The sequence below is a fragment of the Apteryx mantelli genome, chromosome 14 (genome assembly GCF_036417845.1).
Source record: "Apteryx mantelli isolate bAptMan1 chromosome 14, bAptMan1.hap1, whole genome shotgun sequence".
Classification (NCBI taxonomy): domain Eukaryota; kingdom Metazoa; phylum Chordata; class Aves; order Apterygiformes; family Apterygidae; genus Apteryx; species Apteryx mantelli.
In genome coordinates this window covers 20816414-21021727 of record NC_089991.1, presented here as the reverse complement: position 1 = coordinate 21021727, position 205314 = coordinate 20816414, and the positions used below count along the sequence as shown (strand labels likewise).

At 46.4% G+C, this 205314-nt stretch overlaps 2 protein-coding genes and 1 long non-coding RNA gene across 3 annotated transcripts; 2 read left to right on the top strand and 1 right to left on the bottom strand.

The window, feature by feature from the left end:
- The first annotated feature begins 1488 nt into the window (after positions 1–1488).
- LOC136993362 (uncharacterized) lies at positions 1489–3456 on the top strand. The gene is made up of 3 exons (XR_010885655.1): positions 1489–1544; positions 3000–3192; positions 3270–3456. It is a non-coding gene; the product is annotated as an uncharacterized lncRNA (long non-coding RNA).
- Positions 3457–5310: 1854 nt separating this feature from the next.
- CTNNA1 (catenin alpha 1) lies at positions 5311–125289 on the bottom strand. Its single transcript, XM_067305168.1, has 18 exons — positions 125191–125289; positions 107481–107587; positions 104990–105185; positions 96768–96934; positions 95871–95990; positions 93968–94234; positions 91112–91315; positions 54770–54850; positions 53807–53959; positions 40137–40229; positions 28971–29127; positions 23687–23887; positions 22434–22585; positions 19070–19180; positions 17321–17502; positions 16414–16519; positions 10196–10330; positions 5311–6590 (listed from the first exon to the last, which is right to left on the bottom strand). Exons 2-18 carry the CDS (start codon positions 107583–107585, stop codon positions 6303–6305), a joined length of 2718 nt encoding a protein of 905 aa, XP_067161269.1. The 5' UTR covers positions 107586–107587; positions 125191–125289; the 3' UTR covers positions 5311–6302.
- On the top strand, positions 63805–65299 carry LRRTM2 (leucine rich repeat transmembrane neuronal 2). The gene is made up of 2 exons (XM_067304877.1): positions 63805–64977; positions 65150–65299. Exons 1-2 carry the CDS (start codon positions 63805–63807, stop codon positions 65297–65299), a joined length of 1323 nt encoding a protein of 440 aa, XP_067160978.1.
- Positions 125290–205314: the final 80025 nt, after the last annotated feature.

Here is a 205314-nt window from a genome sequence, read left to right as displayed (position 1 = left end):
GCTGTCTGCCACCGCTTTGCGGAGACAGCGCTAACGCAAGGAACGGAGACACCCGAAGCCTTCGGCAACAAGTGTCTTGCAGCAGCGAGCAGGGGCCACCGCACTGCCCCTTTTGCCAAAGCCAGAGGGTGCAATGGAGAGGGGCTGGATCCGGTACCCCTTCGTTGTCCCATTCCCAACCGCTCCCAAGTGCGTTATCTCTGCAGCCTATGCGATTCTGCAAAGCGCGATGGATGCAAAAAAAAAAAATCGCAGCCTCTGCCCGCAGCTTGGAGCAGAGACATGGGCCGGGGGCTGGTGCCGGCTCGGTGGCCGCCAGTGCTTGCTGCTGGCCGGCAACGAGACTTGCGCTGCTGGGGGTTTGCATTAGCGAGTCAAGCGCTACAGTCAGCTTGTACCTACGTGCCCCTCTCTGAAGGGGCCCTGCTTCCCAGCACGCGCAAGAACCTATTATTGGTTCTGATTTCTGCATTCGGTTTCAAAATTGCTTTTGGGCAATAACAGGTCTTTCCATGGCTCTTGCTCCCTCTCTGGGGCAGCAGCCGGTTCAATGTGACCCAGGGGCTGAGGCACTGATGTTACTGACACGATTGCAAGGGGAAAAAAAGAAAAAAAAAAAAAAAAAACACGCACCTACGTGGCTTCGTGGGAGGGGACACGTGATTTATAGCCATCCCTGGTAAAATGGACAGCCTCCTTCCCACGGTGAAAGAGCAGCGCACCGACCAGTGCTATTGATCGAGCTATTTCAAGGCTATTCGCCCTTCTGGATGCTAAAATATTTCTGGCTACCTTTTACAGCTTGTCACTTGTCACTATTAAGTAGCAGGGCTAATTATAAATATTGATTTTTTTTTTCCCCCCCTGCTCCCTTTTTGGGTTTTGTTTCAGGCTGGGATTAAAAAAGCTTTCCCCCCCCCCCCCCCCGAAATGCATTTCCCAGCCAGCCCTGCCTGGGTTTTGTTTCAAAGGCAAGGTTTTAAAAAAAAAATAAACCTGATCTAGGAAAAGATGTCAGCCGGGGGGGGGGGGGGGCAGGGGGGACAGCGGCCACCTCTCGCTTGGGAAGGGGCTTTTCTTTTTCCAAGCGCGTCCTGCAGCCGGTGCAGGGGCGGCCGCGGCCCGGGAGCGCCCGTGTCCCCAGAGCCGCTGCGGCGGCAGGAGGCCGCTCGCTGCCCTGGGGCCCCGCTGCTGCGGCTCCTGAGCTGCATCGCGTCCGGCCAGCGCGTGTTCGCTTGGCAGCAGTGGGAGGGAAAACAGCACTTGCAGCTTGGATTTGCCCTTTCTGCCCCCCCCCCCCCCCCCCCCCCCCCCCCCCGCAGGGCTTTGCAGGCTGCGGGGCGCGAGCGGCTGCGGCGGTGCGTGGCCGCCCCGGGCCCCGCCGCGCGCTGGGCGGACGCGAACAACGGGCCGGGCGCGGTTATTCGCGCCGCAGCCGGGAAAGGCCGCGCAAAGGCGGCGGGACGCGCGGCCGGGCCGGGCCGGCCCGTGGGTGACGGCGCCCAGCGGCGTTTTCCCGCAGCCTGTCGGAGCGGAGGAAGAGCGTAAGCTTAAAAGGAGGCAAAAACAAAAATAAAAACAAAAATAATTAAAAAAAAACAACCCCACCCGGGACCGGCTGGTGGGAGCAGCGCCCGGACCCCGCTGCGGCTGCTGCCAGGGCGCGTTTCCTGCAGCGCCGCCCTGGAATCGGCTTCTCAGCGCTGCGCGGCCGCGGAGCCGCTGCGGGCCCGGGAGCGACTCCCCGGGAGGGGGGAGGGGGGGAGCGGGGCCAGGAGGGGCGGGGCCGGGCGGAGGTGTCACCGCCCCCTCCCCCCCCCCCCGCCCCACGGCTGCTGCTGCCCCCCCCCCGGGCGCCCGGCGCGGGGCGGCGCCGGTTCGGGTCAGCGGCGAGCGCGGGGCTACGCGAGCCGGCGGCCCCGCACGGCCCCGTCCCGGGCTGCTCAACCCTGCTGGTGGGGGGGGGGAGGTGGAGGGGGGGCTGACAGGGGGTAGGGGTGTCCTGCCATTTGGGGGGGGGGGGAGAGGGGCCCAGCTTGGCGGGGGGGGGGGGGGGTGAGGGTCCCTGCCATAGGGGTCCTGCCATGAGGGGGCCCCCTACTTGGGGGGGGGGGGGGCGCTGCCATGGGGGAGGCCCTGTCATGGGGGGGGCAGGGGGCTCCTGGCCTTTGATGCCCGGGGGGGGGGGGGGGAGGGGTTGCTCCTGCCATGGGAGGTTCCCCCCCCCCCCCCCCCCGGGGGGTTGCTGTGCTGCCCCCAGCCCGGCGCTGCCCTGCTGTCACCGCTCGCTCGCAGGCTCCCTAATAAAACCCCCTTTGGTGGCGAAGGCGCGTGCAACCCATTAACCCAAATTAGCTGGAACCAGCGAGCGCTGAGCACAGTGACTAAACCACGGCCAATTACCCAGCCCGCGAGCTCCAGCTGCGGGAGCAGCGCTGGGATCGGCCCCACTGCTGTGCCACAGCCGGAGACTCTGTGTCGAGGCTGGTGCTGGCACCAGCACCAGCCCCCTCCCCAGGCTGCCCTCGCCCCCAGCGCACGTCCTGCAAGTGCTGCCAGGGCTGCGGGTGCTGCCACCCAGGGAAGCCGGCCCAGGCGCACAGCGAGCGCTGAGCGTAAAAGGCATTAGCAAACTGCATTAAAGCTCGCTGGGGAAACCTTCTCAAGCAATTACAGTGGCAGAAACTCAACGTGCCTTAATTCACTGCTGAATTGAATTAAGACCACTTAATGTGTTGCGCCAGAGCAGCTACTAGGGGATTTAATGTGCTTTAACTAATAATACACTTTGAAGCTAACTCAGGTTAACTTGTCCCTCATGTCCCCTCCGATGGGCCCAAAGGCGGGAACCATCCCCAAAACCGGTGCTGGCACCGGGAATCGGCGTCCCCCTTTCCCTGGGTACTGTTTTACCCGGTGCTAACGCTGCACAGCGAGAGCAATCCAGCACATCCATATTGCTAGCAGCCAGGTGGACTCAGGTCACCATTTCCCTTTAGGAAAGGCCAATGTGCCGGGCTGTCGCTGCTCGGCCTCCCCGACCCGGGGGCCCGGACCCCCAAGGAGGCCCGGCACAGGGCGGCGAGGATTTGGTCTCCTATCAGCCAGACCGCGTGGAGGCAGCCATCCGCATCGAGGCGAGCAGGCAGCGTGATGAGGGAAAGGAGGGCTCGCGGCAGCTCGCACCAGCTGGTAACACGCCTCAAAAGCTTTCACACCGTGTATTTACACTTCTTTTTACACTTTTTTTTTTTTTTTAATTGCCTCAGTTGTGCTCATTCACTTCTTCGCTTAGAGGACTAGCACGCCCACCCAGCAGCCGCGCAGCAGCAAACGGCACCAATCGGGCCCCAGCACCTAACGACAGCGAGCACTAACGACAGGTCCCTGCCGATGGGCTCCCCGAGGAAGGCACCGCTTCGCTCCCGTGTGAAACGCGCCGGCTCCCACCCCGACCCCCAGTGCTGCACCCCGTGTTACCGCCGTCACACGGGAGGTTTTGGTTAAAACCAAAGTTATCTGACGCTGCTGCTCCCCTTTCAAGTACAGGGGCTTTTCCCCATCAGGCTTTAGTCCGTTTGTAAAAGTTACCCGCATTCAAATAGGCCGAAAAAGCCCTGTTTAGTGATGTAGATCCGTCCACTGATTTATACAATTAAGAACTGTTTACAACAGGCGACTATAAAGTTAACGAAGTTCACCTGCTTGACCGATGTCAAGTCAATTTATAAGCAAGTAAGCCAGCAATTTGCCCTGGATTTACAAGCAGATCTTTGCTAAGCTGGTGTGTATGGCGCGTGTTTAGACAAGGCTCGTTCGGGTGAACGGCGGCAGTACAAGAGCTCGGGATTGATAACGAAGCAGCTATTTATATTGCAGCAGAAACTGAAAATCAGATTTAATATTACTCCTAATTCTCCCCCTGCTTTGGCAGCATAGGGTTTTGCTTTCCCATGGGCCGACGACAACGCATTACTAAACAGAGCAATTAAAGACGTTGCCTCCGTTATATCTTTAACCTTGATGTGCCCTGTGCAAGCGCTCAGGCGGCCTCTGCGCTGGGCTGCAGCTGAGCGGGTTTATTTTCTTTATAAAGACAGACTGACATTTTGGGCACCCTTAAATCTCAGTTGGGGCACTTAAGACCCAGGTCTCAACTCTTCCCCTCGTGCACAGTCGTCTTCCCGCTGCCGTCGCCCTCCTGACGAGGGAGTTTCCATTTGGGCTTCCAACTGATCTTTCAATCCAGTGAAACTGTGCTTTAATCGGTTGCTGGCTTGATGTGCTTGAAAAGTTCATAGCACAAAATACATTAACATTTATCTAAAAGATATGACAAAAATTTTTCTGTACATCTTAATTTACTTTTTTCAAGCTAACAGTTTTTGGGGGGTTGGGGGGTTTTTTTGCTTTTTTTTGTTGTTGTTTGCTTGCTTGTTTTGGAGCAATGTACCTATTTGGAAGAGAGCCACTGAACAGCCCAGGGTGTGCAACACTTAAACTTTTTAATAGAAAGAAAGAATTGTGTGGTATAAAACTGGACATCAGTTATATACAGTACAGTAAGATATAGAGCCTATCTATTTCGGTAACCCTTGGAAGCCCGTGGGGCCAGCGCATTAGCTTACCCTCTAAGCAGATGCACGTTTAGATGTTACAGGCAAATGAAAACTATTATATAACTCAGCTGTTTATCTTTCATACTCAAGAGGCTGAAATGCTTGAAAATGTCAAACTTCTGCAAAAATATCCTAGGAACTGACTTAGTTTAATTCTCATCAGCATTTTTGTAGCATGCTACCAATAATCTTGAATATATTTATAGCTCAAATTATTTTTTTAAAAAGCTATACTAAATTGTAAGCTGATCAAGATAAATCAAACTACAACTTAAACACAGCCAATGACTGGCTTTCAGATTTACTTGCAGCTAAAGACATTAAATACAGAGCAGGCCGCTTTCCATTTTTAATGTACGCTTTATAAAAACAGCAAACAAGACTTTGACCTGCCCAGGTGCTTCTTCTTGAATAGTGGACTTTTTTATTGGTAAGTGTAAAACACACCGGAATTCATAAAATTTAAATACGACAGCAAAATTATACCTTGTAGCTATAGTTATCACAAATAACGTATAGTCTAAATTGCAGCCTGAATAAACATTATTTGCCCGGGTTTCGCTGCGAGCCCAAGGCAGGATGCCTGGCAATTATTAGCAATGAGCACAAGGACGATCTGCATGTGAATGCGGGGCGGTGGGGGGCCGGGTGGGTTGGAAACACGCTACATTCACAGCACCACAATACGCCGGCTGGTAAAAGCAACTTTATTAGTGTCCTGCAGCAAAATACATTAGTAATTTGTAACCAGGCATTAAAATCCTTGTCTTGCGTCATACAAAAGGAATCGGTTTTCTTCATGATGCATTACAGGTTTTACTGGAGTTGCTCCGGGTAATCCCCCTTCGGAAACGTAGGCGAAAACCCGTAGGAAAGACCTGCTGCAAAGTCACCTGAAGATACTCTATACAAAAAGCTTAGCTGGAAATGACTCATCGCAGCCCAAGCGGGGGCTCGGAAAAGCGGCAAGACACAGCTAATGCGCCACGAAGCACCATCCAAACGCAGCCTCCTCCTGCCTCGGCCCCCTCCTCCGGGAGCCTCGCCACCCCCGGCCGCCCCCAAACCAACTCGAGCCCATCAAACGCCCTCCGCCTAGGAGCGTCTGCTGCGGCGCATGGTTTTTGCAGATGTTTTTCAATCGTGATCATAAGGTTGTGGCAGCGCACCCAGCGCTTGCTGTATTGTCATACTCGTTTTAGCACGTAAAGCTCATTCCCTCTCCACCCCCAGCAGGGATGCGCTAATACATACAGCAGTACTTCAGTTACCGAGTGAAAAGGTCTAATTTTACCCTCTTGATCACAGTGAAAAACTGCAGTCACTGGATGTGTAGCATGATTCAACTAGCAATGTTAACCATTAGTGTTATTGTAAAATCCTCTTTGGTTATAGAATATTTTATTTAAAGCAAGATTATACAAAATAATTTTCAGCTAGAAATATACCCCAGAAATCTAAAAGCAATCTAAATTAACACACTTTTGCAGGCTGAAGCTCTATTGATAGGACTTATAAATTTGAGCATTTCCCCACGTAATCTAAACAAAGTTATCAAAATTATATTAAGTAAATACATTTTAAGGAATAGTAAACTTTTGGAAATCCTTAGAATATTAAAAGTAGAGTTCTGAAAGTAGCAGTAGTGGACTAAAGGGAAAAATAAGCAATACAGAAACCTCTTTAAATACTTTCCATAGCCTTGAATTCACTGAGAGCCTGCACGGGATTCACGTGTTTCTTCTGGGATGCTCTTTTGATTTTCGTCTGCGTTTCGTCTTGTTTCTCTCTCTTGACCAGGGGTTTCTTCTCTGGAGCCTTCATTTTCCAGGACACCGCAGGGAGGTTGAGGGAAGCCATTCCCTGCGACTTCTGGTACTTCGTAGATGCCACGTAGGAAGCCTTCACCGTCTGCACCACGGCGTTCATCAGGTTCTTGGCTGCTTGGATAAGAGACATCGCACTGTCCACCTGGAAAATGTTAACACACACGAGTGTCATGTACCGTAAGAACTAGGCAAACCCAAGACAGTATTCCAGAAAGCATGATAGTCCCGGAGTTTTTTCATAAGAATACTCAAAGATTGATTTTTCCCTTTTTTTTTTTTGTAATCTGGTATTTCAAAATTGAGGCAAGATTTTTCTTTTGACACTAAGTGGTAAAAAAATGACTTGTGCCACAAGAGAAAAGAGCGAGCAACACTTGCACATTATCTGTGCCTTTTCCATATTAATGGCAATCTAAAAGATTTGTACACCCCTGTTTGCTTTAGTGACTAAGCTTTAACAGCAGCTTATTCTCTAATGAAATTTATACAGCTGTGGTAACATTTTAATCACTGATTAATAAATATTTAAATCATACTAGAATATTAAGTTGTAATAAAAAGGAAGCAATGGACTTGTATCTTTAGACAAGGGCTGAAGCAACTTCTGAGGTGGTTCTTGATGGACAGGAGCATTAACATGAGAAAAATAAATGTGTTTGCCAAGGCTTCAGGGCACGGCCGAGAGGAAGAGCCAGAAATGGGGCAGGAAGGAGGAAGGGGGCACGTGACAGACGGGAGGATCACTCAGGTGTTCCCCGGGAAGCTGGCAGATGCCGGTGCCGTACGCTGGACGCGTACGACGGCATCTAGAGACCCCTTCAAAGCCGAAAAGCCAGAGCCCGCCACCCTGCCCTTCGGCTCTGAGGGACGCCGAGGGTTCCCCCGGTAAAATCCTGTGCAATTAATGCCCGTTTCTCACGTGAACGCTAAGCTGTAATTCGGCATTTGGGACTGCAATCTGGAGAGGTAACAGCAGAACTAACAGCATGTGGAAACGCAATGGAAAAAAGAAAGAAAAAGACTAGATGCGACTTGCAAAAGTGAGGGCAGATACTGGGTCTGGGAGTTATAGACAGCCAGGGAAACCAACACCTTACGGATTCGCTATAATACTGGTTTAACGTCCCTCGATTCCCACAGGCTGGTGGGAGCCTGCTTCGAGCCAACTGCACCTATGCAACTGAATTAGCAAAGTAAGCTGTAAAACTGAACGTTAAGTCGACTTAAACTCACTACTTGCTTCCTGCGCGTCACGGCGCTACCAACTGCTGGGTGCCGACACGCATTCGCCAGCCCGAAACCTGCTCGCGGGATTCCCCGTTTAAACCAGGGGCTGCGTAAAGGTAGAATGCATCATCCGGTCCTGGCGGGAGGGCTAGCACCCAAAAACAGCCTCCTCCTAGCTCGAAGCCTTAACCAGCTCCCCCGCTCCGTTAGCTGTTTTCCCGCTCGATGATTTTTGCCCCCGGCTGAAGAGTCCAGCCCCACCAGAAACGGCACAGGACGCCTCCGCCAGCTCTGGTGACTGCAGCTTCCTCCTGGGAGCGAGGCGTTTGGGGGTTAAACGCTCGCAGGCAAAAGGAGGGACTGAGCCCAGTCCCGCTCAGGAAATGTTTCAACCTCTAACGCCAGCGGCGGCACCGCTTCCACCGCAGGCAGCGCTCCCAATGGAAGAGGCCACCGTCGCCGTTTTACGCACGTTTGGCACCACCTCGTCTGCCACAGACAAGACCAGGCCTCTCAGGGGAGCTCCGGCTTGCGAACGCCAGATGATTTCTGGCAGGATTTCAGCTTTCTCTATGCTCGGCTTACACAAGAACTGAGCTGCCTCTCTACACTTGAATTCCAGTATCGCATATGTCTAAGGAAGATTTGGGGGAACGTCTCGACGCTGTTGCTCCTCTAGCAGCAGAGCAGACTGAGCAGGGGTTTTGGCTTTTTGGCTGCTTTCCTTCTGCGCTGGTGCCTCCCTTTCCAAGCTGTTTTGAGTACCAAAACAGCCTCGGGGGCAGATCGGGTAGGTCTTTGCGAGCTGCAGCGTGTCCTCCTGCGAACCAGGCTCATCCGCTTTCCTTGCCCCAGCCATTGCGCTGGAAAACACTTTCACTGCATTTTACTATTTCTGCGCCTCTTCACAGCAGGGAGAATCATATTAAAAGCAATGAAGGCAAGAAGGTGCATTTCTAAACAAATTGCCAGGTTACCTAGGGTGCAAGCTCTTACTGCCTTGGTTACAGTCCCTGTTTTGACTAAATTCTTGCTGTATACAGGGAGGGTGTTAACACTCAGTGCAGCGTGAGAAATCTACTTTTAGACAGATGAAGTCCCCGGACTAGCCGATACAAGCAGAGGCTTTCATCTGCTAATCTTCATCTGACCATCTGATAGAAGCTTAATACTTACCCCCGGCGGGCAGATTCACAGCGAACAGATAAACCCAGCAGATTACAGTACAGATGCTAGCCTGTTCATATAACTAATTTATGGTGGAAGGGTATGTAAATCTGGAAGACACTGAGTAACTGCAGTAAAACCCTAGAGCACGTATTGCTGCATAATGACACATCTACTTCTCTGACAGCGTGATGCCTTCAGCCGTACAGATAATAGGACATCAGGCATGCAACGGAGACGCGCTGGAACATGTGTCGCTGCGCCTCGTGCCGCTCGGCGCCGCTCGCGGGCGCTGGGAAGCTGAGCATGTGGGACAGGCAGCGGGAGGAGGTGGAGCAGAGCAGCCCATCTCCCCGGCGAAGGCGCTAAGCTTATGCAAGTGCGGCACATTACTGTCACCGCTTCTGCAGCCGCTTGCTTCAGGCGTCCCTCAGCTACTCCTCTTCCGAAGCACTCCTGCCAATACTAAATTCTGGATTGTTCATTAAGAAAAGGGAGGCTAACAGTTGAAGCATTTGAAATATCTAAATGGCAGGAGGTGGTAAGATTTTTCCATTTGCTTTTAAGGATTCAGATAGCAATACTGGGCTACCCAAAATTTTTGTCCCTTCTTCCAACCCCCTACCTCAGTCATCACACGGATGGGGAAAAGCACTAGTGATCAAACATAACTGTCTACTGCAAGGAAGAATACGTCAAAAGAAATCAGGAACTGAGCTCCATTCCCCCCTCCCCCCCAAAATATCCATCATACAGATTCCAGGAAGCATTTCATGAAGGACAGTGAAGATACAAAATTATTTGCTAAGCAATGGCAGAAGGAAGGAAGCAGGCTGGCCTACGGCAGCTTTCAGCTGTCACGAAACAGCGCAGCCATTAAAAACCCCTGTGTTCTTCAGGGTATAGCTATTCTGAAATATTAACATCCCTGGAGAACTACAGGGCCAGAGAGTCGACATGTTCAGAGTCTGTACAGAAACATGGGCTGGGTTTAGGCATGCCGATTAAAGTGATTTAACCTCATTAAAAGTAAAAAAACCAGTCTTTGAAAAAAAATGGCAGGTTACATAAAGGTAAAGTGAACCTGTCTACAAACACCGTTGAGGAAGCAAAACTGAAAGCCTGTATTTTTTTCCCTGCCCTTTCGAGCAGTAAGCATTTCCTCCAAAAACAACGAGGCCACGCGTGCAGGGCCGGCAGGACTATAAAGTTTGCATGCATTAAAACTTCGACTGAAAGCCAAGAGATACCTTATCTATAGTCTATAATATTTAGCATAAAAGCTTAGAGTGGAATAATTGTTTCCCTCGGACGACAAAACACGTGAATGGACAGCTCACAGCTCACACGTACCCCAGACACAACCAGCTCCCCTCCGAGGTTTTGAACTTCGGCCTTCACTTTGCTGCAGATATTCAGCTGATGGCAATACAGTGCGATGCGCTGCAGGTAGGCTAGAAGGTCCTGTTTGCACGCAGAGTCCGGACACTGAAAATACAAAGGTGAGGTTTTACTTCATAAGTATGGAACAGAAGGCATTTGCTGATAAAGCAGACAACCATGTTTTGTAATACTGAATGCACTCAGAGATCATTTCACTTTCTGGTAAGTTTTGCTTTTCGTAAGACAACTGAGCAATACATGATCATAACTAAATACATCTATTATCTTAAACTAGCAAATGATAAATCCAACAGTTACTCAATTATATCCTGCAAAACAGATTTGCAAAATAAATATTCCCGACTTCTGCTCACATTTTTTAGCAGTGCGGGAACTAGATCCCTCACCAGGCATGAAATATAAATTTTCAAGCGCTTGCTGAAGCACTTATCCATAAGATAAAAGTAACTTTGTTAGCTTTGCAACTGAAAGACTACATAGGTGCCAGAGACTGTGCTACAGTTCAGAAACCTGTCTTCTCAAATCTTGTACAGGCAGAAATGAAGGACCATCGCTTGCCCTGCAGCACAGAGCGGTAATGTGATTAATGAGTCAGTCTCACGCTGGATATCAAAACAAGAGAAGCCCAGCTGAGGGGCAGCTACAGTCCGGAACGGGCTCTGCAAACAGAAGACAAAAAGGCTATGGGAAGTCCTTTACTACACACGCCAGTCCTTCAGGATCTTCAAAAATGGCAACGAGCATGGTGGCCACATCGCTTCTGCAAAGTATAAAAGGCCATCGCAGATCTCCCGGCATGCTCTGAATTTATCGAGACTAGTGAATAAAGGAGAAGCAGCTGCTGTGCCCAACTCCGCAAATCCTCTGCCCACAGTCTCTCACATGGATGATAAGGAAACCAGAGGACCTGCATGCCATGCTCAGCCAGCAACTGAGCGTGGGCCACCAAACACACTGCACAACTGGGCAAGCACTTGGACAGGAGGCCCGTCCCGACCTCCAGACTTCGCTGGCTGTGCTGCAGGCAGGGCCCAAAACAACAAAGTCAAGACCAGTCTGGGTCTGTTCCCACTGTCAGAAGCTACAGAGCAATAGAGATGCTCTGTATTATATACAGAGGGGATATGAAGGTCTGACAGGTTACGTTCTGACGTCCTACAGGTATAGGACACCACGACTGACAGCATCTGCATCTGCTGACAAAAGCACAAAGTTTAGAGCCAGTTATGACGTGCACATCAGGATGCCTCGAGCTTTAGGGTCAACGTGCCCAACATTGTATTGTGTCGAACTAACCATTGCTTAAAGCCTAATCTGAACCCTGGAGCACACGTGACTAGTTGTCGTACTGCACTGCAAGTTCACATGCTGCTTTCCTCCTCTGAAATGGCCGCTTAGCCCATCTTATCATCACCCCAGTGTGCATTCGCAGGTCTTCTATGCAAAGCACAGATCGGCCTCACAACGAATATTAGCTTTCTTCTCTAAGGTTTGCAATACTGTGTCAAATATTACTTCACTTTCTGCACTCTAACAGCATATCAGGAATTAAACTGGGTGCACAGACAAAAGAAAGGCAGAGGACCAAAGCCAGGTCTTGGTCTCCACCCTTTCTAGCTCACTGCACCTCACCCAGAAACTCTTAAGAGCTCCAGCACTGGGGGTCTTTAGTTTCCCCTCGCACTTCGCACGCAGCCCCTGGATAGCTAAACGCAGGCTTTCCTGCACCCTGATACACACGTGCAATCGCACCCGGGATCCAGAGCGAGCGGGGCACTCCACCCTTGGCTCTTCTCCTCCCGGCTGTGCCGCTGGGGGCCCCGAGCCGCAGAGCAGTTTAACGGCAGGCACGTCCGACCCACCGCTCGTTCTGAGCCCGGCCCCGTCCGTCTCACGACGAGCACCAAAAACTCCACAGAACCCATAAGCGGCTACAGCAACTTGCCCAGTGTTAGATATAAAAGACAGCAAAGCCTTACTCTAGGCGGCACTCACTTCTCTGCGCCCCGGCATAAGCTTGCTGCTCCTACGGAAGCAGATTTTTCTGAAATTCAGAGATCCATACAGTCTATGGGAATTGACCCCTATAAATACTCCCCTCCCCGGCACCATCCCACCTCCAAGACTCTCTGCTCCAGGACACCAGACAGTCTAATGAAGATTCATAACAGGCACAGTATGTTTGGAGGAGTAACCTCAAATGTGGCAGCTTGATGCTTCACTCAAACCTAGGTTTATTGCAAACAACTACATAGGCTCACCTCTCCTTTTCAGAGAAAGGTAAAGATCCACTCTTAGGCACCAGCAGTACAGTCTGACCCCTAATTCCCTAATTCTCATCCCGGACCTTCTCTCACTAGCCACAGGTCTGGCCTTACAAGCTGGAAGTAGGAACCTAATTCCTTAAACACAAAAGCCACAACAAGTGAATCTACCAGAACACAACATGGTGCTGCACAAGCTCCAGGGCGCAGAAAAGGGGCTCACAAATAAGGAGCATTTGCTTCACACACCAGCCACTAACTCATCTGCCATGGTAGCCATTAGCTTTCTTCTCCAGCTCAACGGAGAGGATCTGAAGGTATGGCTAGTTTAAGAAAAACGTTCATCCTTTTTTTTTTCCAGGGCTAGAATATATATATATTTTTAAGGCCACATGGTATTGCAGCCCAGCAAAGATAAAGCAGCTGCACTGTGTTGCACAGAGACACTTCTGCGTGCAGGCTGCTGAGCTGTTCTTTAAAACAGTACTCGGAGACATGCACGATACACTAGGAGAGGGTTTTTGGCATGCTGTCAAAAGAACACCAGGCCGTGTAAAACAAGCTATAGCGATTTAGGTAGCTTTACGGGCATCTGACCTGGTTCGGAAGCTGACAGAAGTCACCTCCTTATTCCCAAGGTTAATGAAAAAAAAAACCCCAAACTATCTGCAACTCTTACGTAGGTAAGTTGTTTCCATCAGTGAAGTGAAAGCCGTGCATAACAAAGCAGCAAAGTTTGCAGGTTCATTTTTTAAGCTAATCAATATTAGTCAGCAGCACGAGATGTTTTAGAGGAAGTCCACAAATAACGCTGTCCAAAGAGCTAATGAAAAGCTGAAATTAACATTTTGGAGCACGCTTTCCATCTCCCCGAAAGCTCATCTAACAAAGTGAACGAGCAGCCCGCGAGCAGATTGAATTGCATGTTGACAAATGCACAATACCACCCATCAGAAGGAACGCTAAACAATTCGAGCTTTCACAGTTGACTGAAACCTTTTAGGGAAAGACATTTTCAAGGCAGGAGACTGCTGTGTATTTACCCATGGCTGAAGAAGGCAACAAAACATTAGTGGTGTAAGGAACGGAATAGGAAATACTGTTCCGTTGTGTGTATATACGCCGTCACTTGGAAAACCACATCCCGTACTGTTTACACAAGCAGAATAGAGATTTCAGTTCTAAGGCTGCAGTCCAGATGAAGGTTGAGCAGAGATGTAACACGAGATAAAAAATAGCATCAGCAAAAGGCCCTGCATATGCCTGCATAATCCCTGTCGTTTCCTGTGTAGAAACATTTAGGAAAAAGAAATGACAAGTTCAACGCTGATTAAAAAAGATTACGTTACTGTTTAACCTATGAGAGTCATAGCCACAAAACCTAGTATTAAGAGCTAGCTTAGGAGGATTCCCAGACCAGGAAAACAGCAGATAGCTGTTGGAGAAGGATCGGTGAGCAGGTGCTCTACGCCGCTCCACAGGAGCGCTTCTCGCGCTCCCTCGCATGTGCCTTGGCCTTGGCCGCTGCCCGGTTTCCCGGCCCGAGGAGCTGGCCGGGCTCCAGCGGCGAGGAACCGTCCCAGGACTGCTACGGCACGCTCGCCGCTCCCGTTCGTCGGCCGCCTCTAGTCGCCCGTACCTAGAAATCTTGCCGAGACGCTGATAAAACCTCCGTGCTGCTTGGCTGGCGAAAGCTACGTCGGCTGCTCCGATTCGAATCCAGGATCAATCCTTGACATCCGTCGAGACAAACATTTCACTGGGAAATGGGGCAATGCCTAAGCTTCCCCCCCAGCTCCTTTTAATTTTATGATCAGATAGTGATATAACCTCCTACCAAAGGCTAAAAGCAACAGAAGCATTTCATTTGCTTTGTAAGCATTTCAAAGTAGAAAAAATATATATATGGCGAATCAGTCTTGCGGCAAATCGTTTTCATTTTTGCGGCACTCACAACTTCTTGATAGTCCCCCTTCAAAGTAAGCAGACTGCTTCTCTGAGCAAAAGATGGAATACCTTTGGGAAAATCTGAAGGCTGATGGCTAGACACTTTTCAACAGGCTTGAAATACCTTGGATAATAGCTTTTGTGGTTTCAAAGGAAATGTGTTATAAAACTGTCTGGCAGCAGGAGCTAGGATCTCCTGACACACTAACACGAGAGGTCATGACTCACCTACTGCCACATGGTTAAGAGAACACGGAAACGCACCCATTTGTTAAAGCCCCGTACTAGGCATGGAAGAGCATTAGTGCTGCCCCGAAACAGTTGCATTACAAGTCTTCCGTTACCTGTCAGATAGTTCTGCATTAACAGATTACTACAAGTTCCTAAAGAGTATGTAAGCTTAGCTAATGAAATATGCAAGCTGAAAGTACGAGACGTGTATGGAGTCTGGGAAAAAAAAGCTCTACTCTTGCCTAAATGACTAACTCTACATCCCCGATCACATTTGTCTTCAAACCTGTGTTTATTCTTTAAGGACTTTACTTTTACGAAAAGCAAGCATTGCGCTGTCTTCCGTATTTTGGCACGGCTCCATGCTGAAAAACCTTTACACTGAGTTTGCCTAAAACACATGAATTAAAAGAACCCTGAAACCAAAAATCCCGCATTGTACTGTAAACCTTTACCCTAAGATCTACAATAAAAACTATTCCTTGCTTGATTTACCTAATCTAGCAGTGGCACCTGATTCTTCCAGAAATACGGTTTTCATAATGCTATAGCAAATAAATCTGTTTTAAAAACGCTTTTCAACTTTATCTCCTCCTAGAAGATTTCTCCCTGTATCATTAATAAATTAAGGCGAACACAACATCCTCCGGATGAAGCATTTAAGAGAGATCTGCATTACAAAGATTTACTTCCACACTGAAATGGCTTTATTTGAAAACTTGTATTACAAATTTACATTCAGAGAAAGCCTGAAAAGCAAGCTACAGCTCTATAAAATAAAGTTTAGGCAATTATGTACCTCAGACTTGACATACTTGCATTTCAGGGTCTCTCTTGAGTACAGAACACCATCACTAATGCTGATGTTCCTCGGCAATTTGGGTGCGGACTGAGACCAAAGGCGCTTCTGCTTGGCCCAGCCCAGTTTCAGAAGTGGCACAGGACAGGCAGACGCATGACATAAAAACCTGAGTTGTCAACGCTCATTTAATCCTACAGAATTTCCTTCAAATACCTTGGCACATTTGGCATAACAACATGCGCAATAGCTTGCGACGACGTAGAAAATACTTGGGTCACTATGTGCCTCGTTCAGAGTCTCCTAGCAGGGGTAACACGGGAGCATCACACCAACAGGAATGGAGGCAACGGGGACTGGGCAGCAACAAAACACCGGAGACTTTTGACAGTCTCACTGTTCAGTTTAGGAAGCCTTTAGAAATCGGTAATATTAAAAAGTTTGCTCCCAAAAGCAACAGGCTGTGCAATAGGTCATAGGCAGTAATTCCTGGGTTGCCTTCACGGCCTTGTCATTGCTTTGCAAGGTGCTCGGGCATATCCTGAGCACGACAAGAGCTACACGAATTCAGTTTCAGTCCTGTTCAGTTAAAGAAACTGGCCTAGATACTATGTGGCATGAAGCAGTGTTGTCATATCGCTACCGTAAAATGCAAGGTCCTCAGTTTAAGCCAAGGAGCTGCTAGCGTTACTACTGAACATATTTAACTGCTTATATTGTTTGGGGTGTGAGGAGAGCAGCTAGAAAGAAGAGGCTACAGTTTTTGAGCAAACAATTCCAGAAAAATCAGTTAAAAAAAAAAGAACAAAAGCACACACACTCTTCAAAACTAAAGAAATATGCTTGTACTCATCATGTCTGCAGCACTGAATGATCTCCTACTGCTCATTTGTGCTGGAGACCTAAGAAAATGAACTGTGACTTACGTGGTCAGCAATAGTTCGTCCCAGCTTGTCCATCCTTGACCCAGCCTCTGCAATTTTCTTGGCTGCACTAATCACATCTGATGTATTTTTTAGTGGACCTTTACCTCTGCAAAACAGAACAAAATCTACCTTCTAGCAGCAAACAAACAGAAGAGCGAACAATATATTTCTCTGCTTATTCTATTTCATATTGTATTGCAAGTGATTCCTTACCCCAACTGCATGGGTAAGGTGGGCTCTTGCAGGGAAATAGGCAGGTCACTGAGCATAACCATTACAGCACCTTCATTTTAAAGTAAATTCCCCTTTAGCTCCCTCCCCATATTTAGGCTAAATGTAGAAATAAAAACACCTTAAAATTTACTGCTTCGAGCAACCTAAAAATTATAAAAGGTAGTATTTTAGAAGCCAGATCTGTAATTTTCATGAAATGCAACATTAAGTTTAAAAAAAAAAAAAAAAAACCCACAAAACAACCCCTGAAACCCAGTCTCGTATGAAGTCTTGTAAATGAATTTCAGAAGGCATTAGCAAACCTCTCCTCTTCTTGCAAACAGCAGTACTAGGAACTATTTCTGTAGTAGTACCGAGAAGCCCATAGAATTTCATGCTATAAAGAACTGAACAAAACTATATATTCTTTGGACAAGAATCACCCTTAGGAAAGGAAGAATGACAGGCAATAGTCACCGTGTATCTGCAGATCAATTTAAACAGTTATTACCACCCAGCCACAATATAGTAAAGCATCTTCTGAGCTAACACACAAACTTTAATAGTGTAACATTTAAATGGAAATTATAGGAAATAAGACTCGTAAGAGCACTTGCAACATATTCCATGGAAAGATCACCATCTCAGCCAATTTTGAGAGCAGGTAATGTGTGCACAAATTAAAAAGGCTCACCTGGTGAAGTCCGTCATTTCCATCATAATCATACACATTTGTTTTGCCAGAACGATTATATCATTACCACTGTCGTCCCATTTTGACACTTCAGCATCCAATTTACTCTTTTCTTCCTGGAAGCTTGCTACTTGCTCAGCAATCTTAGCTTTTTGCTCTTGAGGGAGCTGAGCCATAATAGCCTGAAAGACACAGTTTTCTCCCATAGCCTTATTCAGTCACCTGTATATGGCTTTTTGGAACATTTTCACTAATAACCAATTTAAGTCATGTAGATGGGGATAAAACTTTAACAGCAATCTTTATATCTAGAGGGTTTCCAGAACCATTTTCTTCCCTCTCAACCCGAAGCTTCTGCTGTACGAATTATCTATTAACATTAGAACATAAAGAGTGCCCAGAAAAACAGGTTGATACCTGCAACACATGCAGTTGCTTATTAAAACTGTTAAGACTCCAAACAAGTTTGCCACGTTGACCCTCCCTCGAGCAAAAACTGCACGAAGAAGAGGGACTTGCCATTTCTGCAAAATTCAGGATTTTTAAAAGGAAGCTCTACATGGGTATTTTGCATTGTTCCAACTAACAGAACAAATATTACCAGACTCTTCCGTGCAAAAAGCTAAATCCACTTTTTTTTAAACATGCTACTGAGGAAAGAGTAAGGCAAAATAGGAAGAAAGAACGTTTGCTCTTACTCCTGAATAAAATCCTATATTTTCCCACAGCCTATATGGGAGACTCAGTGCCTTTCTTTTCATTAATACAAGGAGCACTCAAGCCTCCAGGAGCAGGCAAAAAGAAGTCTTCAGCAAGAAAAAGCATCTGGGAGCAGCCCTGCTAAGAGGTGAATTAGAAACGTTTGCATTTAAATAAAAGGGGGGAAGGGAATACAGGAATAGAGCTTGCTTGTACAAGAAAGGAGAGCATAAAAAATACTCTCAGCTCGTCTAATTCCAAAGCCAATGTGCCGCAAGTTTGATAAATAAGGACTAACTACTTCTTGCCTGGTTTCAGGCTAGAAGAGCTTTCACAAGAAATCTTTCATGGCATTCTCCCAAGAGTATAAATTGCTATTGATCTCGAATGAAACATGTCAAATAAATACAACTGGTACATTAAAGTAAAAACAGCCTTTACCTATTGTAAGTTTTCACCTATTAATGATTAAATATTGCATATCAATGCTTTCATTTTCAACAGTCATAGGAAACGAAATTAGTTTAAATTATTTTATTTTGAAGCTGGTTTCAACATCCTCTTGATTAACTGTTCAGTGGCCTAACAGGCACAAACACGTGCATGAAAAGACATTTTGTCAAAAAATGCCTGAACCGTAGCGGCATCTATTTCTTGCCCACAAAATTACTCTTTGCCTGTTGAAAATGCTGTTAGCACAACGGAATTATTTTCCCCACATCTCCCTGCAGAAACCCATCTGCCTAACAACGTGGCGGTGGCTACACCAACCGCGATAGGGAAGCATGAAGTCGTTCATCCGTATTAAAAGGATTTCGATCTTTCAGAACATCCAAAACACAGATGTTGCTGATGACCATCAGACCACCAGATGCTGCATTTTGCTTAACTTCCTTTTCAGAAGACAGAAAACACAGAATATCAGTTTTCTGACCTAACATTTTCACCAGAAAAGAAGTAAAACTTAAATTGGATTTTCAAAGCAAATTGAACCGTTTCTTGGTGGGAAGGGGAGGCTCAGGTTTAGAATACATAATTTTTTTTCCTTACCCTTGCACTTTGTCCAGCAATGAGCTGATCATCTTCAGTCTGAATACTTGTTCTGCTTCGGACATCAAAATCTTCAGTCTCAAAGTCAGAATCGTCCAACTCCTCGGGAGTCTGGGTATAAAAGTAATTCAGTAAGAGTCAAAGAACGGATTTCATGGCTCTAGGAATCAACACGACTGATGGTTTGTGAGCAGAAAGAATGAAAATAAGTGAACGAAAAAATTATTCAATACTTTCAACAAAAAGGTAAATCAGCACTGTATCCAGCTTATAAAAACATTAGATTATATAGGCCTGACTGCTCACGCGATAAAATGTGATAAAATGTGACAGGGATCCCCCAAAATTACACGCCACTAACTGAACATTTGAGATTTGTCAGAGGACGCTAATGCACTCAGGATTTGAAAGGCAGAAAAAAGGTTGTTTTTTTTTAATACAAAAAATTTGCTTCTTTTGCAAATTGGTTAAATGTAATAGCTTCACTTGACACCTCGAAGCTAAAATTAAGGCCTGGTTCACAACCACAGATGTACTCTTTAGGACAGTTATGAACCAAAGCATCTACCAAATTAACAGCAGATACAATATATCAAAATTTATTCTTAACCCCCAGGAAAAGCTTAAAATTTTAGCTAGGAAGAGGCAGCTTTTAAGCTGCAGGCTAAACACACCTGACCTAGTTCCTGCTTGCCTAGATTTTATTTTTGCTACCGCCGGTCTGTAGCTGGCAAAATTTTTGTAAAGCTTATCAAGTTTAAGCAACATCTGTTTGTTAAAGTACTGCATCCTTGCCTAGAGTGGCACTTCGTGACAGCTTTGCAGAGCTGGATCAACAAAGAACTTGACTGATAAATGCAGGAAATCATGATTAATAGATAAGATGCAAATAAACTCCCCGGTCTACAGATTTCTTTCCTACAACTTCAATTTTACAAATGTGTTCTGCCATATAGACGTCTTGCAAGACAAATGAAATTAAAGATGGTTATGCAAAATAGTTGCCAAAACCCAAAGATGGCTAAGCACGCCAGCCATCAAACCTAGGGTATTTCAGGCACTGCCTCTTCTCCGTGCCTCTGCGAGGAGTAGTATATCCACAAAATCAGCACGAGGACACCCGCTCTCGATATCCAACATCCTATTTGGCACAGCTACCGAAGCAGGGAGAGCAGGACCTGGGGCAGAGACGGCGGCTTAACCTTCGCGGTGCAAGTTCTCGTTGCACAGCTGCTTCTCGCTTGCGAAACAGAGCCTGATACGAGCACCCTGCGGCACCCAGAGCAGGCTCATTTGTAAAACAGACCCACATTATGGAAAAAAAAGTACTGAACTACCTAAATACCTAACACAGGCAAGCAGCATGCAAGTAATACGCAAAGTTTAACACTCCTGAGGAGCTTCTGAAGCAACAACATGAAGGATTTTTTCCTTCAAGTTTTATCTCATAATTTGTCATCATTTCTTTGGCATCATTTGGTAACCACTGCATAATGCTCTTAACCACTACCAACTGCTCTTTCTCACGGAAATACTGGGATGTTTAAAAAAAAAAAAGAAAGAAGAAATTCAGTTCTGCTGCACTTTTAGGATCTGTTCAGGATATTCGAGCCCCCTTCTCTTCCCACCCATCGCAACCCACAAACAGCCCGGGGTATGCAAAATGTAATTTTGCCTTTCGGCCTGTAATCAAGAGCAAAAACTCCACTGGGGTTTGATGAGAGATTGCCTGGGGATGAGGGAGAAAACAGCTTTGTTTTAATAATCTGCAGCCATATGAAGCTTTTAGTTTTGAAAATATACTACATAAACACAAAAATTAAGTGTTTGAGTGAACTTCTGCAAAGAGCAAGTGCCACCACGCACAGTTTCAATGGCAATAGCTGCTTTACAGTGGCTGTGCTTAGCAGTATTCCTTGGAGAGCGTGGTTCCTTCTGCGTTCCCATCTGAGACAGCGCCATGAAGAAGTGATGGTCTGATATCTCACTTTTATTCTAAATAGGTTCCACAAACCCTTTGGACAACAAATCAACAAATGCTAACAATTTAACTGTTTTTTTTTCCCCCTTTTTTTCTTTTTGTGTGTGTGCTGTTAGCTCTTGGCAGCTGCAGTAAAGCCGCGGCATCCTGACTTCACGCACATGGCACAAGGGAAACGTCAGGCTTCCTGGCATTGCCAGCGCTGCTAATTGCTGACAGCATGGAATTGGCAGACGTACTTCCAAGTTCTGCATAACAGGAATTTTAGCAGGGGGTAAATAAAATTAGTTTATCTGCATAGCAGGAGGCTACTGATATCTTCATCTAACACTGGTTGTCTATCAACCCCGAGTGTAAGTATCAAATTCTCCGGGGAGCACATAAGTGTTTTTCAACTTTTCTTTATCTGATTCATTGCTTTAAGCACCAAACGTGGAAGATAATATTGCAATGGTTACTGTAATCACATACCTCCCGGGGTTAGACGCTGTCAGTTTACTTATCACCAAAATGCATGTGCAATGGTTAACATACTGAAAGCCTGTTTATCTGAAAAGCATTTATGGTTGAGTCAGAGCTGCACGGGGCCGGGGAGAATAAACCTTCTACATTTGTTTTTGCTGTGCCTGGCTCCTGACCACTTTTATCCTGCTGAAGATTCACGACGTATGCCCATAGGTCAGCCTCAACCAGGACTTCCTTTTCTGTGTCCCCTCAAAGAACTGCAGGAGACCTTCTGCATCTTCACACAATAGCTGCTACCTGGTTAATGCCGCCCAGCCTACCGCAAAGTCGGACTTTCAAGTTACGCCAACTGCACCTGAGAGGCGCAAGCACGGAAGAGACAAAGTTTCTGGGAAATAGGCCCTATTTAGCCACGTTACCCAACTCGCCCAACTCATCACGTGCTGTAGCAACAAGTAGAGGACTAGAGGCTGAACTCCTCCAAACCCATTTGCCACCAACTATTAATTCTTCAAGTTTACTCCCGAAAGAAAAATCAGATTTTATTTCTAAGCTCTCAAACCATCAAAAAGCAGCTACAGTAAAAATCCATTTACTGTTGTTAAATCAAGGGTCACGAATTTTAGCACATTAATAAGCAAGGCATTAACACGATATTATAAAAGATGCATTAAGGGTATTGTGCATCACACATCTGGCTATCATTGATGCTCAGATTTATTAAATGAAGTTGAGTCAAGACATACTTCTGAAGTACTCCACTGAGTGATTAGCAGTTTTTAAGGTTCAAAACATTAATATGAACTACTGAAATTCTTACACTGTCTGCTCTGAGTAGAACTGATGCATTTTAGTTCAATAAAGGGGAGGTAAAGTGAGTGGAAAAAACAGAAAGAGGTTTAAGTAAGTTTAACTCACTCGAATCATCAATACAGCTTTCCTGATATCTCGAATTCCATCATATACCAGTCGTGAAGCGTCAATAAATTCATTTTCATCCATTGGCTGAGCAGGGTCTGAGCTTAGGGCTTCCACAGCAGCTTCTACTTGCTCAGTAAAACGTGGCATAACTGGAATGCAAAATTACAGTCAGTCCCCACTCCAATAATGTTTTTTGCTCCGTGCTCCCATAAAAGATATATGTATTCCTCATTATTAACTATTAATGGAAATTGTGCAACAGTCTCATGTAAATTTGAAACATTTGTTAAAAAAGACCACAAATACTGTCACTCAAGTCTTACCTCCATTTCAGTTTCTGCTGCTGTGCTATTTTTTTTTTGCCCCCTTTACACAGTAAAAAGTTTTAAATTTTATCATACCCTTCTAGGGGACAAGGAGAAAAAAGCCACTGAATAGGGCAGTTTGTACTTTTGTATTTCAGTGACTCACTGCAAACACAGAAAGAGCATCAGACCCATTTACAGTCTGTTCATTTCTTCAGTGTCACCCTTGATTCTTCAAAGTTGTAATTAAAACAAAACAAACCAACTTATCCTTGGACCAGCCCTCTTTGAACTCGAACCATTCCTTCCCCATATGAATGTTAACAGCTCGTCCAAAGGAAACGTCGTGATTTATTGCTTGGGGGCAGGGGGGAAGGAAGGGGAAGGCACGGCACTAACACCTACAATGCTTCTTCAAAAGTTATTAAAAATTTTATAAAGTTTACCCAAAAGTCTGATCTACATCCTTTCATTTTTACCAAATACCGGGCTGATTTTGATTCTCAACACCTGTCTCCCAAGGCAGGTCTGAGTTACTTTACTAGGAACCAAGTTCTGCTAGCAGTGGACCAACACAGTAGAAACACTAATTTCTGATCTTGTACAACTACAGAGCTTTGTACAGTAACGCAATACAATCAGCCTAACTTTTAAACCCAGACTCACTATTTAGGACTCATTGCCCAATATTTTAACTTTCTACAGCTCAGTCAATGAAACAGCAATCCTATTCAGGCAGACCTTCAGCGTTGCTCAATTTTAAGCCAGTCAACAAAGCAAAATTATGTTTCTCATTTTGCATCAATGCTGCAAATAACTCCCACTAATTTTCTTTATAGTATGTAAATCGAGTCTTTAACAGATTTCACAGGTGCACTAATATCCATCTGCCCATTCACTTGTGAGCAACACGAATTTAGGCATTTTGGAATAACTGAGTCTTACCTGTATTGGACAGTAACTTTGTTGCTTCCAACACCTTTTCTGTGTAGACTCCAGGTTCATAGTTATCCATTTCAGAAGTGACAACATGAATGACTCTTGCTGCACGTCCTCGAATCGCACCAGCTGTGCGGTCTAAACCATCAACATCTTTTTCTTGGAGAGCAATGACACATTTGTTTACATCTTCTAAAATATGGTTCTCTGGTGGTAAAAGGAGGAGGATTTAGACAGCAATATCTTCTTTTCTACTGTGTACATCAGCATAGCAATTTCTCAGTCTGTGACCTGCTCTAAAAAACCTCCAGCAACATGTTGGCAAGCATTAATTTTTAAGACAGCTCATTATAACCGGGGAACAGCTGCTCATCCAGACTGGTTGTCAAAAAACCCATCAGTCCACACACCTTGTGGCGTCCAAACTTCTTGCCCCTTTTTGTACTTGACTTTACCGACAGAAAAATTGAGTCCAGCTGAATTCTCCCCAAACTTGTTTCTCTCCATATTCCTCCCCTGGACTGCCAAAGCCCTTATTCCAAATACTGCAAATACAAGGCACTCCCTCCTTCATTATACGCGCGTGGGGCAATGAGCCACCGGCCTCAGCGACACACCTAACCCACTAAATACGCTAATAGAACAGAGCACTTCTAGCACGTTTCTAGCTTCCTGCATAGTGTTTTCCTGCAACTAGACACGCGCTATCAGAGAATATTAAACTGTTAATCTTCCCTGAAAGTTTAAGACATATAATATATGCAGTGATTTATGCAGGAAGAGATCCGGCAAAGAGAGTACTCATTGTCTCTGAAGAAAATGGAAAATGAAGCCAAAACATATGTTCGTAATTTACTTTCAGAATATACGTTTTCTTTTTATACAGAGATATTTTCTCTAATTGACCAAGTCCAAGAGGCCCAAAATGAGTAGAAATCCCTTTAGAAGTTTTCGAAGATGCCCAGATAGGTTTGCAGCTCATCTGGGAAAACTTGCACATAAGGTCTTCCAAAGGCTGTCAGATACCTCTTTCGTATATCAGTACCGATGATATGATATTGCAATCCAACATCAACATTTGTGCTGCTATGTAAGAAAACAACTTGGAAACATTGCTGCTCTGTCACTTAATATCGTTTCCAGTGTTACTTACCACCGACTTAATCATGCTACACTGTCAACCTGTGCTACTGAAGTGGGTTTTATTCCCCAAACAAGTAATAAAAGAGCCATTTTGCACAAGTTCTGCAGAGATGAGTAGTATATAAGAGTTGACTGATGGAGGATTTATATAAACTGGTTGAAAGGATTCTCGGTGGAAGAGTTATGCATAAATTACACACAATTAACAGAGCCAGATGCAATATTGCGAGACCTCTGTAAGCAACCTGGACAAAAATTGCACTTGTGAAATACCTCTGAAGCAACCCAGACTGAGCAAGTTCAGCTGAGGGCAGAATGTGGCTCTAAGAGAGAAAAGCGCAGGTTCATTAGTAATTTGACAATTTAGTGAGCAGGCAGCCAAGGTACAAGAGCTTCAGCAAAGAGCACATGCAGTTTCAGTATTTCAAGTAAGAGACAGGCATCCCCGCAAATTAGAACAGTAAAAAGAAAAACATCACTGTCAGGCCAAAACACAGCCTGTTTATTGCTTGAACTCCTTACTGAATAAATTAAGTCACAGGCCATTTAAAAGCCTCTTTGGATTATATGAACTTTAATAAAAGGCATGGACAAAATGAGGATGAATATTTCATTGCCTGCTGATCATTTAGCATCTTTTACAGAGGCAAAGCGGCCAGAAAGACATCTGTGGAAGGATTAGCCTCCCCAGGAAGCCTGCGAGGTGCCCCAGGGAAGCGTGGGACTGTCAGGTAGACCTACGCTGTTTATATCCTCCAGTTGGATGATAACAAATAAGATCTGACACTGTTCTGAGTGCTTATATACACTCACACTATTACCCGTCCCACAGGCATATGGACCACGAGTGCCCGGCACAAAGCACCGTCTGTTGAGGCCAGGGTGGCAAAGCTGGAGAACTGCTGACACAGAGGTTCAGCGCCGATACCTTCGGGGACATCATAGAGCCGCCCGTCATCAAGGCTAACAGCCCTCAGGCTGCTGCGAAGGAGAAAAATCTCACAGCAACAGAACATAAGCTAGTCAGTGGGAAAGTGATCTTGCGGGCAGGGCCATCATTTGGTGGGGCTGACGCACATACGCTCATTTGCTACGGTATCTTTAGGCAGGAGAGCCAAAAACAGGAAGCAGCTTGTTAAAGACCAATAAAGGTAGCCAACAGGATCACACGTTTGAAGATAACTTGGAGACTTTTGGAGATGGTATACTGGTTGTTCAGAGCCTACCAAAATAAATATAGGGAAAAAATGGTGTGGTGTAACAACAAAGTAAGACAGGATAAGAGGAAAGACAAACATCTTTCAAAAAAATAAATTTAAGAACAAACAAACTGGGTCAAATTGAACTGTCATAGATGTGGTTAGAGAACAAATACTTGTGTGCCTATATGCGCTTATAAATACATTATTCATTTTGCAACAAACAAGGACGATCATTGGGACCACGCAGTATTCACTCAGAGGCTCTTACAGATGAAACAGCTCAACTGTGAGGGGTAACCTCTAGCTTAAACCTCTTTCAGCACCAGAGAAAGAGAAGGCAGCAAACAGAGTAATTTTTAAAGAGTTTGAAAGCGTATACAGATAGTTTGAGAACACTAAATTTGACAGTTACATGGTGCTAGCAGCCACTGTTCTGAAGAACAGCCAGGCACACAAACAAATGCAGAGTATTAAGGAAGGAACTGATAAGGGTGATAAGAATTACAGAAAGTACGGAAGAATTTTCAAATCAGGAATGATTAAACAAGTGAAGTCCGTATATTTACAAACAGCATGAAGAATGTGAACAGATTAAAAAACCCTTTTCACCGCCTCTTAATACAACTAGGGCCAAACGAAGCAAACGGGTAACATTTCAAAAACAAGGTTCTTCACCCAGAGCATAGTTAAGTGGTGGATTTTGCACAGGATGCTGCAGATGCCAGAGGTTTATAATGACTGAAAGAGCAACTAGACAGGCTTAAGTGAGAAAAGTCTGTCAAGGACCATGCAGGAAAGATACCATCTCTGATGCTGAAACTCCCCAAGCTGTAAATTGCTTGTGGCTGGTAGCGTACAGGAAGGATCTTTAGCCTGCAGGTCTCCTCTGTTATTATTCCATATGCACCCACGATTAGCTACTGCCAAACCGTTGTCCTCAACAGGGTCTTTCTTGTGTTACGCTCTTATAAAATGTTGTAGCCTGAAAGCTTCTCTGCAGTACTCAACCCTCAGGATTTCAGTATCCTTATTCTTAAACCGAGCAAAGCAGCACACACTTTTTTGCTGGACAGTGCAAGATGCTGTAGGAATGCCACATATATATATAAGAACCCTTTTATTTCTGCTTACATCACATTTAGTAGCTGGTACAAACCCTACTACGCACAAACATCTTAATAACCCCAAACAATACTTGGTATAAATCATACCTGTCGCTATTTTATCCAAAAAGTTTCAAATTTTAGCAGAGAATTAGAGAAGTGGCATTTATACGGAAAACATCTATCAAAGTTCAAACAAATCAAAAAATCTTTATTGCTTTAGTATTTTTCAACCATCTCTTTGGTAACTTGGCAAATACACAGCCCATTTGCTGAATGCACTTGAGCCTCTGAAGCACTCTCAAACTACAGCATTTCCATGGCATCATTTTGGGTGGCAAGCGCACACTTGAGGGAAACCGCCTCTCCCGAGTCAGCCTGCCGCCGCCTCAGAAAAGAAGCATTCCCGGTTTATTGCCAAGCCCTGGGAGCTTTACAGAGCAATTTAACAGTGGACCGACACCATAACCTGCCTCCTCAAAAGCAGAGGGCCCACGTCTTTGAAGGGGCCATAGGGGGAAGGAGACATGTCAACTCCTGGGGCTCGACACAGTTTGAGCCATATCCGCAACTGCAATACGGTATAACAGTTTTAGGCAGAATGCTTTCTCATAAACTGAGTAACACCTTTTTTTCTTTAAAATAAGTTCTGCACACTTGTGGGCAAATTCCAGATGGAGCCACGAACTTCCACACACAACTCTCTCTAAAAATACTTCCCCAAAACAGGCTCCTCACAGCTCCCTAGTTTCAACTGCTGATACAACGAAGAGCATGCAGAAAGAACTAGGACATTCAATTGCCCAATAAGCTTATGCTAACTCATTTCAAAGAAATTTTTATTAAGAATCCAGGGAAACACAATACAACATGCATGATTAAACAGTTGACTCCTAGCAAAAGCACAACTTACCTTTTTTTTTTTTTTAAATTAAAAAAAGACAGTCTTTCAATTCAAAAGAATTTTTACTTCTACATTTTCCAGACCTGTTCACCTGGTATTCTTGAGTCCACACATCCTCCTGTGAAATATCTTTTTACTACTGCAGCTTTCAGATCACTTGAGATGCTCAAGTCTGTTTGCACTAAGAAAATTAGACCCTCAGTTTGTAGAGGTAATTTGTGAAAGCTAATACAGACAGAATTCAAGTGATTATATCACTTCTGTCCTCTAGCTACACACTAGCAGAATTAGAGGAGGTGAAAACAAAAATCCCCTATCATTTCTAGGTCACACCAACTACTAGTAGGTCTTTATCAACGATTCTGACAAAACAGATCATCTTGGCAAGCACTTTGCCAAACAATATTATGAATCTATTATGATAATTCTCTATTCCTTTTTATAGCTTTTAAAACTTGGCTAAAACAGACTTGACTAAAAATATTCAAACATTTTCTATATGAACAGTTTTATTTTAATAAACCCATATGAACTTAGTTTGATATTATTTTTTCTGTATATAAGAAGAGTCTGAAGTAAAATGAGTGGATCATCTTTTTTGTCTACTGACATGTAAATATATATATATATATATATATATACACACACACATTTATACATGCACATTCCGTAAGGGTAATGACAGGTTTCCACAGTACTCACTGCACTAAACTATTACTGTTTTCACAGTGTAAAAATACCTTGTCTCCTTGTGCCAGAAACTCCTGCTCTATTTTTATGCTATGCTCTGCAGAAGATTGCGCTTGCCAGGTGAAGCGTACCAACATCATCCTTTCCAAAGGACACGCAAGACTCCAGAACATTTGTAGCAATTATACATTTCTGGGAATAAGCTCAGTTATGAGCACAAGTATTTCTCAGACCAGACCCCTTATTACCTGATACAGCCAGGAAGTCATCAATGGAAGTAATGTCATCCACGGCATCAGTCAGCACCCGGACTTGCTTTTCCCATTGCTCTTTGAAGAGATCCATGTTTTCTTGGGCTAGTTTGCTTTGTGGTTTAGCAGCCAGAGCCAGTGCGGCGTTAATAACCTGCAAAACACCTCCTTACTGTTAAAACATATCTCAGACTAAACAATTATTTTCCATATGTTTATCCAATGAACCTGACAGCAAACAAAGGTGCTTTAATAATTTTGGGGGAACTTGATGCTTAAATGCAAGCATGTTTATTCTGTTATTCTCACATCCAGCTCACACCTACTTCCACATTTATTATGACTGCTTATTACACAGCAAGAACACCTTGCAAGTATTCACACGAGCTAGCTTCACCTTTCTTTAACAGCTCATATGCAAAAGGTGTAGCTTTCTGAAAGCAGCCTGTGTTAAATGTTTTAGGCAGGATGTCACCTAGTACACTGGAGGCTGCATTTCCCAAGCTACTTGCCAGAACCTGAAAAAGAAGGTCAAAAACGAATTAAGTTTCCACAGTTTGAAGAAGTGACATGGGCAATTTTGTATTTATTTTCTTTTCCTTAAAATTTTACTCCATACCTAGTCATTAATTTTCATAGTAACCTAAAATTTTTACAAATTGTGGCTCTGGAAGAGATCTGGATTAGCCAGGAAGCAGGCAAAAAAAAAAAGGGGGGGGGGGTACTCAGTGCTCCTTATTTGATGCTGCTCATGACCACTCTCCCCTCCAGCTGCCTCCGAACCCTCTGCTAGATTGCAGTTGGCTTCGCATCCTACTTTATTTTTCTAAGCAGAAGAAATATGAGAAACATTGCAGCGTCACAAAGTTTATGCCACGCCAACTAATTGGTCAGTGAAAAGACTAACGAAAGCCTCATCAGGTGTGGGAAGAAAGCAATTACAAAATCTTCTCTCATTTCAGCGCCAGCTCTAGCTCTCGCTCAGCTATGCCCTGGCAAAACGACCTGGAAGCACGCCAGGCACCAGAAACCAGCTACAATCAGGACAAAGATGACAATCTCGCCTTTTTTCAACACCTGAGAGTTAGAGCTAATTAATTCACAAGTTCAAAGTGTAATTTTTCCTCTCTACTTAGGACCGTATTAATTTCACAAAGTTGCCGAATAAAAGCATGTAAGCGGCAGATGTTCCTGGTTTTACAAAGATCTACTTTTTCCACCCGATTCATTTAAAAAATGTCACAATCCATTAAAAAAAAAAATTATAACTCACTAAACCTGGAAACGATGGTGATGTCAAACATACCGTGACGGCACTGAATGAATCAGACAGGAAAAGTAGGCTGATTCCCCCAAGGGATGTCAGAAATTAGCAGCAACTGAGAAATAGCTCCAGAAAAGTTATATTGAGGTAGGAAGACTGGCACGTCTGTGTGCTACTGGCCTACCTCTAGAGATGGAGGCTGAAATTTTTGGTCGCAGATCAGAATGAGCTTGATGGATTTTATAACACACATAAATGTGAAGAACAATCTGGCATGAGTGGCAATCTGTTCAGCAGAACCGTAGGCACGAAACATGCCTTTGAAACCCAGCAATAATCAGCATTGCCCCTGTCTTTCAAGAATAACATGCAGGTTCTCTTCTGCTTCCCCTTCCTCAAAGTGAACACTAAATTTACCCTTTCTGGGTAAAGTAGCTGCAGTAATCGGCACCTCCTTGGAGGCAGATAATTGCTCCCAGCTATGGTGCACGCTGCTGGGAACTGCTACGCGTTACGACCGTGGTTCTCAAGTCCTCAAAGCTCTGAACAAAGCCTTGCAATATGCAAGCAAACAAAGTTCGAAAATTTAAGATCAACTGGAAATAGCCATTTTAGAATGGGAAACCTGTCTTCCGATTAAGATCCCTGTTCATAAGTCTAGGCAACATCATTTGCTGTCCCAAGCCTGATTTATATAATGCATTACCCATCTATCAGTCAAAATCTGGATACTCAAGGCTTTGTGAAGACGAATCCAAATAATGAGCATCCTGGAAATGGAAAGGGTAAAACAGACAACCCTCCAGAAATCTGCTCTTAGCTTTTATCTTACTAGTAACAATAACTACTGAGATAGAGAAAATGGTGATAGCAAGGCTTAGGACACTTAATCCTCCTCTATTCTGGTATGAGACATGAAAACATACTTTAAGCACTGCAACAGGTCAGCATTAATACCAAAGAAATGTACGGCCTGCATAGGGGCATGATGCAAGTCTGGACAAGAGCAACTGTCTGGGCAATTGCCCTTTGTTAGCGGCACGTAACCAACCCCAGATGCCCACGTTAAGCAGCCCTTCTTCATACGTAATGGAAGCGGCTGGAGTTGACACTGAAAGAGGGCTTTGCAAGTTCTGAAAACGTTGAAATAGGATGTTATTGCCAAATCCAAATGCGGGAAGCACAAGCCACGCAATCAAACAGGCAGCTTACCCAAGCAGAAGCAAATGGAAGCCGTTTCGTACGCCACACCAGCAAAAAGGGGCTGGCCAGGTCAAACTTCTCTTAAAAGAAACTGTCAAGCAAAACTAGCAGGTGAGGGCTCCCTTGCAAACAGGTACGGCTCGCGTTTGGAAAGCAGCCTGCAGTGACGGAGATGAGAACAAAGTAGCGGTGGGGAAAGCGCAGGCCTCAAGTACCAGCGTGCAGCTAAAGACAGACCTGCGGTACAGGAAACCCGTACGGCTCTGCATGCCCGAGAGGGAGCTCACGACACCAGATGCAGCTCTACAGGCGGGTTTTTTTATAGCACATATTCTAGCTCCATGTGCAAAGTGGTTACAACATACAGTTCTAGCAGGGGTGATCAAACCTGTCCCTCTGCCACATATGTACAGCTTTGGATTTAAATGGGCAAGTTCATCTGGATGTGTCTCACATGTTTGGGGGAAATCGCTCAGGGATTATCAATAAAATCCTGCAAACTATCTATTCAAGTAAATATGCTCTTTCATGATGCCTGGTATCCAGTACGGAGCGACCGATTTGTTTTCTGACAGTGCTCAGAGATGACAAAAAGATGGGAACACTGGATCTTACATAGTCATGGATGTGGTGGGTGGTAGGGACTATGATTCCTTAATTATTTAAAACAAATGAGGGAGGTGTTAAGGGACTGAATAAAGTACACCATTGCCTCTCCAAAGAGCATGAAATACTGGACACCTGAATTACAAGAATTCATTTAAAATATGAATACCTCTTACAGGTAGAATATACACAGCCCAAAAAATAGGAAGAATATGGCAAGAGTACTTGAAAAGTAGCAACCTTCCATGCAAAACATTTGGCAACTTTGGAGAAATATTTTGTATTTCAGAGCTTTTCAAAATTCTGCCAGAGAACTGCGATCACAGTGACTCACTGAAGTCGCACGAAGAAAAGCATCAAACACTGACATTTGCAATTACCCTGAAGGAAACAGAGCACAACAGGAAAACACACCGTTTTTATCGGTGCTCTGTTTCACGTAGCAATTCCAGTGTTCAAATAGGACGGTGCAATGCTCAGTAACGCGGTTCCACCGAGTCGTTTGGAGCCATCCTCCCTCCGCCTCTCGGCCTCCCACAGCAGCAGCCAGGGCTCGGCAGCGCGTGCCTCCCGAGAGCTGCGACGCTCCGCGTTCAAAAGGTTTGCGACTGATGTCTCAATCTGTGCTTCAAATCCCGTTCCCGTGTCGTTCATGGGAAGAACCTGCTCTTTCTCCCACTGAAACTGATGATGCAAAACTAAAAAAAGTTCAGTCTGACTGAAGTTATATACCTATCTCGTTGCAGGACGGGACTCCGCAAGGTTCCCTGAAGAGTGCTTTCTGCCTAGAACACACGCCTGCAGCGGTTCTGCCCAGAAGCTCTCTTAAAAAGCACAGCTGTTCCACAACAGAAAACGTTTATAACCTTAAATATATTTGTGGGTAAATCAAACCCACTATACTGGGTTACCCAGCATTAATTTCTTTAGGATTAGCTTAGGATGGCTTCTAACCCCGTCTTCACGTCCACCAGTTTGAAAGGCTGACGCGAAGGTCAGAAGAAATCTCTTGCTTTGTTTTGTTGCTCTTACAAAGGACAGTTTTGAGCAATTAGTTTACATGGCCAAGGAAGAAACTTCCCTGGGAGAAGACAACTATTACTATTAACTATTTAGTTTCCTTGCAACACTTACCGCTGTACGTTAATACAGGCTCAGTGCATACAGTGCCATAGTCACATTACTCTCCATCTCAGTGGCTATAACCAGTATTTTTTTTTTTGCTTCATTTTTTTGATAGGGGTTTTCTACTCTGGACACTGTTCTTTTTGCACTTGACACTTTCTTTCTGGCTTAATTTTGCTCTGTCTCCTCAGGCATTAGCTTCAGGATGCAACTATGCCACAACAAGAAAGACTTTTCCAGTTTCAAAAGCTCTAAAGCAAACACTCACCTAGCTCCCCTCTCTTTACTACACACCTTTTCTTTACCACCAAAAAAATGGGTGTTCTTAAATAACTCTTGCTTTTTCCCCCCCTTTTTTCTTTTTTTAAATAAAGAAAAAAAAAGAAAAACAAAAAACAAACCCACACTCTAGGAAAACAAGCATTCATCCATCAACTGTCACATCAGAGGCAGAGGAAAAAGGGATATGCACAAACCAAATCCCAGCTGGGACAAGAAAATCATAGCTTTACTTTGGAGCGTTTGAAATTGGATTTTGTCAAGCAGACTGTAGGATAAAGTTTGCTACTTGCAAGCCTCCAAGAACGGTTTTATGATGAAGTATTTGAGACTGAGCAATGGCAGAAGAAGCGATCTCGCTTTTTACTTTTGGAACAACTTAAATGCTGCTGCTTTCTGTTGTACATCTACTCTCTTACTTCTTGCGCTTCCTAGCAGACAGCGCCTGACTTGGTGAGTAGCACCTTCCGTGGCTTTGCGCCAACCTGACTGCTGGAGAAAGCAGCGGAGAAGAAGTTATCAGCTGAGGAGGGGGCGACAACTTGGGGCATGAAAAAAAAAACCATCCAGTTCTGACAGATGGCCATGTTATTTCTTCAGGATAAGTAATTTAAAAGTGTAAGGCTTAATGGAAATAGTCTCTTTCTCAAATTGTCAAAACTGGCAACGGCACCACACACTTGCCCCTCATCTGCCCTATTTTATTGCTGCCTTGCAGGAAAGAGATGAGATGCAGCCCTGGCCATCCCTCCTGCCAGTCCACAACTGGTTAGAGCAGAAAATATGAGCAGAGGGAGCATGATTGCAGATCACAGGTTTGCAAATGATCAGCAAGTGATTCACAATCCTAGAACCCAAAGATCCCATATCAGCTGTGCCCAAGCGAACCCAGCTCTCCCCTTGCTCAGGTGGATTTTAACACTTGTGTTTTTTCTATTAAAGAAAATATAGCTTGCCTACTAGCACTTGGTAGGAAGCTGCTCACAATTTAGTTCTACATATTCTAGATGTCAAAGTTATCCCCAGCATCCACCCTACTCATGTCTCCTCCTCTGCTCCAAATGGGGAAAAAAGGTTCATAAGCAGAACATTTAAGTCACTTCCAGTTACATTCAACCCCAGGTTTGCATTCACATGTCTACATGTGCTAAACCCTCTACGTATTTCAATACAGCTAAAAGCACTCTGCAGACACCGATGAGCTGAAATGCCTGGAAGCAAAACATACAAAAGGTTTTTTGCACGTTTCTCCAGATATAATGGCAGTGACCAGCAAGTGTATCGAGGCCGATGCACCAAAAGGAGAAGGAAAAAAAGATTGCCTGAATTTCCAATTCTTTGTTCCAGTATCAAAAACATACTTTGACCAAATTAGAATGGTTCTTTCTTTTCCTGCAACTTGCTTGCAGAGTTACTACAGGTGTCTCTGCAGAGGATATTTACTCTTGTTAAAATGCTCTAATGATGCACAGATACACACTTTTACTGGAATAACATGATCTTTTCCAGTTTAGCTTATACTATCAAAGTGATTTACTATTTACGTATTGTGTAGGGATAATTATACTATATTTTCCCTATATACGGAAAAGCATTCTCTTTTGTACCCAAGGACTGGTATTATACTACCATTCAACACAGAAGATGAAAGAATTTTGGCACCATTTGTTTTGGTTTCCATTCGTGTCACTTTGTTTTGCATTTCACTGAACTGAAGCAATGAAGCTTCAGGGACTTGGGGGATTGTTTGTAACTTGTCCAGAAGCTGTTCTGCTGCTGCAATCCACAGATCACGTTGCGCCTGTGATGAAAACAGATAGTCCTTACGTGCTAACACACCTCTTCCTACAGAACTGAATCCCTTTCTCCTATCTTTGATTCTTCTTTCGTAGATACAGAGCACCAACATCTGCACAAGAATCTAATATTGTCTTTCTGATGACCACCCCTGTTCTCTATTGGCTCTTCTTCATAGTGAGCCGGCATGACACAGAACTGCAACCCAAGTGTTCATTTTTTTATTTAAAGATTTCTACTCAGTGCCAGAAAAACACTTCAACCACCCGCAATTAAACAGTTTGGAGATGTATCTGCTATTTAGTCATTCAGAAAAATCTTATAGTCTTTCAAAAAGAAGAAAAAAGGGGACATATTGCTTGATACAAAGTCTCTGATGCAAGGAAAATGAAGTCATCTCCACCAACAGCCACCAGCGAAGAGGCGGTAACTGGAGGCAAGAGGGTCAAGGAGGAGAGAGCCTGCAGGTCATGTCTGGGGGGGACTGGAGCTTTGTTTTAAGATGCTGAAACTTCTGGACAAAGTTTTCTTGGAACTTCGAATCTCTCCACGGGATTCCTTGTGCTTTTGTATCTTGTCTGCTGTGTCAGTAGGTGTGATCAGCATATGTAACCATCTGCCTCATCAGAAATCCATAAGCAGCAAATTGCTTTTCAAGTATTTGAAAATTGGAATGTAAGGATGTGGAACAGGAATTACTAAAACAAGATGTTCATATGAGAAGAACCCTTCTTTAAAAATGTAATTTAATCCAAGAACTATCTGAAATCCATTGAATGGGCAACATTCACTTGACTGTGCAGGTCTGGCTGACCTAAGCCAGACACATCTGTAGTAAGAAGGCAAGCACAGAGTTAACATGGAACGGACACGTGGTGACGCTTGTTGCCTCCCAAGGTTTCTACAGAGAAAGAGTAATTTCGACAGCAGAGGCTTCTAAAGGCAGAATGGAAATGTCCACTGAGAGGGAAAGGTAGTCCGCACTGACTCAAAGAGAGCCCTACCTTACAGGCGGCAGAACAGACTCCGAGCCACCCACATCAGGAAGTGTGCCAGCGTACCCTGGTCCCACAATCTGCCTCCCAGGAGATATTCTGCCTCAAGGGCAACGGGCTCCAGATTTTACTGGCAGAAGCAGACACAATTTGCTGGAAATTCTACATTTATGATCATTTTCTAAAACTCCCAGTCTGACTACAATTTGGTTAAAAGCCTATAGATGAACTTTACTGAGCCTTTAAAGAACTCAGAAGTCAACACTCAGCTGGTAAAAGCAGCTGCAAGTGACGGCGGACTGTCACATCAAAAGACTGGAGCAGTACTCTTTCCTTTCAAGAGATATACTAGGGTGTTTTTACTGTTGCTTTCTAAACACCTACAGTTTGTATGATCAGAAATATTGGTATGGTTAAATTCTCTTCTCAGACATCTGTAATTCAAAATGCTGTTACAAAACAGCTTTCACAAGCTCCTAAAGCAAATACTTCTTGGAAAGAGAATTCAGGAGCCAAAGTTACGAGAGCTGATCCAGGTTTTCAGGTTGAAATAAACCAGATTTTCCCCTAACTTCCCACTGGCAAGCTCTACGTTTAGCAATCTCAGAAGGCAAAGAAAACCTCCCCCAGAACTCTTAGTCAAATGGATGCACAAGCAACTATTTCAAATATTTCACAGAAGTACTCTTCCTCTTCCATTTCCATTATGAAAGGTATCTTAAGCGTTTTAAACAGTTAATTGCAGTGACTGAAGACTTTTGTTCCTTCACCTTGACAGGCCACAAACTTGCCCGTTTTCCCTACCATCTACCAAGACATGAAGCTGTATGAATGTTGAGAAGATGCTCCTGCTAAATTCTGGACAAAGTTCTTTCACTTCCAATATGCAGATTTTCAGCAACATGTGCCCTCAATAAGTAAGTAAATAAATAAATAAAAGGATTCAGGCAAGCTCCTAAATCAAGGTTTCATGAAGAAGGTTCACGTGTTCTTGTAGCTCTTTCAATGCACTGGTGGCCCCCTAACACTGCATTATCTGTCCCCTGTAAGCCAAGCCCAGCACATGTGACTCAGCTGGCCTACTCCAGAGCCAGGATGTGCAGTCCTTCCTAACAATTTCTCCTCAAACATCAAAGGGAAGTTCTCAATATTACATTTAGTCTTCAGCTTTGCATTAAATTTCCATTAATTGGGGATTCACAAACAATAAAGATGATGTTACTCTAATGACTTCTCTTGAGGAAGAGGTGATTTTCAGTAACGTATCCACAATAAGCAAATTTAACTGCTCTCTTCTGTACAGAGCTTTCAGATAAGCAAATTTCTGCACCTTTTTTTCTTCAAAAGAATTAAGTTGCAAACTTGAGAATGTCTGAGCCCACAGCTGACACTGGCAACGAGTGATTTTTTGTCCATACTGACAAAACTTTTCAAGTTTAGCCAAACCAAATAGTTCCAAGTGTTCCACATTTCTTACTCCCACAACCAGTTCAAAAAGGCTAGTTATGGCAAGGGACCGAATAATTGCTCTATTTCAGATACAGCCTTTATAATTAACTCTGTAGATTGATTTCTGCAGAAATCGTTCTTAACCAGGAGCTCCCTCCTCCCAAAATGGCCTCTACATAGCTAAGCTTTTTAAGAGGTTATCTGGAGACTTACTCTAGTGCATTATACATCAGTTTGATCCTTCCAATAACAGCACTGCCTTGAATTAAATTTCATACATCGTATTTCAGTGTGACATTGATACATTCACTTTAGTTTCAAAGACTGTTGTAATTACTGATTGATTTGACTTATTCTGAGCCCACTATCTTCCTGGGGGAAAAAAACCCAAACTATCTAAGCAATAAAACTTAAATGCAGATAATGTTGGAGTAAATTTGTATTTTATGCCTAATTCAAAGGTTTGTTCAGCCCAGCCACCTAAAAGGATCCAAGAATAAGCAGTGCATCTGATCAGGAATACACTGTGAAATTATCAGATAATTGCCTTAAAAAATATACTGTGCTATTCTTTACATCTACAGGCATTTAGAGATTCTCCAGAACAGTCAACATTTGGGGCTGTTCAGTAACGCTGTATATGAGGATAACAGCGTGCTGCACTGCTTAGACTGGCATAAGACAAACTTACGTATTGTTAGGAGAAAACACAGATGCCATTTGTAAAACAGTTTAAACAAGTGCCCCTAATTATCTCTCAGGATTCACAACATATATAAATACTCAGAGCATTAAAGAATCAGCCGAAGAGCATGTAATGTAATATAAAAGCACTCTTTCAAGTGCTCTGAACATCTATAGTGTCATTTACTAATCTCTTGGTGACTAGCCTAAAAATCAAGGCAAACTGCGTGTCAGGGTATCAGACCTGTAGGCTTGGCAGTTCAGGTAAGCAACTTAGGTAAGGCTAAAATCCGTCAATTATAGCCCTTGTCAACTCATAGATAACATCAAATCAGGACTTCAAACGCATGTAAAATACATTATCCATAATCCTTGAAAAAAGGTTATAACATCTTTGCTTCAGTACTTTGAGAGGGAGTTACTCATTGATTAAAGTTTATTAGTTATTTCATGTTCACCTGACTATCATGAATTTTACTCTATAAACATGTAGGCTTATTTAAATAGGAATCTGTTGCAAAAGCAAAGAAAGAAAATAATAGTTTGAAATAAATGTTCTTTCAGGAAAGGGGTGGGAAAAAGCCCTTCGGGCTTTGACGACTACCAGAAACGTTCACATTCAAAGAAAGCTTAACCATCTTAAAACGGTAATTTCAGAAGTGTGAGCATTTGTTTGGGGGAACACACATCAGACATTCATACTCTTGGGGATAAGTACAAAATTATGATGCACAGGCTCCAGGCTCTGATCCAAGAGGGGGAACTGCAGAAGTTCCCCCCAGGATGAGAAAAGCTCCCACAGTGGAGACAGCAGAATAAGAAACTGGTAAAGAGATGAAGGCAAACAGCTTTGCAACTATGACGTACATTACAGCAGGCTCCACTAGAACAGCAGTTAGTGCACTCTTGAAAGAAGAGCAATGTATGTTTTAGATCTGAACATCCTGTTGCTTTAAAAGTGTTATCCCAAGGATTAATAATGCACTGCAGTCTTCAGTGGCACATTCAAATATCTTAGTTGTGGACATTTATAAGATCAGGACTGCAACAACAAAAGAGGACAGTCTAGTGCTTATACGAACCTAATTTTCTTGACTGCATTAAAAAGTTATTAATTAAATGGTGTCTTAGTCAGATTCAAACTCCACATCAAAGCCAGTTTTATCTGATTCTAGTCCGTCAAGGAGATTTTTTTTTTTTTAACATATTTATATTATACTCAGGCAAAAAACAATTCTATAATTCATCTTATAACATATCCAAGAGCAGCAGTAGTGTCTTCACAACACATCTTCCTGCAACATGAACATGCAGTAAACCAGTGAAGCTTCACTGGTTCACTGTCTAGCAGGTTACTGAGAGAATGCCAAGTGAGATTAGAGGCATTATGTAAAAAGAGCCTGAAGAGCCATCCATATCACTAATTACTTTCTGCCACGTGTTCTTTTTTAAGTTTTGATGCCTACACCATTTTCAGCACTGAATTTCACTCTCTATGTATTTCTATTAAAGTCCGGTTTTGCGGATAATGCTGTAAAAGGATGCTAAAAGGACCAGCCAGAGATGTACCCTCTAATATCCCTACTACAACAGTTCTGGCCGCTGGGGGACTGCTAGGGAAATGGACCACAGAAAGAGGCCAGGCTCTCCAGCTCTCTTTCAAGAGCATCTCCAGCATTGCTGGAGACAGAGCACTGCGCTAAGTCGGACCACTTGCCCAACCTCCTAAGGCACGTCTTATGTTCTTACACCCTTCATTACCTGGGGACAGAGGGCTTCAAGCTGGCTGGCTGACATGCGAACCAGTTTCACACCTTCTTCATTATTTGAGATGGAGCAGGCCAAGTTGGCAACCTGTATCAGAGGTGGGAGAAAAACAAAACAGAACTGTTAGAATTGATTTCTATTTCCTGCTATAAGAAGCTTTTTACCCTCCACACACAATGACCAGTAGCCCTTCAAGAAATGCAAGCTCTCCACATTTTTTAATGATATTTGATCCGTCTCTAGCTGGCCCTCCATAAAATAAGAGTCATTCAAACAGGACAAACAGGTCTTCTTACCATTGATTCAGTTAAGTTCTCTCCAGTAGAAAGTACAAGATCATCATTAGCAACAGTTCAAGTAACAGTTAAAATGTTCATTCCAACTCAAGGGTGAGAAAGCAGCAATCACACAATTAAAAATAACAGCCTAACTCCCGAGCATCTGAGGATTAATTCTTCTAATGCTTGTAATAGTATGCACTCTCACTTTTTCTTAAAGCATTTCTTTATCATTCTTCATGCGAACGCTGAAGAACTTGGCAAATATGCTTAGTGAGCAATTCACGTGTACAAGTGGTGCAAAGGCATACCAAAGCTCAAGCTGTATTCTTGATGCGCACAGAGTGTACCTTAGCTACTGGATACAGATACTTGAATGCACTGGCTTAAACTACTTGATGTACTTCTTATTTAGTCAACGACTGCAGCATCAAACAGGTATTCCTCCAGCCCTCCATTGGTGCCATGATTCTGAATAAAAACATTTACTGTCGTCGGTGGTCTTGAAGTTTCGTCCACAATTCCCCAAAATCTGAACAGCATCTCAAGACGCTAAAACTTTACTCCGAAACCTTGACCTGCTGCACAGCAGCATCCTTAAGTAGGTCATCTTGAAACAGAAGACCTTTTATTAACAACTGCCTTTTAAGAGTACACAGGAAGGGGACAGCACAGAATTTTTCAGTAATTGAAGATAATCCTCATATTGGAGCTACTCTCAGGGGAAGGAAGTCTAAAGCAAGCTACATTTCTTAGTTGACAGGTGAATGACAAGCATGTTATTCTGAGCCACCTGAACACAGAAAGCTGTAAAAATAGTACCAAGTGCACTAAGATGAACACTGAGTACTGTCCTTTCAGAGACAGAGCAACCTCCAAAAAAAAAAAAAAAAAAAAATCCAGTAAATGTGCACCATAAACCAGCATATAACACCATACAACACCAGTGAACCAGATTTCTCCATATACTTTCCTCTAAAAGCTGGAAAAATGCTATTCTCTAATTAAAAACTATCCCATGCACTTGTACACAAATCATTTTGAAAGAGTACCTGCAGCTAGATACTATGCTTTTTTCCCCCTCCCCAAGGCATTCCCTTACAACAGAGCTTACCACACGCAGAATACACTACTGCCCCAGAAACCATCAATCACGTGCCATTATACGCAAACGAAGTGCCTCCTCAATTCCGTTATTAATTTTAGGACCAAAGCAAGCTCCCACTGCAAAGCATGCAGTATCTTCCTCCCCTCAGTTCCAAATCAAGTTATAAAGGATATAAAGCTGTGAGCTCTCGAGAAGAGAAGGATGTTTCAAACATTGACTTACTAAGTAAACAGATGCAATGGCATATATTTGGATGAAAATAAACTGAAGTCAAGAGAAAGCCTGTGCAACATCAATATACCACAGATAAAACTGTGCCAGCTTCCAGAAGTATCCGTGTCTTACTCCTCAACTTCTTCTCCCCGCTAGTCTTCACAGGAAAGTGCTACATATTAATAGCTAAGACTGAAGTTACGTTAAGTCTTCAGTTGATTGCAAAGTTGCAAAGTTTAAACCCAGCTCAGCAGAGGCTGATTTCTCTTTGTGCTCCATTACCACATTCACCACGACCGTCTCAGACATGGTTCTCTTCTGCAAGGCACTTCCATGGGGGCGCTGGCTAAACCTAGAACGGCTTACTCTTGATCACGCCTTATCAGAAAGGGATTTTATTTTAAACGTGGGGTTTTCCTCCCCACAGATTTGCCGTACCTTAAATCCCTAGTTTACAGTCAACTGTGGTGTATTATACTTTTGTTTAGAGGCTCAAAAGCGAAAAGACAGCAAGATGCCATGATTTACAAGTCAAATAAAGATTTTGTTGTCGTTTTAAGCAAAAGCTATACTTTTGAGAAATATCAGTTTGCCAGTATTTTTACGGCCCATATTTTCATGTGGTTTCTGCATCCATGGCAGCAGCTACAGTTTCTAGAAGTGAGAAGAACACAAAGCTCTATTGAGCACAAGCCGAATAAAAACTTGTTGAAGCACTACAAAATCAGTCTCTCCAGTATCTGGAAATGTTGCATAGTTTCTCAAGCCAAATCCGATGAATCAAGAGCATACAATAACAGCACAGTCTGAATAGAGAGAATGAAGAAGTTCATAATTGAGTGTCCTCTCCACGGTATTATAAAATTGGGGGGTTTTTTGCACAGTCATTTTTGTACAGTCATTTTTCTTTTGAATACCTCGCTGATGGCAATTCTTCTTTAGGAATTACCCAACTGGGACTGCCAACCTTTATGAAAGGAGTGCGAGTGCTTCCGCGCCTGAGCTTCCTTGGCAGTTTAACACAACCCAATTGCTGGCTGCGCCATCGCATCCTACCTCTGGTTCTCCAAAACTCAACACTTCATTTCGGCACGCTAGTCCAGAAGAAAGCTATTTGCTTTGGCAGATTAGTTTCTTCCTGCCAGATTAGCACACAAACTTCCCAGCAATTTGCTGAACAGCAGACCAGAGCAGAAACGTGGCAGCAGCGGGGATTACTTCAGCAAGCTATGGGACACAGCCTGAATTCACAGCAATGAAGCTTTTACTGCACCCATCTGCAGGCTGTTTCAACCTGTTGACAGTAACTCACACTCCTCTTAAAACTCAAAATTTAATAAATTGTATGTCAACTTATTAATCAAGTAGTAAATCACATTACAATTAGGTATTTTAAATTGTCACTAATTAGCGGGTGCTCCATAGCATGAATTCTAAAATTGCATTTAACAGCTGAGGTGGATGGCTGTATGATGAAGAAACTGAATTTTCAAAGTATCAGAAAATGCAGTTCATCAACAGCTCCTGCATCATGTCTGACAAATCACTTGAAGCTCCTATCTATGAGAAAAGGATAAAATACTCCTGTCCAGTTATTTGGCATGTACACATAATATGTGGCATTTTGTAGCCATGATGAAGACTAAATGTGACCAAATTTGTTTTAAAACAGGCACCTGGAAATCATATCCCTTTCTGAAACTTCCGTATAAAAAGGCGACACCTCAAGTAAACAGAAGTTGCATGCAAATCAAATGTAAATGAAATAGTTTCTCCATCTTTCCAACGAAGTAGCTGACTGACATAGCAAGAGGTCAGATTTAATTTAGAAAGAACACTTGCGTTTGAGAGCAAAGGAGCTATTCAATTCCCGCTCCATTTGCTCATTCTTGCCATTCAGTATCATCAAGCCCCCTTACGCAAGCACTACTGGCACAGACACCAAAGGAGACAAAAAACCCTGCAAACAATGCAATCAGCCATAATGACCAATTTCTTGAAAAAAAAAAAAAAAAGACAAATACACAGAGAGACGAAGACAGAGAAACGAGACTGACTCAGTTTACAAATAGCTCTCGTAGAACACACAGGCCCAATATTAAAAGCATCTTTTTGATGCAATATCAAGGCTCTTGCATTTTATAGAGTATACACCCATCTCCCAGACACTGCTTCATATATCCGAAAAGGCAGGATCGGCCCAAGGCTGCTGCCAGTGTTTGGATGAATGAGCTTAAATTTACCCCCCAGTGACAAATCCACCAAGCCTCAGTGAGAAAGGCAGAGATGCAGCCATTTCAACATGGATCCTTGCCATATACTCAACTAACAAACTGGTGCCAAGTAAAACTCAAAGCTTGAAGAACTTAGGAGGGAAGTGGGTTTTACACACACAAATCAGTTTTGGAAAATCATGTTTGATTTGTATTAACAGTGACAGAGTGTTGCAAGATGAGATGATGATGCCTTTAGAGGAGGCATCACTTCACTGCTTCTCTCTAAAGTAGGCACCATCTCAGTGAGAAGAGTCAACTGGGTATAAGGTATTAACAAGAAGGTACGATTCCAATACAAAAGAAATTGGGGAAGGTTTTTGTATCATCTGCCATTGAGAGAGACTTCATCTCAAATTCTAGTTATTTTGCTTCTTCTGAATTTACTGATTTATTAGGGAAAAGTCACGATATTTCTAAAGAAATGTTTCCCTCAATTAGCAACAATTTGTCAACCTACACTTTTATTGTTTGCTGTTCTAAACAACCAGGCTCTTTGACATTAGGCAATTTTAACCTTTTTAACCTGATCTCCCCCCCACACACACACTTGAAATTTGTTCAGATAATGAATAAAGAGCAGTGTTTTCCATCGATTCCAAAACTGCAGCAGCCTCAACTACATGAGTTGGGATCATCATTACATTCATTAGATTACACCTTTGAAAATAATCAAGAAGTACTGCTACAGGTCTGTACTTGTTAAACTTTCTCTTTGCACTGAACATCTTAGCTTTGGTAAAGGACTTATTTTATATGGAAGTATCTACTAAAAGATTGACAAATTGCTTTTTCAATAAAAGACCAACCATGTCACTCAATAAAAGACCAACCACAAGAAAAAACGAACTAGAGTCTCCAAAACACAAAATCTTCCTTTCCAAGGGTTTCAAAGGCTGACACTGTAGGCTGTATTAGAATTTTTGCATTGTATACCTGCACTGACTTCAAAGAATCACCACCAACTTTTTCCACCTTGTTTACAGGTCACTTTTAGAAGAGCTTCTTCAAGAAGTCAAATGTGTAAAGCCCTCTTTTAGATGGGTGCTGGACATGACCATCCAGCAATTGCATAATCCAAAAAAGCAGGTTCTGTAATTCTTTATTAATGCATGATTTATTTAACAACGTCTGAGCCTGTCTCCGCCACACAACATTGTTATAAATAAGGATTATATGTTACTATGCAGGAGACAAACATATATTAATTGAATTTTAAGAGTCTGACTACACCTATTTAAAACTGCAGATGTAAAATCAGCATTCCGAAAGTACACGAGTTTTTAGATGGTTTTCCTACTGAAAAACTTAACAATTCAGTTTAACGTTACCCAGAATCCTCTCAATTAATGCTCACAAATCTTTACGCAAAAATAACAGGGAAACACAGTTTCACTATATATAGACAATTTGGGAATTTCAACAGCATGGAAACAAAGATTTTCAAAGGTGTTAGTTTCTGGCATTTTAATTTCCAGTGAAATTTCAAAATGTTATCTTCTTGCTCCATTTTTGTTATTTTATACTACAATTACTCTGGGAATGAAAATTCTCACTTTTGAGCATGGAAAAATTGCCCATTTTAAATGTAAAAAAAAAAGGAATGGACAAACAACCACTCAACATTTTCCCTTTAATGACCTGCTGAAGAAATTGTATCTGATATCCTCACAAAATTCAAGTTCTCCCAGCACATCTAGTTTCTTCCTGCCCTGCATTAAGAAAGAGGTCCAGATTCACTTCCTGATGGTCAAAGCCTGTGAAGGTTCATTTGCTGGCAGGAATGAATGTCCCAGCCAAAGTAAGTGGCAACTGAGGACTCTCTGAAGAGATGCGTCAACTATGTAATTTCCATCCCTCTTGAAAGAAAGGCTTTTATTATTCAGTAAGTCCACATATTTATTAATTCACTCATTGACTATAATATTCAAGAAACATGTGAGCATTGTAAAGTCCAGTCCTAACAGGCATCACACGGGGGGGGGGCGGGGGGGGGGGGAACCTGCATCATATCTACAAGTTCTATAAAATCACCAGTTTTGGAGCAGCATGGGCCTTTCTGAACTACACAAAACAGTTTCACCACTTTAATGTGCGGAGGGATGGCAGAGAGGACTTTTGGTTCAAGTCCATAGAGCCTTTGGAGCAAGTTATTGGGTGTCATCCTGTGATTCTAATGACTTCAGGAGCTGCAAGTGGCTGCAGCTCCGCAGAAGGTACATTTCAAAAGCTCGTTGTGGGCAACAATCACAATATATTAAAATAGTAAAAATCTTAAAATCAAATGAGCCACACATATAGAAAAACTCTAGACATAAAGACTGAGGGGAACTACAGACTAAAATTGAAATAACCACTGTTTGTAGAACTCTGCAAACTTATGATTATTCTTATGCCGAAGACGAGAACAATTTTAATTTCAAGCTTCATTATAAAATCACAGAGGGGAAATTTTCAGCCAGATGGAAAAAAACTGGCATGCAAAATATTTTCAGACTTCAAAAGATGAGAGAGAATGAGAAACAGGGAGTTCAGGTGTTTTTTATTTCAACCGACTGACAACTGAAAGAACAAACAGGCATCACAGACTTAAGACACTGGGTATTTTCTGCTTCCTTACAATATTCGAGCAACAGCTTAATATTTTCAGAGGTAACATTCTTTTTGGATGATCAAATCTCAAAACTTATAGCTGGCATATTGGGTCTGTATGCATAGAAGTCTAGTTAAGGAAGAAAGCTTTGAATCTGACTCTCAATATAAGCAAGCTGTCTACAAATACCTCTCCAGCTACTGTGTGCTAGTCTAGGTATAGCTGTCCTGCAAAAGCTCTGCTCAACGCTGCTGAGTTCTTCCCATGCTTGGAGAGGACTTCTTTCTCTGACAGAGTGTAAACCTCGAGTGTTGTCAGAGCTTCTTAGAGAAAGGCAACTTTCCAAGTAGCTGGGCAAAACCAGAGTTTGCACATCATGACAAATTGAACCGGGTCCCATTTGCTGAGAAGCCAGTGCAGAAGGCAGAGTGCTTCTAGCTCTTTGCCAACAGCAAGGCATTTGTCTCAAAAAAGGGGGAGGGCGCTGTCTGAAGGGGACTAGTATATCAGTAGCATAAAATATATCCACAGCAGGAGAGTACTACCCATACAGGTATACCTTTATTTCTGGATTGGTAGATTATCCTTTTTATCGACTTGACCTGGAGGACATAGCTAGCAAAGGAGCACCAGCGCATCATGTGGGCAATGTGCCCCTCACGGATGCAGCCGTAACAGCAGATGTCTGTTTGGCATAATAATTATTCTTTCCTCACACAAAGAAGCTAAATTGATAAAATGTTGTTATAACTTTAAAACACACAAGTCTTCCTTAGCTACCATGACAGAAATCACACCTGTGGTACATAGTTTAGATATGACACTAGCCAAAAACTTCCAAAGCGAATCCTCATGTTAGATGCTTCTTAACACCACAAACATTCTTCTTTAAAATAAAAGTGTTCCTAACGGTGATATTTGGATGGTGCCTGAAAAAAAAAACTGTATCAAAAAAGCCTCTACACTTATCAGACAAAATGGAAATCAGAATTCTCTCCTATCTCATTTTGCCTTTCACTCAGATCATGTTGCAGTATGATCTTCCCAAAGGCTTCCAACTTGGTGCCTACCATTAGCTGTTTAAAACAGTTTCTGGTGGTTCAGACAACTGTTCATGGCAAGTTTAATGGGAATTATAAGTACATTAGGCTCTTGAAGAAGGCAACAAAGTAGTAAAAGGAATGAGCACTACACAGGCAACTCCTTCATGACATTACATGACTAATATTCCAATATTGCTAATGAATAAGATGATGATGCACCAATGCCATTACTTATATTATTTAAACATTTATGACGCATCTATAAATGCTGTATCCAAAAAGCTACTAAAAATGCTGTTAAAATTAAAAGATTCAAATGTCTGAAAGAGGAAGTAGTTCAGGCTTTTTACCAGCCTCTAAAAACATCACATCAACAGCACCAATATTCAACTGTACTTACATTTCTGACATCTTTTATAGATTTTTCCTTCCCTACCAAATGCTTCCATCTGTTTTCCAAAGGAAAAAGGAACAGAAGAAATAACTGGGATGAGAAAAGGACATTAATATATTTGCCAAACCATAGCCTCCAACTCCTACCAGTCTAGCACTACAGCCTCCAACTTCTACAGCCTCGGCATCTCCCTTGGCCCAAGCGCCACGTTCTCAAGTCATGCAAAACAGTAACATAACAAATGCTCCTATAGAAAAGACAGGGCAGAAATGCCTCTTCTTCATTCGACTGCAGCAGCAAACCTGGATGATTTTCAAATAATGTCCCCAAACACCCCAATCACTATCCATACGTCAAGGTTCGACTTCATCTTTGACCACTTCATTTCTCCATTAGTTTCCGTGTCAGATTACTAATCACCTTGGTCCCTCCATGCATATTATTTCTTTCCAGTTTTCATAGTAAATATCCTAAGGTTTGTGTTCCTACTCCTCCTTCTCTCTGATTTTTAATCTATACCACCATTTTATAGACCCTATCATACATAATTTAGTAGAGTATTAGAATATCGGCCTCAAAAAACTTACAAGAACAAAAGTTATCCTATTAAAAGGTCACTTGCTTTTATTTATGATGTATTAAATAAGTATATCCAGTTTTGTTGGAAAATGGATGAACAGTTATTTGCTGAGGCTTTCCTACTTTACTGATTATGAATGTGTGTAGGGAGGGCACATTCTACGAGCAGAACTTAATTTATTTATGACTTAGTTGACTAATAAAATGAACTTGCAAGGAAAGTGCATCACTTCTGGAAAAGTGTCAGATTTTAGAGGGCATATTAGAATTATACTGGTCATTTGCTGAAGACATTTGTTTTAAATTGCTGCCTGGGTTATCCATAGACAAATTACAAAAAACGTGCCTGTTCTTTGGAAGAGATACTTTGCTATGCATCTTAAAATGGGAAATTATTCTTGAGTTGGACCAACTCTGCCTCTCCTCTCCAGACCATAGCGTCCAAGGACATTTCCATTGTAATACATACTTATTGTCAAAATAAAAGCAAGTAAAAGACAAACTTTGGTTTGCAGGGGGGCTGGGGTTCTTCTAAATTAGATTACTGAACTGGAAAAACGGGTGCTGAGATACCATGGTAATGATTGATAATGACTCTAGCCTGGTAAATGCCAAGTTTAGAGAGACTGACGTACCCAAAGATTCAGAAGAGCGTTCCAAGTCAATATTTGATTCTGATGTCAAGCGCTATGCTTTCTCTGGGTGCTTTTCACCCAAGATGCATGCCTGTCTTTCTGCATTGATACATACCTTAGTTCACATTTTAAGTCCCTCCACAGTACCTTTGATATTAAAGATGAAGAAAGAATAGCTAAGGAATGAGCAAAACCAGTCCACTCACACCTTCAAAAATGCTAATTTTATGAAGTTTATACAAAACTTTGTCCATCAGTTGAATAACAGATAGGCAGGAAGATCTTGGGAGACCAAATTATTTCTGGACACTTTCAACCCATCCTTCATTTTTCATAACTATATAAGAGACAGAAAAAGTGCATACCTTTTATAAGACAGATAATTGTCTATGCCCAAGTAAGCTATATCTCAAAAAACATAGGACTGGCAAGCCTCAGTTATTCAAAATCTTTGTTTTGTTTGAAGCCATTCTCTAGGTGCCCAAAAGCTAGTTATCATTTTAAACATCAAACTATGTTTTATCCATTTCAGATGTTTTAAAAGCTTTTCACATGTTAAAAAAATACAGCAGTTTGGCTCACTGAAGAACATATAGTCTGCAAGTATGGGCAAATCATGATGAACTGTAATGAAAGTGTCTAAGTATGCAAAGCTTTTAGCTTCTGGAGAGTGATATTTTTAGATTAAAGTCTGAAGAATTATTCTAGAATACAGGGCTAGACAGTCAGGGTAACAGAAGGGGAAAAATCTCAGTGAGAGGCTACAAATAACGTATGGAGCTGTGAGTGCCCAAATGTGATTCTTTCCAAGCAAGCAAATTTGCAGTCTACATCTGTTTGAAGGTTTTCACTGAAGATGGGAAAAATCATCTCTCTATACCCAAGATACAACCTAGTGCATAAAAAAGGCAGAGAGTAGTCCTTTCAGATAAATTAAAGCAACTGTAAAAACTGATGCTCATGAAACATCGAGAGCTTTCAGCTTTCTGGTTTCTCTGAGACACTTAAAAATAAAAATTTGAGAAACAATTAACACTGAACTCATTCCTGTAAGACAAGGTTATTTACTTTAAGTTACAAATTCCCTCTTTCCAAAAAGTTCTTCAGCAAGCAAACAGCTATTGCAAGCTTTTACCTGGACTCTCATCTGCCTTTACCCATGTAATTTTTTTCCTTCAAGGTCTGAGAAACCTAATTAAAACTACATAGTACAATGCGATGACAAGTCAACAACCTAATTTCTAATTTTGCTGAAGCATTCAATAGTGTAGCTACAAGTTTCTGCTCGACATTTATGGCCTTTTTACTTTCTAGAGAACAACTACAAGCACCATTATCGTGGCTATAGCAAGGTGCATGAAGACAGCTTGTGCGTAAGACCAGGACAAATGAGAAGTCGGTAAGGTGCTGAGCAAGATCATTGCAAATAAACACAAAGTTTCAGGACAGTTTAGTTTCTGAGGAGAGACCTTACATCTAAAGATACCATGTCTTTCCTCAAAAGAAGACAAAGTTACAGGTTTGAAAACCAGGGCTACTTTATCCAGCATATAACAGCATCATAAAAAAATGCTGGGACACGAGTATGTAATTTACAGTTGTAGTTAGCAACACTTTCATAGTTCATGAGTAAATTTAACTTTCTCCTGCACTGGTTCCCAAAATGCTGTGTCTTTTGTTATCCTCATGTACTGCATTTAAATCAGCTTCTCTATTCCTGAATTAAGCTCCTTTAACAAGACCCAGGAAGAGTACTAGCTAGTTAATGGACTGTTAGCACACAGCAATTTTGAAAGCTGTTTTTGAAATGTATTATTCAACATAGAGGAATCAAGACATTTTACTATTTACTGTTTTTCAGTTTTCAAAAAGTAGGATAAGGGAGCTAAGTATTTTACTGAGAGGGAAACAAATTAAATGGAAGCCCTTTGGGACACTGATTCTCTGTGGCTTATCTAGGAGATATGGACCCACCAGGCAAATCTGATTTTTGTGGCCATTACATCTTTCGGTCAAATCCGATCGTCTAGGTTTTAGGCACTACAGAAGTAGACAGCATTCTGCAACCAAGAAGGGAACATTTAAAATAAAAATACTCAAATCATGGGCTTGCCTGTGCAGCTTATTAATGCTATGAGGGCCCATAAACACTCTGTTCAGGCCAGGAGCAACAAGTCTTCACGCTAACCCAAGCACAGAAGCGTCGAGCCCTGGCCTGGCACTTCCACCGCTCCTGTCTAGTGAACACTTGCAATAGCTCAGTGTCAAAGAATATATTGCAGTCCCCTCTAGTGGCTGGTTTACAAGGAAAGCAGCACTTACTCCTTCAGGTCAAAGGACAACGGTCTATATTAAATCCAAGGTGTAAAGCTATTTACTAATTCAGATGGGGATCCTCCGAGTTACCTACTGCAGAGTGCGTCCCCTCCATGCATTTCCTGCCTTTCCTTAGCACGCGGGAAGGGACAGGTGCTGTTCTACATTTAAAACAGAGCGGTTTGTCCATCACAGCGTGATGCACAACACAACTCTATTCTGCACCGCAGCTGGTCTGTCACATTTGATGTCTTGACTCACTCAGCGTATTTCTGAGGGTAGTTATGATAAACTACCAGGCACACTTCTGCTGCACTGAAAACAGGTGGAAGCAATCACTCCTAATCTCCCTAAGTGTAACATCATCTGCTCTGCTCTTACATAGTCTTCATTGCTTCTCCAGATACCCGCGGCTGAGTTTTCCAGCCAAGAGCGGAATCGCACGGGAACTCACAAAAATCATTCGCCATTCTGACGGAGGCATACAGAAACGTTAGAAACGCAACCCAGCCCTCACCTGTCTTCCTTTACAGTGAATTTGACATCACGTACGACTCTGCAGTGGCTCTCCACCCCTAGAGACAAGGGCTCTGCAGGCGTTGCATAAAGCTCTCTACTCCCCTTCTGTGCAGAGAGAGAAGCTAGGCATATGCATCAATCCATCTGCATTCATGGAAGAGGTTTATAAGCTATCTCGATCACGCTAGTCTATAGCTAGAGTTACATCTTAGACAGCAAAAGCAATAAGCAAACCTCCAAAAGGTTGTTGCAGCAGCATATCATTTTAGCAGAACCCTTTGATGCCAGTCGGAAATGTTGTTTAACACGTACTTTCACGGGAATATTCTTTCGTGAAAGACAGAATGTTTGGCAGCAGAAAGGTTCTGGAAAATTAATTTGCAGCTTGGTATTTTACACACAAGGTGAGGTCAGTCAAAACTCTTCTTACATGCCGATGACAGCTATCCACTGCTCTTCAGAAGGCAGGCGTACTGTGAGCAGAACCAGGAATGACGGCTCACCTACTGAGGGTGGCAGGGAAGCCAGCTGATAGAATATGCAGCAGTGCAATGAGTCCTTTGCAACTATGCTGATAAAAGCCTTGCGTGGACACCGCGTTGCACTAAAGAGCCTCAACTGTAACTACAGTCAGGAAAAAAACCTCTTACTGATGTTTGATAAGTCTTATTCTTGAAGCCATTTAAATCTGTCAAGTTGTGTGAAAGTATTCAAGATGAGCCTAACAGATGCACAGACTCAATTACAGTACAACAGCAGTAAAACTAGGAGAGCAAAAAAAATTTTAACTGGTATCTGACTCTTTACAGATGGCTACCGAGGTTAAAGTCAGCTGGTTCCTCAAAGTATATGTAAGCACACAGAAAGAATTTTTGAAGTTTATTCCTAATGTCACTTTTCTTACACAATAACTGTAGAAGTTTGCTCTCTGGCATTTAGCCTAAACACGCACAAAAACCACAATGTGAAAACTACAGCAATAGGATAAGGTTACCAAGATGAGTTCATAAAAGCACGGCATGAACTTAAGTTTCTCTTCATAAATGCAGTATCTGTTGCAAAACGATTAGCTTTAATGGCTGACTAATGGATTTTAATTAAGACAGGTCAGTCTCATTTACGTTAATCCTCCTAGAGATTAGTTTTATAGTTTGGAGTAAATTCAGTTTGATGACCTTTGTTTCTTTATTAGAAAAAATGGCAAGGATTGATTTGGGTTATTACTGGAATTTTTTTTGTTTGTACATTTGCTTGTTCGACACATACACAAGCAGCTGTTCATTCTAGAAAGTTTCACACTAAAGTCCTGTTCAAATGCACTGTTATTTTACCAAGGGAAAAAACAACAACAACAACAAAAACGCTCCAAACTTCAAGCAACAGGTCAGATTATACAGCAGCAAACTGATGCCAGTCTCCCTTCCTCCATATCTTTTTCCATCTCCAAATCTTTTTCCATCTCCAATTAACAAAGCAAAGAGAGGTAAGAGCATAATAATACTCTCATGCTACATAACCTCTAAGATTGCATGAGCTATTTAACAGTAGCTGCTTCTTTTTAATAATCCCTCAATTTTAATTATTTAAAAGGTATCTAAACACAAGTTTGTTACAAAGTTTGCTGTTTGTTTCAACACAATTGAAAAATGTGTTTTGCCTAGCTGTGCCTTAATTTAACAAGCACTAATTTAATTTTAATTTGTACCATCTTACCTCAATCAATTTATTGGCATGTTCACGGAAAACCTGGGCATATTCTTTAACTTCTTTTTCATTCCCATTCTTGGCAGCTTCAATCAATACTAAAAGTGGAACATTTGTTTCCAGAAAAGAATCTGATACGTGGTCCATTACAGCTTTGCGGAGCTAAAATAAAAATAAACGAATGAGTTATTTTTCACTAGTGTTCCAATGCTATTTTCCTTTCGCTGTATTAATATGCAAAGCTAAAATCGTTCTGTTGTTGATTCTTTTTCCTTTGTGTGACCAAGGCTTTCCCTGTACTAAGTCTTGTCTATACAGTTCTTGCTTCAATTTAAATTAAATCTCCTTAAAAAAAATGGATTAGTTATGTGAGTGCAAGTCACCAGTTTGGCCGCAAATATTGATTTAGCAGCTCATATTGGTTTTGTCTGAGTAGATTTGCTGCTTTCTCTCAGCTGATTAAATAACATGCTGATTTAACTACTTTTATTTTTCTGCTAGAATAAAATAATTTTTGAACAAACTTGATCCCACATTTACTTGCAAAGGGGAACATGTTGCTTTAAAAAAAAATTAAGAAAATTAATGTTACATATGGACTGTAGCCTGTGTATCTTGTATTTAAAAAAATAGGCTCTCTGAAATGAAGACCAGCAGAATTATAAAATGCAACTGATTACATTTAAACACTATGAAATTTGCCCCCCTCCCTTTTTTTTTAAATTAATTTTTGATTCTTAATTGTCCTGATGGCAAACATGTTTATTATATGGTTAACAGAGGGTTTACATTTCCAACCCCCAAGCTGCCATGTGAAAGAGGCACTAGAAGCTTCGAGCATTTAATTCACTAAACACAAGCAGGCAACCCTATTGGCAGCTGGAAACAAATCAACGGCTAACATATCTCTAAGGGGGAATACATGCAGAAAGGCATTCGTCTCGACAAGTACTAACTTTAAACATTAACTACCTGTCTACGCAAGTCTCTGGTCTTCTTGGTCATTTTATCAATTGCAGAATTCAGCGCATCACTTCTTTCTTTGCGTCCCGCCTGGAAAACAAGAGACAGAGAGAGGTACACAGGGTGTTCAGGGTCTCGAAGTAAAGCCAATATTATTTATTTCAAATGCATTTTCAGCTTTTTTTTCCCTCACCCTCCTTTTTAAATCGATTATGCAAGTTAGAAAGAAACTCTCCATGTCGCTAATAGAGCACTACTGTTACTGGCAGGTTTGGGCAGCATGGCACTATCTTACAGCAGAAGATTTTAGCCTCAACACTGGTTAGCTTCTTCCCAGAGAAAAATGATGGTTTCACAAATCAGCCAGAGACCATATTTAAACTCTAAATTTCAGATTTCTCTTCTCCAAGAGATCTACCAACGATCACATGGTTTGCACCCAACCTCACGTCCAAAATGGCTCACCCAGCCCCATGCAGAATAGCCCTGCTTAAATCCTGAGCCTTCTGCAACCTCCTCTACCAAGAGCACCCAAAGTCTACGGTTTGCACACGAGCACCCGATGCGCTACCTCGCACCGACAGACGCACGCGCCGCGGGCAGCGACCCGATGGTGCTCCCTTACGCTGTTGTACACTCCACGACTGTCACCAAAGATTGTTCTTGAGCGGTCACAGGTCTAAACCAAAAATTAACTACATTAAAAGGCAAAATCCTTGCAAAAAGACTTGTTGGGGACGAAACCCACCATCAGATGAGTATCCAGGCCCACCGCCAAGTGCTGGGTTTCCCCAAGGTTTGATGCAGAAAGTCTCATTAGCAACGCTGTTGAAGAGGGAAAGGGGGACCGGGAAGCAGTAACAACTTCTCTCTTCATAAGCAGACATTGGGCCCAAAATATTCTGATTTGTTTCAATTTGGGAGCACCAGATAAAGCAATGGTGTCCTTATAGCTTCACTGGGAGCTTTTTCTTTATATTCCTCATGTGAGGATTTTGAAACATGCTTTATGCAACCACAAACCAATTTCTAAAGTTCAATGGCACAATCGATATAATTAGCCTGCTGAGAAAGAAACCCAGTTAACAGCACTAAAGGGAGGGTATGCCAATTATCACTTCTCCAGGTGACATGTTGCTCTGAACTACGTGGATGGACAGCTTGGAATCCCAAATCCGGGGTCTGGGACACAGCCGAAGTAAAAATTAAACAAAACTGGAAACAACAATTAGGATGCTCTGAAGTCATCACAGTTAAATAAATCATTGAAGATATGTCACCTCCCTGGTCAAGTAATTTGATTTTCATCACAAAAGGCAACTGAAAACCACCTGAAATGAAAAAACAAAGTCAGTTCCAACCATGCCAGCAGTGTCAGCAGACCCCAAGTTGTTCTGCTTTCCACTCCACACTCGAAAATCAAAGCAGAAGCCTCTGAATAAAGTGAAAATTACTGCTACTTATTTTTTGAACAGTTTGTTGCTCCCATGCTTGGTAGACATGAAAAATAAATAAATAAAAAAATAAAAATCCATTTAAGGCTGGGGAGCATTCATGCAGATTGTACCGAACGCAATCTTCCCTTGCTCTCAAGCCGCAGTCGTGACGGTGGTGGTGCTGGTGGGTTTTTGCCTATTTGCATTCATTATGCTCCCAAAGCAAATAAAAGGCTGCTCACAAGAGGGAAGTCACCTAGACCGCTAATATTTGCCAGCTGCTGTTGGTCAGACCAAAAGCCTGCTATGAGTCATAAATCTACAATTCCAATTTCTGATGCTTTCTGACACTCGCATCATTTTTACCTATTGCAATGCAATTACTTTAATGAAACTTTAGCACTCCCCTCCACATACACGTGCACATTTTTTCCAGGAATACTTAAGGGTGGGTGTAAGACACATGTTCACCTATCAGGTAGAAAGCCAAACATTCAGCTGTTCCAAGAAGTGCCATTTTATTTCTCCACGGGTGCACCTACATTACCATTTTAATGTGAAACAGGAGTAGGTTTCTGAAGCACATCTACCAATCACTTCCACTTTGGTGTCCTGCAGTTCCCAGCACAAAACAGCCTTGGCACAGGTGAATGGGATACCTTTCAGACGAAAGGAAACCACAGCCATGGTTTCCACTAAGGGATGCTCAGTCCACAGGACTGGACCACAGCTACTCCAAAGCACAACGGCCAGAAAAGCATGTAATGTGTACATTAGGGCTGAAGCAGCAACAACTTCATAGTGTTGAGCTGCTCCTATTAAGCCACACCACGTACTAATACAGAAAGAGCTATATAGCCTAAACTCACTAAATTTTAGCAAGGCAGCTCCAGTTTACTTCCACTCTGAAGGTTGCAAGAGAACATTACCCGCTAATTTAGCTACAGTAATTTAACGCCTTACCCCTGCTGGCCCTTGGTAAGGGCTGCAGCTGGCCAAGGGAGGTAGGAGAAGAGCATCAACGCCTGCACTTCAGCAGCTGCAGAGGGGGAACCTGCTGTCATTAAACTCTTAAAGCATCACAGCCAATTCTAATAGAGCTCATTTGTCCCGGCCCTGAGACACAGGTGTCACGTTTTGCCAGTGTGAAGGCTACACTCAAGTCACTTGACTTTTTTTGCATAAAATGAAATATAATACATTAGCCGTGGGGCTAATTGCATCCTGGAAGCCCACCTGTGGTTAGCTGGTGGGACAGCGGCTGCTGCAGCACCCTCACATGAAGGAGCAGTACAGCTTCTGGCTGCTCGAGCCAGGTAGACCATATAAAAATGGTGAAGATCATCCTAGACCACGATGACCACTTTGTCCAAGTTCCTGCGCGTCCAACCCCCACGAATTTTACCCGCCAGTTCCTCACTACAGCTCAAAAATGCTTGAGCTAGTCTCTCTCTAACATAATAAATCATTTTTAAAGGCTCAAAGTGACAGCATATCACCTCTGGGTAATCTGTTCTAGGAATCAATTACCCTTATTATTTAAAAAAAATAAAAGTCCTTATTTCTAGTCCAAGCTTCCAGGAAAAGCCAAATATACTAATGACACAGCAGCATAACACATCCCAGCTATCAGCTGCTCTTATGCCTTGGATTAGAAGGACTAATAGCAAATTCTAAATATTCAAACACTACTAATAGGATTTTCAGATGTTCAGCACTAAACTCTGCTATCTTGGAGGAAATCACAAGCTTTGCAGCCAACTGTACAGCAAGCAGCTAATAGACTCACAAGATTTCATACAGTCGCACTACCCACGTCTGTCATTTTGCATTAAGATATCACAGCTCTGTCCAGTATCGTGGATAATAAAAACTCAGCCATGGTACAAATTGACTCTAAGATTAAATAAGATCTTTATAAAAGAGGTTAGAATTGGTGTTAAAAATTGATCCCTTCCCCACCCCCTAGAACCTGCGCTCTTCTACCATCATTACTATCCTGCTTGGAAAGCAATACAAATAGTCACTGTCACATCCTCGCTGTTGCGGCTCCTCTTACAGCTAACCCCACAATATATATATATTTTTAAATGGCTTAAAGCAAAGAAAGGGGATTTGAGTATAACGAGGCAAGTGCAATCGCTGTCTCAGTTAAAAAAGCATTCCTGTTGTAGGCTTGCCATCTGAATAAAAAAGAGTGAACCAAGTCTTCCTACAGCTATTGATGCTCAAGTCTAACGCCAACTAATTTATAAACGTAACAAAGCAGAGAATGGTGGTGATAAGTGAACGAATGTTATCTTACAGCAACAAGGTTCAGCACTGCATATATTACAAAATAGTTACCCAGAAAACAATGTTTTTGTAGCTGGAATTCTCTTAAACTCTTCCACCATGACATATTTTGGAGGGTTTTTTTTATCTAGAAAGTCCAGCAAACAGAACGTAAATGAAGCAAATTAACACAAATTCAAAAGCCTTCATCACCAATCTTGACGTTTCAACCATTTAAGTCAACCTCAGACCACACGGCTGTTGAAGGAGATGGGGTCTCACCCGGCATCCAGCCCTCACGTTACTCTAAGTTGTTCGGTGGGTTAAGAGCCAGCCTGTTGATCCCAGGCGCAGCCGAGACCCCCTCTCCCGCACGCTACATCCCAGGCACATCAGCTGCCCGTCGGCGCCTACGCCCCGGCTGCACGACCAGAGCCGCCGCCGCCGTCTTTGCGGCAGGAACGTGCAGCCCTGACCGCGGCCCAATGCGCGACTGCCTAAAAAAGATCTTTCGGAAAGGGCTTTTCGCTCCAGGTAGGCTGCGAAGCGCCTTCCAGGCTGTCTGTGCAGCAAACAGTGCCGTGGTTAAGGATGGGGATTTAATGAAGGAAGAACGAGCGTTTGGCACGCCTTGCTGCTGGCCGGCCAGGAGGAAAGGCAGCCGTACGTCAGCGTGTAAGTACCGCTGCAGCGCTGCACAGGCAAGCGCCGAGACGTCAGTGCTCACATGCAGCTTGCTGCACCCTTAGTCTCCTCCTTGACGCCTTGCTTAATTTTACGTCTACGAAGGGCACCCTCCCTTCCGTACTCTTTCATCACCCTGCCGCGAGGGCTGCGAATGAATCCCAGACGCAACGGTGCCGAGCCATGGCCGGGAAGGACGAGCGACCACCACCACAGGAGCTTCAGCAGTGCCTTCGCATCGGAGGTCTGCCGGCTGAGCAAGCCCCTCTTCCGCGGCGTCAGGCTGTGCTCGGTGGCTCACGTTCTGCTGAAGAGTTCCCGAGAGAGAAAGGCCGATTCCTCCGCTCGCGCCGCTGCCCGGAGGACCCCGAAGGCGCAGCCGCTGCCGGGCGGAGAGCGCTGTCGCAAGCCCAGGTGATGTTCACTGCGCTGCCGCCAGGCCCGCCTGCGCGCGCTTTGCTCCCCGCAAAAGGACTCAGACCTCCCGTGCCCTTCGCCATCGCTCCTTCAGAAGCCTCCGCAGCTCGCCTGAGGAGTTTGACACGTGTGTGTGGATGATACGGTTTTTTCCACAGGTCCGTTTCCCTCTTTCGGTCTAAAGGGGCTCGTTGCGAATCCCGTTTCGCTGTAGCGCATCCAGGTGACAGCACGTGCACAGTAACGCTGCCGCCACGCGTCTCTGCCAGCTTCCTTCGCCTCGCAGCCGTAACAGCGCAGCAAGGAGCCTGTCTTCGGGCAAAAAAGCAGCAGCTAACACTTTCACGACTGCTGAAGAGCTAATGTCCAGCAAGAATTGACGGTCCTCTTTTTGCGCAGAAGGTGAAGTTCTCTCCAGCCGCACGACGCCGTACGTACAGACGCACATCCCGCGTGCCACAGGCTCGTGGGCGACGCAGGGAGCTGGCACCCGCCAAGGCGAAAGCGCAAGGATGTCGCACGACTCACAGCCCCATCAAGTAAAATCAGCTCATTTGCGGTTCCTAATACACTAGGAAGCCTTCCACAAGATGTCAGCCTAACTAAATGACAGCGCTAGCCTTAGGGTCCAATTTTCCTTTCCTAGCACGTGCGTTTACCAGGAAAACCGGTCCCTTTGCTGTGCAGGAGTGGGGTAAGGGCGACGTCCCCAAGAGGGTTCTGTGGCTCCGGCAGTTTTACTCTTGAGGGGGATTTGCCCTTTTCCTTCTCCCGTATTGCACATGATGGTTTCGGTCTCCACCTCGACGGGCCTGTTCGGGGAGAAGTCTCCAGATGGCACTGTTACATGTTTTTCCTCAGCATGCAAGCAAGTTTTCAGTCTCAGAAGAAATGCAATATTGTGAATTTTGCAAGCAGCTGGAGTTTATTCCCTGCCTATTACATCTCAACACTCAAGACTGTTCCCAGGGAACAACTTGAATATTAGTGCAGAGTTTCAGATCTAAAAAGGAATCAGATACATACTTTTGGAAAGATCTCTCATTTCACAACTAGTGCACAAAAAAACATGTTTCGCCAAGAAAAGTGTCCAGAAAGTTCGCGTTAACAGTTTCCCAAACAGGAAACGGGCTGGCAAGGTGCTAAGTAGCTACCCTTTTCTGGTTAGGAGCCAAAGCATTCAGTGCTTTGGAAAGGAAGCAACTTGCTGTGTTTGAACATTAACTCTTAACTCTGTGCCAAATTATACAATCTTAAGGTGGGAGGAACCTACCAACAGATACCGAGGCTAAAAGACAAAACCATTCCCCCAAAATCTAAATCCAGACTCCCGGTGATAATGTAAAGAGGGAGCACAAGATGGTAGTAACAGGTGATCTTAGAGCTTTTTTTCATTTTATTAATTACACCCTTGCAATGTTGTTTATAAAAGTTACTAAAATTTGAATCAACACTTGAAAACAGCATTTTGTACCAGACTAGCTGCTATGATAAGCATAGCTACGGGCACGTTGTCAGAGTAGTTCCAGAAGGCAAGTGGCAACCGACGGCTTCAGCTGGATTTTTGCTTGTATAATTTTTTTGCAAAGTGAATACTGACTATGAAGAAACTCTTTGAATAGGTTTGTGTGATTTATCTGCACGTATTTTTCTCGACCTAGAGCAAATGTGAAAATATTTATTATGACAGAGCAGTTCAACAAATTTAGCTAGCATGTTCTAATTTGCTTTATCATTAAAGCCAGCTGCACTCTTAGTGTGTTCTTCTACTGTTCACCTTCTCCATCCCTTTACTAGCCGCTTCGTACTTCCCTTAAGTTATAGCTCTGCTCTGGAAAGGACAATCCACCGCAGAAATGACGTACTGCAATCAGTGTTACAACTTAACTGGAGGACAGAGAGAAGGGAGACACAGGCAGAAAACAAGTTTAGCTTAAACACAACTATCTCTGAAGGACCAAAGTCTCATCACAAAGGTAGATGGCCTGTTTTAAACCTCCTTTTGGCACAATTCATCTTTGGCCCCCTTCGGAGGGGGCAGTTTATTCTTCTCAGTTCATTCCAGATCTTGAGACCATAAATGCCACCTCGCTGTTGCACAACATTTTATAATAGTACATTATTGCTTCATGTCTCAGAGTGAAAATAAGAGATGAGCTTATTCAAGGAGCTGGAAGAAGGAAGCGAATATCCCCCGCCCCGGGTCTCGTTCCCATGGGAGTCGAGGCCGGAGCAGCCTCACCGAATGGCCTCCTGCACACACGCAAAAAAAAGCCCACAGACAAAAACGTAGGAACGCATTTGCTCCGGATAAAAGGACAAGCAAAGTCAGAGACGAGCAGCCAGGGCAGCGCGCTCTCCCCTACCCAACCCAGGGTGCGCGCGCGGGCGCCCGGCGCGCCGCTGCAGCAGGACAAGACGCCGCTTGGCAGGGTCACTGCGTCACCCTCGCTCCGCGCGGCTCTGCCCTCCGAGACCTGCTGGAGCAGCACCATAGCCTGGCCCCACGCTGGCGCGAGATCCCAGCGGAAGCGATGCCCACCTTTTTCCGGGCAGCACGGGAATATGGCCGCAACGAAGCCTTCCAACTGCTCTGAGCCCCAATTGTAAATGCCAAACTCGCAGCTCCAGCTCCTACACTCCAGCCCCCAGGAATAAATTAGTAAGTACAAAAGCAAGGGTTTGGGGGGAAAAAAAAAACACAGATTTTCTAGTTTCATAACTGCATGCTGTCAAGCTGGAGTCCAATGAAATTTTTCCCGTGCTCTTATGCAAGCTTTACTTTTTTTCCAGAAATTTCTCATCGCTTCAAACGGCAGCCCCGGGTGCTCCGTTTCAGGGATGCGCGAAGGGGCCGGCTCTACTTTCCGACCCTGCGGCGTCACCCGACCGAGCACTCCCTCGAGCACTCTTGCAGGGACCCCGGCACACACGGTTGGGCTGCGTGGCTTTAAACTGCCAACTCATTCGCACCTCCGCGAAAAGCTGGTGCTAATCAGCCTTCGCCTATTCAAGCCGCGTCGCCTTTGTGCCTTAAAGTTCCTTTTATGCAGCAAAACCGAACGGAAAATTGGCAGCAGCTCGCATTAAAGACGCTTCCCACCGCAGCTCTATGCTGCTTTTAATGTCATCCGAATAAAACCAGCAAAGACCTGACGGGGAGGGGGAAGCGGGGGGTGGTTACAAGTCATTCCTGTGCCTCAAAGTGTGGGGACGAAGGACTCCTACGGGGGATTTTCCCCCCCCCCTCCTCTCTCAGTGGTCTTTAACGTGATCACAGTATGCACCACAATGCTTTAAAACAGCAAAGCTTCTGGAAAACCCAAACAAAAGGAACGTCACCAGGTGACGTCAGCCTATATACAGTCCTGTGTGGTCGCAGCGCATAAGCAAACCCATTCTTGTACCGCTGCCCTGAAAAGCTTTTCAGTAAACGCACTCATGCTACTACAGGAGCTTCTCTCAGCAATAAGCCACCCATCTGCCATCAACAAGTTAGGACTAAAGGAAGCCACAGCTGCGGAAAACGAAAACGGGAGCTTCAATTAAACAGCTGAGCAGTCACAGAGGACGAAAACTTGTATTAAGCATTGATTTAAAGATTACAGACCTGTCACAGGAGATCAAGCCAGCGATTTCAAAAGGAATACTTTAAGAGAGGACCGTGGATTCAATTTTGCACTCATATCAAAGGACCCTAAAGCCAGTAAATTATTCAAAGGCTATCGTACATTAGAGCCTTTCCCAGACTCACTGCGTTGAGTCTAAAACTACGACTGAATGCAACCTCCAATGTACTCAAAAGAATGGGTAAGTTTATACATTTCTATCTATCTTGTATAATGAATGAACAGCTATGTTTTAAAGCAGCAGTTAGGTACTAAAGCAAATTTTTCTGCACTGAACCTTATGAAAAATGTTTTCAGATTGTGAGACTGTAATCCTCCGTAATACCGGTAAAGATTCATCCTAAGTATAATATCCAAGTATTCTGTATTTAGCATAAAGTTGTTTCTTGCATTTAGAATTAGCTTTTCAGAAAATGCATGGAAATGTTATCTGCAGTGAAATCTTCCATCGTGATGTTCAAAGTATACTGATAAGGCTATCCTATCTTGTTGTTTCCCCAAATTATATTCTGCAGGCTTACATTTCAAGTGGCCATTAGGGGCTCGTATGCTGGCAGCACTATATGCAATGAGTATGGTTTTAAAAATGCTGCCTGCCTTGGGCATGGCTTGTCCACCAAAATGTCGCTGTGAGAAGCTGCTCTTTTACTGTGACTCTCAGGGGTTTCACTCAGTGCCAAACACCACTGAAAAGGGCTCTCTAGGTTTGTCACTGAGGCACAATTATATTACTGAACTTGAAAGGGATCAATTTGCAAGCTTCAGTCAACTTACTTGGCTTCACTTAGATCATAATCAAATTTCAACAGTAAGAGAAGATTCTTTTCAAGGACTATATAAACTTAAGGAATTAGTCTTAAGTTCCAACAAAATCTTTCATTTGCCAAACACAACTTTTAGCCAGCTGCTTAACCTGCAAAATTTGGACCTCTCTTTTAATCAGTTGTCCTCCCTGCACCCGGAGTTGTTCTATGGCCTTCGCAAACTACAAACCTTGCATTTGCGGTCCAACTCCCTGCGGACTATCCCGGTCCGCCTTTTCTGGGACTGTCGTAGCTTGGAGTTTCTGGATTTGAGCACAAATCGCTTGCGAAGTTTGGCTCGCAATGGATTTGCAGGATTAATCAAACTGAGGGAACTTCACCTAGAGCACAACCAGCTGACAAAGATTAATTTTGCTCATTTCCTCCGGCTGAGCAGCCTGCACACACTCTTCTTGCAGTGGAACAAAATTAGCAACTTGACATGTGGGATGGAGTGGACCTGGGGCACCTTAGAAAAGCTAGATTTGACTGGAAATGAAATCAAAGCCATCGATCTAACAGTTTTTGAAACTATGCCTAATCTTAAAATACTCCTAATGGATAACAACAAGCTAACCACTCTGGACTCCAAGATCTTAAATTCACTCACATCCATAACTACAGTGGGCCTCTCCGGCAATCTGTGGGAATGCAGCCCAAAGATATGTGCACTAGCCACCTGGTTGAGTGGCTTCCAAGGTCGGTGGGAGCACTCCATCCTCTGCCACAGCCCAGACCACACCCAGGGCGAGGATATTCTAGATGCAGTTTATGGTTTTCAGCTTTGCTGGAACTTATCAGCCGTTGTCACCTCCATGGCTACGACATACAGAGTTCCAACTACCGAGTACACAAAAAGAATAAGCTCTTCTAATTTCCATATGGGAGACAAAGAAATGCCAACTACAGCAGGCATGGTCGTTACCACTGAAGAACATTTCCCCGAGCCAAACAATGCCATCTTCACTCAAAGGGTAATTACAGGAACAATGGCTTTATTATTTTCTTTCTTTTTTATCATTTTTATAGTGTTCATCTCCAGGAAATGCTGCCCTCCCACATTAAGAAGAATTAGGCAGTGCTCAATGATTCAAAACCACAGGCAACTCCGCTCCCAAACACGGCTACATATGGCAAATATGTCAGACCAAGGACCGTACAATGAGTACGAACCCACCCACGAAGGACCCTTCATCATCATTAATGGCTATGGACAATGCAAGTGTCAGCAACTGCCATATAAAGAATGTGAAGTATAATACCTACATGCCATCACAAATTAAATCAGATAAGTAACCTATTTTAAAATTGCAGGGGACCTACATCAGATTCTAATTTTTACAAATGTTGACATAAAGCCTAATTTTCCAAGCTACTTAATGGAAACATTGTTTATGGAGTGGTGCAGTATTTTTAAGTTTTTTAAAAAAATAAATCCATACTATTTTCAGTGTTTTAAAAAAAGCAATGATTACATTCAATTTGCACTCCTACTGTTTAAAAGTCTAAAGAGATGCTCACCTCAATATGTAAAATGTTTCATGTTATGTAATTATATGACTGTGTGTAAACATTTATACCGAAGTCTCCATATTCTACTTTTTCTAATGAAAATAGGCTGAAAGAAAGGATATTAGGTGTCCATGGGGAGATCTGCGAGGGAACACACACCCCATTTGTTCCACTGCAGCTATCCGATCCCAAACATTCCAGCTGGCTCAGTTTACTTTAAAGGCAGACTTGGGGGATGCTTCTCCTTCTGTGATAATTTGACTTGAGGAAAAGGGGGAGGAAAAGAGAAGCGACCAAGGTGCAGGAAGGGGATTTAAGTGCATCGGGGACCAGTGAATTTATTTTATTATAGTTTTCCTCCCTCCGTAAGGATAGTTTGGCTTGCCTAAATGTACCTTGCTAAAGCTCACAAAAAAATACAGACTGGAGCAGTTCACGCAATCACCAGTTCATCAGGACGACTCTCCAGATGCTTACAAAGTAGCCAGCACAGCGTATTTATTTAGGAAGGCTCAGTGCACTGTGATCCATTCGAGATATTAAATGTATTCAATTCTTACTGGATCTCTGGTTTGACTGGATAATGCTTTTCATGAATTCAGGCTAATTACTTATGGTTAAGAACAAACATTATTCCAACACCTTTTCATGTGTAAATACCCTGAATGCAAGGTTTTTTGTTTTTTTTTGAATTAAAAGCAAATACCAATTGCAGGGTTAAAAAAAGAGAGGAGGAAGGAAGAAGCCTCTCTTTGTCCCCCGCTGCCTGCCCTCCCTCCTCCCCCCAGCTGAGCTTCCTCTTGCCTGGAAGCTATTTTCATGCACTAACCCCACTGGTTTCTCGGGAGACAGAAATCGCCCCTGTAATATAAGCTTTCACTTGTCCGACTCTTCTGAAAGCATCCAATCTTCCAAAATTCAAGGTAGTTGCCAGGTCGAAAATACATACCTTCCAATAAGATAGCATAATATAATCAATTTATAGAATAGTTCACTGAAAAATGTTTTGTTTCTTAACATGGGACAGAATCTAAACTAGTATGCTGTTTAAAAAATATATATAAATATATATATATATTCACACACACCCCTCACTCTTAAGGAGTAATTTGATTTCTTTACCTAGAAGTACCATATTGCTATTTATACTATACTATGAAATTATATGTAAATATTTGCAGATCTATGCAGAGACGGTGGTTCTAAGATGCCACAGGGGTGGGGGGCCGCAAAGGATTACATTATTTTTAAGTCAACTGTTCAAGTATCATAAACATTCTAACCAAAGTCAAAAGGACCAGAGGGATGGATTTTTTTTTTATATATATATATATAGATGTACATGTATGTATATTTAAAAAATGTGTTGTGTCAAATGCTGCAGTGTTAAACAGTTACCAGCACACACAGATGAAGAAAAGAAATTCCTCACAGTGTTGACATACCTTGAGCAAATCAGTAATTACAGTATGCTAATTATGTGTTGTACCAAACTATTCTGCAAACTTTTCAAACAGAAAATCACTGCATAAAAATCTGTTTGCTATTTCACTCTGCTTTTATATATCTGTATTACCACTTAGTGAGGTATTTGGGGTGCAATTATACAACAGTTTGATGTTTTATTGTGAAATGAATTCGTCCAAGACAATTATAGCAAGATAAGTGTGACTTCTGTTCAGGTTTTACATAAAGGTTTTTCAATTTCTGGTTTTGAAGATATTAATTTTGCCCACCATCACTTTACTTTTACATACAGTGCCCTTATTACAAAGCAAACATTTTCTTGTTTATTCCCTGTGACTCTGTACTTTAATGGAAGAGATTCAGTCAAGACTGGTTTTCCCTAAAAAAAAACAAAACACAACCTTTAACTCCCGTAATGGTTCATGATATGAAAAGACACCTTACACCTATTCCATGAAACGACTATTACTTTTAGCTGAACGCAATAAATCCTGCTAGGCAAGTGGACAGTGAGTGACTATTCCAAATGATTAAATCCCATGTGAACAAGAAAGCCAGACCCAAGATGAAAACTACAGTGTATTGGTACATACACCTAAGTGTATTTAGCTGCCTGCAGAAAGACTTGCTTCATCCCTTACAAGGAGGGAAGCTCACAACCTTCCCCTGCAGCCAGGCTTTTGTACTGCTCCCCGGCAGATGGGCATGACCACCGCCTTGACAAAAACCTGCACCTGCCCAGGCACTCCCCTTACCTTGATTTGACTGACAGTGGTCTACACGGCGGGGTACTGGGAGGCAGATTAATTTGGGGAACAATTTTCATGTAGAACTGTGGGTAACAGCAGAGGCAAAGTTACAGCTGAACTCATTAATTATGCTGGCACTGGCAGGCAAATAATTTTGCTATACTGGCACCAACCATCAGATGTCAAAACTGAACTCTGAGGTCCTCAACCACCTTTGTGAGAAGGATTTCCCCATTTGTCCTTGCTACTCAGCAGAAGCTCTCACTGTAAAATAGTTTAAAAGGTAACATGGTCATCTTCCACGACAGAGGAGGGTAGGGAGAAGCAGCAGCTTGCCCAAAGTGGTAAGATTCCTGTTGAGGAGTCAGTCTTTCCAACAGTTCCAGCTCTGCACAGAAGCAACTTCATTAGCTTATAATTATGCCCGACAATAGCAAAGACAGATGTTCCAGCTGATTGGCAATGCTGGATTTAAACCTCTTCTCTGTCCCATCCCCTAATCCCAACTCTAATCCACGTGTACCAACCTTATCCAGACAAATAGCATTGCTCCAGTGTCTCAGAGCAAACGCCCAATATCTCCTCCCCACAGCGTCCCATTTCCAACTGGTTCTGCAATACAGGCTGGGCTTAGAGATGGCCCAGCAGTAAGGCCCCAGACCCTGCCTAGCACCGTATCGTTAAATGTTCCTTTGACGAGCTGTACCATACACTAATATGCAGCCAATCTTCGGTTTATGCCTGCCATTTCCAAGCCCCTTTGTTGCCAGCTTCTGGGCGTAAGCGAAGCATTCACTACACATTACATTTAGGGGAACAGGTACCATAAAACTTGCAGAATGTCAAACACTGGCAGTGAAGGCAACCTGAATTCCCCGAAGAGGGACACTAAACTGCAGGCTAAGTCATCACTCCATGCAAGGACACAACCAGAGGCTGTTAATTTTTTCAGAGTTGCTCTGTCTTCCGTTCCCGACTGCTAGCGACTCTTCCATACAAAGAGGGGACTCTAATAATTGCCTTGTTTGGCAGTCTCCGATTCATTTTTGGATGGAATACAAACCAAGACAATTTGGTTTAAATCGATTGCGTTTCAGCATGAACACCGATGACAAGAGGTTAAGTTGTTCTCCCAAAATATCAGCTGTCTCGCACAGCCTGTGTTTGTAGATACTAAATGGAGTTACAGGTGCTTCACCACTTCTGGGCACAGCATCACACACAAACGGTCCGGGGCTTTTAAAAATGAGAATTTCTTCTACTGCTCTTAAGATCCTCATCCCACTCAGAGACCTCATGCAGCCACACTAATTCCCACCCAGCTTCTCCACCGATTCCTCCTCCCCACACCCGCCTCAGCGAAATACAAACCCAGCAGCCAAAGTTCACTTTGAGTCATCATATTGGCACGGGTCTGAATTAATATATTCGGTTCCACTGTAGCTACTCGCTTGGCGTTAGATCTTTTGTAAAATGCATATAGCTAAGAATTACTCGATAGGGAGTAGACTGGATTAGTGTTTAGCCTCCGACTGAAGTGTTCCCCTGCACAGTGGCAACAGAACTCCCCATTTCCTATCAGGTGCCGGCAAAATTAAGGCCACTGTTTCAACCGGTTTTGTTTTGCTTTTCCCCAAAGTAGAAGTTATCCGATTTTGCTCAGATAAACCTAGCCTGTATGCAAATCCAAGTGTTTGAGCTTATGCCCAGTTATGCTGCTTAGAAGGCAGCAGCCCATTGCTAACACGTGCAAACAGAAAGCATCCAGGGGCTTTAAACCAGAAATCTGTGCTAAATGCTTGGGTTTTTTGTTTTTTTTTTTGTTTTTTTCAAATGTGCCTAAGTTAATTCCTGAACTACTTCAATGAAAATAAACTTGATGCGAGTTTGTGATCTGCATAGCTATTAAGATCCATCTGTTCAGACCTGCGAAATCTACCCAGAAAGCTAGATTTCATCTTTCTTATGAATTTTTCCATAAAAATGAGACTTCAGAGAGGAACACAGTATTTCTCCTCTCCAGGGGGAAGAAAAAAAATTTTAAAAAGGAACAAACAGCAAAAATGAAAGGCAGTTGCACAGCAGCGGCAAGCTACTCCCTCCCAACGTCCTTCTCCCTCCCAACGAAGGGGCCCCTGTACCCGAACTGGTGCCAGGACTTGCTTTTTAAGCCATCGTGCTAGCAGTACGTTTAAAGGCCATTTCATAGTCAGCTGGAAATCCAGCATTTCACATCTTGTATAAAACCCTCCTGCGAGAAGCATCTAGGGAAAGGTAACAGAAGCTCTGATGGCTATAATCAAACCTCATCTCAGACAGGGCCAAACTCACGCTATCTAAGGGCAAAACAACATACAGCTTGCGCACCTGTGATGTAGGCATTGAAAAGCAGCTCCACCTGCTATTTTTCAACTCATCTTTTGTAAAAAGAAATAAAAAAGAAAAAAAAAAACACCGTTTTTCTTTTTAGCATCATGAAAACATTAGTGAGTGAACTATTCTACCAGCTTAGCAACCAGAGACTAAAAAGAAAAGTCCTAGATTCATTGTATTTAAATTATGTTTAAAGAGCCAATTTCTGATGGGGGGGTATAAATAATGGAGTAAAATGAAGTGCAGTGTACATAAAAATTTTGGTATTAAAATTGTGTATACTGTAAAACTGAATTTGCCTCTTTCTTGCTCCTTTTTCAAACAGAGGTGTCAAAGGTTAAAAAAAAAAGGGGGGGGGGGAGAAAAGAAAGAAAGGAGGGGGACCAGTCTACACCCACTGCATTTTAAGAGTGCATCAACACTACTCAAAGCACATCACCTAGGCAGCCAAAGCACAGCTTGGGCCAGGCCATTTGCTGTCCCCACACCAAACACAGCACTTTCAATTATTCTACAAGATACGAAGCATTTTACATGAATTATTCTCAGATGGGGATGCCTCTTGACTGCCACAAGTCGTTCATATAGCAAGATGGTAGTAACGGAACGGAAACCAAACCAAACCCAAGCTCTTGGCTCTGCAGACCGAACCCTTGTAGCTACCTGCGTCAGGAAGAGCAAGGCCAGTAGCATCTTCTCCAGTCCGCTGGCCATGGGCCTGGGCAGCGGCCAAGCAGAGGCTACCTCACCTGCAGGGCTCCTGAGAGCTGCCTCCCTAGCGGTGGTTCCCCCCCGTAGGTCTCCTACTAGACCAACTGTGGGTCACAGCACCAGCTTGGAGCGTGGCGTTTCCAATAGGACTGCCTGGCCAAGGTCTCAGCAAGGACAAATGGGCCGTATCATCTAAACATGTCAGGCCACCAACACACAACCTCGGCTTTGAATTACAACCAACTAGAAAACGTCAGAGAAATACATCCCTGAATAAATGTAACGATCAAAGTCACTGTGCTTTAATGACATGAGAAAGAAGTTTGATTTAGACAGGTGGCATGTTCCCAGACACAGTCCGAAAGGCTTGATACAGGCTGATAACTGAAAAAAGAATAGGTTTCAGGATGTCCTGAGATGATTACACCCATCTGAACAGCCAGCTAAAATAGTTTCAGGAGCTAAGCTTTCGCTGCACATACTTTTTTGCAAAAGTTTTAGTTAAAACACGTTCTCCTGGGTTTTAAATGCCAGCTGGCTAACTGTTCCTCAAATCCTTCTAATACTTCAAAGAAATACATGATAAATCTCTTTTAGACAAACTTTAAAACAGGGTAATTTTAAGATAAAAAAGCATCTCTTTAAAAATCCAAACACAGTTTTGTTTTCACAAGCAAAAGGTAAGACACATAAGAGGAAAAAAATGATATTCTGAAAATACTATGCAAATCCTTTAAGTCCAGTTAGTAACAAGAAAACATCAACATCACTAGCAACATACTTTTGGAACTAGGCAATGTTAAGACAACTACAACACTAGACAGACAGACTTGAGAATTTGACCAGAAAAGACTACACAAATGAATTGAAAATTGAAGTACATTTGGGAAAGTGCTGATCGTCTCGTAAGTATACAGGCTAAGGGACAAAATTCAGTCCAAGTGTTCATTCACCATGAAATCTTACAGTTAATATTTATTTTAATCTGTTCTTCAAAAAAAAAAAGAGTTGCTATGAAATCATTATTGGTAATAAAACTCTTAATTGGACAGCAGATACTAGGAAAACAATTATACTGTAATGTCTTAAATCTCTGCCATATTTGACATCATGAACCATGTATTTGGGGATTTATTCCATGAAACAGGAGAGACTTAATGACTACAATTGAATCATTCACCAAACTTCATATTTATTTTTGCCATGAATGACTAAAGAGGTTGGGCTACTGAGGGCATTCGGCAAACGTTTCTGGGATTAAAGGTAACCAAAATGCTATGTTAGTTGTTCTGCCGTTTTTAATCGATAAGGTCTAAGAAATATAAACTTTTTCATTTGAGAACTGAACTGGCAGCACAAGAACAACAGCTAGGAGCCGAACAGCGATCAGAGGGGGTCTTTGGCCATCCTCCTTGAGTTAAGCATATGGTCTTCTTCCCCAAACGACACCCAAACATCTCCTTAGTTTGGCTTGTGCATGTGCTGGAAGTGTTCTCTACTACCAGGAAGTTTAAGGAACTCTAATAAATCCTCCTTTTAAACAAAAATGAAATATTTTATTATTTTAAATGAAGCTCAGGTGAGGTACCCCTGTTTTCTCTCAGCAGGCTCTACTACTTGTATTTGCAATCCTTAGGCAAACCTAGGCAGAGAGCAAGAGAGCTTTTTATTTCTTGCACCCATAAAAAAGGTGCAGAACATTCACTATTTGATATACGCACATTATGCTCTATACCAGTTTAAAAAGCAGCCTTATCTCGCAAAAAAACTCTGGAAGTAGAAAAAAGGTTCATCCATCAAGAAGGTTCTTAAATAATGAATGGGTCATAACTCTTTACAGTCAAAAGCAATTAATTTTCTGTATTCTAATCAGGAGAATAAATCTGAAAAATCCATTCTAATGGCTCTGAATCTAAAAGCAGTGCTACAGCTGAATTTTTAATTTTAAAATACAAGAGCAGCAAGGACTTCTGCTGTTTAAACATACAATCTTTTACCAAACAGAACAGCCTTACTACATATTTAATTGGAGAACAGGTTTTGCTAGACCACATGAGATTAAAGACAGCATTAGATACAGGAAATGCATTTCAAATAGAAAGATTTTTTCCAAGATACTTCTCAACTGTATGGCTGCAAAATTCTTGAAATATCCTTTAAGTGTACAAAAGGCCCTAGAAAAGCTTATTGCAAAAAGCAGCATTTACTTTCATGATTGCATAGAACTAAAAATATCGAGAAGAACATGAAATCCAGCTCGACCCTACAGTATTTTATTATGACGTACTTGCTCTCTTTCCTGTAACAAACTCCTAAATAATCCATCACATATCCAGAACCTCTGCTTCAAAAGCCATACACTGGATAACTGGGACTACGAATTTCTGCTCTCAAAGAGATTCCTTCAACCCTGACACAACCTTAAGTTTTTAATCTTTCAGAGAAGAAAAACTGTAAAATTAATAGAGCCCTTACTAAAGCTAATAATGACACAATCTGTTAATAGGGAGAACATGGAAAAGGACACAGAATATTAATGAGTTTCTGTCACTAAGGGCATCACATAATAGTTAGCTATGGAAAACACGTAGGCAATCTCCTCCATTAAAGACATTTCTGGCAGTTTTGTTAGCAATCTCTGCTCTGAGTGAGTCAAAGTTTAGCTAAACAAACTGCAAGTCAACTCCAGAAGGGACTCGCACCAGGCGCCTCTTCGGTATGCACCTATCAAAGGATATGTGCCAGGAACGAAGGAATCTTTCGGGAAAACCACATAGTGGGCCGTTTGGCAAGCCCCATGTCAAACCATATACCCTTCATTTAAAGAACAGAGAGGTAGTAAAGCATAGTCTATACTGTCCTTAGGATAAGAGGACATGCTTCAGCAAAGATGCAGAACAACTTCCTGATCTAACCCACCCTGAAGCAAACCATCCCCAAATGGGCAGCAACATCTGCTGTGGCAAGGTCTACAGAGACATAAGATTTACTCCGCAGTTGAAATTCTGGTTGAATAATTTAAATGTTATGGGATTCCTCCTCATCTTTCCAGATAGTTCTGAAGATGGAAACACCTAGAAACTTAGCTGCACAGGTAGGACTGCAAGTTCATTACCTAGGGGAAGCGGCAGACATTGGTAAGCCATACCAGGCAATGGATGAAGAGACCGAGCCTAGGCAGGCAAGAGTTTGCTAACTCATAACTCCTACAGACAGCTGGAAGCCGTATGGATACCAAGTGCATCTTCAGGGTTCAGATGGTTAAGAATTTAAAAGCCACAGGCTAGACAGGAAGAAAAACGCCTCTAGTTTATATACCTCTCTGTAGATGACCAGTTCAGCCCAGGGACATCCATCAGCAGTATGGCAGCTGTGAAACTTTGAAATAAGGGAGCATCAACTACATGACAGGTGCCTTCTCCCCGCAATTAGCATCCAGTCCTAAGACACCAGGAACTTCAAAGAGGTTAAGGTTAGACCTTTGATTAGGTTGGACTACTGAGAAAACACTGTAAGCTTTGGCAGATATTACACCTCTAACATGACTCCGCACTCCTGAGCGGAACAAATAATAACAGATACCTTTGACAAGTTACTCCAATACCTAGTGACAGTTTGCTTTCAAAAGAAGTCTATATATCCTCTAGGTCAGATTTTCCAACTCCAGGTATTTCTGCAGGGTCTTACTATCGACTTTTCCAGGTACAGACTCCAGTTTCCTATGACCCAAAAGGAGAGCAGAGGGTCATCTGCCCCTTGGGCTTGAGCCCAGCCTAGCGTCACAGGCGCAGCAGAAGGTGGCATGGGGACCGCCTGCAGTTCTCTGAAGCCCTCCAGTACAGCTGAAGCCAAGGCACCTTCTAGTATATGCTTGCCATATCAAGAATAACAAACGAGTATTGGGTTTGGGCACTAAAAAGCTATTGAAACGGCTGCCTGGCAGCCACTGGAATACTCTTCTAGCCGGATACATCATTGGCTCACACTGTTTGCCATGCCTATACACATCCCTGTACGGAAAACGCTGTTTCCGATAATCATTCATGGGAATATACAGGTGTCTCTACTGGAGATGCAGGAATATCATTTAATTTACAAAATATACAAAAAAGTAAAGATCAACAATTTGTTCCTTATACTACTTATAAGTAACACATTATAAATGTTGTATATGAAACAAACTTTTGTCAGTTATATTAGTCTGCTTATAAGTGGGGAGCAAGTCTCCATTTTAGACCAGCTAAAATACATCAGTCTTTTGGATGAGGGATGTTTGCTATCCTCAGCTAAAATAATTTAACATCCATATTGTCCACCGCAAAATGTAATATAACAGCGAAATCGGGACTTAATGCAATTCAGATATCCACAAATCACATGCTGCAACTTGCACATTCTTTCAGCACTGAAAATTGCCAAACAAGTTGCAATGTCTCTTCCACTCCAAGTTTGGGATTATTTTACAATTTAGGCATTTGTTGACAAATCTGGAACTTGGAGAAAAACACCACTTTGTTCCAAATTTGAGAAGTGTTTATGGAAAGAATTCAAAGCTCTTAAGCACTGCTCCCACGCTTCAGAGGAATACTCTACCTCGCAGGAGCCAGAGCACCAGAAAACACAAGAAAAGCAGAGACGTTTCTATGCACTTCCGATGCATGCACAAAAGCATTAATATTATAGGGAGGTCTGGAAAGCGAATGTGTTCAATACCTTACCTTAACACAGCTCAGGACTAGTCCAGGACTTTGGCAAGACTAACAGCTGTCTGAGAGCACCCCATAAAACACTGCAGACAAATGGAAAGCCCTGACAAAGTGGAGAACCACTCTAGTGCACCACGCAGATAAATTTCAGGGATATTACCCCTTCATATCTACATCTGTCTTTGGACGACGATTAATTTGACAAAGCATGCCAGTGAGATTGCGTCCAGACACACATGAAAACATTTTATGCTAGATTCAAATGAGCCAAAACTATCAGACTGCTTTTTTTCAGTTCAGTGGGCACTTTATCATTTGAATAAGCCAAAGCAAAGTTGCATCCTCAAGATAGGAAGTTTTTGACACCTGTTTTCCATGTCCATTTATTCAAAAACAGTAATCTTCATCAGGCAAACTAGTAAGTGATCACCAGCTTTAAAAAAAAAAGACTTTCAAGGGTTCATGGAAACCCAGCCACAATGAATTACGTTCTGTTCCCTGAAACTCCACTGACTTCAGTCTATGCTGTAATAGTCGATGAAAAAAGTTTAATCTATACTTACTGACACTAACAGCCAGGTATCGACTGGGAGCCATACAAATACCAGGAATCCACTCCAGAGAGAATGAGATAGGTAAACAACAACAAAACAACCCAAACCTCATTCCTCTGAAACACTTAATCACGCATACGTATGCAGTGAGTAAAAAAAATACAGATATCACTTCCTGGTGATTATTAAATCATTCCTTAGCGATTACTAAAACAGCTTCTACCAGGGCCATTACACATGTTGGTTTCTCATGTTTTGACAAGTATGTTTTTTTTTTCCTTTATGTAATGTAGTTATAAATGAAAAAGACCTATTTTTACCTGTATCTATTATCGAGAGCATTCTACTGCCTTTGAAACAGATATTTCAAATTAGTCACATATTTCTGGTCTTTTCACCAGCAATACTCAGTCATACTTCCTCATGCATGAGCGCTGTAATTCGCAGCTTTACTCTTGCACAGAGAGAGTCTAATTCCTAACAGAAATGGGAAATCAGACGAACACAAGTTTTTCTTCTTCCAGATTTCACACTATCTTTGGGCTTTACTGGCAGCTCTCCAAAATGTTCAGGGCTACTCCAGCCTAGAACACCTTCCTAATACCATACAAATTGCTCCAGAATTGCCACCTAATCTCTTGGTAAATGCTGGGTCTGGTTTGTAATCAGTTAACATCTTGATGACTATCAAATGAAGACAATATGAAGTGTTAAGTTTCAATCCCAAGCTGTACAGGAATCCGGTTACTAAATAACTAGGTTGAATATACATATGTAAACACACACAAAACTCCTATTCTGCTCTAACTGCACAGGCAACTAGCAGTTTGATTCAGGTATCTTCACAGACTTCAGTAAGCAAACTGAGCTAGTCTTCTTTTAGGCAACACTGGAATCAAATCATTAAAATTGCACAATTTGCATCTTCTTTTCAGTAAGCAATACAAAAAATATTGCAAAACTGAAATTGGCAATATAACATACTCTAAAACCGACACTAGTTTGCATTAAACCACACACGCTTTAAAATTTGCTAACTTATCCTGGATTATGTTAAGTCACCATGATCACGCAGGGACAAAGTTAGGATTTTAACACAGCATTAACAAAGCAAGTACCCCTGAAGTCTTCAGCAAAACACAAGGGGTTTGTAGTTCTTATTAGTTTGAACGTGTCAAACTAGAATGAAGGATGAAGTTTCAGCACCCCAAGTTCTTTGTTCAGATCGCCAGAAAAGCTCAGCCGAGCTCAGCAGCTGCAGACCTCAGGACTGGAGGCAGCTTTGGAACTACTAAAAGTTTGAACGAACGCCATTATCAAACTACAAGTTTTTAAAGTCGTATTTTTTAAGGAAATATGACACTGGAGGTCCAAAAGGCTTGCTATCACTGAAACGAGTAACCGGTCATCCAAAGAAGTTTTCTAGTTGAGTCCTCTGAGCAGCAAGTTGCAGGGCTTTGGCTTGCAATCGGTTAAATCTGCAAAGCTTCCCCCTTACCCTAGCTGACAGACACAGCTTAGGCACCCTCTGCCCTCCTCCTATCTCACATCATGAACAAGCACCAAATGCAAAGGGGTTACTCTTCAGGAGTCCCAGTGTCCTGCTTAACCTTCGGCGAGCTTGCAGGCTTGACTCCTGCCTTCACCTGCCCCTACCGCCCTTTCCTTGGGCTGTCTCTGCCGGAAGGACTCGGCATGCTGCCCCGGCAATCCGCTGCAGGCTGCTCCGCTGTGGCTGGCTGCACAAAACCCAAACAGGTTGGATCTCGCTCCCTGGGCTATTCAGGGACGGGGACACTCAACCCCAACTCTCATTTAATCCACACAAAGAGCAAAACAAAATGCACAGTGTGAAATTGGTGAGGTCGCCCCAAGTGCATTCTGCTGCCAATAGGCCCCTCGCAGTCTTAAGGTATGGGTCTATTTAAAACCCGCAGAAGGAACTGAATTGCTGATAACAGCCCAATTTTAAATATATAGTGTTCCCTTTTGCTACGTGCAGATGAAAACCAGGCCGGATTACTGCTGGTTGTATAGCAATCAGGTGAGGCCGGATCCGACATCCAAACTGCTCTCGAACAACAACCGACAAGCTCAGGAAGGGCAGCATAATATTTTGTCAATACTTCCAGCTGTTTCCTCACAAAACCAATTTTGTTGAATGACAACTAGTTAAACAAAGTTGGATACAGGTCAATTCGACTCACTTTGCGCAGCTACGGAGAGAGCAGACTGGAAGGCTGGATGGGGGAGCATCTCCGAATACCAAACGGGAGGGACAAAACACAATCCTGCAGCATCCACGAGCCAGCTGCTCGGGCTGGTGAGTAATGCACTCTTGCAGAGTCTCTTTTTATGCTTAATTTTCCCTGTTTATGTTAATTGGTATCCTAATGTAAAGGATATCTCAAGTTCTTTCTCCGTAAATTACACGAACAAATAGATCCATCAAGAAATATGGAAAGCACGTCTCAAGCTTAGACCTGAAGTAATTGTAAAAGCCCTAAAATATTTCTTACTTTACATGCATGTGAATGGCTTTAGAAATAGAACAACTAAAATTGGAACAACACAGACCCCTGCAAAACTCAAATTAAAAAGAGCGAGCCAAGAGAGCATATGCCCTTTCCAAGAGGAAGGGAACGCATTATGAATCTGGGAAGAAAGCCACCTAACTCCTGGCAAGACAGCTTGGAGAAACAGATAATAAAACAATCCTACCGATACAGTCATAAGACATTCAAAGCGAGAATTAATGTATCCTGTATTCATTATTAGGAATATAAATAGCTTCAGTTTGTGACATTTTTACATACATCCTATAGAAAGGGATTCAGCAGCCTTAACTTGCAACACAGCAAAGAAAATTGGATATGAAGTTGTCTTCGACGGGAAGCAAAAGGCATTACAAACTGGAAATAACATCAAAAGCAGCCCAGCTGTCTAGGGACTAGTTAACAAGCACCTCCAGCCTTACCAGTACCAAAAAGCACAAGACAAGCATCTCCTCTGCCTCCCACACACGATAACCTCGCTTCCCCCCAAACAACAACAGTGCTTGAAATTAGAACAGGAATTAAGCGGCGCTGACCGGCAGGTCGACGATATTGGCTTTCGGTTACAAGAGCTTTTCTATCAGCGCCTTTTACCTTCAGCGCCGCAGCGAGCAACTCGCCGAGGAACCGTGTGGGATGAAAAAGGCCCTCCAGCGTGACATGCCGAACGCCATGCTTTACGGAGCCGCTATCAAGCCATTATTTACTAAGCTAACTAATTAGCCAGCCACTGTTGCAGATAATGAGGAAGCATTAAAGTATTTAGAATTTGAGTATAAGCTTGACACATACAAAGTGGCTGCCCTTCTTCGAGAGAAAATGAATGTCAAGGGGAATAAACCATTCGGGAGCTGTCAGTACATGCGAGGTGGAGCAGCAAAGTAGTATCGTTTGCAAGATAAATGTTCCAAATAGGGAAGCAAAGGAAAGAGCAATATGGGATGCAGAGGAACCTCATGTTTTTACTGTATCATGCACTACCGGTAAAGAAATCATTAGGTAGATAATAAAGAAACAGCCATTCCAAACAAATAAAAATCACGTACAGAAACATACAGTCCTGTGCATAGAAATATGGAAATAAAATGTACTCAAGCTGGCAGCACCCTGAAAAACCCAGTTTGTTCAATTCAGTCTTGCATCAAAAAACAATTTTAACTGAATACAAGGTTCAGCAGAGTCTAGTACTAAAACAACCTTTTCCTTTACATACACTCCACACAGAAGTGGGTAATACAATCAAAGCCACAGAGCAAGGCTACAGAATGCATAAAATAATCTGTCTATTAGAAATTACAGCAGACCTTCTTCCCGTATATAGGCAACATGATAGAGTCTTGCTCTTTCACAAACATTTCCTAAACGTCATCTGGCAGAATCCGTGATTTACAGAGGGAAACCACACACACACGCTCTCCAAACACCTAACAGTAACAGGAGATGTTTCCACTATAAAATTCGTTCTGGTAAAAATTTGCGAGTAGCTTGGCTTGCTGGCGACAAGCATCGAAATCGCCAGTTTTACGTTATCCGTGAATAATGTCTTCGTGATAGTGTATGGGGTAGGATCAAGCTATGAAGATGTACTGCTCAGTTACCACCATTTTGGTCTGGGCATGTACCCCTCTTTTGATCTCCTCCTTCATTTTGGTAGTAGATTCTACAGTCAAACTCAACAGCATTTGTGTACGCAGTGTAAGACCATAAACTTTTAAGTTTATGAAGACTCTGTCCTCCTCAATTATTGGTCTAATTTAAAAGATGCAACAGAAAGCAAAGTGACCATGCTGCGGGCCATTTAGCTGCAAAAGGGTCAGCCGTTCAGGTGCAAGGCAGAATAGCTTTGAACTTGGTTTTCTTCCTTCATTTCAGTTATTTCTGCATTAAATTCTCATTTCTTGTCTTTTTTCAGTTCACTGACCTCTAGAATTGGGTTTTGGTTTTTTTTTTTTTGACTCCTGGAGAGGTGCCCAAAAAACTCATTCTGCCTCTAGGAAATTCACAGTTTGGCATTTAAGGAGAACAGTATCAAATGAAGTAGCTGCAGTCCTATTTTGTACTTGACATCAGAGCTCTCATGTCACCTTGTTCCCCCTAGATGACTCAATAAAGACCGTTCAAAAGTTTTCAAAAGTTGTCCTCAAAGTAAAGGTTCAAAGATGCAGTAGAGAAAAGAGCCAGAAAGGCCCACAGGTTACCAGGGGAATACAAAACTATATGCAGGATCTCGGGAACAGGCTCAGGAAATTTGTTGGACCTTGCAGGGGCCAGAAGAAGTTGACCGTTGAGGTGGGCAAGACATACACATGAACTCTTTAGAAAAAGAACTGGTATTCAAACCACCTGGACACAGAAGTCACCTGGTTTCAAAGGGCTGTTAATAAGGCCAACAGAAGGTAAGCAGTTGCTCAGCCTCCACACGAGCAGAATTAAAGGCTAGGGTTTAAGTGGCATGGTCCAACTCCTATCGAAGAGAGTGTTTTGAATAAAACTAACGCATACTTAAAAGCAACGTACAGTATCAGGTTGAAAAACCAGGGGCTATCACATAAAAGGAAGTATTATGACTTGGGGGGCCATCACTGCCATTCACAGCTGTAATTCAACTTCTGGGAAACTAGAAAAGGAGGAACATCTAACAAAGTCTTTCTGACTTAGATATAGGACAGACCATGCATATCACAAGTAAGTCCCGGAATTATCTTCCTATTCAGGAAACTTTTTTTTTTTTTTTTTTTTTTAAAGCATCGTATACCAGTGTTACTAATCAACTACTTCTGTAATGAATCTGAGACCTGTCAGTGAGAATGGTCACAAGTTGATATCCAGAGAGAAAATAAATTTCAAAATACAGATAAATCTCAAGTGCGTAAATGAGAGCTGTCTGGAAGAAGTTACAAGAAGATACTTCAGGATCTCCAGCATTCCCTAATATTTCTCCTAAAACCATAAGGCATACACACATAAATGATGATGTAACTATATTCATACACCAAGACAACATAGGAAAAATCTAACAATGTCCGAGTTATTTGAATTCTTGTATAGTTAAAAATATTAAACGCGTTCACTCCCCTGAATTGCCTCTATGCACAGCCTTACACTGCCTGGTCAGATCTTAAATTTGTCATTATAAAAAAATGAAACAAAGAAGTACTTGCATTGCTGGCAGGTGGGAGCCTTAGTCCAAAATTCAGTTAATTTAGCACAAAGGCAATAAACAGCACTTTTTTTTTTATTTTTAAGGAGTACATCTTTTAAATAAGAGATCAAAATATATTCCATAAAATCAAGTAGATCGAAGACAAGCTAAAAATCAAAATCTGGCTCCAGGAAGAAGCAGGAAGGACTAGAGGGCCAGAAGAGCTCCCCACCAAGCATGCTCGCCTAGGGTCCAAACACATTCGCCTACCAGAACAAATTGGTCTGCAAATACCAAAACTAACTTGTTAGCATCCACAAGAACTGTAACTCAATTCCCTCAAAATTATTCCGCTGCACACTCCCATGTCTTCTGAGAATTTCCTTTGCTCCGCAGAGATATGTGACTCTTATGACACTATACCCACCAAGTTGGAGAAACAATTCCTAAAAAAAAAAGAGCCTTTTGTTTCAAAACCTTTTCATTTTTCAAGTAACTACCAGACCTCATTTTGAAAATTCTTTCCACAAGTTTTATGAAGTAACTGATAACATCAATTCAGATTACTGTAGTCAGTAAAACACAGATGACAGGACCTCAGGCCTACAGCGTACAGAAAGGTTCAGAGCAGAGAAGCGATTTTTTTCCTGGCCACGTATGGAAGCAGCAGAGCGCCCAATATATGGCAAAATCATTTGTCTTGATAGTCAAAGGTTAACATACATGCAATATGAGTCAAACGGCTGCACATCACGCAACATTTAACTTCAACCTGAGACATACACAAGTTCAAGAAAAATACATTCAATTTATTAAAGGCAGAGCTATTTGTGAAAGCAAGCTTAGATGGATGTTACTTTGCCTTTTCACTGACAACAGCTAATAATGCAAAGGCCCTGTTTTTCCCCCTGTGACCTGATGCCCAGGGAAAACTTTTTTTTTACATTAATTTGCACAGAGCAAAAACACATCTTTTAGCACGCTTCTGCGAGGAAGTTCTACGCCTGAGCACTTAGGGTTTTGTTGTTGTTTTAAAGAAACCTCTCAGAGTATCAGTTCAGCAGCAATAACCTTGACTTTTCAAATATACAATTTCCAAAGTCACAAAGCAAGTCTTTCCAAATAGTTTTGAGCAGAAAATTTGTGAACTCTGGCATATACGCAGTTTTCACTGCTCTTTTTCTCCTCTGCCCATTTATCTATATTTCCCCTCGTTCCAAGTCTTCCTTAAAGCTCTAGTGGGACAAGTAGAGGTCCAACACTGTAAGCGTTCTCCAACAGGCAAAGACGCTGTTTAACTAAAGGAGACGGGCTGCAAAGCCCTACTGATGAGAGCCCAGGGAAAACAAGTGCTGAAGAAACACATCCCTGCACAGATCAGGAGCAGCCCAAGTTTTCCCCTGTATGTGAATGGTATTCCAAGACACAGCTTCACCCTCCTCCTTCCTGCAGACAAGAGGAGGATTAAGTCAGTCTTCTGCCTCCATTTCCATTTAAGAGGGCTGCCATTACTTGAGTAAGACACAAATGCTAATTATTGTGCATTGCTTCGGTTGCCTTCCTGCGACAAAGGAGGCCTACAGCTCCAGCGCACAGGAGGAACATTACAGAGCACGTAAGTGAAACAGGATAAAACAGGTTAAGAAGAGCAAGAGTGTGGTCTAGATGTTAAATGCACTCTCTAGAACAGGGTTCCAGTCAAGACTCCTACTGCTTGCAAGGAGATCTTAAAAGGGGGAAAAAAAGTTAAAGAGCTATTAGAAGGCAAAAAAATGGAGCTCAACAGTTTCACATATCACCAGATAACGGGGGAGGCATATTAGTATTACCAGATGATAACAAAGAGCCAAGTGTGCAGGGACGAGCACTACCCTCATTCTCTCCCTTCATTATCTTCCCCTTCCCATCTTGCAGAAAGATTGGAATTTAATCCAAAGCTTCTATCAGATCAAGGCTAAGAGGAAGAAAAAAAAAGGGGGGGGGGACTGGGACTTCAGCTGCAAGTATTTGTTGCAATGCAAAAATTGTAGTGTTCTAACTCTGTAATAACTCCACCACCCCCTTCCTCCAACAAGGGGGAGATAAAAAGCCAAGTTGCGTGTGTAATACTTTTGCAAGCTGAGAGCATGATCCTGCTGGAGGCTAAAACGCTGTTTATCTACGCATCAGTAACCACCGTGCAAACTTACGTGCCCTCTTCCATCCGTAAGCCTTGATTTTGGCTTTGAGAGAGTACTCAAGAATCACCGAACGCAGTTTCGGTAGGGGCTGACTAAATGACCTTACGTAAGCACACAAAGTCCAAGCATTTTCCTACCAAATGCTAGAAATGTAACAGATCAACTCACAAAACACAGCATTTTGAAGCAGAATCCATACACAATGTTCTAACATATTCACGTAAAGCATTTTGCAGCTCAACAAAATGCCACAAAATGCCAGAGGTCATTTCACCAACAAGTGCACACAGCTTAGTATTTCAGGGCTTCCTTGCACAAATCTTCAACGCCCTTTTACCGCTATAAAGAAAAGTCTGGATTTGCAACGTAATATTAGAAAATATTAGATAGGTGTTAACATTAGACACCATACATCTAACAAGAAATGAAAAATAGATGTTTCATCATTAAAAAAAAAAACAGACGGCGTGCGGGAGGGAAGGAGAGACCTAGTAGGATGGAAATCTTCACTGCTGCACAAGGCACGTACAGTATTCAACTCTCAAGTTTAAGGATAGCATTAGAGGGTTTGTTTCTGCTACGCACATGCTCACACTCATCACGTAAGCATTTCGAGTGAGGGCAGCAACCTTTGATCTTTGAAATGTAGCAAGAACCCGCACCAAAATCATGGAAAGTGTGGAAAGACTCAAACAGAGCACAGCTATAAGATGCTTTAGACTAAATCCCAACTACTGTCAAACTATTTAGTTTAAAAGTTATTGCTTCTTGTTCAGCACAAAAATGCTGGTAAAGGTATTAAGAAGTGATGTAGGATTTAAGGAGACTGCTAAGCCCATTCCTGAACTAGACTTCAGGTGGGAGAGCTGTGCTTTGCTGGGTTTCCATAAGAGGGAATTAAGATGGCCATACTCTTCTTTAATAAAGGCACTGCAGAGCCAAAAGGCTGCCCTGGGCCTGGCAAAGTATTTTGGGACTTTCAGATCGTGCTACATCTTTAAAGGAATTCCTACCCTCAGCCGAGGCAGGCTGCGCTAGGATTTAGCGCGGGCTGTGAGGAAGGGCAAACAGACCGACGAGATTTGCTTCGGTGCTCCTGGGTCGCTCTCCCTGCCCTCCGCGGCCGAGCGCCCTCGTCATCACAGTTGGGTTTGTCGCCTCCAAACCAGCATTTCTGGCTGCGCGTTGAGACGTGCTCAGCTGGGATGACAGGCAGGTTTGCAAAGCTTTAAACCCAATGCTTGACAAGGCACTGAAGTTTTGCACAGGTTGGCTTCCATTTATTTCCATAGGCTTTGCGTTACTGCCGAAGAAATAAAACTTCCCAGAATATCTTCTAAAAATATGCCCGCACTAAGTCCAAAGCCAGGCTGATGTTCTGCGGCTAAGCAACCTGTCAGCTCGTTTCTACAGCTCCAAAATGCCCAACTGATACAGTTTTAAATTCTAATAACATTCACTTGACTTCATTCAAAGCATGCTGAATTATTTACTGGATGTCATCCTGTAAGCATTAACCACTTAAAAAAAAACTGTATTACTTCAGCAATTCAATGTTTTTAAAAGCAGTATCTTTGACAAATTGATAACATCTACGAAAATTAGTGCCTAGCTTAACACAGGGTTGCTCTCTTTGCTGAACAGTCCACGACAGGAAAACCCACCCGGGCTTTCACACGACGTCCTTCACTTCAGTATCTGAGCAGCTCTAGCTGACAGAAACGCAGTGTTAGAACAGGAAGGGCAGATTATCTGAAGGCAGAACGCCTGTCCAGTAATTTTTAATCAGCGCAGAGATAAATACAGATCAGTCTGCCATTTTAATTCACATATATTTCCAAGAAACAGTTGCTTTCACTAAAAGGGCTGTGCAAGAGCCCTTTCAAATACATAGGTACTTGCTGTAAATAAGTTTAACAGTCCTGCGAAAATTTACGTGCGTTCCTTTCCACGCTGGGCTCCCTGACGGGAATGCAAAGCTATGGGTCACCAGTATTAATAGGGCAATTCAGAGCACATCTCCGGGCTGTGTCTCACGTGTGTGTCGGGAATAAAAACACCCTTTGCTGGTAGTTCTGAATACAGAATTACTTCTCCCCAAAGAAACGGAAGACGTAACCTAAGCACTTGCTTGCTCATTTGTTTCCAAGCACCACGGAGATGCTCAAGGAAACTTAGGAAAGGAAAGCAAACCAAACCAGAGCAAGCAAGATCTAAAAACCAGTTTACTTGCTCAGAGTAGTACAACTCCAAGCATTTAGCAAATTATGAGACTGTCCAGTCCAAAAATAGAAATTTTGAGATGTACTTCAGGTATTCAGAGAGCCAAGACCACTGTCCAGCATGCAAGAGCTCCTATCAGGCAGTGCAGTACCACTAACATTACAATAGATCCTGATGCTTAATGTATTTTGGATTCAACTGCTTCATTCACCTTGGAGGCGTGCTATGCAACTTGTAAATCAGATTAAAAACTGGTACTAGAAAAAAAAACATACACACCCCAATCACCCAACCACAGTACTCAAGCCCTTGAGGCTAAATACGGGATACAAACTGGAAAAATTAGTTGAAATAATCTGTGCCTGGACCGCCTGCTCTAAAGCTGGCCCCAAATGGTTTCTCTCCATTTGCTGCCAAGCACCTCTAATGCAATCCAGACAGCCGCAGACCCAGGCAGAATGTTAATATGAAAGCACTAAAATTCCCATTGAAATAGGACCTGTCAAGCCACTTTACGTAACATGATTTATTATTTCCAAATGTAGTAACAAGGGATTTTATTGTACAAGAGCATGTAGCACACAAACGAGCTTTGGGTTTGCATTCCACATTAGCCAATCCAGAATTTTTGACAACGTTTATGGCAGTACAAAGTCTTAGGTACCTCTGTGTGTATGAAGGGCTAGGTTACAGGCATTAGAAATTGCCAGGATACAGAACATACCTTAAAATGAGAGTTCTTTCCGCATTGTTTTGCATACTAAATAAAACTGGATGCCTCTGATCACTGCTGTTGAATGCCTCCAAAACAGCGTTTATGGAAAGAAACCCAACTGTCCCAATCCTTTAGGGCATTTGCATCAAGTAATAAAATGGATTTTCAAAAGCTTAAGGAAGCCCTTTTTTTCCAGACTTAGGTTGTCAATCAGATAAGCCAGTGCAGCAAATTGATATCTTCTGCAAGTTCAACGTAGTCAAACTGAGCGCAGACTCAAAACTCGTGGTTTAGTTTCCAGCTCACGTCCTGCAGCCTGCTTTCTAACCTGCTAAACCCCAATCTCAAAAACCATGATCTCCTATGTTTATTCTGTTTAACAAAGCAGATAACATCAAGCTGTTCATGTTCTAAAGTAATAACATCCACGGAGAGTTACACCCGAAAGCACACACTGTATCAGAACTTAAAGTTTATAGGATTTTGTTACCTCTCCATTCTGTACGTTGACTTAGAAATGCAGAAATACTTCAGCTCTATCTGCCCACTATTCTTTTTTATGCATCCGCTTCAACTAGTTTAGATTATTTAACGGCAATGAAAGCCACACGTATAAAACGGAGGCGGAGTTGAGTGGTACAGTACATGAAAGAAGTCAGCAAGAATTGTATTTGCCCTCCATATTGAGAAAGGCATTATACTATTTGCTTGTGCGAAGGCAATACTGGGATAAATCGGAAGTATTGTCCAAAAATATTCCACTTCATGGATTTTTTTCTGGGGCAAATTGTAACGAGTCAATGTCTACCTACGTAACATTACCAAGTTAGACACAAAAGGCAGTTTTTGTTATATTTTGTTATATTGCTGAACTTGGGACCCTAGTTTTCGTAAGTTCTTTATTAGATTAAACTTAATCATGAATATAATTTAAGTTGACCCTTTGAGACAGGAGAAGAGGAGAGAACAAAGTCCAATATCAATGCCCAACAAAACTCAGATATGCTTTGAAATTTTTTCATTTAATTAATAAAATACATACCAAGCATGCCTGAATGCAGCATCAGACAAGCATCTAAATCTTGCCATAAGTAAGTTATAGTACAAACGTTGCTGTGACTGATGTGGTCAGTTTATTGCATTCTAGGCAGATGATCTCAGATTCAAGACCTTGGACTACTCTGCTTTTACAATGCTAGTCAGGATCAATAATAAATTTTGTTAGGCCTTCCCATGCTTGTTCTGCCGTTCAGCACTACCAATAAAAATAAAGCTTACTCAAAGTAATAAAATCACTCCCATATAGCTACTCACACTGGGTGTTTGAATCAGGGAGGGATCTGCAACACAGGTTTAAAAAGAAAACCTATTTTCTGCTTGTGGCTTATAAACCAAGAGACTAGGTAATAAAACAGTAGATGAAGTTCACATCATTTAGTCTGACCAAGTCTGGCTACTCTTCTGTTTTGAAAGTGGTAAGACAGGCATGTCAGATGGGGAAGGGAATAAAACGCACAGGAATCTAAGAAAAGGGGACATGAAATTTTGTGATGAACTACTGAACAAGCAACTCGTGCTCTCCTTTTAGCGATACAATCACAGGCTTCATCACTATGCCAGCGGATGCACGGCTCAAGAGATGCTATAATCCAGCTTCTTCGTTACTGAAAACTGCGTTCAGATAGAAGCTTCAACCATACGTTGTAAGACAGCCCGCAATGCTGTCCCTTAGGAACAGGCCAAAAGACATCGTTAATCTATGGGTCCAAAACACTAGATTTTTGAGTTATAAACTATCTTGGAAAGAGCCTTTCTTCTGCTACAGATCTGGAGGAAAAAACAACCAACCAAGCAAACAAGCGCACGCGCACAAGCTAGAGGAAGCCACCAGAACAGAAGGCATTTAAAACTAAGAAGGAACCTGCCTCAAGACATGCCAGTGCTTCAACCTTTTCAGCGCGTTCCTCATCCAATCTTCTGTTTGAGTTTTTACACTTGGCCAATAAATACCTCTTATTCTAGCACTCGAACGAGATTTATGATGCACTGCAAGTACTGTGCAATTAACAGATTTAATGCCTGATTCATTTCCCTCTTCAAAGGGAGCCTGGAGAAAAGCACAACGGGAGATGGCTGGATTCTGTAGCTGTGGGTATATCATACATATACATGATATAATGCTTCCTCTACCACTGTTGTAAGTCAGCACATCCCTACTTTTCTTGTACACATATCAATCCTTTTTCGCCATTTAGGTCCCCGGCTATTACTCATTCTTTAGTTTAATCATTTTGAGATTCTTCCATCTTCGGTATGGATTTTTACACACCATCCCATATTTTCACCATAATTTATCAATTGCTTTTTCCACTCCATTTCACCAAATTTCTAATCTCATTTTCCCAACTACACTGTCTACAGTCATAACATAGCAGTGACTTTAAAAATTCAATACGCTTCACTAATTTCACAATGTGTTAAAAGAGATAACATAGGGAATACATTATTTTCATCTCAGGGTGATTACTTTAGCTTGCATATCAGAGACAGTGGTATACAGCTAGAGGAGTAAGATATGCATTTAGGCAAAAGGAATTCAAAGCCCTGAAACCGCACATAGGTATTGACCAACTATCAATGAGAGAAACCCAAGCAAGTCTCTTATGTGCAAGACTGAGCATTTACCTCTTCCACATTTTTAATCAGCGTTTGGTAGACGTTTTCTTCTCGATCATGCTAATAGGGATTCATCCAATCCAGCAGCACATTTGTTTGAGCAATTATTATAGATGCACCATATCCTAATAAAACACCCTGATCAGAAAGGAATTCTAAAGGACACAGCTTAGTAGTTTGCTTCTGGGCTGCCAGTCTTAAATTCTACGTAATGTCAGTGCTGAAAGCAAGCTACTTTCACAAGCAGTTAAGACTACATGAGGGACCTAGCTCAGCCTGCAGGTTACACAGGACTTGTCTTTCAGTTCTGTTCATTTACTTTGTCCCCATCTTTTACTGGTAAACAGAAATTCTTATTTTTCTTCCCATCTACAATTCACTGTATGCCTCTGGTCTCTAAATTACACCAGCTTAATTCACACAGGGCAGCCTCTGGACCATTTTTACTTCAGGTTGAAGTAGTTTTGGCCAAAAGATAACATTTTTGAAGGTGAGGGTACATAACATCACAATGTTCCTGAATAAATCCTACTGTCTAAAGACAGTATTTCTGAGCTAAGTTTTACCTTGAATATGCTCAAAAGTTTATATAAGACTTCACCTCCTCCCATTAAGATTTCTTTATCCCATTTCACTTGCCATGGTGCTGCAATCCATTTAGCTGGCTTTGCTAAGTTGTTGCCATTTCTGCGACTTTCCACCTGGTATTTATCCACTTTTACAGTATTTAAGTTGAAAGGCATATTCTAAATCTTATGATATCCCAGTTCATCTCTCAACACAGCAAAACCTATTCAGGTTACAGTCCACCGGGCTAAGAATAAAGAGACAACAGGGTAAAAACAAGATGTCCAATACAGCATCATGGTGTCCTCAAATGCAGGGGCTCATTTGCATGACACTTACTGTAACTGTAGAAACACTCTCGAGCTTTGAATATGGTATGTATATTAAATATAGGTTGCATAAACACTGGAAGAAAACTGCTCTGAGTCCAATATTTATGCCAAACTGTTTTCAGGATTTCTTATTAAATATTTAAGGTCTAGCTTTGTCCACCACCTTTGTTCAAATGGAGTAGCAGCAGCAATTAACCTGATTCTGAAAATCTATGCCTTTAGCTAAAAAAGATCATGCATTTAAACTTTCTAAGTTCCAAAAGAAGTGAAAAAGTGGTAATTTTCCATAGCCGAGTTATGTTATAAAAAAATGAGGGAAAAGAAAGACTGTATAATTCTATGTAATTTCTATACAAAATTTAAGAGACGAAACATAGTACTGAAGGGTTACTCATTTTGATGATAATAGTTTCTCTGAAGAGCAGAGATTGGTTTTAGGATAAGTATCATGGATGGTCTAAATATGTTTGATCCTGCTTCCATGTTGGCCTTCTGCCAAACCTTTGGGAACAACAGGTTAATGTTCAATTCTGTTGAGGAACAGGACAAACCAGCTTCAAGACACACAGCTTTGATTTCACGTTTTAGATAGTCACATGGAGTTAAAAAACAGAAAAACTAAACAAACAGAACAGAAGATACTCACGTTCCCCATGTATTCTGAAAGCAGATCCTGCAAGGCCTGTCGCACTGCATTACACTCGGCGACGATACGTTCCCGCCGGTCATCACGCGTGCAGGATGAATCAGCCATTAAGGCTGCTCCACTAATGATGCTCTCCAGGCGCTCTTCCAGGGAAGGCCTAAAACGTTCTTCGCTGAAGGTTGACGGATCCACAATAATTTGTTTCTAGTAAAATAACGGTTTTGGAAATTAGCAACTGGACTCACAAGTAAGCTACTGTTAGGTCATCAAAAAGACCAACATTTACAGCAAGCCCTTGACTGGGCATAAAAGGGAACAAAACACAATTTTGGCACTGAGGGCGATTTTTGTGAGCAGTTTAGTAAAATTACCAAAAGGTTTCCCAACAAATTAAGTTGCTAGTCATTTCTTATGCTTTTTTGACAGCTAAACAAAACTCGGCCACAAGAAGTCTCGTTACATGAATGGCAAAATCAAATGTGCCAGCATAAATAAGGTTCAAAGTATGGAACTCTTTCTTAACTCTATGTCAATCTGGACATGCCTTAACTATTTAAGTTGTCAAATGTAATTACTGCATCATGAAGAAAAAAAAAAAACAGGAAAAACAAACATCCAAAATTAGCCCTATATATAGAGCTCTGTTGTCTTAGTTTATCCAGTCTTTCTTTCTCTTTACCATTATGCAATTATGAAGGTAAATACAACAGTATTCTCAAAAATTTTAAATGAAACATCAACACGAATGTTTAAAATAGCAGAGAAATCAATTTCTTCAAGGCAGAAAAGCATCACAGGTTTATCTTAGCAGAGTGTATTAGTAAACACAGTTCATACCGAGAGAGTTAAGGCTGAATCAGCAAATCTGAGGAATTTCAAGGGGCCAATGACACCACCCACAAAAATTTTACAGGAAGAAGCTGCGCAGTATACATCACCTTGGGAGGATTTTCCCGTGGTTTATTTAAACAGGTTCTGCAATTTATCATGGAAAACGATTTAGCCATTTCAAGGTCTGGTGGTTTGTTTAGGTTTTGGGTCCCCCCTCATTAAGGGGAGGGGGAGGATGTTGCTAGCTCTTTATAAAAGAAGCCCCAAACTTTTTGAAATAGCAGTTTTCAGGGTCAGTCTGGATATCAGCTAACTCCACATTAACGCCACAGCCACTGCTTCCCTTCCCAGACAGCAATTAGTCTCCCTAATGAACTGCACAGCATTTGCAGCCAGTTTAAAAATACAGTGCATTATTATTCCAATATTCGCCTTATTTTTGCCATGAAGACAATACAGCAGTAATATGCTACAACTCCAAAACTGCACTGTATGAAAAAGAGAGATGCAGAGGTAATGACTATCTTCATATCTTCTAGTAGCCATTTAATATTTGACCATCGCAGTAAAAACACTGGGGTGTCGGGGAGAGTGGCGGAGGGCGCTGGGAACCTCTCCTACAAGAGCCCAACAGTGCTTGAATGGTAACAGGAGATGAGGTGCAGGAATAACATCTGCGGAAAACCTCCAGACGGCTGCTTTGTCCCTCTCTTGGGGCAAGGAGAGGCAGCCCGAGCGATGGGCCGGTGTCCACGCAGGCCGGCCTGCCAAACGGGCCTCGCTGCTCCTAGGGAGCCTCACGGGTAACGGGAAAAGCTCCAAAGCTCCATGTGAACAGCAACACTCAAAAAGACAAAACGCAAAGCAAAAAACAACAACAAAAAAACCCCCAAACACCTCTGGCCACGTATTAGAGTGTTCATATAGTAAAATATGGCCCTATATTAGAAATCAGAATAAATGGTTTGAGCTACATTAGCCACTGTGTGAGCTTGGACTGAATTGTTTCTTCAAGTTTAAACACCAAAGCCAGGCCTCAATGTTGTGTGCTGTTACAGAAACTGCCTGCCTGAACCTCTGAGCCTCGGAGTGTTAACCAGATGCCTGTTCTTAAAATTTATGTAGCTGAACACACAACCAATGGAGTTTAAGAAAACCATAGTCAAAGTAACCACGCCATACTCTTATTACCTAGGAGTTCATATAGAAACACTTCAGATGGGGCACAGGGAGAAGTCAAGAGTATTTTTCCACTAAGGAGAGGGTAAAAGAAGTCAAGAAACATGGCAGACAAAGTAACGTAGGGGACCTAGAGTCTTAAGAACAAAAAGGAGAGAGGGAACAATACTTGGCAAAAACAAAAGTAGACCCTCACTCAGAAAATGTTTATGTTAAATGAAGTTTTAGAAGTAAGTTAGTGCCAAGTTGTTTAAAACCCAGAGAGTGAATCAGTGGTAGACACAAAGCTTGCTTCAAAAGCAAAGTATTCTCATTAAAAATGTATAGCTATCCTCTCTAACCTACTGAACGTAAGATAAAGCATATGACAGATCAGTACAACACATCTGTTTGAAATGACTTCATTCCCAACCAAAGATCACATTAGCTTCCCACCTTGTGTTCCTCCCAATAGGTAGTTTGGACAATTCCAAGTGCATTATTCACTTTTAATAAGTCATTTCTGTCACCTACCAGAATACATTACGGAATAATCATTTTCAAATAAACCAAGGGCTTACACCTAATGTAAGAGCAGAGTAACTGCTATTTTGGAGCTAGTTTAACTTGACAGCTCTCAGTCTTTGAGAACAGCATTGTTCCTTTCTGTATTCTATCAGTCCCATTTTGGAAAAGATATATTTTTTAAAACCAAAAGCCTAAGTCACCTGGGACTTGGGTTTTTTTCTAGTAGAAAGAACATCATCTCTCAGGTAGTAATTTAAAAAAAAGAGGCCAGATGCTGCTAGTAAATTGAGTGAATGAAACCGGGGGTTATCACTTTTTACATACAGGTTCAAAACTTACATCAAAGTTGTTCAGGGCATAGGCCAGTTCTCCACCTCCGCCTTGCTGCTGAGCGGCATCATCGGAGGCAGTCGCCTGAGCGGCATTGGAGATGCCAGTGACCGCCTGCTGCAGCTGCTTGTAGATCAGGTCCCTGTTAGCCTTATAGGCGGCTACATCAGGGTGCTGCAGACAGGCCTGCGAAGCCGTGTAAAGAATGGGAACGTTCTTCTGCAGAATTCCTCTGGCAGCTGCCATTTGATCACGGTGACCCACATCTTTCAGTTCCTATTAGGAAAATTAAAGAGAAAAAGCATTTGAGAACCTTTCCCACATTTTGTATCCATATGCTATCTCCCCATCGCCTCAAAAGAGGAGCGAGTGCTTGGCTTAGTATGTTCAAATCTAACTTAACCTTGAACTTTCCCACATCCCTATTCTTAAGGGCTCAACTAATTTCAGAATCCAACAGTTAAAGATTAAAAAAAAAAAAAAAAAAAAAACCCTCAAGTTTACATCTATAGAGTTACAAGGAATGCCAAGTCCTCAAAACATTGTTTTACATTTTTAGATAACTTAAAAACCAAGCTGTTTTTTAACTATCAAATGAACAACTAGACTAAATGCACGAGGCTTCCTCTGGAGACAACTGGGTTTTGTAAATCAAGTCACACACATGAAAAGCAGCACAGGATCAATCTAAGTTGTCACTGTCTTTTGTAAAATATGCTTCAAGATGCCTAGATATAAGTGACAAGCGTCATTTAACTGGGGGGTGGTGGTGGGAGAAGGCAATCACTAACAACCATTGGCATATTAGTCTATTGGTTCCATTTCACAAGTGATTAATTCAACTAATTTGTGCAACCGGCACAGAGATATTTAGTAAGAAACCTATATACTTATTCTATATGGAGCAATTCAACAACAGGAGTCGCAAGCAGTTTAAGAGCATTTATTGCCTTGCCAACACAACCTTACTGCCATCAGATTTTAGATACATAACCAACAGGCAATCTTTTCAAAAATGTACCCTGTTTATTTTCAAAGTTGAATCCACAAAAAACAAGCAGCATCAGAGGTACATTCGCAGTTTCAGTTTATACAGATCAGCAGAACAAAAAAGAAGAAGAAGAAGAAGAAAAAAAAAGCAGCTCTACAAGGATTCCACTGTTTCAGATAAATCAGACTGCCCACACCTGTGCTTTTTGTTCAAAACTTACCTACAGAAGAATGAGTCACAACAGCGGTGTTGAACAAAACAAATTTTACATGCAATTTAAGATTAACCACTAGCTATACAAATACAGCACATACCCCCTAACAAAAAGGATTGTAAACCCCTTCTCAAATGGGCATTTCTGTGCAAGACTAACCAGCCATGCTGCAGTGGCACGCACTCTCTCAGAAACAGCTGAAATTCTATCATCAGCAGTGACTTTTGTTCCCTGCTTAAACGGACTGTATAGCACATCCGCATGAACTATAAAAGCGGCGTGGGCTAGCCGTGAGAGCACGAGGTACTCACCATGGCTCATTCTTTACCCACACCAACAGCGCTTCAAAATCGGAAACGCGAGTTTGGAGATGCACCGATGCAGTTCTACAGAAGCAGCAGCCCATTAAGGTACTAAAACCACGCTGCTCAGTGTTGTCATTACATGTGCTGCATAAATAATGTGTTTTTACTAACAACGTACTGTATCAGAAGCAGCATACTACAACTGAACAGATTTTCTGCTTATAGTACAAGATTAGTTCAATTTCCTAAACACTGTTGAGCACAACAGAAAGTACTCATCAAAAAAAAGTTACTAGCAGCAACTGGTACCCCAAAACAAGCAGCAAGGCAACCTCTCGTTCTTATTTTGAAAAAGAAAAAAAAAGAAACAATATACAGAACAAAGAGCTGCCATCACTATACCTGTTGTCTTTTGGCTGCCATTATATTAAGTTTGTCGACTTCTGGTTTGAGGGCTTTGTATTGTATACCCAAATCCTGTTCCGTGCCAGCATTCCTTAACTTCAAGATACCTTCTTCCACCTAAAAGAGTATACATTCATATATTTTTTCCAAGTGATCCAGTCTACAGTTCAGATAAAATAATTTAGAATACACTTTATAACAGACAGAAAGCAATCTTCCCCTCTTCCCTTTTATTGTTTGGGAAAGATACACTTCAAAGGCTAATGGTACTTAAGGCTTCGCTACTACTTTGCACTCACCAGCTACCAGAGCCAATTACACATGTCTGAAAGAGCACAAACGAGCCCAGAGGCCTCACGGAGCTGAGGCAGTGGCCATCGAGGGGGCAGGGGAGATCCCTCAAATCTCCACTGCTAAGTGGGCCCAGTAGAGTCTCATTTCACTGCAAATTCTGTATTAATCGCTCGCCCTCCTCTTCATAAAAAAAGCTTCTTCAAATATTGCCCATCCGCTTTATTGAGTCAAGTGAAGCTACTCATTTCTACTAGCAACTAGGCATACCTACCAGCTGTAAGCAAGTACCAATAAGAAAACCAAATTTCTTCTTTAAGAAAGCAGGTTACCGCATGCAGTTAGTACATCATAATACATTTAGCTTCAATACTAAAAGTTCAGAATAAAGTGCAACACTGTCAAAAGCAACCGACAGTGTAAAAATGACTGATGAACATCAGTTACGCACATTCTGCCAGCAGAAAACCCCCTGCTCCATAAGGGAGCTGCTGCCAGCATGTATACTGGGGTCAGCACACATGCATAAAACATAGACCACTTGACAGTAAGCTTAGCATGCTGGGCACTGGAAAGTGAGTTACGGATAAGAACCACACTTACTACTTTAAGTTGAACGAGCAGCTTGTAGACATCTGCCATGTCAGCCAAAATAAGCAATCGGGTAACGGCAGAGAGGAGGGCACGGGCCGCTCGGACCATGTTCCCGCGTTTCACTGAAGAGCAGGGGTCATCGGCAAACTCCCCAGAAGCACTCTTCATCAAGTCACCTGCGCAGGAGGAAAAGGTTGGCACACTTTAACGTCTCACATCAGTTCTTAGGGGGTTCTAAGGGTTTCTGGACAAGCCAATCCAGGTTTGAAAACAAAACGCATTTGCCTAAATACATCCAAGCAATTAAGATTACATGTAGTTGCCTTTAAGTATTTTTATCACATGGAATTGGGGAGACGGGGCTGAGGGGGAAAACAACAACAACGACGACTTTGAATTAACACTTTGGTCTTTGTTTCAAATTATACGGTATTTTAATATGTCAGAATCATATCTGACATATTTGCCTCTGGAGAGGCAAATACAGCATGGCATAGCTACCACGTGCAAGACTGCAGTCTCCAGTTATTTCATATAACTATTTAAATACAACTATGCAGAAATTTCACTCCCCTCTATGTAAGATTGCAATGCTTTCAAAAATTAAGTGAAAGTTTAGATTCTTGTGTGTGTAAAAGTTAAGTAAAAAACAGGAGAAAGTATTACAGACGTACAAGGAAGTGCCACAAATTCATCAGATAGCAAAACAATTCCGAGCAGTGACCCGGCTAGATTTCATGCCGATTGCCTCCCTTTATAGGTGTGAAGGGCTACAAAGAAACCAGCTATACAGCTCAGCAGTTTGCATACAAGGCAATGCATTGTCTACTAAAATACTTGAACATTTTATAGCCTGCGGATCAGCATCCGTAGGAGGAGGAGGAGGGAATTTGGATTTCACATGGTAACAATGCAATTAGTTTGCTATGAAAGGCAAAGGCCCCTTTACACAATTAGAGAAGTTCATCCAGAAGGCATTCAGAAAGCCTACGAGTCATTTCTGCATATATTCAGAGCAGTAAATTCTGAAAATTTTCCCTTTCTGAAGTAGCATTTTGCTTTCATAGCAACAAGTTTTGGAATCTAGATTATTGTTCTTTGATTTCTTTGCACTTCTGAAACATTTGGTGAACAGCTAGGATTTAGTTTAGAAAATGGTAGGTACTCAAAGCCAAGGATTTGTGGGTAAGTGGAGATGACCAGAAAGCACACAAAAGCTCTTTTATGACTAAACTGCTGTGTCAGAGGCTTCCTAAACCTGCATGAAAAAGTGTCTGTATGGCCAAATGCCAGAACACAAATAGCACACGTCTCACAGATGAGAAGAAAAGAATCTCAAGTAGTACTTCACAAGCAGAGGCAGACACTAACTCCCAGCAATCCACTAGCAAATGGAGCTGGGCTGGATTTACACCTAAATCCCAAGATGAGCAGCAGTATCATCCTGCCAATGGCTTGCCTACTCCCACGGCCAGGTAGTCCAGGATGACACATCCCTGGTCTGGGAAGCGTACTTTAACTGCTCAGAAATCATCTACCACTGATGAGCAAGAGATTAATCATTCACATGCCTACCATTAAGTAATTAATACCTCGCCCTGGAAGAGTTTCTAGCACCCAAACGTTCTCTATCTTCATAGAGGACTACAGCCCGAACACAGTTGCTTGTTTGTCCAAGAAATTACATCAAGACACTCAATTTTGTTCAAATGCTCCCTCATGTGCTACACCCCTCCATCATCTTAAAATAGTACTATGACGAATGACATATAACATTAAGGTAAACAATTTGCTGCCTCAGCACTGCGACATGTAAAAGAAAGGCTTCTGGACAAGCATAGACCAACTCTAACTATCAGACTAAAGCTCTCCCTAACACAACTTTTTGAGGAACATGACTCATTAGTTTAACAAGTGTTAGAAGCCTTAGCTTCCTAAATGGGTGAAAGAGCATCTGTTCCAATGCTGAATACCTGCAACCAGCAAGGAGATTATGAAAGCCATAAGCTTCAAGTTATAATTGACATGACTTTTCCTCGTTCCTTCTGTAAGAGACTAACAATAGCAAAATTAATTTCACCACCACAAGCTATAAAATCTATTAACAATAGCAGTATTTAAGACATGTCAGAGACAAGGTTCATGACATCTGCTCCCTCCCTCATTTAAATAAATGTGAAATTCTTACTTCCTAAACCTCTAAAGTAGAGCAACGTTGTTTTCATTACTTTCCTGTCCGAGACAACTCAGAGGTGGCCACTCACTTTGTTTGAAGCTTAAAAGTTGCTACCAAGGCTAAAAAAACAAAAAACAAAAAACAACAACAACAAAAAAACTTCATTCCATCTCTTAAGTTGCAACCTTACAAGCCAGTCTGAAATAAAAAGTTATCCTTTTTTATTTTAATGAGAGATTTTAAAAGATTCAGCAAGTTTCAGACAGCTTGTCAAAGTGTTAAAAGATAACCAGCTTTTCATAACTAACAGCAGATTAAATTTAACATTGTTGCATATATTTTTCTGCAAATCAAAGAAAACTAGTTTTCAGACTTCTTTTACAAAGAAAAAGCAACGCAGAGTGGTTACTTAAACTAGATTCAAAGGTACCAAGAGTAATAAGAAACTCTGCCCCAGCTTGGGTATGCAGCTACTGCATTATGTGCATGCATTAGGAGATCCGATTTGATCCAATATAAGCTTTTCATGTTTGAACCAGAGGTAACAAAGTTAGTTAGCCAGCAGAATTTCACGAGTTGCAATGCAAAAGGGTCAGACTGTATGACTCAGATTATGCAACTGGTATGAATTCTTATATGAATAATCTGTTTTTCCAATATAACCTTAGATTTTCACCAGATATTGCACAGGGAAAGAAGATAAAACAGAGTCAAGAAAAGAAGAGACAAAAGTAGCCATACTGTGATCTTGCCAATAAAATACTAAGAATTCAATTAAATCTAACAGAACAAAGCCCATTTCAGAAATGCTAAGATTTTAGTCCATCAAAAGCAAATTACCATCTTCTAGTCTCATTCTCACTGTGCCCACGGGGTCTGAGAGCAGTTGCAGACAGCACTATTAATCCTCCTCCACAGCGTGGTAAACGATGACCATGACAGAAAAGGTTTTCTTTATATGAACACCTTACTAGAAAATGGTAGGGGAGTTCGGCACAGGCAGTGCAGAGACAACCGACACGCATTCAGCGCGCACACAGGCACAAATGCATTTTTTTTTTTTCAAGGTACAAATTTGTGCCCATACATCCGTCATCTCCTACCCATCAGCACCTTCCAGTTTAAAGCCTGTGTCCTGGCTGCTTCACTGGCGGTATTAGAAATGCGAAGAACTCCATGAGCATGCCAGCTCTTGCACACTCTTCCTCAGCATTTTAAAGAGTCATTTTTACTGACCTGATAAATATTTGGGCGTGCACCAATTACGCCTTGCTTTGGTTACCTTGCAGAGCAGTGCTCCCATTCAGGGATTTTACAATTCATTGCTCACTGGTGCCCAGGCCATACTTCTCTCTGCTCGTAATACCGTATCAGATTTCCCTAATGGCTGGCTATTCCCCACCAAATGAAGATAAGGATGAAATCAGAGTTTAAAGACTGTATTATCTTGGATACATAAGTCCTTCTATCTTCCCACTACTGCCACCCTCAGTGTCCAACATGAGAGACCAAGCAGGCTGTTCTTGCTTTTCTGCGCTCCGGCAGACATTTGCTGTTTCTTTATTCAAGCCCCTATTTCGGATTTCCTTTTGCCCTAATCAACATGGGTGTTGATAGTTATGGAAACAAAAGCTTCCGGTAATTCCTTAATCTTGCCTTCAGTTCCACCCATCTGCTGTGTATAACACTCACCTGTGGTCTGCCTAGAGCTGTCCGAGTTCCCCTAGGTGGGGCTTTACAAAGCTCCCAAGTCCAGGGCAGGGGGATTACTTGTAATACATGGCACACTCCTAGAACGTTTTTCTTGGAGGAAGCGAGCAAGAGAGCTCTTTGCAATGTCTCAAGAAATTAAGGTAACTGATCACAGCAGAATTTTAATCTGAGCTTTCCAAGAAGAATTCAGTGTTTAACTTTATGTTATTCAAGAAACTGGCTTTCTTATGTTCCTCTGAAAACTTTAAGCAGTGTATAAAGTGCAGCTGAAAAACTTTCTTCCCCTTTTATAATTTGCTCTTTTGTTCAGTTTTAGAGAACTTCATTTACAGAAGCATAGGACTGAATGAGATCATGGTGAATCAGCAGGTCCTCTCCCCTGCAACTGGAGGTCACCATGAAACGCAATCCAAATCCACAGGATTCATAAAATCATCCATTCTCCCACCTCCAACCCTACACACAGATTAAGCTTTTTAATTTTAAGACTTAATTTTTCATCCTTTATGTGAAATGTCCCACTGGAAGAAGTGCAACAGTAAGAACATAGCTTATACCTTGGGTCTTCAGACTAGTATACAGATATATACAGGAAGTGAGCTGTGGTCATACTTGAGGAGAACAGGAATAGAGAATAGCTGTCCTTGTCAATATGACCTGGAGGAAAATTTCTTCTTAACCCCAGATTTTGCTGCCAGTCTCAGTGCCAAGCATGTGGGTAAGAAACCACTTTGGTTCCAAAATACTTCCCAACAGTACCAGGACAGCTAAACACTTCATGCACTTCATGGTACGACCAATCTCCAATGCTTCAGAAGAAGGTAAAGCCCTACATAAAGCTTATGGGAGGAGAGAGTAGTAAGATAAGACCACTCTTGCCCCTTTTTTGAACCAGCAAAAGTCAAGAGACCAAAGTCTTAAAGGGCCAGAAAGCCTACTTTAGGATATTTCATGATAGATCTAATATTAAGATATTTACATATTAATATTTAATGATAAATATTAATAATTAATATTGAAAGCAAGCTGTGATTTTATTTATTTTTTCATTCTAAAATCAGAAAGACTTAAATGATGCACTTACACTGATTTAGTATGTAGCCATACTATCCTTCATTCTAAATAGCTGATTTCACTTTGTTTTTACCCCAACAAATAGATTTTTACAAACAAGTGCACTCACAAAAATCATACACCCCATCTCAATAATCTTTTGCCAGGCTATAACCACAAACACACACAGACAGAATCACAGAATAGCTGAGGCTGGAAAGGACCTCTGGAGATCATCTAGTCCAACCCCCCTGCTCAAGCAGGGTCACCTAGAGCACGTTGCACAGGATTGTGTCCAGACGGCTTTTGAGCATCTCCAAGGAAGGAGACTCCACAACCTCTCTGGGCAACCTGTTCCACTGCTCGGTCACCCTCACAGTAAAGAAGTTTTTCCTCATGTTCAGATGGCACAAACTGAAACACAGGCAGTTCCCATTGCCTCTCGTCCTGTCACTGGCCACCACTGAGAAGAGTCTAGCCCCATCCTCTTGACACCCCTCCCTTAAGATACTTGTGCACATTAATAAGAGCTCCTCTCAGCCTTCTCTTCTCCAGGCTAAACAGGCCAAGCTCTCTTAGTCTTTCCTAATAAGAGAGATGCTCCAGTCCCCTAATCACCTTTGTAGCCCTTCGCTGGACTTGCTCCAGTAGTGCCACATCCCTCTTGTACTGGGGAGCCCAGAACTGGACGCAGTACTCCAGATGTGGCCTCACCAGGGCTGAGTAGAGGGGGAGAATCACCTCCCTCAACCTGCTGGCAACACTCTTCCTGATGCACCCCAGGATAACATCAGCCTGGGCCACAAGGGCACACTGCCCTTGCCATGATCAACTTGTTGTCCACCAGGACCCCCTTCTTCGCAGAGCTGCTTTCCAGCAGGTCAGTCCCCAACCTGTACTGGTGCATGGGGTTATTCCTCCCCAGGTGCAGGACCTTGCACTTGATTCTGTTGAACTTCATGAGGTTCCTCTCTGCCTCTCTCTCCAGCCTGTCGAGGTCCCTCTGAATGGCAGCACAGCCCTCTGGTGTATCAGCCACTCCTCCCAAACTTGCTGAGGGTGCACTCTGTCCCTTCATCCAAGTCATTGATGAATAAGTTGAACAATACTGGACCCAGTATTGACCCCTGGAAGACACCACCAGCTACAGGTCTCCAACTAGACTTTGCACCACTGATCACAACCCTCTGAGCTCTGCCATTCAGCCAGACATACTTTTAATTTTCTCTGATGAGACAAGTTATCTATTGTCCTAATCATCTTCATAATCTCTGTCTGCATTCATTCATCTCTTTTTATCACGGTAACTAAACCTCTTGCTACTCTAAATAGAGGCATTATTAATTCTGTTTTCCTGCCTTCTGCTGAACAGTGTGCTATCCATCCCTAATCCCCCTGCTGTCTTCACAGCCACATAGATGCTGGCCATTCACAATCATTCTCCTGCTGACCAAGGCATCCAGAATTTCCTCTCCACTTTTGCCTCCAGTTGCAAAATGCAGATAAACGCATAAACAACAGGAAGTTTTGCTAAGCAAATGACTAGGCTTTATATTACACTTTTTCTCATTTCCCCAGTTCATGAATCCAGCCGGTCTACCACAACACTGGAAACACTTCTAAATTCACAGAATATAACTGTGTACTTTGCAACTTTGTATCTCCTCACTGTCATTAGCGCTGCTGAGAACAGCAGTCCTCCCAAAACAGATTGCTGAGTATTGGCAATAACCCTTCCTTCTGTGGTCTGCTCTATCTCATTTTCCATGATTTGCTTCTAATTACCTCAAAGGATTTTTTTCCCCTCCCCTTAGGAAGAGCTGCTCCACTCTGCTCAATCTGACCAAATCCTGACACCATGACAGACGCACAGGCTTTTATCATGGTCATGCCGCCCCAGCAGCCCAGCCATCCTGCGACTGCGCTGCCGCAAGAGGCAGCATGTGCCAATTGTATTCAGGTGAATCATTTAAGTCTAATAACCATCCACCCTCAGCTTCAGAAAATGGATATAGCTACCGTCTCCAGGCACCAGATTTCATGCAAGCTGTAAATAGTACAGAAGAAGTGAAACAATGTTAAGGTGGAAAGTTATTTCACTCTAGAACCTTTCAGCTATGGATCCTGCTTCCTCCGTCAAAGATCTCCAGAGCAGGGGAAGCTTTGGCAACAAGCCTGCATACTCTTGAAATCCAGTGGGAACCAAGAAACAAATGAAACTGTTGTACTGAAGCTTTTCTATCAATCTTTCTTTCCTACCAGCTTCTCACTGTAATATACAACTACAAATTCAGCTAATGGCGAAATTCCTGAAGTTGTCCATCTCGAGGATTGAGTACAGCTCCTCCCTCATTAATACCACTAAGGGTCACTTGAAGATATCCACAGTTGAACTCCGATTCCCAGTACTGAGTAGCAATCAAGAATTAAAGGCCTTGAAGTCAAAGGGGTCTTTGTTGTTGATTGTTGTTGTTGTTAATTTAAGCCAGCTCAGCCCCTTATGTTGATGTTTCACTGGTCTGTCAACCAGGCTATTCCAGAACTTAGAACCATTTTCAACTAATATTTCAGCACTGTGCAATTTCAGCTACAAACAAGTAATTAATGCTAATGAGTCTTTTCTTTTGCTGCAGCACCACCATTAATACCAGTTGACTGGGTTTCACTGAAGCATAGAAAAGGCTCATGAGTGGAAGAATGATAAATGATTTATGAGCAACAACATTTACTGGTTCAAATTTTACAGTAAGTCAGCTCCATAGGCTTTTCTTACAGGTCTTGTCCAAGGAAGTAACAAGGAAAATGGTAAAAATCAACATTAGATGTGGGAGAGGAAGTATAGAAGATTTAATCAAGATCCTTGCATTCTGTTTATTGCTGCTGCTATTTAGCATATTCAAAACACCCAGCTCAGTCAAGGATACGCAGTTCTTCCTCCTACAATGCTGTCTTAAATACATCCAAGTTTTGAAGAAGCTATTGACAAATACTTGAGAAGTGTTTACATAATGTTTATAGGTAGGGGAAAAAAGTTCACTTTTTAGCCTAAACTGAGCTTTAAATGCGCTTTAAAGTATCAGCCCTTCTCTCTTCTGAATCTCTTTGTGGGACATCTGATTTCCTAGTCTGCCCAGTTAACACCTTTGCTAAGAAAACCCACTGAGACAAGATGAAAACCTATGCAAACAAAGAGCACAGTCATTAGAAACAACAGCTAAGGGACATGGAAGTACTTCCACTTGCTAGGAGAATTTCTAGTTTTAAAAGCTATCAAGCACAGATATCTTACCTTGCTTGCGAACATCTTCCACAGCTGCTACTAGCTCCTCTTTAAGAAACTGACTCTCTTTTGCAATTTTGTCTCCTTTCTCCAGGAAATTCTCTGTTGCTTGTTCAACTGAAGCAGCCAAAACATGGGCCTTTTTAGAGCGCCCTCTTTTTTTATTAGAGGGGCCCTTGTTACTAGTATTAACCAATGTTGTAACCTAAAGGTGTAGACGGAGGAAAAAAACAAAACATAAAACAAATTAGAAGTTTATCGATTTGAGAGCTGCACCACATGCATGCATTTTTTCCAGACAGCATATTTGCAATGCCTGCACTGTTGCCAGTTCCAAAGACTAGAAATACTTCAAACTGATGGCAAACAACTTAAGTATTTTTTATGTCTCTTTAAACATTACTGTGCTTCTTGATTCATTAGATATGCATTATAAATTCAGCTAAACTGCTCAGAGATTTTTCTTAGCAGCAGCAGCAGCCCTGAAAACTTGATGTTAAAAATTGAGACATATTTGTGTATTGACAAATGCAGCCTCAGTAACAGGCCAGAGCTATTTAGCACCACTATAAAAAGTTTAAATGCCAGTTTAGGATAATTAGCTTGTGATAGTTCTCCGCAGACTTTGGACATAAAAGACACAAAACAGGCTTGACATGATTATCTACAGAAATCTAACACAGCTTCTTTTCAGTCCAAAACAGCAAATATAACCGCCAATGCACTAAATGCTAAGCAGAGCACTTCCTAGAGCCCAGTATTTCCTTACAAGAACCAAAACTGAACTGTCACAGTCCTCCTGCAATCAACAAATATTTACAACTATTCATGGTTTAGTCTAAAACCCTGTTAGTAGCCGGTCACCATGGGCCAGCTGACCATCTGTTATCCCCCGTTAGCTCAGGACAGTGGAACCAATCTCTTCAATCCAACAAAACAATCCACATACATGTCTCCGTTTCTCTTTTTCCTTTCTTTTTTTTAAGTCTAGGAAAATGCATACAAAGCTACTTCAGAGGAACGTTAAATCACAACACTAAAAAAATTACTGCTCTGGAAAGCCCAAGGACTGCTGACATAAAGGTCCTCAGAGCTGAATCCATCTTCTCGGCAGACTGATTCAGAGCAGGAAAGCCCTCAGCAGGGAACAGCACTGTCTTTTAATGGGGAGCACTTGCATCTGGTAGTCTCAGTTCATCATGCACTACAAATAAAGAAGTAGTTGCAACAAGGCAATTTATCCAACCTTCCTCTAGATATTTTGCCAGACAAATCATTCACAAAATTTGGGATTGCCATTACAGGCAGTTGTGCTACTTGAGGAAGTTTGCCAACTAGGACAGTTTCTTTGAAGGAAAGGTTCCATCAATAACTCTGGCTTCAAAGTTGTATAGTAGAGCATCCAACTGCTCATCTATGTATCTGGAGGGAAAAAACGGCAAGTTATTTCAGCGATACAATCTGTGGCCTGGCAATTAAAGGGATGTTAGTACTGGAAAGAGAACTTGATCATTTACAGTTCTCACTTTGCAGGAGTGGTGTCTAGTTCCTATTGTTAATTTAAAAATTCTGTACCTCAGGGCAACTATGCCAGAAAACTAAGTTACCTCTCTCCAATGCACTTTAAGAAGCCTGTAAGAATCTTTTCCAAGAATCTTCAAAATGCTCAATACATACAGCTTTTATTTACAAGACTTATTCCAGCCTTTCCTATATTCTTAGGTACATTTCACTGGGAAACATACACCATGCAGAAATAAGTTTTTATTTACAAACCCAGCACAAAGCATAGGCAGGAATTAATATAAACACACACGTGCACATCTTCTTTTAAAAGATACATTGAAACTGTAACAAATCCCATAAAAGCACATTTCTCTTGTGGAACTCAGATTACTAACCCCTCCTAACCACTGGCTGTTCTAGACACGTTGCACTCTTCATAGGAAATATGAAAATGTTGCTTCATTGCCTTATGATTAACACAATGATATATCAGACGCCACCATTTATCTGGAGCTCTCTCCAAAGGGAGCTCTATTTATGTTTATCACTCTAGTAGGCAATCTCAAAAGAAAACTTATGAGACTTTATTTTGTCACATAAGACAAAAGCCCTAAAACCCTAAAAATTCCTGAATATCACAGTTTGTAAATGACACATAACAGCTTTTTAAAAGAGAAGACAAGTAAGAAGTACACCCCTTAAAAAACAGGTGAGAAACAACATATCAGCAATGAAACATTAGTTCTTGCATCCATTTCTGCACTTTGGCATAAGTGAAACACCGTGTCTTATCAGGAGCTGAAAAAGCACAGCCTTTCTAGAGCTGTGCCCAATAGCACTGTTAAAATAAAAGATGAACAAAAAATGACTTGAATACATACTTGCCATCACTAGTTTCGTAGTGTTTTTACTTATACTATTTAAAGCTCTGAAAGTTATTTAATTGAAACAATACATCAAAGCAGGTAATAATCCTTGTTTGGCTGGTTTTTACCTGTGTAACAAGAGGCTCAAGTAGTCTTTCAACTGCCAGTGTTCTTATCTCCAAGCTTTTGGGGTCCCATTTGAAGTTAACATTGCCTGCAGTAACAGTAGTCATTTCTAGAAGAAGAAGAAGAAAAAAAAAAAAAGAAAAAAGAAAGAGAACGAGATTAATATAAACTTTGTTTCAAATAACTCTATCCAACTTTGTGTGGGGAAAAAAAAAAAATCAAAACAAACCCAGAGGATACTAAACACAACACAGCCATTGTGCATTATTTAAGTTTATACTGTGTCTGGAAATAGCAGTTTTGGTTTAACTTGTGATAATAAATATATATTAAAAAAAATGCTTGCTATAAAATATATAGACATTATCTGCACACTTTGGTTAGGAAGTAAAAGAACCCAAAGAAACAAACTACCCGAAAGCTGCAGTATTCTATCAGATGCCAACCGAGGCATCGGGACAGTTACTCAGAACAACGAGGTACGTAGGTAACGTTTAATCTGTCCCCCACCGGCTCCCCAGCAGTGGGAAAGGACCTCACGGGCAACGCGGGCGCTTTCGCCACGAAGCGCAGAGGGCAAGGGGCTGAACTCTCCCAGGTTTCTGCTGCCGCCGGCGAGCCAGGCTGGCTCTCCCGTGCTCCCCGACCGGGCTTTGAGAGGCGGCCTGCAGCCGTGGGGGAGCAGGAGGGAGCACTCGAGCTCCAAAAAACAGGAGAAAATGCCCCGTTTTCTCAAGCATTACTCAGCTGCACCACCAGCCACTACTCTAAGTGCTTTGTCAAACACGGAGCCGGCTTCCAACTCAAGTAATTTGAACTGCCAGTTTATTCCAATTCAACTTTTGGAAGTACAAAGGTAAAATAATGCAAATGTAAGCCTTATAAAGCCAGAATACTAAGTTGGTTCATATTTAACGACTTACATATCTATTACGCTTTCCCTTAACATTTACACAGGAGCAAAAAGCAGATTTGCATGAAGAGATCTGTTAGAAGCTGTCACGGAGCCTTTCCTCCTCATTACAGTTTTCTATTAAAACCCCAGTGGAACAGCAAAAATGATTATGGGAAAGGCTTAGCAAAATTACTAAAAGAGTTCTGATTTTGAAACCAATAGTCTGAAAAAGGTTAAAGAATTAACTAAAACCGATCTTCAGATTAACACCACGATACTGAATAGTGCAACAAAGAAATAGCCAGATGATTAGAATCATAATTTCAGGAAAAAAAAACCAGGATTTAAAATATTTACAGAGTCCACAGAAGCAGTTTGCATTACTTTAGATTTAATACATTCCAGCCTTTCCTGCTAAGGGTTGTCCTCAAAATTCAAGATTAGACTGGACACAGGTTTGTAATTTTAAATTTCCAAAAAAGTCATGAAGAGAAGTTTAAGGTCTCATTCCCACCTAAGCAATTGCTGTTAGAGTTGTTTCAAAAGCTTAGTAGCTGATATTTTTAAAACCTTACTCTGGACAGGGCGTTGTCTGAATAGCCTCTTACAAGACAGATGCTCCACCAGCACCAGATGTCCCTAAACTGCTAGGCAAGCGCAGCAATCCATTATTTTTAAGAAGCAGGACGCAAGCCACTAAGGTTAGTAACCCATGATGTTCACACCACATGCTGACAACTGGCCATTTTATATTCCGACACCGGCAATTCAACTCTAACGTGCGGAAACAGCACAGACATGGTTCCCTCCTTCCCCTTAAAAAAATAAAACAAGATCTCTCAGGCACTTGAGAAGCTCCAGACTGAGAGAACCCTGACAAAGTTGGAGCTTAACATCACCTGGCTCAAGTCCCCAGCACCTTCGCCAGGTGTAATGTTGCAGCGTCACTAGAGCCTTATGCTTTCTCAAAGGACACAATACAACGCCATAGATGAAGTACTTGAGACAGTACTAAAGCGCACTTTTGCCCCGAAGAGCCTACAATGAATCATACTGCGAAGCACAACTTTGCAAGATGCCCAGCAGGAATATTCACCCACCCTCCATTCACCATTGCCCTCGCTCCCAAGCTCACAATGCCCACACCGCTGGAGACTAAAGAAAATTTTAAAAAGCTGAAAGCGTATAAAAGAAAAAGAAACAGGTAGAAGCTTATGCATGTTAGCATACATACAATATTTCCGATGGTTTTAGATCAAAAGCTAAAAATGTAGATGAAGGGTCCCAATTTCAGCAGCAGAAGGCGCGCCAGGCTGCAGCCTCCAACACCGCGGCCAGCTGACTTGCCGCAGGAGGGATGGACTCCTCTTCTTCCTCCTCCTCTTCCTCACCCTTGCACCAGGTCTAGCGCTTATCAGTTACTCCTATGAACTCACCTGCAAGATAACTACCTATCCCCCCTCCCCGTTTTTCCCCTTTTCTGCCGAGCCTGTTGCCACTCCAGTGAGTTAAACCGGCTCGTGCAAAGGCCCCGATGTGCGGAACCCGGCACAAGGCAAGCTGTGAAATGCACAGCCAGAACGGGCCAGGGGAGCACGAAGGGGCACGGGGGGAGAAGCAGGAGCTGCCCCCGCCAACAGCAGCCGACTCCTTCACGAGCTCGGCACGTCTCCTGGAACCACGGGCTCCGACTCCTCCAAAAACCGCATGTCTACACTGCTCCCCCAGGTAAGAGAGAACAAGGATTCCTCCCTCTGCGAATGTAACGTTTCTGCACATTGACACACTGTACAAACGCGAACCCTGGGCTGGGAGCATGAGCAGGGACCTATTAAGATTTTAGCACGCGGTCTGGCAGAAGCAGTTCAGACAGAAGCCTCCCTCCCCACTCATCACATTAACATCCTGCTCCAAGCAAGGAATTTCACCGTTTTAGCCCCTCTTAATTAGCTGGTTTAAGCACTAGCTACATAAGTAGCCAAGAAAAATATGTTGAAAGCCTTATGGTTTCTGAGATCTACCCATAGATATCCAGAAAGCCCACTTGGTTTATAGGAAAAAATTAATTCTATATATTTAGCGTTGTTATGCCTCTTACAGAAATGAAGTGTAGGGCTGTGGAGAAAACAGTTAAAAGATGCATTTTGTTGTATTGGTAGGATAATGAAAGCAATTCAACCGGTAACTTGTTAATATGATAGTTCACAAATCTTCTAACCTGGCCAAAAGTAATGGTCTGTAAGACCATTTAATGTGAACTTTATTGAAGTTTACCTTGAAAACGTGGTTTGATATCAAATATATTGTTTGGCAGCAATGGTGTGGATATCATTTGTACACTGCATTAAATACGATATTTATTCAATTAAATGCTTGTGAAGAATACAAAAACGAGATACAACTTACAAACACATATGTGAATTGGGTAGGTTTAGAGGATAAAAGGACAACTCCCAGGGCCAACTTAAAGCAGGGCTGCTTTCTCAAGATAAGAAATCTGATTCTCTGACACTTGTCTTGTTCTTGTGACTGTTCAAGTTTTTACCTCACTGTATTCGAGCATGATAACATCTAGTAAACAAAGTCAGAGGATTTTGTAGCAGAGTGATTAATCATTCTCTCTTTGAGAGCATGTAATGATTCCCCTGACAACTTCGTTAACTGTAACATTTAATAAAGAGTGATGATGTTCTTTGGAAAGATGGACCCAACTGAAAGCCAGCATAGCATTGGTTTCAAAGAGCTGGGATAATCCATCTAATGCAGAAACCGATTTTCCACACCACAGAATGACAACGAACAGCACATACCGTAGTACATGTACTTGCAGCAGGAATTTCAAGGACGAAGCAGCACATACCACAAAGCGGAAGAGAGCTGGCAACACTGAATCTAAAGTGTTGGAATATATAGCAAGACACCACCACTCAAGAAGTTGCATTTGCCCAGACTGTGGTTTCATAATCAGCAGCAACTCTGCTTAGAAACCCATGCTCATCCTCCTACACCCCTCTAGGAGCTCATTCCCATCTTCACATCACACCCCCTTTGCACTGGCACAGCTTTGCACATGGCTGAATGATTAACCAGATGGGGGAGAATGGATCTGACTGGAGGGAAAAAAATCCATTTTTGCATGGTGGGATCAGATCCCCATCTGGTTCGCCATGCTACCACAAATACTTCCACTAGCAGAAGAACCAACGGTGAGAGAAGATGGCTGCTAAGCCGGCATTGTCGCCAAAGGCATTCAAGTGAAAAGGCAGAGTAAAGTTTGATGTTTCACCTAAGTTGTGCCCACTGGAAGTGCAGTATCAAGTGAAGCTGCTGCAAAGGGCAGGAACACTCTCTCAGCACGTCTAACCTTTAGACGTGGGAGGCTGCAATGTTAAACCATGCTCGGTGCAGCAGGTTAACTCTAAACCCTTGAGGTTATCACAGTGGTCGTGATGGTGCTGATTACTTTAGTAGGCACTCCAAAGTAATGCAGTTATATCTTGTTGGGTTTTAGTGTGCCTGCAAGAACATGAGGGGCACGGGGAAGATTGTGAGTTTAAAGAAGTCATTTTCAAAGTTCTCTTTTGCTTCCAGAAACTTCATAGGTTCCAGCCAACTAGCAGCTCTGTAAGCAGAGAAAACCTGCTATTCTAGGACAACCTACTTTCTGCCTTCTACAACAAATCAAAGTTCCATCAACACCTAAAGTTTAAGACCAAGTTTCCATTATACTTTAAACTAATCTAAGAAAGTGCTGCTGCAGTCCTACCACTCCTTCCCCTGCCAAAAACCTGCCTCAAACTGACACCAAAATTGGCACTCACCTGATACGGTTTAGGAAACTAAAATGGTCTCCGAATAATGAAGTAACTACTGCAGTTACCTTGCCAGTGTGCTCTCCTGAAAAAGGAGATGGGATTGCATGGGGAAGAGGGTGGGATGGCAGCAGCCCCAACCGAAGTCAGCTCTGCCACGAAACTGCACCCCAAGGTGCTTCCCAGCCTTTTGGGGCAGGGATTAGGACACAGCTAGCAGCAGCTCCTTATCTGAGCAGCAGGACGTATTAAGCTGCTGCGGCTGTACTTGTATATCACTCTGAAATAGCTGGCATTCCTTGAATGCACTAAAGCGATAGGCATACAATGGTCTTTCTGAAAACAACAACTAAAGACTACAGTGTTTTCAAAAACTGGTACTTCAAGGTTTTAAGAATAACTTAAGACATGCACTCTTCCAGAATACTGGCAAGCCAATAATTTCTAGACTTTGGTAAGTGTAAGAATGCAGCTATCTGGTTTCCTTACAGAAGTGTCCTGAAGGCACTCAAGATTTTTCAACCTATGAAGGAGCCACTATTTCAACAATGAGCTCTACACATTAATCAAGTTACAGTATCACCGAGAGGTCTAGTGCGCACAGTCCTGTTCTTCCAGGTTCCACTCCCATGCACACCTGAAGGCAATGCGGCCTTTATCTTAGGCCCTGCTGAACAGGACAGTAAGTTCAACCTGTTGTGTATCAGGAGATCTCAGTCTCCCTAGCTGGACTGGATCCAACGTCTTTCAGTTAGACACAGTGGAAGATCTAACTGCTGGTCTCCTGTGCTACAACTTAAGCCCACCACCTTGTGTTAGCTGCAGCAAACAAGAATTTTTCCTCTTTATAACAGTCTTTAACATGCCATCCTTGACCAGTCTTCAAGTTTTAACTATCCTGACAGGCTGCTTTCTAGAAGCCTTCAACTACACTTGCCATTCTCTTTTGGCATGCTTGAGGAAAAGCGGTATTCAACCAATGGTCTTAGATCGCAGTGGGGGATTAACCTGGGCCAAGCACAATAGACTGCATGCTGAACTTGAGCATTATACTATTCAAAAACAACAAGAGTATTGTAGAAAAATATTTTGAACATAATACTTTGTTTATACCTGGGAGAACATCCTCTGCATCAACTCCCTTCCTGCTACCCAGCCAGCTGTTGCCCATTTTGGGCAGCTGATTTTGCTCAGGCACAATTAATATATATTTGACTGCATTATTTTGCAGCCTGTTTTTTCTTCTAATATTTCTCTAAGTAGTCACAGTTATTTTGAATTATAATTCCATCCTGTAACATGCTCACAGTCTTTTGATATTACGTGCAAATGTAGTGAGTGTACCCCTTATTCCATCATCTAAGGCATGAGCATGGTAGAATTCACAACAAGATGATTCAGCTTCATCTTCCAGACAGAAAATAAACCACATGCATTTACTCCTGAGAAGACTGTTTTGTTGTTTTCTTAACCTAAGTACCTAACCCATCTGATAATCAGCAGGGACTTTTTAACCCTGCTAAAGGAGAAGACCAAGACAGAGCAGATAAAGACCAGGTATCTAACACACGAAGTATGAACCTTCTGAACATTTTGGTCTGAAGATGGTTAAGGGACACCACATTTTAAGCCCAGTTCACATGCATGTTCAGGGGTTTGGTCATGCTCTACTGACAGTTCAAGACCATTTTCCGTACAACTAAGAGTACTCAGAAAGAACCAGTTTCATGCTTTGCTCTTTCCCTTCACAGCTCCCAAATGAATTTGTTAGCCTTGTTCCACAATTAAAGAAATACTCAATGGTTGAATGGCTGCTAGTGGAGGATGTTTGGCAAAAATGATGCTTTTCAGGAAGGATTTAAGCAGTTTTGATTTAATGCCAAGTCTACACAGCTAAAAACAGATAGTCATCCTCTTCTAACATAACTTTCAATCTTAAATTCCTTCTGCTCAACTACCAAAATCTTCTTCACCATAAATGCAATGATGTTTTTCCTTACAAAGTTTTAGTATTCAGGATTCACAATCTTAAACATGACTACAAATTACAGATAATGCATTGGCCATATTCTTTAATATTTGTTACCTGTGTGCATTCAACTCTGCTAAATACTTTTACACAGGCTGTAGTAACCAGCCAAACTAAAAGAATAAAATTCAGGTCCCGATGAGCATGTTTCTCCTCAGTTTCAAGGCTGGAACAGTTACCATTCAGATCAAACGCTCACAGTCCGTCTTCACAGGTTTCTCTCTCTGCTGCTGTTGTGCAGAAGGCCTATACGGAGTAACCTGAAACCGCTGGTCAGAAAGCGTTCCACAGACAGTAATAAACAAACGCTTCTTTATTTATCCTTTTGTTTAGCAAATCTTTAGATTTTGCTCTTAAGAAATGCAATCTAATCTGGTGTCAGAAAGCAATGAAGTTTATAACTCTAGCTTCTCTCCTTACGTGGGTGTTTTCTCCCACCTTATTACACTGAGACTTGTTACCAAAGCCAGCAGTCTCCCATAGAAAGCCTGCTACATATTTCCTTCTGGAAGTGAAGTCCTTCATATACCATGCCTTGTCCCATGAAAGCACGCATGAGGCATGTGACCAAATTAATATACTACACACTTTTCACAGGACTATGAGATAGCTCCTGACACCTACTTAGTCGATACTTTATCGTAGATTCAAGTAACTTGCTTTCAACGCCAAAGGAAAATACACTCTGTAACAGTGCAGCACAAAAGTAAAACATAAAAAAGAAAACTATTTTGTTTTAAATAGCTTTTTCAAGTCTTCATTTTGGTCTAGCCATCATTAGAAAGATGGAAGGCATACTTTGTGAAAACCACTTTAACAGTGTTCTTGGGACCACTACAATAATTTCACAGCTACAAATGAAACATTTTCAGAGAAGCCACTTCTAACAACAGCCTCTTCCGTTCAGTTACACAAGCATTAGGCTTTGATCATCTTATTTTGGCATGAATATTTTGCCTCAAAAGAGCTAGAGTGGAGGTGCATGGCAAGCCAAATCACAGCAAATACAAGCAATCAGTGGTTTATTGATGCCACATTAAGTCTTCAATTCATGGATGATACCCTCAAAAATTGCAGGAACCAAACTCATGCTTGTATTCATTTAACTGTCCAGATGGATATCATGGTATGTCAGAATAAACCTCCAATTTATTTCTGCAGTTACCAGTTTCCAAAAAAATTCAAGTAGGATTCTAACTACACACAAAGAAAATCTGGTGGGATATCAAGACACTGCTTTACGAGACGCACATACTTTTTCTAAACAAAAGAATCTCCTATATGACTAAGATTAATTTTAACATTCTAGCTGCAAGACTTCAAATTTGAGAAGGGGAGATGGCATGTCATGAGAAGTATTTCAAGTGAGCTTCTACTACGAGTAATACAACCACTCGTTTTGTCTTCACAGTAAGGTTGGTGTATTTTATGCCTAAAACCTGCAATGTTACCCCACGAAGACGCTTACACCACCAGAGCAAGTAACCACTAGGTTTTGAACTGACCCATTTTAGCTGTCTGCTCCCTGGATCAGGACGGCAGCATTCTGGCCGGGCAGTCGAAAGCAACACACCTGCATTTTAAGATGACAGCAGCAGGAGGAACACTAAACTATGTACACACTGAAGATAACTTCCAAGCTCCAAGCTCCAGCCCTCCCACAGCCACATTTCTCACATTCAAACTTAACTGATCGTAGTTTCAAACAAAACAAGTGGGCTCAGCCTGGGCAAGAGGGAGGGGGGAGCTTTAGAGCCCAGGTGAGACTACATCTGCTGGGGAACATCAACTACTGAGAACCCTGCTGACCTTACACAGTCTCTTCCCACCCTTGGGGCTCAAAACAACATAAAGCTTCCCATAAATCATTAGGAAAGACTCAAAGAGCAGCTTAGCCTACTGCCACTTACAGAACCACAGTATGCATGTCAGGCTCCAGGGATACACGCTGTAAGGGAAGATACAGTGACTAGGCTGGGGCTACGGAGCATGGCTCTTCGAACCTCAAATTATGCTCCCACAGGATTGAGTTACCAAACTCACGTTAGCAATGAATACAAAAGGTTGCCCCTTTCTGCTTATAACAAATTAATTTTACCGCAAATATTCCTCAAACAAGAGTTTGTTATAAATTAGCCTACTTTATCAGTTGGCACAAGGATCTACCAGTGTTGCAAAATTAATTCTTGCTTGGCTTGCAAAAAAACCCTGACTGCTGGCAATAAAGGGCAAAACACCCTGGGTGTTTTTGCTCTGATCTTCTTCAGTACTCAGTCCGCAATAAAAAGTGCAGTTTAAGCTATAGAGTCAAAAATAACCAGGATCTGACCCCACTCAAACCACATTTTCATTCCTACACTGAAACGTTGTTATGTAATAACCTTCAGTTTCTTTAGCTGACCACATCTCCTAAATCTAGACCTTCATTGACAATTTTAAAACAGAAGTACGCAGATACGGGAGTTCTTTGAGCTGACAGATATATTTTGAAGAATGAGAGAACACTATAGCTGGAGGTTTGATAAAAGACAATTTGCTGAAACAATGATGAAACAGTCAGTCTGTATTAACAGAGGTTAAATATCATATTCTTTCTCAGTTGCATGCCTAGTACAGTATCAATTAAAGACTACATAACAAGAAAAAAGATTCAGTCATATTAAAAGAGTGAAAGAACAGTTGATTCTTTCAAATTGCATAAGCTACTAAAAGAAGCGTATCCACTGAAGCAAGAGGAGAACATGGGCTTGAGGATTCCTCAAAGTAAAATGTTTTTTTGAAGTTATTAGAAAAAGTTATTTAGAATTCTTTTTCCAGCCCTTTACTTTCATTCAGGAACAGTCTGTCAGTCTTACCTAAAAGAAAACAAAGTAATTAAAAAAAGAAAAAAGCCAAAAGTGAGAAGGCCAAGAATTTCACTTCATGCAAACGACAGCCTTCAATGACATCTCTTAAAGACAAGCAACGAATGACTTCTATAGGAAAAAGAACTGCACCATCACTGCATGCCTTCAGACAGCACTCAACTTGCAGCTCTACCAACACATGCTGCTAGTGAAGAAGGAAAAGCACAAAAGCAAACCTCAGGAAGAGTAGTCAACAGGAATGCAATGCCGAAGTGTTAGTTGGATGAGTTAAACGTCTTTTAAATGGCTGCAGTTATCCTTCAGAGCGCGCAAGGCAAGGTGTTTTAACCTCCCCCTACCCCCAAACTGCCACAAAGCCGAGGACACAGAGCGGACAGATTAACACGAACTTTGCAGTTTCTTCAGAAAAGCAAAATAACTAACTACAAAACTGAAGGTGCAATTAACTTCTGGATGCACACCAGTTATCCACGAAGCCAGAACCACCTCCACAGAATTAGCAAGTACAGATTTGCTAAGGGTGTAGTGCTCCATCAGAATCAGAGCTAACACGACCCATCTGGCCAGGAAACTTTGAGAAACACCACCTTAAAATATGGAGGTACCATTAAAACAACTTGTGTTAAAAACAAACAAAAACACAACACCCACCCACATTTCATAAAGAGGCAATGGAAAGTAATTAGAAGGTTTCAGAGGAAGGAGTCAGTGTTTAGTTGTTCTTACTAGAAAAAGAGGGAAAGCAGGATTTTTAAGCTGATAACTCAGCCATATACTGAATGGAAACCAAGTTATACCAGATTAAACACACACAAAAATTGTGCGTGCACACATATACACACACGGGCTTCCTCTCGCTCCCTACTTCTCACCCCCAAGAACAGGAAACCAGATAGCGATAATGAAGAAAGAAGAGACAAGCCAAGAAACCCTGTTGAATTGGCTTTACACTGACGGTCTTATTCTCCGGTTCTGATGAATGCTGTCTTTCACTGCTAACAATGAACTTTGTAGTAGGCCCATAATATTCTGTTAAGCATAATCAAATTGTCTTGACCAATTCTTACAAGCTAAATAAAACAGTTTAAAACACCTGACACGTAAGTACTGAGGCATACAGACTGGGAATGAATTTAGTACTTGTTTTTTTAGGTTATAAGCCTTTAATCCTGTACAATTAATTTGTCTTGCTCTGTTTTGCCACTAATTAGTAGCTTGCTTTTTATTTATTTATTTATTTTTTTGCTACTGTTTGTTGCATCCTATTTCTTCAATTTTTTTCTCCCTAAGCCCAGCTAGGAGAAAACAAAAACAATCACTTTGCATTTTCTGCTGCATCAGGACAAAATAAGAACATTTTGATTAAAGATCTCGCCAGCAGCGGAAGGGCCACAGATTAACAAGTAAGGGTTATGCCTATTTTCCCAAAAGCCTTCTTCACATCTCTGCTTTCATGATGTATTGTTTAATGTTAGTTACAAAATGTGTTTTTAGATGTAATAGCAGCGGTCTCTAATTAAACACGTCTTCCAAAAAGTACTAAATAGCAGGAACTACAAAGCCGTACTTTGTACAGAAACTTAAACCATTCCAGAGCTTTTCATGCATCTAATCCAGATCCTTGTTTTTTAGTCTCTCAGAAAATATGTCACGTTATTCATTTCACTTGTAGTTTGTATGAAGCTTTTCAACTCTCAATCAGGTTTGTAAATTTGAATGGAATAAAGTCAATGAACAGAGCCCATTGAACACAATGAAGTGACAGACTCTCTGCACCTGCAGAAGAGACTGCTAGCGTCAAAAGCTGAATAGCACTTCGCCAAGCGCCGGTCACTGGCCACGAAAGCAACCGGACAAACTCACAGGAGTCTGCCGAAGGCTGTGAAAAGCAGAGCTAGAGCTCCTGGCTCAGAAGTTCTTAAGCTGGAGGAGTTTGGCAGAGCACTGTGGGGAAGTAATGCTACTTGTTTGCCCTTTCCTTCTATTTTGCTCTAGGCATTCACCACTACTTACTGTTCCTGTTGCTTTCCCTATTGGAGATGGTTTTAGACATTCCCACCACTCAAGGAAGAGGACAAGGAGGTGGGAAAAGTACAGAGAAAGAGAGACAAATGCCTGCAAGGAACAACAAATTGAAAAGAAAGGGAATAAGGATCAAAAATTATAAACCAGTCGGGGGGGACACCAAACACCACCCAACAGCGTTCATCTCTCCTCAGAGGCATCGAAGGAGCCAGCAAATACTGCTCCATGTGCAACAAGCGGAGGGAATGGAAGTGGGGTCCCTATCATACCTGGGGTCCCTCTCCTGTCCTACTTCCTCCTTCTGGTGTTAGCAGCCACCTTGGCCAAGGCCAGGAGAAGGTCCCATAACTTTGGGCCTCAGACAAGGACTAGACTGATCAAAAGGTGATGAGAGAAGTACAACCAAAACCTCCCGACAAGGGTCACGGAGACAGGATACTAGGCTGCACGGACCTCTCTGGTATATTAAATCAGATCATATCAAGTCCCTCCCTCCCTATTTCCAGTTCACTGTTCTGACTTCTCGTCCCTTCAACAGATAGATCATTTAATTTCAAGACACTTAAATTCACAAACGCCTGGACATCAGGTATTGGTTGAACTGGAACTTTATTTCACAACAAATGGTAAATTTTACATTAACTTAATACAGCACTTTTCATTCGCATATGTTTCTGGAACCCATCATGAAATAATGGGTTATGAATTATCCAAAGTCTTGTGCGACCCTTCAATATTGTGCAATAAGATTCTAGATTTTTAAGTTGCACTAAAGAAAATACTCTTTTCAAGTTTACATTACAGTAACATACTTGCAAGAAAGTAGCTACAGAACAAGCAGTTTGCAAGTTTTTATTAGCCAAGTTTAGGCAGGAGTAAAGCCTACTTGCATCTTCTTTCTTCTCAGTGCGCATACCACCAATTTTACCTTCTGCTGTTCTGCACCACCTTTTCTGTACTTATTATTCAAGTCAATAAAAATACTTAATTTTCTATAGTTTTAGCTGAAGACCTCAAGAGCACTTTACAGAGATTAATCCTGACTTGCTCAGTGTTATGCAGGTTAAACACTATTTTACAGGCACACAGTTCATCCTTTTTTACATGAAAAAAAATTAAACTGACCCTTTTGGCCATGTCAAGTTATTATTGCTAGTGTATCCCTTGTATAGGCCATTTATTTAAATGGATGTTTTTGGCTGAGTCTGTATCCTCCAGGAAAAGATAGGGCAAGAAGAATCCTACCTTAGAGCCTTAGATCTACATGGATACCATCCATAAAAGTATCCAAAATAAAATAATGAATGAAAACCTCTCCAAACGCTAATGGGGAGCTTCATTTTGTTAACTGAAAAGAAGCAGAACTGGCTATTTTCCTAAATGCCCTCTGGATCTTGTGCTGGACAACAGAAAGGAGAGAAGTGCCTGGTCAACACTCTCCGCACCATTCATTCATCACTTTTACATATGTGTCTGTTCCTTATTTACACATTCCTAATTTCTTTCAGTTAGCCTCCAGAAAAAGAAGAAAAAAAAAAATCGGATTCTGCAGAGTATCAGCTACTCATCAGCTATCCACAAGCCCTCTAATTTCACAGATTTGGGGTTTTTTTTAAATAGCTATTGTAGGCTATTCCAGAACAGGGAGCACCAATGGTCTTATAGCATCTTTTATCTTAACTTACGCTAACGTATCATTTGCTCCCTGACCTCAGCTCTACACTGACCAGAAATCCTTCCTAAATATACAGAAGGGTACACAGATCTGCTCCATAACAGGACATGGACAGCTTAGAAAGCTGAAAGTTTTTTGGAAAAAGGCACACTGAGAGCTTAAGTTACATCTTACATCATCAATAGTGAAGTTCTACCTGCCACACTGCTACTTGTTCCCTAGTTTATTTACTCTCAAACCCCTCAACACCTTTGCAGAATTAGAGTTGAACTCACCTGTAGATTGTAATGTACAATCAGTGCTCCTCCCTATTCTGTCATTTAACACATTAAAATAGATCTATTGGAGAATCATTTGGCACCCCACTTGGTTTCATGTTCTCAGATACTGTTCCACTCTCTACCTTGATAACTCTTATCCCTTTAGTTATATCTGACCTTATTTTTTCTTTAAACTTCAGCATTTATAAATAGAAAAAGCAAGCCTTTCAAAGAGATTCTGATGAGTTTAAATGATTAATCAAGTAGCTGTCTTAGAAAAATTACAACAGAAGCAATGGAATATCAGTAGATTTGGGGAGAACTTCCCTTTGCACAACTGTGGTAGTTTAGACCTGTGTATTTAATAATTTCTATCACTTTATAAAGCATGGAAAAAGGTTATTCCTCTGTAATTCCACCAGAGCTATTTATTAACATACGTAAAAGGACTAGCAGATGTTTTATGTAGTACATCTGGGATCAACTAACAAAAATATACAATCTATGTTTAGAGAAAAGGTAGCTGGCACTTTAAATAGGAGGAATTACGAAATCATATTTAAGTATCAGATTTGCTAATAGGAGACTCTCTACTAGCCCAACACAGACAGGAAAACAAAGTTAACACCCATTCTTCCCCAGAATGGAAGACAACAAGGCTCAGTTATTCAAGGAGAAAGATCTCACTTATAGTTGCAGAGACTGCATTCTTCCCTGGATACATTTATCTCAATATAATAAAATATATTTGCACTGAGGTCAGTTTTTCCATGTCGCTTTGTGGTGCAGCAGGTCATTCTCAATTGCTTGTCTTTTCAGTTTAGTTCCTCCAATAAGATGTATTAGTAAACGATTTTGTGGATATGTTTTATTTTAAGTTTCATATACTGGATTAAAACAGTACGAAGTAGTAATTATCAAACATCTGCACTTGCTCTAAAGCTGCAACCCTGTTAAACCAATCCACGAGCTATAAACACACTGAGTGTAGCTATTCCAGATTAGCTATAAAACTAAATTAGGGTGCATTCCCAGAGTAGTAAAGAATCCAAATTCTCAAGGTTATACACATTAAAGTTCTGCAGAGGAAGAATTTAAGTGATTTCCAGTTAAGGCACTATAGCAGAAAACAACAAGAGGTATTTATCATTATGTTGGATGACTTTGCCTTACTTTGCCTCAATAGGATGTTGTCCTTAAAAAATAAAAACAAACAAACAAAAAGAGTTGGTCCGCTTTTATTCATCATGTTTCATTTAGTGTCCAGCAAAGCCAAGAGATGCCAGTAAAACAGAAGCTGATGCAATACAGCAAGTCCTTCAACAGAATATCTTGGCCATGTATGTCCTGGCTCTAAACTAATCTTAATATCTACGATTAGTAGATCCATTTCACCGCTAAATATTTTTGTGAGCTTAACTAATTCTCGTCATAAGAAAGGATATTAAATAGCACCAGTACATATAATTTCAATGCAGGCCAAAGTTCTACTATAGCTTATTTCCAGCTCATAAACATTTCTACTAAGGTGGACTCTTTTGCAAGATCAGTTTCTGGATCTTACAGCTGCAGAAGGAAGATAGCTGAAATACACAAATTACTTTTCTATTACATCTTGCAGTTAACTTGATCTGACCAACAGAAGTCCTTCGAATAAACTGCATATTAACACTTGCACAGAAACACATGTTTAGACACCATCTCAAAGGCTGATGCTTTACAAAGCTTGAAAATTTTATCAGAGGTAAATATTTACTCCAGTATTTAAAGTCATCAATTTGGGTGCAGTATTTCTAATCTCTACCCGCTGTGCTCCCCCCGTCACCTTGGGTAAACCGTTAATCTCCAATGCAGACACCTATTATTAGAGCTGGCTGAAAAAACCCAAGGACTGAAGGCGTTTTGTTCATTATGAAAAAGCTTATGGCAAAGTGTTTCTAAAACAAAAACTGAACCTTCATCTGTTTCTCCTAAGAAGAGCCATCAAAGACATTTCCTTCATGTTTTCAAAACTGTTTTTTACTAAATAAAAACCAGAAAATGACTCAACTTAAAATAATGCCCTTCAAGCAAGAAGATTCAATTCAGCAGGGAGAATGGAGCCTTACTAAACACTTAACATTGCCTTAGCAAAACAAAGGCAGACCAAAACGCTCAGTGTGCTCCGGACAGATGCATGGCAATCTGCCTTGCACCTGAAAGACCACAGATATATTGCAAAGTAAGCTTAGGCTTGTCACCTGCATCAAAACCCAGACTAACATCCCCACGAACTAGTCCAAGAGCCTTCAGCTGGGTTTGAAAGCGCTTTAAGTCTGATCTAGCCAGCATGACTAAGGATGTGGGTTAGAATCAAAGCTACAGTTAACAGAGCCTCTCCTACCTCCCCCACTTCCCTACTCACAATGCAGTTTAAAAACAACAACAAAAAAAACCCAACACAACACCAAAAAAAGCGCTCAGGACCGACAAAAGACTGAAGGAAGATCCTAGACCATTTCAGCGCAAATAACCATAAACACGCCTTGAGTCATAACTGCAGATGCTGGGATGAGACTATAGTAATGGATGCTCATAACCCAGGCGAGGCAAGCGGATTACTGATCACTCACACTGACATGGTGAAAACATATCCGCTGCCTTCCGGGCAAGACAGGCACACCAAGGTGAGAGGAACAGGGAAGGAAGCTTTGACCACATCTAAGTCTTAGCTAAATATGAGACACAGGCTTTCCTGCATCCCACAAATTTTCAGTCTAAAATATTTCACACCCATTGAACTAATGTGAAAGGGACTAACCCAGAAAAGCAGGCTAATATGTATTAGTCAGTGACCCACAAGCTGCAGAGACGAGAGCTGAGGATAAAACAGCGACTGAAAGCGTTGACACAGTCTCTCTATTGTTTAGATGTAAGAAGTGGCATGAAACTTCTCATCAGCAAAGAAAGCGTACTTGTCTTACGGAGTTATACGTGGCGATCAAAAAATGTGACATGGCTAAGTTAAGGGAAAGGGGGTGTTCTGGGGTGAAGAGAAGTTGCGCTTCACATATTGAAACAGAAACACTGATTTGGAGGAGAACTGCAAAGTTCATTTTAGCTGCATTATGAAAAGAGATTTGCAGGTAGGATGGAGAAGGAAGAAGAGAGCACCAGCGCTGCCAGCATCACGGCCAAAAAATAAACTCATCGCAATACTGAAGCGGTTAAGCAACGCTTTCAGTAATCCATGCCAAGTGGCAAGATTCAACTCTGCAAATAACTGCCTGGGGACCACGCAGAAGATAGCAGCGCTCGATCGCCACCGTGGCAGGGGCCGGCCAGGTCTGCCAAGCTGCGCCCAGCAGCTTCGGGAAGGGTCTTTCAGCAGAGCCCCCGCTCCCACCCGAACTCGTCCAGGGCCCGGGCTGAGAGCCTCCCCGCAGGACCCGTGCTGCTGCTGCTGCTGCCCGAAGCGGAGAGCTTCTCCTCGAGCAGCAAGACAACATTAATCTACTCGCGCCGCAGAAGCCCCCCGCCGCCCGGCCGCTCCCCCCGCGGGAGCCTCCCGCCCCCGCCCCGCTGCCGGCGAGGGCCGCGGCGCCCCGCCGGGCCCGGCAGCAGCGCGCCCCCCCGGCGGCCCAGAGCCCCGACAGCGGCTCCCGCCGCGCCCCGGCCCACGCCCCGCCGCCGGCGCGGCCCGCTCCGCTCTGCTCCGCGGCGCCCGGAAGCCAGGCGGGCCGGGCAGGGCAGGGCCGCCCGCCGCGCCGGGCCGGGTCGGGCCGGGCCGCGCCCCCGCCGCGCCGCTCGGCGCCGAGCCCCGGGGCGCCCCCGTCACCCCCGGCCCCGCGGCGGGACGCGGCCGCCCCAGGGCGCCGGGCCCCGCCGCAAGCGCCGCCGGGGCGGCCCAGCCCCCACCGCGGCCCGCGGCTCCTCCCGCCCCTCCCCGCCGGGACCGGGGCCGGGGCCGGGGCCACCCGCCGCGGGGGCCAGAGCGGGGCCACGGCGCGGCCCGGCTCGCGCGCCCCGCCCCGCCCTCCCCTCCCCCCTCCCGGCGCGGCCCGGCGCGGTGCGGTGCGGTGCGGCCCGGCCCGCGGCGCCGCGAAAAGTTTCCAAGTCGGAGGAGCGGGGCGGGAGGAGGGCCGCGGGCAGCGCCGCCGCCGAAGTTACCGGGAGGGGAGGAGGGGGGCACCCGCCGCTCGATCCCGGGCCCGGAGCCGCCGCGGCCGCTTTGTCTCGCTCGACGCCGCTCCCGTCCCGAGCCGGAGAGAGGAAACCGGCTCTTCCGGGCACCTCCCGCCTCCCCGCCCCGCACGGGCCCGGCCGGCTCTTCCCGGCACCGCCCGCCGCCGCGCGCCGCCCCCGCCGCCGCCCTTCCCGGCGCCGCCCGCCGCCAGGTGAGGCGCTGGGCGCCGGCCCGGGCCCAACGGCCGCGCGCTCTGGGGCCCAACGGCCGCGCTGGGGGCCGAGGGGGCTGCGGGCGGCCTGTCCCCGCCTCAGGCCTCCAGCCCCCCGGGCAGAGCCGTCCCGTGCCCCCGGCCCCGCTCCTCAGGCGCTGCCGGGAGCCCGGACCAAGGGCGCCGGGGCACCCCGGGGCAGGGGCGCCTGGCGGCCCCCCGGCACGCTGCCCGCCGGGCGCTGTGCGGTTTGCGGCCCACCCCGGTCTGCTGCGCGCCGTCACCGGCGTCGCGGCAGTTCCTCAGCGGAGCTGCGGGCGAGGCGGTGGGGTTTAAACCGCTGTTCCGGTTTTTGGTTTATGTGGTTGCACAACCAGCCCTCCTCTCGCTCGCTGCGATTTTTGTACTCCGGAAATCTGAGCTTGCTCAAAACCACAGCCTTTCGCAGCAGAACAGGGCAAAAGGGCAGGTTTCCCGGCTGTTCCGCGTGAAATCCCCCTTTGGCCCATGTTTCTGGAGCCGGTGGTCAACGTCATTCTAAGGTGAAACAAAAATTTTAGGTCAAAACACTTCCAGGATCAAAAATCTTCCAGCTCCTGTCAATGAAACTTAGAAGAACTTCGTAGTCCCCCATGTTTACAATGGGAAATCACCGAGATGTTCAAAATCCATGCCGTGTCTGCTGACTGGGCCGTTAATGAGTTATAATTAATCTTTCAACATCTGATCTGTATAAATCAGGAAATCAAAACACAGACTATATCACATGGACCCCACTGCGGGTCCGTAACAAAAGTCTGGTGTAGCCTTGATTTTTCTGGGCTATTGCAAGACACAAGGCAGCAAATCTGTTGAAAACTGGTGGATACGTGATATCAGCTTCAGACGGAAATGGGGAAAAAATTACAGCTCAGTTCCTCTTGGGTTTTATAAATTGATGTTTTCTTATGAAAACCTAATGTTGTATCTTAACAATTTTGAGAGTTGTTGCTTTTAAAAAAAAGTCTTGTTTTCATGCAAATGTCTCTAATAACAAGAATACAGAGAAAAAGCAATAGGGGAAATCCATGACATAAAAGGGCTGTCAAGCTGTGATAATGCAAGTGTGGGAGATTTCAGAAACTGATGTATGCTATTTTAAATGTCTCCTGGAATCATAGTGCCAGAGCCTCCATCGGAAAAGGAGGAGATTTTAGAAACTTAACATTAATCAAATTGAGGTAGATTTGTAGATTTGAAAGTTGTCTTTATACAGTAATTTATTTCAAAGGTTTCTTTTTTCAAAGTGTCACTGAGTCTCTTGGGTGAGAAACTGACCGTTTTGATTCTGTGCCTTGGGGATTTTTTTGTAGTATACTTTGAGATTACTTTTAATACGAATGTCTCCACAGAGCTTCTGCTTGTACTGGATTGTAAAAACAGTTGAATAAAGTCAATATGTTTCAACACTCATTTGCCAACATTTCTAAGATGCCTGAATCTACTTGCTCCTTCCTTTGGTATTAATCAAAATCTAGAGAGACTGGGAAAGCCTAGCAGAATATACACTGGAGCTATCTAATTTAGTTAAGGTAGGCAAAGCAACCCGTGCTGGCTCTCAAGGGGCCGTGCAATCAGGCGAGCGCTGTCGTGGAGGAATGCACTGCTTTAGGACTATGATTTTCCTCCAGGTCTTGGCTCTGTAAGTTTAGCAAGACCGTGCTTCCTATTTTTGCCCTACTGCTGCAAGCGTGTCCTGCAGGAAGACAGACTGCGGCCTGCAGCAAATTCAATTGCATTTTCTCTTCCCACAGGTTTAATCCAAGAAAGGTATCCAAGACGGAGAAATAAACATAGTACTGTTGTTTTACAATCCCTAAAGAAAATAGGGATCAAGAGTCCAGCCCTGTTGTGAGTAAAGTTAATCGAAGGAAAGTGAAGTCTGTAATTATGATGCTGGCTGAGATACAAATTATTAAAATAATATAGTGTTCAGTGTCTTAGCAAACAGACTTTTTTAACAGACACTCCTCTCTGTAAGTGCAGAGAAAATATAGATTTTTTAAAGATCTTTCTATTTCCTGCTTGTACCAAACCATTAATATTTTGGTGTCAGTTGCACCAGGGATTCAAGCTACTCATTTCTGATCTGCAGCATGCTCTCAATAAAATTGAGTTTACACTTCAATAGCTTTCTTTCTTTCATTACTCCTTTTAATATCGTGTCTTGGCTTCCTGTGGTGGCTTCCACATTCAGCAGTTTTGCACATCTCACATCCTTTCAGGACAAAATGTCAGATTAAAAAAAAAATCCCTTTTAAAACTACAAACTCAAAGGTAGAAGGCCTGGTGTTCTGGAGAATCACACGTTCTGTACCATACTGTTGAAACGCAAAGCAAAAAGCAGAAAATTAGCTGGCAGCTCTGTTAGTTCGTGGATCGTCAAGTTAAAAGACTCAGCAAACAAAAAATAAAATTATGTAAAAACAGAGTCAGCTAGGCTCACGTTGGACTTTGTCTCTTAATTAACAGCTCTGTCTGGAACACGGTAGCCAGCTCTGTCAAGGAGACAGAAATGCAAGGTGGTGTTTAGACAGGCACCTCGGAACAGTAGCTAACACTTCCAACCCAGTAAATGTCATTAAGACAGCATCAGGCTGTGCTGGCAACTTGAAATCCAATCCCGTTTTTGAAATGAATTAGAAGTTTTTCGCCTGATTCTGAATCTCCCTTTTGACAGTATTTGTGGTTTTGTAATCCCATTTTCCTGTTTTTAAAAAGTTTCCCTCACCCCTTTTCGCTAAACGAAAACCAAACACAAGCCAGGGAAAAGAACAGGGGACAAGGAAGGACTGCTACAGCGATACTGCGTGTACGTTGTTAAGCACATAAAACAAACAAATGCTTTCATTCTTCGCTCTATTACGACAATTCTACGCCTGGTACGTAATGGTACAACGTGGTTTGTGATTGCACACCTCGGCCAGCGTATCTGTGTTAGTCAGAAGTATGCGGAAGGGCAAGCCCTGATCAGGGCCACTTAAAGATACTAGTTTAGGTGTAGTCACTGCAGAAAAGCTGTGCTTTTACTATTATAACCTGGGGGAGGCTTACATGCCAACCAAGGAAGTGTCTGGTTCATATTGGCATGACAATGTTTTTGTTCTTCCCAGCATACGCTGGGTCTAAATGCTATACTTTCAGCTGGAATTGGATTTTCTATTTCTGTGACAACATTGCTGAAAATAAAATAGGTTCTCCATGTGTAGATTCGTGACTGCCTTGTTTTGGAATGCATGTTTGATCTTTTTATTTTTTAATACAGGCATTTTAGTTTTGTTATTTGTGAGGCTAACTCAGTGCTGAAGCAAAAGTAAGGAATACTCAGATAGGACTGCTGCGGTGAGAGATGGTAATGGGAAAATTAAGAAGGAATCCCAGAGGGCAGGAGATAAAAGGAATGAAGAAGATAAGTGGAAAAGATGAAGAGCAGTGTCATGGGTGGGGGCAGAAATCGCTGCAGTAGAGGCTGACTAGGTGGTGGTCAACCAATAGTAAGAAAATAAATAAAAATAAGATAAAAGAATCTCACGGTCCAAATATCAGGGAGCTGAGGCTTTCTGCAAGCTGATCTGCTGCCTTTCAGCGAGCACAGCCGCCGGGCAGCCCCTCTGGGCCACAGGCTGCACGAGCTGCAGCGGGGGGTTACAAGGCGCAGCCTTATCACCTCTTCCCCTCCCCGCTTTCGTGCCCCATCCCTGTCCACTGGCAGAAGGGGTGTGAGTAGGAACCTCCTGGTTGACAGAGCACTGGAACAGGTTGCCCGTAGAGGTTGTGGAGTCTCCTTCTCTGGAGATTTTCAAAACCCGCCTGGACGCGATCCTGTGCAACATGCTCTAGGTGACCCTGCTTGAGCAGGGGGGTTGGTCTAGATGATCTCCAGAGGTCCCTTCCAACCTCAACCATTCTGTGATTCTGTGATTCTGCGTGTGCTTTGCTGTGGGAGCAAAGGGATCCTCTAAGGACTGGTTTTAGCAGCTGCTGGCTCTGATAATGCCAGTGATGTAGCACAAAGTGGCAAGATTCAGGGTCTAGGACAAACATGTCGTCTCCTGCATGCCACAGCATGATGTCCTGAGGGGCTCCCCAACATCAGGGTCAGCATTCCCACCCAGTAGGGAAGCATCACCATTTCTGCTTGGGGCTCAGATACAGAAAGCGCAAGTAACTCACCCAAGAACCAGTTAGGAATCAACCTCTGCATAGCCAGGAAGAGAATCCAAGTGTCCTAGGGGACAGCTTTAGCATGGTGGAAACGCCGGCACATTCTGCTAGGAAAATGTTTTTGGTGGGACTGCAGCTACCTCCTTTTAGGTGTATGTTGCAGCAGAATGGTTAAAACACCCACCTCAATTAAACAAACCCCAGCCAGGAAGAGAATGGATGTGCCAGTACACCTGCATCCACCCCGGGCGGCCCTGCCGACACAGCCAGGCTGGCCTGGGGCTGGACTCTCTGCGCCTCCAGGGTCCGCAGATCCGGCACAGCCGCGTCTCCGCCAGGGCCGCAGCCGCGGGATGCTTGTCCGCGCAGCGTGATTCACTGATGCTGTGCTTACAACCACGCTGCTCACCAGCACTGCCTACCCTCTCAGAGAAAACCGGGCTACGAGAAACATGCCACAATTCTTTCTCCAGAAAGCGCTGGATCCTAACCTAACCAGACGGTCTCTTCCTCAGCTGCTGAGTGCTCCCGGCGCCTCCGGAAAGAGAGCGCCTGGGGGCCCAGAAGCCATCTATAACCGCAAGCACAGGAGCCGACGGCCCCCAGCAGCAGCATCCTCTGCTTCCGATGGCACAGTCAGCCTGAAAAAACAGGCAGAAAGCATAATGAGCAGAAATTATCATGCTGTCCCAAAAGGCTCGGCGTGAACTAGGTTCACTAGTTGCCGCTTTGCCAGCTAGTGAACGGCATTGCTGGAGCAGTTAGCATTCACCTCAGGTTCACGCAGCCTTTGTATAATAAACTGTCATAGCCCCGGAGAAGGCAACATTCAAAAAAATGCCCTGAGGCAGTGCGTAGCAGAAGCCGAAGAATCCTACTGCATGAGTCACTGACCTCCGCACGCCGCATCTATTTAGCCTTTAATTAATAAGGTTTTACAGTTCTATGGCACTTTCCATCTGGAAAGATCCTAAAATGCTGTGAAGATTAAGGTCATATGGCACTACTGAAATGCGGTTCCCAGAGATGTGGGACTATGCAGGAAAGGAAAGTTTAGCCAAGGGCACTGGGAAAAGAAGTCCTTGCTTTTAAACTCAGCATCTTTTGGATCACTGAGGTATTCCATATCCATGGAGAATAGATAAGAAGATTTTAGTTTCGGAGGCATCACTTGAATAAATAAACGTTGCGGATTGTTTTCTTTACACAGGGGGGGATGCAGTGCAAAACAAACAGTGATTTATTTTAAGTTATTAGAGGGCTCCAAGTTAACCTACAAAATTTAACCATTACTGGATCGAGGCTTGCCTCCTTCCTGAGGAAGAAGTTATCCCCAAACGCCAGGCATGGGGCAGAAGTCAGCGGAGGAAACCGAAGTCACGCTGCCAGCACATAACCCTGCGTTTGGGGCAGCAGCCTCCTCTTTCACACCCCTGAAACTCAGGCGGGAGCCTTGCACACGGCTTGGGCACGTTAAAGCTGCCTCCAAGAACAAGGACAGGAGCGACTGCCAGCCGCACGCTACGTCCCTCTTGTTAAGCCCTTGGCCAAAACCGCTGGGCACGCTTGGATGCAAAGAGGTTGCAAAGGAATGTCAAAATCCTCTTTTTCTCTGTGTAATTCCGGCCTATTTTTATCTGCCACTTTCTGGAAGAGATACAGGGGCATTGCCACAGCTAGTCATAAACTTTCATTGCTTCCCGAGGAGAAATTGCAGGCAAATTACAGACTAGCGCACTCTCTTTATGCCTCTTGCTGCTTGGGGCCTGTCAGCGCCACCGAGCTCCTTTCTAGCCCCTCTCCCCCCGCCACGAACCTCACCGCTGGGTCCCCTTCGTGCTGCCTGATGAATATTAATGAGGCGCCTCTGTAATTAGTACGTCCAGTGTCACATTGCCTACGGGACGAGCCTTTCGCTGGACGCCCAGGCTAAGTAGCTCACTGGGCTGCTGGAGAGCAGCGCAGGGGAGATGCCCCCGCTGCAGCGGCACTGCAAGACGGTGCTAGCAGATACTAACTGCCCCTTGTCAGTGCTCCCGTGAAGAGAGAAATGCATACGAGCCAGTTTTACACTAGTGCACGAGCCGGGAAACTGAGGCAGGGTGGGCTAGTGCCGTTCGCAGCAGCAGGCAGCGGTCCCAGAGCCAGAGCTCGGCTACTCTTGGCTCCCGCCTCCGAGCGCAAACTCTGAGAACCGAGATGCCTTGCTGGAAACGTGCACCATGCTGCAGGGCCTGCTCCTCACCGCGGCTGCAAATTTTGCAGTCATGCAGCTATTTAGGCACCAAAGCTTCATCCAAAGGGAGAAAGTCCGTTGTCAAAGTGAAAAGTGTTGCCACCAAAGTGTGATCAAAGAGAGAGTTATCGCCCTAAGTATGCTCCTGAGTTTCGGTTTCAGACAAGAGAATTAGCAATGAGAAACAAATCTTCTAAGGTAGCTGCTATTGACAGGGAAATAAAAGGAATACAGTTCTTACCAGGCAGCCCTAAGTTACTCCAAACTGCTGTCAGCTTGAAATAACTTGCTGGTAATTTGTTTTCAAATTCTTTCTCCCTAAATTTGATTTGTGGCTGTACAGCGGGAGATCTATTCTACACGGCGTCTCGGAGAGCCTTCCGTTGTCCTCTGGCTGATTGTTTGTGAGCTATCACCTCTAGGAGCTGGCAGCATTTATTATAAAAAGGGGCATCGTCACTTGAAAAGCAGACTTTGCCTGAGGACGTAGTATCTGCTGATGTTCAAACACCACCTGAGGTTACTGGAAGGAAATCATCAGCAAAAAAATCACATTGCCTCCCCATCTTTGAGTTTGTCTGCGTGGGAAGCAGGCCACGGTGTGGGGCTTTAACCGGCACCCCGGGCTGGGGAAGGCACCGGGTAACGTTTCCCCATGAGCACGGCAGCTCTGGGAGGAGAGCACTGCTCCAGACAAACCCTTAGGGGTGTCAGGCGCCGTGAACCCTGCCAGATTGCCGGCCGCGGCAGGGCTTGGGTCCCTGACCCTGGGCACCCCAGTGTGCACATGCAGGGCACCACCTTATCGCTCGCGTCCTTGGGGCTCTGGTGGTGCTCGTGTCCCCACTGCTGCCTGCCAGCCTCTGCCTGCACGTCCAACCCTGCCACCAGGGCGGCCGGTGGGGTGGCAGTCGCAGCGGTCGGGCGGGTGTTCGAATGACGCCTGTGCAGCTCTTGAACTGCAACCCATAGGTTGTCCTAGCAGGGCTTGACTAAATCCCTCCACCAGGGTGCTTCTCAACCAGGGGAGCAGCAGCAGGAGCTCTCACCTCCTCCGGCACTGCAGCATGAGGATGAGCATCGCACCCAGCACATTCATCTGCAATCTGGATCCCTCCTCTTTCCCGTAACGGGGGAAAAAATAACAACACTGACTTCCAAACGATCCAGCTGGGAGTCTGTGCCAGCTCCTGCTTGCTACCTCTGGGGCTCTCCCACATCTCGGAGCTGCTGTTCTGGCCCTCCAGAAACTTGGTCCCTACATAGGACATGTTTCTACACATTTGCCACAAATGTAGAGACTTGAAGCTTAAATCTTATCTCTCCATTTCAGTCCATCCATTTAGTTTTAAGTTGTAAATGTGAAGAGAAATAAGAGTAACTCCTTGCTCAGGCTTTCTCATTCCCCAGCACACATCTGTCTCCTCTCCCCTCCTTTCCCTATGGATCTCAGCCCACTTTGTAACATGGTTTACGCAAATTCAGAGAAATGCTGATTCTGGGGCAAGGCTGCCTGTGCACCGAGGTAGCTTGGGTTAGTTGCAATGCTTTAAAATGTCGGCAGGAGGGACGGCCCTGTCCCAGCCCGCAGGAGCCCAGCTTGCAGCTGCCACAAGGGGCCAACAGGCCATTGGAGATGGGAGACAGGGTCTCACCTGGGTTGTGTGTACAGCTGTATGAGAGCAAACACGAAAGAAAGAAAGTCTACATCCTGGGAATCGCTTATTTCCGGGTCTTTCCAGGAAAATATTGGCAACTTTAGGGTATATTTGCCAGCTTGTTGGCGGTATCTGTGGGTGGCAGTGCTCTGGAGAGGGCGGCTACAGGCGGTGATGTCAGATGACACCAAGAGCTGGGCTGCCCTTTGGACAGTGTTGGTGCAACCCAGAGCACGGAGAGACGTGTTCGACGCCGATGAGGAATTACACTCCACCCACTCAGGCACTCTGGAAAACTAATAACTGTTGCAAATGCTCTTGAGAGCAGCAAGAAAATACGGCGCTAATTCAGATGGCTGTAACTGCGCCACACGGTTTACCCTGACATCATGTCAGGGGAAGCTCCGCTTAAGCAATTGTAACATCACGGAAATGATTGAATTCGGAAAGAAGGGAGGAACATAAACCTCCCACTATTGTTGTTTGCAGAAACCAACAACAGGAAGAGGCAGTTAAAAAGTCCTTGAGGCCCAGCGCTGTTATTCCTCCCTGGAAACAAGCCACCGTCAAAGGCACAGGAGCAACAGGGCAGTCGGATCCTCGCCGGACCGGGGGACCCGCGCCTGTTCCTGCTTCCCGCGGGTCAGCGCCGCAGAGGCGGATCCTCCACAGAGGGCCGAAGCGAGGAGCCCGTCCCGCGGCGCTGTGCCGGTGCAGCCGGCATCCTGCCTGGCCCCAGCATCCCAGGACCGGTGCCTTCAGGGCCATGGTGCCCTGCGCCCCAGGCTTTGGGTTGCAGTGCAGCGGGGCATCCCCGGGGCAGCAGGCTCGATGCTGCCTCCGATTTGGAGAGGCAAATCGCCCAGCTGCCACTGCGAGCCGGCGTACTGCCGAGTTTGGGGTGTTAGCGAGTCCCCCGAGCGCAGGCACTGCGTGCAACAGGGCTGCGCAGCAGCCACGGATTTCCCCTCTTTACAGAACTGAGCCTTTTCTAGGTGACCAAGTGTGGGCTTCAGCCTGGCAGGAACAGCCCCAGTCAGGCTCTTGCTACTTAAAAAATATATCTATATATCAGCTCCAAACCCCTTTCTCTGGAGTCCTGTGGCATAAATGGAGTTTTAAAAAGATCAACTCTTTACAGCTGAAAGCCGGGGGCAGAAACACCCTTGTTCCTCCTGCAGGAACCGAGCACCACGCGAAGCATGATGCTCATCTCGCGCGCTCTGCCCGGGTCTCCCTCACGCGCCTCAGGTCTCCGTGGACGGAGGAGCTGGCATAACGTGTGCAAGATCACAAAACCATAATGAGCTACGGAGAAGAAACGAGGGTGCCTGCGGGAAGAGCGGGGCTAGCAGGGCTGGGTGCGCCCGAGGGCTGGGCTGAGACAGCGAGCGATGGGGGCAACACCGCCTCGCCGCAGCTCCCCGGCCAGTCGCCGGGTTTGCCACCGAAGCTTGGGGCCCAGCGCACGCCTCGTCTCCTCCGCTCCCAGCTCCTGCAAGGGGCAGACGGAAGGGGAACACCACCCCGGCGAGGCTCGCTGGCGTCCAGGGGCTCCTCCTCCCCTACGGGAGGGCCTGCAAGACGGCGTATCGCGTGTTGCCCCTAAAACCCTGCCAGCGCTCAGGCCGTATCCGGCCTTGGGGACCCGCTTTGCCGGGGCTCCCGCGCCCTTCTGAGCACTGGGCTTGGCTGTGGTGGCACCAGCCGCCCGGGAAGGACAGACGCGCCTGTGGGAACAAGAGAGAATTCAGGGAGAAAGATAAGGGGGCACACGGGAAAAACAGTACGTGGCAGCCAAAGCACACCACCTTTCTGCAACACGAGTAACGAACTAGCTGGTGAAGACCAGACAGTTCGTTCCAGCCGCACGGCGGAGGAGGGAGTGATACGGAGGTATCACGGTCCGCCCCTGACCACAAAGGGTTGCATCCCAAAAAATAATTGCTGCTCACAGACTAACTGTTGACCTATAGTACCCCCAGCCTCATTATCCCTGCTTACCATATTAAAAATCACGCCCTGTGCTGCATGACGATATGTAAATAAGGGGGGCATACCCCCAACAACCGCGCAAATGGCAATCTGGCCAATGAAGTACGTCTGCCGCACTTCCACATCCCACCTTCAGCAACTATAAAACAGAGGGTAGCTCACTAAAGTTTTTGGAAGGGAAGAAAATTGAACCGCCGACCTGTTCACTGGAGATTGCTGACGAGCGAGCCTCCTTCTCCCTCCCCCAAACAGGGACGCCTCTTTGGTAAGACTTGCGCCTCCGACAAACATTGGACGTTACCCAGGAAAATATATTGTTATTGAAAGCGCTTAATTGTTAGTTTGTGTTCATAGAAAGAAAATTTGTAGCAGCAAGTGCATTTATCAATGGCAATTCCGAACCTGTTGTATCTGTCGCTTTAATAAAGTCTTATTCTTTTTACTTTGCGAAACTGTCTCAGGGAAAGCCCTCAAACAGGGGGGCTCTGGCAGGCAAACGTAAATTATAAAGATAAGGAAGGGCCTTCCGTCCCTCCCTTTCACGCGACAGCGCTGTGTCCTCTCCGATGCTGGAAACGGCAAAGCAGTTTCACGACGGCAGTGTGTCCATCTCCTCGGGGCCATGGCATGCTGGAGGTGCGCCAAGAGTGACGTCTGGCAGCGGCACTCAGTGCCCCATCGCCTTGGCCCCCGTGGTCTCCCTGGGGCTCCCTGGAGCCATCGCCGGCTTTGGGAAACGCCTGTGCACCCCAGCGTCACGGGGCAGGCGTGGGGCAGGCTGTGCAGAGGTGCCTGCGGCCCCCCAGGGCCGTGCCGGCCGAGCGGGACCCTGTGGCGGGGGGAGCAACGCTGTCCTGCCATGTTGGGGCAGGCTGCGAGCACCGCGAAGCGGCGGCGTTTCCTCCAGAAACATCATCAAGCACAAATTAACGCACTCCCGAGGCGCGCCGGCTATTGCCATCACGCCGGCGTGTTAATTATGGCTGGTTAGCCGGCGTATATGAATCCCCGAGTACAGGCTCCTTTTAACGGGCAGTAAGAGACGGCAGGTTTTGTTGCCCCACAGATGTTGCGTCCAACGAAGCTTTCAGGCATTTAACAGCTTTTAGGAGCGAGCACGTGGGAGTCCCTCCAAAGAAGGATCGTCTGCCTCAATTCGCCTTTCCCTGCGCGTGTGAAATGTTTCGGAACCGATGCAGTTTGCCAAGGAGCCAGCGCCTGCCAGCCGGCGCAGGGAGCGGGCGGCGCGGGATCGCACCGTGGTGAAGGATCGGGAGCAGCTTCAAGGTCGCACAGCTCCCCACCACCAAGTGCAGTCGGGGGCTCTTACCGACACAGCAGACGGATGCGCGGGGCCCTTCAGAGAGCAACTGAAAGGCCGCCCCCGTCCCGAGGAGACCATAATCCGAGCTGAAGCGTGACATGATGAGCAGTAAGAAGAGATGAAAGGGGCAAAGATGAGAAACCTCAGGACAGAAAGACAGCAAACGTTATATGGCTGCTGGACAGGGGCTGGAGGGTGCTCCGTTCTGCCGGGTTTTGGTAACTCTGGGTGGTTTCTGAAGACGAGTTGCTAATTTTGGCTATGCAGGTTCTCGCTCTTGCTGTGCTCCTCGGGGGCCTTGCCTGCTGCTCGCCAGCAAGCGGTGACACGGCGAGAAGGATGGGTGAGAAAACAAGTGAAGATACTTCATTTATCTAATTTAGCCGACAACAAGGGAGCTGACGGGGTGTCAGGGCGGCAACGCCGGCGCCTGAGCCCACAAGGGACTGCCCAGGTCCTGCCAAAGCAGCTGGCACCGTCGGGCTGTCAGAGACGTCACAGCGGCGGCCAGAGAGCTGGCGGCGTCGAAGATGAGCTGGGAAACCCTGCCTTCATCCCGTCTGTCCCTGCCGGGAGAGAGGAAAGGAGGGAGATCCTGGCAGCCACCGTCCCCCCGGCTGCAAAGTCACCTGGACGGGCAAGACCTATCCCCGGCGCCCGGCCTGAGCCCGCGAGGGCGCCCAGGGGAAGGCGGCACGCCAGCTCCAGCCCCGCGGATGCGCGCGCGGAGCCGCTCCGCTCCCTGCATGCGGAGCTGGGCCCACGGCCGCGGCAGAGTGGGACGAGGGTGCCGCCGGCTCGCTCTTTGCCCCTGCTCGCCGCTCGCACAGAAAAGCGCCCACAACTGCAGTAATCTCCCAGCTCCCCCCGTAGCCGCGCACTTCCCTGCTGCGCCCACGGAGCCGGCGTACCTGCGGGAGATGGAGGGGAGCAGCGGCCCTGTGGGCAACGCGGGTGCCCGCACCGCCAGCCAGGTCGGGCGGCTCCGGGGGGCCGGGAGGAGCGTGCTGCAAGCGCAGCGCAGGATCCGTCCCGGAGCAGCGAAGTCCGGCACAAAGCCTTTGAGTGCGGCTCCGACAAGAGCTCTGCCCCGTCACCGGGCGAGCGTTCCCTGCTCCGACTTCTCAAGGTTTCTCATCCTTCCTCCGCAGCCTCCGCCAGGGCTCTTTGGCACCGTGGAGATTTTGGGCCACATCCTGCGGTGAAAGCAGCAGGGTCGCAGCACTTGGCACCAGCTGAGGAACTGCTGGTTTGGCTCTCTACCAGGATAAAGCTGCTCTTCAAGCCTTTCCCACCGAAGCACTGTCCTCCTGCGCGACTCTCTGTGTGTTAGTGGGGTCTGCACACAGAATATTAGGAATTAATGAGACAGGTGATTAAAGACAGCGCTGGTTAAATTCGGCCCCAAGAGAAGGGATGTGGAGCTGCCTTGCTGCAAACGAGGCAATAAAGCTGGAGAGAGCGAAAAGCGCGGTGGGGAAGCGGTTCTGTTTCATTAGCAGCCCTCGTGCCTAATGATCCCATTACCTCTGCCCTCAGGAGAGGGCTGTGCCATTTAGCTTAAGGTGTGATTGCAAGCTGATTTCGGTAAACCTTGCAGACACTTGTCTCCACTTATGCTGGCCTTGCTGCAATCCAGCGTCGGCGGCTCCGGGCCCATTTCAGCTAATCCAAGCAAGGCCCTCTTGAACCATCACGAGTGCTCATGCAAGGGCTTGCAATGCAGTCAGGGGAGAAAAAGGCAACACAACAAGACTCTTTATTAAACCAGTGCCTCTCTCCTGTGCAAATACTCTTTATGTTTAAAAAGCACATCTGTGCCACACGTATTCACCTCCAGCACCACCTGTGTCTCCTGTAAACCTCCATAGCTGTATCAGCTTCCCCAGTTGCCACCAGTCACGGATACAGCCCTGGGGGGAGGGTGAAACAGGTACTTTGCAGCGCTGAGCAGCAGTGCACGTTTTTAGGGCAGGCAGAGCACCACAGCATCTCATTACTTTTGCAGCAGCCATTTGAAACTCCACATGAGTCTAAACGTGGGAGAAATGGGGAACAGCAATAGTAAACCCATTCCACTGATGGCACCTCCAATCCGTAGAGCTCTAGGAGCTCGACCAAGCAGGTCGGTACCATTATTCCCTTCTTACAGATGGGGGAACCAAGGAAATGCTTCACCCTGTGTTGCCCAGGAGAGCCGGGAATGCAGCAAGGTCTCAGACTGGGGGAATCTCATCCCCTGGCCCATAAAAGAGTCCTTGGATGTCAACATCAAAGGCTACAAAATCCCTGGCTCCTGCTGCCCAGCTGTTCAGCTGGGTATGTCTTGGTGTTGGCAAGTCTGAGATGCCTTCAGGGCTGACTAGCCTCATGCCCTCTGCTAGCAGCTTCAGTTTCCTTCCAAGATGCTCGGATAATAGTTTCCCGTGAGCATCACTAAGAACGTTTAGAGCAGATAACGCCAAACCATCCATCTGCTTGCAAATCTCCACCAGCTAATAGTCTGGGGAGCTTGCACAGGTCTGAGCTCCCTCAGCTCAGGGGTAGCGATGAAGTTCTTACTCAAGCAGCATCTGCTGCTGTGTTCTTGTAAATCTTTAATCGTGCCCAGCTGAAGTAGTCCCTCGTGCTGCATACAAAAGACTGATTCTTGGTGACACCTTCCCGGGGAACAGCAAGCACGTAGTGAAGGGTTAGTTCCCTGTCTCAGCCTGTATAAAACATCCCCAAGGGAGCTGGAAGGAGGCTGGGCAGCCACCGAACCGGAGGGGAGCAGAGCCCAAGCCCCCAGGAGGAGCAGGGACCCGTGCCAGGGATGCGGCTGGCAGCCTGCCGCTGTTTGACCTTACACACCAGCAGGGCTGCGACTGCACCGAGAGCGAGCGCAGAGCAGCCAGCACCTAAGAAATCCATGTTTTCCTCACCCTCTTCCCGGTACCGTGGCCTTATCCGCCCTGCGGCTCCTGCCGCAGGTGTAGCTGACCCGTGACGGGCTCAGCTATCCATCTGCTCCAGAGCAGAGCCAGGCAGCTTGCAAATCTCTGCTCTCAAAGTTACTTGAGGTTGCCCCAGAGTTCATGCCCCAGGGTTGCCGTTTGATGGAGTAAGCCAGGCCTGAGTACTTCTGACGCGTGTAAAAAGGATATGCAATCAGACGTGCACTTAAGCAAGCATATTACCCAGTTAAATTACTTCAGTTTTACTAAGCTAATTAAAAATGGAACAAAGGAATGATCAGATTAAGGTCATAATTAATAACTCTATAGGTTCAAATTATCCAGTCACCAGATAAATACCTTGTGTAATCAGAGGAAGCCAGGTCTGATAACTAGAGGCAATTAGTGTCCTGCTAAGAGGCCTTATGGAGGCACTAGCTACTTTCTGAGCAATGAGCTCGGCTCACTGGTACGGTACGTTAACGTGGCTGCCGAGGACACCCTGTTTCTAAGACTTCAGAGCCTACAGGGCCCGGGGTTCCCTTGAGGGGATTCACCGAGCTCTGCAACTCCGTTTTCCCACTTCTTCTCCAGCCCCTGGTGCAAGCCCCGTCGCACAGGGCTGCGCTTCTCGCTCGCCGTCGGCCGGGCGCCTTCCGCGGGCTTCACCCGTGAGGGGCGGCTAAATCACATACAGTAGCAGCTTCTGCACAGCCCTACTTGTCAATCCAAATATGGCTACGCGAGTTTGGGGACAGGGTGGTGTTTTCCTTCCCGGATGCAAATGAAACCGCTGTTCCTTTCCTCGCTTCGGCCTCCCCCTCCTCTCGCCCCGCTCGCTCGAGGCAAAAGAGCTGGAGACACCTGCCCAGCAAAGCTGTGCGGAAAATAAGCGCTCGGTAACTTCTGCTTTGTTTCTGGTGACCTTAAACCTGTGGATTTCCAGCATACGTTATCTGGGACCGAGGCACGGAGCCGCGGCTGGTGACACACCTGGGGTCTCCAGCAGGTCTCAGGCTGGCTTCACCAGTGACTCGAGTTGCCACCTTCTCCTTCTTAGATGTTGCACCAAGGCAAAGGACAAATCTGTATATCTGGCTGCTTCTTAGAGCCGCAGAGTGACTGATAAATCTGCTTTCCTTCCACATGGCCTTGGCAAACTCATATCGTCACCCACAGCTGGATTATCCCCCAAATGGGGAACGCAGGACATGCGAGAGGCCTCTGATCCCAGCTCCCCAGTAAGGAGTGTAAGGGACACCACCAGCAGAGAGCATGTCCCTGTTCTCTTTCCTTTCAGTCTTTCCCTTTTTTTTGGCCATTTTAACGTTTTGAACATTTCTGCAAATATCCCAGCTTTGGTTTTCTTAGATCAACAAAGAATCAGGGCTTAATATGGGCTCACAAAGCGTTCCAATAGCTTTTAACCTAAAGTATAAAAGCAGATTGCTTCTTCATGAAATGGAAGTTAATTAGAAATTTCCCAGGCCAACTCACGCTTGCAGCATACAGGGCTGGACGGGGACACTGCTCCAACGGTTCGGCATGATTCGGCCACACCAAGCACAGCCAGGGACCCCAGTGCCGCGAGCAGGGAAGGTCAGGAGCCACATGGCGGGGTCAACCCCCCAGGACGGCAGATATCCCTCAGACGGCACCAGACAAAGATGTTGTTGCTCTGCTACAGTCACTTTAAAGCAACATCGAAGGCAGCAGTGAGTAGCAGAGCCTGGCGGACCTGTGTCCTGGCGGCTCCATGCTCTTGTGGCCGCCTCACAGCGGGTGAAAGCTCGCCGGGGCTGGGCGAGACACAGGTCCCCTGCGCGTGCTGCCGCCGGCGAGGCACGGGCAGCAGCGCTGCCGAGAGCCGGAACCGTCAGCAAGAGAAACCCCCTTCCCTCGGCGGCACATGCACAGGATGCTCATTTGCGCAGCGCTCCGATCACTCCTCTGGTTGTACCATAACAAGCACCAGCAGATTTCGCTGCGTGGCGGAGCCCGGGCAGCCTTCAGCACCTGCCTACTCGCCACCAGCCGCGAGAAACCTCCGCGGGAAAACTGCCCACGGCGGCTCAAGCCGCACCAGCCTCTCGCTTCGCTACCCAAGGAAAGCGCTGTTTGGCTGTGGCACGGAGCTGCCTGAGGCTCGGCGGAGAGAGGAGAGGCTGGAGAGCGGCTCCCCAATAGCCCAAGAGCTTTGCCACGCATCCAGCCCAGCTTCTGCTGTGTCTCACGCTGCTTTTTCCTGTAAAGCCTTGCCATTTCTCAGGTTTTGCCTTGATGCGGAAGGAGAAGAGGAAAAGTGATTGCCGCCTCGCTCTCAAGAGGCTTCCTTGGGAGGCCTTGAGGGACATCATTGCCATGGCAGGTGGCTAAGCCCAACAGATGCCCGGAGGGCTGCGGGAGAGGGACCCTGCCAAGGAAGAACCTCCCCTTCCCCCAGCCTTCCCCATCCTGCTAGAGAGGCACGATTCACAGCCATGTCGGGGACCGTGAGCAAAGGAAGGGCTTTTTCCACATTGTCCATCCTGAAACTGTGGAACTCATGGCCACGAGATTTCTGGAAGTCAAAAAGCATCGGTGGGCTTGGAAGAGTTTAGACCAACTTGGGGAAAGAAAAGGTTCGTTAATGCCCACAGCCAAGAGGTCTCCCCTTGCTCTAGAAGTCTCCAGACCATCAGTCACATGAAGTTAGGGTGACACTCACAGAAGACGACCCTCTATTGCTCCCTACGCATCCCCTCCAGGATGCTGATGAGGATGGGATACCCCACTGGGAGACCATCCAAATTACATCTGAATTTTGGGTAAAGGAACGTACAAAACCTCCAAGCGCTTGCTGCCTGCCTCCTCAAGGCTGGGGGGCTCGTGTAGACCTGAGGAAGACATGGGCGTCCACACAGGCAGCCAGGTGGCCCTGGCCCCGAGAAGGTGTCCTGTTTCTTTTGGCAGACTGAAAACAGGAAGATGTGGCCATGGACATGTACACAGAGGAGCCCTCTGCCCTGCGCAGCAAGCGTTTTCCTTGAAAAAAAACCTTTCTATTAATCATTTCTGTTTCCTACATTGCGAACAACGAGATAAATCTCTCTCAAAACTAACGTTTAACTGCTCGGGCTATTCCAGCAATGCTGGAGCAGTAGCGCAGGCTGTAAATCAGCACCACGAAAATGCCAGGGCTGTCGGGGCTCCAAGCAAGAGAAGCAGAAACTCGCCCGTGGCCGAGCAGCTCGGCTGGCGGCGCCGTTTGCCGGGCTCGCTCTCGTGCCTGAGTGGTGCCGTTTGCAGGCAAACACAAGCCGGGCGCCGGGCGGCAGACGGAGGGAACCCCAGCGGCGCGGGGGGACCAGCCAGGCGGGAGGACGCCGGGGACCGGGATGGTGCCGTGCCGGGCTCCCCAGAGCCGAGCCCGCAGAGGCGCCGGGCACCAAGCTGCCCGTTCGCCGAGCCCAGCCGCTCCGGCGTTTGCAACCTCTGGCAACGCCGGCGCAGGGTGGCCGGTTTGCTCCCCTCTCCGCTGGTTTACTACCCTGCAGTTGCTGTTTACAAAAAAGCAAATGTTTTACTGGTAGCTAATCCAGCTTGTCTGCGAAAGCCCTCAAGGCTCATTTTAATTGCGAGTAAATGATTCTTAACAATATAAATCAGGCGCGGCAGCGGCCGGGAGCGCTTGTGATATCTTGCACTGTAACCAGGAGTCAAGAAATGAATTAGTCTCAAATTGAAAAGGGAAAGGTTTCAGTCGGAAACTGGGCAAATATGAGACTTCATCAAGTAAAGATAATCGCTTTGCAGGATAATAATGAGCCTTCAGCTTATCAGTTTTGCATGGAGAATCCTTAATACGCCCGTAGCAGTTTTCGCTGCCTTGAATGTTGCAGAGACGACTCAATAAAAAAGCCAACGAAGAGGAAAGAGCCGCGCCAGCCCCAGCGCCGCTCGGGCACCGCCAGGCTGCCCCGCTTTGGCTCTTCCTTAGTACATGCCAGGTCCAGAGCTTCAAACTGCCCCTGACGTATGAAAAAGGAAAGTCATAAAGATGAAAATAATTTATATGAAAATTCGGATGGGCCCTTGAGCACTACAGGGCCTCCGTGCCAGGGTGGGGGTGGCTCGGGCAAGTCTCTGCGGGTGGGTTAAAGCCCACCAGTGCCATCAGGGCAGCAGCTGCTCTCCCATCACAGCTGAACCAGAAAGCAGTTAAATGCCCTTGTATTTAGACACAACAAAAGCACCGGCCTGTGGGGCAGGTCTGTGCTCCTGGCCTTGGCTGGACCTAGGTGCTGGCCGGCAAAAGAGGAGGAGGGAAATTGGCTGGCGGAGCAAGAGGTGCGAGAAGCAGAACAGATTCGGGAGCCAGCCTCCCCTGCGTTGGCCCCAGAGCCCCGAGCCGGGTGCAGAGGCGCTGACCCTGATTCCTGCGCGCGCGAGGACACGGCAGCTCTGCAGCCTCTGCAAGCAGATTTGTGCGTCGCTGTGCAGCTGCGTCTTCCTTGCTTTCCCCAGCGAGACCAGCCCTGACATCGGGGTGCCCATGGTGGGGCTGGACGTGCTCCAGATGGGGATGGCATCTCCCACGCGTGGCAGCCCCAATCCCTCCAGGCGCCCGCTGCAGCTTTGCTGCCCCAAGGTCAAAGTCCCCCACGTGCCTCCCTTCTGCAGGGAGTCAAATCGGTGTGCTGGGGACAGGGCTCTCTGTGCACGTCTTGCATGAGCAGGTCCCGGCTTTGAAGAGGATCTTGGGTTGTGCTGAAGTCCAAATACACAGCAGTACTTGCAGAGTTCCCTGATTTTTGGATGTATACCAAAACTCTGAGAAGACACCTTAGAAAAGATGTGGCCAAGCCTTCTCACTGTAATAGTACCATGCACTTTCACACATCCAGACATCCTGGACATACCTTGCGAAGATGAATCAATAGCTTTATGCCCATCTTAACAGACAGGGAAACCAAGGCACAGCAAGACTCGATGGCTTGTTCAAGGAAAGCCTGTTAGGCAGATATGGCCAATGCCCCGGTGCCAATAGCCAGCCAATCCATGCAGATCCCAATGCAAACTCATGCTGCCAGCCTGCACTTGCAGCAGGTCCTGAATGTGCAAGTCCCCAAACCAGGCTCCAAGCTCACTTTCCACAAGTAATGGAGAATGATTAAAATACAGTTTGGAAAACCTTGCTGTTGCTATTTTGGAATTACTTTTGAGCAGCCATTTTTCACCTTTCAGGTTTTTCGTTGCTGCAGGAGGCAAGGAGTTTCAAGGGAAGGTGCTGCGCTCCTGGGATGCCCAGTGCTACCACAGCTTCCAGGCAACGTCAGCTCCTGCTTCAGGGTCACAGCCTGCTCGGCTGAAATCAATATGAATTTTTCACTTGGTTTTAGTGCCAGCTGGAATAGCCCTGGAGAGGCTAGAGATCTGACCACAGCTTGGGTGTGAAAGCACGTGAAGATGAAACAGCTGAGGTTTGGCGCATTGAGGGTGGAGCCCCCTCTCCTGCTCCTCTTGTCCAGTGGCCTCAGGTAAGAGGGGCGGATTTAGACCTCGCAGATCTGCGGGAGCACTGAGCAGCCTCTCCGCTTTCCCACGAAGAGAAGGACGTCTTGGTTTGGGTGCAGCCAGAGACAAGGTGACCATTTGGGTTGCAGTCGGTGGGACCGTAGCTGCCAGTGGTCCCATGCTACCAATTTTCGGGGCTGCAGCCATCCCAGCGCAGCGCAGCGCAGCGCGGGCGGTGGGCAGTCAGCAGAGCTTGGCACCCACCAGCCGCCCCCGAGGCCATGCCGGGCCCGGGACGTGGCGATCCCGCTGCCAACCTGGCGCTTAGAGTGAGCCGAGCGTCGAGCTGTTTGACGCAGCAGCTTTCGATGAGGCGTCCAAGTCTCGCCAGCCGGCGGGTTTGCTTGGAGCTGATCTCAGAGCAGGCAAGAGATTAATCCTGCTACAAAAATGAAAATCAAACCCAAGTAAACACCACGCGCTGCTCGGAGGAGTTCAGTAACGAGGGGAATAAACCTTCTGTTCTCCACGAGGGCCGTAACCCGAACGCGGGGAACCTGCGCGCAAACTGGCAGCGAGAGTGGGGTTTTTTCAAGGGCTCATGCCCAGAAGGGTCCACGTGAGAGCTCCTGGCTCCGAGCTGGCTCCGGCGCAGCTCCCTGGCACACGGCACGGCACAGCCCACCTCACCTGGCGGCGCTTCCTCCCCGAGGAAAACGAAGCAAAACTCCAACCTCCGACGCGTCTTCCATGGGCTGCTCCCGCCTGCCGCTGCTTGCGGGGCCGATGGGGGTGACGCCAGGCAGGGCCGGCTCTGAGCACCCCTGTGTGCCGGAGAAGGGCCCTCCTCAAACTGGGAAATGGGGTTTAACTGCTTTGTAATCCTGCTAATTTCTAATGCAATTAGACCACAGCCTGGCTTTGACCTGGGGACTTTATGTTCCTCAGTGGAAAAAGCGGAAAAGGCAGAAAGGGTAAGGCAAAACGTGCAGGAGTGGATTTGTTTTAGCATTCGGGGGACCATGAATTGCTTGGAAACTTTCTTTTCCCAGCCTCAGCCTGACCATTACTGGGTCCTTTTCTCCCCAGATTGCTCCTGTTGTTTGGACTGACCGCACAGGAGGCACAGGCTGCTCGAGCCGCGATCTCCACCTGCTTGTGCTCCTCTCTGAAAGCCGAACCGCTGCTCGTGTGGCTGCCGCTTCTTTGCGTGATGGCCGGCGTCACGCTAGAGAGGAAAACACGACGCAGGGATCGAGCCCAGCCCCGGCAGGCCCCGGCAGGGCATTTGCTGTTTTTAGGGTGCTGCTATTAGGGTGCAGGCCTCCTTGGCTGCTCCTGGTGTGACTGCCCCCGGGCTCGCTCCGGAGCACGAAGCCCTCAGTGACTTGGACCACCTTCTGCCCTGCAGCCCTGCTTGCCCCCGCCGAGGCGTGCAGACGCGAGGTGGCACGGGGATGCGGGACCTGCCAGGCCAAGGCCCTCCCGCGCCTCCCGCTCCTTCCGCAGACGAGCTGCGTGCGGTGCCGGTTCCTGAGCCCAGCGCTGGCGGTCCCTGTCGCCCGGACCGCTGGGGCGGGAGCAGCTGGAGGCAGATGGGTTGTAGGCAGCCCATCGCAAACACGCGGGTGGTTATTTTTGTGGGCACCCACTTAATTCCAGCGCTTCCAGACCGGGGGGGAGGGACACCCTTGCCAATGCCCCGCAGCCCGGCCGCTCGACACGTAACGCGGGAGCCCAGGCGCTCCCCGGGCCGGCCCAGGAGACCCGCAGCAGGGCAGATTTCAGGACATCTCCATCACGCCCTGGCCTGGGGCTCACCGGGCTCGCCGGGCTCGCCGGGACGGGGACGCGGAGGAGTGGCGCGTGGTGCAAGGCCGCCGCCGGCTGAGCTCCCCCCCGGGACAGCGAGGAGGTGCCCCCGGGGCGGCCCAGCGCCCGGGTGCCCGCGCAGCCCCAGGAGCCGGCTGGAAAGCTGCTGCGGAGCGAAGCCGAGGATTCATTACGAATCTTTTCAAGCGCGTGCTTAAAAATATCCCTCGTTCCCATGGGGCTGGCGTCGCTGCTCAGCTGCGCTTCTGGTCCTCAGCTCCCTCTCGGGATATAAATAGCCGGCGCTGAATAGCAACGCTGGCCCAGCGCTTTTCACCGCCGCCGCGCGAGAGGGGACGGGGCCGTTAGAGGAGGCTGCGGAGGCCGCGGGAAGTGCCGGGATGCGGCCTCGCTGGCTGGCCCCCGTCTCCCCAGTCCTGGGGGTTATTGCTAGCGGAAGGAAAACTTCTCAGGAAAGGCAGCGCTGCACAGCTCTGCAGGAGGGCAGCGACCGCCGGAGAAGCCAAACTGCAGCCTGGCGGGTTTGGCGCACGCCGCTCTGCAGCGCTCTCGCCGGGCGCCTCCTGCGAAGCCGGGCTGCAGCTCCATGCACCGTGCCGGGAGTCGCCTCCCAGCCCCGCAGGGGCAAAACGCGTGAAGGAAAACCACCACGCACCCGGAGAACGGGCAGTAGCCATGGAAAGGGACGGCGTCTCCTTAGAAATGCCAGGCTTCACGAGATGACTGTGGAACCGCCGAAGAGCTCACCATCGTAAAGTCCTAGTTAGGAGCTCTTCAGCGTGGATGAGCTCTAGAGAAGCTGATGGCAGGGAATGGCGGGACGGGGGCTTTGAGGGGATTAGCATGCAAGAGCTGACCATCTCTCACTAAAAATGTCCCTAGACCTGATGCAATTTTCTGAGCGAGGTTCGGGCAGGCCAGGCCAGCAAAAAAGTCATCACTGCCTGCAATTTCCCCATGTCTGAATGTGTGGCTGCAGTTTCCCCATGTCCCAGTGCGAGGTGTGCAACAAGCGTCCAAAGAGGGAACACGAAGACGGGCACAAATGCTGCGAGACTCCCCTGCCCCTTGGCCGTTGGCGTCCAAGAGGAGCGGTGATGCCGTGCCAGGCATCGCGGCTTGGCTGCTTGCAACACCTGGGTGCTGACCGGCACATCAGCTCTCAGCACATCGCAATTTGCTTGCTGCAGCACTTCAGACAAGTTAATCGCCGGCGATGGGTGACAAGTCGCTAGTGAGTCATTTCAACAACTTTCTTTGAAATATTAGTTCAGGCTCAGCGTGTCAGGTTTATCAGCATCAACCATCCAGCCTTGCTGCAAAGCCAGGCCAAACAGCGAAGGCCTTTGGCCCCAGGGACTCTGCAAGGTGCCGGCGGCGAGAGCGAGCACCAGTCCCACACTCCGGGAACGGCCACGTGCACAAGGAGGGGGAGGTTTCTGAATAAGCTTCATTTTCCTTTTGCTAGTTCGGAATGGCCTTTTTTTGGAAATGGGCAATTTTGTGATGAATGCTCGGCTTTTTGCCGTTTCTAATTTTGTCGAAGAAAGGGAAAAGTTCAAAAATAATACCCATTTTTGGCAATGTTCCTCATCCCCAACATCTTCCCTTGTTCCTTCTATTACCTCTTTGCCCATTTATTTTCCATAGTTTCACTGCAGAAAAACACATTAAGGATGAGCAAAGGGAGAGGAGCAAAGGGAGACTGAAGCTCAATCCAGGGCAATGTGTAGTAGCTGTGAGAACTGGTCTTCAGCACTCAGAAAACCAAAGCTGCAAGTTTCCCCATGCCATTTTGGGCAGCTCTTGGAAAAATGCAGTGCAAAAGTGGAGCAGGGCCAAAGGGATGGGAACTGGAGCACAAAGGGGCACCAGGCAGGGCCGGGCATCAGGAGCAGGATAATGTATCCAGGAGGAAGGAAAATTTAGACAATAAAATAAATGAAACCTTATTTTCCCCTCATTATCTTCTAACGAGAGCCTGGTATTTTATTATGAAGCAAAGACTCAGATACTCAGGCCCTTATTAAATGCAAGGTGTAAATGGCTTTGCTTTATCCATCGTGCAGCTATTAAACTAAATGCAGTACCAAAGATTTTAATACCTTTTCTAAGCAAGCAGATGGTCTCATCGTTCTCCAGTGCAGCTGCAGCTTCCTCTGTCTATCAGCTGCAATCTTCCATCTCTTCAACTACTTCACTACGGTTCCCCCCCTGGACTAACCCCTGTGCAGAGCCCAGTGTCCCACCTGGAATTAATCACTGGTCTCCAAATATCAGGAAGACGATCAATCACGCAGAGGCGAAAGGGGAAAGAGTTCATGTAAATTCTGCCCTCGTAGTTGCGGTGCACCGTATCCCTGGAAGCAAATCAGTCACAGTGTCATGAAGAAATGCCATAAAATAAGCCAGGATGCTCAGTGGACTAATCTAAGCAGGAGGAAAAGTCATGGCCAAAGTCAAGTTGAAGAATTTCTTGGTTGGAAATGATATTTTTGAACCAGTGGTGAGGTCCCTTCTGGGAAAGGGTTGGAAAAACCCACTGCAAAATTGGAAGGAGCCTGTATTTCCATCGCTGACTGTCCAGGAGGGTATCTGTCCTCAGGAGCCCTCAGCCGTGATGCTCCAGCTCAGGAGAGATCCCAGCCCCAGCTTCTCCCCTCCCGCAGGGCTGTCCACGTGCTGTAGAAAGGGTGGTTTTGCGGCTGGCAGAAGGACGTGCCTCAACACTGATCCATTTGGCAGCCCCGGGCAGGAAGGCGCAACGGGAAAAAACAGCAAAGCGGGGAAGACTCAGCATTTCCACTGTTTCTGACGGAGAGCACAAAAACAGCCTCACTTTCGCCGGCAGTGCCAGCCTGCGTTTCAGGTGCCAGACCTTCAAAGCTGCTTATTTTCTTCCAGGGTCTCATGCAACGTGTGCAGGGTGTGAGCGCAAAGCGACGCCTATTTGCCCGCGCAGGAGAGCGACGTTTGCCACCCGCCGCCGGCGCAAGCTTGCGAGCGGTCGGGCAGGCACACCGGCTGCCGAGGCGGCAGCGATCCCGGCAGGCAGAGCCGTGCCGGCAGCTCCTGCACGGCTGCGAGCAGCCACCGAGTCGGGGCCGGTGCCGGCGCCCCTGCCTCTGAGCAGCTCCAGCCCTGTTGCTCTTCCAGGCTGTTCACGTGTGTCGCGGTTATGAAATTCAGTAAAGTGATATATTAAAACATCTACACCTTCCCCGTTCGCCGTCCTCTGGGCTCCGGCTCCGTGTGCGTGATCGGGCAGGGACTGGCCCTGCCCAGCACACGGAGCTGCCCTGGTAGCCGCTGCAGTGCTCGCTTGCACAGACGTTTCTGCTCCGCGTGGGCTGAGGGCGGCGAGGAAGGCAACGCTTCCCCGGCACACGGCTGCCAGGGAAATGCCCTGGGGATTTCCACGCAGCCGGTGAGGTTTCGAGCGCCAGGACTGGCCGCCGCTTGGCCGCAGACCTACGAAACGCCCCGGCTGTCTGCTTGAGTCTCATTGCCCTGTAACGACAGGGGCTAAATCAGGGCAGAAAAGCCGGAGACTAAACCTTTGCTTTAATCTGTCTAATTTGGAAACAGGACCGCAGCTAAACTGCAGCCCTTACAAGCCCGATAAAATAAACCACTGAGAACGGATGACCTGAAATAAAAATGCTACTTGTGCTCACTCTTGCTCTGTCCTCTATTAATTTTCACCAGCAGTGGCAATCTGCTCCGTCTCCCAAGGTCCTACTTCACTTAATCGAGAGGAGGGGGAGCGTTTCGTGGCACGCATTGCCTCTGCTTAAATCCCTTCGCTTCCAGGCGGCTGCAGCGTCTCTGCTGCAACAGAGGAGATGCTCTGTGCAGGCCACCTCGGCTGATGGTCAAGAAGGTGGTCACTTCCCAGGCACCAGCTGGGGCTTACAAAAACCAAGCAGAGAAAGGAGACATAGGAAGCACCAACTGGGAAGCAGGCACCAAGCAGCAATGCTGCAGCCCCCGGGTGCCCAGGGCTGCGAGAAAAGCTTCACCCAAGTAACGGCATTTCCGGGCATCACTTCAGTGCCGTGTTTCGCAGCAGGGCACGGCCACTGTGTGCCCTCGAGCGGCAGATGGTGCAGATCCCCGCGTCCCACTCAGGACAGCGCTCCAGCAATGTGCCCTTTCCTCCCAGAAGGGCCACGAGGCCATTTGTGGCCACGAACGGTCAGAAATGGACTTTGGCTCCGTCCAAAAGACAAAAAAGTTGCAGCTTATTATAATTTCATGAGTCACCCCAAATGCATGAGTCACTGCTTCTCCTTGTTTTCATAGTTTTGCTTGGGAATCAGGTCTTGTTTGTTCCTCTAATGAAGCCACAATAAGATAAAAAGCTATAGGGAGCAAGAGGGCACGACTGGTTCGCGTCCCTGCCAGAGGTTTGGGCTGGCAGCTTTGTAGCAGCTACTTGCGAGAAAATATCTTTCTTCCTAGCTAACACATAAAACCCCAAATAAGCCCTGCCAGTTATGCTCCTTTGAATCTCCAGCTGCTTTCACGAAACCTGAAATGGTGGTTAAACTCAAATCATAAGACGATTATTCCTTTTCTATAATGTGCTTTTTTTGCCTGCATACAATCCGTTGCTAATAGTATCTTTCTGGCGCCAGAAAGGCCTAGTTAAATTGGTGGTTTATCCGTCTGATCCCTCACCTTTATTAGATCTCAGTGCTGAGCTGAGAAGCATCTCTCACGCTTTCTGGGCTCGCTGGGCCACGGTACCTGCAAGATCTCTGCAGCTTGCTTTGAGTGTGCTGAAGTGATGCCAGACTTGGCAAAAGGGGCCTATTGCCTCTTCTACAGAATCCTTCTGCTGCAAGGGAGGAGATGCTGGCTGTGTGCCGCAGGGGTCCGGCTCCGGGGACCCGGCGGCCGCCCCTTTCCGCCAGGCGCCCGAGCAGCCTGCCCATGCACACACACGCACACGCACATACGCACATGCACACACATGCACATGCACACACACGCACATACGCACATGCACACACACACACGCACACACACACACACACACACACACGCACATGCACTCAACTTTCCATGTATTTCACTCGGAGATATATTTTTTCTTGCTCATTATGTGCCTGAAATGAAGCTCATGGGGCCCCGAGCGAGCAAGGCTGAGGGAAGCGGAGGAGCCTCGGGGTTACACTCACCCGGCCTCCTCGCACCCTCGGCAGGCGCCGAGCATGAAATGTCCCTGTTTGTGGGTGACCTGAGAAGGAGTCACGGAGGGAGGGAGGACGCCAGCCCCAGAAGCAGAGGGCGAGCTGCGCCTTAGCCTTGGCTGTGAACCTCCGCCAAGCCCAGAGGGTTACTCAGGAGCTGCCGTCCCCGCGTCACCCCAGGGGGGATTTGCCTTTTAAAAGCAGTTGTCCCCCGAGCGGGGAGCAGTGACTCTTTGTGTTTGCTCACAGAGACGATTCCGGCTCTTAAGGGATGTGCGTCCCAGACCACGCGGCTGGTGCTCAATGGGGAAAGACCGCAGACGCCGGGGAGGGCGAAACCTGCCTTTCCTCTCATCCCTGTGCCCCTGTGACTCTCCGCAGAGTCCCAGAGAAGCACGGTCTCTGGACTGCAGAGACCACCCAGCGCCCGGCGTGCAGGTGTGCTCGCAGATACCAACTGCATCTTCGCTGTGAACGTATGAAGTGCCAAATAGTGCTGCATCCTCAGACAAATCCGGTGCTAGACATCTCAAATTGGGCATGCAAAATTAGTCGATGCTTTCCCCCTCAATCTCTGTGCCTCAATTCCCCACCTGTACAATGGAGATGATAACACCTCGGTGCATCGCCAGGGAGCTGGGGAAATAAATGTGCTGTTTGGGAAGTGCTCAGAGACTAATGATGAGTGCCATGTGGCAGCCCAGGTGGAAATCAATACCCTCGCTTTTAGAGCAGAGCCCCAGCATCGAGCAATAAGAAAACAAGATACCGAAGCGACGTTCACTAAGCAGCACCTTCGCTTCTCCCCAGATGGGGCCACGGCCCTCTGGAAATGCAGCAAGTCCTTTGCAACATAGCAGGAATAGCAGCCGTGCATGAAGGCCTGGATGATGCTGGACATGCACCATAATTTTGGCATTTCTCCACATTGGAGTGTTTGTCTTTGCAACCCAAGTGATGCTCTTTCAACACAGTTTGTTAAGAAGAAATCATTTTAGTTAGGATACCATACAGGTCCTTGGAGATGTCTTTAGCTAAATCATCACCAACAAGCACAGTATTTAACACACACTAAGAGAGGCTTTTCTGAGCTGCTGGAGTCTAGCACAGAGTGGTAGACAAGGGTTAACAGCACACCGACAGAATTAAAACCCTTGTCTGTTTTATTTTTTAAATTTAAAGTAAGCTTTTCCATGGGAAGCTTCTGGGTTTGTGGAGCAAAACTCATCACCCCAGGGATGCTCAATGCTGCTGAGCCAATTTCAGGAGTAAATACATATTTTTAATGTATTTATTTTTATGAGGCAGAAAAGCAACATGGCTGGAGAATACAGAATTTACCTGAGCTAATGGCCCAGCTGGAGCTATTCCAATCAGTCTATTTAAGGAGATGAATAGTTTGGGGTTTTGTTTGGGTTTTTAAAAGCTTTTGAATAGATATGTATTATTTACCCGCTCTCTTGATATCTGTCATGTTCTCTTGGCAGGAGCACATACTTGGGTGAGAGACCTTGGGGCCAGCAAACATTAGAGGTGGACACAGTAACAGGCACGTTGGCATTGGACTTGGTCCTCTGAGCTACGTGTGACTCACAGAGATGAAGGAGATGCGGAGCAGCCATCCCCACAGGCAGCTCCAGGACCTTGTTTTGCCCACAGGCAGACAAGGACTTTCCCTGCTGGGCAGAGACCCACCAGCTTGGCACCCTCTGCTAGGGCACAGGCTGTTCAAATAGGAGTTCAGAGAGGAATGGCTCTTCCTACCTGTATTTTTGTCTTTGCAATTGCAGCTTCATCCACAGTTCCTTGCAGATGTTGGGCTTCTTTCCATCGACTTCAATGAGCTCTGCAATAGGTTTTTAGACCCCCCTTGTGGCTTCCCACAGGCTCCGTAACTCCATCTAGAGGAGGAAGCAGCACTGTCCATTAGCCAAAGGGCTAATTAGCCTTTTTAGATGAGCCAGGCAAGTCACAGGTGCTTTTGGGTCCAGCTGAGCAGGTTTGGTAAATGCTTCTTTGAAGGACGTCTTGTGGTGCTTAGCGGAACACAGGCCGTTCGTGAGCATGTCCTGGGAGGAAGAACATGGTCCGTCCTCCTGAAGGGCAAAGCTCGGTCCATCTAGGCTCCTGTTTATGCTTCAACTGGGATTAGTCCAACATACCCCAGGCTGATCCTGGGAGTCCAGCACTGCCGGTGCCACTTTTTACCCCGCTTTGGAAAGATGGTTGGAGTCCCAACAACTGTAAGAAAATATTCAGGACCATGGAATATTTGCTGATACAAAGCTTGCAGCCATGTTTCCCTGCTGGTGTATGGTGCTCTGGTGACTTTAGTACAAGAAGCGAGTTTTTGACTACAGATCCTCCAGAAAATACTCAGCATCTTGCAGTGTCAGCCCCATACTGCAGTCATGGCTGAACTTGGAGCCTAGGGACAGGTATCAGCACGGCTCCTCCTTTGCTCCTCCTCTTCCAGGCCTGGCTGTGAGTGCTCCCACTCAGGAAGGTTCACCAGTGTGTCCCACCTTGTAGCAGCCTTGGTACAGCTCTACTGGTGGAAAGCAGCATTTCTACGGTGGCATCAGATCAGTCCTGTTTGTGCAGGTCTACTCAGCATCAGCTCTCCCACCAGCACCTCCCAATGCTACAGCTCCCACCACCACCTCTGCTGGCAGAGCTGCCCTGGACAAAACACTGATGAGATATACTGAGGAAAATGCTTGCATGCTCTTAGCACTGTGTGAGCGCTGAATTACGGCGATCCTGAGAACTAGATCCTCAAGCCAACGACTCCAGCTAAAAGCTCCCTGCTATGCCTAGGTCAGTCTATATGGATTATTTGATATTCTGACATTTCCTCCTTTCTTAAATGCATTGGGAGATTATTCATAAGACAGAGGTGTTCCCGCTCTCCTCCCATCCTGGATAAGAGACTCTCATCAGCCTGGACATGTGACCCCATTCTCCAGGTTAGAATTCACTCTTCCTTTATCTCACCCAGACCTTTCTCCTCCTGTAACGTTTCCTTGCTGCTTCATGAAATCATGGCAATTTCTTTGTTGAGTACTTTACTGAAAACCACTAGTTCTTTGCAGCGAGAGAGCTTTTCGGCTCTGCTTCTTGACGCACTTTGCAATCTAATCTCTCTAAGCCCCCTGCCGCTGCCATAGAATAGGTGGCCTCGTGCCTGCCCTGTAATGGATAATGGAGGCATGGAGCGGTTTGCAGCCGCAGTCTAGCGGGCTGGCTACTGGCCTAGTCAAAAATACCCTGAAGTCAGCTTTGATGTGCTTTGCAGGAGGCTGTCTGGGCATTTGCTTATAAAAATAATCTCTCCAAAGCACAGCGGAAAGGGCAAATGTTTCAAATCCATGTTTATAGATATTAACACCAGGCCAAAATCCAAAGTGGCTCTCCAGAAATCCCTGGAGTCGCTCTGAATTTAGACTGATAGAAATGAGAGCAACATTCAGGTTAATAGTAATAGAAAGCCTTCAAGATGTTGTAAAGCTATTTCTTGGCCCTTTTGTCTGCCATCCCAACTGGAGCTGGGTTTCTGGTGGCGTCTAAAGGGAATCAGCTGCCTTGTCAGGACATCACAGGAGCAAAGGAGCACCCCGTGCAAGAAGCAGAGCTGCTGATACTCAGCTTGGCCATCCTGTGAGATGGCTTTCGGCAGCAAGATGACAAACTTTACTCAGCTGTAGTAGCTGATTTGATCATAGAGGACTTGAGATAAAGGTGCTGGCAATGCTCATGGATTACAGAAAGGAGCTCTTCAGATAAATGCCCCTGCGGGACTGTGTCCAAACAGCTTCAATAACCTTTTCAGCACAGCGATGGGTTTTAAAATAAGATTCCAGAAATGGATTTAAGCGAGTGCATCTTTGTCAGGCAGGATGATTAAATAGCAGTGTGCTGCTTTCAGTTGCCTGTCCCTTGTTCTGATGTTTCTTTCAATTAGCTCCCGCGCTGGTACGTACGTTCCCGCTGAGCGGAGAATGAAAGCGCAGAGATCAAACACACCATCCTTGCACAGGTTGGGCAGGGAAGTGAGGGTATGAGCTTCCGTGCAGGGGCTGGCAGGAGGGGGAGAGACCCACACCGTGCCAATCTGGGTGGTGGTGGGCTGGCATCCAGCTCGCCTGGGCTGCTGCGGCGTCCGGGAGCGCAGCGGAGCAGAGCGGTGGCTCTGGGCTCTGGCCCTGTTTGACGCGTGATGCACGCTCTCTGTTTGCTGGCTAATTGGGGCGAATGCGGATACTGTCATGGACGTGTCGGATTACAAGGTTGCGTGTTGGTGGCAAAGCCTCCCGGCTCCCATTTGCCACAGAGCTCTCAGCTGAGTAAAACAGGGGGCAGAGGTGAAGCCCTGCCCCTTGGGTATCTCAGTGGCCATGATGAGGGGTTACAGCATATGAGACCCCGCAGAGCAGGCAGGGTGATGCTGGACATCTGCCCTGCGTCACCCCCTGGGACAGCAGGGCAAAAGGCAAGTTGTGCGTGGCAGAAGGGAACAGGGGGCCTGGGTGCTCTGCAGAGCAGGGCAAAGTCTGTCCCCCTGTACTGTGGGACTTGCTGCCACCAGGGCAGGCCAGCAGAGCCCTCGGCACTGAGGCTGGGTGCCTGGACCCAGGGCTGAGCTGCATCCTGGAGAAAGACCTCTACGTAGCCCCAAAATCTCAGTGGCTATTTCTTACTCCAGAGCTTTAGGCTGAGGGAGACCTGTGCCTGTGGAGGGAAGTGTCACCGTGACATACCCGTCACAGCCAGCCAGGAGAGAGAGGAAAACAGGCCCGTGCTCCTTGAGGCTGGGTGACTTGCCAGCGTCAGGAGAGAGGCAAGGAGCAAAGGGTGAGCATGTGCCTGCGCTCACGCTGCAGCGAGCAGAAGCGAATGGCTGCAAGAAAGCAACGTGCAGTGAGCCGGCATCATGCTGCAGTTCCTCCCCATTGCTCCAGCCTGCATTTCTGGGCAGTACCAGGATGGGCCCAAAGCAAGAAGAAAAGGGCCTTGATTACTTGCCAGGGGCCTCTCCGAGCATGGCTCTGTGTGTGTGTGTGTGTGTGTGTGTGTGTGTGTGTGAATGCATCTCTGTAGAGGTGGCTGCAGTATTACAGCCCCCCTGTGCACATCCACACTCAGGAAAAGGGCGGCTCAGTCCTACACTCCCCTTGTCTTAGCGGCCTCTGCTGCACTCAGGTCCTGGCTCCTGGGTGACATGGGCAGTGAAAGTGGCTAACCTGAGCACAGGGGAGAGGGGGAGGAAGAAGAGTCAGGACGGGCATCCTGGGGCACTCTGCACCTTCTTCGTGCAGCCCATTCAGACAAACTACGCTCACCCCTCTTCCTCGTTGACGTCCGCTCTGAGGCTAAAGCCGCTGCATGTTTCCTTGGGAAGGAGGTCAGCCTGGCTAATTTCATCCCATGACCACCACAGCTTGGGTTCAAGTCCTGCAAGCAGGACCCACAGATTTGCCAGGAGCTGGACAAGGTGCCAGCAGCCACAGATTTGTGGCCTCGCCTGGTCCTGCCTGATGAGCAGGCCTTGCCAGCTCCCAGATTGCAATCATCTCAGGTAGGAAGAGAGATGCTAGAGAGGGCAGGCTGAGGGCTCGGGAGCCAGTGATCTTGCCCGGGCTCTCCTCCTGACTTGCTGTGTCACCTTGGACAAGTCATGGCACATTTCTACCCCATCTTTGCTTGTCCAGGTAGCAAATTCATGGGTGTTTACACAATGCCTGAGATGCCAGGAACCGCTTTGATATTCATACAGAGACACAATAATAACCTGGAAACACCATGAAGGGCCAGCAGCTTCGCGTTGATTTTGGAAGGGGACATTTCATCTTTGCTTCAATGCACGGAGCAGCTTCAAAACAGCTCCGGTGACACACTCCCAGCATAGACATTCAAAGGCATAGCCAGGCACCAGCTACCTGCGGCTCTGGCAGCCCCGTCTGGCACGCATGATGCAGAGGAGAGGAAGCTGCCATGCAGCATGCCAGCCTGCCTTCATTTCTTTTCAATTAGCAGAGGGAAGCACAAGCCAGACACTTTGCTGCTCTCAGAAGGAAGAGTTAAGCAGAGGTGCACATTTGTTGCAGTGCTCAAGTCTGTGCTCAGTGCTGAGGAGGTAGTAAAAATAGCGTATTTTTCTCTTAAAAGCTGCTCTTCCAAATGAGACACTCTCCTGGTTCCTTGTCTGAAAGGACATTAAAGGCTCAGTCAGAAGTCTCCTACATGCTTAAATGCATGGGCATAACTATGAGTTGGAGCCTCCCAGCAGATCATCCAGGCACCCATGTCTCCAGAGCCTATTTGAGCAGGATCTGCTGAAGGCCGCTCTTCCCCTTCCTGCCCAGGCAAGTGGGTATGATATCCTCTCTCTGATATCATGGCACCACGACAGTAACACCCACCTTCTCACCATGGAGATACACTTTCTGTACAACAAGACGACACATCTCAGAGAGCAAGCAGCTGGGTAAGAATCCCAGTCCCTATATATATAAAACGCGGACTTTTTTTCCCTCACAGCCTTATTCTGGCACATGAAGGGCCATGGGGACGTCCCACTGGAAGGCCCTGGCCTAGAGGTGGCTGTGGGGGAAGGTGCTGGACCGGCAGGGCTGGTGATGGGGCAGTCATCCCCAGAGGGGCTCTTCGTGCTCGTGGCTGTCGCTAGGATCCTGCAGAAATCTTTACGGCCACGTGGATTCCTACCAGGAAAGTTTGCGCTGCATCTTTTAGGAGAACAATCCCTGACGGTCCTTTACCATTTCAGTCACGTCACTGGCTTAATTTCCATGCTATACTTTTTCATGGCATAAAGGACAAAACCTAACACAAAGGAGCTGTATTGTTTAGTGGGTGTAAACCGGTGCAACGCCACTTGCGGATCCAAGGGAGCAGGGCCGGCGGAGGCACCCGGGGCTGAGGATTGGGCCCAGCTCCGTCAAAGGCTGGTGACGAAGGTCAGCAATATAATTGAGTGCTCACATCTGTCTTCATGCCAACTCCCTCCGGGGACGCTTCCACACTTCTAAGAGAATATTAGCGATCTCTTTGGGACACAGTTGTCTTTATTTTCTTGACTGTCAGTCACACATCATTTAAGATTATATTCAAGCGTGCTCTTTTTCCCTTCAGTGCTGCCAACTTCACAACTACTTTAAGCGCGGCAGTAACCCTCCTTTTGTGCTTTCTGACCCGACACGGGGCTGCGCGCGGGGAAGACGCGCTTAGGGCTGTGACAGATGGCCGGGCCGGCCGACGGGGCCTCGCTCCTGCCTCTCCCCCGCTGCACAGACACGTAGCTGCTCGCTTGCTGAACCGCCGCTGTGCGGGGAGGTGTGTTTAGGATTGTGACAAGCGAACGCCCAGGATTTCGCTGGGACTGTGGAAGAGCACCAGGGGTAACTCGCACAACTGGAAACAGCTGGGGCTTGTGTCCTCCTGAAGTAAATAGGAAATTCCTCTGATAACGGAATTACAAAGCTTGCTAGGCAAGGATTTTTCTGTCAAATAGAGACAGGCCAAATCAAAAAGCAGATCGCCCCAGGCGCCGTCAAAGCCGGGGAGCCCGCTGTGCTCATGGCTGGCGCATGAGCTCCTCCGTGGTTATCGCTCGCCTGCAGAAGGCCGAGCCTGTGCGCAACCTTCCCACCAGCGGCGGGAAGGAGGGGCGGCGCGGGCCGGCGCGGCGGCCAGGGCCACGCGCGCACGCGGGCGCTCAGGCGTCCACCGGGGCTCCACTCCCCTCGGAGATGGGGCTAGGAGGGTCCCCCACGCAGGCCGCTTTTGGGGTCTGCCGCTGCGCCCCCGCCGCAGGGCCGCCGAGAGGCCCCGGGGCTCTGCAGGCCCCCGCGCCCCGTCCGGGGGGTCCCCACTGTGATGGCGGCCGCTGCGCGGTCCCCGTGGTGAGGGAGCTCCACCCCCCTTGTGATGGCGCCCGTTGCCGCGGTGCCGCCATTAGGCCTCCCCCGGCAGCGGCGGCAGCGAAGGACGAGGCAGGGCGGCGACCGGGGTGGCCGCGGAGGGGACGAGGCACAGGCTGCCAGGCCCCGACGACGCGCCGGCCGGCGGCCATGGCAGAGGTGAGCGGGGTCGGGGTCGGGGTCAGGGCCGGGGCCGGGGCGGCGCGCGCGGCGCCAGCACCTCGGGCGCCATTATCTGGAGGGGGCTCAGGCCCGGTCGGCAAAGGGGGGTTTTAGCAGGATCCCGGCCCCACGCCCGGAGGGGCGACGCCTGGGGTTTGCGTCCGGCGCCCCATTTCGGGGGCTGTTGCGAGGTGGCGGCGGCGGGTGGCCGGGGGCGGGCAGGGCCCCTGCAGCGCGCCGGACGGGGCCAGCGCACCCACGCGAGGCACTGCCGCCGCGTTTTGGGGAGCCGGCACGGCGGGGCCTGGGTGCCCCCTTCAGAGGCCGTTCAGCTCCCTCTGCGGTGCCCCCCTGGGCTCCGGCCGCCGTAAACAGGCGCTGTTCAGCCGGGGCCGGGCGGCCGCGGCGCAGGCCGGAGGGCTACGAAAGCCTCAGCGTCTCTCCAGGGCTGCAGGGAGCCTCTTAGCATTCCTTTACATGGGCTCGGGGAGAAAAGAAACCACTATTTTCTCCCTTGTAAACAACCAGAAGGGCCAAGACAGATCAGCTTAGAAACTCGCTGATAAATAAAGCCTCCTTTCACTGCCTCCCCCATGCAATTTCTCGCCCAGCTCCCCCGGTGCAATTCCCATTGAATCTCCCCCTCGCAGCCTGGCTCGAGCTAGCGCGAGTCCGGAAATGCACGGAGCAGGATCAATCCTTCAATATCTTGCCACAACGGGGAGTCGTTCCCGGCAACAAAAGGGCAGGCGGGGGCCAAAACGCGGGATCGATTTACGTGCCTTCACGCCTGACTGCAGAGCGAGCCTTTATCTGCGCTGCTGCCTGGTTTTTAGGGGGGAACGAAGGGGAAACGCTGGCAGTTTGGCGCGTGTGCCTGTTTCTTTAGAGCCCACTCGCTAGGGCAGGCTGTTTTAAGTTGCATTAACAGTGTTGTGCTGTCCGGGGGTTGTCCAGCTGAGTGCATAGAAACTTTGTATTGTTTACCATGATGTGATTTATAGACAGAAGAGGACGTTTTCAGCAGGAGGAAGTGGCTTCTTCCAGGAGAACAGGTAGCATTGCTATAATACTGCTGCCACAGCAGCACGTGAAGCCGTAGCTGGGCTCCAGCCTCTGCTCTGCTAGAGGCTGTACAAAAACCACTCGCTGCTCCAAAGAGCTTCAGCTCTCAAGGCAGGTGAGTGCTAAGTGCTTCTGAACTCAGGGAGTGAAAAGCGCCCTTCTGCTGATCCTGATGTCTTTGGTGTCTGCCGAGCTCTCTTCCTGGTATCATCATCGTGTTTCCTGGTGGTCACAAGGCGTCCTAGGATCTTGGGGGCTGACCCGCATTCCCTGCCCAGCCAGCACAAGGCCCTCCCAGAAACTGGTCTATGGACTCTACCAGATGCCTCTATGTCTTTGATGACCCCAAGGCAGAAGTTGGCTTTGCCCACCATTGCAAGCAACTTTGCCAGCCCAGTGTACAGCCCAGTTTCTGTGCTTTGGGGCAGTGATTAGACCCATGGACACATGGGTCTAGATTCCCCGTTGCAGTCCAGCTGGCTACAGGGAGGGCAGCTGTTCAGAGGGATGCTGGAGGGCCTTTGGTCAGCCCAGAAAGGTGTGGTGGTACTGGCTGCAGCAGCTGTGGTAACATGCACACAGGTAGCACACAACGCGAGTGCTGCCCTGTCCCACAGGGTCTCTCAAGAACCAGCAGAAAGTGTTGATGCTGCTCTCATAAGGCTGTACTGTGACAGCATTTAGGGACATACTCAATCTCCCTGCTAGCAGTTGCAGCATGCTGGTGGAGTATTTATAGAGCTGCAGGCAGGCTAGCCCTGCCTCCAGAATCGTTTGGATTCCAACACTGCAAGAACTGGATATATCTTTACGGCCTGTTGAGCACTGCAAACATCTGCAGAGCCAGAAGTAAATATCTTAGTTCACAATAGCCCCTAAACACTGGTAGTCTCCTTAACTGAGTCAAGTAGCTCCAAGGCATCCATATAAACAACATGAGCCCTGAGCCAAGGGAGGCAAAGGAAACTGGGGGATGCTCTATGTGCTCCCGTCCGTGGCACACATGGTGATTTTAAAGAGAAACTGCTGTGGTGCTTTGTGATTGTCAAACTATAGTGGAACATACTCTGTTGACATGTTGCAGCGCTTAGAAATAAATACAACAGGTAATTCTTTAGGCTTATGGCATGAGGGGGCTGCTAATCTGCAAGGGGTTTTTTGTCTCCTGGGGCTGCACAGGCTATGGTGGGTTTGTCAGGTTGTGCGTCTTTTGTGTGTGAATTAAATATCAGCTGAAATGTAATTCTTTCTGCTTGCTAGTTTGGGGTCACAGGGTGCCATATTATTGCCTTGTGTAGATTGTTCGCTTCTTTTCTCCTGCACTTCAATAAAACCTTTTGCTATAGCTGTGGCCTCCTGTTTCCTCACAACAAGTGGGGAACTACTGGTGACTAAGGGAACATTGAGCCCATGCGTGCCGGTGGGAAGTTCAGAACAGGCCGCTCATTTCTTGGCATTAGCTCTACCATTATTTAAACTTCAGAACAAGGTGAAGCGCAAAGCAGAACTACAAAGGGCAGCTTCTGAAAGTGGAAGAGAGGTTTGCAGCAGCTTCACTGCAAACGAGATGCGCCGAGGAGGTTCGACTGCTGGGCTTTTCTGGTTTCCTTTCCTCTCACCTCTCCTTTTGCATGACTCCAGCAGGAAGGTCTATCTGCATGCTGAAAAGGTGTGAGGAGCAGGGGCGCATGCCTTGGCTCTGCTTTACAATCTAGAAGGCATTTTTATGGCAAAAGCAAGAGGAACTCGTCCTTTTGCTGTACCTCCTCCCTCCAGACACCATTGCTGGCTTCTGGTGCTGCGCAGAAACGTGGCTGGTGCTCAGGATCTGCCGTGGACCTGCGAAGGGAGCTGCGGGTATTGGCCTGCTCACTGGTGTTTCAATGAATACTGAGGCCAAAGGTGCCAGGTGTCACTCCATGAGCCTCGCCGACTGCTTCCTTCACTAATTCCATGTGTCTAGCCTCTCTATGATGTTGTCCATAACTCCCCTTCTTTTCAGCCTATACGGCTGTGCCCCTGTGCTCAGTCTTTGAAGGTGGAAAGCTTTCAGGCCCTGATGACCAGCAGTGAAGAGAGGTTTTGTTTGGTTTCAGAGATATCCTGTTCCCCAGGCTGCAGCCCTTGCCAGCTCTAATGCATCCTCCTCCACTAACTCCCCAGTTCAGCAGGAGGAACTCAGTGAAAGGGCAACTTCACGCTGAGGTCCATCCTGGCCATTGGTTTTAAAAACATTGCATCAGTTTTAGAGGACATAAAGTTGGCTGCAATGACACAGTGACCCTGCTGCTGTCCTTAACCCTCCCTGCACACCCTGCAGGGCCTCAGCGAGCAGCTGAAAGCCATTGCTTGCTTCCCTGCTCGGGCCACGCGTTGATAGCTCGCGTTCAGGAGGTCTGCAAAGGAGAGAGCTGGCGTTCCCAGCTGCTGCTGGGAGGAGCTGCTCGAAGCATGCAGAGCAGATCTGCTCATCAAACACTGGTGGCTGCACAACAGAGAAGCAATTGGAGGGTCTTGTCATGTGCGGAGCAGAGGTCGCCTGCCAGTTAACACAGCCGACTGGCTGGGAGTGCTGCCACATGACCAGTCTGTGAGCGCCTTCTGCTCCCGGTGCGCGGCACGGAGCAACAGCGCGCTTGAGCTCGGCCGCGGGAGGGGCCGTGATTTATTTCTGCAGAAACTGTGTGCTCAGAGGAACCTTTGCCAATGTTCATCAGCCACTGCCTCCCCCAGGACAGCTTCCATAGAAACAGATTAGCAAGGACAGGACAGACTTCTGGTGACTTTTAACATTAACAAATGGTGTCCACTCAAGGGGTTTTATGATTTGTAGGCAAAGTCATGACTTCACTTTCATGAGCTTTTTCTTACACTGCAACTTATAAGTGCTCTGCTGATGTGGACTGTATGATAAAACCCCACTTGCAGTTCCGTATGATTGATCCAAGAGGTGTAAGATTAGGTAGGGGTAGTTAGAGCTATCTTATGGGGTGGTCCAGTTTTGCTTGTGCCTCTTCTGTGATGTTTCTCCCCCCTTGGCCGTGCTGTGCCAACCCTGTAGTTTTTGCCCTGAACTGAAGTTGACCACCCCCTTGTGCAGCCAAATTCCCCCCTGGTTCTACTTTCCTGGGCCATCTGCTAGGGCTTTCCTGGGCCTTAGCAGGGATGTGTTGCTCTGAGCCATGGAGCCAGGCCCCCAGGCTAGTGCCGCTGTCAGCACGTGTGGCGCCCTGCCAGGGCCTGGCTCGGCAGGGGGAGATGGAGAGGCGAGCAAAATGCCAAGCGGTGATGTATGGCGTGGGCTGCGATGCAGAAGGGTGAGGAAGCACAAGAAGGCAGGGCTGGCGAGGGCAGCGGGAGGGCTGTGTGTGCCGAGGCCCTGCAGCTTGTGCCTGTGACAAGCCACGCTGCAGACTGGCTGTGTACAAAGAGAGGTGGAGGCTGGGGCGAAACCTGAACACATCCCGCAGGCTCAGGCTGTCTTTGCGCCACAACAAACAGAAGGCAGCTTCTCAGTGGCACGGGCAGGGACGCGGGTTATGGCACGTGGTTATGAAGCAGACACACTTGCGACTAAGGAAAAGGATGCTGTGCCAAGAGCGTGCTGTGCTGCGTCTCGCTCTCAAGGCCAGTCTGGAGCAGCTGTAGCATCCCAGTACCCCGTGAGTGAGTACTTAGCCTGCATGCTAAACCGGGAGAAGTTGTCACTGCTGCTGGACTCCCTGCGGCTCTGACCCCTCTCTGTGCGCTGCGACTGAGCTGTGTCTTCTGCAGACTCCTGCCACTCTCCTGTTCTTTGGCCAGCCCCAGACTATGGTGCGTATGCTTACCAAGCACGGCTGCCTGGATCAGGGCATCAGTGGATCCTTCCTGCAGGAGAGCGTGACAAGGGGATTACAGTGATGCCAAGCAGCTTTCTCAAGCCCCGGCATTGTTCAGTCCACACAGAAGGCATAAAAAATAAGGAGTAAAATTTTACGAACTGAGCACTCTATACCTTTAGGTCTTATCTGGTGTCTCATACAGACTTCCTTTCCTCCTAGCTGTAGGCCTTGGACTGTCCTTCTAGACAGTCTCCTCCCGCCTCATTTAAATTCATGAGAGTGGGGAGTTGTGCTTGGTGAGCTTTGTGTGGGGGTGGGTTAGCAGAACTAAGAAGATGGTTTTAGCCTGGCTTCTGGCATATATGAGGAGCCCTCCCTTTTTCCTGGCAGTCTGGCTACTGCATAAACTCAGTCCATGCACAGAGTAATATTTGCAAAAACCCGGTCAAGATTCAGCTTTCATAAATTATTACAGGCATCTCCAAATGCTTCACAGAGGTTACCCTAATAAACTCCATGTGAACTTCTGTGTAGCTATTAATGGGACAAACCTGGCTGAATGTGTAGAAAGGGTTTTTTGGAAGAGCTGGACATCAGGAAGACCCCAGTAGTTTCATTCATGCTGTCTCAGGAGCTCAGTCAGCAGCAAGGCCTCCTGCCTCCTGCAGCGCAGAGGTAAAAGTGGGACAGCCTTCTCTAAAAGCAGATGGTCTATCCATGAGGGACTTCCCTGGACAAATTGTGCTCACATGCACAAAGGCAGCAAAGAGACTGGGGGGATGAGGGCTTCCTCGACAGGACAGGTGGGATGTGGTCCAGGGCCAGGTGCCTCTGTTGCTGGGTCCCTCCAACAGCTGCCTGCATCCCTGAACAGCCCTGCCAAGCTGCCAGAGGTGGCTGGCTTTCTCCGGAGCCCACCAATGCTCTTTCCATAGGGTCCCTGCCTAATTATCTTTGTGCTCAGGGTAATAACTCGGGTGATTTGTCTGTGTTATCATTTCTCCTGAACAGCATCGCCTGCTGCAGTTTGCTCTTTCAGCTGTGCCTCTTGGAGGCTGTAATTCGTGTCCCCTTGTGTTTGTTCTGCGTGATGAATACCGTTTGTTCAGATTAGTGCTATCAGTCCCCTCTGATAAGTACAGTATGAATGGGGCATTTAATCCATCCTGAAGCCTCGCTCTGCTGCAGTGGGACCAGGTCCTGTTTCATCTCTCAGCACTAGCTGTCTAAGGCTGTTGGTCTCTCTAAGAGGAAGCTCTTAGGGCCTTCATATGGGTTTAGCAGAAGAGGGGCGGATGAGAGCTGGACTGGAAAAGAACAGAAGGAGAAGATGCTTGCAAAAGGGGCACCTGAACAAAGGACAGGCACAAGAGGTATAAATCACTGTATGCTATTTTCCCTGGGATCTCTTTCTTCCTAAAGTGGCAGCGGAGCAGTGTGCACAAGCCAGCAACCCTTGGTGTTAGCTACTGCTTCAGATGAAGTGTGGCCATGCACGGCCCTCATCACGTGCTTCCCCATCGCCTCTCAAAATGTTCCCTTCAGGCTTGGACTGAATGGGGTGGGTGCCCTGGTGACGAAGGATGCAGAGAAGGCAGAGTTACTGAATGCCTTCTTTGCTTCAGTCTTTACTGCTCAGGCCAGCCCTCAGGAACCCCAGACCCTGGAGGCAAGAGAGAAAGTCTGGAGAGAGGAAGACTTTCCCTTGGTGGAGGAGGAGTGGGTTAGAGATCATTTAAGCAAACTTGACACCCACAAATCCATGGGCCCTGATGGAATGCACCCACGAGTGCTGAGGGAGCTGGCGGACATTATTGCTAAGCCACTCTCCATCATCTTTGAAAGGTCATGGAGGACAGGAGAGGTGCCCGAGGACTGGAAGAAAGCCAATGTCACCCCAGTCTTCAAAAAGGGCAAGAAGGAGGACCCAGGGAACTACAGGCCAGTCAGCCTCACCTCCATCCCTGGAAAGGTGATGGAGCAGCTCATCCTGGAAGCCATCTCCACACATGTGGAGGAAAAGAAGGTGATCAGGAGTAGTCAGCATGGCTTCACCAAGGGGAAATCATGCCTAACCAATCTGATAGCCTTCTATGATGGAATGACTGGCTGGGTAGATGAGGGGAGAGCAGTGGATGTTGTCTACCTAGACTTCAGCAAGGCTTTCGACACTGTCTCCCATAGCATCCTCATAGACAAGCTCAGGAAGTGTGGGTTAGATGAGTGGACAGTGAGGTGGATTGAGAACTGGCTGAATGGCAGAGCTCAGAGAGTTGTGATCAGTGGCACAGAGTCTAGTTGGAGGCCTGTAGCTAGCGGTGTCCCCCAGGGGTCAGTACTGGGTCCGGTTTTGTTCAACTTCTTCATCAATGACCTGGATGAAGGCACAGAGTGCACCCTCAGCAAGTTTGCTGACGATACAAAACTGGGAGGAGTGGCTGATACACCAGAGGGCTGTGCTGCCATTCAAAGAGACTTGGACAGGCTGGAGAGGTGGGCAGAGAGGAACCTCATGAAGTTCAACAAAGGGAAGTGCAGGGTCCTGCACCTGGGGAGGAATAACCCCATGCACCAGTACAGGTTGGGGGTTGACCTGCTGGAAAGCAGCTCTGCGGAGAAGGACCTGGGAGTGCTGGTGGACACCAAGTTAAGCATGAGGCAGCAATGTGGCCTTGTGGCCAAGAAGGCCAATGGTATCCTGGGGTGCATCAGGAAGAGTGTTGCCAGCAGGTCGAGGGAGGTGATTCTCCCCCTCTACTCAGCCCTGGTGAGGCCACATCTGGAGTACTGTGTCCAGTTCTGGGCTCCCCAGTACAAGAGGGATGTGGCACTACTGGAGCAAGTCCAGCGAAGGGCCACAAAGATGATTAGGGGACTGGAGCATCTCTCTTATGAGGAAAGGCTGAGAGAGCTTGACCTGTTTAGCTTGGAGAAGAGAAGGCTGAGAGGAGATCTTATCAATGTGTACAAGTATCTGAAGGGAGGGTGTCGAGAGGATGGGACCAGACTCTTTTCAGTGGTGCCGAGCGACAGGACGCGAGGCAATGGGCACAAACTGAAACACAGACGCTTCCATCTTAACATGAGGAAAAACTTTTTCACTGTGAGGGTGACAGAGCACTGGAACAGGTTGCCCAGAGAGGTGGTGGAGTCTCCTTCTCTGGAGATATTCAAAAAGCGCCTGGATGCAATCCTGTGCAATGTGCTCTAGGTGACCCTGCTGAGCAGGGGGGTTGGACTAGATGATCTCCAGAGGTCCCTTCCAACCTCAGTGATTCTGTGATTCTGTGATTCTGTGACTGCGAGGACCTTCATGGGTTCCCCTCCCATGCTGAAGGGAAGGTCCCTTAGTCTCAGGCCCCTCTGATCCTCCTGGTCTCGTACCCAGCCTCAGCTCTGACTCATACCTGCACACGCATGCCGGCAGCCTTTGAATAGCAGCATTAATGAGGGACCAAGAGCTTCCCCAGCACAGGGTTACCATGGAGCAGTGTGGGCTCCTCTCCTCATGCCAGTGCTGCGAATTCACCAAGCAGAAATTGGCTGCGTGCAGACCTGGAAGCAATTAGCATCACCTTGTTCCTCTCACCCACAGACACCCCAGCTCACCTTGCTGCTTTTCGTCATGGACTAAGGCAACGAGCCAGTCTCCCTGTGGAGCCCAGCCCAGCGGCTGCCAGGCTGGTTCCTGCGGGTGAGCTGGGAATGGGCAGGGACCAGGCAGGGGCTTCCTCCTGTGCGCAGCAGGGAGGCAGAACAGTCACCACCATCTTCTGGTCACAGCTGAAAACTTGCCACTGGTGGTAGCACGTCTTTGATCAAAGTGTGACTATTGAACACACAGTGTGGATGCCACTTTGTTAAACCCATGGGCTCCAATTTAGCACATTAGGAGCTATTTTCTCAGCTGCTGACTGCCAGTCTTGCTGGGGTTGGTCTGTGCTGGCATGTGTCACACGTGAATGGAAGGATGGGGTGTTTCCTCGCTGGACCATAGGAAGTCTTTCTACATACAAACTGTGCTCTGTCTGACCCTGTGCTACCTAAACAAGGGGGTCCAAGGTTACTGGGAACAGAGCATAGGTTTGAAACATAGGGCTGACAGTGTACGAGACAGAAGAGACTTCCTCTTAGTTTTCTGCAGTGGTTGTCTGCTTACTCATCTTACTCACTCACTTTCATTCTTTCTCGTTTACTCATTCACTCAGTTACTCACCCCCAGATGATCAGTAGGTGATTTGCCATCTTCATTTGGGTAGAAGGGAAGCTGAGAAACACAGAACGTAAACCAGCATTTTCTAACAAAGCAGGGATACGTCTCCAAGGGCCCTGGCAAGCTTGAGGGAGGCTTTGAGTGAAGTACCTTGCTCAAGCTCACAGAGAAGCCACTGCTGGAACAGGGACAGAGCGCTGGAGTCTCAGCCCCTACCTGGACACTGCCTTCTGGATGGCTCACCTGGGCCATGGCTGTGCAGAGCCAGCCTGCGGAAGAGCCGGGTCTGCCTGTTCGTTGCCACTCTTCTGCGCTTTGCATAGCTGGAGGATAATCTGTGTCTAGGAGACTTATACCACAGTGGCAAAAGGACACATGAAGCCACCGTCCTGATTCTGCTGAGCCCTGCATCCCATACAGTGATTTATACCCCTGGAAAGATGGGCCTACAACTCTGCTAGCAACTGTCCAGAGCACAGGACAGAAAAGAACAAGGTCCAGGGCAAACACACTGAGTTGAAGCAACCTAATCGAGGAGAAGAAGGGCTCTAAAACAAGCTGCTCAGGTTCCGGTTCTCCTTTTGTTGTTGCGAGCTGCAGTGTCTCTACCACCTTTGATGGAGAGGAAGGAGCTGGAGGGAGCAGGAAGGGAGCCAGTTCGTGTCAGAGCAGGGAAGCTGGCAGCTCCCAGGTTTGCCCACAGATCGTCACACACAGCTGCTAATTCCCCAGGTCATTGACAGATGTTAAAACCAAACTCCTCGGTGCTAGTAACTCTATAGACAAGGACAGGAATGGTGCTGGCCTCTGTGAAATTGCTGCCTAAATAAACTGAGATGTGGAATGCCTCTCTCCAGAAGGACAGTCCCAGAGCCAAGGCTATAACCCCGGTGTCCAAATAGAGATGCAGCCTCTTGGCCATATGGTCTTTCCTTTGGTATCATCCAACACACAGCAGTCGCTAATGGAAAGCCCGTTGATCAATACCCACTCAAGCCAGTGCAAAGCCTACTATTGATTTCAGTAGGCACCGGATCAAACTTGCGGTCCCCATTGAACAGAGCTTTATCCAGGCAAAATACACAAGTAATGCTGTTCAAATGCATCTGGGATGCTGCCTGGCTCCCTGCTAGAGATTGTATTTGAGTGCTTTTTAAGAGAAAAACAGCATTTTACTTGATGAAAGCAGAAAGACCAATTTTTCTCTCTTCTTCTCAGTAAATGTAAGTTCCACTTGTTCCCAAGTTGACCTAATAAATGTAATTCTAAATTAAATGTAAATGTATTGGCTGCTGGTGAAGGTCATTCCACAGAAAATGGTTATGTTTGCCTCTTCTTCAGATGCATGAATACTAAATACGTATAATTCACAGGATCATTAGCAGATAAAGATGTTTCCCACCTCTACACCCTAATCCTCATGCAAACCCATTTCATATGTCAGTGGGCAAAAGGAGAACTGTTCAGTCTTATTTAATTCCTATAGATTGGTCAATCTGTTATAAAAAATGCAAGTGCTCAGCATTGTTCAGGATTCTGCCCTCTGGAAACAAAATTAATGTCTTACAGGAGAAAAAATGATTGCAGGTTACCCTTTATGGGTCTGAGCAACAGGGTCTTTTGCTCTGCCAGATCATCACTGCAGCAGTTGCTTGAAAAGGATGGCTGTCTCTCCTCTGCTAATGGGCAGACTTGCGTGAAAGCTATGAAACCTCTTTCAAATGATCTCTCAGGAGTATTAAGGAAATGCAGGTCTAATAAAGACAAAGTGGAAGGCACAGATTCTCAGAGTCTTAGGGGCTTCCTGGGGTCAGTCTCAGAGGACAGCTGGCCTGCCTATGGAGGCAGAGTTTATTTACCGATTTGCTTGGCAGGCAGAGCTCAGTCAGACCATGCCCAGGCAAAAAGCGTTTGCAACTGGAGAATAACAACGAGGTGCAGTTGGCTCAGAGCTTCAAAGTCAATGGGAATCTTTCCACCAAAGACAATAGGTGTCAGAACAAGCGCTGGAGAAGGAAAAACCGCAGTGTATGCCACAATGTACAGCAAAATTGTTACTTGGCAGTAGGAGGAGAGGTCCGGGTGGCTTCCTAGCATCAAGCTATGGCAATAATTCACAACGTACTCGAAGAATTTAGCCTCTTGTTGTCTGAGAATGTCGCAATTTCCTCAATTGTACTTGGTATCTGAAATTACTCAATATGTTGTTTTTTTCCCTTTACTGACTGATTGCAAACAATCTGCCACAGTCTGCTCAAGTGTGCCATGCTCCAGAGTCAGAATTAACTGTGAATGCTCATGTAAATCGCTTGGGTTTGCTCTTGCTGGACCTGCTGAACAGTTTCTGTAGCTGAGTGGGGGGTCTTCTGGCAGCTTCAGGTGCTTGGAATAGCTCAGGGGCTGGGAGAGATAAACACGATTAGGGCTTTGCATCACTGGCTAATCCTTCTCCCTTCCGGCTGCAAAGCATTTACCTAGGGCGTTCTTTTGATATCAGCTGAGTGGCTGTGGAATTGATTGCCTGGGTGCAGAGTTTAATTTTCTCTTGTCTCACTCCTGCAAATTAATTGCATGTGCAAAGGGTCTGGTCAGGTTGACTGATCTGTTAACCACTTCAGTGCCAGGAGATCCAGTGAACAGCTTGGGGAGCTGGCACTGTGTAAGCACTACCCTATACGTTGCCTGTGCTTATCTGGCATAACCGCCCAGTTAGGCTGTTGGTCACAGACAGACCTGCAGGTGGTGAATAGGTAAATGGCTCATGCTGGTTCCTCCCAATTGCTCTGTGACAGCTCCCGCTGCTTTGGGGTAGCGCTTGCCTTTTCCGTGCAAGCTGATGGGGAAGGAGGAGGCTGGGCTCCTGCCTGCTCTACGCCAGCCCTGCAGAGCAAGCGACCCTGCCGACATTTGCCACTTGTCTGCAGGAGATGCCTTGCTCTTATGCTTAAGCTCAGCCTCCAAAACCACTGCCCCGTGGTTGTGAGGCAATGTAAGGACTGGCTGGGAGAGAGGGGTTAATCTCTGCCCTACAGCACAGGCGTTCAGGGAACAGAGTGCAAATGCAATGCGGCTTGGCCAGCAGACAGGGGAGGGTGAGATAGGAAGAGGAGGTCTCCTCTGCCAGGAATAGCAGTGAGTGCAGAATCAAGCAGAGGAGTTTCCGGTTCTTTAGTACCAGTTGTAGATGCTAAACTTTCAGTGAGACCTTGTTTAGCTCACTGCTCTGTCACTGCTCCAGCTCTAGGACCAGGCACAAGGACTGAGCATGTTTCTCTCCTGCTAAAATTAATAGAATTTCAAGTCTGCAAGGGACTGTCAGGCCCGGTCTCCACCAGTCACACAGGGCTGATTAAAAAGGCAGCTGTTAACCCAGGCACAGGAATCAAGAGGGTCTCCCAAGGCACTGAGCCAGGTCTGTGCTCTCAGGGGCAACTGTGTCATCTAATCCCACTCAAAAACATATAACACACTTCATTTCAGCAGTGACCTGCAATTTACTCTTGTAAATTTTTTTACTCTTGCGATTTACGTTGTCCTTGCTGGAAGGTCATTCCAGAAACATGGTGCTCTGAGAAAACACAAATGTTGTCAGCTCTTCAAAATACGTAAACGCAGCCTCCAATAATCATGAAGTTTGGTTGAAAATGAATGTAAAAATTGCTCTTTTTCTTTCCTACTCCTCTGAACATCTAAGGCTTTTTTAGGTTATATTTTCAGGTTTTCTTCCTAGCCACAAGAAAGACGACCCTACCAAGGGAAAAGAGAATTGCAATTCTCCCCACGTTGCCTGGCTCCAGGAGCTGGGTGCTAACTGCGCTCAAGGTGGAGATGCAGTTTCATGTTCGGTGAGGAGGGGTAACCTGCCCCTTGCAGATGTGATTCTGCCAACAAGCAAGAGCTCTGAGCACATGTCTGAAGCTACATCTCAGCAAGCAGAGCTAGGCACACTTCCAAACTCCCAACTCTGGGAGCCTGCTTATCCTGACCCATCCTGGGCTGAGCCCGGATCAGCTTCCCCCCTTCTTTGTTACTGCGCTCCATGATGCTTAGAGGAAGGCTGCTTTGGTGGCCTGGGAGGGAACCACACCACAACCCAGCCAGGATACAGCTCTGGATGATGAGGGACCAGGCTGCTGTGCCCACCTCCCAGACACACTTGGAGGCACTAGGACCAGGAGCCACAAAAGAGTGAGCAGTAACTCCTGAGTAGAGGAGCCAACAACCACTCTCCCACCCAGAGGTCCCCTCTAAGAGGGCAGAGGGGCAAGGTCCCTGCCTGCTGCAGCAAGGAAACTGCTTTTAGCTAAGAGCACCTACTAGGGATTGAGTTTTAATTGCCCTGATCAGCCTCACCTGGGACCTCCAGCTCTATTTAAGCTCAGGCCTGCCCCCCCCCCCCCCCCCCCCCAGTTTGAGCTAGCTCCTAGGGAGCAGTAAAAGTAGGGCTGCTCTGTGATGGTGGCCTAGCCAAGAGCAGCCCTGGCAGCCCCTTTACTGCATGGGGCACAGTCCTGCAGGGGCCTGAGCAGTATAGTGATGGCAACAGGTTCATTACAAGCCCCAGGCACAGAAAAGTAATGTCAGGAACAGCAGGAGATAGGGCTGGAGACAAAGCCCTGGAAGATGGTGCTAGCAGTGAAGCTGGTGATGAAGCTACCTGCAGCATGTCTGGAATCCCCCAGGAGACTGGTCAATGAGCCAGGACAGCAGAGGGTGGGGCTGTGCACAGATACAACTGCAGCTTAGTCCAGGCCAGGAGCTTAAATGGGGCTCCTGGGCCCATGGGCAGAAGTGTGGGTGTCCCAGGTGGGGCTAGGTGGGATGAATAAGACCCCCGGTGCACTCAGGGCCCTAGCAGCTGGTGTGCTCTGCTACTGCCCAAGGCAGCAGGGCCTGAGTCCCTGCTCCCCATGGGAGCTGTAGGGCTTGGGCAGGTGGTCCTCTTGCCAGGTCCCTGCTAGCCTCCCAGGCATAGCTAGGTCTTTCCCAAAGTGTTGGCATGTTTGTTTTCAAAATGCAGAAGCAGTGGGATGTTCTTCTGCTTTGTTAGCCTCTGTGGGCGGATGTTCCTGGGTGCTTTAGGAAGTGGAGGTGCATGTGCCGTAGTGGTGTGATGTTACAGTGTTAGGGGTGAGCCTGTGAGTCGGGCAAACTCCTTTAAGGATGCCGTGAAACAGGCGGTGCAGTCCCTGTCCTGCTGGGGCTGTTCTCCCTGCCCTGGCAGCATCTCCCGAAACTCTGACAGAGACTAGTGGGACACGGGCACAGCTCCCCCAGCTTGAACTCCTCTGTCCTTCATATCTCTACTGGCTGCACAAGCATGAAGCAAGAAATGAATTTGGCCTGTACCTTTCTCTGGAAGGTGTTCATTCATACACTGACATGTTTATTTGCATAGAGACATTTTAGGCTTTTTTCTTGTTGGTTGACTTATCACAGCTTCAAGAATTTGTACAATATTGAATTATAAATTGAGACACTGTATCTATGAAAGATTGCTCTTTGACTATAGGCAACATTATCGAAAATGACAGTCACAATAAATGCATGCTATAAAGCTGAACTAAATATGCTCTGCAATCCAAGATGTGCAAATCAAGCAAGTAGAAAAATAACCATAATATTTTTTTTACAAATGAATCCAGAACCTTGGGTGATGATTTTGTTTAGCTTTATGTCTTGGCTTCTTGGTGAAATACTCAGGCAGCAGATAATAAAATGACCTACTTTTGCTGTCTTTGTTCATGACAACACATAAATTAAGAATTATGCCCTTTCAAATTAAACTTATCGTTTTGCAAAAATTAGAGAATAAAAGTGTGATGCAGGTGGGAGGGGAGGCTGTGCTGCTGCTCGGCGCTGGCTGGGAATGCTTCCGACGGGGTCGGGTCCCTTGTGCGTCTTGCTTGTCGGGAGCAGGAGGCTGTGTGTCAGGGATACGCGAAGCTGGTATTAACCACCAGCTGTGTGTTGTCTTCCCATCGGATTATCTGATTCATGATGCTTTACCTTCTGGTGAACTTCTGGAGGCCTCGGAGGCTTGCAGTGCCATTTAGCTGCTTATTTAAATAATGATCCAAGTTTAAACACTGACTCAAAAGCTACTGTAAACTGGTGTCATTTAAAGCGCGTGCCCAGGGAGACCCTCCTCCTTGACAGGAGTTGTTTTGCCCCCAACTGAATCCAGTGTGTAATGTATTGTAATTTCTTCTGACTGGATGACAGCAAAATACTGTTTGCTTTAATTGAATTTTGGCCCAGGAACGCAGACAGCAGCCCGCAGTGCTGGGGGGGAGGAGGGGGATGCTGTGATACTCATTTGGAGGTGGGCTGGAAGCTGAGGCAGGAGGTTTCTAGGCGCCGAGCAACGGTGGAGGTAATATTGAATGAAAGCATAACTATTTGTTAAAATGACTGCTGTATGTGTGGCCAGTGTTGCCTTGGAGTCGAACAACTGGGTCAGGACAAGGTTGTTGAATAATGCTCTGTAATTTCCTGGGGGTGCCAAGGGCATAAATAAAGGTGGAGGTTGGCCCAGGAAACATAATGTCAGGGCATCCCTGTGGCTGTGTGCTTGCCAGAGGGGCAAGGTGGGCTGCAAAGTCTGGAATAAGTTCTGCCTTTTTAAAACACACCGCAGAAACAAATGTCACGGTCTTTACAAATACCATTACAAAGCCAAATGATACATTTCCAAAAGCAAGAACTCAGCTCAACACAGTACTTAGAGCTTTTCATTTCTGGGCCTTGAAGGTGCTTTACAAATATGACTTTCCCTGCGCTACAGCTGCAGAGACGAGGGGCTCTGTGCTGACCGGCAGCTTCCCAAGGGAAGGTAGCAGTGGCAGCCTGAGGTTGCCTCTGCTGGCAGTTCAGGTCTGGGGCACTGATCCCAGAGATCTGGTTCAGTTTTGCTTCCCAAAGGTGTTACAAATAAAATCGTATGCATATGAAGGCGACAGTGCTGGGGTGGACCCACCTGCCCCAGTCTCCCGTGCAGAACAGAGGCGTAAGGCGGTGCATGGCAATGCACCCCTGTGCCACCCAAGCACCCGCTTGGCAGGACATCGCTGGCCTCCAGGTACTCGTGTCCCCAGACCACTGCAGGTCTGACAGGCTCTGCTCCAGAGAGTGCCTGGGAATGGCACAGTGGGACCAAACTGCCATGGCAGAGCTGCACAGGGGGGGCTTATCTCCGTGACTACCCCCCTGCAAAGCCCCATGGCTCAAGGCATAGCAGCAGCTCTTCTACAGCAACCCGCTCGCAGGTTGCTCCCCTTGGGGGATTTGCTGGGCTCGCTGGCTGTCTGCCCTGGCAGAGGACTCCTGCAAGCAGCGGGGAGATGCCGGTTTGCACCAGGCAAGGAGCCGGCTCTGCTCACGTCCGGGCTCTGAAGGGCTTTGTGCTGCAGCCCGCAGCCGGCTGGAGCACTGCGGTATGACAGGAGGCTGAGAGGAGCTTACATGCCTGTCTTCTAAATCATAACTCCATTGTACTCTAATTTCCCAGCTAGCTGCTCATCGCTGATTATTTCGCAAAGCTCCTGACTCCCACACACTGGCAGAAGGATTTGAGCCTCTAAGGGAAATTGGGCCTTGCTGCCTAAGCCTTTGTGCGTGCTGCAGAGAGAAGTGGTGTTCTGAAGCAGAAAAACAGGGTTTTTGCTGTACCAGAGTTCCCTGTGGCAGAGCCAGGACCAGCCAAATACCCCCAAACCACCAAGTGTCTCCTAGTGATTCCTAACCTTGTCTGTAGCGTAGGTTTTGGGGGTGCTGTGCCCATCTGATCTAAAGCTGGCGTTAGACTTTTCTGTGGTTTAGGTGGGACTAAGTTTTGCTCTGCTGGAGAATTGGAGCAGGGAAGAGCTGGGTAGACCTGAAAAGGGGGTGAGATGCTGGATGGTTCGGTCTGGCAGACTGCATCCTGCACAGAGGCTCCCCAGCCCTGTCCCCTGGGGTGGCAGCAGCAAACCTGGCTTCCCAGGGCGCTCACGTGGCTGAAGTCAGCAAGAGGGCTGTGCTCAGGGCATCTGGCAGCCGAGAGCACAAGCAAGCTACCACTTATGCCTCAACCAGTGCTGCCTGGGCCTGTGATTTTTCTGGATGCTGCTGGGCATCATCTTTGTACCGTATGGCTCAGAGTTGCATGGAGTGAGCGGACCTAATGGCAGTGTCTCTACACCAGCGAGACCAGCTCTGTCACCTCTTGGTGCTTTGCCTTAGTGCTTTCCGTGTCACCGCATTTTCCCAAACCACTGACTGACAAGCTAATCCATGGTGATGTCTTTACTGAGCCCTTTAACAGTTGCCCTCCTCATCCTCTCTGCCAGGGAGCCGTGCGCAGTGGTTGCCCACCTGTGCTAAAGCATACACCATACCCTTAGTGACTTGGTCAGAGTTAGGCAGAGTTGTGTTGAGTTGAGGCTGAGGACCAGTGTCTGGTCCCCAGGACTGTTGCTGTTCCCTCAGTGCTGCTCTCTGCAGTTCACCCTGGCATTCGATTGCTTTGGATGTGGCTGCTTTTTTCTCTATATGGGCTGGCTCTCATTTTCTGCTATTTTTGATAAGTTACTGGCAGGAGTGTTTCTACTTCTTTCTTTCAGTCTGTTGTCATGAAAGGACTTATTTTTTTCCAGGTTCAGTGAGTAATTCATGATGAGCTGTAATTTCTAAAATTAAATCTTCTAGATTACAAACAAGAGAGGCCTGAATTAACATTCCTGCAGTTGGTCTCCACGGTGTGTGGTGTGTTAACTCTTTCAAAGCTTCACACCTAATGACTATCTGCAAGTCTGGCACTTCTTCTGCTGAGCTCAGGGCCACCTTGGCTCCAGGCAGTGAAAGCAGGATGGGACCCTGCTTGGCTTAGGTCCGAGCCCCACACCCAACCAAAGATAGTCATGTTCCTTCTCCTCGCATGGGCTCTGGGTGGTTCTCTGGGCTGCAGCTGCTCTTCACACTAATGTCATCTCGGCAAAAGATAGGAAGAATGCTTTATTTAGGTCAGAGTTTTTTTCCCAACCAGATCTTCTGCCAGTCTTTGCTTAATCTGAGCTGTCTAATTGGGGGGCCTTAAATCAGCTGAACATGCTGCTGGTTTTACTGAAGCAGCTCCAGCCTTGCAGCTTGATTTTTCTTTTCCTTTTTCACAGTGGATTGATTTTCCTGCCAATGTGATCTTTCCCCACTGAAGTTCCTATCACAGCTAAGTTCAGTCTCCTCTTTGTTCTAATTATCGCTGTCTCCACACAAAGTGGATGAGGCAAATTCTCTGGTCTATTTTAAGGTGTAACTGAGATGATAATCCTGCACAGCTGGGAAGTCTGCAGGAAGCTTTTGCTCACAAAGGATCATCTTTCCTTGCCCAGAATAAAGCCATAACTGCTCTTTGTTGGAAACCCCCGGGGAAAGGAGACGTCTACCTGGCCCAACCAGGGAAACAAACTGCATGGATGAAACCTAGCCAGGCTGTCACAACAAGGAGCAGCCTCATTTTTCCCCTGGCCTAGGCAGGAGCTGATGATGGCTAGACTCAAATTCAGGTCTCGGCTACTGGTCCCAGCACAACTCTCCCAGCAGCCCCCTCCTGGACATGGTGTGACAGATCCTTGCCCGATGCTCAGTGTGAGCTGGGCACCGGGGCATGGCTCCGTGGAGCCTGTGAGCCTGCGCTGTGCTTGGGCTGTGGGGTCCGGGGGGGAGCTGGGGGGGCAGCTGGGGGGATGCTCCTGCTCACCTGGGACAGGAGCAGAAGGGGACTGAATTAGGTACAGAAGCTGCTGCCTGGTGGCAAGAGGGACCAGACTGCTCCGGAGTCACGGCCCATTGGTGTTAGCCTGTCCCCAGCTGAGTAAGGAGGCCTTCTGCTGCCCTTGCTTAGGTATTTCCCAATTCTCCAGTAAAGTCCCCAGGGAATTTGGTTCTTTGCTCTTGCCAGATTGATTCTTACAGGAAGCAATGATTGTTGGCAAATAGCATCACACAGTGCAGATGAATGTGTTTTTGCTAACTCCTGACGGGGTGCAGCAGCCTGCTTGCTGCCCTTAGAGCTGGCTGTGCTGAGCAAACATGCCACACCAAGGGAGACAGGCAGCTCTCCCTCCATCCATGCTTGCTCTTAGCCGTGACCCCCAAAACAGTACAAGCTGCATCTCCCCATAAACAAAACACCTGCAAAACGAACGGCCTTGGAGCTGCGTTGCCATGAGAGACTGAAGAGGGGAGGCTCCTCGGAGCCGGTCCGGCTGGGCGGCAGGCGAGCCACAGCACCGCGAGCCCATCCTCGCCCACAAATAACTGGGATGTTGCTCTGGGAAAGAAAAAAGGGGATGTTGACAAATTAACTATTGATCCTGTTGTGCATGTTGAGAGCCAGAAATAGAACCTGAAAGGACAGCAATGATTCATGTATCTATGTAGCAGGGGAAAAAGTGATACGGTGTGCTTCGGCTGGACAGGCTTGGTGTCGGGGCTTCAAAATGCTGTGTGCATGCAGATGTGGGGTGGGGAGATCTCTGGTTCGGAGGCTATAACTTCTGTGGGGCGGAGGGCTGCTGCCTCGGCTCGGACAGCTTGCTGACAGGAGCCTGGGCAAGACAAGTGCCAGATGGTGCAAATGCTGCAAATACCAGAGCAGCTAAGGCCTGCGGACTGGACCACGTATGCGTGTCTGGAGAGTTGGCCAAACCCTAAACCACCTTAGTGTGCTGCCATCCTTGCTGTATTTCATTTTTTTTCTATCCTGTGCTAGCCAAGTTTCACACAAAACATGCAGAAGACAAAAATTCAGCTCCCAAAATTCAGCCATCAAACTGGGGAGCAAATTGCTGTTGAGTTTGATTTGAGCTGTGAGCATATAAAGTTGCGGAGCCTGCTCTGACCTGAATGGCATTTCTCAAATGCAACGCTTTTTACTGCCGAGATTCAACAGTTTACAAAAACAGCTGTTTCTGAGAAAGCTCTTCCTAATAAATATTTGAAAATGTTTTAAAATAGTCTGTTTAGGAACATAAACTGGAAGGATCTCTGGAGATCATCTGTCCAAACACCTACCCCGGGGCCAACCTCCGAGTTGGATTCAGCTTTGAATTTGCACCCTATTTTTACATTTCTGAATGCAACCTTGAATTTTTCATTTTGAAGCAACCTTCAAAATCTGTGTTAATCACTATTAGACTAACTGAAATGTCTACTGAAAATAGTTGAAGAGGCTGCTGTGAAAACAAGTATTTCAAAACAAATAATTTAGTGACCTGGTGTGGATTCTTTTTCAGAGACCTGTATTTTGACCTTTCAGTCTGCTTTGAGCAGGAAAATATTTTGATCCCCAAGTCTGGAGTGGGGAGGGAGAGGTTGGCCATCTGGGAGTCATCCGTGCCCGAGTCCCTTTCACCATGCACTCCTACGCCTGGCGCTTTCGCTGTACGCAACGGTCTCACCGCCGACTGTTTTGGCAGCTGTGGGGCAGTGACTGGCCAGTGACGGCGGCACAGTTGGGCCCCTGCAGCAAGGAGGGGTTTTGCCGCCCTGGCAGCATTGCTTGGCAGCACTAATGCTTTGGCTTCATACTCTAAGCAAGGTGCTGCTCTAGTTGAGGAAGATGATGCTGGTGGCAGGGTGTGAATTAGAGGTGCGAATTAGCTAGGCTCACCAGCAGTGTGTCCCAGCCTGCCCGGAGGTGTTTGATTTGGCGATAATACCTTAAAGGCACAGACAACCATATACTCTTTATTCCTTCCCAATCACAAGTGTGCAGGATTTGGAAGCTGCTTGGCGAGGAGGTAACTTGCTCTCTCACCAGCCCCAAACCTGCAGCAGGCACTAGGAGCTGGATCATGGTACCGGGGCCCTGAGCTTGCCCCTGTCCAGGCCCACACAACATGCATCCGTGGGAAATGGGTTATCCCGGATGGTGATCCGGGGAACGCGAGGGGTGTGCAGCTGGACCCGCCGTAGCGGGGCTGGGGGCTGGGGGCTGTCTGTGCCTTGCCCGAGTCCCCTCTGCAGAGCGGAACCGCAGCAGGTAACCGGCCCCTTGCAACGTGTCACTTGTCGTTTTGCAGCTCTTGCAGCTGTGACTGAGAATCTCCACTTCTGTTAAAAACTGAAGAAGAATGAGTTTAAACCTCTTCTCACTGTAAAGCATAGCCGGAAAATGGGACTCTTAAAAGCAAAAAGAGAGCCCAGCATATGCATGAAAAGGATATGTATTATTACTCTAACTCTGTTTTTTGTTCCTAATCACGTTATGTTTAGGAGTGTAAATTTAGGTTGGCACAAATCCGTATTGCTAAAATATTTTACCTTAAGTTCTTGGAAGCTCTCTCCATCTGTGAGGATAATACTAAGTATTAATTAACTAGCTAATCCTATGCAGTGCTTGGAAAACATGAAACACAATGTAGAAGCAAGTCCAAAGTATGATTCTGACTTAATAAAAGCAAATCTGTCCTTTTTTCCAGAGGAGAATGCTTTGGGATTACTCTTTTTTTCACTGATAACGGTATTCAACTTGCTTCAAATACCTGCTTAAAGCTGTAAATCGCTGTTTAAATCAGAAAGTGAAATGAACTGAGACGGAAAGGTGGCCAGTGATATATAAGCTGCTCACACCACTGGGTGCTTCTGCCCAAGGGAGCTGAGACCTTCCCACAACAGCACATCTCACACAAGCAAAAGGGGTGTTGATCTGAGCTGAGTGCTGGTACATTATGTCCTAGATTGGACATTAATTTTTTTTTGGGTTCACTGGGTCTGCTCCCCCTGCATGCACATCTGTTTTTTGGCTCCTTGATTTATTGCAGCACTCTGTGATCATAAAATAAGCTCATGTTTAGTATCAAACCTATTGTCTGAGGGAGTTTGTATTTGCAATATAGTGAGCCCCCTCTAATGAAGGCTGTACCCCTGGCTGTGGCATTAAGATTCTGCCCGTGTCTGAGGAGACACCAGAGTGAGCACACATAAATAATGAGTTAGGCTCAGTATTGACAGGCTGGCAGGCTCCCTACTTCATGTCACTGCCTTGATGTCCTCTGTGACATCCTGAGGTTCGCGGGCACATATTTTAATAATGTGTGGCAGAGTACAAATTATAAAGAAATAATAAGCTTCAGGGCAGTCTTGAAACACAAGTGGCTGTTAAATAGAGTAACATTTGGGACAAAGCATAGGGCTCAGCTCAAAGGAAGGTGCAGTCCTTGCTCGAGCGATGATCTGATGCAGTAAGCAGGAGGAGACTGAATTTTCATAGCTTTGCGTGCTCGATTATTGCTAATGCACCTGCAAACGATGGGCTCTAGGGCTTTGGAGAGCAGTAACCTAGGGGGCAAGGAATGTCTTGAAAAATCATGGGACATTTGCTCTGACATCACAGGTGTTTTTGCAAAGTCTTGCCTTCAGGGCTTATGTCCGCAGACTTCTCCAGAAGTTTAGCTCTGTTCTCCTTGGCAAACAATACCAAGTGAAATGATTATCTTCTAATATAATCCAGAAGTGCCCAGCTTGACATGATCAGGTTCATCGCATTCACACTACATATCCACAGCTGCTGATTTGCTCCATCCATTTTTCCCTCTGCACCCGGAGCTGGGTGAGATGGAGTGGGTGTAACCAAGGCCAACCTTGGTGCCCTCTTTCTCTTTAACCTTAGCTCCATTTTGTCAGCCCTGCGAAGGGCATCTGTGCGAAATCTTATGTTAATTGGAGTGGGGTGATTGGGCTCCTGGTTGTTCACAGCGAAATCAGTCTTCGTGTGCCAGGGAGTGTGTGAAATCCAAGCTCTGAGCTTGTCGAGACAGTGGCTGCCAGTATAAGCCATGCTGGGATTTCCAGCCCTGTCACCTAACTGCAGTGAGGCTGTTAACATGTTGGCACAGACAGGAGCACAGGAATGGAATAAGAATTTGCCTCCGCTTGCTGCTTTGTATTGTGCTTTCAAAGGCACTTACACTGAGCCGTCCATTAGGAGATTACAAGATCTCTTGGCTGGACTCTGCAGGGAGGCGAAGAGCTGGCTCATGCCTAGGGAGCTCCTCCACCAATGGGGTGTGTGTCCTGCAGTGGCGCAAAACAAATCAAAGAAAATTCTTTTTTGCATTTGTCCAAATACTCCATCCGGCTCATTCTAGTGGCCAAATGATCTTTGACACTTTTATAATAGCAACATTATGATTCTTCCATTATCTACATCAGCCAAGGGCAATGGGGTTATGCAGCAAAGGAGAACGTGAAAAACAGCTCTATTGGCGCTAGTGCAATAGGCAGGGGTGGTAGGAGCCTTCCAGCTCAAATGCCCTTTCCCTTCCTGTGATCGGAGGTCAGATCTGAGACTATTTTATTGTGGTGGGTTTTCTGCGCACACCCAGTGTCCCAAGAGCTGAGGAGCCACAGAGTTTGCCTCTGGTGTATACTGCATTAGTACAGAGTAGCAGAAATTCAGCATCTGCTGTTGTTGCATGAAGGACTGGGGATTAAAGAAAGTCAATACATTTCTATGTAGCATTTACTATCGGGGGAAACAAACTCCAGGACTGAGTCACTGGTTAATAAAAGCTTGCCCCCAGACCGTGCGTACTTCAGTTGTACAGATCCCTGCTGAGTGCCTCAGCAAGGGCAAGCTCAGGTGAGAAGCTTTCTGTGCCTCCAGAACCAAATCCCCAGCCCTGGCTGACCCAACGCCAGCCCTCTGAACTGCGCTTGGATGTGGTGGCCAGGACACCCAGTTGTCAGGGAACTGGTATGATGTGTTCCTTGGGCTACTGTTCTCCTGGTGACTGCTCGAGCCTTTCCAGCCTGCCAGGGCTTTAATCCGCCAGATGCGGATCTGAGCAATGTGGCTGTTGTCCCTATTCTCGTTGGCTCTAAGTATTGTGGGAGGTTTCTGAGGCCACAAGGGATCTTGTGACCCCAAGCCATGCTGGTCATCTTAGCGTTGCTGTGGATGGTCCACAGAGGCCCTGAGCAGGTGAGGCCCTGAGCAGGTCAGGCCTCATGGTGAACCTTGGGAGATTGTCTCCAAGCAGCACTGCAGGGATGGGAAGATTGGTGAGGAGAGAGAGGGACCCAACAGCCCTACCTGTGCAGAAGCTAATAAGCATCTGCCAAAATATCAGCCTGGAGCCTGAAGTTAGGCTAGCTTGGGAGCCTATTTGGAGGGGGGACCCTGGCTGAGGAATGGGTGCTCTTTGCTCCATCCTACCCAGAACAGTTGGAGCTGGTTGCATGGTTCCTCCACTGCTGACCACAGCCCCTCCAGAAAAGCCTTGCAAGTGATGTCTGGCCCACGCAGGAGCGCTGCTGAGGGGCAGACTCTTTGCAGGTCTCTTTATATGTGACTGTGTCCTGGGCTCTATGCGAAGCTCCTCGGAAAAGCTGGAGTCCCTTGCAGAGAAGCCCTCAGGGGGATGGCGACGGTGGTCTGGTCCAGCCTTGTATGCTGGCCATTTTTGCAAAAATGAGTGATTTGTCATTTGTTTGATGTCACTCAGGCCACTGGGCTGACTTTGTTTCCTTGGTTCGCTGTGGTGGTGTCGGCCACCGGCCCAATGTGTGCCCACATTAAGCTCTTGGTGCAAACCTCGTGGTGGGAGAGGCAGCCAACCTGCCAGCCTTTGCAGAGAGGGCCTGCGCCCGGGCGTCGCTGTCCTTCCACATGGCCCATAAGCATCTGTGTGGTGCGGCAAAGACCTCCAGGCTCTGCAGTCAGGCTCACAAAGCGCAGGAGCGCTTCTGGAGGCAAGTGGCTAAATGGGGGGACAAACTCTGCTGGTGTTTGCTCTTCCAAGAGACAATATTGTTCTGCTGCAGTTACGGTGGAGTCATGAGTCCTGACACCACGCCATTCCTGCCTTCAAATCAAACTCCCACACTGTTTCCTACTTTAAATGCTCACTCTTTTTCTTCACTGTTTTCAACCCTGTAAAACACTCTGTGTTGAGTGTGAACTAGGACACACAAGGTGATAAAGTGAGGTTTGAGATGGAGGTGTAAGGCAACCTTGTGATCTAGTGGTCAACGCAACATACGGCAAGCCAGTACACCTACATTCAGTCCCAGGCTCCACTCCCACCTCGTCATCAGACCTTTGTCCAGCTGCTTCACCTCTCTGCACCCCTGTTAAGCTGTCTGTGAAATGGGGCTAATGGCACCTAGCACAGAGGGGTGTTGCAATGTGCAATGAGTGTTTGGGAGGTGTGTTGAGCTCCTGTGCTGCGGGTGGCAAAGGGGTGTAAAATGTTGTCATTCATCATTTGCCTTGTGGTAGCTCCGGGCATGGGTGCTCTCCTTGCCTCTAACCTGGGCCTTTAAAACTTGGGCCCAATTGCTGGGTCCAGCGCAAAGCAATGCTGCTGCATCGCTTCAGGGAGGGAAGGTAGAGGTAGAAAACAGCAATAAAAATTCAAGCTCCTTGCCCAATTACCCAGACCTAGCAAGGCCCCGCTCTTGCTTTCACAAACCCATCTCTAGGACAACCCACCTGTTACAAATATTACTGTTAGTCTTGAATTTGTGTTAGTGTTTTAGAAATTTGTATTACTCTTTGAAAAATCCACATTAAAAGAAATGTTTTAAATAATCCCAGCAGGTAAGGCAGCGAGTAAGGGTGGGGGAAGATGTTCCTTAGTAGCATAATGCAAAGAGATATAAAGCATGAAGTCAGTTTTGGTGCTAAACATGGAGAACAGCAAATTGAAGAGTGTGAGGGAATATAAAAGAGAATTGGAGGCCAAGCATTGGCTGTATACCAGGAGTTGTAAAGCAAGAGACTATTTTCTACCATGCTGTCTGTAGAGACTTGCTATTGTAATGAAATGACCCTAGGATGTTTGAGCAGCTGGCTCCCCATTTGGCTCTTTTGGGCTCCGGACAGTGTGGCACTGCTGACCCTGGGCATGGGGCAGACTCTGCAGGGCTCGCGGCATCCTCCTGCAAAACGGTTGGTGTGTTGGGGTTGTTGAGAGCCTGGGGTCAGAGCTGCTGGGGAAGTCCGTGCCCGTCCCAACCCTTCGTGTGCCTAGCTTCTGTTTGTGGCAGCAGTGCCGTGCCGGGAACAGGCAGCCCAAATGCTAGGCCAGGGTCTCCGTCCAGACTAACCCTGTGTTGCGACTGGCTTTTCTGTGTCCTTTGTGTGTTCGGACTTGGCAAGTGGCAGCATCTGCTTGCAATTTCTCAGCAGAGCTCAGATTCTCCTAAAGCATCGAGAAGTTCAAAAGGATCTGGAAAAGCAGGATGCAAGCCGAAGATAGTCCTACACTACCTGCCTGGTCTTATGGATGCTACCTCCAAGCAGAGTCACTCCTGCCCAGCACCAGGGAACATGACCACTTGCAACAAATGTGCTAGAAAAGCTGCCGCTTTTAACCTTCAAACCGGTTTTAAACCCTTACTAAACTAAGCAAACAGAGGCATGCAAAGCCAGGAAGAACAGTATCCCCCTCCGGTGGCTCTTACTCAGAGGTGAGGCGCTGCTTCCCAGGCCAGAGATGCTGCGCTACCTGACAAATGTACCCATTGCGGAAGACAGCTGTCGGCAGAGCCGGGTCTCGGGAGCCCCAGGCTAGTGTCGTAGCTGCTGGACTGTGCTTCCTCCCATTCTGCACGGGATCTCTTCAGACTGGCATTTGGTCCAGTATTTTGGTGTCCTGAGGCTTTTTCCTTTCGTCTTGAATACCTGTTTATTGATCCCAAATAGTAAATGTCTGTTGTCCCATCGCCCGGAGCTGAAGAGCCGTGGGAAGGTTATATATCTCGTTATTTGTAACTCCTTTGGTACTGGAAAGGTTTGAGGGAGAAATATCAGTGGTGATAACGAAGATCTCAGTCCCTGGGAATTTTGTTGGAAAAAGATTATATCAGCTAAGGGGCTGGGCGATGCATCTGCAGCTCTGCCCACTGGGAAACAAAACAGAGCTCCAGGAAAGCAACAGCTCCTAGATACATGATCAAAAACCCAGTTGCATCCTGTTGCTCTGCTCTCCTTCAAGCAGGCGGCAGTGGGATCATTTCTATGGTAGTTTCCAGGTTCTAGGAATCCTTCACGCAGTCTTGTTGCAAGTCACTGCTCAGAAGGGCCTGTGCGAGTTTTAGCTTCGTGCTAATCTGATGTGACGTGCCACATCTGTCCTGCTCACAATGAAAACATCGTCCGTGCTAATCAAGGTAGCGCTAGACCTGCAAACCCTCCTGGCATAGATTCACCTTACACCAGCTGGAGGTACTTTTGTTCCATGGCTTATGCCAGTTCTGTCTGTGACATAAACTGTACTGGAAGCACTTTTTGCTGGTTTAAATGCACAAGGATTTCTGCCAATACCATAATGACACATGAAATTCTCCCTCTGCTTCTGCACACATACCTGTTATTACTACAGCAGCAAAAGATCCTAATGTAGACTTGGCCAAATCTCTTCACTTGGGGAATCAGTGCAAAATTTGAGTGCCTACTTCCTCAAAAAACCCAATTCCAAGAAATCTTTCACCTGCAATCTGGCTGTAGTAGAACACCTTTTATCAGACTTCGAAATACTGTCTCCAAGGTGGGTCGGGTAGCCTGTGTGAGGCAGTGCTTCCCCACAGCAGCACATGCACCTTCTCAGCAAAATGCCCACTTGACTCTGGGGAATTTGCAGTGCTGCCTGTCTGTGGTCAGATCTGAAAGCATTCAGTGTTTCCCACCTCTGCTCTGACCTTACTCAATCCATTTACTGGTCTCATGAATGCCACCACCCAGTTCCCGGGAGCTAAACTAGGATACAGCATAACTATGTTGTCCATGTTCCCCTTTTTTAAGAGCTTCTTCAGACCTGTTTATAGACACCTGTGAAATCCTCACTTTGTTGAAGTCAAAGACCAAACTTCTGTTGACTTCAAAGGCACAAGAATTTCATGCTGAGTCTGTATCTCCCGTCCTTTCATTTTGCAGATCCTGCTCCTGGACCTTTAGATGTTCTTCTCCTTTAACTCTAGATGATTTGTACAGTCTGGGGCTATATTTGGGTTGGAATAGGTTGTGTTTGCCCCCTAACATCTTCTGATGAGCAGTTTCAAACTGGGTTTTGCATCACTTGTAAAGAGGCCATGTCATGCTCGTGTACTGTGTAGGATGTGTTTCCTATAGGGAGCTATGGAGCTGCTCTGAGAGCAGATGTCTGGGAAGACAACAGTCATGCCCTTTGTGAGAGATTTTTTTCCATTATGGAATTCAGATTTGTTCTGACTTGGAAAAACACCATATCTCTTTCCATAGACGGGAGTGAAATTCAGCTCTAGGCCCATGTGCCTGGCCCTGCCCTGGCGCTATGGGCCTTTGGAGCCCAGGGAATCTCTGTTTCAAAGGCAACTGCTAAACCTGCCTGGCTTCTAGGTGGACTTAATCAACCTCTCCATGGAACTTTCCAGTTTTGACAAATCACTAATTACTACTAGGAAATGGTTTTGTTCTGAATTCTTCTGGCTACCACTGATATATCTAGACCTCAGCAAATGACAGAGAAACATCCTCCCTTGCCTGTTAAGACATCTGTGAACCAGCGACGGCTGCTGAATTCTGGATGCTGGGATACTTCTGAAGAAATACAACTTGTTGCTCCGGAATTATTCCGAATTTTCACAGTGTCACTAAACGCAGAATATGAGCCACTCTCTGTAATTACAATTATGTTTTTCTCTGGTACTTCATATTTTCCTCTCAGCTTCACAATATATTCCAATAATTGCAGCCTTTTCCCTATCCCTTTAGCTTTAATTTGCAGCCCATCACAATGTTGGTTAGAGAATCAATCTTTAAGGTCATTACCTCAAGCTTTTTCCCAATATGTTCTCCTGTAGTTTGAATAGATTGTAGTGTTCTTCCTTCAGATCTTTATTTTTCTCCTCTGTGTCTGATTGAGACAAATTACCCCTGGTGAGGAACAAGCCTGATGCAATGTCCTCAACGCTGAACATCACCAGGGTTAGCTCCAGCAAGCACAAAGGAGCTCTGACAAAAACATGCTCTCTGAAGCGTTACTGAAGATTTCTGGTAACAATATTGTGGTGTCTCTCGCTCCAGCTCCATAAGGGGATTCAGTATTTCAGTAACTGCAATGAGGTACCCCTAAGGTGGAGCCCGGGAAACACCGCACAACACTGAGCAGCCTTACATGGGTGGTCAGGACACCAAAATCCTCCTGCTGGAAGTGCTTACGAAAGTGGCAGTCACCCCACCTCTGCAATCAGGTTAATTGCATGGGAATTTGCATGTCTTTTCCTGTGGAAAGAAACAGAAAAACAGTATCTTCTGCTTCACTCTCCCTCTCTCTCTGCGCTGTGTCCTCAGCATCCCTCCTGCCCTGCCATCCTACTTGCTTGACACCATATTTCAGTGTCTTGCAAGACCCAGGAGGATGGAAGGACCAAGTGACAGTGCCGCAGCTATGCGTGCAGGCTGGGGAGAGCCGTGGCCACCGTGCTGCTCCTGTAAAGGTGGAGGCATGGGTGCTGGCAGCCCAGCTCAGGGCCCTCTCCGCTTTGTTTTCATACACGGTGCAGAACGTAAGAGTGGAGATCTCCGCAGGAGATGTGGTAAGGCAGCAAGGGGAGCCTGGAATCAGCTTCAGAAACCTTCACCATCTACTCTCTCCTCCATAAGGAGGTTGTACTCGTTCTCCCTCTCCCTGCTTTATTTTGAAAGTAAAACCCATCGGGGGAAAAGAACACATCCTCTGTGCATGGAACAAATACAGAGGGAACAGTGTTATCCCACTGGGACTGTTCCCTGCGTACCACAGCTGTGCCTCGTTAAAGAAAAGGGCTACAGCCATGCTCCTGGGAGAGCTGAATGACCACTGTCCTCCATCGCGCACGTCTCTGCCCTCAGGGCCTTACACCTCCTCATTACACCCAATTGTGAAATCTGTGGGGGGCTATGCTGCCATTGATTTTTCAGCGCAGAAGAAGCCAGATACCGATGTCTGTATCCCAAAGGGAATTCACTTTATCTTATCAGCATGGTGTGATCCTGTTGGCAAAGCAAACTAGGAGATGTTAGTTGTCATGGGTCAACTTGATTTGTAAAAGAGCTTGGGCTTCCCAGTGCCATGTGGAAGTTACAGCACGTGGTCCTGACGTGACATCAGCGTGATATAAGATACGACAATGTCAGAAAAATGTGATACGGCTTTTCATTTCCTCTGCCCTTCAGTGTGTAGCAAGGGCAGTTCAATGTAATATATAATTATAGCTGCAGAGCAAAATAGTGCTGTATATGAAAAGAATTTTCACTCCTGCGTGCTGACTATAAATCACTTCTCAATACTGAATGCTACCTGTAAAAGCTGAAGCTCTGAAGCTTTCCTCAGTATCTCAGCGTCCCCAGTGGATAGTAATGCTGCTCAAGGCTCTGCTCATATTGAGAGAAACTCTGCAGAATTACAAATATCACTTATCGATACTTTTATGTGCAAAAGCTCAGACGAACTGTTTTGGCCTAAAACATGACTGCACCTTAATCATTCCCATGAATCCCATAGGTGTCTATTTGCTCTTTCACCCTCTGGTAGCTTCAGTCCGGAAAGATGCTGTAGACCACAAGCCAATTTTAGTGGCTGGAGAGACTTTGGGGTTAGCAGGGCCCTGGCATTATACAGCGCAAGGCGTGTCTGGGGCTTCGCATACTGCAGGTTGTTCAGGCCTTGATCTTTTCTGGGTTTTTTTGCTGGCATGTTATAGTCGCAGCTTTTTACTACAGTCCTTCAGTTTGTTATGGGGTGCCGGAGAGCGTTTCATGTCCCCCAGGCTGCAGTAGCAGGTGAGGCAGCAAGTCCATGGGCTTGTCTAAGTCCAGCATCTAGTGAAAGGCTGTCTGAAACTGCAAACAATTCTTTTTAAAAAATGTGTTGACCTTTCATTAGTGATACAGAAAAAGGAGGAAAAATAGTTAAAAGATTTGAAGCATGAAATCTCAAGTGAAGTTTTTATTTTAACAACATCCCTTTTCTTTGCCCCTTTCAATCAAAGTGAGTTTTTGTAACCTTATTTGGCCATTGTCTAGTTGGTGTTAAGGATGGTAATAGCTGTCTTTTTTGGGGAAAAAAAGAAAAAATGAGTCAATATGTGCTGGAGAAATTGCTGCTGTTCTTCTTCTGGGTGTCTGATCCTCGTTCCCTGAGGACAAGAACAGGACATGCAGAATGGAGGAAGAGCAGCGGCGGGAGCATCTCTGTCTGGCTCTTCCTCGCAGGAGGACAAGTTCCTGCTCTTATTGCCCCTGGCAAGGTCTGGTGGGCAGCGGCGGTGCCCGTTCCCCCCCCCCCCCCACGTGCCTTGTTCTGGCCAGGCAGGTGATGGGGAGCCCACAGGCGTCACGGGGTCCCAGCGAGCGGTGAGGTGGCAGCCCTGCCGGGAAGGTCTTACCACCAGCCCCTGCCCTCCTTCCTCAAGAGGAGCAGCCCAGCTCCCCTTCTTCTGTCCCCGTGATGCTCACCAGCCGGCTCGCAAAGCCACTGGGCATCTCCAGCTAGGTGCTGCTGCTGAAACATCCAAATTCAGACAAACTAGTAGTTTTTCTGCAGAGTGCAAAATCCCAGTGGATCAAAACCTGCAATAGAGGACGCATCCTCCTAACCTTATCTTCGCTGTCCTGAGCTCTCGTTAATACAGATTTATTCATGCTGCTAGCCCTGTAGGTTACCTGACCACGTTATGAGATGTGCGTGGTCCTGTCCTACCCCTCCTTTCCAGAGCCGAGTGAGGAATGGTGGCAGTGCTGTGTTTGCACAGGGAGCTGTGGTGGGCACCTGGCTCTCTGCTGGGGAGCCCGCGGCCCTCGGGTGCCTCCCACACCTCCGAGCAGCTTTCCAGCTATGGCCAGCTGGGGAAGAAAAGCCCTGTAAGACATCAGCCTCAGAGCACGTTCCCCGTTTCTTATTTGGAGCTGGGAAAAGCAGGACTGTGAATAACACTTATTCAGTTGCTGTGTTCAAATGCAACCTCTTGTGACCCCGGAGAGCTTGGCAGCCCCTCGTGCCGTGTAGCAGGAGCGTGTTGTGACAAGGAGGAGCTGTTTGCATGTCCTGCTTTGTTACTACACAGCACAAGGCACAGCTCGGTTGCTGCCCCAAAGCTTTTACAAGTGCAGGTCCCATCCTGCAAACACATGCATATGTATGGCTTTGCATATGTCAGCCCCGTCTGCAAATACACGTGCGCAAGGTTATGGGTGTCTTGGAAGTGTTTGCAACACCTGGGCTCAAATGAGATGGCGGAGGAAGCGCAGGGGATGGCGGAGGAAGGCCCGGCTGGGCCAGGTGAGCCGTCAGAGCAGCCCGCAGCACTGATGCCGCGCATGGCATCAGCTCCCCGGGATTTGTTTGCTTTGTTTCCTTGCTCTTGTTGACTTTGCAGGAGCAATATGTGTGCACAGGGGACCTGAATACAGATGTCCCTGCGAAGCTGGGACCTGAATCACACTTTACACAATAAGCTGATTGGCTCCTCTTTCTTCAAACCGAAACCCTGCTGACAGTGAATTTAAGGGCTTTTATTATCACTTGTGCAGAGTTTTTTCTTTTTCAGACTGTTCTCCAAAGAGCGCTGGCTATGCAACCCCTTACAAGTGAGCCGCCATCCTGACTGCCCTGGTATTAATAGCGGCATTTCTCTTTCATGTGTGAGGCCCAGCACTTTTATCGCAGGCGAGAAGCCTGCAATACTCTTTAGATATACTTTAGGTGTTTCCAATTCTCCCAGCAATGTCTTCTCCTATTTCAAATTCTTGCTGCCTATTTTTATTTCCTTTTATCTCAAATCCTTTTTTCCCCACCCAGAAATGATCCCGCCAGAGGGCGATTTCGTCAGTAATATCACTTTTGCGTTTTAGACTTTTCAAGGACTAATGAACTTTATTAGATTATAATGAACTTATTACTCAGTGCTGCTGACCTGCTTTCTAAAGAACTTGAATTATTATTTGGAACAGGCCTGTTGAGGGACTGTATTTTTTTATTTTTTATTTTTGTAGAGCAGTGTGGGTATGTTAACTCTTCAGAGTCAGATTTTTTTTGCTTGACTTTGAATGCTGATCATCTGGAGATGTATTTGAAATAAAGCTGCTCTGAATTTATGGAGAGCCAGGCAGCGCAGGCAGAAGCTGCTGCGTGTCAGGGAATGTATGCAGCCACGAGCCATGCACGTCCTCTGAGTGGGCCGGGGGAGCTGCACCACGGAGGTGTTATACAGTTCCTCTTCCTCGCCTTCCTCCCTGGGGACAGTTACCTGTCCTGTCTCCAAGGCTCACATCTTCATCAGCCTGCAGCTTCTGATCTCCACGAGTCCAGCAGAACAGCTCCTACCCTATCCCTGATCAGCCTCGGGAGGCTTTTCGGAGAGTGTGTAAACCCTCAGCAGATTGAGCACCTTTGTGCTGGCTTGGAGGGCGAATTGACTCCTGTTCCTTAGCTCCCTGCCGTGCTGGCTCCCAGCTCTCCAGCTGCACACCTGACCTCAACTGTTACACACCTGTGATTCCCAAGGAGGCTAACAGCAGGTTCCTCCACCTCTTCTCTCCTTCACCCGGTGCCCTGTGGCACCATCCCAACTCCCTTACGCCAAGGAGGGGATTGCAGACCTGTGTATGCCCTCTACCCCCAGACACCCTGACACGGGTCTCGGGGGTCCTTCTCACTTGTACCCCCGTGTGTCTGATCTGGGCCATCTCTGGGCCTGCAATATTTTCAACATGTTCTGCTGGAAGAGGCTGTGCAAAGTGAAGTGGTCCTCAGCCTGGAGCAGCTTTGACCTGAAACAAGGGCAGAGAAAAGCAGAAGCACGGAGCTGAGCACACTTGGATTGAGGCAGAGACATACTGAGTCTGAAAAGGCCCTTCTCACATTCAGGTACCCTTATTGTATGTTCTGCTAGATGGCACCCAAAAATGCCTGGGAGCATGTTGAAAAACTTGGACAAGATTCATTAAGCTTCATCCAGGACTGGTCTATGTAGAGGAGCCAGTGACCTTGCTGTGTTTGAATGATGGACAGAGAGAGGCCCCGAGAAATTCCTTTGGGACAGGACAAAGCCCAAAAGCCCTGAGGCTGGTGCCCTGGCCCACCATATTCTCCTTGCTGGAGAGCATTTCCCCATCTACCTATCCTCCCATTTAGTCTCTCTGGAAGAGCAGCGCCGGCTTTGCGAGCCCGTTCACCGGGTTGCAAGGGAGAAGACGTGGGCAGAGGGGCCTCCCAGCAGCAAGAGCCTCCTCCTGCTCTTGCAGAAGGCCTGGGGCTGGTGGCTGTCAGGGCGTCGGAGCGGGCTGAGCTGAGCGCTGGCAGCTGGGCGGCTCATGGGGAGGGAAGGCGTCGGAGCGAGCAGGCTCTGGCACGCGCGCTGACCGGGAGCCCTGCTGGCCGAGGTTCGATTGCAGGGCCACGGCTTTGCAAGTTCCAACCGCTCTGCATCAATCGATGGCAATAAAATTATGCCATCAAATCCCTCGCCCAGGGAGCAGGGGGAAAGCCAGCCAGCGGCGGGAGAGACAATAACAAGCTGTTACAGCCAACAAGCAAGAGGAGCAAGGTCCAAGGGCTGGTGCCAATCGGCTGCGGAGACAGGGCCAGCGGGTGCACGTGGCAGCAGCTCTCTAGCTGCTGTTCCCTGCCCCGGGTGGCAAATTGACGTCACTCTTGGAGGGCTGCGCTGGGACTAGCCAGCATGTGTTACACTGGAACGTGGACGCCTTCGCGCCCCCTGTTCCCAGCCCGCTGGCGTGTCCCCGTGCTGCCTTGCGTGCCCCGCGGCGTGATCCTGGGGCTCTGCAGCTCGGACTTGAGCTCTGCAGGAGCCCAGGCGGCTCTAACTTTTCTTTAATGTACCGCACCTCTAGGTTTGGATCAGTCCAGCACCTTGCTTTCCCCAGCCACGTGCGCTCATGATAATCTCTTGCTTAGTGGGTTTGGGTTCCTAATTTTCACCTTTTGTTTCTCGTCTTCTGCTGTGTAAATCCTTGATACACTCTGGTGCGTGTTGTGACTGCTCATCAGTCCAGCTTCGCCACTTGGTTTTGCGTCAGGTTTTCTTTTCCCCCCTCCTTTTAAAACTTCTGAGTTTCTGTGCTCTCCTGCTATGCTCGCTCTCTGCTCAGTCACTGATGGTTTATGAGCAGTGGGGGGGATACAGGCAGAGTGAACGGATGAGTCAGGCTTTGGCAGGGCACCAGTTCATTGCAAATCAATTTTCACCTGCCTGAAATCCAGTCTACCAGTTCAGAGGAGAAAAGGGAGTGTGTGGGGGAGAGGAGGCTGAAGAGCGAGCCTCGGCTACGCCAGCCATCAGTCGGCATCCAGCTGCAGCCCTCTCGGAAGAGCAGCAGGAGGAGAGGATAAGGATAGGCCCCTGGCACGAACCCCAGCCACAGAGCAGCAAGAGAAACGCGCAGACAAAAAAGAAATGTCGTTTTGCTTTTGTATTGCTCCTTGCCGCTTCATTTACATCCGTGCAAAATTGTACGGGAGAGGCAGAGCAATGAGGAGCAGTGCCCAAAACGTGCCCTCTCTGGAGGTATTTTGGCAGAGATGCTGAGGGTCCTCCCCAGCAGCCCGCCAAGGGCCACGTGAACACCAGCAAAGGGGGTGCCAGCCTGGAGAGGCGCCGCGGGATGCCTTCCTGCCCCTCCGCGTCTCCCGGCTCCCAGGCAGCTTCTCCTAAAGCTGCAGCACAGATATCTAGAAGGGTCTGAACAACCAGGACAGGGAAAGCTAATGTGGCCAGGGGAGGATGAGCAAGGTTTGCAAGGCTCTGCCAGGGAGGGGTGAGAGACCTGCAGCCCTCCCCTTCCTTGCTCTGACCCTGGGTGAGATACTCAAATCCTCTGCTGTACTCTTTCTGCCGTGGCTCAGCTGCGCAGAAATCCATCCTTTTCTAGAAGAGCTGTACGCATCGCTGTCAAGTAGCATCTCACGCAGGGCAGGCCAGCCGGAGCACCGGGACTCTGCAGGGAGCCGTAAATACGGTGGCGTGGTAAGAGGCAGCTCTACGCCAGGCTCTGCTGGAGAGCCTCAGCCCCGGTTTGCCTGCCTGCAGAGGCGGCCGGCCTGCAGCGTTGCTGCAAGCCAGCTGTGCAGAGCCGTTCTGGGACTCCTGGGGGGTGTAGTGCCCGGCTCCGCTCCGAGGCGGTGGCAGCTTTTTTGGAGGGGGCAATGCAGAGGGCTCCGTTTTTCTTGCAGCGCTCCCCGTTTGCCTTGTTGCATGTACATGGGCAGAGACTTCTCTCCCAGCAGCCAAAGTGGCCCCAGGTCGCATCTGGAAGGGCTTTACCCTGGTAACATCCCTGGGAGAGGGACAGCTATGACCACAGGGGCTCTAAGCTGGACTGGCACATGGTCACGACCGGGGTGGGGGATTTGGGCTGCCGAGGGCCCGGAGGTGTTGCAGCATGCCAGTTAGGCACTGTGGCAGGCGATCCGTGTCCTGCCTGGCCAACAACCAGGATAGTGGCCCTGCGTTTGGGACAGGGCACAGCCATCCACACGGGCTTCAGCAGAGATCCCAGAGTCTGGCCGCGAGCTGGGTGGCTGCTCCGTGGGGGAGCTCGTGCTGTTTCTTGGCTGCTTTGGACCTGCGCTAGCTCAGGTGCACAGCCGCGTGCCATCACCAGCAATATCCGTAATGCATCCAGGAGCGGAGCTGCTCTGTCTGGGGCCTTGGCTGGCCCGTTGTTGCTGCACTGCCCTTCCCCTCTGGCAAGCTTTGCTGGGGATCCTTTCAAATCCTGGAGTCATAAATCAGGGAGAAACGAGCTGTTTTTCCGCTCAGGTTGCTAAGGTCAGAACAAAACAACCGAAAAGCCGCCTGCCAGACTTCCTCCGCGCAGGCCTGGCTGCGGAGCACGGGCTAAGCGCAGGCGTGGGAGCGTCTCGCTCCTCTGGTTAGCAAACACTCGCCAGGGCCCGGGTGGAAACGACTTTGCCTGGTGGCCTTTTAAAATGAAGCCTGTGGGGGTCAGAGGGATAAAATATTTGTGAAATGTGTAAACTGAGTCCCAGACAGAGTCCAGTCAAGGACAGCCCAAATATTTTTCATGCACTCAAGGCATCTCTGAGCTTTTCTCTGCGCTGCCTAGGTTTTGATCAGCTAAGACAAGATGCAATAAACAGCTTGGGTGACCCCTAATAACTGAGCGAAGATAACAGTGACCTTTTCTTCTGTAATTATCTTTTCTCATAAAAACCATATGCAGAGTTTAATAAAACACAGGAGAAAGGAAGCAAGGGTTTTGTATGCACCGCCTAGATCAAATCGGAATGAGCCTAATGCGTTCCTCCAAATCCGGATGGATCAGGGACCCCTTTTGGTATTCAGGAGGAGAAGATGCTGCCTGCCGGCTGATAGCTTGTGTTAGCTGTTCCCTGCCGGCTTTTGCTGCAGCGGCAGGGCAATGCTGGGCTTAGACATGTTATAGCTCATCTCAAAGCGCAGGGGAGACTTGGGAATGTGGCGGGTTGCTCAAGTCACAGACACCTGAGATGAAATCTGGGTGACTGCATTTTCCCTCTGAGCCTCAGCGTTCCCGCTGTGGGCCGGGTAAGGGGCAGGGGTCTGGCTGGCGCTGTGTGTGCCAGAGGCAGCAGCAGCCCAAACTGGAGGCACGAGCTGCGAGGCTGCTGCTCTTGCCTGGGAATGCAGCAGACCTGCTTGCTACGGCGGTGGGAGCGTCCAGCCTTTTGGCATCCCTCCCTGCCTTGCCGTGCCGAGCACGGCGTTGTTTCCGAGCGGCACCACGCGGGGACGGACGGGGCAAACCTCGTTTCTTTGGGGCTGCGCGTTGCTACCTCTGCTCTTTGCAGATCCAGCACTGAGTGGTTCCTCCTGGTCGGCTGGACGTGCTCCAGTGTCCTGCCAGCTTGCTGGAGACGGGAGAGCAGAGTCCAGGCATCCTGGAGCTGTGGGATGGGATCTGGCCCCTAGAACAAAGGCCACTCTTTCTGGTGGAGGGTGACTCCTGTGGCACTCACAGCCCTTCCTGCACAGACTAAATCTGGATTAGGTGATGCAGAGCCTCCACCACAGCCTGGGTGAGCCCATATAGCTCTCCCCACAGCCTTTCCTGAGGGTGGTGGTGTTTGGATGAGCAGGACTTCTCTCCGTGGCTGTGGGCTGGCTGCAGCCTCAGGTGAGCACCACTTACCTTGTGTTTTCAAGCTTTTTTGGATATGCAAGAGGCAAAGAAACATTTTTCTTTTAAACGCAAGATTCAATGTGGATATCGCAGGACTGCAGGAGATTTCATGTGGGGGCATCCTAGAGCTCAACATACTTTAATAGTGCTGCTGGCAGGTTTGCTCAACAAGGGCAAGAAAATGGGAAAGAATTGCCTGGGAAAGGCTCCGTTGCGTGCTGGTCCAACACGCAGATCCTGCGCTGTCCGGGCCGTTCCCGTGAAGAGCAGCATGGGAGGAGTGTGCCTGCTCCTGCTGCTGCCCCTTCAGCAGCGAGCCAAACCCTCGGGAGGCTCTTCGGGCTGCCGTGGCCGGCCGGGTTCATCATGCCAATGGTTTCCAGCCTTCCCCCGGAGGTGGCACGGGATCGGAGCCTGGCCCTGCTGTGCTGGTGACACACTGTTTGACACAGCCAATTGCTGTCACAGGCGCCCGCCTGCAACACTCACCGCTTCAACACTGAAACACAGGCAGGACGATAAATATTATAATAGAGATTTGCATGATACTGTTGCTATAAAGCTAACGGGAAGAGCTAGCGCTGGGGGTGCTAGAAAATTATGGGGCGTCATAAAAACGGCTCATTCCACACCTTTGCCGCCGTGCTCCCTGCGGGGGGGTGGTAGTTGGTTGAGCTCACGTCTTCTCTGAGACCTGCTGCTTCCCTGGCTCCGAGGCAGCTCGGCCAGCGGTGCCTTCGGGGCCAGCTCTGCAGGAAGGGGACATAATTGAACCGGTGCCTGTCAGGGGTCCCCGTGGAGAAACAGCCCTGGCACAAGGACAGAGAGCAGGGAGAGAAGGAGAAGGTGACGGGGGAAGAGGAAGGGCTGGTCCAGGCAGCCAGGCGAGCAGGGCTACCAGGTTTTGCCCAGGAGCTGAATGTGTGTTGTCCTGCCCTCTGTCCCCAGGTGTGGGACAGAGCCTGCACGCTCCCTGGGGGACCTGCTGCCCGTACCAAAACCGAGCTCTCAGCTCTTTCCCAAAGGACGCTCTGCTTGTCGATGGAGGTCAAGAGGGAGAGATTCTTCTTGAAAAACAGTTTCTTTCAAATCCCCAAGAAAAGTCAGGCTGGCATGAAAACTGGCTAGCACAGTAGCAGGAAATCAGAAAAGCACTGGAAGAAGAGGGGTCAGAGGGAGCAGGAGTGTTTTCACACCTTGCACTTTGCTGCTGCTTCTATTGCCCCTTGAATGCTGAATTGCTTCCATTGCACCTTGTCCTCAGCGGAAGGCGGGGGAGCAGGCATGGCCAGATATGCGGAGGCTGCGTTTTCTGCAGCGATCCCCAGCCGGAGCCGCGGGGCCTGCTCTGCCCCGGCCCTGGCTCCCACTCCCCATAAGGAACTTGCTGGCTGGGCCACCAGCTGCTCCTCACCTTGGAGACCTCCAGGCTCTCGGAGCCCCGTGCCCTCTCTCCTCATCCCTCCTCCCTCAATGTGCTGCCTGCTCCAGTCTGTGTCTCCCCTGTCCCCACTAACCAGCAGGTTCAGAAACGGAGGGCGCCTGTTGCAGGCATCCAGCTCAGCCTTTCCCAGTAAGCCGTCTCTGAGCCCAGCAGCCTTTGGGCTGCACACCCACCGCCTCCCGCAGCGTGGGGAGGCTGTTATTCTGCCCTGGGAGCACCGAGCCGAATGGCATCAGGGTGGCCACGTTGGACGTTTACATCCAAGGTGGTAACGGATCTGAGAAGAGATTCCAAGGATCGTGGCAACCCCCCCACTTGCCTCATGCAAGAAGTCACGTGTAAGCCGTATTATTAATGGATAGGCTCTATTTGCACCTTGCAACGAAAGTCAGCCAGCGTGCTCATTCCCAGCCTTTTTTCATGGTTTATTTAAAGCTTGTATTTCTTCTTAGTGCTGCTAGGCAAAGAAGGTGCCTATGAATCTCCAAACACTTGTGTCCCGATCCTGCCTTTCAGATGCCATTAAAGCCCATGTAATATTTATTCTAGGGTGGCAAGAGCATCCAAAGTTAGAGGCAGAGCACAGACCATTGAGGCATGGAAAGGACAGGTGCTAGGCAGGACAGAGCCACTGGGCTGTAGGGACTGCCCCTTTCCAATCACAGCTATTTCACTCCAGGAGCTATCAAACCTCACTTATGTTCTTCAGACAGAATAGCTTTAATTTATTGCATGCCCTATTTATCACTTGGTCTAAGATTGTGCTGCATTAATCTAAGGCTCCTCCCAGACCACCGCTTAGATGGAGTTGGAGCATTCAGGCCAACGGCATCTGCGGAGCAGACTGCCCCCATTACGTCTCTGTCCGACAGGGCACTGAGAGCAGGGGTGATGCTGTGCGTGTGTGTTGCAATGAGCACCCACTCGCTGCTCAGGGCGTTTCAGGGCCCTCCACGTGGCCAGGAGCACTTGTGCATCAGGCCCCAGCTCACACATAAGGTCTGGAGACAGCAATGATTTGGCATGTCATAAATAAGCAGCTGATGGGCAGAGGCGACCAAAAACTATCAATAAGAGAGATGATTGACCAGGGTGAGATTGTGGGGAGGATGCACACATCCAGTAGCAGCTCAGCCCTCACCTGCCTGCCTGTTCTTCTGGCTTCCAGCTGGGGAAGTGCTTCTGTCATGGCAGGAGCCATGTGTCCTCCCTGCTCTGCATAGGAGGAGATGTCCCTCGTGCCAGAATACCTCCTGGCAGCCAGGAGCCCCTTGGATGCACCCTGTGAGCCCTGGGGTTGGGCAACTGGCAGGCCTCCCTGGGAGCAGAGATCTGCTTCTCCAGGGCTTTCCAAGCCAGCTGGGAAAGCTCAAAGCAGTGAACTGCGCTTTGTTCGAAGGCAAAGCAAAGTCAGTGGGATTTGGGTGCTTAACCCTGGGAGGCTGCTCTGAAATCCCTGTGGTAGCTTTCTCCTTCAGCTCTGGGCATGGTAATTCCTCCTAGCACTGAGATTTTTGGATCGTGTGATTCTATAATTAACCAGCAAACTTGACTGCTTTCTCTATGGATTTTGAAAGCCTGGCTAGATTTGTTGCTAGTGTGACTTCCTAAAGGCAGTGGGAGTAACACTGGCCTGCTGGTTTCTCTTTGCCAGCGTGAATTAGGCGGAGCCAAGGGGTTGCATGTTCCTCTGCAGAGGTCAAGGGCATGACTGGTGCTGTGATTTCCGAGCACTGCAAGGGAAAGGTAGGTAGAGCCAATCACTTGGGCAGTGGCAACATGAGACTAATGTTGCTGGATGTGCATTTATGGGTGAATATCGCTGGCAATTATGATAATGGCTGGGATATCCAAACTTGACATCTTCCTCATGGATGATGAATAAGCTGTCTGACTCTTGTTCATTTTTTATTCAAAACTTCAATGCCGGCTAATCCAGAGCTCCTAGTACTAAATGCTAATGAGGAATGTGTTGCCTGACTCCCATACTTAACAGAAAAGCAACTCCCGGGATCAAGGGGGTTAAGTATTGAAATTGTCGCGTACATTAAATAATTAGTAGACAAACAGATTGACTTCTCAAGCCATCACCAGCCCCATCTGTTTTGTGTGCATTTGCTCTCTCTCTCTGCTTGATCAGATAATTGGGTAGGGTTTTACCGAGTGGCACTTTTCTTTATTTGGGCAGTTGCAGTGTGTCAGAAGGGGAAATATAATGTTGTGGCTCTAATTGAGGCTGGCCGTAAAGCAGCAGTAAGATCAAACTGCAAATACGTGGTAGCAAAATAAAGCCAAAGAAACCAGTGATGGGACGTCTGGTCTTGTGGCTTGCATGTGGATCCCGTTAGGTGCTGTGATCTTATCTGAACCACTGGCCTCTTTTTTCACAAATTCCAGCCAGCTTCTTCCCAGCGGGACTTTTTTAGGCTGTTTCAGGTCTCCAGTTTTGTCCAAAGTCAGAGATCAGAGGTGAACAGATAGGTGAAGCGAGGGGAGAGGGAACGCAGACTCCTTTGGCTCTCGGGAGTGGCTGGGCTCAGATTTAATCTTTGGGGAAAGAAAGCATACGCCCACACCTCTGCGCATGAGTATGCGCATGAGTACGTGCCCGTATGCATGTGTGTGTGTCCGCGCATGCACGCAGCACGCCAGGCGAGCATGCACGTACATGTGCTTGGAGTGAGGAACGGAGGGGAGGAACCTAGGAGAAATAGTTCTTATTTGATTCGGTACAATTTGCAATGAAATAGCGTGAAATACAATCTCCATGCAGCCCAACCAAAAAGGAATGCTTTAAAAAGCCATTTGCCGCACTGAAATGTTTTTGTAAATGTTTCAAATGGGGTTTTGAAAGCTTTTATTCTTTTATTTCTTTTTCGTTGCTAATGCTTGAAGGTTTCCTATAATTGCTTCCCTGTTTTTACTGCTCCATGGTTTTTCTGAAATATTTTTGTTTTAATTACAATATTGATTTAGATACAGTGCTAAAAAGACCCCTGAAAAAGTTAATGAAAAGCAATTACTAAAGAGTGGTCTAATGGAAAGGAGCCTCACGTGGGGAATCAGCCCAGACCTCAGCAGTTATTATTATTTATAGTGCCCTGGAAACAAGCACTTGGCTGTCCTGGCATGAAGAGTTATAGATGGGCAGGCTGTTTCTATCAATAAAACACCAAGAAGTTCTCATAGCACATGCAGACACAGACTCGCTGGTCTTCTCCTTCCTGGGCCTGGTTCTGACCCTGGAGCTTGGTCTGCGGCTCGCAGAGGCAATCGGCTAGCGGCTGTGAGAAGTCAGCTTCCCGTGGTTCACGCTGCTCCTCTTCACGCACGGAGCAGAGTTTGTACCTAGAAAGAGCCCTAGACCACTAGGTAAGGCCAGATGTGCAGATGCCAAAAACTTCCTGACATTGCCCTGATGCCGGTGGAAGCTCTGCAGGCAGCTCCGGTGCAGGCCGGAGATCTGCTCAGCCCTGGTCCCCTCTCCGAGTCCACTGTGGCCCTGGAGCTGCTGGCTGCTCCCTTGCCCCCTCAGACCTACCTGGGGTGTTGCAAAGCACTTTGCTCTATGCCCTCCCCCTCTTTGCAAAGCTTTCAGCTCACTTCCTACTGTTGTCTCTGTTGTCCTCACTCCATCCCTCCCCAAGGCTCCTTTGGTTGGGGCATCTGACAACCACTTGGCAAGTTGTAGATAGCTAGACCTGATTTCACCTTGCCGGACACACTGTGCTTTCAGATCCATTGGGGCGGAAGCACCTTCAGAGTTCGTACCCCAGAAGAGCTGGGCGAGTGCAAAGAGAACCGGCACCGTGGTGTCTCGTGGCCCTGAGCTAGGCAGAAATCTGTGGCTTGCAAAGTTGTAGTCTAAACGGGCACACAAGAAACAGGAGGGGAAAAGAAGCAGCATGACTGCATTTTACAGCTGGGGCTCATGAGGTTCAGAGGGGTTGGGACGAGCCCCAGATGGCATCTTTGGTGGGGCCAGGAACGGGGCCCGAGCTCGCCTCGTGCAGCCCCGTTGCTGCCTCTGTGCTTGTGGAAAGATCCTCTCTCTGCCGCGGCTGCAGGTAGGCTTCGTGCAGCTGCGCTCGCTACCACCGAGCAAATAGCAACAGAGAGATATATGAGCTGATCCAAAGCAACAGTAATACAGGCTAGAGGTAGGAGAAAAACACTGCCTTGCTTTGCGGTGGAAAGGATGGGCGCCCATTCGAAAATGACAATTTTAGCACAGCAAGGTGGATTCGAATACAGGAGAGGTCAGTAATGCACCTAGTAAGGCCAATGTATCAAGATTAATTGCAACAAAGGTAATTTGAGCATGAAACCGCTTTGAATGCGTTACAGGGAAAACACAGGCTACCTTTTGTGTTGTGTTTTGTTTTGATTTTTTTAAAGACTCTCCCATAAGGCTGTTACCATGACAGATCACTATTCAACTAGAATATAGTGTGAGGGTTATGTGGGCTGTGGAAAGAAAGGAATGCATTGAAAGAGGAGTTGAATGTTATCTTGTCAAGGTAATAAAAGAAATGAACCTTAGGCATGCCATAAAGAGGAAGTTGACTTTTTCTAAAATATATAAGACATATTGCTGGGAAAACTCTATTAAGAATTTTAAAAGGTGAAAACCTTTCATCCAGTTGACTCTTGAGAAAGGTTTCTCAGCACAGAATAGATAAATAGAGGCTTTTGCCCTTAGCTATTCTAGCATGAAAGGAATGTCTTGTGAATACTTACCAGATTAATGAGACAGAGGACTCATAAATATGTCAGAAAAACACAATAGTTGGAGATGAAATAGATGCCTCATCGGGATGCCAGTTAATATTCATGAGGGCAAGGAGTTTCCAGGGGCTGCCCCCGGGGGGTGGGCTGTGCTGCCTGCCCGGGGCTGTGATGTGCAGGGTCCCGCCGGACCGCGGCAGGGAGGTGCGCCCAGGTGCCAAACGCCAAGGCGCCCGCTTGGGGACCGCGCTCATCCTCCAGGGAAGGGCTTTGCCCCATGAGGGCTTGACTGGGCTGGGAGAGGAGGTGGCCTTCACTGTCCCTCCAGAGGAACAAGGTTGGGCCATCCCACATCGGTGGGGTGCAGGGCCGCTATTTATTACAGCTGCAGTAAAAACCTACTTTTTGTGGTGTGTGAAAGCGTTAGGTTTGGATTCTTACAATTTTTCTAGGTAGGGCAAGTGCAGGCTGCAGAAAGAAAAGCAGCAGTTCC

What these genes read in the sequence shown, in the direction of transcription:
- LRRTM2 (XM_067304877.1), top strand. Translation starts at nt 63,805, where the DNA reads ATGGCTTGTCCACCAAAATGTCGCTGTGAGAAGCTGCTCTTTTACTGT. An exon ending in ATGCCATCTTCACTCAAAGG is followed by an intron (nt 64,978 to 65,149) that starts GTAATTACAGGA and finishes CAAATATGTCAG; the next exon opens with ACCAAGGACCGTACAATGAG.
- CTNNA1 (XM_067305168.1), bottom strand. Translation starts at nt 107,585, where the DNA reads ATGACTACTGTTACTGCAGGCAATGTTAACTTCAAATGGGACCCCAAA. An exon ending in TTGAGCCTCTTGTTACACAG is followed by an intron (nt 105,186 to 107,480) that starts GTAAAAACCAGC and finishes CTACACCTTTAG; the next exon opens with GTTACAACATTGGTTAATAC. An exon ending in CCAGAGACTTGCGTAGACAG is followed by an intron (nt 53,960 to 54,769) that starts GTAGTTAATGTT and finishes TTTTTATTTTAG; the next exon opens with CTCCGCAAAGCTGTAATGGA.